The 288,358-nt window shown below is 42.3% G+C and overlaps 1 protein-coding gene and 1 non-coding gene across 7 annotated transcripts; one reads left to right on the forward strand and one right to left on the reverse strand.

Annotated features, from left to right (window-relative positions):
* Positions 1–42,861: 42,861 nt before the first annotated feature.
* Positions 42,862–42,964, reverse strand: LOC111751314 (U6 spliceosomal RNA). Its single transcript, XR_002786392.1, has one exon. It is a non-coding gene; the product is annotated as a U6 spliceosomal RNA (small nuclear RNA).
* A 37,647-nt stretch (positions 42,965–80,611) lies between these two features.
* On the forward strand, positions 80,612–224,618 carry FAT1 (FAT atypical cadherin 1). Of its 6 annotated transcripts, none has more exons than XR_010318671.1 (29): positions 80,612–80,893; positions 98,221–101,503; positions 144,185–144,499; positions 171,515–171,576; positions 173,415–173,744; positions 174,107–174,317; positions 176,471–176,610; positions 180,762–181,037; positions 181,137–181,347; positions 188,112–192,179; positions 192,701–192,897; positions 196,100–196,253; positions 197,086–197,319; positions 198,113–198,502; positions 200,171–200,385; positions 200,641–200,778; positions 204,157–204,300; positions 205,401–205,598; positions 206,046–206,847; positions 207,169–207,300; positions 209,599–209,756; positions 210,758–211,220; positions 212,915–213,068; positions 213,236–213,346; positions 215,273–215,904; positions 216,827–216,964; positions 221,440–221,614; positions 221,743–221,778; positions 223,268–223,304. XR_010318671.1 is itself a non-coding variant. In XM_064272910.1 (29 exons), exons 3-29 carry the CDS (start codon positions 98,239–98,241, stop codon positions 223,885–223,887), a joined length of 13,794 nt encoding a protein of 4,597 aa, XP_064128980.1. In that variant the 5' UTR covers positions 80,613–80,893; positions 82,200–82,247; positions 98,221–98,238; the 3' UTR covers positions 223,888–224,618. The 6 variants fall into 6 exon arrangements, 5 of the variants coding, with proteins under 5 accessions (XP_064128983.1, XP_064128980.1, XP_064128978.1 ...); XM_064272910.1 differs by lacking the exon at positions 221,440–221,614 and adding an exon at positions 82,200–82,247 and having other exon boundaries at positions 80,613–80,893; positions 223,268–224,618; XM_064272913.1 differs by lacking the exon at positions 221,743–221,778 and having other exon boundaries at positions 223,268–223,371.
* Positions 224,619–288,358: the final 63,740 nt, after the last annotated feature.

Consider the following 288,358-nt stretch of genomic DNA (forward strand, 5'->3'; position numbering starts at 1 on the left):
GGGTGACTCTGCTGGTATCTGAATACCGGTGGCATAGCTTCCAGCATCGCAGCAACACTCAAGCCCCCACAGTACGACAAACTGACAGACACATGGAGGATGTCTCTCTCTCTCTCTCTCTCTCTATATATATACATATAGCAAATATCTCTGTTGTATTTTTTCAGTTAACCTCTTATCGTATAACGTAAGAGGCATTAAGTTTACATTGTAGTTTTTAAATATCCTTTCAGTTTTACATACAGAATTTAAGCTACAGACGTCAAGAAGAAGAAGGAGCATCACCCAAGGATTTTGTACCCTTTTCTAGGAAAAACGCTAGTGCATTTTCAGTTGTACACAGTAGTTTTATCAGCTTAAGCAGAAGTATGACTTCACTGCCTTTATTTGGAAATGTGCATGGGAGCCACGTTGAGAGAGGTGAACTGTATGGTTAATTTTATGTGCCAACTTGGCTTTGCTATGGTGTCCAATTATTCCATCAAACACTAGTCTAAATGTTGCTGCAAAGATATTTTGTAGATGTGATTAAAATTTATAGTCATTGATTTTAAATAAAGGAGACTTCTCTTAGTAACGTGAGTGGGCCTCATCCAATCAGTTGAAGGTTTTAAGAGAAAACACTGAAGTTTCCTGAAAAAGCAGAAATTCTGCCTCAAGGCTATGACAGAAATCCCGCCTGAGCTTCTAGCCTGCTAACCTGCTCTACAAATTTTGGACTCGCCAGCCCCCACAATCACGTGAGATAATTCCTTAAAATAAATCTCTCTCTCTTATTGCTTGTGTTTCTCTGGAGAACCATGACTAATACAATATATAATGTTTTATGTGCTTCTCTATAGATTTACAAGCATTTGGCAAATTACAGATTCATATTGATAGAAAATAGTGAAGGATTTTATATAATAAAAGTTTGCAGAGAGTTTGCATTGGTAAATGAATTCAATATGAACATATTTAATTCAATTGTTCAAAGATATTATTTAGTGCCTTCCATGGAAACCCTGGTGGTGTAGGGGTTAAGGTCAGCAGCTCGAATCCACCGGGTACTCCTTGGAAACTCTATGGGGCAGTTCTACTCTGTTCCATAGGGTCACTATGAGTCAGAATCGACTTGATGGCAACGGGTTTGGTTTTTTTTTGTGTGTGTGTGTGTGTGTGTATAAGGTACAATGGGATATATACAAAATAATCTTTTCATATTTTTAGTACCTATAAGAGAATTGAGATTTGATAAGCTTCTTCTGCCTATTACAGTTACAAATTACATTTTTATGTTTGTGAACAACATTCTTTACCCAGACTTTATAAGTTCACTCTACTTTGTTCATATCAGAAAGAGCCCTGTTCCATAACCAGCATTTGGCAAAGCTGCACATTCTTGTCTGCTTCATTGTGAATTCCACAATTCCACAATTTACACAAAAGTACACAATTACAGCTAGGTGGAGAAAAGATCTAACATCACCCTAATGGAATGTTTGGGATGAAAACGTCCCCATTTATCCTTCTGCAGGTGGTTAGATTTACCAAGTGATACTCTTCTGATGAATACTGTAAAGAAAAATCTATCACATACATCACAAACCGCAACTCAAAACTAAAACTTGGGATGCAATCTTCCAGCTCTGTTTTATTCCTAGTCAGATGATTATTAAAAAATTGGAAAAAGGTGTTTAAAAAAAACTCTCTTAAATTTGTGATTTGAGTCACACCCAGCAACATCATTTGTAAATCACAGTTTGAGGCGAGATAAGAAATACAAGCGAAAACAGATCTGATGGCCTTCTTTCCTTTAAGTTTGACCTGAGTGATGAAGACATTCAGGGTAAATGTCAACGTACTAGAGCCATGATGCATTGCTGGGTGTCCCCCTCCCTCCCACAAAAAAAAAAAGAAAACACAAATTCACGGTCATCGAGCTGATTCCAACTCAGCAGCCCTACAGGACAGAGTAGAACTGCCACATACAGTTTCCAAGGCTGTAAATCTTCTTGGAAGCAGGCTGCCACATCTTCTGTGGAGAGGCTGGTGGGTTCAAATCACCAACCATTTCATTAGCAGCTGCGCACTTAACCCCTGTGCCACCAGGGCTCCTTACTGAGTGTAACAAGGGTAAGTTTTGTATAAAAGATACCAGTGAAGCTGAAAGTTAACAAGTGGTGACTTACCGTGTATTGGATGTGAAAAATCACCTGTGGTATCCTTGAAATTATTTCTAGTCTTTGTTGCCAAGTCCGTTCCCTTTCAGCGAAATCTGGAAGTAAATATTACAACTCAGTTACAGGTTATATCTACACTTGTGCTTTTCAGACTTTGAAATTCATAAGTCAATAAAATTTCAAATGTGACTTTGGTGTCTAATGTAATGTTGCGAACTTTGAAACTTTTTGTCAGTTAAAAATATTTTTTAAAAGAAAAAGAATCATCAAGCAAACACCGTATTTCATTTTTTTAAAATTGTATTTAATAACCTCCCTAAGATACTTGGAGCCTAACAGTGCTGTAGCTTCCTTAAAGGATGCCTACGAAAGACTTTTAAAATAGCCCTCCTAAGATATATCCTGGAAACCATGGTGGCATGCTGGTTAAGTGCTACGGCTGCTAACCAAAAGGTCGGCAGTTCAAATCTACCAGGCACTCCTTGGCAACTTTATGGGGCAGTTTTACTCTGTCCTATAGGGTCGCTATGAGTCGGGATCAGCTTGATGGCAATGGGTTTGGGCTTTTAAGATATGTCCTAGAAGAAGCTGCTGGGTCTAAGTAATACTCGATTCCAGAAGACCAGCAGTCTTGTTCTCAGGTGCACCCAGCCCTCTTCAGTTACCATTCATTCAGCGCCTATTGAACCACATGCCAGCAAGCACCAGGTCCTGGGCAGTGTCAACAGCAAGATGAGCCATGACTCGCAAGTGACTTAAAGCCAGATGTGCGCACCAAATTAACACCGAGACTCAGAATGATTTTTAAAGCATATTTATGAATATTCCTCAATAATACTGCACAGTAGTCCAGAAAATTACCCTTAGGATTTAAGTCCGAAACCTACCTTAATACTATTTATTGCTGCAATGCCTCTAAGCCATCATATTAGGTAATAATAGCACCAATAACAATCGTCACCCTATATAGAAATCAAAATGCCAAATGAAAAAAAAAAAAGTTGATAGTGTGCTGTTGTTATTGTTAATTGCTGTTGAGTCGGCCCCGACTCACAGCAACCCTGTGTATAACAGAACAAAACATTGCCCAGTCCTGTGCCATCTTCATGATCACTGATATGTTTGAGTCCATTGTTTCGGCAATTGCATCAATCCAGCTCATTAAAAGTTTCCCTTGTTTTTGCTGACCCTCTACTTTACCAGCCATGGTGTCCTTTTCTAGCAATTGGTCTTTCCTAATGGCAAGTCCAAAGTAAGCAAGCTAAAGTTGCCATTCTTATTTCTAAGTTGACAGTATACTATGATTAAAAAACCTTTGGAATATATAGACAAGACTTCTGCAAAGTATTTTTCTAAATTTTTAAAGCTTCCCTGTCCCATGAATCAGTTTGTTAGCAATGACACAGGGTTAAGGGAGTATACAGTCTGTATTGGGGCCTTTCAAGATGTTAAAATAAGGACAGAGAACACCCCTGAATGATCCCAAAGAATAATATGGCCAAAGCAACACTAAAAGCTTATAGGTCTTATACCCCTAGTTATACATTGTCTATGAAAGAACAAATCTTATATACTATTGTTACTAAGTTGTGAATGTATAACTCAATAAGTAATTCCTGAATTTTGGAGAACCACCACAGTTTAAATGTTAAGTATGTGTTAGAGACCTGCCTTCACATCAAAGCACTTCTGAGTTAATGATAGCAGCTATTACATCCCATATATAATGTGAATATCTCAAGAACACTTTGGCAGAAATAGTACCATTTAACTTCGCACACTTTGTCCTTCACACATCCTCTGTTAAGAAATAAATTATTGTCCTAAAGATACTAAATTAACAGATAGAAGCTAAGCACTTCAGTGGGAAATGCCACCTTTGGAGTTATATCCTTTATAAATTGTTATTGGAAGTTCTGAAAAGTCATTTTTAACCTTGTACAGCAATCTAAAGCAAAATAAACAAGAGTGTGTGGGGACTGGAAGGAACTGTAAGCCAAAGAATAGAAAAAGGTGGGCTTTAGAAGGTGAGAACCACAAATCCTACATACATTGGTCTAATTTCCATAATAAATCAGTTTTGGGTTTTTTTATACTCCATATACTTTCCTACCATTATTAAAACAATAAGTAACATCCAAAAATAGAAGTAAAACTTGTGCCTTAAAAAATTCTAATTTTTTAGGAGGAAATAAAATCTTGTTATTTTGGGAAGCAGGTAACTATCTGGCCCACACAGATATATAGTGTTTGATGCTTATTGTTTGTACTTCATTTAGTCCTCAAAGGTCAATTTAGTTGTTTTATGAGAGACACTAATACCACATTGGTCCTTCCCTTTTTTTGCCAGCAGAGAGGTTGAAATCAGAGCGTGGGTAGAAGATTGAATTTAGTCAGAAAATCTGAACTCACATCTTTGAATCTCAGTTGCTTCACCCCAAAAATGAGGACAACAGTCCCCACCTTGTGGGGTTGGTCTGAGGATTAAATGAGATAATGTGTATGAGAGCCTATCATTTATCATCCAGAATGATCAATAGGTGTTGCAGCGGTAAAGAGAGTTGTAATATTAAAGTATCTGAATCAGAATGCAGGAAAAGTCCTGGCTTCAATATTCACAGCATCAGACATGATGATTGGATTCATTGTTCTCACAAACAGGATGGTGTTGCCAACGGGATTAGAACAGTCTATGTGAAAGGATGTCCCACAACCCAGCCTCATCGCGAATGTCCTTACTAACAGCATAGGGATAATTGAAGCCTGTTGGCTGAAGCCTCTTCTCCCTCTGAGAGTGACTGGCTGTCTCTGCCATCATGTACTTCTTTAAATTCCATTTTCATAGGCTTCTCTTCTGATTGAGATCCCCACTACTCTTTCCTTAGATACAGTAACACTCTCAACGAAGTTAGAGTCTCGCAGACTCCCTCTGTGATAGAAGATTATTAAGGAACTTATCATACAGTTTAAAATTTCTTAGAGGGCAACCTTATTTCTTGCCATTTCATCTTGAAGGGGAAATCACTTCCAAGAACAGTCAAATGAGAATATGTGCACAATACTGTCATTTTCATTGTTGTTAGTTGCTGTCTATTCCGATTCATGGCGACCCCACGTATGCAGAGTAGAACTGCTCCACAGGGTTCTCAAGGCTATGACCTTGTGGAAGCAGATAGCCAGGCCTGTCTTCCACTGTGCCTCTGGGTGGGTTTGAACTGCCAACTTTTTGGCTAGTAGTTGAGCACTTAACATTTTGCACCACCCAGGGACCTGGTATCATTTTTACTCTTCATGTATTTAATTTTAGTGTAGTATGAATCCCAGTTTGAGCCTAAATATGTTAAACCCAGGTTGTGACATATCTGGGCGTATCTGGAAGACAGTCTTGTCAACCCAGCAGGGCTCTATTTAAGTGAAAGGTGGAAGGTTCCTTGAAATATATTCATCTTAAGGGAAGAAAGGACAGCGGAGTGAGTTTTAGAGGTGATTCTGAATGCAAGATAGTTTCTGTCACTCAGATATTCTTCGGGACAAGTCCATGGAACCATGCCTAAGTCCTAAGAAAAGGAGCTGCAATGAAACAGTGAGTAAAACCCCAAAGAGCTGTTTATTACAATCCCATTAAGAAAAAAGCACTACTAGACAGCGTTGCTTTATTGTTTCTGCAAGAGTGTAGCTCAAGTTGAAGTGTCAGAGTTAAGAACACAGAGGACCAAGAGAGACAGAGCTGGACCAAGAACTGCCAAGAAGCTCAGGAGAGGCCTTTTATGCAGAGACCCTCAGCCTCCCCTCCCAGAGTCCCCTCAGCTACAGCCCCTCAGTTAGAACTCCTCAGGCTGATTCTTCTCAGGCAGAGCCCTGTCAACAATATTCCTCAGCAGAATTAATCACAACAAAAGAGGAAAAGTCATCCAGAAAAAATGAAAATGCCTCATGGTGGGTTCTCCATAGGCCATCCCCAAGGGACTCTCAAATCTTTGGGCACAGGCAGAGTTTGAGCTGGATGGGATTTTCACAGAGCAGGGTAGGGAGCCAGTGAGACACTGTTTCTGTCATGATAGAACGTTGTTTATACCTCCAGAAAACCCTGGTAGCGTAGTGGTTAAGTGCTATGGCTGCTAACCAGAGGCTGGCAGTTTGAATCCACCAGGCTCTCCTTGGAAACTCTATCGGACAGTTCTACTCTGTCCTATAGGGTCGCTATGAGTCAGAATTGACTCGACAGTAGTGGGTTTGGTTTTTTGGTTTTTACACCTCCAGGAAGCTATGAAAGCAGTGAATATGGATTAAATTAACATTATTTCAGACAGTTTCCATCATTAGCCTCAGCTTTTTAAAAACTATTCCCTGGTCCTTCATAATAAACCATAGTCTGGACATAGAAAAGGAATCTTATTTGTTCTGTCAAGGAGGAATATTTTATAGTCCAACCAAGAAACCAGATTAAAGGATTAGAATACAGTCTTTCATTCTTTCAAACTACCTTTTTCATATACATTTTCTACAACAGGCAGTAGTTGCTAAGAACGAGGACACGGAAATAAAATTCACGCGTTCAAGCGCCAGCTGAAGCACTAGTAGCTGTTTGCAGATTCCGTGGAGCCGTTCCACTCTGCACAAATCAGGTCACTGTGAGTTGGAATTGACTTGACAGCAACTAACAACACCACGCAAATGCTTTAACTTCTGGTGTCTCACTGTCCTCATTTGTAAGATGAAAATAAGAATTGTAACAAGCTCATGCTGTTCCTGTGAGAATTAAAAAGTTAATACATTTAAAGTACTTAGAACAATGCCAAGTAGCCACTTAAGCTTAGCTCGGCCAAAGCTAGCCAATAAATGACTACAGGTATATATATTCATTCTGCAAATATTTACTGAGTACACACATATGATGAGGACTTTCTGATACAGGGCATATAGGAGAAAACAAACACACAAGGTTGCCTTTCTCAAGGAGCTTATATTCTAAGTTTTCTCTAAACCATAATCAACAGCTAATACCTTGCTTATCGAACGTAAAGACAACTTAAACACAGATGATTAAAGACCACAGCCTTCAGTATGGATTACACCTCAACAGAAAAAAAAAAAAAAAAATCCTCACAACTGGACCGATAAGCAGCATTATGATAAATGGAGAAAAGATTGACGTTGTCAAGGATTTCATTTTACTTGGATACACCATTAACGCCCATGGAAGCAGCAGTCGAGAAATCAAAGTATTGCATTAGGCAAATCCACTGCAAAAGATCTCTTTAAAGTGTTAAAAAGCCAAGACTTCACTTTGAGGACTAAAATGTACCTGACCCATGCCATGGTATTTTCAATTGCCTCAGCAGTGGATACGGAAAACTGAAAAAGAATTGACACACTTGAATGTTGGAGTTGGCGAAGAATCTTGAATGTCCCGTAGACTGCCAGAAGAACAAACAAATCTGTCTTGGAGAAAATACATCCAGGATATTCCTTAGAAGCAAGAACGGTGAGACTTCATCTTGCTTACTTTGAACGTGTTATCAGGAGGAACCATTCTCTGGAGAAGGACTAGGTAAAGTAGGAGGACCAGCAAAAAAGAGGAAGGAATGCCCTCAAAAAGATGGATTGACACAGTGGCTGCAACAACAGACTCAAACACAGCCACTCTTCTGAGGACTGCACGGCGTCGGGCAATGTTTCCCTCCGCCCTACGGAGAGCCGCTACGAGTTGGAGTCAACTCGATGGCACCTAACAGCAGCAACAGTACCCAGGGTGCCCTAATTAAACACTTCACACTATCAGACATCCTGGGTTCATTGTTTCTCACTAGTAAATGATCACATATTTTTCCCACATTTTGATTAATTTTTTTCCAGGTTTCAAATATTGGGTCAAAGTCTCCAACATTATACTTTAAGGAATGTATACCTGGTTCTTCAAAATAATTCAAATAACGTGTCTCAAATATAAATATATGTTAAATGTAACTCAAGACATGGTAAAATAAAGTTTAGTGAAAATACAGAAATAAGGTGAAATGATGATTCCTAAAACTCTGATAAGGAGCCCTAGTGACACAGTGGTTAAGTGCTCTGCTGCTAACCTGAGCATCAGCAGTTCGAATCCACCAACCACTCCATGGGAGAATGGGAGAAAGGCATGGCAATCCGCTTCTGTAAAGATTGCAGACTTGGAAGCCCTACGAGGCGGTTCTACTCTGTCCTGGAGGGTTGCTGTAGGCTTAGTATGAGTCAGAATTGACTCAATGGCAATGGGTTTTCTTGGTTAAAACTCTGATCCCGACCATGTTAGATAATAAATTTAGGCTTTGGAAAATATAAATAACCTGAGCCCTAAGCTAAGATAAAATAGTTTGGTTATTGTTAAGGATTGAATTGTACCCCCAGCTAAAAATATGTATTATAATTCATAACCTCTATGCCTGTGGTTATAATCCCCACTGAGATCGGGTTGTCTTATGTTAATGAGGCAGGATTAGGGTGGGATGTATCTTGAGTCACCATCGTACTGGAGGGTGTGACTCAAGGCACCACCCTCACCCCTGTCAGCACCCTCACCACCCTTACTCAAGTCTCACCCTTAAGGAGAGAGAAGCAAGCAGAGACAGGGACCTTACTACCACCAAGAAAGAGATCAGTGCAGAACACATCTCTGGACCCAGGTTGTGTGTGCAGAGAACCTCCTAGAACCAGGAGATACAGAGAGAGAGCCATAACAGCAGAGATTGAGCAAGACCGCAAGAAGCAGCCACAGAGACAGGCAGCAGAACCAGGAGACAAGCCCATGATGAAGGGTGAGTCCAGCCAAGGAGCGAGAGAGAGCTGAGTGCCATCTGGCAGAAGGCTTCCTGGGGGAGTGGGGTGCCTCTAGGCACTTCTCAATGGAGCGAAAAAGCTTTCTAACACTTGCAAAGCAGGGCAGAGGCTGAGCTCATGGGCTGAGGACTCGGCTAAGAAGAGGCTGGCCTGAATGACATGGACCTTCCTGCAGAGCTGATAGAGAGAGAAAGCCTTCCGCTCCAGCCACGTTGGGACTTTGGACTTCTAGCCTCCTAAACTGTGAGGAAAAAAAAAAAAACATTTCTGTTAAAGCCTTCTCACTTGTGGTATTTCTGTTGTAGCAGCAATGGATAACTAAGACACTATTCCTCTTTCTGTTTAAATTTATTTAGCTCTCGCTTTGTTTGTAATTGCTCTGCTTAGCAAGTATTTGAATTATTCAAAGCAGTACCAAATCCCTTTTGGAAGAAATTGAGCTCAGACGCCCTGGATAAATAGATTATATTGAAGTGGCGTCCAAGCCAATTAAACTTCTTCCCCAAAAGCATAGTCAGTGAGAAGTACTTTTGTATCATTTCTAGTTCCACCATGGTACTGGCTCAACTAAGCATGGTAGTAGAAAGGGTTTATAACTAATTTTACCACCACTATATATTTTTTTTATATATAAAGATAGTAATCTAGCCCCAGTGTGCAACTGCTTACTTGTTGTCATTGTTATGTGCTATCGAGTTGATTCCAACTCATAGCAACCCTATAGGACAGAGTAGAACTGCTCCATAGCATTTCCAAGGAGTGGTTGGTGAATTTGAACTGCCAACCTTTTAGTTAGCAGCTGAGTTCTTAAACATCGTACCAGGGCTCCAACTACATGGTAGAAAACATCTAAGAACAAAATTAATCTCTACATATGAATATAAATGTAAGCTGCTTAACTTGAATTCTAGAACTAACTGTCAAAAATAGTTGTTTCCTTAAACCAATCATTTTTCCCACTGAACTAGCAAAGGAAAAAGAAAAGTAGCATTCAGGGCTGGCTAGGTTGCAGGGGAACAAGGCTTCTCACTTGCTTCTGATAAGCGTGCAGTTAGTAGGGCCCTTCTAAAGGTAATCCAGGCTAGTGGTTTAGAGTCAGGAAAACCTGGGCCCCAGTTCTGGTTCTCTTGCTTATTGGCTATGTGACCTTGGCCAACTTTTATAAGTCCTTGAAGCCTCTTTTTTTTTTTATTTATTTTAATCACTTCAAAATGGGGATAATGATAAAACTGAATTTGTACTGCAGCAAAGATTATGTGAGATGCAGTGCCCGGCAAACCATCAGCATCCTTATGCTTGATTTTATCACGATTAGTGTTATGATTATTCCTTTTAACACTGCGATTTGACCATGAAAACAAAAGCCTTTAAATTAAACTTTAGCTTCTGACCCAGGAATCCCATTTTAAGGAATTCAGCCAAAGACAATAATTCAGGACACACACAGTGATTTAGCTAACCGGACGTTGCAAGAATTCCAGTCATAACTGTGAGCAATCACTGTTTGTGTTGAGTCCTGGAGCTAGAATACCTAAACTGACTGCCCAGTGGCTCCAGGTCTTACCTGCTGGTGATTAACTTTTCTGCAAGTCTTTTGGGTGAAGTGAAGAGTTTAAAATTTAGATTATTGTAGGAAAATGATACTATCTGGAATAGCAGTCATATAATTTAGGGAGGGAAAATTTTAAATCTTCAATTTAAAATTTTCACTGGTGCTTTAAGTTTTGTTTTTTTTTTTTTCTCATCTCAGCAAAGAAATGGTGTCAGCTGACAATAATTAATTAATAGCAAGGTTAGCCCTAGGACAGTGTTTACGTAGTATGAGTCCCTAACCCTCCCGTATGAAAACCCACTGGTTTGTTTATTAAACACGCGGATTCCTGCATCTGTCCCAGGCTTACTGAATCGGATCCCTGGACAAGGGCTTGGAAATCTTCTCAGAAGTACCAGGGCTTAAGCAGGCTGATGTGTTCATTCCACTCTCCTCGGAGATGAGGCACACCTGTCCACCTGGGAGACCAGTCACACGTCTTCTCGGGGAGTTGAAAGTTCAAGGTCACGGCCTGTCACGGCATTGTTTGAAAAGAGAAATGTAGAAATAAATTACTCTTGTAAGGGAAATGAAAGAACACAGTTTTCTATTTGCTTTTTTCTGGCTTGTGAGAATATATTCGATAATTTGAAATTTTGTCATTTGTGACTGCATCTGTTTCTGTACGTGTGTGTTTACAGGACTTTATCAGTGGGTTGGTCTTTATATGTAACATCCATATAAACATTCTATTCTCTGAGGGTTCTCTTATAAACTCTTATAAGAAAAAAAAAAAAAGACTGTCCTGCTAAGCTCTGGTAAAGGATTCATTTTTCTCTGCCCACTTTCTTCCTTGCTGTAGGCATTAAGCATGCTGTCGCGATGAACACAGGTGAAAAACTGGCTTTCAAAACTCGGTCCACTATAGGGCAACCATCCTCCAGGGCAGAAGCCATGCCCTATACATTCTAAGTTGTAAATCGTTCTGTGTTTAAGTTGTTTGAGATGGCAATAGAGTTCAATAATTCATTTTTAACCTTTATACAACTTTTTCATGCAATTCAACGTCAAAAAAAAGAGACCAGAATCTTGGTAACCTAGATTTTGTTCATGGACCTATTTCCAGGAGGTGTCCTGGTGGCGCAGTGGTTAAAGCTCAGCTGCTAACAGAAAGGTCAGCAGTTAGAACCTACCGGCCGCTCTGGGGAGAAAGATGTGGCAGGCTGTTCCCATAAAGACTTACACCCTTGGAAAGCCTTTGAGGCGGTTCGACTCTCTCCTATAGGGTCACTATGAGGAGGAACCGACTCGATGGCAGTGGATTTGTTTTTTTTGGAACAGGAGGCGGACCTTTGCTTCGGAGTCTTCTACACAAGCCATGGAAGTCAAACCTTTAAAGATGACAGTGACTCAAGGGAACTGCCAATGGATAAAACAGAAGGTTTTAGCTGTTCTGGCTAATCAAAATTTCTTAATTCACTAAAGTTTTATATGTGTGTGCATGTAATTAACATGTGTTAAATATATGTGTATATATTTTTCTATACGGTGGGACACACACAGGTATTATTATGCTATATAATTATTTAAAAGAGTTCGCACTAACGACAAAAATAGAAATTTGCTCTAATACAAATGAAAGTTTTAGGGTTTTTTTCTGTATTCTAATATCCAAAATCTGAGTCTAAAATGTAAAATCTGATACTACATACGTTTTACTATGTCTCCCAGCCTCACACCAACCAGTCCTGTCCATCCCATTCTCCTACTATCCCTGTTTGCACACATAAGCACTCAAATGCCCCCACCTGTAGACAGCAAAGTGTCCCGTTGTAATTTCTCAGCAGCTGGAATTTCCTCTCTCCCCTTTAAGCTGTCATATCCAGATGTTCCAAGGCTGAGCTCCCTGGTGCTTTATAAAAACGTTAGGTTCCCACCTGGGGTCTACCTGTCCACTACTCAGATCTTCCAGCCAGGAACAGTGAGAAATCCAGGCCAGGGGTCAAGGCAACACAGAGGGAAAAAGGACACAGAATGTTCTCTGGCTTCTGGCATCTGGGAATCTTGAGGCAGAAAGATATGATGAGCGGAAAGGAAAGGAGAGAAGCAAAGAGGAGGCTGGTCTGTAGGGACAACTTGAAAATACAGCCAAAGCTGGCCAGACATGTCCAGAGCACTCAGCACCAAACCCCCAGCAACTGTGTTCAGAGTTTATCCCCTGTAGGCAAGTGGGGATAGAGGGAGGGACGTTTACCACATGCTCTGATCCAGCCCCCTGAGCAGTCTTTGAAAGATTGCTTTCGAAGGCTCCAGAGTCCCAGTAATCTGAGGGTCTTGTTGACAAATTAAAATGGAATTGATTTTATTGTTCGATTAGAAATGTAAGATTTTTTAAAACCTAGGAAATAAATGCTGTTAAGCGCCGTCGAGTCAACTCTGACTCGTAGCGACACTATGCACAGTAGAAGGAAACACTCCCGGTCCTGTGCCTTCCTCACAATCGCTGATGTGTTTGAGCTCATTGTTGCAGCCACTGTGTCAATCCATCTTGTTGAGGGTCTTCCTCTTTTTTACTGAGCCTTTAAAAATAAGAGTAAATAACTGTAATTAAATCCTGTCTTTTTATAATGAGAGAAATTTCTGTAGTTTGACGTAAGACTTGCCGAAATAGGAGCAGGATGCTACTGGAGATAAAGAACCAGAATGGGCAAGCCAAAGGCATCTGACACAATCTTCACTCAACTAACTCACAGTTTTACCTAAGGCCTGCCTATCTCCTCACTGATGGAAACTGAGGACATGTAGAGGCACTTCGGTGTTTAATATTCTGCATGGCTGAGAACAAAGCGTCTTGGCCTGAATTCTGCCCGACTTTGCCTAGGTGTGGTAGATTCCTCTACCACGCTAGGTTGGTAAATAGAAAAAAAAAAATTTTTTTTTATACTGCCTGCTAATTCACAGGGTCTTCTGCAACAGTGCGTACATTTCTTCACATAGAACAAAACACTCCTGTGTTATCTGGAAACTCCATCTCGCATCTCTCTCTTCCCACCTTGTATCTATTCCTCTCTGACCCACTTCCATATTTCTGTAGTCCAAAAGTGAGGGTTCTGTCCTATTCTTCTCGCTCTACCCACTCTCATGGGACAATCTCATCCAGACCCATAGCTTCAATCGATACTGGGTTTTTTTATATCCAAAATACTTTAACGTAAGTCTTCCTCTTAGGAAGCCCTTGGAGCTCACTCTTGAGTTCCAGGCGCTAATACCCAAAAACTCTTCTTGAAAAACCAGCAAACGCTTCAAACTCTAATGCCTATGATGCATCTCATCATCATTCACCCTCCTTCAAAGACCCTTTCCATCTCAGTACATGGCAATGCCTTCCCTACTTCTACTGGGTCAGTAGCCTGGGAACCACTCTGAGCTTTTCATTCTCATTCACACAAGCTCCTCCTCCCTTCTGCCTAAATATCAAAACAATCTAGTCCTGTCGCTCTAAGGAATCCGTCTACAACTCTCCACCCCACTTCTTACAGCCCAGTCCAGCCTATATCATCTCTTTTCTCTGTTAAAGCTTCTACTGGTTTGTCCATGTTTCCTCTGACCTCTTCAGTCCCCACTGGAGAGATCCAGAATGATCTTTCTCAAAATGCAAAACTGGTCAAGTCAATTCTCCACTAAAGCATGTCACTATTTTCCTGTTGCTCATGGGTTCAAATATGAAAGTCGTGATATTGCATGAATGAAAGGTGGTATCTATTCTTCTAGCTGTTATTGAGAGTGATACTCTCTTCCTTCTGCCAGCTTCACTTTCGATTCATTTTTCTTCATACTCTCCAAACTCCAGCCCATCCCAGTGTTTACCTTTGCTCCAGGTTGTCCTTCTAGCTTCAACCCAGGCTTCATCCTAGCCCTTGCTTTGGCCTGGCCATTTTTGAGCATCAATAATGATATTACTTCTCAAGAGCGACCTTCCCCAGGCCTCAGGCTACATAGATCCCAGGACAGACATAGTGAGTGGCCTATGCTGAATTCATTCTCACCATCTTTCATTACAACAGAACCTTGATTGTGTTATTACAGCAACGTGACCTGCTGAAATACCTTCTGTTTAGGAGTGGTCACTTGACCCAGCTCTGCCCAATGACAGTTAATTGGAAGTCCCCAGGTGGGGTTTACAGAAGAGCTTTTTAAAGGGAAGGACTTGGCTGACATGGCTCTTCAGCCCTCTGTCTTTGGCATTCTCCTCTTGATACTCATGTGTAATACCCAGAGACGAAATAAAACAGACATTTTAGGACCATGAGGAAGAAACTCACATTACAATGGTGGAACAGGAAGGTAAAAGGAACTTTGGTCTTTGATGATATCTCTGGACTGATACATTGTTGTTGTTGTATGTCCCCAAGTCAGATTTTCAATTCATAGTGACCCCACGAGACAGAGTAGAACTACTCCACAGGGTTTTCTGGGAGCCGTGGTGGCTTAGTGGTTAAGAGCTCGGCTGCTAACCAAAAGGTCAACAGTTCCAATCCACCAGCCACTCCTTGGAAGCCCTATAGAGTCGCTATGAGTCAGAATTGACTCAACGGCAATAGATTTAGGTTAATCTTTACAGGGGCAGATTGACAGGCCTTTCTCCCATGGAGCTGCTGGGTGGGTTCAAACCACCAACCTTTTGATTTAGCAGCTGAGCACCTAACCATTGTGCCACCAGGGCTCCTGGACTCTGCTATAGTAAGCAAGGTGAAAAACCTCTTACATTTTTAAGCCACCAGATATAAGGTTTTCATGTGTGTGCAGCCAAACACATTTCTGTTATACTCTCACAGCACATGTATTTGTTCACTATGTTGTTTATTATAGTTGAAATTAAATATTAATGTGCAGCTTATTTGGTTAATTGTTTAACATCAGCCTCTCCAACCAGACAATAAGCTGTATGAAGTCAGGAACCTTAGGCTGTCTTGTTCATTAGTAGATGTTTAGCACTGCATAACAGTGCCAGAGACAAAAAAGAAACAATTGTGGAATGAATGAGTGAGTGAAAGGAAAAGGATGGTGTGGCGGTCCGTAGAAACAGTGACGATGAGCTCCCTCCAGTGTGGCGGTCCGTAGAAACAGTGGCTATGAGCTCCCTCCAGTGTGGCGGTCCGTAGAAACAGTGACGATGAGCTCCCTCCAGTGTGGCGGTCCGTAGAAACAGTGACGATGAGCTCCCTCCAGTGTGGCGGTCCGTAGATACAGTGACGATGAGCTCCCTCCAGTGTGGCGGTCCGTAGAAACAGTGACGATGAGCTCCCTCCAGTGTGGCGGTCCGTAGAAACAGTGACGATGAGCTCCCTCCAGTGTGGCGGTCCGTAGAAACAGTGGCTATGAGCTCCCTCCAGTGTGGCGGTCCGTAGATACAGTGACGATGAGCTCCCTCCAGTGTGGCGGTCCGTAGAAACAGTGACGATGAGCTCCCTCCAGTGTGGCGGTCCGTAGATACAGTGACGATGAGCTCCCTCCAGTGTGGCGGTCCGTAGAAACAGTGGCTATGAGCTCCCTCCAGTGTGGCGGTCCGTAGAAACAGTGACGATGAGCTCCCTCCAGTGTGGCGGTCCGTAGAAACAGTGACGATGAGCTCCCTCCAGTGTGGCGGTCCGTAGAAACAGTGACGATGAGCTCCCTCCAGTGTGGCGGTCGGTAGAAACAGTGACGATGAGCTTCCTCCAAGACTAAGGCTCTTCATTCCTTCTTGTTTTAAAGGCTCATTGGTTATATAAGTATAAATATCAGGATATGAGTATCTGACATTCTCTCACTGAGCTTTAAAACCCAAAACCATGGTTAAAATGTAGACGTTTATATGGGTAGACAAACAAGTCCGCTCATTAATAACCAGTTGCCATCAAGTCGATTCTGACTCATAGCGACCCTACGTATGTCAGAGTAGAACTGTGCTCCGTAAGACTTTTAACGGCTGACTTTTTGAAAGCAAATCGCCAGGTTTTTCTTCCAAGGCACCTCTGGAAGAATTTGAACCACCATTTTGGGTTAACAACCAAGTTTATTAACTGTTTGTACCACCCAGGGACTCCTGGGCCATTAAAAGCTCAAATTGGTTTATCAGCTAATTTATTTATAACTTGCTTATCAGTACCCTAGGAGAAAAGAATCAGGACAGCAGATGAACGTTCATGGGGAAAGGAACTAAGTTGGAGGTAACAGGAGGGGATGTCAAAACACCGTTTGGAATGTTACGCCGAAGTGATCCCCAAGCAATATTTGTAGTGGCCATAGAGACGCTTCCTCAGTTCACACGGGACAGCGCTCCAAGGATCATTGTGTATAGTTTTTTACCTCCTTTACATTTAAAATCTTTGTAATACTGGTATGGCCACCAGAGGAGCGATCTCTTTTTTACTAACCGAAATTCAGCTTTATGTTTTTATTACAAACTGGGACAGGACAGGAGTCCAGAGTTGTGTCTGGAAGTGTTGGTGGGAATGGAAATATTATTTTTGCTTTAATTCTCATCTATAGAAAAAACAATGAAGAGCCATATAGAAAGTTCACACAATTGTACTAGATTTCATATCTGTAGTAGTAAGTATATCATTCTTGATACAACCAGAATGCTCCTCAGAAGCAAGAATGGCAAGGCTGCTTTGCTTACATTGGACACATCGTCAGGGAAGACCAATTACTGGAAAAGGTCATGATGTTTGGGAAAGTGGAAGGTGAGAGAAAATGAGGGAAACCTTCCATGAGCTGGACTGACACAGTGGCTACAACGATGGGCTGAAACATACCAACAATTGTGAGGGCGGTGCAGGATCAGGCCATGTTTCATTCTGTTATACATAGGGTCTCCGTGAGACAGAGCCCACTCAGTGGCAACGAACAACAACCATAATAAGTGTAGGGGAAAAAAGTTAAAAATAATAAAATAGTGTTCTCTGAGGAATGTTACCTAGCATGTTATTTTAATTAAGAGAAGAAAAGAGCAGAATTAATTATGACAAAGTTAATCTTTAGCATCGAAGAAAAGAAATTGGATGCTTATTGAACTTCTTTGAAACACATGTCACTGAAAAAATACATAAGTAACAGGAGAGAGAATAAGGACAGAAAAGAAATGCATGTAGAGTTTTCTAGTCCTTTAATGCTAACGTCACATTAAAAGAATTCAAAATATGTAAGAGTAAAGAATATTTTTAACCAATGGCTAATAAGTACCAATAAAGTGAGCAATAAACCAGAAAGCTGACACATTATCACTTTAGCTGTTACACATGAGTCAAAAGTATATAAAATATACATTGTCTGGGATTATAGTTTTGTTCAAGGACTTCTGTTTGGCTTTAATAAATGAGGAATCTCTGCATTTAGGTAAAAAATAAAATGACATGCTTTCTCTTTTTTTTTTTTAATTTTCTCCTTTTAATGAAAGGAATTTCACTCATGTTCTTCATTTCCTGAATAGCTACACCAGTTATCTCCCCATATTAAACACTGTGGTCTGTGACTCAAGAAGACATGTAGAAACGGAAGCCTCTCTTAGCAAGTGGAGTGCTGTTAGCAAGCAAAGGGACAGGCTAAGACAAGACAAGCGATACGGCATTTCTCCTCTTTTTTAGAGGAAAATAAACAATGTGGATTGGTTGAGGAAAGAGATTGAAAATGTTTTGAAAGACAAATGGGAGGCCAAATAATGTGATAAACATCTGTCCTTTGTACGGACAGACGAACTTTACAGTTTCCATAGAGAAAAATGCAGCTCAAAATCCAGCCCCAGAAGCCATGGTAGGTGTCAAAGATTTCTGAGAAGCAAACTCTTGGAAAACTCTCTCCTGTGCTTTGCCCCTGAAAGTATGTGGAGGCAGGGAGTAAAGAGCCTTAGGGCCTGGCCAGCAGATGTGTGGCCACATTCTCATCACAAGAAAGACAAGAGAAGAAAGAGTCTTTCTAAATGTCTTTTGCAAAATGATATTTCTATCTGATGGGCCTAAATATGCATAGTTTGTACTGACTTCAAAGGAGGAACACTACAGCTCTGGGAAACACTGACTGAGTGAGTCCTTCGTGAGTTAGCAATTGACAAATTGCCTTCATCTGCATCCCAGTATTTTAGGCCCAGTGCAAGATTTATCTGGAGGGGAAAATATTCTGAAAAGACTAATTCAGGGAACCTCATAGTCTAAGAAATACATTTTTTTTTTCTTTTAGCAGAAACCCACGTTGAAAGATTGGTGATGAATATACCGCAAGCTTCTAATTCTAGCAAGAGAGTGCAGGCCCACCTGTTGTCACTCTGAGTCAGTCACCCTAGGTAGACCTTGTACGCGTACCCAGGCACAGAAGGAAGCATAACAGGTGGATGCTCTCTGCCTTCAAGAAACAGGCTGTCTTTCCCACTTTCTCAAACTCTTCCTCAGGCCTACAGCTGTCGCACAGGGAAGCAGGTGGAGGGGTCCTGGATTTAATCTTCATTTGTCTCCCCAGGATAAACTCTCTCCTTTGCAATCAGCGTGGTTAATGACTGAACACAGTAAGGCAGGGCTCTAGTCCCCAGGCAGAAGGGTGACCCAGGTAGCTCTACTTCATTTTCCCTCATCCCTTTTTCCAAACAGAGAGTCACAAGCAACTAAAAAGGCTATGTCCTATGGTTTAGGGCCTAAACCTTAAACAATGGTGAGGGTGGAGCAGAACCATCATAATTATTAGGCTCATCTATGTGGTATTTCCTGTTCTTTGAGCCCCCACTGGTCGTTCTCTGGTAACTACTGCCTCAGGACTTTCTGTCTACCGCACACACCGTGAAAAATGCTTTGTCTACACGTCTGTCTCTTCCCTCTCCTACGACCTGTGAAATTCCAAGTTCTCCACCACAGAGCTCATGCCTTACGGATGGTGCCTCCCTCCCCCCGCCACCAGCCCACTCCCCTTGTCCCCAAACCTACAAGTGCCTAGCACTTGTCTGGCACTCCTTAGGCAATGGAAAAGTCTTCTCTTGTGGAACAAATAAATGAATGCTATGCAAGTCTGAGTCAACACATTAAATAGGGAAGTTTCCAAATAGGAGATCAACTATGACCCTGTCACATTCTCCCCCTTCCCCCCGCCAAGTATTAGAATATTAACATCTAATTACAAAATAGAGAAACTTGTACTAAAAACATATGGACCATTTCCAGGGCATGTGCGTATGTACATAGGTACACATTTTTCTCTGCCAGTCTAAAACTACCTTGAGTTTAAACATTCCAGCAACTTCTTTCTGAAAGAAATGAAATACTATATTCCTGTTCAGGAAATAATCTTTCACTGGATATCTGACCAGATCGATATGCTGCAAATGTGAACCTAATGGAGCCCCAAACCAGGAGCAAACACTGAGTCTGAAATCCAGGACACAGTAAGTACAGTCAGGAAGCAGAACAAGGAGAGAAGAGAGATCCTTGAACAAGGCTAGAGAGGGAAGTGGGACCCAGGTGCGGTTTAAAGCCAAACCATGCTCCTCCAGGGAAGCAGTGCGTGAGGGCTTGGGTCTGTCACCTGGCTTGCAACATGGGAGAATTACTCTCAGCCTTGCTCAAGAAAACTGCCTCTCCTCACCTCACCCCTTCCAAAAATAATGTGAACTCCCACAGCTGGGGACTTAGGGCTAGGGAGGCACGATAGCAAGATGGTGTCACTCAGAAGAGGAGCCAGAACTGAACTTCAGAGAATGAGCCTAGGAAGGGACTGGAGGAGGGATGGACATGGCAAGCCCAGAGAGGAGAGGAAGAGGGTGCACGGTGCATCTATACATACTAGCAGTCTGTGGAAAGTGAGCGTATAAAAGGGTAATGCCCTTTAACTCCCTTCAGTAAAGATTGCAGAGTCTTTTGTTCGCAATTGTTGTCAGCTACCATCAAGTCAGCTCAGACTCATGGCGACCGCATGTACAACAGAATGAAACATTACCAGGTCCCGCACCATCTTCCCTGGTGGCGTAGTGGTTAAGAGCTACGGCTGCTAACCAAAGGGTCAGCAATTCGAATCCACCAGGCGCTTCTTGGAAACTCTATGGGGTAGTTCTACTCTGTCCTACAGGGTTGCTATGAGTCGGAATTGACTCGACGGCACTGGGTGGGTGGTGGTGGTGGTGCACCATTTTCACACTCATCGGTTGGTATGCTCCAGTCCATTGCTGTGACCACTGGGTATTTTGAGTGCCTTCCAGCCTAGGGGGCTCCTCTTCCAGCACTCTATCAGACAATGTTCTGTGGCTCCATAGGGTTCTTATTGGCTAATTTTCCAAAAGTAGATCTCCAGACCTTTCTTCCTAGTCTTAGTCTGGAAGCTCCCTGAAACCTTCCACCGTGAGCAGCATTCCTTGTTATTTAAAACACCAGCAGCATAGCTTCCAACATCATAGCGAGCCACCACAACACCACAAACTGACGGATGGTGATATGTTCACAGTATTCCTTCAAAAACCCTTTCATTTCAGTTTTAGCAACTGTGACGTCAACATTTTTACCTTGAAGATCTTTTGCAAGGTGCTTCCTTTGGAACTATGCAGGAGGGGGGAGCAACCATTCACCTGCTCTTGGCTTTGGTGCTGCTGATCTGAGGGGTAAACGAGAAAACCTCAGAGGGGAATAACAGAGAGGCCTCCCCAGCAGCTCTTCTCGGAGAAGATTCTGGAGAATTCTAAACCTAGTATAGAAAGCTAGAGGAAAGCCCCTGGGGTAGAGGCGGCCCTGTAGAAGGAACAGCGTAACCCAGGTCCCAGGAACACATAAAGAAATAGTTGCCATGTTGCCAATTCCGACTCAGGGCAACCCCACGTGTCTATACGGTTTCCAATGACAGATTTTTTTTTTTCAGAAGTACATCCCGTTTCTTCTGAGGCCCCTCTGGCAGACTTGAACCTTCAACCTTCTGGTTAGCAGCTGAGCACATTAACCATTTGTACTACCCAGCAACTCCAAGGAGCACAAGTTGTTGTTGTTAGGTGCTGTCCAGTCAGTTCTGACTCATAACGACCCCATGCACAACAGAATGAAACACCGCCTGGTCCAGGCGCCATCCTTATCATTGTTGTTATACTTGAGCCCATTGTAGCAGCCACTGTGTCAAAGCATCTTGTTTAGGGTCATCTTCTTTTTCACACATACAGTTTGTGTGATCGACAAGTCCTGATGGATCCAGGCAATAGAGTCTATGGACACTACCTTCAGCTGTCTTTGTGAGCATCAGAGAAGAAAGGTGGGGCAGGGGGAGAATCCTGTTCCCATTACCGTTTAACTACAAATCAACAGTCATGCACCTAGCCTGAGTTTCAAGTTCAAATACGGTTCATTTTGTTATAAATAAATAAATAAATAAAGTAGCCAAATAAAATTCCAAGTTTCTTGTAATAGCATATGTTTATTTGGACAAAATACATCTTTTTCTCATTTTTTGAGATGCGAATCCACAAATTACTCTGCTTGAAATAAACCTATTAGTAAAACAATTTTAGATAAAGTACTCCGTCTTTGATAAGATGGTTCTGGCATTTAATTTTGAATCCCTTCAGCAGAGATCAGAATGCCTTGTTTCTTCGAGCTTGTCTAATTCCTATTCATCCCCAGAGAATGCTAATGACCGTATTTTTACATGTCAATTTGCCTCCTGCTGAAGATTGTCTTCTAATCCCCTGTAAAAACTCTTTTATTCTAATCAGCCTCTGGAGGAATTTATTGTCTGAGCAGAGGTGTTCTTGTTTTGATTTATACAAATCATTGCACGATACCAACAAACGCCTGGCTGATGATTTCACTTGTACAAATTTGCCTGGAAATAATGAAAACCATTCTCCTAGTGTTCCAAAGGAATTGACTTGTTCCGTTGTGGCGTCCCCGCCTGCTTTTAATCTTTGTTCTTTTTTAAAGATAAGGAAAATAATTTCATTTTATGTATCAAATAGTTTAGGTACTTAGATACCTGACAGACAGGAAGCACCTGTACTCTAGTGCCATGTCTTGTCCTTTACTTTGTAGACTAATATGTAGTCATTTTGAATCTGAAGCAATCTAAATGACATGAGATCCCAAAATAAAAATAATAAAGCTTCCTTATAACTCTGATTTTTATAATCAGGTGTCTGGTATTATGTAGGAAGCCCATATGAATGTTTTACCTTTTTAAGTTATCATGGTATTAGTTTAATTCTAAGTATTTTTGTTGTCGTTGTTCTACAAATGCTTACTTAGTGAATTTATATTCAAGTTCTGTCTGGTAACCATTACAGGAGAGAAGAAAAATATATAGCACGCTCTTCCTGCTTCCAAGAGTATAAAACATGTTTGGGGAAATAAAACATCGATAATCAAATAAAAACAACAGATGGTCGGCTGCTACCCAAAAGGTCGGCGGTTTGAAACCACCAGCAGCTCCACAGGAGAAAGACTTGTCAGTCTGCTTCCGTAGAGACTGACAGCCTTGGACACCCCCTTGGGTCGCTATGACTTGGAATCGACTTGACGGCAGTGGGGAATGTTTGCAAAGTGTTTAATTCTTTACCAAACTCTATGGCATACATAATCGAATATGATCCCCTGAACAGCCCTGCGATAGAATCGATGCTATTATCTCTCTAAAAAAAAAAAAACCCAGTTAAATAATCTGATCACCTAGTGGTAGAGCCAACCAACTGGGGCCAGTGTTCGACTTCAAACACCATGCTATTTTTACTGCATGCAACAACTCAGAAAGCATTGGGGGTGAGAAAGGTGTGATTCAGATAGTCTGCTTCAGGGTTTAGACGTTTTCGTCTGATGAAAACGACGACATTAAAGCTAAGCCTGAAGATGGAGTAAGAACTCACCCAGTGGAAATAAGGAGGGTAATATACCAAGAAATAGAATTGCAGAAAGAAAGGCACAGGGATGGGAGGTGGCAGGACACACTGGGGAAAGATCAAGGGATCCGTTCTGACTGGATCACAAGCGACATTGTGTGCAAACTAAGAGTTAGAAGGTATCTAGAAGCTAGAATGCAAAGGGCCTTGGAAACCAGGCACAGAGGCTTCACTTTGTTTAGCAGGAAGTAAGACCCACTGGAGACTCTTTCACTGGGACTCTGATATGTTGGAGTTTGTACAACAGGAACATCACTATGACAGTGCCGTGTGAATGGAACTGAAGGCAGAGTGACTTAGAGATGAGAAGAATATCGCAGAAGTCCAGGAAAAATAAAAATGTGAACCTGCATTAGAGTGTTGGGGAGGCGAGGAGACACAGGAATGGATAGAATAATTATTTCCAAAGTAGAATCAAAACGGTGAAAGACTACAGACACAGCAAACAGTTAAATGTTGGGAATAAAAGGAGAGATTTGCTCAAATGTATTCTGATGTGTCACGCCTGGGTGTGGGAAAAGCAATGTTACCATCAGCAGAAATGTGGAAATCTAGAGCAAGAAAGAAGGAGGTGATTTTCATTTTGGCAACGCTGAGCTTGCGCTTCCATATAAACATATGAAATAGGCATTTGGAACATGAAACTAGAGCGCTGGAGAGGCCCAGGAGTAAGTACATAAACAGTTTGGGGTATGACGCCATAAGAAAATCCATGGTAATAGGATAGGCAAGGGAGAGAATACAGAGAGAAACGAGGTTAAAGGGTGGGACTTAAAGGGATAGCATAAACATGCTGAGCCCAGTGGGAATGAAATGAGGTGGAAATTTCTGAAGGAACGGGCAAAGAAGTAGAAGAACAAAAAAATAACAGCAACCAGGGCTATACAATCCTTTAGAAAACATAACAGTCACAAAGACATGATTGGATTTGTATTTGTAATTTAAATAGCAGTTTTTGTAAAAGGATGGAGTTGGAAGACAAATCATATAAAACTGAGGCAGAAAGAATTAAATACTCTTTCAAGACTACTCGGGAAATGTAAGGTAGGAACAAGGAAAGGAGAAAGAGAAGGTAATAGCTTGACAGGTGGTAGGACTAAAGGAAGATACTTTATAGTATATGGGAGACCTGAGTATATTTCAGGGCAAATAGAAAAAGATCCAAGAGGAGAATATGTTATCCAAGAGAAAATTCATGCCCATCCAGGGGACTCCAACTCATAGCGACCCTATAGAACAGAGTAGAACTGCCCCGTATGGCTTCCAAGGCTGTAATCCTTACGAAGCAGGCTGCCACATCTTTCTCCCATAGCTCAGATGGTAAGTTTGAACTGCCAACTTTTGGGTTAGCAGCTTCACCACTGCACCCCCTGGGCTCCTTATTGGGGAATGTTGTTGTTGTCATTGTTAGGTGCTGTCTCGTTGATTCTGACTCATAGCAACCCTACTCACAGCGACCGTACGTACAACAGAAAACACTGCCCAGTCCTGTGCCATCCTCACAGTCGTTGCTATATTTGAGCCCACTATTGCAGCCACTGTGTCAATCCATCTCGTCGAGGGTCTTCCTCTTTTTCTCTGACCCTCACTTTACCAAGCCTGATGTCCTTCTCCAGGGACTGATTTAAGAAAGTTAGGCAGGAGTAAACACACCACTTCCGTTCACATTCTTTTGATGCGCCCTATGGACACACTTTATGGCTAAGGGCCTGGAAAACGTAGGCCCTTGCTAGGAAACCACATTCCAGCTACAGTTCTATTTCTATGGAAGAAGATGAGAACAGATGTTGGGGACAAACTAAAAATCTTTGCCACAAGCATCTTCAAACAGAAGCTCTTCATTGTGCCTGGTGCTCTAGAAGGCACCCTTCTGTATTAGATTACAGAAATGGCTTTGCACTTGAGGGAATCTCTCTAGCTTGTAAAGACATAGCTGGAGAACAGAGTTAAATGACGAATTTAATTCCAACTGGCTGAACTGTAGATAACTTTCCCCCTTTTGGAAGGATAGATAAAAGCCCAGTAGATCATAGACGCTTATTAATTATTTACACAAGTAACACTTACTATCCCTCACTTAAGTGATCAGAATCTTCCCCGGGTGCAATTAATTAGAAAGGAGATCAAAGCTACGTACTCCTTTTGATGTCCTATTTATATAATTTATTTCTGTCAGAAGAAAATAATCATAATGTCATGTGCCATGTGAATACATGCAAGTTTCTTCCAACATTGTTTTGAATTTCCGAGCTTTTTCTCACAAAGGATACATCTTGTGATGTGACATCTTGTCTATTCTCACTGTTTCCTCTTATACATACAGACTTGGTGGTCTTTGTAACCATGTAAGTCTTCTGGCTTATTTTTACTTTGTTGACGTAGCTCTTCTAGGCTTTACATTGTTTGCTTACAGCTGGTAGACCTTGAGTCTTTTCTGAGGTTAAACAGCACAGTTGAGAATATGGTCACAATATTTGCTAATGGGCTTCAATTGTAATCCTATATCTTTGAGATAAAAATGAGGTTATATATTAAGAATCTTAGACATATTTTTTGGATATTTGGAAAACTAGTTATTCTAGTTTAAACAGAAACCATTTAATAACTGACCAAATGATCTGGAAATAACCAGTTGTGTATTGTCAACAAAACTTTGCTTTTTCAATAAGCCTGCATAAAATTGGGTTTTGGTCTGGCTCCGATTATATCATTTAAGTGTGTTATACTCTCTGGGCCCCTGGTGCTTCCTCGCTGGTCAGATGGGATTAGTGCCTGCTCAACCTGCTTTGTCAGGCAGTTAGAAAAAAAAAAAAAAAATCATGGTGCTTTAAAAGGCAAAATCATAGGCATCGTTATTTTCATTCTTCAAAATGAACTCAATTTACTGATAGAGCCCAAGAGTTAACCTAAGAGTTGTTTGTTTTGCTCTAAGGTAAAGATATCTCAAGATTTAATAGAAGATTTGAGAAAAGATAAATTTTCCCCAAAACTATCTCTAATTTTATTTTGGCCTTTTTTTTTTTTTTTTTTCCATTAAAAATCAGATGAAATTTCAAAATTTTCAATAAGTCATTAAAAGTTGGTTTTGAAACAGAATTCTACATTTAGAACAGTATAAGGTGGTGGTTGCCATCCAGTTGGCTCTGACTCATGGCAACCCCAAATACAACACAAAGACACGCTGCCCAGCCGTGCGCCAGCTTCACGATCATTAATTAGCACATTTCAGTCCATTGTTGGGGCCATTGTGTCAATCCCGTTCATTGAGGGTTTCCCTCACCTTCACTGGCACTCCACTTTACCACACATGACATCCTTCTCCAGCAATCAGTCCCTCCTGCTCACACATCCAAATTAAGTCAGTTGAAGTCTGTGACAACATTCTGTAATCCATAGGGTTTTCATCAGCTAATTTTCTGAAGTAGATGAGCAGAGCTTTCTTTCTAGTCTGTCGTAATCTGGAAGCTCCACTGAAACGTGTCCACCATGGGTGATACTACTGGTATTTGAAATACCAGTGACATGGCTTCCAGCATCACAGTGACACGCAAGCCACCACAGTACAACAGACTGACAGATGGGTGGTGGAATATAAGCTTAACATCAGTTAATTGTGTTAGCTATGTATAGGCTGGGCTGCTATAACAAAGAGAACCCAATGCAGTAGTTTAAATAATATAGAATTTTATTTCTCACATACATACAGTCTAGAGGTAGGCAGACAGTCCAGCTGGCAAGACCTCTGAGCTTATAAACTCCTTCAGGGACTCACATTTCTTTCTTCTTGTTGCTCTGCTGTCCCTTAGGGCAGCTGTTCTCAAACGTTTTACTCTCAGAATTATATTACGCTTTTAAAAAGACTCAGGACCCCAAAGAGCTTTGCTTGTGTGTGTCATATTTGTCAATATTTACTATATTCAAATGAAAACTGACAAATGTTTGGAGTATTTATTTAATTCTTTATTAAATAACATCATATTTGTTTCTTATGTCTGCCATACTGAATAGCCACAAACATAGTGGCTTAAAACAACACAAATTTATTCTCTTACTGTTCTGGAGGTGAGGAGTCTAAAAAAAAAAAAAAAAAAAAAAGATACTGGCAAGGCTGCCTTCCTTCCTGGGAGTCACTGGGTGGAACAAACGATTAAGCACTCAGTTACTAGCTGAAGGGTTGGTGGTTCAAACCCAGCCAGAGGCACCTCGGAGGACAGGCCTGCTGATGTGCTCCCGAAAGGTCACAGCCTTGAAAACCCTGTGGAATGGTTCCAGTCTGCCCATGTGGGGTCACCAAGAGTCACAGTCTACTTGAGAGGAACTAACAACCACAACAGCTTTCCTTCTGGATGCTTCATGAAGAAACCCATTTCCTCGCCTTTTCCAGCTTCTAGAGGCGCATGGCCTCTTCTGCCATCTTCAGAACACATCACTCCAACCTCTGGTTTCTTCGTCACATCTCCTTTTTCTGCTTCTGACACTCCTGCCTCTCCCTTATAAGGACCCTTGTAAGTACATTGCCCCACCGGAATATTCCAGAATAATCTTCCCATTCTATAATACTTAACTTAATCAAATCTGCAAAATTCCTTTTGCCATGCAAAACCCATTGCTATCAAGTCGATCCTGACTCATAATGATGCTATAGGACAGAGTAGAACTGCCCCATATGGTTTCCAAGGAGCGACTGGTAGATTCAAACTGCTGACCTTTTGGTTAGAAGCTGAGCTCTTAAACACTGTGCCACCAGGGCTCCCTTTTGCCATAAAAAAAAAAAAAAAAAAATTTTTTTTCATGCAAGGTGACATATTTATAGGTCTTGGGGATTAGGATGTGGACATCTTTGGGAAAGGAACATCACTCAGCCTACCACAAACATGAATAAAGCCATTAATATTAACATAAACAAGTGGACTTTTTTTGAAAAGTATGTTCCCAAAACACATTCATACCAAAAAAAAAAAATTTAGTGAGAAGTGACATTACTTTATATTTTGCAAATCTCTTTAATGACTGGACTAGTAAAAGACAGCTGAATTCTCATATCTCTTCCTGCATTCAGTCTGTTGTGACGTGTTATTTTGGTTGAAGTACAAGAAGAAAACCCACCCACCTGTAGTCATGTAGTTATAAAAAAGGAGAAGTATTTTATGAGTCCTGTCAGATAATTGTGGATATGCTTCAATTCTACATCAAAACTTGACAAGTAACAGTTTTTTTTTAAATATTTTCTTGTGATTTTGGTATAAATTTACATAGCAAATTAAGTTCTCATTTAACAATTTCTATACCGATAATTTGTGACATTGGTTACACCTTTCACAGTGTGTCAGCGTTCTCAGTATTTCCATTCTGGTTGTTCTGTTTCCACTACTCTAGCTTCCCTGTCCTCCCTTACCTTCTCATCCTTGGTTGAGGGTGAACGTTGACTCTTAGGTCTCAGTCAGATGATTGTTTAGAGGAGCGTGTACTCACTGGTGGACAAGTGGCAGTTTCTCAAAGATTGGTCACCAAGTCGAATCTGAAACAATACCAAAGAACTTATCATATTCTGGTATGTGAAAATCTATTGGTCGATCTTGCATTTTGAATGAATCTTTTAAACAGGAATGATTTTGTAACATCTTACCTTCATCATCTGGAAAATATTTGTTCACTGAGTTGTGCAGATCTTTCCAAAAAAAAACCGCATTCATTAATGTGTCCTCTGATATCAGAAAAGCCTTTAAACATTGGGAAATTATCAATACCATAGCAGCAGGTATGAAATTCCAATTCTAATCTCTTGAGTGCTTGACTTTTATCCTTGGCAACAAACACCGTCAGTTGTTTTCCTGAAGCGACTGGTTTACTTTGGTCATTCTCAACAAAATTTCTGCCAGATAACCCATTTGAATAACCACAGTTTTTCTGCTAGTTGTTTTTTCAAGTAAAAATGATGTTAAATTAAAAAAAAAAAAGATAACTAGTTCAGCTTTCAACTCAAACAGCCACCAAGAGCATCTCCTCGAGACAACCATAGTCCTTCAGCGTGCAGAAGTTCTTTTTGCATGCTCCTCATTTCTTTACACAAACTGTTACAAAGATGATATTACTGCTTCATCAAGGATATGTTGATATGAACTTAGCTTTTCTTTTTTCCTGTGAGTGTGTGGCAGTGACCTACACAATGACTAACCTGGGGCCGCTGACTTGATCCCTGATAAGGAGCCAGCAGTCAGAGTGTGGCAGTGACCTACACGATGACTAACCTGGGGCTGCTGACTTGACCCCTGATAAGGAGCCAGCTGTCAGTGTGTGGCAGTGACCTACATGATGGCTAACCTGGGGCCACTGACTTGATACCCGATAAGGAGCCAGCAGTTAGTGTATGGCAGTGACCTACACAATGACTAATCTGGGGCCGCTGACTTGACCCCTGATAAGGAGCCAGCTGTCAGTGTGTGGCAGTGACCTACATGATGGCTAACCTGGGGCCACTGACTTGATCCCCGATAAGGAGCCAGCAGTTAGTGTATGGCAGTGACCTACACGATGACTAACCTGGGGCCGCTGACTTGACCCCTGATAAGGAGCCGGCAGTTTTACCCACCACTGCTTTTGCATCATCAACGCAGGTATTAACACAGTGAAAAAGGCAAATAATACCTTAGTATTATTTCTGAAGTAGTTTTAGCACGTGGATCCCCTGAATGTTTCTCAATGATTTCCTAGGGGTTCCAGGGACCACACATTGAGAACTGCTGCCTTAGGACATTATTTTTGCCAGCCTGGTTGAATCCATGGGGCCCTGGTAGGCAGTGGTTAAGAGTTCCGCTGCTAAGCAAAAAGGCGGCAGTTCAAATCCACCAGGCCCTCCTTGGAAACCCTGTGGGGCAGTTCTACTCTGTCCTATACGATTGCTACCCATCGGAATCAACTCCATGGCAGTAGATTTGTTTTATCAATAATAAATCTGAGATCCACCTTCAGAAAGAGCAGACATGAAAGGCAGCTTCTACATATTCACTTTCATATTTTATCACATATATATCTTTAAAGGGAACATAGATTATCTATGTAATTCATTTTAGCAGTTGAGTTCTGCTTACAAACATTCATTAAAATAAGAATGCAAATATGAGATTGCAAATGGTTGTATTAATACAAATGAGGCATTCTAAAGCTAGGACTAGCTCTGAGTAGTGGTTCTGGAATGGAGAGAAAAAAATAGGGGTCACAGGTCACTTTTCTTTTTTGCAGATAAAATTAGACTGAAATAAAGATTTTAGATAATTATTTTTAAATGTCAGTATAAAAACCCATTGCTGTTGAGCCAATCCCAACTCATAGCCACCCTATAGGACATAGTAGAACTGCCCCATAGGGTTCCCAGGGAGTGGCTGTTGGATTTGAACTGCCGACCTTTTGGTTAGCAGCTGAGCTCCTAACCACTGCACCACCAGCGCTTCAACGTCACTGTATTTCTATGTTATTCCCTGCTCATTCAATATTCTCTGCTCTTATTTCTACATAGTCATGGAAGGAGTGCTGGTTCTTCACACAAGGGTGCGGGGAATTTCCTTTCTCAGCTTCCTCATTTGTAAAATGGTGATAAATGATATCATCTTATAAGGGGTTTGTGAGAGATTAAATAAGATAACCCGTGTGATACATTTACTATAGTGGTTTAACCTCAGCAAAAGAGTGGTGCAAATCCCTCAACAAATAAGTAGTTTTCCTGGGATGGAACCAAGGCTAAAACCACTGAAATGCTTCTATTTTTCTAGTTCTACCACTACCATTCAATAGTTAGGTTCTCAACTACCCATAAATAACTAGGTAAACACTGGGAGACTTTTCAAGGTCAACATTTCCTGTACTGCAGGGTAGGCCCTTTGTCTGGATCCAGTGCTTTTGCTCTATGTAGACAAGTTTTAATAGCCTTCTCCCCATCTAGGTAAATTAATCTCTTTTAGATCATGCCAATTAAGTAAACCTCCCAACAAGCTCTCCCCACAGGGCTGAGTAAGGTGGAAAGGGGTGGGAGATGAGATGGGACCCCGCCAAGTGTGCTCTGACATGATGTGACCTCTGAGAAAGTAAACGTTAGCGTTCCCCGACTATTTACTTACGAGGGACCTGTCTGCTTTTCAGCTTCTCTGCGCTGGAGAGGTGGCCCGGTGTGGCCTTACTTAACAGATCCTTATCAACCCCCCAGGAGGCTGCTGTACCCTTTGTTAATGTAAACAGAGGGTGTATCTACCACCTGTTCGATAATTTCCAAACACTTTGGATCTTTAGGGACAAAGATGAATTTCTTTTCAATTGCTTGGTTAATTTCAGGGTTGATCAACCAGGCACTTTGACGATGTAGGAGAAGCAGGGCTTTTCATGAACTTTGATACAGGGATTGGAGGCCGTTTCCCATGCGGACTTCTGGCAGGGTTGAAGACCTCAGAGGGTACAAACACAGGTCCGTCATCCCACTGAGTACAGGGGTCCCCAAAATGCAGGGAGGGCTCTGGAAACCCTGCCAAAGCACCCCTTAGCACATGAAAAGGAAGAGGAAACCTTAAGAAGTCAAAGGGCTGACCAGACCATAAGGCTGCAAAAAAGCAAACACGACTCGTCTGGTTTAGCCCTGACAGTCTCCAGGATGAATCAACGGGCCATGGAGTCCTGTCAAAAAAAAAAAGCACATAGTAATTCACAGTAGTCATTATTAACAGGATAAATGGCTGGTTCGGGTGTGTTGCAGAGGCTCTGGGTAGCGCAGAGGGTTAATGTGCTCGGCTGCTAACAGAAAAGTTTGGGGTGCAAGTCCACCTAGAGGTGCCTCAGAAGAAAGGCCCGGTGATCCGATTCTGAAAAAATCAGTCACTGAGAAGCCTGTAGAGGACAGTTCCACTCTGACACATGTGGGTTTGCCATGAGTCGAAATCAACTCAATGGTTTTGTTTACTTGTTTTTAGTGTGCTACATTGAAAAAAAAAAATCTGCCCAGCTACATAAAAACTTAAAAACGTATTCTGTGTTGAAGAGGAGAAAATCTTCACCTTACAAAAAGGTGGAGAACAGCTGTTGTTGTCAGGTGCCATCGAGTCGATTCTGACTCATAGTGACCCCATGCACAACAGAACCAAACACTGCTTGGTCCTGCGCCATCCTCACAATCATTGTTATACTTGAGCCCATTGCTGCAGCCACTGGATCACCTATCTCATAGAAGGTCTCGCTTTTCATCACTGACCCCCTGCTTCACCAAGTATGATGTCCTTCTCCAGGGAATGTACCATGGACTGCCAGAAGGACGAACAAATCTGTCTTAGAAGAGGTACAGCCAGAACACTCCTTAGAAGCAAGGATGGTGAGACTGTCTCAAGTACTTTGGACTTGTTCTCAGGAGGCATCAGTCGCTAGAGAAAGAGAACAGCTATCCCTCCTGAATTACATGTGATGGGATGGAGCAAATCATAACCTACGTAGCGACACCAACAAGCACATAGCTTCACTTTGTGGCCCCCACCTTGGAGACCATCAGCTTGCTTTTCTTGCATGATTTGAAGTATAAGGCAGAAGTGTGGCCAGACCAGCCACACACGTCTTCAGGGAGTTTGCACCAGCCACTGCTAAAGACCCTGCCGGCATCTACACGGGCTAGCAGCTGAGCACACTGCAGATTCCTGAAGTTCTGGGCAACAACTGAATGTTAAACGTTCACAGATTCATGCATTTAGACTTTTTCCCCCTTTAAAAAAATTGTTGAAACATGCCAACAATAACCAAAGGATAGTTTATAAAAGTCTAATTCACTTGTACAATAACAATTATTACTTCACAGCTCAGTAAATAAAAATAAACATAAAAGCAAAGTTTATGAAATTACAAAAGTAAAGTCAGAGCATGTTAGAAAAGCAAATAATTTAGAAGGGTTTACTACTTATACTTTTATGCAAAGTTTTAAGGGAGTGTCACATTTTACAATAATTACAAACCTCTAGGTTAATTTTTGTTTTCTGGTTATCACCTAGTCATTCGAAGAACGTATTTACCCAGTTTTTAAAAATCGAAACAAAATAAAGGAGTCCCTCCTTTGCTTCGGCAAAAATTTTTAAAACTTTTCTCTTTCTCTCGTTATTTACTTTAAAAAGAACACCCAGAGGCGGAGCCAAGATGGCGGAATAGACAGATGCTTCCGTGGAGCCCTCTTTACAACAAAGACCCGAAAAAACAAGTGACATGAGTATATTTGTGACAAGTGGGGAGCCCTGAGCATCAAAGGCAAGCTTAGACAATGAACCGAGGGGCAGGGGAAGGAAAAGACCGTTCAGAAGGGAGAGGAGTTACCGACCTGAATCGCGGGGAGCCCTCAGGCACCATTCCCGAAGCAGTGGCGGCAGCGGCAGGCTGGTCCTAGCGTTGGGCCGCAGTTTCCTCAGGGAGAGGCAGCAGCCACACAGCCCACTCACACCTCCGGAACCTGAGGAGAAGGGCGCTCTCGGCAAAAGCTAAGTACTTGCAGATATTTTACCGTGTGCCCCCCCACCCCCACCCCCAAGCCAGCTTCAGCAGCTGAATCCCTGGGCCTGAGATAGACCCTGGTGAGCACGTGGAGCCATCCTCCGGGCCTTGGCGAAGGAAAAAATTTCCAACAGGGGGGAAAAGATAATTTGCTAGCTCCATTAGCCAGGGGAGCTCAGGACAGAAGTGGCCCCTTTCCAGGCATAAACCGTCCATGAACCTTGAGCACCTTTCCCCTCTGCATGGACCTGTGTGGGCCCATTTCGGGAGAATAGCCCCTTGTTGGCAAACTCCAACCATTTCAGCTGTGTCATGGAAAGGTGGGCATTTGATGTTTCACATCACTTTGCCTATTAAAGAGGGTCCTCACTTATCCACAACAGGGATCTAAGGACTGGTGGATCCACTTGGGTTGCCCAGCCACCCAGGACAGGGGTCCAGGGATAACTGGTACCTCCCAGTCCTTACAACAAAAACTTTGGGTGCCCATGGTCCCTCTGAAGAGCCCACCCACCAGCACGCTCTGGGGAACAGAGACACATTTTCCTTAGAGACACTTGGGGGTCGGTTCTCAGCCCCCTGCCTTGTTCAGAGTGTGATCCCCTGCTGTAATCAGATACGGGTATACATGCCAATCACCCCTGCCCCTCTAAGACTGTAGGACAGAGCCTGTACCACACACTTGATATGAGCCACCTGGAAACCTGAGCTGAATTCATACAAGAAAACTGAATGGACTCCTAGACTGATATACCTGATAACAGCTCTAGCCAGCTGGAGGCAGGACACCAGAGCTCCAAAGGCAAAAATAATCAAGCTAACTCACTCAAGCAACCCATAGGGGTTTACCAAAACAAAACAAAGCAAGCGGCTACGATACAGTAAGCAAGCATGAACAAATACAATAACTTATAGATGGCTCAGAGACAACAGTCGATATCAAGTCACATAAAGAAACAGGCCATGATCACCTCGACATGCTCTCAAAACAAAGAATCCAGGGATCTTTTAGATGAAAGTGCATTCCTGGAATTACCAGATGCAGAATACAAAAGTTTAATATACAGAACCCTTCAAGACATCAGGAAGGAAACAAGGCAATATGCAGAACAAGCCAAGGAACACACAAATAAAGCAACTGAAGAAACCAGGAAGATTATTCAGGTACACAATGAAAAGTTTAATAAGCTGGAAAAATCCATAGACAGACAGCAATCAGAAATTCAGAAGATTAACAATAAAATTACAGAATTAGATAACTCAATAGAAAGACAGAGGAGCAGAACTGAGCAAGTAGAAGCTAGAATTTCTGAACTTGAAGATAACTCACTTGGCACTAATATATTTGAAAAAAAAAATCAGATAAAAGAATTTTAAAAAATGAAGAAACCTTAAGAATCATGTGGGACTCTATCAAGAGAAATAACCTACGAGTGATTAGAGTACCAGAACAGGGAGGGATAACAGAAAATACAGAGAAAAATTGTTGAAGATTTGTTGGTAGAAAACTTCCCTGATATTGAGAAACATGAGAAGATACCTATCCAAGATGCTCATCGAACTCCACATAAGGTAGATCTTAAAGTCACCAAGAAATATTATAATCAAGCTTGCCAAAACCAAAGATAAAGTGACAATTACAAGAGCAGCAAGGGATAAAACAAAAGTCACCTACAAGGGAGACCCAATAAGAATAAGCTCAGACTACTCAAGGGAAAAAATGCCGGCAAGAAGGCAATGGGATGACATATTTAAAAAATTGAAGGAAAAAAATTGCCTGCCAGGAATCATATGTCCATCAAAACTGTCTCTTAAATATGAAGGTGAAATTAAGACATTTCCAGATGAACGCAAGTTGAAGGAATTCGTAGAAACCAAACCAAAACTACAAGAAATACTAAAGGGAGTTCTTTGATTAGAAAATCAATAATATCAGGTATCGACCCAAGACTAGAACACTGGGCAGAGCAACCAGAAGTCAAACCAGACAGGGAAAGCCAAAAAAAAAAAAAAAAAAAAGCCCAACACAGGGTAATGGCGATGTTATTATATAAAAGAAGACAACGTTAAAATAATAAAGAGGGACTAAGAAATGTAATCATACACCTTCCATATGGAGAGGAAGACACGGCAACACAAAGAAATAAAAGTTAGTTTTAAATTAAGAAAAATAAGGGTAAATAATAAGGTAACCACAAAGGAGACAAACTATCCTACTCATCAAAATAAAATACAAGGGAAAAATACAGACTCAGCAGAAACAAAATCAACAACAACAAATATGAGGAAAGGACAATATACAAAGAAAATCTACTCAGCACATAAAATCAAGTGGGAAAAAGAAGCTGTCAACTCACAAAAAAAGACATCAAAATGATAGCACTAAATTCATACCTATCCATAATTACCCTGAAAGTAAATGGACTAAATGCACCAATATAGAGACAGAGAGTGGCAGAATGGATTCAAAAACAAAATCCATCTATATGCTGCCTACAAGAGACACGCCTTAGACTTAGAGACACAAACAAACTAAAACTCAAAGGATGGAAAAAAATATATCAAGCAAACAACAATCAAAAAAGAGCAGGAGTGGCAATATTAATTTCTGACAAAATAGACTTTAAATCCATCAGAAAGAATAAGGAAGGACACTATATAATGATTAAAGGGACAATACACCAAGAAGACATAACCATATTAAATCTTTATGCATCCAATGACAGGGCTGCAAGATACATAAAACAAACTCTATCAGCATTGAAAAGTGAGATAGACAGCTCCACAATAATAGTAGGAGACTTCAACACACCACTTTCGGTGAAGGACAGGACATCCAGAAAGAAGTTCAATAAAGACATGGAAGATCTAAATGCCACAATCAACCAACTTGACCTTGTAGACATATACAGAACACTCCACCCAACAGCAACCAAGTATACTTTCTTTTCTAGTGCACATGGAACATTCTCTAGAATAGACCACATATTAGGTCATAAACCAAGCCTTAGCAGAATCCAAAACATTGAAATATTACAAAGCATTTTCTCTGACCATAAGGCCATAAAAGTGGAAATCAATAACAGGAAAAGCAGGTGAAAGAAATCAAACACTTGGAAACTGAACAATACCCCACTCAAAAAAGACTGCATTATAGAAGACATTAAGGATAGAATAAAGAAATTCATAGAATCCAATGAGAACGAAAACACTTCCTATCAGAACCTTTGGGACACAGCAAAAGCGGTGCTCAGAGGCCAGTTTATACCAATAAATGCACACATCCAAAAAGAAGAATGGGCCAAATCAAAGAACTATCCCTACAACTTGAACAAATAGAAAGAGAGCAACAAAAGAAACCCACAGGGACCAGAAGAAAACAAATAATAATAATTAGAACTGAACTAAATGAAATAGAAAACAGAAAAACAATTGAAAGAATTAACAAGACCAAAAGCTGGTTTTTTAAAAAACTCAACAAAATTGATAAACCACTGGCCAAACTGACAAAAGAAAAACAGGAGAGGAAGCAAATAACCTGAATAAGAAATGAGATGGGCGATATTACAACAGACCCAACTGAAATTAAAAGAATCATATCAGATTACTATGAAAAACTAAACTCAAACAAATTTGAAAACCTAGAAGAAATGGATGAATTCCGAGAAACACACTACCTACCTAAACTAACACAAACATAGGTAGAACAACTAAATAGACCCATAACAAAAGAAGAGATTGAAAAGGTAATCAAAAAACTCCCAACAAATAAAAAGCCCTGGTCCGGACAGCTTCACTGCAGAGTTCTACCAAACTTTCAGAGAAGAGATAACACCACTACTACTAAAGGTATTTCACAGCATAGAAAAGGATGGAATACTCCCAAACTCATTCTATGAAGCCACCATATCCCTGATACCAAAACCAGGTAAAGACACCACAAGAAAAGAAAATTACAGACCTATATCCCTCATGAATGTAGATGCAAAATTCCTCAACAAAATTCTAGCCAATAGAATTCAACAATATATCAAAAAAATAATTCACCATGACCAAGTGGGATTCATACCAGGTATGCAGGCATGGTTCAACATTAGAAAAACAATTAATGTAATCCACCACATAAATAAAACAAAAGATAAGAATCACATGATTTTATCAATTGATGCAGAAAAGGCATTTGACAAAGTTCAACACTCCTTCATGATAAAAACTCTGAGCAAAACAGGAATAGAAGGAAAATTCCTCAACATAATAAAGGGCATTTATACAAAGCCAACAGCCAACATCACCCTAAATGGAGAGAGCCTGAAAACATTCCCATTGAGATTGGGAGCCAGACAAGGGTGCCCTTTATCACCACTCTTATTCAACATTGTGCTGGAAGTCCTAGCCAGAGCAATTAGGCTGGATAAACAAATAAAGCTCATCCAGATTGGCAAGGAAGAAATCAAAGTATCTATCTTTGCAGATGACATGGTCTTATACACAGAAAACCCTAAGGATTCCTCCAGAAGACTACTGAAACTAATAGAAGAGTTCAGCAGAGTGTCAGGATACAAGGTAAACCTACAAAAATCAGTTGGATTCCTCTACACCAACAAAAAGAACATCGAAGAGGAAATCACCAATCAATGCCATTTACAGTAGCCCCCAAGAAGATAAAATACTTAGGAATAAATCTTACCAGAGATGTAAAAGACTTATACAAAGAAAACTACAGTACACTTCTGCAAGAAACCAAGAGAGACATAAGTGGAAGCACATACCCTTCTCGTGGATAGGAAGACTTAACATTATAAAAATGTCTATTCTACCAAAAGCGATCTATACATTTAATGCAATTGTGATCCAAATCCCAAGGACATTCTTTAATGAGATGGAGAAACAAATCACCAATTTCATATGGAAGGGAAAGAGGCCCCAGATAAGTAAGGCATTACTGAAAAAGAAGAACAAAGTGAGAGACCTTACTTTACCTGAGTTTAGAACCTATTATACCGCCACTGTATTCAGAACAGCCTGGTACTGGTACAACAGATACATGGACCAATGGAACAGAATTGAGAATCCAGACATAAATCCATCCACATATGAGGAGTTGATATTTGACAAAGGCCCCAAAACAGTTAAATGGGGAAAAAATAGTCTTTTAAACAAGTCGTGCTGGCATACCTGGACATCCATCTGCAAAAAAATGAAACAAGATCTATACCTCACTCCCTGCACAAAAACTAACTCAAAATGGATCAAAGACCTAAATATAAAATCTAAAACAATAAGGATCATGGAAGAAAAAATAGGGACAACGTTAGGAACCCTAAATACATGGCATACACAGTATAGAAAACATTATAAAGAACGTAGAAGAAAAACTAGATAACTGGGAGCTCCTAAAAATCAAACACTTATGCTCATGAAAAAAAAAAAAAAAAGACTTCACTAAAAGAGTAAAAAGACTTCGCACAGACTGGGAAAAAGTTTTTAGCTATGACATTTCTGATCAGCACCCGATCTCTAAAACCTACATGATACTGCAAAAACTCAACTGCGAAAAGACAAATAACCCAATTAAAAAATGGGCAAAAGATATGAATAGACACTTCACTAAAGAAGACATTCAGGTAGCTAACAGATATATGAGGAAATGTTCACGATCATTAGCCATTAGAGAAATGCAGATCAAAACTACAATGAGATTTCATCTCACTCCGACAAGGCTGGCATTAATCCAAAAAACACAAAATAATAAATGTTGGAGAGGCTGTGGAGAGATTGTAACACTTCTACACTGCTGGTGGGAATGTCAAATGGTACAACAACTTTGGAAATCGATTTGGCGCTTCCTTAAAAAGTTGGAAATAGAACTACCATACAATCCAGCAATCCCACTCCTTGGAGTACATCCTAGAGAAATAAGAGCCTTTACACAAACAGATATATGCACACCCATGTTTATTGCAGCACTGTTTACAATAGCAAGGACATGGAGGCAACCAAGGTGCCCGTCAATGGATGAATGGATAACTAAATTATGGTATATTCACACAATGGAATACTACGCATCGATAAAGAACAATGAGGAATCTGTGAAACGTGGAGGAACCTGGAAGGCATTATGCTGAGTGAAATTAGTCAGTTGCAAAAGGACAAACGTTGTATAAGACCACTATTATAAGAACCTGAGAAATAGTTTAAACTGAGAAGAAAACCTTCTTTTGTGGTTACGAGAGGGCAGAGGGAGGGAGGGTGGAAGAGGGGTATTCACTAATTAGATAGTAGATAAGAACTACTTTAGGTGAAGGGAAAGACAGCACACAATACAGGGGAGGTCAGCACAATTGGACTAAACCAAAAGCAAAGAAGTTTCCTGAATAAACTGAATGCTTCGAAGGCCAGTGTAGCACGGGCGGGGGTCTGGGGACCATGGTTTCAGGGGACATCTAAGTCAATTGGCATAATAAAATCTATTAAGAAAACATTCTGCATCCCACTTTGAAGAGTGGCATCTGGGGTCTTAAACGCTAGCAAGCAGCCATCTAAGATGCATCAACTGCTCTCAGCCCACCTGGAGCAAAGGAGAATGAAGAACACCCAGGACACAAGGTGATTAAGAGCCCAAGAGACAGAAAGGGCCACATGAACCAGAGACTACATCGTCCTGAGACCAGAAGAACTAGATGGTGCCCGGCTATAACCGATGACTGCCCTGACAGAGAACACAACAGAGAACCCCTGAGGGAGCAGGAGAGCAGTGGGATGCAGACCCCAAATTCTCATAAGACCAGACTTAATGGTCTGACTGAGACTAGAAGGACCCCGGTGGTCATGGCCCCCAGACCTTCTGTTGGCCCAGGACAGGAACCATTCCCAAAGCCAACTCTTTAGACACGGATTGGACTGGACAATGGGTTGGAGAGGGATCCTGGTGAGGAGTGAGCTTCTTGGATCAGGTGGACACTTGACACTATGTTGGCATCTCCTGCCTGGAGGGGAGATGAGAGGGTGGAAGGGGTTAGAAGCTGGCGAAATGGACACGAAAAGAGAGATTGGAGGGAGAGAGCAGGCTGTCTCATTAGGGGGAGAGTAACTGGGAGTGTGTAGCAAGGTGTATATGGGTTTTTGTGTGAGAGACTGAGTTGATTTGTAAACTTTCACTTAAAGCACAATAAAAATTAAGAAAAAAAAAGAACACCCATTCAGATAGAGAGCTAAAGACTAAGATCCAGAAACAATCTTGAACCTAACAGACAAACACTAACTTGTAGCAATTAACTTTGTTTCTTGTTTGTTTGCTTGTTTTTTTCCTGAACAGTGATATTCTCTGAAAATGTGTGTCTCCAGTTTCTTTCCACTCTCTTTTTTATAGGTGTTCATTTATCTCATTAGGGATCAAAATGCTTCTTTTGTTCAGCTGTCAATAATTTGCTGTCAAATTATTGATACTCAGAAGCTTATTATTTGCAATTCATACAAACAGAGTGGGAAGAGTACCTCATTTTTACCATAACTGAAATAGAAATCACATAGTCCAAATGAAATTTTCATTAAGATTAGTGGTTAAATAGACATGTAATTATTTTGGATTTCAAAAATTTTCCTTTTTTTGAAATACATTAGACTGTGTTACTATGCTAAGAAAATTTGTGAAGCAGTTGAAATCACAGTCCTGCAGAGAGCCTTAGGAGTCCAGTGGTTTCATACTACCACTTGGACTCTCAGGCTATACCCACTCCTCACTTACTGACATGGTTAACTTCCAAAGACCAGGTCATTATGCGACAATCAGTGTTATGAGAAAATGGAGGATGATCACATCACATCACAAAATGGAGGATGACTACATCATTGCCTAGCTGCCAGATCACATTATTACATAACTGCCAAGTTACATCATTACATAACTGCCAAGTTACATTGTTACATAACTGCCAAACCACTGAGAATCATGGCCCAGCCCTGTTGACACATAACCTTAACCATCAGAGCCAGCCTTCCTCTCATCTCCCACCTCGGTGTTTGTTACTGCCAGTGGATAGTAGATATTTTACTAAATGTTGTAATGTGGATAACAAGATGGTAGATAACTGAGAAGTAGGTGTTTTCTAGGAAGGCTCAACTGAGTCCAGGTCTGTAGACCCTCCCACTCCTACACCCTCACTTGGAGTACAGTAAGTGACCAATTAATGTTGGCCATTATTGTTATAATCATAATTATTAGGATTAAAATACTAACACTGTCCCATTCCCTCAGGACCCCAAGCTAGGAACGTGGACAATCTGATAGTCAAAATCCAGGCTGATATGCGTTAACAGTCGATAGCAGGTGATAACGCGGCAGTGGGTGCTATCGAGATTGGCACTTGGTACCGCGCTCCTGTTGTTATTAAAGTAGACCCTGCTTTATTCTCTAATGCCCTAAAATTAAGCAGTGGCAGTTTCAAGTTCACCTGCACACAGAAGATTTTTGTCCTTGGCAAATGTCCTAAATGTCAAGGGATAATCAGAAAAGGGCAAGTTTAGTAATGCACAATGATCTTTAGGTTTCAGTGGACCTTTGATAGCCCTCTGTTCAGCAGAGTTGTACAAAGCACGACTCATTGCTCAGTCCATAAGAGACCAAACAGATTCCTCGTCCTTCAAGGTCTAGAACCGATAATTGCTACCTGTTTTATCTTCTCTACCTGACGATAAATATTACTCCAGGATAATATTTGCCTCTCAGGCCAAATACATCAAATGTTTTATTTACTGATGCAAAATGTTTTTTTCCAAGTTATTTTACCAGTTTTTCCCCTCAGAAAAGATTTGTGATAGCCATATCTTTTAAATCTGCAAACAATGTTATCAAAGTAATCTTAATCTTTGAAATCTCACAAAAAAATTATATTTTACAATCCACTCTGAATATCAAGGCTGCAAGAATAACACATTTCCTATATCTAAATATTTTACAGCTGTACCCAAAGAAAAACACGGAATGTTTTGAGAATTCCCGTGTCATCCTTGCACAGGGGTCACGCTAATCTTCTCTGTATCATTCCAATTTTATTATATTTGCTGCCGACGCAAGCACACATCAAACATTTTTAATCCCTTTCTTTGACATACACCGTATACCTCATGAATAATTAAGTAATGATTTGCACTTGGCCAGTTCTCCTCCCCCTTCTTTATTTTGCAGACTTCAAAGAGCTTTCGTGTCGGTAGGTAGAAGGTGAGACTGGTGGTAAAGATCAGCCTAAATTATCTTGTCGCGCACTACATGTTTTTGTTAAAGAGAATCTCACTCTTTGGCTATGATGAGAGAAAGCCAAATCTTCTGCTTCAAAGCTTTAAAGTCTTTAACAAATTCTTGCTTACTTCAACCCATAATTCGGCATTCCACCTGTGCCTGCTCATTCGTCTCAGACGAAGTCTGTATGCAGTTACTGAAACTAACACCCCCCCCGGCCGAGCCTGAATCCCCCTACGGAGCAAAGTGGTACAAGTGGACACCAGATTTGCCAGGGTCAAAGCACGTAGTTTATTCAGCAGTGTTGGCGTGTATAAGGAACAAGTCAGTTCAGTTTATGATAAAATCTGTAGTTCGTGCTCCTTACTTAGTATTTTGTTTAATGACTTGGTTTTTAAGAGCAAAAAAACTAACTAAAAACAATCATTAGAGTGAGTCCTAGGCACATCGAGTGCCTTCTTGTTAAATAAAAAAAAAATTAAGTGAAGTACTGAATAGAACGCAATTATGGTGGATACTAACACGCAAAGCACAGTTAGGAAACGTGTTTCAGGCACGCAGTTAGTATTAGCTACGGCACACGTGGCCTTCAATGGGTCACGTTCAGTATTTAATTATTTTATGAGACTTTTGGATCTGATTTAGCCTCCCTTGTTTAGTTACTTTAATCTGTTGTTCTTAGTAAAAGATGTGTTCAGAACCGATGAATAGGATTAAATTAGCTCTCCTACAAATCCATGTTGGCCTCAGGCCCCTGGGTCACACACAGGTAGGGCTGGCTCTCTATAGGAGTCGACGTTGGCACTTACCTGTCGGAAAGTTGTTCTTGAACGAAGGAAAATCCACAGCACAGAATCTGACATCTTCTTGGACAAGTTTAAGGTTGGCACAGGCTTCAGGGAGCATCCCTTCCTAACGTAACGGCAGAGTGTTAGGATCCTCCGTCCAGGACTTGATGCAGATTAAATGCATTCACTCACATGAAGCACTTAGAACAGTGCCTGGCATCTGGGAAGCATTCAACAAATGGTAGTTAATACTTGTTTAGTATTGTTGTCATTGCCTTGTCTTAGTTATCTACCACTGTCGTAACGGAAACACCACAGGTGGGTGGCTTTAACAAGTCCAGTAGGTTACAAGTCCAAATTCAGGGCATCAGCTCCAGGGGAAGGTTTTCTTTCTCTGTGGGCTCTGGAGGAAGTTTCTTTGTCCTCAATCTTCCCTTGGTGGAGAAGCTTCTCAGGCTCAGGGAGCCCCTTTCTAAAGGACACGCTCTGCTCCCTGGTGTTGCTTTCTTGGTGGTATGAGGTCCCCAGCTCTCTGCTTCCCTTTCCTTTTATCTCTTGGGAGATAACAGGTGGTGCAGACCACATCCCAGGGAAACTCCCTTTACCTTGGATCAGGGAGGTGACCTGGGTAAGGGTGGTGTTGGCATCCCACCCTAATTCTCTCAACATAAGATTACAATCACAAAATGGAGGACAACCACACAATACTGGGAATCATGGCCTAACCAAGTTGACACATATTTTGGGGGGACACAATTCAATCCATGACATACCTCAAACCACAAAATGACAACAAGGGAAGCAAATCTCTACTTACCTTTGGCGTTTGATGAGACTGAGAAGGCCTCATATGGTGTACGTACACCCAAGGGACATGAGCTTAAATATAGCACTTCATAATCTTACAGAAGGCTTCATGTAGAGATCTCAGAGACAGTCTTTTCTGATAATACACAATATATGATCTTAATAAGGGTCTCAGGTAAAACTTTAAAAATTGCATGTAGAGGTCATGGTGTCAAATTCCAACCAGTTACCGACCGTCCGGTGGATTCTGACTCACGACAATCCTGTATGTGTCAGAGTAGACTGTGCTCCAAGGGGTTTTCAGTGGCTCTGGGTCTTTCAAGCTGCCTCTGGGTCGACTTGAGCCCCCAACTTTTCAGTTAGCAGCCAAGCCTGGTAACCGTTTGCACTAAATTCGGAACAAATTTTTCTTTTCTACACAAGCAAGAAAGAAAGCACTTCCTGGCTGGTGTTGCTTTAGTTTTGGGTACGTGTGGGGCCTGAACTGGCAGAGAGAGGAAGCTGTAGAAGAGAAGATGGCGAGAAAGATAACAAGATGTATATTTCCAGAGGGAGGAATTCACGTAACTTGCCGTGGTGGCTTCTGGCATGATGATAGGAAGGAACGGGGCATGCCGCAGTTGGAGTACAGGGTGACCTTGCTCAGTTCAGCACTGTTCCTTCTGGATTTTCCAAGAAAGTCAATCCTGAATTCTAATATTCTATTATACTGTCCTTCCAAAATAATTCAGTTCGTCAAGCCGTATTCCAATGTTTACTAATTGTATGTTCTGTCATTTCATTAGGTAGAATATTCTCTTTTCCTTCCCGCCTCCTTCCCACAGCCCCAATGTGATATGCTTTCCCACACCAGTCTGCTGGTGTCTAGCATTCCACTGGAGCCCTGGTGGCACGGTGGTTAGGAGCTCAGCAGCTGACCAAAATATTGGCAGTTTGAATCCACCACCCGCTCCTTGGAAACCCTGTGGGGCAGTTCTACTGTGTCTTATAGGGTCACTGTGAGTCAGGATTGACTAGACAACAATGGGTGAATAAGGGGTACCATTTCATTAACCATGAGAAAACTTTCCATTTCACATCAAGCCTCATGCATAATACTTGAGCATCTCTGAATGTCAACTTTAAGATTCTAATTGAAGTGTGCACTGATGGCCTTAGAGTCTCTCCAGGAACCAGAGTTTAGTAGCAATGGAGACCACAGACACACTGGGCCTGAGGGGGCTGGAGATGGAGCAAAGCACTGCGGAGGGAGCATCGGCCTGGTAAAAAATAGCAGCAGAAACTAGGGGCCCAAAGACAAGGTTTATAGCCTTCATAATTGTTCAAACATTAGACCTGGTCGGGAGCTTTGGTATCAAATGATGTGTTATGGATTGAATTGCGTCCCCCCCGCAAAATGTGTGTCAACTTGGCTAGGCCATGATTCCCTGTATTGTGTGATTGTCTACCATTTTGCCATTTGATGTGATTTTCTTCTGTGTTGTAAATCCTACCTCCAAAATGTTATTGAGGTGGGATTAGAGGTAGTTATTTCAAAGAGGCAGGACTCAATCTACAAAGTTAGGTTGTATCCTGAGTCAATCTCTTTTGAGCTATAAAAGAGGGAAGCGAGAGACGGGGTCACCTCATTACTACCAAGAAAAGCCAGAAGGGTGCATGTCCCTTGGACCCAGGGTCTCTGAGCTGAGAAGCTCCCAGACCAGGGGAAGACTGATGACAAGGACATTCCTTCAGAGCCGAGAGAGAGAGAAAGCCTTCACTTGGAGCTGACACACTGAATTCAGACTTTCAGCCTCCTAGACTATGACAGAATAAATTTCTGTTTGTTAAAGCCATCCATTTGCGGTATTTCTGTTATAGCAGCCCTAGATAACTAAGGCACAGTGATATTGATTAACCCACCCACTGCCATTGAGTCAATTCTGACTCATAGCGACCCTATAGGACAGAGTAGAGCTGCCCCATAGGGTTTCCAAGGAGAGCCTGGTGGATTCGAACTGCCGACCTTTTGGTTAGCAGCCGTATCACTTAGTCACTACGCCACCAGGGTTTCCAGTGATATTGATCATAAACCAAAAACAAACCAAACCACTTACCATTGAGTCAATTCTGACTCACAGTGACCCTATAGGACAGAGTACGGCTTTACCATAGGATTTTCAAGGAGTGGCTGATGGATTTGAACTGCCGACCTTTTGATTAGCAGCCAAGCTCTATCAATTATAAGGCTTTATAATTTTTATGGGACTTAAACTAGAGTTTTATATAATACAGAGTTTTATTTGGTTGCTCCTTTAACTCTCCATGGGGAGAGGGCAGCTACGTCCAGAGAAGAGGTCCTACTGGTAATTAGTTCACAAGCATCAATAGGAAAGAGAATTCTGAGCTCCTTTCCTTAAGGGGGACTCCTGAGCAGTCCCACAGCCTCCTGGGCATGGGAGACTAATGGGAGGTGAGAAAGGGATTCCCTCTCTGTCTTACTCAAGCATCAACCTGGGCTCGGACAGGACAGGTAGGGCTTGCTGCCCCTTGTTCTTCTAGAATCAGTTAATAATAACAAAGAATTTACCCAAAGGTCTTTTTCCCCCCTCCCTGCACTAAATTCCTCCTTAACTAAAGCAAACTGCATTTAGCAACCTACAGACACCGGAACTGCTTGGTAGATAGTCCAGCATTGCATATGCCATAAGGTGGTTCTTCATCAATACTTCTTGGAATAAAGTTCCCCAAAAATCAATGCAATATTAAATTAATATTTTTGTACTGGCCCCAAGAATATTTCTAGTTTCTAATATCATTGAACTTGCCTCACAGATCTTTTTTTCCCCCATAAAAAATTGAATATCAGAGTATTGGGCAAAGAACTATATCTACAAGTAAGTGAAGTGAAAACCTTAGTTATCTGTCTATTTCTTCCTTTAAAAAAGAAAATAAAACTCAAAGCTACACATCTAAGACACCTGTGTAGTGAAGCACATCCTCCAGCCTGCAGAATAGGAGATGAAACTGAGCTGGGGAATGAGTGCCTTTCTGTTACCAACAAGAAGACTTGGGCTTGTAGTTACAACAATGACCAAAAAAAAAAAAAAAGCTGCTGAGGCTGCTCATGTACAACCAAACACCTCATGGAATTTGGTTCCTTGGTTTGGAGTTTTAGGGTCATGGTTTCAAGGGACATCCCAGTTAATTGGCCTAGTAATGTATTTAGTGCTTATGTTTTACCTCACAGTTCAATGCATAGTGCCTGGGGTCTTAAAAAGTTTGCAAGCAGCCATCCAAGGCACAATAATTGGTCTCTATTCACCTGGAGGAACAGAGAAAGAATAAGAGTCAGGAATAGGAGAAGGGTATGGGATGTGTGTCTAATTGCCTCCATAAACAACTACCTCCTTTGCCATGAGACCAGAACTGGATGGTGCCCAGCTACCACTACTGAACATTTTGATTAAAGATTCTATAAAAGAATCTATAAATTCTTCTAGATTTTAGGGAAAAGATGCAAAACAGAATTTCAAATTCTCATGGACCCAGGTTTTCTGGAGCCGTGAAGGGTGGATGAACCCCTGAAATTATTGCCCTGAGATAATCTTTAAACATTAAACAAAAAATATCCCCTGAAATTTTCTTAAAACAAAGCAATGTTGTTGGTGGGTGCTGCCGGTTTGGTTCCGACTCATAGCAACCCTATGTGCAACAGAATGAAACACACCCAGTCCTACACCATTCTCACAATCATAGCTGTGTTCAAGCCCATTGTTGCAGCCGGTGTGTCAGTCCATCTCATTGAGGGTCTTCCTCTCTTTTCGCTGATTCTCTACTTTACCAAGCATGATGTACTTCTCCAGGAACTAGCCCTCCTGATGACATGTCCAAAGTACACACAATGAAGTCTCACCATCCTCACTTCTAAGAAGGATTCTGGCTTTGCTTCTTCCAAGACAGATTTGTTCTTTCTTACAGCAGTCCATAGTATTTTCAAAATTCTTCACCAACATCATAATTCAAAGGCATCGATTCTCTGGTCTTCCTTATTCATTGTCCAACTTTTGCGTACATATGAGGCATTTGGAAATACCATGGCTTAGATGAGGTGCACCTTAGTCCTCAAAGTGACATCTTTGCTTTTCAACACTTTAAATAGGTCTTTTGTAGCCGATTTGCCCAATGCAATACGTTGTTTGATTTCTTGACTGCTGCTTCCGAACAATAGTTTAGCTTGACTAGTAAAGAATGTCTGCCTTGGGCATTATGCTCTTTTAAGATATATCTAAAAGAAAAAAAAAGAAAAACCTGTTGCCATCCAGTCGATTCCAACTCATAGTGACCCCATAGGACAGAGTAGAACTGCACCGTAGGGTTTCCAAGGAGCGGCTGGTGAATTCGAACTGCCGACTTTTTGGTTAGCAGCCAAGCTCTTAACCACTCCACCACCAGGGCTCCGAGATTTATCAACATGGGATCAAATTAACAACAGCAACTTGAAAGATTAGATAGGAACCTTAGGAGGCAGTGAGTTTCTATTAACGGAGGAACAACTCAGAAAAGGAGGGTGAGAATGGTTATACAACTTGAAAAACTTAATGTCACTGAATTGTGCATGTAGAAACTGTTGAATTGGTGCATGTTTTGCTGTGTATATTCTCAACAACAACAAAAATAAAATAAATTATGGAAAGAAGCCTTGGCGTCTCCGCGGCCTCAGCTCACCCTTCACGTGGCCACCATCCCCATACTTTGTGATCTTCACCAAGCTTAGTAAATCTGTACATGTATTGGAAGGAAATGTTTTGTTAAAGCTTATTGTAAATAAAAGGTGCTCTCTATTTGGTTGTCTTTTGTTGAAGGATTATAAATAGACCCTCATTGATTTGCAAATTTGATGCCAGGCTCTAAAAACAATGTAAAAATGTGATAATTTTTTTTTCACACTGTTGTATTTATTCCTGCTCCTAACTATGCCTCAGAATAGCATGAAGTGAGAGTAAGGATCTTCAGAATAAATCAACATTGGGATTGTCTTCCAAGGCGTGTTAGTGGGGTGAGTGAACAGTGGCTTCTTCACGCTCGTATCCCAGTGGCTCCAAGTCCAGGGCTAGGCTTGGAGTAGGGAAAAGGCACAGCACATAACCCGGCATCTTCTGGGCAAATTTAAGATTGTCACAGGCTTCAGTGTGCATTCCTTACTAAGTAATGGACAGAACATTAGTACCTTCCCTCTAGGGTTTTCGTCCAGGTTAAATATGTTCACGCGTATAAAGTACTTACTTGGAAAGCACCAAAGGACAACAAAAACCCAAGCCAAACCCATTGTGGTCGAGTGGATTCCAACTCATACTGGCCCTACAGGACAGAGGAGAACTGTCCCAAAGGGCTTCCAAGGATCAGAAGGTGGATTCAAGCAGCCGAATGCTTAACCACTGCGCCATCAGTGCTCCAACCAAAACCCAAACCCATTGCTGTCGAGTCGATGCCAACCCACAGCATACCTATAGGACAGAGTAGAACTGCTCCGTAGGGTCCCCAAGGGGAAGTGGATGGATTTGAACTGCTGGCCTTATGGTTAGAAGCCCAGCTCTTAACCACTGTGTTATCAGGGCTCCAGGGTTCTTCAGACACAGAATAATAAACCTCTTTTCATGCAGGGGGAGCTCAGAGCCTCTGCGAATGGATTAGAGAACTTAAACTTTAGCAATGCGGCTCCTTTGTTCTTTTCAAACACCACGCCCATCTGTTGGCCTCACGCACAGGCAGCTCCACTCGGGACCACGTATCAACATTCTTAATGTCAGGAAGTTGTGAAATTTTGCCCTTGTGACAAGAAGTGTTCAGGGCCGTAATTAACGGAGTAGAGAATTTCAACCCAAATATAACTTCCTTTAAAACTAGGCCCAGCTGCTGGCCTTATGTGCTCAATTGAGCTGGAGTCCCAAATGCTTCAGAAAAAAAATCATAAAACTTCATTATTATTAAAATAAGTTTTTTTTTTTCAGGGTGGGGGATGGTGGTGGGGAAGGGGGAGAGGAAATTGTTCACGATTTACAAAGGAAGTAGGAAGATTGCTGTTAAGTTGTAACTGTACTTCTGTCCTGCTTTTTGCCTCTTTGTTTCTCCCATATAAGTGGGTTATAAGTTTAGAGAGCACTGGTCTGAGGGTCGACAATCAGCAAACTTTTTGCTTTTGTTGTTGTCCCCTTCCCTCCTTTTTCCTCTTTCACCCCTTTCCTTCCCAGCTTTCCCCAAATTTGAAAAGCAACTTTATCTTCCTCATATAACGTACTTATGTGAGTAAACCTCACACCAACACTACTTGAGGCCAAAGTGGGAGGAGATTCAAAAGAAAGGGCCAGAGTACAGAATCCAGCCATGTTATGTGGGCGTCCTTTCAGTCTTATTTCCTGTATCTGTATATCTTTTTCTTTTTTTTCAGAATGCTGTCACACTGGAAGCATTTATTGAGCACCTATGCCATGAACTAAAGATATAAAGATGAATAAGACATCATTTCTGCCCTAGTAACAAACCGTGTGACAGTTAAATAGATTATTTCAATATAAGATGATAATACTACTATTCAGAGGGGCCCAGAATACCATAAATGAGAGAGCTGCTTAACCCAAAATGAGCAATTCAGAGAAGGTGTTGTAGAAGAGGTACCACCTGCACTGAAAGATAAGGACTTGGTTAGGTAACGAATGACCAAGAGGGTATTTCAGGTCAAAGGAACAAACTGAGCACATGGTGACAGCAAACTGACAGCTGTTCAGAATTTCTAGTGCATGAAATCTCAAGTGCAGGCTCCAAGACAGAGCAGAGGCCAGGTTAGGGAGGGCCTCACCTGTGCTAAAGAGCTTAGGTTTTATCCTTTAGACAACTGAAGCATTTTAAAACAGGGCTTCAAACCAGTTGGGTCAGGTTCAAGCCCCTGCTGAGAATTTGCATTTCTAACAAGTTCCCAGGTGATGCTAATGCTGCTGGTTAGGGACCAATTCTGAGACCCACTAGTAGAGAAGTTATACATAAGAATCACTGGGGGATCTTGTTAAAAGGTAGAGTCTGATTCCATATACCTGGGGTGGAAATTCAAATTCTCAGGCGGGTGGGGTCCAAATCAGAACGAACCAGTTTGAAGCCCTATTTTAAAATGGCATCGGAAACCCTGATGGCATTTCGGTTAAGAGCTATGGCTGCTAACCAAAGAGGTGAAGCTGGGAGCAGTGCAAAGTTGGATTTGAGAGGAAACACACCCGAGTCTGGGAGACCAGTCAAGAGGTCGGAATTAGTCCAGTGGAGCAGAAAGTAAAGAATAGGGAAGGAAATCCAAATTATCGGTAGTTAACTGGACTTAGTGATCAACGCTTGGCTGTAAGAGCTGCAGGAGAGTTACCTAAATCACCACCACGAGTGAGACGATGTTGTTGTTAACTGCAGTGGGGTGGGTCCCAGCTCATGGTCACCCCACACGCAGTGGAACCAAATGGTGCCAAGTCCTGTACCACCATCATGATTGGTTGCAGATTGGACCATGGTGAGCCACACGGTTATCGCTGGATGATTTTTGGAAGTAGATTGCCAGGCCTTTCTTCCTAGTCTGTCTCAGTCTGGAAGCTCCACTGTTACAGGTTCAGCATCATGGCAACATGCAGGCCTCCACTGGCAGACAAGTGGTGGCTGCACTTGAGGTACATTGGTCAGGGATCAAACTTGGGTCTCAAACTTGGGTCTCCTGCACAGAAGACAAGAATCCTGCCCCCTGAGTGAGGTGATACTATTATCCAATTAATTTAGACCACACAGGTCATGGTGCTTGTCATGGTGCAGTGAAGTGAGGCAGAAGCCAAGTTCAATTCCCTACATTTGGTATTTAAGATGCAATATACACGTGACCAAGGAGACTTGAGGGCTCAGTAGTTAAATGCTTGGCTGCTAACTGAAAGGTAGGTGGTTCAAACCTACCAGCCGCTCCATGGGAGAAAGATGTGGCAGTCTGCTTCGTAAAGATTACAGCCTTGGAAACCCCATGGGGACAGTTCTACCCTGCCCTGTAGGGTAGCTAAGAGGTGGAATCGACTCAACAGCAATAGGTTTGGGGTTTGGATAAACACAACCAGTAGAGATGCACCTTAAGGTAAGAAAGAGGTTGGGGGATAGGCACAAATATAGGATTTATCTGCACATAAATGAAAACCAAGATCACGGAAGAACTGAACCTTAAGAAAAGAGATGAAGGCAGTGAACACTAGCCCTCGTGCTTAGGTAGCACCCACAGTGCCAAAAAATATGGGCAACATGTTGAAGGGTCTTACTAAGCACCTGCTTAATGATAAATCACCATGTACCCACAATAGCGGAAACCCTGGTGGTGTAGTGGTTAAGTGCTATGGCTGCTAACCAAAGGGTCAGCAGTTCAAATCCGCCAGGCGCTCCTTGGAAACTCTATGAGGCAGTTCTACTCTGTCCTATAGAGTTGCTATGAGTCGGAATCAACTCAACTACACTGGGTTTGGTTTTTTTGGGTTTTACCCACAGTAGATTATTTTTGAATTATTATAGTGAATTATGATGGTATAGATGTAATGGCTGTTAAAATACTGAAATATTTCTGTATCAGATGGTATAAAGCAGTGGCTCTCAACTGGGGTGATTGTACCCCCTTCCCCAAGAAGAGACTGTATATGACAGAGAATAACTGCCCTTTGGGTTTCCAAGGCTGTAATCTTGATGGAGCAGACTCTCACACCTTTCTCCTAAGGAGCAGCTGGTGGGTCCGAACCACCAGCCTTTCAAATAGCAGCCGAATGCTTTAACCACTGTGTCACCGGGAGTCAGAATTAACAGGGCAGCGAAGGATTTGGTTTGGGTTTTGCCCCCAAGTAGACATTTGACAATATCTTAGTTGTCACGACTAAGGGGAAGGAGCGAGTGCTGATGGCATCTAGGGGGCAGAAGCCGGAGATGCGGCTAAACATCATATGATGCATAGGACAGTTCCCTGCAATGAAGGATCATTGGTCCCAAAACGTCAGTAGGGCTGAGATTGAGAGCCCTGGTGTAAAGCCAGCATCGTGAATCCTGGGAGCCCCTCCTTGATGCCCCAACTTATCAGGATCCAGCAACTAAAGGGTGAAGGTCTGCCCCAAAGGAGACCTGCAGGACTTTGTCCAGCTTTATGACCAGTGTCTGTTCTGATTGGCCAGTGCCCATGCCTTATCAATTGTTAAATATTTGGAGCATTTTATAAATATTTATAAAATATGGTCTCTCTCTTCAATGAGTTTACCTGAATCATCTCAGTGTTGATTTGGACTGAAATTACTTCCTTTCAGAGATAAAACTGTCCACTAATAATAATGTATCTCCCAGGAAAATTAAGATTTCACACACCGAGCTGTTTGTGAGGAGCTGGGAAAATACAAATCTGTGGTACTCAGTGATGGCACAGGACAAAGGTAATGGCATGATCTTTGCTAATGTAAAGGAAAACCTGGAAAAACCTAGACATTTGAAAGGAAATGACCTGGATTTAGATAGTTTATTCAAGAGTATATTAAGATTTAAAAATCTAAGCAACACTCAAGAAGAAATTTTTAATATACCAACCAAAAAAACCTGTTGACATTGAGTCAATTCCGAGGTGAAAATAGGAAAGAAATCATCTTTAAAGAGTTGTCAAGCCAATAATTTTTCATTCTTAAACTTTTAGATAAATTTTATTAAATGTGAGGTACTAATACTATTTGGATAAGGTATAACATTTTTTAAAGCTATAAACAAATGGTGTAGAAAATGAAATATCCCAAAGAAATTACATAGTAAAGGAACTGTTTTGAATACATTGTTTCTTTCAGAACATCTTCACAGATTGACATGGTTAGTTACTAAAGGCAAGCATAAAATATTAATCAGCCGCCTACAGTGTTGCTTTCTGTTTGATGCCACTGGGAAGTAAAGAACTGAATTATGCTTATTAAAATGCACTGTAAGTTAGAAAAACAGTTTTATAAAGTCTTATAATTTTCATGGTCATGCAACTTAAAAAAGGGTAACGTGACTTTAGTTTAACCGTCCTCAAAGCTCCCCTCTGTTTCTCTAGAACATTCAGATCTAAATAGATGGCATTACAGTGAAGGAAGTTTCCTCAAAGGATATCATTTGTAGCCAACAATTTTAGTATTGTTAACTATAGACTGCTCAGAAAATGTATAAATGAGTGTTTACTACACGTCTATTTCTTTAATTACTTTTAAAAGCAGCCATAATTTTTAGCAGTAATGCTATCTCAGGAATACGTAGTTTGTCCATACAGTTACCCAAAAATGTCATTCAAGAATTGATACAATGATCAAATGAGATAATGTAACCAAAGTGCTTCAAAAAGTATAAAGTGAAAAACAAGTATCATTACTCTCATTGTCACTGAGGAACTCAAATCTTTAGAAAGCACAGCCTGGTTTGGCATTAAAAAAAAGCGTCAAAAACCAGTTATTTAATGACCTTGTAATACTACTATCATGATTTATTACCACCTGAAATCCTGCTGAAATGCCCTTAAACTGGTCTATTTTTTATCTAAAGGACTGTATTTTCATGTTAGCTTTAATTCAGTGTTTACTTGCTGAGTACTGGCATTATATATAAGGTTCTGTGTTATATACCACAAGTAGTTTGGCATTTTGAACTTTCTCATGGGTGCCATGATTGATTGCAGGGCCAGAATGCATTGTATGTCGTCTAATAGGGCAATGGCCACGGAAATCAGATAGGTAATGGGTTCTGAAGGACCCCTGATGGCTCAGTGGTTAAAATATTTGACTGCTAACCAAAATGTCAGTGGTTCAAACCCGCCATCTGCCCCACAAGTGAAAGATCTGAAAGTCTGCTTCTGTAAAGATTACAGTCAGGTCGATTCCAACTCATAGCAACCCTACAGGACAGAGTAGAAGTGCCTCGTAGGGGTTCCAAGGAGTGGCTGCTGAATTCGAACTGCTGACCTTTTGGTTAGCAGCCAAAGCTTTTTACCACTGCACCACTACGCCACTGCTCAGCCTTGGAAACCATGTAGGGTAGATCTATTCTGTCCCATAGGATCACTGTGAGTCAAAATCGACTTGATGACAATGGGTTTAATGGGCTCTGACAGGGCACCGAGATGGGAACTGACACTAACATCATTCAGGTAGTTCTTGAATCACTGTAAGATTCAGATTCACTTGGAATGAAGGGGTCCGTAGCAGATGCTCACTAAATATTTGTGAAACAAATGAACTTGATGTCTGTATTTAGAGACCTTTCATCTATTTTATAAGACATCTCAGATAGGATATACAGGGCTAGTTCATTTCATTCCCTTGAGATTTTAGGATTTACACACACATACAACAAAATTCCAGTTGCAAAGGAATCTATTTTGTAGACATTCTCTTATATTTTATAAATGACAGCTTGTATTGAGATGCAAAGTTTTCATAATATTTAGAGAAACTAAACTTTTCTAATGTTTCAGAGTTTTGACAGATTTCAAATGTCTAAATCCTTTGAGTCTCAACTACTAAAAATAAATACTACAACACACATGAAAAGTCAATGGCCTGATAGTTTTATGAGAATGAAAATTGGGGCACAACTAAACTTTCATTGTTTAATATCAATCGAGAATCTACTTAATCAAATTGCTTATTCTTTCTAAAGCTGGGTTTCTTCATCTGTCAAGTGTGAATAATAAAACTACCTACATCATAAGGTCATTGTGAGCGGTAAACACAATAATGCATGCAAAGCAATGAGCATGTTTTCTTCATAGATACAAAGAATACTAGGGCTGAAAGGACCTCAGAGATCTATTCCTTTGTCTGTTCAGAAATGAGGAAATTCAGCCCTAGACAAGGTGACCTGAAGAAAGTCACATAGTGTGTCAGTAAAAGATCTCAAATTAAAATCTGGGTCTCAGGACACCCAGCTCAGTGCTACTCCACAGCATCGCATTATTACAGGGTGTCATCAAGTTGGCCGTGACTTATAGTGACCCCATGCACAACAGAAGGAAACGCTGCCCGGTCCTGCACCATCCTCACAATACTTGCTATGTTTGAGCCCATTGTTGCTGTCACTGTGTCAACCCATTTCTTTGAGGGTCTTCCATTTTTTTGCTGACCCTCTACTTTTTTTTTTTTTTCTCTACTTTACCAAGCATGATGTCCTTCCCCAGGGACTGACTCCTCCTGATAACATGTCCAAAGTATATGAGACAAAGTCTCACCATCCTTGCTTCTAAGGAGGATTCTGGCTGGACTTCTTCCAATACATTTGTTCATTCTTCTGGCAGTCCGTGGTATATTCAATATTCTTTGCCAACACCATAATTCAAATGCGTCAATTCTTCTTCGTTCTTCCTTATTCATTGTCCAGCATCACACTAGGGTACGAAATAAACTAACTTAAATGTAGTTGATGGTACTTGTCATAAAATACACCATGAAACTTTATCAGCAAAGTGAAGAGACAGCCTACAGAATGGGAAACAATATTTGGGAATCATATATATGTTAAAGCTTTAACATTTAGACTATATAAAGAACCCCTACAACTAAACAAACAAAAAATTAAAAGACTGAGTTGAACAAATACTTCACTAAAAAAAGATGTATAAATGGCCAACAAGCACATGAAAAGATGCTCAACATCATTAGTCATAAGGGAAATGCAAATCAAAACCACAATAAGATACAACTTCACTCCCATTAGCATGGATAGTAACAGAAAAACTGAAAACAATAAGTGTTGGCAAGGATGTGAACAAATTGAAACCCTCATCCATTGTTGGTGGGATTGCAAAATGGTACAGTCGCTGTGAAAAACAGTTTGGCAGTTCCTCAAAAAGTTAAACATGGCCTTACCATAAAACCAAAAAACCGAACCCATTGTTGTTGAGTCAATTCCAACTCATAGCAAGCCTATAGGACAGAGTAGAACTGCCCCATAGTTTCCAAGGAGTGCCTGGTGGATTCGAACTTCCTAGCTTTTGGTTAGCAGCCATAACACTTAATCACTACACCATCAGTGTTTCCGGCCTTACCGTCCCCACCAGCCACTGCTGTTGAGTGGATTCCGACTCATAGTGACCCTATAGGACAGAATAGAACTGCCCCGTATATAACCCAGCAATTCCACTTCTAAATACTCCCCCCCAAAAAATTGAAAGCGGGGACCCAAACAGATATTTGTACCCCAGTGTTCATTACCGCACTATTGGCCATACCCAAAAGGTAGAAACAACCTAAATGTCCATCAACAGATTAAGGGATAAACAAAAAGCAGAAGGTATTGTTTAAAGGGCACTGAGCTTCTGATAAGAACAATGGAAAAACTTGGAAACAGTGGCAATGGTTACTTAACATGGAGAACGTAATTAATTAACGTCACTGAATTGTACATGTAAAAAAGATGGAAATGGCCAACGTTTTTGTAGGTATATTTTACCACAATTAAAAAAAAAAAGCCATAAAGTTCCACCGTCAAGCTAACCACTCATATAAAAAATTATCTCATTTTGACTTTTCATGCAAGCTCTCGGCAGTGACTAATTTGGTTTATTTTCCTGGTTTGTTACTACAGACTCTTTTAAAAATGCTTTTTCACAGGCTTTCTCATGGAAACAGAAGCTAAATATTAATACTCATTAATCTTCTCCTACCTGAGAAGGAATTTTAGTAGAGCTACGAGCTGTAAAGTAAAGGAGCCTCTCCTGCATCCTGAGATCTACGCTGACCGAACTTCATCTTTGAGAGCGTGATCCCTCACTGCAAAGTGCTGACCAACTCTGGGACCACTGCCACTGGGAGCCCTGGTGGCTGGAATCCGGGGTCGAGGTGCAGGTGGGGTGGGGGCCACCAGCTTCACTACACTTGCCTCTCCTTCGTGTCAAGGTCCTCTCTACCCAAGTGACGTCCAAGCATGGGTGATTCTTGTTTAAAACAAGGTAGGGAGCTCCAAGTGTTTGTTTAAGAACTTGTCTGTGCATTTTAATTTTTCAAACTTTTATTATGGAAATGTTCATACATAAACAAGAGTGAACAGTATAATTAACACCATGCATCCCCAGCCAGCTTCAACAAACAAGCAACATTTGTCCATATTTTCTCATTATTCTTCCCCACATCTTCTTTATTGTATTTTTTATTGAGGTTCAATTTTCAATTGGTGTTCAATATAGATAATGCAATATTTGCCAATTCAACATTTTTTACCAATACAATTCAGTAAAATCAACTACACCAATCATGTTGTGCTACCATCACTAATATCCTTTGCCAAATTTTCCATCCACAGAAAGAGAAACTCAATGTTCCTTACATTTTAAAAAGCAAATTCCAGTCATCATATCATTTCACCCGTAAGTGCTTCAGTATGTTTATGTAACAGATAAACCAAACCAAACCCTCTGCCGTCCAGTGGATTTTAACTCACAGCTTCTCTATAGGACAGAGTAGAACTGCCCCATAGGGTATCTAATGAGTGGCTGATGGATTTGAACTGCCGACCTTTTGGTTAGCAGCCGTAGTTCTTAACCACTGTGCCACCAGGGCTCCGTGTAAGAGATATGGACTTTAAAATTGATAATAGTGTCATTATCATGTTGTTGCTGTTGTTAGGTGCGGTCGAGTTGGTTCCGACTCATAGCGACCCTATGCACAACAGAACGAAACACTGCCCAGTCCTGAGCCATCCTTACAATCATTGTTATGCTTGAGCTCATTGTTGCAGCCACTGTGTCAATCCACCTCGTTGAGGGTCTTCCTCTTTTCCGCTGACCCTGTACTCTGCCAAGCATGACGTCCTTCTCCAGGGACTGATCCCTCCTGAAAGCATGTCCGAAGTATGTAACACGCAGTCTCACCATCCTTGCCTTTAAGGAGCATTCTGGTTGTACTTCTTCTAAATCAGATAGTTCATTCTTTTGGCAGTCCATGGTATATTCAATATTCTTCGCCAACACCATAATTCAAAGGTGTCAACTCTTCTTCAATCTTCCTTATTCATTGTCCAGCTTTCACATGCATACGATGAGATTGAAAATACCGTGGCTTGGGTCAGGCGCACCTTAGTCTTCAAGGTGATATCTTTGCTCTTCAACACTTTGAAGAGGTCCTTTGCAGCAGATTATAATTATCATATCATTATCATACTGGACACAATTACTAACAAATCCTTTCTATTATTTAACACCAAGCTGATGTTCAATTTTCCCAAATTTTCATTGAAATATGTTTTAAAGTTAGTTTGCCTGAGCCAAAATCCAAAAAACATCTTAAAACTATTTGGTTGACTTGTCTTTTAAGCTTCTTTAAATATTTACTGCTCCCCTACACACCTCCTCCATTTTTTTCTTATGCCATTTGTTGACAAAACCTGGGTTTTTTGTCTTGCAGGATTTCTTTTATTCTGAATTTGGCTGATTGTATCTTTAAGGTATCAATTAATATGTTCTTCTAGCCCTCAAATTTCCTATAAACTGTAGACCAAGAAGCTTAATGAGATTGGGTTCAGTTTTCCAGGCACAGATGCTTCATACCAAAAAATAAAAACCAAACCCATTACCAACAAGTCCATTCTATCTCAAAGAGACCCTAATAGAACAGAGCAGAACAGCCCCGTAGGGATTCTAAGGCTGTAATCTTTATGGAAGCAGATTGCCACATCTTTCCCTTACTGACTGACTGGTGAGTTTGAACCACCAAACTTTTGGTTCAGCCAAGCCCTTATCCACTGCACCAGAGAAAGTATTTAATGTCTGACGGTCTGTTCCACCTTTATTTATGACAAGACTGGCCAGTGGGTTCGAGTATTGTGAATCTGATCTATTCCTTATAAAGTTCCCGCATCAACATTTCACCTAATGATTTTAAGAGGCTTTGATTATTGCGTTAGATACCAAGTACTGCTGTAACAGAAATACCTTAAGTGAATGGCTTTAACAAGCGGTTATTTGTTTTCTCACAGTTCAGGAGGCTAGAAGTCTGAATTCAGGGCGCTGGCTCTAGGGGAAGGCTTTCTCTCTCTGTTGGCTCTGGGGGAAGGTCCTCCTCTCTTCACTTTCTATTCCTCGGCTCCTAGGTGATCTTCATGTGAGGTGACATCTACCTTCCCCCATCTCTGCTTGCTTCTTTATGCCTAATCTGCTCTTTTCATATCTCGAGAAAGATACACCCTACAGTAATACTGTCTCATTAACATAACAAAGAAACCCCATTCGGAAATGGAACTATAACCACAGGTATAGGGATCAGGATTTAAAATACATTTTGGGGGGACATAATTCAATCCATAACAATTATTGCTACCTAGATCTGTTATTTTATAAAGTTTGTAAAATTACCATTCTCAGTTTCTATCATTCCTTCTGCATTTATTAGTGGATCTCTTCTAAAAGGAAGGTTCTCTATTGATCACCTACTTCCTTTCTCTGAAATAAAGCCAGAACAGAAAAGACAGGAGGAATTCTAATTTTTCCCCTTTATAAATTTTCATTTTCAATTAGTCTTTTAGAGCATCACTATTAACTCATGAATTGTTTCATATATTTGATGTGTTAAAATTCGTTGCAGTCATTATTTTCTTTCCTGCTGAAATTGTCCATCTTTGGCCAACAAGAGTTCTCCAGTTGGTCTCGTGTCCTTTTGACAAGTCACCAGTTTGGCCGCCTCCTTGCTTTCTGGCACAACAAGATGACCCAGGATCAAGTTTATGTTGCCTGCATCCACAGACTAGATCTGCACCACCTACCAGATCCAGTTATATGCCTCCTGGGATTTGCTCGGTCATGGTTTTTTGCTCAGTGCTGTTGAAGACCCTCCAAGAGGACTGGCTGGTACCAGCTAGAGCCACAGAGAGGCTTTGGTTAGAAAGGCTCAGTGAGTTTCATCGTCTTCTTCATGGTAGGGGCCAGTCATTGCAGCACACCCCTATTGGCTAGTTGGGCTCATTGCAGCAGCTGCTTCTCATCCTCTAGGCTACTCATGGCATGACCTCCAGCATCTCATTTCATGCCTCAGGCTGCATGCCTCTATCCTCCCACCTGGAGTTTCCAGGGCATCACTAAGGTGCATCTACTCACCTAGCTAGCCTCAAGATGTGGGCTGCAGACAGGCAGGCAGGAGGGGCTACCAGCTTGCATCTGCTCCCTAGCTTGCCCTGTACTGTGGCTCTGTAGCTCAGGGGCAGGTTAACCAGTAGGCACAGTTTTTAAAGCAATATTATATATACTCTTCCCTTCCTCTGACGGTATAGGGAGGAAATGGATTACATTTTGAAATAATCACACCCACCCATTAGTCTCTTTTCTTGTCTTTGCTTAAAAAAAAAAAAGAGGGATAGAGAATGCTGACACATTGTAAAAACTGTGACCAAAATCACAGAACCATTTGTATAGAAATTGTTAAATGGGAACCTAATTTGCTGTGTGAAATTTCACCTAGAACACAATAATTTTTTTTTTTTTAATGAAGGGTAATCTCTCAAAGCCTATCCAAGTTATTTCTACTGAAATCACATCAAATCAAATTTTTCAGCCAAGTGAATCAACATCCAAGAAAAAGGAAATAATGTTTATTGTCATAATAAATGCTTATTGTCATTATACAGCTTCATATCTGTATCCATGTTTAACATATAAAACCAATTCATATTTCTTGAACCCTATATTTCTATTACTTTCATTAAACAATTAAAAGATTGATGAGAAGCTCAAAATCCAAGTCTCACTCATCTGCCACACACCCAAAGTTGCTGGACCTCATGTTGTTTTGTTGTTAGGTGCCGTCGAGTCAAGTCGGTTATTATTCTATTCACATTTTGGACCCCTTGTGGCACACTGGTTAAGAGCTTGGCTTCTAACCAAAAGGTCAGCAGTTCAAATCCACCAATTGCTCCTTAGAAACCTTATGTGGCGGTTCTAGTCTCTCCTATAGGGTCACTATGACTCGGAATCCACTTGACGACAATGGGTTTTTGGTTTTATTTACATTTTAATAATTTTACTACCAAGAATAGTGTAGAATTGTACTTGGCATTTTCTAAAATTTACATAAATTGTATTATACTCTATGTAGCTTTCTACAGTGAGCTCATTTTTCCCCTTAACATACATGAATCAAGAGACAGTTGTTCAAACAGAACAAGGAGATATTATGTCATTTAAAATTGGAAAAGGTGTGTGGCAGTGTTGTATTCTTTTACCTTATTCATTCTATATGCTGAACAAATGATCTGAGGAGCTGGGCTGTATGAAGAAGAACGTGGCATCAGGATTGGAACACGACTCATTAACGACTTGAGATATGCAGATGGCACAACCTGGCTTGCTGAAAGTGAAGATGACTTGAAGCACTTCCTGATGAAGGTAAAAGATTACAGATTTCAATACGAATTCCACCTCAAAATAAATAAAACAAAAATCCTTACAACTGGGCCAATAAACAACATCATGGTAAACAGCAAAGAATTTGAAGTTGTCAAGGATTTCATTTTACTTAGATCCACAATCAATGCCCACAGAAGCAGCAGTCAAGAAATCAAACAACATATTGCGTTGGGAAAATCTGAAGCAAAAGACTTCTTTCTTTAAAGTGTTAAAAGTTTTAAAGTGTTAAAAAAAAAAAAAAAGATGTCACCTCGAAGAATAAGGTGCTCCTGATCCAAGCCATGGTATTTTCAACCACCTCGTAAGCATGCAAAAGCTAGACAATGAAAAAGGAAGACCGAAGAAGAATTGACGCATTTGAATTGTGGGGTTGGCAAGAGAATAGAGAATGTACCATGGACTGCCAGAAGAAGAAACAAATTTGTCTTGGAAGAAGTACAGTCAGAATGTTCCTTACAGAAGAAGATGGTGAGACTTCGTCTTGCTTAATTTTGGACATATTTTCAGGAGGGACTAGTCCCTGGAGAAGGACATCGTGCTTGGTGAAGTAGAGAATCAGCAATAAAGAAGGACACCCTCGACAAGATGGACTGACACAGTGGCTCAAATATAGCAACAATTGTGAGGATGGTGCAGGACGGAGCGGTTTCGTTCTGTTGGACGTAAGGTCGTTATGAGCAGGTGTTGACCGGTGGTACCTAACAGCAGCAGCAGCAATATATATTGATACATGTGGCTTTTGTTCATTCAAGTGCTAGGGTTTAGCACTTGTATGAAGATTCCGCAATTTACTTATTCATTCTTTTTAATGGATATTTAGGTCATTTCCAAATATCACTATTTAAGCAATGCTGCAACGAACTGATATGCGTGAGTCAGCTTTTGATGTGGTTAACAAACATCCCCCAAATCTCACAAGCGTGCAATACAAAACATTCATTTTTCCTTCCCTAAGTTAGTGAACTTAAAAAAACAATTTTTTTTTTTTTTTAAGTTAGTAGTTTCACTATTGCTCTGCTCTAGGACTAAGGCATGAGAGAATAAAGAAAGGAAAGAGAAAAAACAACAGGGGCTTTCCATACCCCCTCCGAGCATTAGCTAGAACTAGGGGGTTCTTCCTGACTTTTTCTGTGCCCCGGTGCTCACTTCCTCCAGAGCCGACAGAGAGAGACAGCCTTCCCCTAGAGACTGCCCTGGATTCAGAATGCTAGCCTCCCAAACTGTGAGAAAATAAATTTCTGTTTGTTAAGGCCACCTACTTGTGGTATTTCTGCTACAGCAGCACCAGATGGCTAAGACAGAATTTGGTACCGGAAGAGTGGGGAGCTGCGGTAACAGATACCTAAAATGTGGCAGCAGTCTGGAATTGGGTAATGGGTGGAGGCTGGGAGCGTTTTAAAGAGTTTTAAGGAGCTTTTAAGGAGGAAGATGTGGCAGTCTGCTTCTGTAAAGATTTACAGCCTTAGAAACCCTATGGGGCAGTCCTACTCTGTCCTACAGAGTCACTATGAGTTGGAATCAACTAGATAGCAGTTGGTTTGGGTTTTTTATTTGTTTGTTTATAAACTGTGGAACATGAAGAGAAATCAAAAGAGACACTGCGTTATTTACTGACATATTTATAAAGGGTCCTGACTGATGTGATAGTGGAGTGTATTGGTACTGATTTATAGGAAGATTCTACCTTGATTTATGTTTTTATTTTATTACTACTGACCTTTGTGTGATCTCATTTTGTGAGGAAGCTCTTTGGATAGGAGTACTTCAATGTTGGTGTCTAAATGAAAACTTCTACCGAATTCATCTTCTGGCTAATTTGCATCCAAATGGCCCTACCTAAAACACTGATCATAGGGATAAAGATAGTTTAAAGACCCAAATCTCTAGAAGAAAGCTTACTGGAGTTCAACTTGAAGAGTTGTATTATGCTGTTGTTAGGTGCCATTGAGTTAGTTCCGACCCTTAACGACCCTGTAGGACAGAGTAGAACTGCCCCACAGGGTTTCTAAGGAGTGGCTGGTGGATTTGAACTGCCAATGTTTTGGTTAGCAGCCAATCTCTTAACCACTATGCCACCACGGCTTCATTAGGCTATTTTACTAGAGCCTCAAATTCCCTATAAATAATTTTCTGATCTATGTCTTTTAAAGATATAAAACAGATTTTAGGTTATTGCTTGTTGTGGGTTGAATTGTGTACCCCTAAAATACGTGTTTTAAATCCTAACCTCTAACCCTGTGGTCATAATCCCACATGGGAATGAGCTGTCTTTGTTACATTAATGGGACGGGACTAGTGTAGGGTATATCTTAAGTCAATTTCTTGTGAGATATACAAGAAATTAAACAAGCAAGCAGAGCAGAGATAGGGCAAGAGAGATGCCAAGCCACATGTAGATCGCCAAGGAGCAGAAGAAACTCAGAAGACACAAGGACCTTCCTTCAGAGCCAACAGACAGAGAAAGTCTTCCCTTAGAGCCAGCACCCTGAATTCTGACTCCCAGCCTCCTAAACTGTGAGAAAATAAATTTCTGTTTGTTAAAGCCACGCACTTGCGGTATTTCTGTTATAGCAGGACTAACTAAAACGTTGTTCTAATAAATGGAATCTGAATACATTTTATAATAGTTAATACGTAACAGATATAGAAGGAAGGGAGACATTAGAAATCGACATGCTTGTCTTGGAAGAAGTACAGCCAGAATGCTCCTTAGAAGCGAGGATGAAGAGACTTTGTCTCACATACTTCAGACATTTTATCAGAAGGAATCAATCCCTGGAGAAGGACATCATGCTTGGTAAAGTGGAGGGTCAGTGAAAAAGAGGAAGACCCTCAATGAGATGGATTGACACAGTGGCTGCAACAATGGCGTCAAGCAATGCAATGATTGTGAGGATGGCACAGGACCGGGCAGTTTTTCGTTGTTGTACATAGGGTTGCTATGAGTCAGAACCACTTGATGGCACCTAACGACAACAACATATGCTTGCCAGGTTTTAGACTTGGCTTTTCCAATAACTCTAATGGGTAAATATCGTTACACATGTTTTTAGATAAGAAAACTAAGGTTCAGAGCTGTTAAGTAAATTGTCACAAGTCGTACAGCCTAATCAAGGTCTGTCTCATTTGCAAAGCCCGTGTTCTCCCCACTGTATCACTGTGAGCTTCACAAAACCATCTTTCCATAGTTTCTACAAGTAACTGCTGGGTAGATGCAATGGAAGAAAACATCTTTGCACACAGAAAGTACAATATAAACTCAACCAAGCGAAGGTTAGATCTGAGTCTAAAATAAAGTGAACTGGTAGGTAATTTCATAAAATCCATAAAAAAACATTCAGTATAGATCATTCAGGTTTTTAAAAAGTGAGTAGTATTTCACACTTGCTTTCTGCATTTTGCTATGTAATCTTGTCCAAAAAAGACTTAGTATGGCCTGACAAGATAATGATCACAGTGACACAATTAGTTATAAGAGGGCTGCTCACTGAATATAACAAGTACTCATGGCCATTCTCCCGGAGCCCTTGTTCCTTCTCAAGAAGCCCAGGATCGGAGTCACTGTGTTCTACCTACGCAGCCTGTGAGCACAGCACCTCTAAAGGTGATACTCAATGGTCTAAACACTGCGTGTTAACAATATGACTCTTCTTTAAAACACTCCCACAGTTAATCGTGAAAATGCTTAAGGTGTATAGAATAAAGGTTTAAAGTAAAATGCAGTACCAAACAGAGGTTGTCTACACAGTGATATTCAAAACCTAACTTTCCATCCATTTCAAGAGAACATTAAGTTCAGAAGAGTCTAGTACATCCTGAAAATTTTCAGAAATGGATTTACTCAAATTGGTAGACTAAATTCTACCAAAAGGTTAGACTTCCTAATAGAATCACTTAGTATATCTAAAAACTCACACTAAAATAAAAGAACTGTTCAGAAATAACTGTTCAACAGGAAATATCTGGACCTAATGGGAATCTGCACATAGATCTCTATGAGTTGGAACTGACTTGATGACACCTATCAACAACAACAAAAACAACTATGGAATCTAGAATACATACCCACAGCTAAATCTGTTCAAAATACAGATAAACCCATTGCCATTGGGTGGTTCTGACTCATGGCGACCCTATAGGACAGAGTAGAGCTGCTGCATTTGGTTTCGAAGGCTGTGATCTTTACAGAAGCAGTCTACCACACCTTTCTCCTGCACAGTGGCTGGTGGGTTCTAATCACTGACTTGTGGGTTAGCAGCCGAGCCCTTTATCCACTGCACCACCAGGGCTCCTCCAAAATACACATCTACAATCTAAAAGTATATTATGTAAATTTTTACTTAAGCATGACATTTCAGAACCAGAACATTTCTGAGAAAATAGGTATCGTCAGAAAAAATACATATAGCCTTTATTTTCGACTCTAAAATTTAGAGTCTTACTTCATCATTTGCTTCTTCACAATGAAAATAGACCAGAGAACAGAAGTAAACAGCAAGTTCAAAAAACAGAAAAAACAAACAGAACTGAGGCCCTGTCTTAGTTATCTAGCATCCTTAATAACAGAAATATCACAAATTGGTGGCTTTAACAAAGAGATATTTATTTTCTCACAGTTTGGGAGGCTAGAAGTCCAAGTTCAGGGTGCCGACTCTAGAGGAAGGCTTTTCTCCCTGTGTCGGTTCTGGAGGAAGGTCCTTGTCTTTTCTGAGCTTCTGCTCCTGGGTGATCTTCCTGTGGCTTGATGTCTCTCTTCCCTAGTCTCTGCTTCCTAGCTTGTTTTTAATTTCTTTTATATCTCAAAAGAGACTAACTCAAGACAACCTACACTAATCCTGCCTCATTAACATAATAAAGACAACCCATTCCCAAATGGGATTATAACCACAGGCATAGAGGTTAGGATTTACAACACATATTTTTGGGGGACACAACTCAATCTGTAAAAAAAAACAGATAGTTATTTTGGCTTCTGTAGCCAAAGTACTCAATTCATGTCCACAACCTTTATTTCACATTCCAGCAATGTGCTATCAAGCTGTCAGAGCCAAATGAAGCACGTGAAAACGCATTCCATGGCTGACTATCTCATCAAAACGTGCTTTACCTCAGAGAGCCATTAAAAGCCGAGATTAAAGAGGCTTTCCAAAGAGGAAAAAGTTTTAAGAAAATGATAAATGTGAGTAAATAGTAACTTTTATTAAAGTAAGGATCAAGCAATAAGGTTTTGATAGTTAATCTACACGGGTGCTTTGGTCATGCAAACCAAAAAAAAAAAAAACCTCAAACCCATTTCTGTTTCATCAACTGCCCCATAGGGTTTCCAAGGAGCAGCTGGTGGATTCGAACTACCAACCTTTTGGTTGGCAGCCGTAGATCTTAACCACTGAGCCACCAGGGCTCATATGCCCATGTAGCAGACCTTACATATTGAACTACAAGGTGGCCTGTTACTGCTGGGAGGACATCAGGTGGTAGGACAAGCCATCTTGGAGTGTCATCCAGTAAACAGTGTGTGGCATCCTGAGAAAACTGTAGCTTTCACAGGATCACCTAAAGCCATTATCCAGGATGGGTGGAACTTTAGGGAAGAGTTGCTTGCGCTCTCGTGACAGTCTCCCAAACACAATGATGGCATCCACCTACTTCCACTATTGGCTTGTCACTTCTCTACAAGGCACTAAAGGTAGTATGGGTTGTTGAGGTCCCCTGGAGCAATTCCTCAAATTGGTAAATTCTGCCAGAAGGAGGATAAGAAGTGTTCCCCTCCTTATTGTCAGCTTTAGGTATCTAACAATAACCAATCCACAAAATTCGCACAGTGAATTTTTATCTTCCCAATAAGCTATCACGGTTTTTCTTGAACTCCTGCTACTAGACCCTGGGCTACCTTTTCAATGTGTTGTAATTACAACTAATTACCAGAGCCCTGGTGATGCAGCGGTTAAGAGCTACAGCTGCTAATTAAACGGTCAGCAGTTCGAGTCTACAGCCGCTCCTTGGAAACTATGGGGCAGTTCTACTCTGTCTTATAGAGTTGCTATAAATCGGAACAGGTTTGGGTTTTGGTAGAGTAATTCCCACACGCTGGTTTTTTTTTTTTTTTTTTCCTTAATATCATATTTGGAGAGTATGGGCTGTAGAATGAGATGACGATTCCATTAACACATATCTCTTTAATATGATCCCTCGGTTCATTAATCTCCAATAAAGTAATCTACTTAGGACATTGTTGATATAGCCTTGAGTCACTTACCCTGATGGTATAATGATCCCCTGAGACTCATCCCACATTAAATTCATCTAGAGGAAATATTTGTTTCCCCTGCACGTTTAAGCTCCCCTTCTGACGTGTTCCACTTCTACAGGAATGAGAAAGTCCATAAATCCCAGTTAACCAGACTCAGATTGTGTTGTTTCCTAGCATGGTATCAGAAAGCAGGACAGGAACTCAGGATTTGTTTTGCTTGCCTCTGGCATGATCACCCAATCCTGCTCTGTGTTCTGGGGGATCAGCCTGTGTGGGTTGTTATCAATGGGCTTCTCTCTGGCATCCAGTGAGGTTTGACCAGTGGGGAGCCCACAAAGAAGACCATGGGGGTAGAGGAGAAGGCTAGTGAAATCAGTGTGTTTATTTCTCAGACCTCCCCACCCCCATCATAGATTGAATCATGTCACCCAAAAATATCTGTCAATTTAGCTAGGCCATGATTCCCAGTATTGTGTGATTGTCCACCATTTTGTCATCTGATGTGATTTTCCTATGTGTTATAAATCCTACCTCTATTATGTTGATGAGGCAGGATTAGCGACAGTTATGTTTATGAGGCAAGACCCAGTCTATAAGATTAGACTGTGTTTTAAGCCAATCTCTGTTGAGATATAAAAGAGAGAAGCCAGCAGAGACCCAGACCATGAAGGAGGCAGCACCGGGAGCAAAGTGCCTCTTTTGGACTTGAGGTTTCTCTGCAGAGAAAGCTCCTAGACTAAAGGAAGACTGATTACGAGGCTCTTCCTCCAGAGCTGACAGAGGAAGCCTTCCCCTAGAACTGGCACCCTGAATTTGGACTTCTAGCCTCCTAAACTGTGAGAGAATAAATTTCTTTGTGTTAAAGTCATCCACTTGTGGTATTTCTGTTATACCAGCACTTGTTAACTAAGACGCCACCATAAGGCTACCTTGGACTGGCTGTGTTCCTCAATGGCATGTCACTACCTTATCAAGGTAGGCAAACCTGGCTCTTTCTCTTTCTGGGTACTACTAACCCGTTTCCTTTCTCCTCCCTTCAGGCTGTGTTAAAATTTCATCTGCAACTAGCTTCAGGATGCTGTGCTATCCTTTGTGATCCCCCTTATACCAATGGTTATCATGCTTTAAGTCGTATCAGAATCACTGAAGGGCTCATTAAAGCAGATTTCTGGGTCCCACCCTGAGTTTTGGATTAAGTGGATGTGGGGTGGGGTTCTAGAATTTGCATTTTTAACAAGTTCCCAGATGGTGCTGATGCTGCCTGCCCGGCACCAGACTTGGAGAATCACTGCTCTATGCTGACACCTTTGCTTACAGGGAATATAGACAAACAGTGGATGGCAAAAGCTTCCAGGAAGCCATGCCCACAGTGGCCAACAGCTGGTTTGAGAAAGATAATTAATAGGTCTGCTTGTATCAGTCAGATCCCAACTGGAAACAGATGGCATGCTTCAAATAGGATAATTCTCTACAGCCAATCAGTGAATGTGCAAACCTCTCTGCGTCCTGGGGATTAGTACTAAAGACCAAAGCATACAGGTAAGAAATTGAACTTTGCCCATTCCCACCCACGCTCAGTCACACAGCTGACATGAGCTCCAGTGAGATGACATCCATTTGTAGCTAGAAAGCCCAAATACGTAGCCTAGCCATACTCTATGAAACGTTTTTCTCCCCTAAGAGCACCCAATAGCCTTCCTCTCTTCATCTCACTGATTCATATTTGCTCAAAGCATGGTTCTCAGGACTTAGTATCTGTGAAGCTTTTTGTGAAGGATCAGACTTTTTATCCAAGTAATACTGATCTCCCCCCCTCTGATCTTTAACCCATTTCTTCAGTACCTTCTCAAAGACCAAAGGGAATGTCATAAGAGTACCTAAAGGGAATGGAAAAAATGATGAAGTAAAAGAACTGAACAGAAGATTTCAAAGGGCAGCTCAAGAAGACAAAGTCAAGTATTATAATGAAATGTACAAAGACCTGGAGTTAGAAAACCAAAAGGGAAGAACATGCTTAGCATTTCTCAAGCTGAAAGACGTGAAGAAAAAAATTCAAGCTTTGAGTTGCAATATTGAAGAGTTCTATGGACAAAATATTGAACGATGCAAGAAAACATCAAAAGAAGATGGAAGGAATAAACAGAGTCACTGTACCAAAAAGAATTGGTCGATGCTCAACTATTTCAGGAGGTAGCATATGATCAAGAACCAACGGTATTGAAGAAAGAAGTCCAAGCTTCACTGAAGGCATTGGTGAAAAACAAGTCTCCAGGAATTCAAAGAATACCAACTGAGATGTTTCAACAAACAGATGAAATGCTAGAAGCACTCACTCATCTGTCCCAAGAAATTTGGAAGACAGCCACCTGGCCAACCAACTGGAAGAGATCCATATTAGTGCCCATTCAAAAAAAAAAAAAAAAAATGGTGATTCAACAGAATGCAGAAATTATTGAACAATATCATTAATATCACAAGCAAGTAAAATTTTGCTGAAGATCATTCAACATTCAAAAGCAGCTGCGGCATATATCAACAGGGAACCTTCAGAAATTCAAGCTGGATTCAGAAGAGGATGTGGAACCAGGAATGTCTTTGATGATGTCAGATGGATCCTGGCTGAAAGCAGAGAATACCAGAAAGATATTTACCTGTGTTTTATTGACTGTGCAAAGGCATTCAACTGTGTGGATCATAACAAATTATGGATAATATTTTGAAGAACGGGAATTTTAGAACACTTAATTGTGCTCATGTGAAACCTGTACATAGATCAAGAGGCAGCCATTCAAACAGTACGAGGGGATACTGTGTGATGGTTAAGACTGTGTGTCAGCATGGTTGGGCCATAATTCTCAGTGTTTTGGCAGTTGTATAATGTTGTGATTGCTTCCCTGTTGAAATTTGATATGTGGTCACCCCCATGATGCAATCTGCTGACTAGTACTGTCAGGGGCAAGGCCTGTGGTGGTTCACTGCCCCCTCAGCCTTCATTCTCTCCACCACCTACTTCTTCCCCGCTCATCTTGCCAAGGCTTTGGCTTGTTCTGGATCTAGCAGCTGCCTCTTGTAGTCTGACTTCTGGTTCTTGGGACTTGAGCTAGCAGCTTACCTGTTGATCTTGTGATTCACTGATCTTCACAGTTTAGGAGCAAGAGTCCTGCTCCCCGACCTGCCGATCTTGGGTTCACCAGCTTCTGTAGCTTCTTGAATTGGGAGAGGATTTTATCCTGATCCATGGACTTGGGACGTTCCAGCCTCTACAATTGCACAAGCTGTTTCCTTGATATAAATTTTTCTATATATATACTTATACTCTTTACTGATTTTGCTTCTCTTGAGAACCCAGCCTAAAACATATTGTGTGGTTTAAAGTCAGGAAAGGTGTCATCACGGTTGTATCCTTTCACCATACTTACTCAATCTGTATGCTGAGCAAATAATCTGAGAAACTGGATTATATGAAGAAGAACTTGGCATCAGGATTGGAGGAAGGCTCATTAACAACCTGCAATATACAGATGACACAACCTTGCTTGCTGAAAGTGAAGAGGACTTGAAGCACTTACTGATGAAGGTCAAAGACCACAGTCTTCAGTATGGATTACACTTCAGCATAAAGCACCTCACAACTGGACAATTATAAGTGGAGAAAATATTAAAGTTGTCAAGGATTTCATTTTATTTAGATCTACAATCAATGCCCATGGAAGCAACGGTCAAGAAATCAAATGACGTATTGCATTGGACAAATCTGCTGCAAAAGTGTTGAAAAGCAAAGATGTCACTCTGAGGACTAAGATGTGCCTGACCCAAGCCATGGTATTTTTAATAGTCTCATACGCATAGGAAAGCTGGGCAATAAATAAGGAAGACCAAAGAAGAAATGATGTTTTTGAATTGTGGTGTTGGCAAAGAATATTGAATATACCATAGACTGCCAGAAGAACAAATCCATCTTGGAAGAAGTACAGCCAGAGTGCTCCTTAGAAATGAGGACGATGAGGCTTTCTCTTTTGAACTTTAGGCATGTTATCAGGAGGAACCAGTCCCTGGGGAAGTTCAACATGCTTGCTAAAGCAGAGGGTCAGCAAAAAAGAGGAAGACCCTCAAAGAGATGGACTGACACAGTGGCTGCAACAATGGGATCAAGCATAACAACAATTGCGAGGATGGTGCAGGACCAGGCAGTGTTTTCTTCTGTCGTACACAGAGTCACTATGAATCAGAACCGACTTGACGGCACCTAACAAGAAACACTCAGGTTTGAACTGTCTCCAACACACCAGGTGGATGAATCAGCAGTGTCCTGAGTGGTTAAGGAATCTGTGGGCGCAGCCGGTTCACTGCCCGTCTCCGCGGTCCATCGCACGATCGTGGGCGCAGCCGGTTCACTACACATCTCTGCAGTCCACCGTACAAATCAATTTCGAGACAGTCAGTTGAACCCATGCTTCCACGTCTGATAAATTACACAAACACACACAAAAGGGGATCCTATAGGACAGAGTAGAACTGCCTCATAGGGTTTCCAAGGAGCAGCTGTTGGATTCGAACTGCCAACCTTTTGGTTAGCAGCCTGAGCTCTTAACCACTGCACCACCAGGGCTCCCTTACTTTCTTAAACCTGTTGCCATGGAGTGGATTCTGGCTCATAATTACTACCTTAAGAGGGAGGAAATTTTCCCCAGAAGCTTCCAGCAAACTTCCTTTAACAGCTCATTGGTCAGCATTAGTCCACCTGTCCTGGTGGTATAGTGGTTAAGTGTTTGGCTGCTAACCAAAAGGCCGGCAGTTCAAATCCACCAGCCACTTTTTGGAAACCCAGTTCCATTCTGTCCTATAGGGTTGCTATGAGTCGAAAACAACTTGACAGCAACGGGTTTGTTTTTTGGGGGGGGTCCCTTTTTTTTTTTTTTTTATAGAACCTCTACAATGGACTTAGATAGATCATCTGTTATATAAAGAATGTTGGGGGGAGGGTGGGAGGACAACCAAAGGTCTGTCACACACCTCATTTCCCAATGGGTTCCTTTTAATTTCTATGTCCACTACCCATCTGTCCGTTTGTCATACTGTGAAGGCTTGTGTGTTGCTGTGATGCTGGAAGCTATGCCACCAGCTTTCAAATGCCAGCAGGGTCACCCATGGTGGACACGTTTCAGCAGACCTTCCAGACTAAGACAGAGTAGGAAGACAGGCCTGGTAATCTACTTACAAAAACTAGCCAATGAAAACCTTATGGATCACAACAGAACAATGTCCTACTCACTTGCTTTAGACAGCTCATCAGAAAGGATCCATTGCTGAAGGAGAACACCATGTTTGGTGACACAGAGGGTCAGGAGGGCATGGGAGACGGTTGGTGAGATGGATTGGCACAGTAGCTGCAGTGATGGGCCCTAACATGCTGGCATTGTGAGGATGATGCTGGGCTGGGCAGAGTTTTGTTCCGCTGCACATAAGGTCACCATGAGCTGGAGTCCGCCCGACAGCAGCTGTCTACCTATCCGGTTTCTATCTACGATTAGCCTTCGCAACCAAAAAATTCTGCCAGGAAAATGGATGAGCCTGAATAGTAAAAAGGAAAGGAAAAAGAGGGAGCCCTGGTGCCGTAGTGGCTAAGAGCTCGGCTACTAAACGAAAGGTCAGGTTGGCAGTTTGAATCCACCAGCCACTCCCTGGAAACCCTGTGGGGGCTGCTCTACTCTGTCCTATAGAGTCGACCTGTTGGCAGTGGGTTTGGTTTGTTTGCTTGTTTTTTAATAGTAAAAAGTATAGATGGTGGGAATATTCCAAGGCTAAAACTACGTGTTGTCATAAGTGAGAGCATGAGTGAAACAGAAAGCAGAACTGGAGGGATAAAGAGACACTCATGGAACTAGACCAGGAAAGGGAAACACAAAGTGTAAATTGAAATGCTGGTCGTGAAATTCTGTGAGATAGTCCTTGCCAGAATTCATGGAGAAACACTCGTGTGTATTTTTCTGCTGTTCAGACTAAATGAGTTAAAAGCCAGAAGACAACTCTGAATTGAAAAGAAATGTGTTTAAGAGTATGCATATCTACACAGGAAAACACGTAATGCAAACAGATAATGGGTGTACTATTACACCGAGATTTCTAAACACACATAAGCAGTGATGCTCCTTGTTTGGGATTAAGGGACTCACTTTTAAACAGTATTACTCAGCGCAGCTGCTAAAAAGGAGTTTCTTCCTCCAGCCACCGTTTGACAGTTTCTCTGCTCTGCCCCTAGGCTGCTTCTTAGACCACATTGCTGACCTTTGATACAAAGCGGCCTTGGTTAATACCCGGTACAAGGAGGTGCAACCTGTAGAAGCTAGTGTGTTACAGCAGATGAGAGTGTTGCTCAGGAGACAGCTGGCCTTAGGTTTCTGTTCCACTGGGGACCCACTGGGAGATATCCAATCTACCTAATTCTCAATTCTTATCTGCAAAATGGGGGTGGGGTATTAATTGCTGATATCTTGTAGGTTTTTGTAAGAAGTTGGAATGGAGTCTGGAGTATAACTGGCACTAAACAAATGTTACTTATTACTGCTGGTTCTACAAAGAGTCACAGCTGAGACGCTAGTGAGTCGCGGGGTATGAAATTATGGGCAAGTTTGGGGAGAATAATGATATTGGAAGGAGTCCTGACAGCATAAACAGGACTTCTGTGCTGCTAACCAGAAGGTCGTGGTTTTAACTCACCAGTGGCTCCCAGGAAGAAAAGACCTGGCAATCTCCTCCCATAAAGATTACCACCAAAGACCCTATGGGGCAGTTCTACTCTGCCATATGGGGTCAGAATGAGTTGGAATCCACTTGAGTACTTATTATCACCATTTTTTACTGGTATCTCTCACAACCGGTGAGATAGGTTTTTGTTTTTTTTTTTTAAATCCATTCTATAGACCCACCTTTATAGAGAAAAGTGAGATTCCCTACATTTAGTGAATAATCAAATAAGTCAGACTTTATGTGGTAAAGACAAGGCTCAAAATAGTCTTCTGACCCCAAGTCTTTCTGGATGATTCGCTGCTTACCATTCAAAAAGGTAGAGGCGGAATCCTTTAATAAATGACTTGGAAATCATCACAAGAATTATATCTATCCCACCACAAACCATTTGGGGATGTTGACCTTATATTCATAAGGATAGAAAGTCTCCAACTCCTCTATTCCACTATGTATTTATCTGTAAAGTGAAGATGCACTTTGTCCCACTTTTTTTGATTATTACTTTTATTTGTTTTTTTCATGGTTAGCCATCCAGCAGGTGATTTGTAACGTCTCCAAATGTCTTCCAAACTGACTTGCTATAGCATCTGGAATTTCGCCATTAGAATAAAATTTTATTGTTAAGCTATAGCTTGAAGAAGCCCTTGTTATAACACACCAGGAATAGAGGAATATTAGCATATTCATACCCACAGTTACTGATTCTTATCAGATTGCCTAGTTGTCTCGTCTAATGGCCCCCTTGGGGAATAAAAGTGACCCCAGGATTGCTGTATTTGAATTCAAAGTGTAAACTAATTCCAAAGTGTGGGGAAGTGGGAGGGGCTGAACAGTGTCACCTCTAGGAAGTGCAGGCAGCAGGGGGCAGACGAGAAAGCAGTGAAAAGAACAGAGAGAGGGAGGGATGCAAGAAGTCAGCCGACTTGTAATTGTTTAGTCCTAAAACCATCTTAACAGAATACTTTCTTGTTTAAATCACTGCTGATTTCCCCTGGTTTTAGTGCTCAGCAAAGATGGAATGGAAAGCAACTAAAAGGCCACGTTAAGCCACGCCAATATTTAATCATTACACACACATCTCATTAAATTTTGAGTCAGGTGTAATTTCACCTAGTGCATTGTTGGTACTTGATACTTTCGAATGAGTGAATCCTTCTGTGATTCTGGCTTTGTTTTTCTTCATATTTTAGAAGTGATTCAATATAGGATGCATTGAGATTGTAAAAAGTGAGAACAAAACCAAACCCATTTCTGTAGAGTCAATTCTGATTCATTACAACCTTTTAAAAACAACAGGAAAGATTTAAACGGTCTACAGCAGCACTGGGAACCCTGGGGGCGTAGTGGTTAAGTGCCATGCCAGCTCACCAAAAGGTCAGCAGCTCGAATCCACCAGGCACTCCTTGGAAACTCTATGGGGTGGTTCTACTGTCCTCCTGTGAGTCGGAATCAACTTGATGCAATGGGTTTGGTTTTGGTTTGGCTGTAGCAGCATTGTTTGACGAAACTCTGAGATGATGAAAAAGTTCTTTATTCTGTGCTGACCGCACGATAGCCACTAGAAGCATGTGGACGTTGGGTACTTGAAAAGGTGCTCAAGTAGCTAGTGGCTACCTACCATATTGGACAGGTCCTGAGGTTTTGTTCTACCGCCTGTCTGTCAGTTCGTTGTGCTGTGATGGCTTCCTTGTTGCTGTGACACTGGAAGCCATTCCACCAGTATTTCAAATACAGCAGAGTCACCGTGGTGACTCAGAGTGAACATGGTGGACATGTTTTGGAGGTGCTTCCAGACTGGGAAGAAAGGCCTGGTAACGTCCTAAAGATTACCCATATGGGTCACAGGAGAACACTGTCTCGCTCGCTCTGGACACACCATCAGGAGGAATCAGTTGCTGGAGGAAGTCATGTTTGATGAAGGAGACGGCCAGAGATGGACTGGGGCAGCCCCCGCAGGGACGGACTGGAACATGTTGGAGATTGAGGATGATGTCCTACAGGGCAACCTGCTGTTCTGTTGTACATAAGGTCACCAGGAGTTGAACGAAATGTAATGCAGCTATCTCTTCGTGTACAAGTTTTGCTAAGATTTTTCTGCCTTTCTCACTTAAAAAAATAAAAATAAAAACTAGTTATTTTGATTAGTACTACCAACTGTTAGAAATCTGTTTCTTTCATTTGTGTTTTTCTTTTTTGTATAGAAATAATTTGATCTCTGTAGGACAACTACAGAGAAGTACAGCAAACCAAATGGACTAGCACAGCGGCATCTTGGGATGAATTTACGTGTATCCGTTACAGGAACTTGTAATACTAGTCACTTTCTAGTTTAACTAGTGACATCAAAGGATTGAGTCTGTATAACTGAAACAGTGAAGCTGGAGAAGTCTGCTCGGCAGACAGGCTGGCCTTTAAAGTCAGTTTTTCTCTTCATTCCCTCCTCCCTCCCCAGGAATCTGGCACCTTCCGGCTGCCCCTGGGTCTGCAGGGGCCTCAAAGGTCCTTTCCCACAGCCCTGCTTCTCTCAGCCTCCCGGTGCTCTTCCCCTCCCCCCCTTCCAAATCAAAGTGTGCCTTGAATCACGGGTGATAACCTTGCTGTAAAACAAAAAACAAACAAACCAAACCTGCTGCCTCTGAGTCGATTCTGACTCAGAGAGACCCTATAGGACAGAGTAGAACTGCCCCATAGTGTTTCCAAAGAGTGGCTGGTGGACTGGAACTGCCAACCTTTTTTGGTTAGCAGCCGAGCTCTTATCCACTATGCCACAGGGCTCCAACCTTGCTGCAAGCCTGCCTAATTTTATAGATGAAAATACAGGGACACTACAAAGAGTGGGAGGAAGGTAAGATAACTAACAATATTAATTAAGTACCTATTATTTTGGTTTTTATTATGGGCTTACTGAAGATTCCCTGAATGGGGCCAACAGTTAACTGGCTCAGCTTCTAAAAGAAAGGTTGGAGGTTCTTTCCAGTCCACCCACAGGGACCTCGGAAGAAAGGCCTCTCCATCTACTGCCTAAAAAAATCGACCACTGAAAACCCTGTGGAGCCCCACTCTACTTTGACGCACGTGTGATACCCTGAGTCAGAGTCCACTCGGGGGCGGCTGTTGCTGTGTGTGCTCGCTAGACACTGTATGTGATGCTCAGTAAAAACTGCGGACTGCACGAAAGAATGTTATCTCTCTGGCAAATAAACGGTGTTCAATAAGTATTTCTGGTATAGATGAAAATACGAATTTATTATTATTACTTAGCATATGAGGCATATACTCCCATATCACAGATGAGAAAACTGATACGACTTCCTGCAGACTAAGCGCACATTTTAATGATGGACACAAAGTGAGAATCCAATCGCTCACCCTTTTTTCTCTGAACTGTTAACTCCTTGCCTGTTCCCCTCACGGTTCTGCTCTTCACCTTTCAAAAGTGAACGACCAGCTCAACTGGCCAGCAGGCTTAAATCAGTGGATGCAAACGTATTAACAAACCTCCCCTCTCCCTCGCCTTCCAGGGAGCATCCAAATTTTAACACCAACCTTTTGGGGACAGCGTCAACTCATAGAAATGGCTCCCTGGGCATTTCACTCTGTTTAGGAGATATTTTGGTACTTTAGTGGTATTAAAAAATATTCCACAGCAGATGCTTCCCTGGAGTCTGGACGATGCATTCATTTACAAATTAAACTTTTAACAGTGTTTGCATCTGTCTTAGTCTACATTACCAGCGGACCACTGTTTCGTGTACTACTAGCCTAATCGCTATGGAAGGAAGACCCCCAGAAACGTTAGGCATTGGCTCCGCCCCCATCTCTCCCTCCGCCCCTCCGAACCTTCTATGCTTTGGATTACGGTCTAAAAACGTAGGCGCATTTGGAAAGGATTTCTAAGTTAAAATATGGCTCCGTGATTTTCAACACAAAGTCCACAAACAGCGCTCGAGCAAAAACAATACTTAAAATATATCACATCCAGAAGTTGGAGGGCTACCAAGTCCAAGCCGTCCAGTCTAGTCCACAGAGACTGCCCGCGCTTCCGCCCTAAACAAACCGGGCCGGAGACACGTCGCGACGAGTTTCAGCCGCAGAAGACGAAGCGCATCACCTGCGGTCCACGGCGCGGGAGACGCCGCGGGAGGGAGAGAAAGCAAGCCCGAGAGGTGCGCGGGGCGGTCCCCAGTCGCCAGGCGCGGAGTCCTGGGGAGGCCTGCGCTCGGCGCACACGGGAGCGCGCACAGGAGCCGCGGCGCCCGCACAGCCCGCGCCCCTGTGCGCCCGCAGCCCGACTGCCTGCGCCCTGGACCCGCCGGAGAGCCGGGTCCGCGCCGGGGTGGGGGCGGGGCGGGGGCGAGGCGGGGCGTGACGTCACCGCCCCTCCCCCAGCGCCTCCGCGGGGCGGGGTGGCCGAAGAGGCAGCGATCCGCTGCGGCTCCCGGCGCGACTCCCCAACTCGGCAGCTGGCTGCCCGGACGTGTCCGGGCAAACTTGGCTCCTCCTCGGCCCGTCTCCGGCCCTCGCGCACGGTGTTCGCCTGCCTTTGGCGCTGCAGCTTCGCCCTGGACGGAAGGCTCCGGAGATGCGGCCGCCCGGGTCCCGGCAGCGCGGGCGGATGGCACTCTGCTTGGGGACACGCTGAAAGATCGGAGGCAGGCAAAGTTGGGACCTGAGACTCGGCTCTCAGGGAGTATCTAACCGCGTGGGCCTTACGGAGCTGCCGGGGACGTCAAGGCGGAGCGTCGGAGACTCCACCGGGCTGGTGAGTTTTTTGTTTACTGCTTGCCTTTTTGTATTTAAGTTTCAAGGTAAATGAAATTACGTGGGGGGGTTGGCTCTAAGCGGGGCAGGGAAGCGTGTGCCTCGCACAGGCTCTCGGCTCAGGAAGCTGCACACCCTCTGGCTGTGCACCGCTCGGGAGTGAAAGATCTGTACGCGTAGCTTTTGGAAATCATGAAATACATGCAGAGCGCTGTTCGGAAGAACTTGAGGAGCTGAGAAGCTGTTTGTGCAATATTTCCAATGCAACTTACAGAAATGGTGCCCAGGGAGTGCGCATCGGCAGCCCGGTGATCCGCAGTGGCGCAGCGCCCTCTAGTCCGGACACTCGGCAAGGCGCGCTCCCTGCCCCGTGGCGCGCGGACGGCGAACTTGGACCTGCCTGGGGCTCCCGCGACGTGGGCGCTAGGCCCACCGCCACCATTCCCGCCACCACTTACCACCCTCCTGGGCCCACTCTTTAATCGATTTCCAAATCTGTAGCAGCTCGGGTGCATTGGAACGGAGCGGGTGCTGGAGGAAAGCGTTTTTCCTTCGAGAAGCCTCCCCCAACCCCTTAATTTCCACGAGTGTTAGGGGACAGGGTTAAAGAGGGTCGGCTACTTAAGGACAAACTTGGGACTTGAAGCACGTTGCTCTTTCATGTAACGGTGATTCCAGGGTAGCCAAAAAGACACCTCCATTTCGTTCCATTGGGTCTAAAGGATCGGTAAAAACCTCTGGCTCTTGGCGATGAAAGTGCAACTTCTTTCAGGCGATTAGGTTTCTCAGTGAACCTGGAAATTCGGGATTTCCCAGCAGATGTTTTAGCCCCAATAAGCGTGATTTTTGTGTTTATGAACGGTGATTTTCTTGAGGAATCTTTTGGTTCCATTGGAAAAAAAATTAAGTGTTTTATGTTACGAAGCATGTTTTTACTTTTCTTCCGTTTTTCCCTCACTTATTCCCCCCCTGCACCGGCCCCTCGCCGCAAATGGACTTGCGTCCTTGTGTGGTTGTGTTTTGCTAAGAGGTTTTGGCGAGGAGAGCAAATTGGTTGAATTGGGAGATCAGCTCGCCTCCTTTCGAGGTGTTACATGTATGAGATTGACGTGCAACGCCAGGATCACTTAGCGCAGTTATGGCCCTGGCCGTGGAAGCTGGGGTTGTGTGTTGGGCTTGTGAATGTGTGTATTCTACTTAGTGTGTAGAGAATACACCACACACACTTCGTGCTACAAACTAGCCCACTCGTTCTGCACGTATTTGTTCTTCCTCGTCATAATCTGATAGACACCTTTATTTTTCAGTCCCCATTAAAATGGCCTGAAGGATGACTGCGTTAACTCGGAACCAAGGTAATTCTCTCTTAACGTTAGACTCGTTCGCCCCTCTCTGCCTCGCGGTTTCCCCTACACTTTCCCGGTCCCAGGGAAGCCAGACCTCTTTGTCCTCGGATTTCCAGCCGCACAAACTTTCCGAGGTTTTGTCCGTCCCCTTCTGCGGACTGCGTCCCAGCGCCGCGGAGCGCTCGGGCTTGGAGTGTCCACGGCGCCGAGCCCGCTCCGGGAGCTCTGCCAGCGCCAGGGATGGGCGCACAGCTCGGGACGCCGGGCCGAGCTCTGCGCGCGGGGAGCTCCCGGAGCGGGACGTCTGCAGGGCCGGGGTTCCCCCTTTTCCCGAGGGAGCCTGCAGGTTCGCGTTAGGCGGGCTCACGGGGCCCTCGGAGCGGACTTGCCGGCCGGGGGGGCGCACGAGGCAGCGCAGCAGCCTTTGTCCCTCCGAGCCGGGTGGGGGTGGCCGCCAGCGCACCCGGCACTGGGGCCCGAACCCCGGCGTAACCGGGTCGGGGAGGTGCGGGGTCTTCCCAGCACTGCGCAGAGGTGGCGGGGGAAGCGCATTCACTCTCGGGGACCTGAGTGTAGACTGGAGGAGGAAGTGGATTCCGGTGTAACCGGATTCCTTTGAGACCTTTTGGAAGGTTTTATTCCACCCGGCAACTGCGGACCCCAAAGCGAGGCGTTCAGATGCAGACTTAGAGATTCCCCAGGGGTTCTAGAGCGTGTATCCAAGGTTGGCCGGGAAGCCTCTTCCTTGGGCCTTATGCGCTTTGCCCTTTATTCCTGCAGCGGAGCTAACGCGTCCCCTCTCCAAGCAGGGCGCATTCCCCAGGAATTCCTCGCGCCAGCGTCGGGGGTGGCCATACCTAACATGGGCACGGAGACGAGCCTGGAGCTGCTCCGCTCGGCGGCCGGGACCACCCGGCGCTCGCTCGGCTCCTCCCCGCCCGGGGCTGCTGGCTGGGGGGGGGGCTGCTGGCTGGGGGGGGCTGCTGGCTGAGGGGGGGGCTGCTGGCTGAGGGGGGGGCTGCTGGCTGGGGGGGCTGCTGGCTGCGGGGGGGGCTGCTGGCTGGGGGGGGCTGCTGGCTGGGGGGGCTGCTGGCTGGGGGGGGCTGCTGGCTGGGGGGGCTGCTGGCTGGGGGGCTGCTGGCTGGGGGGGCTGCTGGCGGGGGGGCCGCTGGCTGGCGGGGGGGCCGCTGGCTGGCGGGGGGGCCGCTGGCTGGCGGGGGGGCCGCTGGCTGGCGGGGGGGCTGCTGGCTGGGGGGGGCCCGGGCCCGGCGGGGAGCGCGTGCTGGCGGCGCCCGAACCCGGACTGCGGCCGCGGGAGGTGCGGGCTCGAGTTCGGCGCCCGGGAAACGAGCGCCGGCGCGGGGGCGTGGCCGCGGGCGGAGGGATACTTCTCGCGCCGGGAGCGTAAGGCGCCGGCCGGCGGGCGAGAGAGAGGCGGGGTGCGCCGCGGTGTGGCTCCGCGGGCGCGGGTGGCGAGGTCGGGGTGCAGACACCATGCGGACCTGTGGGGCGGGTGAGGACCCGGACAGAGCCGCCCGCCGCTCGGGGGCGCGCTGAGGCGGGCAGGTGGGCGCCCCGAGAGCGCCGTCGCCACTTGGGGCCAACTTGGCTGTAAGTTTGATGTGAACCAAGTTCTGCGGGCCGGAGGCGGGCGGGGGCGCAGCGCTGCGCCGTGGGTGGGGGGCCCCGGCGGCCTGCAGCTGGCTTCGTGGGTGCTTTCCCGGATTGTCCCGCTCGGGACCGTGTTCCTCCCGGTGCTCCCGAAAATCGGATGGAAGAAAGCCCCGCAGGAAGGAGTGGTGGCTCCGGCGCCTTCCCACTTGGAAAGTTCAGCGGAGCCCTGGGTCGGCGGCCCGGGAGGGGGCGGTGGGACGGAGCCGGTGGAGACGTGAACGGAATGGTGATGGCCGAGCCGAGCGCTGGTCGGGGTCCGGTGCTGGGGCCATCGCGGGACGTGAGAGCGCGGGCTCTGGGCGCCAGGGGGGCGAGAGCGCGCACTGTGGCCGGGGGCGCGCACGCTGGACTCTCAGCTTGCCCACTGCCCCCGGGAGCGCGCACACTGCACCCCAAGCTTGCCCACTGCCCCCGGGGGCGTGCACACTGCCTCCCGAGCTTGCAAACTGCTCCCCGCAAGCTGGCACACTGCACCCCGAGCTTGCCCACTGCCCCCGGGAGCTCGCACACTGCACCCCGAGCTTGCCCACTGCCCCCGGAAGCGCGCGCACCCCAGCTTGCGCACTGCCCCGGGAGCGGGCACACTGCACCCCGAGCTTGCACACTGCCCCTGGGGCGCGCGCACTGGCTCAGGAGCGAGCGCTGGTCCTCGGGAGCGCGCAAACTTAGAAACACTCTTCACTGTCTTCTTACTGGCAAAGCTCCTGCCTGCCAGTGACTTAACGCGTCTCGCTCCTAGGTTAATTCTTGCAATTTGTTAAATAGTCACGGTGTAGGGGAGACGAAAAGAGAGGTCAGTAGCTCCGAGTTGGGGGTCCTTGATTTGGAGTCACGGACATCTCTTGGGTGTTTTGCGGCCTGGAGAAATACTGTCCTGAAAGTTTAAATACGTAACTGATTGAATGTAGATTGTGAATGGGTGCGATTGGAAAGTTGCGAGGCTAAAGATTTGCAAAAATAGGCAGTTTTTTTTTAATGGGAGTCAGTTTGTCTTCTCTGGAAAAGAAACTTGTAAGGTCTTTTTAAAAGAAAGATCTTGATTCTTTAGCGCTGCTTTGTAGTGTTTTCTTCTGGGTTAACTTTCTGTTGTCTTTTTTTTTTTTTTTCGGTTCCCAGCGTTGTGGAAGGCAGGACTTTGAGAAAACAAGGACGCAGTTGTGAGCATTAGAAAAGTAAACTCATTATTTTCTGTGCAGTTAAAGTTTTTTTTTTTTTTTTGGTGCGTCTGAATTATGGTTTCATTAAGTGGCATTTGTTAAGCAACTCTGGTTCGTGGTAGTGTTTTTTGAGGATTCAAAGTGACTGTTAAAATCGGAAAAGGTTTAAAATACAAATGCCTAAGTTTTTGTTCCTTTTTACAAAGTTGGTTTGTAATGCTTCCCACTTAGAGATAGGTTTGGTAATGGTGGTGGTTTGGCATTCTAAGAGTTTTGGTTGTGCAGTACATTCAGGTGTTATAGGTTCTCATTGTTACGATGTGCTTCTCCTGTTGTGCAGATTAATTCTGACACCGGGCCTTGCCTTGGTGTTTTAGGAAACTGGCTCTGGCTATACCATTAGAATTATTGTCTGGTTTTTATTCTTACGTGTTTTGGCTTTAAGAGGTAAGAACACATAAAACGTAGCGTAGTTTTTTAAAACCGCGATTGTTGTAATTCTGCATTATGGCCCATAGGACATGTAACAAGTTCAGTGTAATGTTTGATTTGAGTAAGATTGCGTCTGTGTACCTATTTCTTGAAAAAAGAGCATTTTAAATGAGCCGAGTGGTCTGCCACTCTGAAAGGAAGCCAGGTTGTTGGAGAACATCATAAAATCATCCTGGCCACCTGTGTGTTTATTTGTCTTTTCTTTCGTGAGAGTACCTGGTCGGTCACTTAAATACATGTAGGCACAGATACCAAAAGGAGAGAGAACCTTTAAAAAAATTACCTGGAAGAGAGCACCGTTCTCCTTCCCGTCCTGCCCTGCCTTTCTGGCGTATGCCTTTAGAACTAGCTCTGTAGCTGCAGGTGGAGCAACCATTTCTTTGGATGTTAGAGGTGAAGAGATTGTAGAGAGATGGTCTGTTTTAACTCCCTTATCAAGTCCTCCACCACCTGTTCCCCACCTAGTTTGGCTGATTTTACATAGAGTCAATAAACTGAATCAAATTAGTTTATATCTATTTCATTAAGTGCTGTTTCTGGCCCAATTTGTGGCCTAAAGGACATGCCTTACTTGCGAGAGCCATGAGGCCAGGTGTGTTGTTGAATGGTGACGAGCAGGTATTTGGAGGAGGTAAGCGACCTTTGACTAAATTATATGGATGGTGAAGCAAACTGTCTTCTTGGCCTCACATAATTCCTCAACTTGCAGGTTTCAGTTTTTCTTAAGGCGTTGGAAAGGAGTTTTTGAAATGAGTGATATATTACAGCTTAAAAATATGATAGGAATCAGGAAGTTGCCATTTTTTCTTATCTCCTACCAGAAAGGGGGACATGTTCTTTCAAAAAAAGATACTACTCAGACAAGGAATCTGTATATGTCGAATTTTAAAGACTTTTTCAAGCCCCAGATTTAAATATATTGCCCAAGTTGTTGCTTAATTTCAAGGGTTCATTGTATATGTGGATGTAAATCTGTAATTTTCTGTAAACCATTGAGGAAGATTAGTTTTTATTTTTCATAGGATATTCAAGCATCAAAGAGAAAAAATAAAAAACCTATTCCGTTGAGTTGTTTCTGACTCATGGCAGCCCCATAGGACAGAGTAAGCAGAGTAGAGCTGCCCCGTAGAGTTATGTATATTCAAGCCTAGAACATCATGGTAAACACTGGAATACAGGTCCTCATCTGGCAACTTCTACAGCCAATTTGGAAGCATCTCAAGGTGGGTGGTAGCCTCTTTCTGGGCTGCTAGAAACTGGTAGAGTTATCTCCAGGGCGGTCATCTCCAGAATTGTTCCCAGCCTGGTTGTGTATCTGGATTTTCTGTTAATTTGAGAATGATGGATGTATTATTTTTCCATCTTATCTCATCCTGCTCCCCCCGTTCTGATGACTTCTGTTCTGCCTTCCATTCTCTCTTCACCAATCCAGCAACAGTGGTTTTCTTTGTGCCAAATATTGGGCAAGACGTTGGTGAACAAATCATGTTTCCTGCTGTCAAGGGGTTGTAGTCCAGTGGAGGAAAGAGGCAGGTTAACAATTACAGTCTAGTATGGTAAGGGATATCTGTCAGGGTCAAGGTAGCCCATGTGCGGTAGGTGGGTTTTAGGATAGAGGGAGTTTCCAGGAAAGAGTGAACCAGAAGGCAGAGGAAGTGACATGTGCAAACCAGTTTTAGAAACCACAGGCATGGTTTGATGGTGGTGTGAGGGATGGTGAGGAGAGAGATTGTGAATTTAAGTAGCCTTTTGATGTCACCGTTAGAAAAAGCGTTGGTTGGTTTATTGTCAGTGCTGCTGTAATCTTGTTTTTGCTTAGCTTATAACTTGTGTTTTTTCTTTGTGTAGATAGACGATACAAAATCTGTGACCGTGACTTAAATTAGCTTATAAAGACAGGGAGGATCATTTTTCTGGGGCAGGAGTTAAGGAGAGAGGGAAAGAAAAAATGTTGAAGAGAAAGACAGAAAAACTAGGCTGTATGTGTTGAGTGCAGAACAAGAAAGACTAAAATACCAGTTTTGCGTTATTGCTCAAAGAGAAGGGTATGTTGTTACGTTAGTTCAGACTCCAGCCGCAAAGTGCTGTTGCTGGCTCAGGACAGCATGGTTGCCTTATTGCAAGCCTGTGCGAATTCATACGTTTTTGGTCGGAAATAGGAAGTAATACTGGGAGATAAGATGGAGCAAGTAGGCTGAGGTCAGGTTATCAAAGGCCTTTAATGAAGAATTCTTTAGGCAAAGTATATGTGATTGGTAGGGTAAGGGAAAATACTGAATATTTTAAAATAGGGAAGAGTATTGCAAAAAAGTTTTAATGAGATTAATCAGATAACAGTGTATAGGTTGAATAGCAAGGGGAGCAGAAAGTGAGAAAACCAAGAGACCGTTGAAATGTTGTGTCAGAATAAATACATACAAGCTAAGTGGCCGTTAGGCAGGGAGGAACAAAAAACAGAAACCTTGCATTTTATAGAGCCTGTGGGTGTGTTTGTGTGTGTAAGAGAGCGGGACAATACGAATGTGTATGTGGGGAGGGTAGACAAAACAAAAACGACCCGTTGCTGTCAAGTCGATTCTGACTCATAGCGACCATATAGGACATAGTAGAACTGCCCTGCCCCGTAGGGTTTCCAAAGCTCCTGGTGGATTTGAACTGCCAACCTTTTGGTTAGGAGTCAAGCTCTTAACCACTGAGCCACAAGGGCTCCATGTGGAGAGGGTAGAATGCTGTAATGATTCTAGTACAACCTCCGTTTTTCAGATAAATCCAGCACAGAAGACTAAGTAACTTCCCTGAATCCATGCAGTTGACTACTGCGAAGTCAGAAGTAGATTCCATTTTTATGTCTCCCAGTGTCTTCTTTTTGTTTGACTTCTTAGGTTGCAGGTTTGGGTGGTTTGGATAGTGGTGAAACCCTTCACTGAAGTAGAAAAGTGCAGTGGAATGGCTGATATTTTGCACTGGGCCGTGGATGAAAAGGCTGTAACGTGGGTCAGATTTGGCAGAGATTCTTTCACGATTGAGGCGAAGAGTGGTTGAGATCTGTAGGGCTGACAATATGCACGTGTAGGAAAGAGATGAAGGCAGAAGTTTATAATGTCAAGGCCTGAGGTGGAAGAGTCCATGTAGAGTATGACTTGGTGGAAGGATCAGTGTGGAGTATAAAGGAGTACTGAGTCAGCGTACAGTGTAAAAGAGTATGGAATCACTGTAGAGTATAAAAGTATTGTGTCATTGTAGAGTGTAAAAGAATGTTGAATCAGTGTAGAGTGTAAAAGAATGTTGAGTCAGTGTAGAGTATAAAAGAGTACTGAATCAGTGAAGAGTGTAAAGAGTGCTTAATCAGTGTACCATATAAAAGAGCGCTGAATCAGTGTAGAGTATAAAAGAATACTGAATCAGTGTAGAGTATAAATGTAGTGAATCACTGTAGAGTGTAAAAAGAGTGCGGAATCAGCGTGGAGTATAAAAGAGTACTGAATCAGTGTAGAGTGTAAAGAGCGCTTAATCAGTGTACCATGTAAAAGAGCGCTGAATCAGTGTAGAGTGATGAATCAGTGTAGAGTATAAAGGAATACTGAATCAGTGTAGAGTGTAAAGAGCGCTGAATCAGTGTAGAGTATAAATGTACTGAATCACTGTAGTGTAAAGAGTACTGAATCAGTGTAGAGTATAAAAGTACTGAATCAGTGTAGAGTATAAAGGGTGCTGAATCAGTGTAGAGTATAAATGTACTGAATCACTGTAGAATGTAAAGAGTGCCAAATCAGTGTAAAGTATAAAAGAGTACTGAATCAGTGTAGAGTGTAAAAAAGTACTGAGTGTAGAGTGTGAGAGTACTGAATCAGTAGAGTATAAAGGAGTACTGAGTGTAGAGTGTAAAGGAGTACTGAGTCAGTGTAGAGTATAAAAGAGTACTGAATCATTGAAGAGTCTAAAAGAGTGTTGAGTCAGTGTAGAGTATAAAAGAGTACTGAATCAGTGTAGAGCGTAAAGGAGTACTGAATCAGTGTAGAATATAAAGGAGTACTGAGTCAGCGTAGAGTATAAAGGAGCACTGAGTGTAGAGAGTAGAGGAGTACTGAGTCAGTGTAGAGGATAAAGGAGTACTGAATCAGTGTGGAGGATAAGGGAGTACTGAATCAGTGTAGAGGATAAGGGAGTACTGACTCTGTAGAGGATAAAGGAGTACTGACTCAGTGTAGAGGATAAAGGAGTACTGACTCAGTGTAGAGGATAAAGGAGTACTGTCAGTGTTGAGTATAAAGGAGTACTGACTCAGTGTAGCGTATAGAGGAGTATCAGTCAGTGTAGAGTATAAAGCAGTGTTGAGAAGAACCAGGAAGTTTTAGCGTCTCTATTCTCTTACATGTTGATGATCTGCCTCCTCGTTTTGGGAGTCTGACAGTACGGAGCACCCACAAGTGTTGAGGAGGGAGATGAGTGTGCCAAACGTGCACTAAGTTAGGGAGGATGAGTACTGAGAAGAGGTCATTTGCTTTGACATTAGCTCGTGACGTCAGAAGAAGCTGTTTGGGTTGTCAGAGTGAGGTCCTGAAGGGCAGCGGAGGGTAGAAGTGACAACCTTAGAGGAGAAGGAGTTAGGATAAGTCACGGTTGTCCCTGGAAACTACCCCGTTCTTGAGACCTTTGCTGTAGAAGGAGAAAATGGAGTGTCAGTTTGAGGGAAGTGAAGATTCAAATGATGCTTATTTTTAAGTAGGGAAGAGCCTGTACTTATTTGTAGACTCAGCAAAAGGTGGCAGTAGGGAAGGGGTTGTTGAAGATGTTTGGGTGCTGGAGATAATGGAGAACCACCACAGAAGGGGCAGAATAGTGAGGCAGGAAGGGTGCTTCCGTTTGTAGCTAGGGTGGGCTCTGTCTCTGGAGGTGTGAGGAGAGAGTGTTTTAAGGAGAGGTGAGAAGAGGAGGCTCTTTTCCAGTGATGACTTCTGTTTTCTTAGTATGCATAGAACAGTCACATTCCTGATCCATTAATTAGTGAAATACTTGTGTGCGTGCGTACCTAAGTACACAGGGAACATAATTTGACCCGTAATAAAACCACGCTAATTTGGGAGTGGAAAAAGTGGCTGGTATGAATTGTTGCCTGCCCTGACAAAGCATCTTTTACGTTATTTTTGTCTACAGAGGAAAGTACATTCAGTGGGATGACTTTAAATCTCGAGGGTAAGCAGTTCATTGACTGAGCTTCACCACGAGCAGAGTTTGTTCTGTGGTCTGAATGCTGAGAAAGTGTTTGGAAGATGAGTAATACACAGTCGTCAAGTCTGTGTGTGGAGAGAGAGGAGAGACGGCACAGGCCTGCCTCGCCAGAAGTGTAGACACAACCCTTGTTTACCTGTGCACAGTGGCACAGAACACCTGGAAACGTTCACCTTCATCATAGCACACATTTCACAGGCCCATGTAGTAGATAAGTTACTGAGTTGATTTTATGTGGGGGTTATTTAACAGTTAGGAAGTCAGAATTAGCCCTGGTAGTGCAGTGGTTAAGAGCTCAGCTGCCAGCCTTAAGGTCGGCAGTTCAGATCCATCAGCTGCTCCTTTGAAACCCTGTAGGGCAGTTCTGCTCTGTCCTCCAGGGTCACTGTGAGTCGGAATAGACTCGGTGGCAATAGGTTTTGTTTGTTTGTTTGAGGGAGTGTTAATTTCTTAAGGAGCAGGGAACTTTTAACAACTTGCTTTGGATTGTTTAAACTGTAAATGTTGACTTTTTAAGTCTTCAAAGATTTTTTAATGTGCTAAGTTTTTTTTTTTTTTAAGAGACTTTAGGAAACCCTGGTGGTGTAGTGGTTAAGTGCCATGGCTGCCAACCAAAGGGTCAGCAGTTCTAATTCACCAGGCGCTCCTTGGAAACTGTGTGGGGCAGTTCTACTCTGTCCTATAGGGTCGTTATGCGTAGGAATCGACTCGACGGCACTGGGTTTGGTTTGGTTTGAAGAGGCTTGACAGCTCTGCACTGTTGATATCTAGTCTGAAGACAGCTCTCTCGTTAAGTTGGAACTAGTTGTTGGTCATTTGTGCACAAAGTTGAAACTTCGTCATTGCTAATCAGACGTATTGCAGCTCCTTTCAAAACTAACAACACGTAGAAGTTACTAGAAGTAATTATACATACTGAAGCCTAATGTTCAATTTCTAGATTCAGAGAGTCCTTTTTCATTTTGTTTTCTGTAAATTGTATCAAGATGACTTAAAAATTAGTGTGCACCCAGAAAATAAAATTTACCCATTAATTGTTCAGTGTCAGAATGAAAGCTCTTAAGAGCGCTGTCTGTGGCTGTTATAATTTATTTAGAAAAATGCCCTTTTTTCATTGCAAATATTGAAGCTGTGAATATAGCTGAGTAACAAACAGGTTTGCTCAGTAGGATTCAGTAAGTTTTTTGAGAGTACTATTAAATGATTTTGGAAATCGTTGAAATATTTAGTGTACAAAATTAAAATTGAAACGAGTCATTTGCATTTTATGTTCTAGCTTTTTGACAATTTGGCAGCGTTTCTTTGAAAATGTAGCTATCATCTTCCTTGGGGTTTAGAGATCTTTAAAAAAGTCTTTGAAATTTGTGACACAATCCAAACTGAGCATGAAGCTCTGTGTTTCTATATAAATTTTAGAGGTGTTATCACTGATGCGGAAACCCTCGTGGCGTAGTGGTTAAGTGCTATGGCTGCTAACCAAAGGGTTGGCAGTTCGAATCCGCCAGGCGCTTCTTCAAAATTCTACGGGGCAGTTCTACTCTGTCCTACAGAGTCGCCGTGAGTTGGAATCGACTCGACAGCACTGGGTTTGGTTTTTTTTGGGTATCACTGATGCTGCTACTGAATGGAAGTGCGGGGGAGAACAGTGAGGGAGAAGAAGAAGTTTTTAACATTAATATTTTTGTGTGTTTTTATCATATGTGGAATGGAAAGTAATCATTTTTCCCGTTTACATAGAGGGCTAGAGTGGCTAATGACATGTGATGTAGAATAGTAAATACACATTTACTAGAACTTAGGCGCTGGGCGGTTCTGTGTCCCACCTAAAGTCCTATCTCTGAAGCATATTAAACACTTCTTAATGTTAAGCTTTAGGTCTGAACATTGGAATTTATGCAGCTAAGTTGTTAGTACAGGGGGCCAAGTTCTGTTTTGTGAAGACCGTGTAGTCACAGTAATTGCTGGGTCCATTTTATATGAAGGTCTTCCTAATGAAGAAGTATGAGGGTATTAATATCCACTTTCTACTAGAAAAATATTTTTTTTCCTGTATTTGTGGATTTCCAGAAATCCATACTAAAGATATTTAAGCTTTGGACCTGAGGCCCTTTTCCCTAAAGGCTGAACTAAGTAAACACTCCTTTTTTTCCCGTGCTTTGGATAATGTATGGAGGAAATTCTAAGTTCATCTGAGTTCAAACAGTGTTATCACTTTCTAAATATCAGTGTAGCCCTTGGCTAACTTTGAGGTTTTTGCAGTATAATTTTCATAAGCGTGAACTCTAGGTAATAACACATTTTAGATGAAATTGTATTAGTTTTTTTTCCCCCCTTCTTTCTTTAGTTTTACTGTTTGTTTTGCATAAAGTAACAGCCTCAGTTTTAATTAGGATATTTTACAGTGAAACCTGAGTTCACAGTTCTTGGTTACATTACCGTAAGGTTTACAGTGTATCCTAAAAAGTTGACTTTTCTTTCTCATCCAAGAATTGCATTTAACAGTTTTTTATAGTAATAGTGGCATGTTATAGTTGATGTAAGGACACTTTCTGGTTGTCAACCAGGTTTGCAGAGTAAATTCAGAGTTTGGAAAGGTTTCGGTTATGAATGTGACCCAGAAAGTATCCCAGCTGTGATGTGTCTCATGAGGAGAACTATGGTGGGTGGGTTGTGAAAGGTGGCTGGGGTGTTGAGAATCCAGTCGTGGGAGATAATAGCGTGGCCATAGAAGCTGTGATCCCAGTGAGTGAATGAGAAGTGGGGACGTCGTCCTCATGACCTGGAGGTTGGGGTGTGTGCAGACGGAGTGTCCAGGTCCCTCAGTGCTGGTGAAAGCAGCATGTACTAGCTAGATTTAAGGGTCATTTGTAAGTTCTAGCGTTGGGGCTTAAAATGTTAAAAAAGATTTACTTATTTTATCGTTGCACCACTATTTCTTGGTTCTCCTGCCTCAGGGGCTCAGGCATCTCCTCTGCTATTCCTCCTTCTTTTCTGCCCTCTAAATCTTGGAGTGCATCTCGGGTCTGTCCTTGGCTTTCTTCTCTTCCTGTGCTCACTGTTGGTGATCTCATACAGTTTTGTGGTTTGAAATTCCATTGTCTGTATTGTGACATCTCTCAAATTTATATCTGTACGCTGGACCTCTCCCACATATTTAACTGCCCACTTGAAATCTCCACCTTATGGTATTCAAAGCCGAGGTCTTCATCAAGTTCCCCCAAGCCTGTTATTACTCCTTCAGTGTTCTCTTAGTGCTTGGTGGTTTCGTTCAAGTTGCCCAGGCTCCATCCTTGGAATCTTATTTGGTACTTTTCCTCTTCCCCTTCAGTTCATCAGCAAATCCCGAGATAGATCCAGGATTTGACAACCTCTCCCCTCCTCCACCATTACCGTCTTGGGTGAAGCCGTCATGGGCTCTCATCTCTGTCACTGCAGTAGCCTTCTGACTGGCCTTCCTCCTTGCTCCTACCTCCGCCACCCTACATTCTGCTCTTCACACAAATGCCAGGGTAGGTCTGATCCTGTCGTGTTGATCCTCCAAACATTCCAGTTGTTTCTCATTTCATTCATAGTGAATTCCTGAAGTCTGAACACAGCCCTCATCCATGAGTCCATAATGGTATAAATAAATGGTTGAATAAATCAGTGAGAGTGAACAGACAAATCTTCCATATAGAATAATTCTAAACAACGTTTATAGGTACTGCCTCTGCAAAGAGGGGGAGCATAACTCCCTACTACGTAAGTGTGACTTCCTTCCTAAGAGTGTAGCGTGGAATAAGGGGCGGGAGGGTAACTTGGCAGTGGGGAAGCCTGACACATGCTACCTCAGCCAGGTGAGGAAGGTCAGCATAACCAGTGACAGGTCAGGTTGACTATAGGTAATCCTGATGTGGGGATGAAGTGAGGAGGATGGCACTTCACCTCTGCGGTCTTCCTCCCCAAAACACAGAATCCCAGTCTAATTAGGAGAAAACTATCAAACAAATCCAAGTGAGTAACAGTCTACAAGATACAGGGCCACCAGCCTCAAAACTCTTAAAATCATTAAAAGCGTGCAAAGTTTGAGAAACTGTCAGGAGTCCAGAGGAGCCCAAGGAGACATGGTTTCTAAATGTGATGTGCCTTGGATGGGACATCAAAGAAGAAACCACGGAAATCTGAATTAATTATGGACTTTCATCAATGGAAACCCTGGTGGCGTAGTGGTTAAGTTCTATGGCTGCGAACCAAAGGGTTAGCGGTTCAGATCCGCCAGGTGCTCCTTGGAAACTCTATGGGACAGTTCTACTCTGTCCTATAGGGTCACTGTGAGTCAGAATCGACTCGACGGCACTGGGTTTTTGGGTTCATCAGTGGTGATGTATCGATACTGAGCCGTGCTAATGTAAGGTATTGACAGTGGGGGAAATTATCTGTTCAACTTTCCTGCATATCTAAAACTGTTCTAAAATTAAAAGTTTATGTGAAAAATCACCCCTCATGGTCTGTCCTTTAGCTGCTCCCTCCTCGTGCCTTGTGCCCTGGCCACAGTGGTGTCTTTGCCATTTCTCTAAGCCAGTGGCTTACTACTCAAGGAAACGCTGAGCCCCAAGAACATTTGATACTATCTGGGGACATTTTTGGTTGTCAGCACTGGGTGGGAGCTCAGTGCTGTAGGCATTCCGTGGGTAAGGGACAGGAATGATACTAAACCTGCTGCAGTACCTGAGGCAAGCTCGCTCCCCTCCCCCGACAAGGAATTGTCTGCTGAAAACGGCCATAGTGCAACACGGAGAAATCCTGGCCCGTTGGAACGTACTTCTCTCTTTCAGGTTTTTGACCATTCCTTGCCAGTCCCGCTTGCCCTGCTCTGTTTTTTAATTTAGCATTTAATCATCACCACCTAATACGCTCTGTTGACTTGTGTGTTTGCCAGCAAGAAATGTGTCCTCTGTGAAGACTTGTTGGTAGCTTTCTTCACTTCCGAATCCCCAGCATCTAGAACTGTACTGGACATGTACTAAGTGCTCGTTAAATAATTTGTTGAATTAATTCTGTAATAGAAAAAAGAGTACAGATGACACTCAAACCAAAAAAAAAAAAAAACCCATTGCTGTCGAGTCAATTCCGACTCATAGCGACCCTATAGGACAGAGTAGAACTGCCCCATAGGATTTCCGAGGAGCGGTTGGTGGGTTCGAATGGCTGACCTTTTGGTTGGCAGCCACGCTCTGCACCACTGAGCCGCCGGGGCTCCAAAGATGACATATACTTGGGGTGAAAGATTCTGCCACGCAGGTGACTCCTGTCTCTCTGTAAGTCTCAATGTTAACTTTTTCATCTGTCCAGAATTTTTCTGCCCGTATTAAGCGCATCCGTGTATTAGCCCATGTGCACACAGTATGTGCCTCCTTTTTACAAACATAGATGAGATCACCTTAGTTCTTCCACGTAACATATCTGGGTAATATATCTGGACGTCTTTATACGTCAGCATATAAAGTGTTACCTTTTTTTTAAAATGGCTACATGATACTTTATATGTAGAATTAAGCAAAAATATTTTAAGCACCTGCAGTAGCATCTTCGTATAGTAATTTATTGAAAAGTAAGTAATGGTAACGTCTTTTAAAACAATTGTATGATGGAGACAATGTTTAACATGTTAGTAACTGTTATTTACCATTTTCTTTATATATATGTTTTTATTCTTAGTTCGTAAATGCTTTGGAATTTCTTTATTATTTTTAACTTTGTATACCTAGTGTGGTACTGTCTCTTAGCAGGTTATAAATAAACATATAGGTTGAGTCGAATTGAACTTTTCATTTGGTTTGATAAAGTGATTGGATCATTGCGTAATATTAAAATCCCCTGAGCGTTAGAACTGTTGACCAAATTGAGGGATGTATAGAGATAGATTTCGGAGGAAATGATCTTGTTTTGTTTAAATGACCATTGTTCTCCAAAAAGCCAGAAATTATCTAATGACCTGTCTGCTGAGGAGAAGCCATGAGAGCCAAAGAACAGTTATGGGCCCAACTTGAATGTGATTCAGTATCAGTTAAGCTCCTAATTGCTTTAAGCATTTCAGGTCTTTTCCTTTTTTGTGTTAATGAAACGACTAACGGGGCCAAGTTGGCAGTAGCTGAGTTAAGATCCTATAAGTTAATGTTGCCGTGCTCATTTCATGCTGGCCATTACGCCAGCCCTTTGGTAGCAATCACACTTGTAGATATTGCTTTGAATGTTATTCTGCGAGGCTGCAATGCTGTCCTCTGCCGACGTTCTGGGGTGCGTAGTGGAGTGACCTCGATTTTCAAGATGACTTTGTTGGCATTTCTTGCTGTTGGTCTGCAGTTAATTGTTCTGACCCCCTGACCAGGCCTCAGCCCAGCAGGCCCTGTTGAGGGCAACCATTCCTTTAGTTGCCTCTTTTCCTGCACATTCTGACCTCCCTCAGTGCCCACCACCTCCCTGCGCTGATGTGGCCCTTTAGGCGCGTTAGCTTGCACAAGTTAGCTTTCTTGTGTGCATGTCTTGTCTTGTAGGAAGGCTTCTGGGTGACAGGTCATTCAGTGCTGAAGAAAGTAGACACTCTACGAACACTCCTTGCTGACAGAGTGGTGATAAAACGTTGATGTAGTCACTGAGATTTGTTTTACTGACATAGGAGATGCTCTGTTTGACATCAGGCTGCTGAATTCTGGTTTTCCTTTCATAAAGTCACTTTTTTGGGGGGGGCTCATGCTCGTGGTTCAAACCTGATGATACAAATATTTTAATACCTATAAATAGTAATGTAGTGCTGAACAAGACAATAAGCCCTTACATTATATAGGGAGTGAACTTAATCCTTCTTATAAAGAAATAATGTAATTTCAGGATAAATTTTGAAATGAAATTACAAGCTGTCATTATGGAGGGTCATGTAAAACCACTGTTGAAGTTTTTTTTCCCTGTAAATTAGTTGTGGAGACGTTGCATGCTCAGGGTACCATAGTAATATCAAGATGGTGAGTTTTTGAGCTTTTAAATCTTAGTTTATAAGTAAATGTAAGCAGTGCGTATTATTTTCCTTTTTTAACAATCCCGTGTATTTGCCTTGAAGGTTTAGTTGTAAGAATATAATTCGTTTGTTACATTGAAGTCTTCCATCTGATGTTCGTTGTGATTCCTTAACTCTGAGTAATTCTAAAATGAAAAATAAGTACTGTTGATATTAGACTTAGTCATTCTAGACGTAATAAAAGAATGTGGATACTTACATTGGAAAATAAGAAAAAAACCCCAAATCATTGCATTTATCTGTATTCCATATAGATGGAAAATCCATTTTGAAAGTGTTTAAGGTTTAAAAAAAGAAACTTTAGAAAAGAACTCATACTTTTCCTTTGCTTGTTTTGTTTCCCTGAAGTAATTATTCTTATTTCTCCTTTCCGTTGCAGGTTCCTGAGAGCTAAGCAATGGGGAGACACTTGGCCTTTCTTCTGCTTCTGCTCCTCCTTCTCCAGCATTTTGGAGACAGTGGTGGAAGCCAAAGACTTGAGCAGACTTCTCTCCATTTTACACACGTCCAGTACAACGTTACTGTGCGTGAAAACTCTGCAGCTAAGACCTACGTTGGGCATCCTGTGAAGATGGGTATTTACATCACAAATCCACTGTGGGAGTTAAGGTACAAAATCGTCTCAGGAGACAATGAAAACCTGTTCAAAGCTGAGGAGTATGTTCTTGGAGACTTTTGCTTTCTAAGAATAAGGACCAAAGGAGGAAATACCGCTATTCTTAATAGAGAAGTGAAAGACCATTACACCTTGATAGTCAAAGCAGTCGAAAAGAACAGTAATGCTGAAGCGCGAACCAGGGTCAGAGTGCAGGTGCTGGATACAAATGACCTGAGACCATTGTTTTCACCAACCTCCTACAGTGTGTCATTGCCTGAAAACACAGCCATAAGGACCAGTATTGCAAGGGTGAGTGCCACGGATGCGGACATAGGGACCAACGGAGAGTTTTACTACAGTTTTAAAGACCGAACAGACATGTTTGCTATCCACCCAACCAGTGGTGCAGTGGTTTTAACTGGTAGACTTGATTATGCAGAGACCAGGCTCTATGAGATGGAGATTCTGGCCGTGGACCGTGGAATGAAATTGTATGGTAGCAGTGGCATCAGTAGCATGGCCAGACTAACAGTTCACGTGGAACAGGCCAATGAGTGTACACCTGTGATAGCAGCAGCAACATTAGCGCCCTCAGAACTGGACCGAGACCCAACGTATGCAATTGTGACAGTGGACGACTGTGACCAGGGTGTCAGTGGGGAAATAGCTGCTTTGAGCATTGTGGCAGGCGATTCCCTTCAGCAGTTTAGGACGGTGAGGTCTTCTCCAGGGAGTAAAGAATATAAAATCAAAGCAGTTGGCACCCTTGACTGGGAGAGCCATTCTTTTGGCTATAATCTGACACTTCAGGCTAAAGATAAAGGAAGTCCTCCCCGGTTTTCTTCTCCAAAAATAATTCATGTGGCTTCTCCACGTTTTAAAACAGGGCCGGTCAAGTTTGAAAAGGATGTTTACCGAGCAGAAATAAGTGAATTTGCTCCTCCCAACACACCTGTGGTCATGGTAAAGGCCACACCTGGTTACTCCCACTTGAGGTATGTTTTTAAAAGTACACCTGGAAAAGCTAAATTCAGTTTAAATTCCAACACCGGCCTCATATCCATTTTAGAACCAATTAAAAGACAGCAGGCATCCCATTTTGAACTGGAAGTAACAACAAGTGACAGAAAAGCCTCCACCAAAGTCGTGGTTAAAGTCTTAGGCACAAATAGCAACGCCCCTGAATTTACGCAGACGGCGTACAAAGCATCTTTTGATGAGAATGTGCCAGTTGGAACTAGCGTCATGAGCGTGAGTGCTGTGGACCCCGACGAGGGTGAGAATGGATATGTGACGTACAGTATTGCAAACTTAAATCACGTGCCGTTTGTGGTTAACCATTTCACTGGTGCTGTGAGTACTTCAGAAGACTTGGACTATGAACTGATGCCTCGGGTTTATACTGTCAGGATTCGAGCTTCAGACTGGGGCTCGCCGTACCGCCGGGAAGTGGAAGTCCTAGCCACAATTACTCTCAATAACTTGAATGACAACACGCCATTGTTTGAAAAAATAAACTGTGAAGGCACGATTCCCAGGGACCTGGGCGTGGGAGAGCAGATAACTACAGTGTCTGCCATCGATTCTGATGAACTGCAGTTGGTGCGCTACTGGATTGAAGCTGGAAATGAACTGGATTTGTTCAGCTTGAACCCTACCTCTGGGGTGCTGTCGTTAAAGCAGTCACTAACGGATGGCTCAGGTGCAAAGGTGTCTTTTCACAGTCTGAGAATTACTGCTACAGACGGAGAGAATTTTGCCACGCCGTTATACATCAACATGACCGTGACTGCCAGTCGCAAGCCAGTCAACTTGCAGTGTGAAGAGACTGGCGTGGCCAAGATGCTGGCCGAGAAACTCCTGAAGGCAAATAAATTACACAGCCAAGGAGAGGTCGAGGATATTTTCTTTGATTCTCATTCTGTCAATACTCACACACCACAGTTCGGAAGTACTCTTCCAACCAGCGTTGAGATAAAGGAAAACCATCCTGTGGGTTCCAGTGTGATTTTCATGAATGCCACCGACCTTGACACAGGCTTCAACGGGAAACTGGTCTATGCTGTCTCTGGAGGAAATGAGGATAGTTGCTTCACTATTGACATGGAAACAGGAATGCTAAAAATTTTATCTCCACTTGACCGTGAATCAACAGACCAGTACACCCTGAATGTTACTGTATATGACCTTGGTATACCACAGAGGGCTGCTTGGCGTCTTCTCGGTGTCACAGTTCTGGATGTCAATGACAATCCCCCTGAGTTTCTGCAGGAGAGCTATTTTGTTGAAGTGAGCGAAGACAAGGAGCTAGGTAGTGAAATCATCCAGGTTGAAGCCACAGATAAAGACCTCGGGCCCAATGGACAAGTGACCTACTCCATTCTTACAGACACAGACAAGTTTTCGATCAATAGCACGACTGGGGTTGTTAAAATTGTCCGCCCCTTGGATCGTGAAGAGCGGCACCTGCATTATTTAAAGGTTGAAGCCAGGGATCAAGCTAGAGAAGAACCCCAGTTGTTTTCCACCGTGCTGTTGAAAGTGTCGTTGGAAGATGTTAACGACAACCCGCCCAAGTTTATTCCATCTCATTACCGAGTGAAAGTTCGAGAAGACCTTCCAGAAGGAAGCATAGCCATGTGGCTAGAGGCCTATGATCCTGACGTAGGTCAGTCTAGTCAAGTGCGATACAGTCTTCTGGACCACGGAGAAGGCCATTTTGATGTCGATAAACTCAGCGGAGCACTGAGAATCATACAGCAGTTAGACTTTGAGAAGAAGCAAGTGTATAATCTCACCGTAAGGGCCAGAGACAAAGGAAGACCGATTTCTCTGTCGTCTATGTGCTACGTTGAAGTTGAGGTAATTGATGTGAATGAGAACCTACACCCGCCGGTGTTCTCCAGCTTTGCGGAAAAGGCTGCAGTGAAAGAAGATGTACCCATTGGCTCGTCAGTCCTGACGGTGTCGGCTCATGACGAGGACCCAGGAAGAGATGGGGAGATCCGGTATTCCATTCGAGATGGTTCTGGTGTTGGCGTTTTCAGAATAGATGAAGAGACAGGTACGTAGGTTTTTGTTACTCTGGCTTGATCTCTCCTCCTGTGACTTTTCTAAAGTAAACACCTGCTCCTGTCTATTAGAATTCAGTATAGAAGCGCGTGCATGCGTTACGTGGTGTAGTTGGCCGTGGAGAAGAGCCTGAGTGGTTAAGCTGGCATGAAATGAGTAAAAGAACAGGGAAAAATTGCAATTGTTGCCACTGATACTGATCTCTGAAGTTTGTACTCTTGTAGGTTTATCAGAAACCTCATTGTGGTTTTGTTGTAACTTTGAGAAGCCCTTTCAGAGCTTTTCAAGCCAGCATGTTTGCAGATTCGTAATTAGAACCACCACTGCCACCACACTGGGTGTCACTTGGGCGGATGACCCAGTAATGCTTACCTTGCCTGCTGGGTCATCTGTCCCTATTGGGGATTATAAATTTGAAAAAAGGCTTTAACTCTATAGGATGGTGCTATGGGGTTGGGAGAGAGACAGATACCAGCCGTACCTAGAAGCAGAATGTTTGATGTGGCAATACGTGAAATTGTTCACTATGGGTGATCTGGTAAGCAGGGTAAGCACTGCGCTCACCTTACCTGTTGGATAATCTGCCTTGGTGTTGCCCCATAGAGACATGCACCCCTGCAGAGCTGAATTTGTAAATGTGATCTGCTTTATTTAGTCTCCCATCCGGGCTTCCTGTAGGGTGGTGGAATGCAGAACTCAGGAAACCTGGCTTAGGATCCTGGCCTTTTCTGTTGTTAATTAGATGAGCTTAGACAAATTCATATCTTAAAACCTTCTTCCTTCATCTACGAAATAGGGATACTCAAAGTTATCTCAAGATTTATGTGACGATAAAGTGGGATAATATGGGAAAGAACCTAGCATTTGTTAGATCTATTAATTTTTTTTTTTTTTTGGAAGTGGTAGCAAGCTTTGTTATGATACGCTTTTCTCTAGAATAAGGTCCTACAACCAGAACTTTTAAGACAGCCAGTTAATGCTGGAGTGTGTTTAATTTTCCATGTTGTACTTACCTCCACTTGAGCTGCTTTTCACAGGCATTGTAGTTACTTGAAAAGGAGCCTGGTTGTGCAGCGGTTAAGCGCTCACTGGAAGGTCGATGATTCAAAACCACCAGTTGCTCCATGGGAGAAAGGTGTAGCGAACCGCTTCTGTAGAGATGACGGCCTTCGAAACCCGACGGGGCAGTTCTGCTGTGTCCTGCAGGGTCGCTGTGAGTCGGAATTGGCTCAGCAGCGGCGGGTTTGGTAGTTATGTCAGTCTCCTCTGATGGAGTGTGAGGTCTTCAAGGACAAGCCCTTAGCTCATACTTTTTCTGTCCTCAGTACACAGCAGAAAGTGCCTGGCATGTAGAAGCGGCTCAGTAAATGTTAAAAGAACGAATGAGTACATTAATTAATATTTTGCCTTTGAACGTCCTGCCCTCTGAGAATAGTGGTGGAAAATAGATAGAAATTGGGTGATCACAGCACTCAGCAGCCACAGGTGTGCTCAGTTTGTTTATCAATTTCATTCATGTTCCTTTATAAATACGTCCGTTCTAAAAAAGATTTTTTTAATTACATTAAAATTGTATTTTAACTATGTGTCCTATATAAACCAAACCAAACCCACTGATGTTGAGTTGATTCCGACTCGTAGTGACCCTGTTGGGCACCGTAGAACTGCCCAGTAGGGTTTCCAAGGAGTAGCTGGTGGATTTGAACTGCTGACCTTTTGGTTAGCGGCCAAGCTCTTAACCATGGTGCCACCAAGGCTCCAACCCATATCCAGTGTAACACAAGTAAAATCAGCCGTTCAGTCAACACCCACCCTGGAGCCTACTCCAACGTCTAATACGTGCACCACCCACCCTGGAGCCTACTCCAACGTCTAATACGTGCACCACCCACCCTGGGGCCTACTCCAACGTCTAATACGTGCACCACCCACCCTGGGGCCTACTCCAACGTCTAATACGTGCACCACCCACCCTGGAGCCTACTCCAACGTCTAATACGTGCACCTGCTGACGCTGAAACCACCAGTTGCTGTGGGTCAGTTCTGACTCGTAGTGAACCCTATAACCGGATAGGCGCACCACACATGAAAAAATGAAATTTTGCCCTAAGTTAAGGTCTTAAGCCTCCATAAGTTATTTTGGATACTAAAGTATATTTAATGTGCGTTTATTTATTCTAGTGATTTTTTTCAATAATACGTGATTATTTCAGAGTCTTTTTTGTCATAATATGAATTGAGATTTTCAGTGTTAATACAGAAAAACACCCAAAAGCTCATAATTGAAGCTGAAACTATAATGTGTTTTGTGAATTTTCTAAGGACAATCAACCGTCCTTTTTTTTTTCCCTTTGTTCTTTTTCAAAGAGGGTTTTGAAAGCCTATAAAGAACTGTAGCAAGTAAGACAGAAAATAGAACCAAAATCTTAATTTACATTCCCTTGATGACTTAAATTATATGAGCCCTGTCTTTTGGATTTTTTCTTTCAAGTAAAAAGAGTATTTTTATTGTTGCTTTTTAAAGAATCATTTTGAAACTAGTATTTTTCTCCTGTAAATTTAAAGGATTGGGATATTCTTACTACCAAGGAAAAAAATCCACAGGAACAGCCAACCAAACAAGGCAGTGTCCTGAAATAGATGAGTAGTTTTTAGAGCTGAGCGGCAGTGCCAGGCTTTTTTGACGGTCATTTGGGGAGGCGGAAGCAGGGTAGGGTTATGAGTAGTGGGGAAGTCTCTGAGAGAACATTTTTCTTAATTTGATAAGTGTGTGAAACAGTTATGCCTTGTGACAGATATTGAAACTTAAAGGTGAGAGAGGTTGGAGATTTCTAGATCATTTATTTCTTGCTTTACAGAGGAAAAACCATTACTGTAAAGTAAGGTAGGGTAGGTGGTATTTCTTCAGCGACATCTATATATTTACATGCTTTTTGAACTTGAATAAAAGTGAGACAGTGTTTACACATTGGCTTGATAGGAATTACAAGATACATTTTTGGTGGTAGAATTATCAGCAACCAAGCCATTTTAGAGATTCCTGTCAGGATGGCGGATATTAAGTGTAAAGTTTCTCAAGTAAAAATTAATATGTTTGTGCAGGAGAAATGCTCAAATTAAGTATGCTCATTTTTCGTTTGGGGTTTGTCTAACTAATTTCTAGGGAAGGTTGGGAGGATGTGGAGTGGGGTCTGTCGGGTGAGGTGCCTGTAGGTTAGGAAAACCAGTGGACCTGCAGGAGAGACCACTCAGCTCAGCTCAGTCCTCCAGCTCACTCAGCCCCACGTGGAGTTGGTCTGGCTCAGGTCAGGAAAACCAGTGGACCTGCAGGAGAGACCACTCAGCTCAGTCCTTCAGCTCACTCAGCCCCGCGTGGAGTTGGTTTGGCTCAGGTCAGGAAAACCAGTGGACCTGCAGGAGAGACCACTCAGCTCAGTCCTCCAGCTCACTCAGCCCCGCGTGGAGTTGGTCTGGCTCAGGTCAGGAAAAGCAGTGGACCTGCAGGAGAGACCACTCAGCTCAGTCCTCCAGCTCACTCAGCCCCACGTGGAGTTGGTCTGGCTCAAGTCAGGAAAACCAGTGGACCTGCAGGAGAGACTACTCAGCTCAGTCCTCCAGCTCACTCAGCCCCACGTGGAGTTGGTCTGGTTCAGGTCAGGAAAACCGGTGGACCTGCAGGAGAGACCACTCAGCTCAGTCCTTCAGCTCACTCAGCCCCACGTGGAGTTGGTCTGGCTCAGGTCAGGAAAACCAGTGGACCTGCAGGAGAGACCACTCAGCTCAGTCCTTCAGCTCACTCAGCCCCACGTGGAGTTGGTCTGGCTCAGGTCAGGAAAACCAGTGGACCTGCAGGAGAGACCACTCAGCTCAGTCCTCCAGCTCACTCAGCCCCACGTGGAGTTGGTCTGGCTCAGGTCAGGAAAACCAGTGGACCTGCAGGAGAGACCACTCAGCTCAGTCCTCCAGCTCACTCAGCCCCACGTGGAGTTGGCCTGGTTCAGGTCAGGAAAACCAGTGGGCCTGCAGGAGAGACCACTCAGCTCAGTCCTCCAGCTCACTCAGCCCCACGTGGAGTTGGCCTGGTTCAGGTCAGGAAAACGAGTGGACCTGCAGGAGAGACCACTCAGCTCAGTCCTCCAGCTCACTCAGCCCCACGTGGAGTTGGTCTGGCTCAGGTCAGGAAAACCAGTGGACCTGCAGGAGAGACCACTCAGCTCAGTCCTTCAGCTCACTCAGCCCCACGTGGAGTTGGTCTGGCTCAGGTCAGGAAAACCAGTGGACCTGCAGGAGAGACCACTCAGCTCAGTCCTCCAGCTCACTCAGCCCCACGTGGAGTTGGCCTGGTTCAGGTCAGGAAAACCAGTGGGCCTGCAGGAGAGACCACTCAGCTCAGTCCTCCAGCTCACTCAGCCCCACGTGGAGTTGGCCTGGTTCAGGTCAGGAAAACGAGTGGACCTGCAGGAGAGACCACTCAGCTCAGTCCTCCAGCTCACTCAGCCCCACGTGGAGTTGGTCTGGCTCAGGTCAGGAAAACCAGTGGACCTGCAGGAGAGACCACTCAGGCTCAGTCGTCTAGCTCACTCAGTCCCACGTGGAGTTGGTCTGGTTCAGGTCAGGAAAACCAGTGGACCTGCAGGAGAGACCACTCAGGCTCAGTCGTCTAGCTCACTCAGCCCCACGTGGAGTTGGTCTGGTTCAGGTCAGGAAAACCAGTGGACCTGCAGGAGAGACCACTCAGGCTCAGTCCTCCAGCTCACTCAGCCCCACATGGAGTTGGTCTGGCTCAGGTCAGGCTTGGCACCTTTTCAGAACTTCAGTCTCTGCTCGTTGCCCATTTCTGTTCGGCTCTTACTCTCTCTTCCAGTAACGTGTTTAATATTGGACCACTTGATACGGGTCTGCCCAGGGCTGCTTGGTCCTGGACACCAAGAACCTACTCACTTAACCATTCATTGGCTTCTTGCTTTTCATTTACTGCTAAACTGCTGCTGTTGGTTGAGCAATATAACCGGTATTTTGCAGTGTTCCACCTGGCTCAGCGGTGTCATGATATATATCATTTATATATTTTCCTATAAAATAAAGGCTATATTCAGCAGTCTGAATTTAGTTCTTACTAACAATTTTTAAATCCTGCCTTTGCTGCACTTCACATCGGCTTAAATATGAAAAGTTCCCCGAAAAGTTCTTTTCTTTACGAGATGGAAATTCTGTGGACAACCTAAAACGTGTACAGTCCTGCTTGCTCTGGATTTTGCACATTTTTCACTAATTGGCCTTGTAGGGAGATGCTGAATTACTGCAGCGTGGGGGTGACGGTCCTTCAACGCATGGGGTAATCTCCCACAGTGCCACTGCTTTTCCTGGAGAGACCGCTGGGTATCAGTGAACTGTCCTGACCAAGCCCGGCCCACACGACTGCTCCTCCGTTTGAGGTTTGGAACGGTGAAGTGTTAAGTGAGAAACTATTTGGAAAGTCAGTCTTGATAGCAGATTTCCAGGCTCTAATTAAGATTATCCAGCCCCCTCCCTTGCCTCCCTAAAATATACAATGAGGATTATAAAGCAGATTTCATAAAAATGATCAGTGAAGTATCTCGGAAGCACGAGTCATGCTCACATGAAGTGTTTTGGTTTGCCTAACATCCCTCTCTGCTTTCACCCCGTTCTTACTTCAAACACGTTCTTGGCTGCTTTGTCATAAGTTTCACAGTTAGGTGGAAGAGAGTCGTGAGTGTCCCTCAGGTGGGCTTGTGGAATAAATTCAGCCTCATGTTCTTGGCTGCTGGGTACCCATCCCATTAATTATTTCTTGAGCACCAATAAAAAGAGAAGTTGTAGCATTTTTTTTATTTTTAAAACTAAGGTAATACGTGGAAAAATGCTTGGCCAAAATAATTTTTTTAATTGTTAGTGATAGAAGCGTGTGCGCTGGCAGTGTCTCCTGGAAGCCCCTTCCCCCATGCTGCATTTTATTGGGGTGCCTTAAGTCCAGCTCTGTCTTAGATTATGTCAGTTTTGGTTCACTTCTTGGCTGCTTGTGTAAGGCAACCCAGCAAGTGTTTCCCCTTTCTGAATACTTCTTTAGGGAGCCCATGTTCTTCACTAAGATCAGAGTAAGTTTCTAAACTTATTTTAGCGCTATATTACTCCTAGAATCTCAATCAAGGCTTTAGGATTGAAATTTATGTTTCAGTGAAAAGACTTGGAATAAATTAATACGAAAGTACAGCAGTTGCAATGAGATAAATCACTGCTCATGAAACACATGGGGGAAAATAAGGACCACGATTTTCTTAAATGGCTGCGCTCCCGTTCTTATGGCGGGCTGGTCTGCAGTTTGTAGTGCAGCTTTCCTGGGTCACCCACTTGGAGGCTGCCTCTCAGCCTTGCTTAGCAAAGCGGGCACAGGATGGGTGCTTTTGTGTAGTGAGAACTGAAGGGAATTCCTATCCAGGCTAACCCCATGATTGACGTCAGTGAGAGGGGAAATGTTTCTGGAATTTCTGTCTGGCAGACAGGATATCGGCAGAACTCTGAGTATTTTAATTATTATTTTAGTTACTATTCGCTTAAATTGAGAAGCCACTAACTTAGGAAACCCTGGTAGTGCAGTGGTTAAGTGCTACGGTTCCTAACCAAAAGGTCAGCAGTTCCAATCCACCAGGTGCTCCTTGGAAACTCTGTGGGGCAGTTCTCCTCTGTCCTAAAGGGTTGCTATGAGTCAGAATCCACTCGATGGCAATGAGTTTTTGGTTTTTAGTCCCTAACTTAAAGTAGGGTATTTAGGATACAACCTGGGACTGGTTCTCTCATGACTGGTTCTCTCCTGACAGGAGATGGAATGTGTAGGGTATTAATGGACCCAACTCACGTGACCACAAGGTCTGCAAGAGTGGCTAGGATTTGGGCAGCCCTTAGAAGTGTGGCTGACCTTCGTGGTGGAACCCGTTGAAGCTGGGTCTAGGGTTCCTGGCAGCAGGAATTTAAATAGATTACTGGTGGGAGGCCTGGTTAGGGAGTGAAGAAATTTGCTGGTGAAAGGGCTTTTGTATTCCTGCCTCCTCCCTTCCAGGCAGCAGCTGCTGTCCTGTGTGTTCTTTTTGTTCTCTTCTTACGAAAGTTTAAGAGAAAAGAAACTTACTTCCCAGCCACAGGGCGGTTGGAAACCTGGCTTTGGCAGAAATTACCTTATGATAACAGGCCCTTGCTCTGTCTGGGGGTAAAAATCTGCTCTTTTTTTGTGTGTGTGTCTTGTAAGATTTTGAGTCAAGGCAGGGGCATGGTAGTAATTTCTGCTGGGGGAAGGGTTCCCCCCCCCCTTGAAGCAGGAAGATTTTAAAGTGAAAATAGGATCTAGTTAAAAAGCCTAAGGAGAGTTCGTTTTATTTGTGTTAAATGTAAACAAGGGATGAGCTTTTCATTAGTCTTTTCTGTATTTGAGAAGTCGATGCTTTTAGTAAATCTCCTTGGTGCAGGGGGCCTGGGACCTAAAACTGTGAACCGTGATTCAAGGTGGTACCGAGTTGTGGAGCAGAAGGTGGTGGAACTGTACACGTTTACGTGATCCTAAATGAGGTGTAAGGGTCAGGAGCTGGGGAGGATTGGGGTGGAGTCAATTTTGGTTACTTGCTTATAATGATAATAAACCACGGACTCTTACTGAGTGTTCAACAATCGAGTGTTGCTGTAAGGACCGTATGTGTGTTTAACTCTTACAACTGCCCGATAGATGCTGTCCCCGTGTCAGATGAGGAAATAAGCACAGAGAGGCTAATAAGTAACTTGGCCAGGATCACTTGATGCTAAGTCTACTCTAGCATCTGCTACATTTTACTGCCTCTCACTCTTTCAGGAATGATCTAGAAATTCTCTAAAACCAAACCAAACCCGTTGCCGTTGACTCGATTCTGACTCATAGTGACCCCATAGAACAGAGTGGAACTGCCCCATAGGGTTTCCAAGAAGTGGGTGGTGGATTTGAACTGCCAGCCTTTTGGTTAGCAACCAGGCTCTTAACCACTGCGTCACCAGGGCTCCGAGAGGAGTTTACTAAGGGAATCCATTTAAAAACAACTAGTTTTAGTTGAGTGGGATTCTGGGATAAACAGAGTTGGGCTGGGCCGGAGAGCGGAATCTTTGAGGCTCCGTCTTGAGGGAGTCTTGAATCTTCCGTCATGATCTCATAGTGAGATATTGGTACCGGGCACACTTTTAGAGCAGGATTTGAGGATTACTAGTGGAGGCATTTAAACACTTTACGGTTGGTTTAGTGGAACATCAGTAGAGGAGGAATTGTGGTGTCATGAGGATGGTTAGCTTTACCGTCCTGGTTGAGATGGACACGTGAATCCCACAGCCTTACCTGTCTTTCCATTTTTGCAACGCTTTTTAAAATACTGCCCTTTTCAATAAGTAAAAGCCCTGTCTGTGCGAACTGTATATTATTGTCAGGTGTCATCGAGTCAGTTATGACTCATAGCGACCCTGCGTAAAACAGAACCAAACACTGCTGGGTCCTGCACCCACTGTACACGATGTTAATTGACTGGAGCTCTTTCCCATCCAAACAACGTTACAGGTGGTTGTTAGTGCCCCAGCCAACCTTCAAAACCAGTTGAACCCCCAGGGTACCTGAAGTTAACCTGATTTGTACTTTCCCTCTGAACTGAGTTGTGCTCATGGTTCTCTTGCATTGTCTCCTTGGTGCCTGGCTTTCAGCAGCCATCTTACATGGTGAGAAAGCTGTGGAGGGAATAGAGAGCCCCTTCTCATCCCTGTGGGTGGGGAATCGTTTTTATATTCTGAGAGTTTAAGAGTTGGCTGTTCGTAACCTGATGAGTGTCCTGTTTGTGTAGAGATTAACGTTCTTTTATCTGGTCTGTTCTTTCCCGGTTACCTGCCTTGTCCAGTTAACGAAAATTGAGTAGTCTCTAGATGTTTGTATTTTCTTAACCATTTAGTTCCTGTTGTTTTGATTTTGTGTGATATTTTAGTTCGTAAGCTTGGATTTGTCAAGTTTGTATTACCTTTTTGTGTTTTGTGTTCTAAGTTACTTTTTGGTTACCTTTATGGGACTTACTTAACAAAACAAAACAAACCAATCTAGGCTGGTTGTAGGTAGTTTAGTCTCACCATATGTGACATAATGTCACAGAGCACAGGCTTTACTGTACTTTGTTAATAGGAATAAATGGACTTGGAAAGATGGCTGTTCAAGGGCACATGCTTATATTTACTTAATTGGCAGTTAACCCAGTTTAATAGCAATGATGCTAAATCCGGAAATCTATTCCATACACCTTTCAAGGGCCTGTCTTATCAATTAGCTTGCCTTGCCAATTAAATTGTACTGTCTCTTCTCAGGGTGTCTTATATTGAACTATGCTTTGCTAGGCCTAAAATTGCTGACTGAGTTCACCTGTTGAATGGGATTCTTTACAATTGTCTGTTTTTACTTTGTGCCCTTAAAGACCACTAAATATAGTCTTACTTAGTTTTAGCATAATTCTTTTTTTGCGGGCGGGGGGTGAAAGTGACCTTGCTATTTTAAGTAGCTTCTTAAGATTACTTTCCAGTCTGTGGTCATTTAACCATATTCTTATATGGGTGAGCTTTTTCTTTGCCTTCATCATCCTCTTCAGTCTGTAATTATAGTTAACAGTCAGCAAACCCTCGCTATGTACCAGCCCTGTTTTAAGCATTTCATGTAGATTATCATTAGGTCTTCACAGTGACTCATGAGAAAAGTGAGATGGCATTATACGATATTCAGGCAACAGCTATATTAAATTATAAAGATATGATATATCTAATGGGGGTTGCAGTATACCCTGACCATGTGCCACTCAGTTTTGAAACATTCTGGCTTTTATATTGAGCAGCGTACTAGAAATAGATGTGGTTTGACGTGTGATATATTTGCGGGTGCTCTGGTAATACAGAGATGGGTCTTGAATGGAGATCTCTCATCTTTCCTGGAACCTTCCTTGAAACTGTATGGTGTCTCCCCGTTACACAACTCTCCTTAGCTTGCTGTAATGCCCTGGGAAACTGGCCTGCCCTCCTAATCTCACTTGCAGTCTTCTCCCTCATCAGCTCCCATTCAGCCCTCCACCCCTTTAGCCACATGGAGCCAGCCTGTCCTCCATGAAGCCTCTGCCCATCTGCGGCATTGGTTCCTATGTCCCTGCCTCTGGGTACACGTTGGCCACTTAGCTCCTATTATCTCTCATAACTCTGCCTAATAAGGCTTTCTTGACAAGCCTTCTCCCCCACGTAGAGCTAACTGTTCCATCCTCTAATTTAGTGTTTAATGTCACCGCAAGTATCTCTCTAGTGTAGCTGTTCATTTACTCGTCCCTCCGTGAGATGTTGTCAGCTCGTTGTGGACAGAGTGTGCATCTTTTACTGCTGGATTCATGGAACAGTCACTTAGTAACTACGTTCCATTGACCGTAGACATTGTTGCCTCTCTTGAGGCAGTAGCACTTTCTGTAAGTTCTTCTGTTATAATGTATAACCCAGGGTGTCGTTTATCTGTCTCTCTCATGTCTGTTTCAAGGACAGAGCCCAGCCTTACTCATCTTTCCACAGGCACAGTGCCTGACACCAGTGCATAGACCTTGTTTGTTAAATGAACAAACCGACCGTGAGATACCTGACCTGAAGCTTCTTTTGCCACCCCCGGCCCTCACCTGTTTCTAGAGCTCCAAAACAGGGGTTCTTCATCTTTTCTGGCATGACAGAAACTTTTGAGAACCTGCTGAAAGCTGTATATTCTCTCTTCAGAGACACAGCATTTTGATTACAATACCAGGGAATTTGTGAACTGCGGTACTTAGTCCAGGACCCTCAGTGTCCTTGGATCCCGGGTTTTAGTCCCTTCTTACAGAGGTTCCAGGGCTGCTGATTTTCCCAAATTCTCGGGAAGGAAGACGAGAGGATAAGGAAACGATGGTAGTGATCATGCCCGGGATGGTGGCAGCCGTGATAACGGCAGCGTTTGTGTTATGCTCTGTAGTCTGAAGCAGTTATGGCATTTAATCTACTATACTTACACTTATAAGCTGCTAGGTATGATTTCTGTTTTATATGTGAGGTAGGTAAACCCTTAGACTGGACAATAGAAATTACTTTTCTGTATGTGGTGCCTGAAATGATTCCAGAGAAACGGTCATTCAAGACCTAAAACAATGAAGGTAACTTTCTTGACAGACTAAATTTTTGTTTAATGGTGTTAAGAATCAGGGCATTTGGGAGTGTATAAACCAGCCTAGCTTTGTGAATAGCCCCCTCATTCACTAAAACAAAAAACAAACCTATTTTGAATAAATAATGCTCATTTGTAAAGGTTACTGTTCTTGTAAAAAGAGCGTTAAGGAATCTTAAAATGAAAGAGGAAATTGTTACCTGTGGTAAAAATGCTCTGATCTGTGTTTTACAGACATTGATATTTGTATTACTACTAAGCAATATGTTTCTGATCTTTATGGAGGTCTGCTTTTGAAAACAGTGATTTTTTAAATTATGAAGTAATATGTCCTGAGTTGAAGATATTTTGTTAGGTGGAAACAGCTTTTTGAAAAATGACTTTAAATTTGAATTAGGTTCAAAATATTTTAAAACAACTGTACCATAAATTCTTAGTTAAAAGGTGCTCCGGAATCTGTTTGTGGGTACTGATATTTGCTTTTAGATCAGTGTGTTGATTTGGTTACTCGCCTGGTTCCTCTGGAAGCTGCCCGATGTCAGGCTGTCTCAGATATCCGTATTCCTCGTTATCACAGTGTTTGGCACACAGTTGGTGTTCCGTGAATACTTGTTCAGTGATGTTCAGCTTTTGGTAGGCCCCATAAATGCTTGTCACATGGTGTTCTTTTTATTTGTTGTTGCTCTGCTGAATGCGTTCATACTTTTTAATGAAAAAAGACGAATTTGCTGTGTAAACCCCCCAGTTAATTTTGTGGTTGAGGCATCAGAATGGAACCAGATATTTTTAAAGCATCGTTAATATTGTTGGGTGCTGTTGGGTCGATTTTGACCCTTAGAGACCCCATATGACAAAGTAGAATGCCCCCAAAGGGCTTCCATGGCTGTAATCATTGTGGAAGCAAATCACCAGGTCATTTCTCATGTGGAGCTGCTGGGTGGGTTCCAAAGCCAGCTTTTCAGTTAGCAGCTGAGTGCTTAACCACTCACACCACCAGGGCTCTGTTTTAAAGCGTAGACCTCAAAACATTTTAAAAAAGTATTGTTTCGTAATAGAGTGATAGCCTCATGTAGAAGCATGAACATAATAAGATTTTTGGTTTAATTAGCTCTGAGTATTGTTAGCTTCAGAAGGCAGTCAAACTAGATGATAAAATTTTATAAGGCCAGTGTATTTTTTAATATGTGTTTCATATGTTTACCGAGAATTATTTTAACATATTTTTTAAAAATCTGCTTTTGTTATCTTACTTCCACCAGAGTGTAAGTTTTGTGCAAGCGGGGGCTTCGCTTTGTTCAGTCCCCTTTGGTTACTGCCTAGAACATTGCCTGATACGTAGTATGCAGCCAGCCGTTCTTGTTCAGTGTGTAAAACTTGAAATTGAAATAATTATAAAAGATTAAAAGGAGGGGATATGTTTCTAAGTAATTATTATTGAGAAAGATTATTTAAATTTGTTATCGGATGTATATAGAGGGAGGATTCTATTTGGGGGAGAGAAGTGTCACGTTTTTATAGGCCTGCTTGATCTTGCTAATTAATTTATCACAAATGATGTCATTCACTTATTGCTCTAATTTAGCCTGTGGGAGAGTTGGGGGAAGCTGAACTGGAGGTAGATGGGAGACTCTGGGGACGTGGAAATAGAAACTGAAATAGGAGGGAAGCATAGGAATTTTGCTTTGTTACCTGGGATCACTGCTTAAGTTACAGCTTGGATGGAAATGGATTAAAAATAACCTAAAGATGTGTTTTTATTCCACTTAGTATTATACTAAATTCAGCCTATTTTAGGGTTGTCATGGGACATATATGCAACAGAACAGTCAGGGACATGCTCACTGATGAGTTGAAACAACTTTCAGGGTTTGAAACAGAAACTCATAACTGCCGCGAGCCCATTGTCGTCCAGTCGATTCTGACTCACAGCGACGTGGTACCGACTCGCTGATTTCTGCCTGGAAATTCTGGCAGTGAATGTCTTTTTTTTTTTTTTTCTTCCAGTTGTGAAAATACACACAACAAAACATTCACTGATTTGACCATTTCTACACGTGTGATTGAGAGACTTTACGTTTTTCGAGACTGAGCGCCTTTTAATGTGTTCACGTATGCACGGAAAAGGAGAGCTGTGGCTGTCTTCCAGAGACTTTTTTTAGAGAAGTAATCATTAAGCCCTCCTTACCGTCCTTCCCCCCAAAGAGATGAGGAAAACAACCATGTGAAAGCAGCCATCATTAGAAAAAATAAGTGACTCTTGTAAAAAAATCAGTGTTTGCTCATTGTTTGTTACTCGGGGGAGCGTTCAGTGCCATTAAATGTAAAAACTGATGGTCTTGTTTCTAACCGAAATTTGGTTGACAGACTTCCTTAGAAACTTGACCTAGAGATGCTGACCTAAAATTTGATGTTTTAATAGTCAGTCTTGATTATAGAGAAGATGGTTGTCTTGAAGAGAATACAGCCTTAAAGTCTCCTTTGGGATTAGAAATGATTTACGTTGTAGGCACCTCATCAGTACAACCTGTATCAATTAAAACTCAGCAAAACAACTCCTGTCCTAGAGTAGACCGTGAAGCCATTTGTTAGAAGTGATCCACTGCTTAGTGTTTTATTTAGATACAAGGGTCCATATGAAAAAAGGTGAGCAGATCTTCACAGTTTATGTTAAAACGCAATTGTGTAAATTCTGCCACTGTTTACTCTCTTTTTTTTTTTAGTCTGTAAAGGATTTGGGTCAGCACCTTAGGAAACACTGCTTAATGGTACTGTTTACATACGTAATTCTACATAGTCTTGTAACCACAATAAAAAACCAGAGAAACAGGCAAAATTCATTTTGTTAATATATTTAACCCAGCATATGAAAAATAGTATCATTTCAGCATGTGATCAAGATAACAAAGTATTACTGAGATATTTACCTTCTTTTTTTCATTTTATTTTTTATATGTATTTGATACAGCAGGTCTGATTTTGGACTAGCTCCATCTGAAGTGCCCATCAGCTACAAGACAGGGTTAGGTGTTTAGGCTTCAGCTACCTCAAAGAGTAATTGTCAGCTGAAAGTGGAATACCCGGTTATGGAGTTTTTTGCGTGTGACTGGCCTACAGGAAATATCTGACCTAGAGGCGCTTCTCTGGCCCAGGCATTCACTTAGGGCTCGGTATAGCCTTCTGCAGAGAGCCAAGAGTGGATTCTTTGTTTTTGCCTGGGAAGGGGGTTGGTTGTGTTTACTTTCTCAGCTACCCTAAAGATGCTGCCATTCTAAACAGTAGTAAAATTGAGAACTGCTTTAGGACTGAGGAGTATAACTTATCCAAAGCCTCAACTTCTTGCCCTATTTTTTAAGAAAGTTTTTTTTTCTTTTTTAGAGAAATACGACTTTGATGAATTCTTCCACACTTATATAATGCATTTCAGCATTTTAGTAATTATTTCTTTATTTATAGGAAAAATACAGTTGATTAGTAACTCAGGAAGTGGTTACTAAAACTGGAAAAAATGGTGAGAATTATTGAGACTGTGGAAAAATACTCTCTTCATTTGTTTGGGCAAGGCAAGGTGAGGTCCCTGTGTTCTAAGTAATTCTCTGTGATTGGTTGGTGCGTCCTTGTAGAAAGAAAATGAAAAAACCAAACCTGCTGCCCTTGAGTTGATTTCAACTCATAGTGACCCTATAGGACAGAACTGAACCATAGAGTTTCCAAGGAGCACCTGGTGGATTCGAACTGCTGACCTTTTGGGTAGCAACCATAGCACTTAACCACTGCGCCACCAGGGTTTGTAGGAAGAGGTGGAGAGAGTTCAATAGTTTCACAGGCTGAGTTTATTGTTGTGTGAGTGTTGGGTACCCTGACCTGATGGCATCAGTGAGTGTGCTGACAGCCATTCTGCTCGTGTTGGGGAAGACAGCTTTGTCAAAGATGGTGATGGCTGAGATCTGGCGTGGCTTTTAAAACATGATGATGAAGCAAGTCTTGTGTTGTTAAACGGATGGGCTTCCTCCTACATTGGAACCCTGGTGGTGCAGTGACTAGAAGCTTGGCTGCTAGCCAGGAGGTTGGCAGTTCCAATGCACCAGCAACTCCTTGGAAATCCTATGGGGCAATTCTGCTCTGTCCTATAGGGTCGCTATAAGTCGGAATTGACTCGATGGCAACGGGTTCCTCTCACCTTGTGTCAATGGATGTCAGAAAACAACCAACAGTTAATTTCAGATCAGAACTTAGTTTTCAATTGAAGATTGTCCAGTGATAGTGTTTGTAAAATTCTGAGTGAAATCAAGTGTGGTTTTTCAGGATAACCATCTCTTATTAAACTCCTGTTGAAATTGCCTTTTTCTTTTTTTGGCATGTTTTGGGTTGGTAGCATAATTCTAATTTGATCTGATCTGTGAAACATACATCTTTGTGTGTGGAATTACGTGGTGTTTTAAGAGAGTAATTTCCTAAGAAATTTGTTTAGATCAGGTCCACCATTTCCAGGGGAAGTGAAACATTTAGTATTAACAAGTTCACAGGGGCTTCCAAAGTTGATAACCCCTGTGATTAACTCAGGACCCATGTTTTTCACGTTCATCTTTGGAATTAAGGGGCATTAAAATGAAAAGTGGTTGCTGTTCTGTAAACATGTTCTTTGTGTGGTTTCAGTGATCTGCTTATTCTTCTCAGAGATACAAAGTTCAGATTTTCAGGTTTAGGGAAAAAATCATGTAAAATTCGGCATGTTTGCGGTAGGCTGATTTTTTTCAGTCGTATTTATTCCTGTTGCCGTATTTTGAATGGCACTGAGTTTAAACAAACACAACCTGTTCAAACCTATTATGTCCTTTTATCTGTCATTGCAAAAGGAGCCCTGGTGGTGCAGTGGTTAAAGCACTCGACTGCTAACAGGAAGGTTGGTGGTTTGAACCCACGAGCCGTGCGTGGGAGAAGGATGTGGCGGTCTGCTCTTGTAAAGATTGACAGCCTTGGGGAACCTATAGGGCAGTTCTGCTTTGTCATATAGCGTCCCTGTGAGTCGGAAACGAATCTACAGCAGCGGGTTTGTTTTTTTTTTTAATCTGTCATTGCTATCCTTATGTCTCACAAACCTACCTGTTCCCACTTGGGCTGCTAAGTAGTTTCCTATCAGAAGTTGTGAATGAAGCTTAAGTAAACATGTTTGTTTTGTGCTGGCTGCTGGCGGGGAATCTGCTGAAGCAGCTGGCGATTTTTTTTTTTTCTTTAAACCCTGCTGGGTGAACCATCACTGTGACAGGTAAATAGTGTTCCTCAATGGAGCTTTCACTCCCACCCTCTTCATTTCTCCAGGACTGTTGAATGTAGGGATTGTCTGGCTTGGAACCCTAGTGATCAGGTCGCAGCCTGGAAGGCTGAACACAGAGCTGCCTGAGGGCCATCTCGCTGCAGGGGATTTGCTAAGGCCAGTGTGAAAGGGCTCCTTGGGGTCTCAGGGTTACCTTCTGAACAGGAATCAGTTCAGGCAGCAGAGTACCTATTAAGGGCCTGTTAACTTCTTCAGGCTTCTCTTTGAGTTGAAAAGCACTTGCTAGCAAAAGAATAATGAAAGGAAATTATTGCCAAAGCCACCAAAGGTGCACCCTGCCAAATCGCAGCAGGCGCATCTGTTGAGCTGCAAATTTATTTCCTGCTGGGGCATCGTGATTACATAATGTTGATTCTTTTCTTTGAAGAGTCGACTCTATAGTATTTGGACAAAATTAGCAGAGAACTCATTCTGTTTTAAAAATGACTTTTATTTTCAAATTAAAAAAGCAATCCATAGCCATTGTAGAAATTTGGGAAAATGTAAACTAGTGTAAAAAAAAAAACTAGTGTAAAGAAGAAAAAAATAACTTTAAAATTTCACTGCCTAGAGCACTGTTTGATGGCGCAGTGGTTAAGAGCTATGGCTGCTAACCAAAAGGCTGGCAGTTTGAATCCACCAGGCGCTCCTTGGAAACCCTATAGGGCAGTTCTCCTCTGTCCTATAGCTCGCTATGAGTTGGAGTCAACTGGACGGCAACAGGTTTGGTTTTTGGTTAGGGCCCTGTTGAAATTTTTTTCTAATCTTGTGTGTGCGTACACACACACCACATCACACCACACACACCACATCACACCACACACACACACACACACACACACACGTGCCCCTACAGCACCGGACACTGGATTAAAAAAACAAAACAAAAAGTGAACAGGTACTGCACATATTCTTTGTCGACTGCCTTTTACTACATCCGGAACCTTTTCTGATTCTTAGATGCACGTAGAGAACACGTTTTCGGTAGCGTGGTGTCCTGTCACGCAGATATGCTGTACCGTGTAGGATAATGACTGAACGTGTAAGTTGTGTCCCTGTCTGTGTGTGTCTTGCTTTAGCACACACCCGGGAAGTAAGATTATGGGGTGGAAAGATGTAAACATATAAGAAGCTTTTAATACAAATTGCCTCCGTTTTGACCAGAAATGAAGCTCCCATCAGCAGTCCGAGAGTGCTTGTTTCTCTGCATTCTTGCTGCCACTATTTGGATTTAAAAACGAGATCAAAATAGTTGCCAATTTTGTAGGTGAAAAAAGATTACCCCATTCAGATTGAAACAATGATTGGTTATATGTTTGCAAATTCTGATTTTTTTAAACCCGACCTTTCGGGGCCGTACTCTCTGACTAAGAGGCCTGATTGTGCAGTGGTTAAGTACACGGCTGCTAACCGAAAGGTTGGTGGTTTGAACCCACCAGCTACTCTACGGGAGAAAGATGTGACAGTCGGCTTCCATAAAGATTACAGCCTTGGAAACCCTATGGGGTGGTTCCGCTCTGTCCTGTAGGGTCACTGAGTTGGAATTTACTTGATGGCACACAACAACTCTCTGACCAACCAACCTACCTTTTTCCTGTCTCTGTCCTCAATAAAATTTTAAGGCTTATTTGTTTACATTAATTTATTTAAAAAATTAATGGCTCCTATGTGCCACATGGCAAACCCTGCTGGTGTAGTGGTTAAGAGCTACATCTGCTGACCAAAAGGTGGGCAGTTCAAATCCACCAGGCGCTCCTTGGAAACTCTATGGGGCAGTTCTACTCTGTCCTGTAGTGTCGCTGTGAGTCGGAATTGACTCAACAGCAATGGGTTTTATGTGCCACATGGAGCCGTGGTGGCATAGTGTTTGAGAGCTCAGGCCGCTAATCAAAAGATAGGTAGTTCGAATCCACCAGCCACTCCTTGGAAATCCTGTGGGGCCGTTCTACTCTGCCCTATAGGGTCGCTATGAATTGGAATTTACTCGATGGCAATGGGTTTTTGGTATGTGGCCACATACAGGTTCTGTGAAACAAGAAAACTCTTAACAGGGGGTTATCTTCCAGTTCACTGAGTTGTATACCGCTTACTCAGTAATGTCGTGTTTACTACAAATTTCAAGTTTTAGTTGCTACGAGGCTTTTCAAGTTCAGTGAAAACCAAGAATACAAGTTCTCATCTCTCTGTCTTCCCTGAGTGACCCTTGTAAATTAATTCACTATCTCGCGCGTCCGTAGCTAATTATCCTTAGCAGTTAGTGACTGAATTAAAACATTACCTTATTCATGGAAGAAATATGAGAACAGATTGTCAGAGATCTGTGATCAGGCAGTAAGCAATTCTTCGGCAGCTCTTCATTCATGTAAAGTACTTGAAACAGATAAAAGACACAGGCCTCTATTAACAGCATAATTCGGCAAAGAGCATTTTAAAGACAAACCAAAGAACAAAACGATGAAGAAAGAAAACTTTTAAGTTGGTGACTTAGCAATAGAGTCAAGAATGAAATACTAAAATTAGACTCGTATTTGAGGCAGAATGCTGCATTCAGACAAATTAGGCTAGATGTTATTAGGTGAGTACATTGATTTAAATTCGCTGAGCTAATTTCATCGAACCCTTGGAGAAAAGAGCACGCATCCAGAAATTGCCAAGTATTTTTTTCCTTCTTAGTTTCATATTACATTCTTATGTAATTCCCGTAACTCCATAAAAACTGCATTTTGGAGTCTACCAACAAAATGGTAAAAATAGGAGGGGGTATATGCAGGAAAAAAATCCCTGCGTGGTCTCCTCAGGATTTGGCTGGTGAAGAAAATTCACCAATAGTTAAGTTACATAAATAAACCGTCGGCTTCCGCGTGGTAGGAGCTTGATTCTAAAGGCGGCACTACTGAATGGACGCATCTTTAATCATGTGGAAGTAAGAAATCCCTTATTTTTCTAAACCAGACAGTGGTTGTCTGTTTAGTGCAACAGTTGGCTGACTACGGCTCTTCAGGGCTTTATTTCCAAATGCCTGCTTCCCTTAGATGTTTCAGTTCTAGCTCTTAGGGATTGTCATAAAATGAGTCTGAGGGTCAAGAGTTGGGATCTGAGTGAGGCTGGCTTTACTTTGTTTGTTTGTTTGTTTTTAGTAACATGCAAAAATCAGACTGCTTAACTAAGGGAAGTAGATGGCCTTATAACCATTTCCTACAATCTGACTGCTTTAGAGTTTGTTGAATGCTTAGAAATTGACCCTTATCTGGAAATGCATAAGCAAAACTTTGGCACGTTATGGTATAATCTCCAAAGAGAACAGAGTTAGGATCTGCCTTTTTTAATTTTTTAAAAATAGAATATTTCTTACCACAGTTGAATAAAAAAAGTTTCTTGTAGAGGTTAATAAAAAGGCCTTACTACCTTTTATAGTAACTGAAAATATGTTGGCTTTATGGAAATTGGAGCTAGGTTTTAATTACAGGATCCCATGTGTAGAAAGCTTTATATAGGTTGAAAATAACGTGACTGTTTAAATGCATTGAAAGTTAAAGAGCCTCTGAGTTGTGTTCCGAGGAAGATTAATTGGAATAAAAAAAAAAAAGGTTGAATGCATAATCCGTGCATAGGGGATAACTGGAGACGCTGAAGCAGTCCCAGACTGCTGCATGCTGGTTGTAGACTCTGCTGTGAGTTTAAGAAATCGTAATGAAGATTTTCCGTTTGAATTGGTCCTTTCTAGACCTTCATGTACTTTATGGTCTTACTGAAAAATAGGGGAATTTGGCTTTAACTTGCTCGCTCTTTGTAGTGGACGTTGAACTTTGTCTGAGTGCAGTTTTATACACTATCAGCTATTTGAAAATGTACTTAAAGACCCAGACAGAAATGCTTCATTGCAGTTTATTCATTCATGAGGCATAGGGCTCCTTCCCTCTCGCCCTGTGAGAAGAGCCTTGCCGTTCTGCAATGCTTCGTTTGATCTGCGGGTGTGCCCTTGGTGTGCCCTTCCTGTGATGAAAGAAAGGTGAGGTGAATCAGAGTGATGCCAGATAAGACAGGAATGTGCTCCTTGGTTACTTCTCTGACTATGGCCATATACTTTACCTTTCTTTCCCAAGGGATCAGGGAGGGCACTGGGTGACTTTCTTCCTTTTAGATACAGTGTTTCACGCACAGATGGGACTTGGGACTTGGCGGCTTAATTTCTGAATTCATGACTTGATTTTGGACATAAAAGGAGCTGCCAGAAGAGTAGAGAGATTGACATTTCCAGTGAGTCGAAACTGAACACCGAATAGTCAATGAAAACCACACCTCTTTTGTTTGATGTGTTACTCTATCCAGACTTTACCCTCTTTGTTTAAATTTGTCAAATTTTTGTTTAATTTTATTACCCCATTGTTCTGAAATGGTTGGTCTGAAAGTGTTTCACTGTGCCGCCATTAATGCGGGTGTGGGGTGAAGGGACGTGTGTCCTTTCTCCCTGTTACCCCCAGAGTTAATGATTCACACGTGGTCATTTGCTTCTCAAAGGAATGTTGATTGCTCTGGAGATTATTTAAGGTTTCCTGAAGAGGTTTGATAGCTGTTTCCCCCTGCAGCAGACGGGCCAAGTGTCGGTTCTACTTTGTGTGTGTTGGAATGTCAGGTGTGGAAGGAGGCACAGTCAACAGTAGCTAGTGAGTCTTGCGTGAGAGCCAACAGGAAATTCACACCAACACGTCCCCCTTCTCAACAGCTACTGCCTTGGGCTTTCTGATTTCTGAAGCGTAGTGTCAAGCCAGAGGCACAGAGACACTAACATGTACTACACAATGGAACCTAAATCCAAAATTGGACCTAGTTATAACTGGAGGGGAGAGTCGGCCTGGATTATGCGATTAAAAAAAACGTTAACGTAGTTTATTATTGTCAAACACACGTAATTCGTAATCACCTGCTTGGGTGGGTTTGGCTTGTATGTAATGAAGAATTGATTGTATATTTAATACATTCTCCTTAAGTACAATAAACTTGACAAATTCTGGCTTGTTTTCTTAGGTAAAAACAAACAAAAACCCACTGAGTCGATTCCAACTCGCAGTGACCCTATAGGACAGAGTAGAACTGCCAGGTAGGGTTTCCAAGGAGCGGCTGGTGGATTTGAACTGCTGACCTTTTGGTTAGCAGCCAAACTCTTAACCACTGTGCTGTCAAAGCCTGTGTCTGTAGTTCTTTTTAAACTGTTACTTTGTTTATTCAGTTGTTTGCATAAGTGAATTATGTCATGCCTGCGTGTGTCGGCTCAGTGAAATCAGTGAAGTAGTAATTATACTCTGCTGCAACTATTGAAAACAGTCAGAAAATGCAGTTTTTTATTAAATTTTATATGCAGTATTTTATAATCTTTAAATTTTCTGCGAAGAGTTTGGGGATCACTGTGGGAATTTAACAGCTTTTGGATTCCTAGAGGGATCTCTTGTCGCCCAAGGGTTAATGATGCTAGAAGGTGAGTTGAGAGGAGAGAGCACCAAACTAAGCCCTGGGCCTTGGGCCTGGGAGGATCTGTGGCCTTACGGAGAAGAACCAGTCTGCTGGGCTAGCCTGAGCCCCGGGAGGAGAGTGTGGGGAGAGGGTGGGAAGTGTAAATGCCCACAGGTGTCAGCAGTCTCAAATCTGCTGTGAGTCCGTGAAGGACTTTGGGGAAATCACCAGTGGTCTTCAAATGTAAAGCTTTGGGACAACTTTGCAGAGGAAAAATGTCAGAAAAGAAGGCCTGGATAAAGAGTTTATTCATGCATGCGTGCATTTAATTGGTAATTTACGTTTGTTGACTGCCTCCTACCCGCCAGGACTGTTTGAGGTTCTGAGGAATCGGCAGTGAACCAGCTGGACCATGCTGTGGTCCTTGGGGAGCTTTCTTCCTGGAGAGAGGAGACAGCTGGTAAACAAGTACCTGGGAAGCTACACAGATAATCCCAGACTAGAAGTGCGGTGGAGAAAATAAACAGGCAACATGATAGTGTGTTTGCAGGGTGGGGAAGGCTCTCTGTAGACTCAGTCCTCAGGGAAGGACTGAGGAGTAAATAGGAGCTGGGACTTGAATGACAGAATGGGGAACCAGCCACTTGAAGACAATATTTGATAAGAGGGAGTACAAACCCACTAAAAAAAAACTCACTGCCATCGAGTCGATTCCGACTCATAACTACTCTATAGGACAGAGTAGAACTGCCCGATAGAGTTTCCAAGGAGTAGCAGCCCCCAAATACAATCAAGCTTGTATGGCTGGAAGACTGAGGTGAGATAGGCCAGGTACGCACCCTCAGGTCATGTGGAGGCTTGTGGCCTATGGCTGAGGTGAATGATAAAGGGCATTCAGTGCCAGGGTAGGGAGCACTCAGCAAGCTTCCCCTTGACCTTTTATATGGGAGTAGCCCTGCCTTACCAGAGGGGAGAAGTAGTGTCTTGTCTACCTTCTTGGTTTTCTGACAAACTCCTTTTTTCCTATTGCTGACTGTACTCTTGTCCCGGAAGTCCCATTGCCAATTTTTATCCCGGTCCAGGGTTTACGTCTCGACCCTTGGTTGCTGGCCTTTGTGATACCTGGTAATTGCTGATGGCAAGGAGAAAAGAGGAGCCCTGGTGGCACAGTGGTTAAGAGCTTGGCTGCTAAACAAAAGGTCGGCAGTTCAAATCCACCAGCTGCTCCTTGGAAACCCTGTGGGGCAGTTCTCCTCTGTCCTGTAGGGTCACTATGAGTCGGAATAGACTTGAGGGCAGTGGATTTGTTGTTAGGAGAAAAGGACAACATTCCTTATCCATCTTCAACCTCCTTTCAGTTCTGACGATATGCCAACCAGTTTTCATCTTTTGTAACAGACTTCCTTTTGGATATAAACCCTTGAAGTAAGATTGCTTCTGTAACTACTCTTAAAAAATTAAAAACAAGTTGTTTTCTCAGAAGCATGTTTTTTTATTTGAAAGAAATCTTTATGCATATACTTCATAAAAAAAAGCATACGTTAGAAAAAACATTTACAATCTTCAGCATTTCAGAAGGTAAGTTAAGGCTGTTTTGAAAAGAGTCTGGGAAGGCGTGTGACTCATACTCCTGAACCTTGGAAGGAATTCCTGGAAGAGGTTTTCTTCTCAGCCCCTAAATGAGGAGGCCCTCTGATGTTCCTTATTATGTCTTACATTGAATGAATGAAAGTGTTAACAGTTATGTAATTATAAAATTTATGCTTTCAGGCCTTTTTTAGTATCATGGTATATTCTATGAATGACTTCTATAAACTTGGTTAGTTTTAAATTGTAAACCTGTAATAATGACTTCCGGACGTAAATGTCCAAACATGGACTTTGACTGAGTTTGATGACAGTAAGTGGACGGGGCAGTGTCTGGGGCAGAACGGTCTTGGCCCCGGAAGTTCCTCATTTGATTCTTCCTAGTTTTGATGATGATTTTCTCTTTGAAATGAGGCTTTACTGGGAGTGGAGGGGAGAATTTAGGATAGGCCTCAGTGACTGCTTTGGCAGTATTGATATGCTCTCTGCACGTTTCATGTGTTTCTAATTGAGGTTAAATTCAGTTGAAGTAACTTTTGTATGTAAGTCTGTTGGAAGTGTTGCCACGGAATTCTGCATTTCTTTTGCTTCGCTCTTACCTGCACGTTTCAGTCAGGGTACTAGTCACCTGGTCTTTAAGTAACTCAGTCTTCTGTTTTGAATGTTGCCTTCATAGGAATGTGATTTCCATCAGCCAGGTTTCTTGCTGCAGTAACGGTAGCGTCTTTATGAGGACAGAGGTATAGAGATTAAGGTATTGTAATTCTTTAAGAATCTTTCTATATTTTGACTTCAGTTTCTGAATCATCAAAATGGGCTTAGTAGTGGTTGCTACTGATAATTTAATTCTTATAACAACCCATCTATTGTCTTCATTTTATATAGAGGAAACTGAAGCGTAAAAAAAAACAAAACAGAAAACCAAAGTCTTTGCTGTCGAGTTGATTCCGACTCATAGCGACCCTATAAGACACGGTAGAACTGCCCCCCCCATAGGGTTTCCAAGGAGTGCCTGGTGGATTTGAACTGTGGACCTTTTGGGTAGCAGCCATAGTTCCTAACCACTACACCACCAGCGTTTCCATCTGAAGCACAAGACGTAATAAATTGCTGAAGGTCACACGGTTATTAAAATGCAGAATCAAGGCACTTTGCAAGAATGCCTGAAGACTGTAGTACTTTAAGTAACAGACTCAGAGACTGTAACCTACATGAAATTGTTTCCCTCTCCAATTTTGAAATAATCGAATAGTACACTTGGGTAGTGATCGGGAGCTGTGACTAAAGGCATCGGTAGAGTCCAGGTTAAAGCTGCTAATACCAGGGTGAGACAGGGCAGGAGTACTTTTCTGCGATGTTGTCTCAGACTTTTGTGGCACGTATCCAACTCTGAGATTACATCACTGACCTTGCCTTTCTTGATATCGTTCATTTCCCTCACAAATCAGAAATGCTGTATTTCATTCCTGCTGGAATTTTGGTTAAGGCATCCTTCGATTTCTCTACAAGGTATCACTCTTGAACATAGGTCAGGATTCTGGAGACTTGGGTTCCAGTTACGGCTTTGATCCAAGTTCTGCCAACTTAATGCTGAGTCATTCACTCTCTAGAGCTTGGCTTCTTCCTTTGTAAAATTGGGTTGGACTAGATGATTTTTATGGCTCTCTTTTAATTCTTGTTTTTTCCTGCTTCGTTGACTTGATCATCTGAGAGGTAACTAAATGTCATGCTTTCAAATTTCTCTGAACTTGGAACTTTATAAAACGGTGTTTCCGTAGGCGGGCAGATGTCTGCGTGTGCCTTTATGGAGGTGTCTGGGACTGTGGGTCCAGAGGGAAGGGTGGTGGGCGAGGAGATGAGGGCTGCAGCAATGGACAGTACGTAGCGTGTTTCATGGTGGTGTCTTTGGGAATCACAGAGGTGACAGCAGTCATGTTTAGATTTCATGGTTATAAAGGAACCCAGGTGGCACAGTGGTTAAAGCCTTTGGCTGCTAACTGTAAGATCAGCTGTTCAAACCACCAGCCACTTCAAGGGAGAAAGAAAATCTATACCCTTGTAAACTCTATGGGGCTGTTGTACTCTGTCTTGTAGGAAGCAATTTGAAGGCAGAGGGTTTAGAGGATGTTGGTCCTGTTAAAGGTGTCTTAGCCCTTCCTCCATCTAATACTGATCTCTTTGCACGTCTCCTCTTCTGAATAGGTTAGATTAGCCTGTTAAATCGTGTTGTTTTTTTTTTCCAAGACAATAATTAACGCTATGGATATGCTAGCATTATTTTAAAATATGTTTTGTAAAGTTAACATCTTTAAAGTTTCTTCAATATTTGGTTAGATTGAGACTGAATTTACAAATGTAATTAGTTTTTTTTCCCTCTCTTTTGTAATTATGCACTTAGATCGTTGCAAAATATTGATGTATATCTTTTATTAACGCTAGCAGTTAAATGAGCTAGTTTACTGGGTCTGGGGTTTATGGCTGATTGGGACTTTACCAGGTTATAAACTCATTATTTAAATGATGTCTGTTTTTTTTGAAGTTCAGATTTTAACAAATAACCTGTTATTAGCAAACCAAGCAAAATAGTAAAATAACTGGGGGAAAAAAAAACATGATTTCCTCACTGTCTTTCACAAATGAGTGAATGAAGAGGCAGGTCCCTCTCAGAGTTTGACATTCAATCATTTTAAAAAAATATAATTTTTAAAACTGCCGTCGGACTTGATACAACTCTTTACATGCACTCCCTTTAAATCTGCGTACCTGGTACCCTGTCGTGAGATAGAGATATTTGCGCGTCTTTAGAAATGCCAGCAATGCTTGTAAGTACTTTGCTGTTCAGTTTTGCATTTTGAATTTGTGTTGAGTTTTTGAAAAAGTATTCTGGAAACTGCAGATCATTTTCAAAACTGAATGTGAAATAACTTCTATTTAATGGAATTGCCGTCTCCTTAACTATTAAGGAAAATGTTTTTAGTGTTTCGTACTTTGAAGCAGTTTTACCTTTTAATCAAAGAGCTCTCATTTTTACTATTTTGTTTTTATCTTTTCTCTGATATGTACACTTCAGAAGCTTTAATATTCTCATGTGTTGTAATTAACTCAGGAGCCTTGGTTAGCGCTTGACTGCTAACCGGAAAGTCCGCTGTTAGATCCCCCCAGCCACTCACTCTGTAGGAAGAAGACTTGGCAGTCTGCTTCCATCAAGAGAATAGCCTGGGAAACCCTATAGGGCAGTTCTCCTCTGTCCGTTGGGGTTGCTGTGAGCCAGAATCAACTTGATGGCAATAGATTTGGTTTTGTGATTAACTCTTGTGTACTTTTGAATATATTCTTATAGTTAATTTGATTATAAACCTTTCTAATAACTGTGGTTGTATGATGTTTACTTTCATAGTTTATATCTTGTGTTATCAGTTCATTTTTTATTAGCGGTTAGGAGTGTAACAGCATAAAATATTTCATTTTTTAATGAAATGTTTAATAAACATTACTTTATTGAAGAACGGTGGCATAGTGGTTAAAGAACTCGGGTGCTAACCAAAAGGTTGGCGGTTCAAATCCACCAGCTGCTGCTTGGGAACCCTATGGGGCAATTCTGCTTTGTCCTGTAGGGTCCCTGTATGTCTACTCGATGGCAGTGGGTTTTATTGAAGTATGACTTTGATCTCAATAGGGGGAATTAACAAAAGGTTAGTATAAGGGCCACTGCAGTAATCTTATTTATTACGTATTTTTAATTTTCCCCAGATTCAGTTCTTGGTTTTAATTTTTTCATGTAGACATGTGACAGTTATTTGAGACCCACCAATCTGTCTTATACATTCTTTTATTGTCTCAGGTAAGAATTCTCTCTCTAGAGGCTCTAAGCTGATGAGTTTGCAAGACTATTTCCCCATGCTGCCTTAACTCAATGTTTCAAAGTAAATTGTATTTTGGGATATTTGTTTTACATTTGCTGAAAATAGTACAGGTTCTGTAGCTAATAAACAATGTGCCGCAGTTAGCACTGAGGCATCTCGGATGTGGTTGTTAAGTTAGGGTAGTAGTTGAGCCCTGGTGGTGCAGTGGTTAAGAACTCAGCTGCTAACCAACCACACGTTCGGGCGTTTGAATCCACCAGCTACTCTGTCCTGTGCGGTCGCTATGAGTCGGAATTGATTCAACAGCAGCCGGTTTGGTTTTTGGTTTTATACGTATTTATAAATCGATCTTTGCCTTAATGGAAATTTTCGGTAAGGTTTAAATAATCAAAGCTTGCTTTGCATCTGTATTATTGTTTTAGTTGTTTAATTTATATTGAAATGTTTGTTAGCATAAAACAGGACATAACTGTCTCATGTCAAGGAAATCAGTTCATCACTGAGTTAATTTGAACTAGCTAAAGCTTGTATGGTCTGATAGGTATCAGGTTTGATAGCAAATTTCATATTAAAGGTAGCTGAGTATTGCCTTTAAATTATATGTCTTTAACTTGTAAAATAATTAGTTTTTAAAATTTTTAAATTGATTGTGGTTACAATAGAATTTGATAAACTCTTTTGTTTTCCATGTGATCAGATGTTGGAGGCCCAGGTAAAGGAAAACGGCCACCTTGGAATAGCTAGGAAAAGAGAGGGGAATTTTATACAGTTCCATTCCCTGAGGCGCCAAGAAGTAAATGAGCTTTTTATTTGCTTCACCTGGTGTTCAGTTCAAGTAGAATACACCTTTTTTCAGAGCCGATTGTATCTGCATCTTAGTTTTTATTTTGAGAGAGATAGCTGTTCTTTTCTGCGTTTAGAATCCGTTTCATAGGGGCCTGAACAAATCTTGGAGGAAGGAAAGCCTCCTAACATGCGGTCTCCCAGCCACACGCGTTCTAGGACTCAGGGGACAACTGTCTCCTTTGGAAAAAGCTCTATTTATACAGCGACGATTGTAATACAGGAGGCGTCTTACTCCATTCCTTCTTTAGCAAGGGAGTGCTTTGAGGAGTTTGGCATGAGGCTTAGTTGTTTCAACTGACATTTTCCTCATTGAATAGTGCCTTGTCTTCATGCTGGAACATACTTTGTGATAGAGATGGTTCAGCAGTTGTTACTCAGCTTATGGAAACCTGCAAGTCACTCTTAGCTTTGAAAGGTTACTTTTACATTTCTGAGATTCTTGTTGATACACTTTATGTTTAATCCTCCATACATGTGGATTTTAAAAATACTTTCAATGGAAAGAATTTTTACTTTTTTCCTAGAAAAATTAGAAAATATTAACACAAAGAAGAAAATAAAAATCACTTTAATCTCTGTGTCCTGCTGTATTTTAGTGTATGTCCTTTTCTTCCTACTTTTTCTCAAAAGTAGAGTTAGGTCTTAATTTGTATTTAAAAAATGAAATTATTTGCATGTTGCCTCATGAAATCCAGTCAGGGATTCATGACTCAGGAGAGGAGGATCCATTTGGCTTTTATGTAACAGGTATTTATAAAATAAGTGGGAATAATTACAGTAACTGCTTGTTAAATGCTGTGCTGTCCTTCTCACCTGTTTAGAAAACCAGGTACCTTTTCTTTCCTTTCTCTCCTTGCTGCACCAGGGAATAGCTTATACGCAAATAACAGCATGCCTTCTACCTGTGTTTACCACCCAGGGAGGTGTTTTTGTAAGAATGCTGTGCTGATTTTTTTTTACAGCAACTTGTAAAAAAATTGGCGTAGTGGTGTTTATGAAAATACTTAACAAGGCGGGGGAAGGCGCAGTTGTCAGAATTAGATGGTGCACGTTATTTGCAGAAAAATCCAATATGCTCTTATTTAAGTATCTTTCTCCTAAGACCTCATTATATTCCTCTTTAACATCTTGTGTTGTGCTTGGCACGTGGTAGGAACTTACTATGTGTTTGTTGAATGAATTAATGAAGGTATAAATAAAAAATGTCAGATTCTGTAGGTTGTTCCTAACAAGATCCAGGCCACTACAAACAAACTAAATCCTTGTTGAGGAAGAGGGGAGGGTATCATGGGATGTAGTTTAAAAACAAGTATGTTACTTTGCTTTTCAGAACCATAAAAAAGTCATTGAGATTTCCTTTCAAGGAGAGGGCTATTCCTCAAAACATAAGTTTTGGTCTGACGCAAGACTTTACTACTGGCTTAAGATTTAGGTCTCTGAATCTACCACTCAGTATTTTAAAGTCAGTGACAGTAACTGTATTCACAACTAATTTACGATATTTTCACAGTGATATTCAGTGTTATTATAATATAATATAATACCATCTACCTAGCATGCGTTATTTGATATAAATTTAGTCTGTGCATTTTTGCATAAAAATACAGAATGGTGTTAGATTATTATATATATATTTTTACATCCTTTTTTTCTTTTTTACTCTGAATGGACCTAATCACATGGGATTCTTGAACTTTGCACACAGATCTATCTGGTTGGCCCATTTTAGTTGGGTTTATACTTTCAGTCTTGTCATTCCTCTCAGCTTGGGCAAGTGCTGGTAACTTTTGATGTGTCGATTCGCCCGCTGATACTGGTGGATTTATGAAGACCATCTACGTGGACTTACAGGAAGGGAGCGAGGCCTCGAGAGTTAAACGTGGCTGGTAAATCACAGCTCTGCTGGCCACAGGGACAGGAGAAGCAGAGAGCAGCCTGGTGGTTGTGAGTGTGGACTCTGGAGCTGGCTGCCAGATTTTGGATTCTGGCTTCTGTGCTACTAGTTGGGTGACTTTGGGCAGCTACTGAACTTCTGAGGCTTAAATGAGTTGTTAATGCGAAATGCTTAGATGAGTACCTGGTAGGGTAATTGATTGACTAATTACTATTGTTGTGATGCTTATTAAGTAAGTTTAGATGAGTGATCTTTCAGCTCTAAGCTTCTGCTTTCGCGTATGGAAGATGGGAAAGACCACCAGGCTTACTTACGTAACTGAGGATTTGCGTGTTTGGCGTAAATGAAGTGTTTTCTGAGAGTAAACCAAACCAAAGCCATTGTCATGGGAACGCATGCAGTAAATATAAGGTGGGAAAAGTAATCAGCGTTGAAATCATATTGCTTTAAAATAGAACACAGACTGCTGGAAGCACCACTATTGGTACGTAAATGTATATTTTCAATTTTAATTCCTCCTGAGGCCGTCTTGTGTGTGTAGTTTTATCCAATTAATAGGTGCTCAGATAATGCTTCTGATACTTAAAGATGGTCCTGGTTTAGAGGGTTTATCCCTGAAAGTCTTCATTTATGGCATCAGTGATTCTGACCTGGAAATCAGAACTCGGGGTTGTTTGTCCACAAAGCATGAAAACATGGCTTAGCAGAGCCTGCCCGGGGAATGACTTACAAAGCCAAGGAAATCCCTGGGCTTGAAACTTGATGCTTAAAATCTGATTATAGACTTAATTAATAAAAGGTTTCTTAAGTTTGCAAGTCAAAAAGCTTCCTCAGCTAAATTTAAAGTTATTGAAACGAATTTAATGGATTGAAAGAGTCGATGTATACTTTAATTAAAATGACTTAAGTAGGCAAACAGTACAGATGGCGTGGTGGGGTGTCTGACCATCTGACCTCCACTGACTTCACGAGGGGGAATGAGAATGAAGGTCAGCAGCCCAAGGTGATTCCTGTGAGGCAGAGGTCAGACATGCCTCCACTCGCCAACCTTGTTACCATTTTTGACACCAGCCGTCCCTCCCATGGCCCTCTCTCCGTCTCTGTTTGGTTCGATAATTTGTTGCACTGGCCACACAGAACTCGCAGACCATACTCACAGTTACGGGGTTTATTAGGGAAGTCACAGATGGCAATTCAGGATCAGGAAGGACTCAGCATAGAGTTCTTTGATTAGGACAGCCTCTTCCTGGCTGTGCCTCACAGGCAGGCCTGTCTCTGGCCCTTGGTCCCTTGGCTGGCCCCCACCCGCCCGTCTCCTGCCAGTCCTCTGGTTCTGCTGCCTCTGCCACCGTTTCTCTGCCGCAGTTTCTCACCATCTTGTGCTCTCCGTTGTCACATCTCTCTCTCACTGTCTCCCGGGTCTAGGAGGGTCTCAGTGCAGGGATCTTGGTTCAGAGGATACGCTCCACTCCCACCTTTTTTTCCTGGTGGTAGTCAGGTTCCCCTCTGCTGTGGGATTGGCTCTCTTTTAAGCCTAGAGGGATGGGAAAACTGAACAATCCCCTCCTTGGGGTTCCAGACACCTTATTTGGGTGGTCCCACGTCCACAAGGGTGCCATGCACCTTATTTGCATTATTAGCAAGCTGTCCAATCCCCTTGGTGGACCACAGGCACCTTATTTGCATAGTCCTGCTGAAACATTCTGTAGGAGTCACAAGAGCATGCTGAGAAAGGCCATTTGAAAACAGTTCATCACGTTGCACAAGCCAAATAGTGAAAATACAGTTTGACAGTTGCTACGTGAAAACCTTTCCCTTTAGTCATTAACCTGTTACGACCTAACCAGGTGATATAATGATAGAATTTCCCAGACCTAAAACTATATAAGTAGTTTTCTGTGTAAATAGTTTAAAATTGCCAAGGCTGTCGCAATATCCATTTATGTACTGAAATGAAACAGATAAATACTTGAAAATATTTAATAAAGATTAAAGGGAAAAAAAATACAAGAAGGTTCTACTCATAGAATCTTTGAAGGACTACAAGCACTTATGTTTCATTTGTTATTTACATTTTGAATATGGCTTAAAATCCGTTATATAGAAATTTGCAGACTTCTACCATTACCTTGTTTATTCTAGACCTTTTTTCTCTGAGCGTATAATTGTGTGTATGTGTGGTTTATTTTGCTGAAACAAAACTAAACAGAACTAAGATCATACTTTATATGGATTTATATTTTTCATTCAGTTGGTATACGTCTGAGTCACCTAGTGCTGGTGTAACAGAACTATCACAAGTGGGTTGCTTTAACAAAGAGAAATTTCTTCTCTCACAGTCCAGGAGGTTAGAAGTTCCAATTCAGGGTGCCGGTTCCAAGGGAAGACTTTCTCTCTGATTGTCTTTGGGGGAAGGTCCTTGTCACCAATCATCCCCTGGTCTAGGAGCTTCTCGGCGCAGAACCCCAGGTCCAGAGAATGCGCTGTTCTCCTGGCTCTTGTTTCTTGGTATGAGGTCCCCATGTTTCTCTGCTGGCTTCTGTCTCTTATATCTCAGAAGAGATGAACTTCAAACACAACCTAACCTTGTAGACCGAGTCCTGCCTCATTAACATAACTGCCTCTAATCCTGCCTCATTAACATCATAGAGGCAGGATTTATAGCACAGGAAAGTCACATCAGGTGACAGAAGGGTGGACAATCACACAATACTGGAAATACTGGCCAAATGGGCACACATTTTGGGGGAACACGATTCAATCCATAGCTGCCTATCACTGACATTTTCCCATGTAATTCACACATACGTCTCCTTTTTTTTAAGGTTGTGTAATACGTATCATAATATGATAAACCTGTCTTTCCTGATATAATAGAACGTGCTTAATTAATGTCTTAATGGCACAGAAAAACAGGTTTTTGTTTGTTTCCAGCATAAGATACATCACCTAGATCACCAAGTGTTGGGAAAACAGCTGAAAACCTATTTTGTGCATGTGATCACTATGTTTTACATTCCATTGAAGCCAGAACTTATTCTCTGGTAGAATTGCAGGTTGTGGCCCCCCACCCCCCACCCCAGTGCTTCTCTCCAGTTACAGGACAGCTAGAGACTTGGAGGCCTTGTAGTTGTCTGGGCCCCGACTCTTTGGGATTGAATCCCAGTTTCACCACTAATAAGCTGTATGACCTTGGGCCAGTGTTTACGTTGTCTTAGTTTCCCCATCTGTGACGTTGTTGTTGTTAGGTTCTGACTCATAGTGACCCTGTGTACAATAGAATGAAACACTGCCTGGTCCTGTGCCGTCCTCACAGTCATTGTTATGCTTGAGCCCTTAGTCGCGGCCACTGTGTCAGCCTATCTCATTGAGGGTCTTCCTCTCTTACGCTTACCCTCTGCTTTACCAAGCGTGATGTCCTTCCCCAGGGATGGATCCCTCCTCATGACGTGTCCGAAGTCCATGAGACGAAGTCTCGCCCACCATCCTTGCTTCTGAGGAACCTTCTGGCTGTACTTTTCCCAAGACAGATTTGTGAAATAGGGGTAATCGTATTACCTACTTTTTAGGGTTGCTCTGAGGATTAGTGGGTTGATATATGGGAAGTGCTTAAGATAATATCAGGCGGATCATGAGCGCTGTCGGTATACGTTAATAATGACGTCATCACTGTCACCATCGCCGTCATCGTTTCACTGAGTTTGCTTTGTTCCCCATCGCAAATGGCTGCTCATAAAAGAACACTCATGGCAAGTCCCTGGTGTTGAAAGATTGGGTCACGTAATCAGTACAGTGACTTTAGATAAATGGGAGAGAGAGAAATCGTACAGCCTGATTTATTGTTTTTAGCTGTAAGAGGGCCAGAGAGAGACCTGTTGTGTGCAGCACACCACCTGGCGTGTGAGGCATACTGAGTTGACTTAATTTTTTTGACTTACTTTTTATTTTCAAAAGTGTGGAATGTAAACTTTTTGTGTGTGGTCTTCAGCAACTAACAATGTAGTTTTATGTATACATATGAGTAGAACATTCTTAATTTACTCAAATTTATTTTTAGTCTTTTTCTGCAAAATAAACCATTAAATAAAATAAGACTGTACATTTCCCTTGTTTTATCACCAACACCAGTGAACCCAGTGACAGTACTATTTTGTATACTTCAGATAAAAAGGGACGTACTGTACAAAATGCTTTCAGTAGTCAAAAAGTATTTTGTACAAAAATACTTTTTGACTACCGAAAGCATTTTTTTTTCTGTTATTCCCTGATTAAGTGAACTGAACAGCCATTTTAGGACTTCAAATGCTTTTAACTTATACTCTTCTTTCTTACTTTTCCCCTATTTTAAATGTTCAACAACAACACAGCTTTACCAACTAATGGCAGAAGCAGGCAGAACCAAAAAAACGAAACCCGTTGCCGTCGAGTCAATTCCAACTCACAAGGAACATTTAAATCTCTGCTTCCAACATGCGAGGTTTCTTGTGTACCCGTTTCAGCCTCTCACAGCATCCTCAAGAAGTTGACATACTAACAGCATTATCAGTCTAAATCTAGTTTTTAATGGAAATGAGATAAAAATAAGTTCAAAAAGACAGTTTTTATCACTTAAGGATAGAAACAAATTACGTTTTATGAGCTCTAATGGACATCCTTTAAAAAAATTAAAATGTATATATATTTACAGAAAAATGGAGCCGATAGCACGGAGTGCCTGCACAGGCCCTGCCCCACCTCACCCTCGGCTGTCTCTGTCCTTAGTACCTTAACGTTAGTACGACACACGTTTGTTACAGTTAATGAACCAATATTGATACATTATCATCAGCTAATGTCCACAGGGCCTTCAGGTTTCTTTCGTTTTCCCCTGATGTCATTTTTCTGTCCCAGGAACCCATCCAGGATCCCACATGACATTTACACGTCTCTTTATGCTTCTCTTGGAAACCCTGGAGGTGTAGTGGTTAAGTGCTACGGCTGCTAACCAAAGGTTGGCAGTTCGAATCCACCAGGCTCTCTTTGGAAACTCTGTGGGGCAGTTCTACCCTCTTCTATAGGGTCGCTGTGAGTTGGAATGGACTTGATGGCACTGGGTTTGGTTTTTTGGTTTTCAGGCTCCTCTTAGGGGTAACGGTTTCTCAGACTTGCCTTGGTGTTTTGATCAACATCTTGTTTATTAAGTGCCTACATTTTTTTTTTTTTTTTTTTACTCTTTACCAGGCCCTGAACAAAAATAGTTAACAAAAGCCTGCTCTTAAAGAACTTACATCTAGTGAGAGGCTTGTAGTTTACTTTTTAAATTTAATTTGAAAGAAGAAAGAGTGTCTTGGCAGCAGACTCATGGTAGGACAGTTGTGAGAATTCTGAGTTTTTTCCAACATTAGCAGCAAAACTTGAGTCACCATTCACCGATTAATTGCAGAGCCACGGACACTGTGTGTCTCCAGAGTGTAGACGTCTCTGTTCTCTCACGTGAACGTGGCTTTTCTACCTGGGAAAACACTTAACTTGCAAAAGAGTTGCTCTGTGTACCAGGAGGGGAATGTGGAATGAGAGAAAAGAGGAGGTAGACTCGTTGCCTGCAGGGAAGATACTATACATTATATTTCGTGTTAAATTTCATGTTTCATTTTTTCTTGTGATTGACAAAAGCAGTTTTTCATACAATTGCTGCCTTAAGCTTGGTTCCAGAAAACTTAAAAAAGAGGTGCATATAGTACATGGTATAGCAGAAGGTGGGGGGTGGGCTGTACGGCTTTCAGATTTATGCCAGGTCATTGCTGATCGTAGTTTGGAGTTGAAGTGGCTAAAGAACCCCTTAGAACGAGGTTTTGTTGAAAGCTTTGGCATCAGAGCTTAACCGGGGGCCAAAAACAAAAACACAAACGCATTGCTCTTGAGTCGATTCCAACTCGTAGCGACCCTATAGGACAGAGTAGAACTGCCCCATAGGGTCTCCACGATTAAATCTTTATGGAAGCAGCTGCCACATCTTTTCTCCTGTGGAGCGGCTGGTGGGTTTGAACCACCGACTTTTTGGTTAGCAGCCAAGCACTTTAACCACTGCCCCACCAGGGCTCCTTCTGGAAAGGGGCCAAGACCTGTTAGATAAAATAGGAAAATTCCTGGAAGAAAGGTATTCTATAGCCATGGAAATTTAAGTCAGTTAGCTTATTTTTGGCAGATATTATGGGTACAAATAGCTTTATTTTTGCGTTAAAGGTTACCATATTGAATGCATCTTGCTCCCCTTGTGTGAGTTGGTCTTTCTTTCTCAGAGGACGGTATTCTAGGTAACCGCACCGTCAGCGGTCGGGGGGTGGGCAGTAGGAAGCAGTTATTCTTGGAAACCTGTATTTACTTGTTGACCATTATGTTGAGCAGCTAATACTGTACCTTTGATTGACCTAGGCTGTGGGACAGCAGCATCAATTCCTGTTTAATTAAATATGGGCATTAATGAATCCTTCTAGAAAGGAATTTTGCTGTGAGCTGTATTTCCAACTGCAGCTCTTTTAAAAATCACATTGTATAGTTTTTTCCCTTCGGTCTAGGCCTTCCGCTGTACACACATTTAAAATAGTTTCCACAGTGACATCTGGTGGTGGTTTTGCCATCCTGGAGAGTATGTTTGGAATGATAAATATTTTTATTTAATAGCTCCAGGTTTCCGGTTTCTTTCAAACGTCTCAGCTTGTTAACAACTTTTTTTTCCTGAAAATATCCTCAAAGTTGAAAGCCGGGCATGATCCCTTCTGTAGTGTATCATCAAAGCGAAGGAGTGATTGCTGATAACACTGCTGGGTGGTGTGTGCAACAAACTTGTCTAAACTTGTCTCAAAATACTTGTCACAGAATCATGTGGTAGGATTGCTGCCTTGTCTTACTGCTCTAGGCCGTAACCTCATGCCCCGAGAGGCGTCCGGATGCTGCGCTCTCTGGGCTGGAGGGAACGCCAGGGGAGGTGTGGCCTGCCACTTCCCTTCCCCTTGGCAGTCAGGGCTCACGTTACCATCTAAACCAAAACCCATTGCCATTGAGTCGATTCCAACTCTCAGCAACCCGATAGAACAGAGAACTCCCCCATAGGGCTTCCAGGGAGCACCTGGTGGATTCGAACTGCTGACCTTTTGGTTGGCAGCCATAGCACGTAACCACTAGTCACACACTGTCATCGATATATCGGGAAGTAGAAGAGGAAGTCAAAAAGAGGAGCAGAAATGGCCGAGAGAGAAGGGAGCTGAGAGAGAGGAAGCTATTTGAAGACAGGAGGGAGACCATAAAGGAAGAGTTTGTATATGGATGTAGATTTGCGCCGGGAAAAATGCAGTATTGAGTATGTGTTACAGAGACATTGAAAAACTGTAGTTTTTGTTGGTTCCTTTGAGTTTATTTTCAGGGAAGTGAGTTTATAACCCAGGATACAGAAAAGTAACGATTGGAAGTTGGTTGGTAGAGGATTATGGATTGATAGAAATGGAGGTTGGCTGGAGTTTGGTAATGGACGTAGTAGAGTGATTTACGTCCGACGATGGCTAGGACTCAAGTCTTGAGGTTTTCTCCCCTTTGCTAAAGGTACTAATTAGAAGTTTCCATAACGGAATTTTAGAACTTTGTCTCTCTTTGTTGAGTGAAGGTAACTGTTAACAGTTACACAAGAAATCCGTCAGTCAAGGCTGTTTGTGACTTTAGAAGGGACTGGCCAAAGAAGCAGGGCAGAATGTAGGAAGCAGAGTAACCAGGGAATAATTGCGGCTCTGGTCAGACTGTTAGCCAGTTGGTATGTTGGTCCTGTCGGGAGCTAGGGCTCCTGTGGAGAACGTTTTGGATTCGATGAGCCTCTGGTTAAGGAGGTCTTTACTCCGGATTCTAACGTCTTCCTGGCTGACTTGCTAACATCAGGTGAATCACTTCATCATTCTTTAAAAATGAGGGAGTTGCACTGGCTGGTATCGAAAGAATTCCCAGTCTGCAGTTCTTGATTCTGAGGTTGCTGAGGCTTCTCCTGGCCTGTCTTTGCAGATCACCCAGACCGTTTTCTGGCCTTCCCCAGACCTTAGGTGTCTGCTCTTCTAGATTGAGGATGGGAAGCGTGGGGGTGCCTGACCTTGTGATGCAGCACTCCATGCCTGTTTCAGAAGGGTCCATCATGTGTCTTGTGACTCAGCAGATGGATGGAAAAACAGGAAACACACAGCCCTGCACAAATAATGCTTATACGCAGGTTGTCTGCATTTAGACAAGTATGTCAGCGCTATGCCTTCAACTTCAGTGATCGAGCAGAGGCTTCAAGTCCTCTCTTCTTCTTTATGTTCCCTGAAGTGTGGGGAGGACCCTTAATTCCAGTGATTGAAAACTCTTCATAGCTTCCGTCATGGTACTAGCCCCCGTGTTCCCCAGCATCCTGGATGCCATGAACATTGATGACAGCACAGCACAGTGATGAAAATCCCGGGTTCTGGGGTCAGACTGAGTCAAATCCAGGTTCTGGGGCTCATCGTGCAACTGTGGCCAGCTTCCTTAATCTCCCCAGGGCTTGGGCAAGTTGCTTAATTCCCCTAACCGTCTGTTTCTCGTCTGTAAAGCTGGGTTGAAATCATAGAATTTCTGTGCACCTTTAGTGATTTAATGGACGTAAAGAACCTAGCAGTGTGTGTATTACGGAGTAAACCCTTGTTAAGTGTTATTATCATGAATTTGAGCATTTTCGTTGTACGTAGGAGAAATTATTTGGTGTGCTCTCACTTTCCTTTGGCGATTGAAATTTCACTTTATTTTGTAGTTATCTAGAAGCAGTATTAGATAATCTGTGTTTTCTTTTATAAAGATGTAATGGTTAAAAGACACCAGAACATAAATATCGCAGTAGTTACTGTACAGTATTACATAAGCACATGGTTTATGAATCCATACAAACGTCTGGGGACCTTACTCATCAACACTTAATGTTTCAGTTGCTGAGTCATACAGTCTTTAGGTTTCTCTCATATTTAAGTAGGAGCCGTGTTTTAGGAGCATCCAGGGATCATCTGTGGCTCTGAAATGTCTCCTTCTAACTCCTTGGAAACCCTGTGGGCAGTTCTACTCTGTCCTGTAGGATTGCTGACTCGATGGCAGTGGGTTTGGGTTTGGGTCCCTGTGGCCAGGCCAGTGGCTGGGTTGGTTAGAATAGAGGGGCTAGTTCCAGGCAGAATGCTTCTCATAGCTGTACACTACAGTCTAGATGCCTACAGACCAGATTCTGTAACTCGATGGGAAAAAAAAAAAGGTTTTTTTGGTCTATGATTGTAAACCTCATAATATATTTTCATTTTATATTTATTTTCTCCCTTCCACTCTGAGTCTGTTCTTGTTAGCTGCTGTCAGGTCACCCCCTGTGGACTCACGGTGACCCCGTGCATAATCCCCGTGCATAATGGGATCAAGCTGTTGTGATCCACATGGTTTTTATTGACTGACTTTCCGAAGTAGACGCTAGGCCTTTCTTCGTAGTCTGTCTTAGTCTGGAAGCCCCATTGAAACCTGTGCAGCATCGTAGCAACACAGAAGCCTCCACGGGTGGACGGGTGCTGATGGAATTTGAGGTGCGTTGGCCGGGAATTAAACCTGATTCTCCCTAACGGAAGGCCAGAATTCTACCACTGAGCTACCACTCCCCTCACTCTGAGACTGAACAAAAAAACAAACCAAACCCGTTGCCGTTGAGTCGATCCGGACTCTAGCGACCCTGTAGGATAGAGTAGGGCTGCCCCACAGAGTTTCTAAGCAGTAGTTGGCGAATTCCAACTGCCGACCTTTTGGTTAGCGGCCGAGCTCTTAACTGCTGTGCCACCAGGGCTCCTTACTCTGAAACTAGACGGAACTATTATAATCAAAGGAGCGCTTAATCCTCTCGTTCTGATACTGATGTGAAAAATCATAAAAAGGATGATGAAATAGGGGGTTTGACTGGTCTTTTCAGAGTTATCCCATCGAGTTCTGTTTATTCCTTTGTCAGTCTAATGCAGGATTGACGGAGAACTTCGCTGGCACGAAAGTCACAGACTTGTAGTGTCTGACTAACTCTGATGTTCACTAGGACTGAGAAAGTTCCTCATCTCTCATAACCTGAGTTTGTCTTCAGTGAAGTGGGAATAATAGCACCACATATAGGCAGGCTGGATATAAAGATTAAATAAGACAGTGCGTGTAAGACACTTATCGCGGTTCCTGGCATGTATAGCAAACAGCAGATTGTCCCTGTAATTATCGTTGTTATTAAATGCCTCTAAATCGCGTTCAGAGTGACATAGTTTTAAAATGTGGATAGCTGCATGAATTATTTGAGGATTAGAACTCAGAAGAAGTATGCCTTCTTGTACTCCTGAAGTTTTCTGTTAATCCTTCACCTGTCGAGTGAGTAGGTTACGTTGTGATCAGTTGGCAGAGCACAAGAGGGGGACGTGAACATTCATCATGTCAACATGAAGTCCTCATAGACAGAAATCGTACAGCCTGTCGTTCCTGACTTCCTCTGTATGACTTGATGAGGGTGGCGAGAGAGAAACTGGAAATGATTATTTCCCTTGGTTACTACGGGCACTGTTTTTTTAGACTGAGGACACCTAATTTTACTAAAGCATTTCACTTATTTGGCAAACAGATGAGTATGCATTGACTGTGTTTGGACCAGAGAAAAAGGGAAACAAGTTTTAGTTTTTCTGGCAGTTACCTGCCGTGCAGAGATACTAAAAAAAACAAACCAGACCTGTTGCCGTCGAGTCGATTCTGACTCGTAGTGAACCTATAGGACGGAGTAGAACTGCTCCATAGGGTTTCCAAGGAGCAGCTGGTGGATTTGAACTGCCGACCTTTTGGTTAGGAGCCATAGCTGTCAACCATCTCACCACCGGGGCCCTGTAGAGGACTAGTCAGCTCCTTTTATTTAGGGATTCTGAGGCTTGAGTCCACATTTCTGGAAGTCACCCTGTAGATGCATTCTGAGGGTTCAGTAAGAATTGATGAAGCAGTGGTAAATACGTACAGTGCTTCTGAGAAACAGTAAACATTCATCTTATGATTTATTTTACACTTTATTGTCTAGTGAAGTTAGCTGTATACAAATCGTAAACCCTTTTGGCCGTGTTAGGTATGATTAACTAGATACAATTAACTAACACTCAACCAATGAGTTTTCCTCATTTTAACAACTTCAAATAAGTAAGTATTTTAACTTAAATAATGATTTTATAGAAGAAATATGGATTTATTTTTGGTTGAAATAATTACTGTTTCATTGCTAAGCGTAGCTGAAATCGATGTTTGCCGTTTTTCCCATGATATTTTGCATCGATTGGGAAACTTTAGTGTTTCTGGAGTTGTAGGGTTTCCAGAGCTCAACCTGGGCCATGGGGTTGAACCCTGTAAATAGCTTTAGTTCAGAATGATTAAACCATGATAATAAAAAATGCAGAAGTATCTTTTGGGAGCCAAAGGGCAAAATCACTTCTTTGAATAAAAAGGTAGACTGCTAAAGAGAAATATTCCCACTGTCATTCATCCTGAGAGGAGGTTTATACTGGATTAAGTGAGGTTTTGACTCATTTCAGTGGTGGGACCAAAACATTACACTCTAACCTCTTCTTTACAATCTTGTAACTCCATGTCTTACTAGTTTACTTAAAATATATATCCTAGTGTACATCCCAGATGAGGACTTCTCTGAATCAACCTCACTGAGGCTAGTTGTGCCTTCCCTTCATTTATTTAATGAATCATTATTGGGCTTTGTGTAACGTGCTAGGTAGGCCGGTATTCAAATAGGGTGTGGCTTTGGCCGACATGGAGCTTGTAGCATAGACGGAGAATTTATGTTATTAGCATCCTGGCTATCCTGTGTGTGCTTAAGGTGGCTGAAGAGACTGAAGGGTTTCAGCACCCATGAGCCCTGAGTAGCCTCTTATTCTGGACTTACAAAGGTTACGCTGTGTTTTCTTAACCACTGTACGAAGGGGGATGATACCAAACCAGGGTGTCCAGAGAAGTGCTGCCCCTAGCCCCTTTCCCTAACTAGGGCAGCAGTCAGACAAACGCAGTCTGGGAAGCAGACGCACCAGGCTGTGGGGACTTGGGACAATGATGTGTTGGGCCATCGGATGACCTCTTGGTACCCATCTCGTTGGATTGTGGTAAGACACGTGGGGTGATATTTGTGGCTTGTCCAACATCCTGCCTAGTACTCATGATACTAAAGATAAATACCTTTATAGCTTACGTTATGTGGCAAGTGCTATTCTAATCATTATATCTGTATTAGTTCATTTAATCAACCTGTCAGGAACATGTTATTATCTCCATTTTATGGGGAGGGCAGCTGAGCACAGAGAAGTTAGATAGCTTGTATCATGCAGCTATAAGCGACTCGTAGCCCTCACTAAATCAGAATTTTGTTACCAAGTTGACACTTTCTCACAGTGACTGTTGTCCTTAATGTTGACGTGTCACTTCATGGCTTTCTTCTTCTTTCTCTCCAGGCGTCATAGAAACTTCAGATCGACTGGACCGTGAGCTGACCTCTCACTACTGGCTGACAGTCTACGCGGCCGATCAGGGTGTCGTGCCCCTCTCCTCGTTCATAGAGATCTACATAGAGGTGGAGGATGTCAACGACAATGCCCCACAGACATCGGAGCCTGTGTATTACCCAGAAATACTGGAAAATTCCCCCAAGGATGTGTCCGTGGTCCAGATTGAGGCCTTCGATCCAGATTCTAGCTCTGACGACAAGCTGACATACAAAATTACAAGTGGGAATCCACAAGGATTCTTCTCAGTACACCCCAAAACAGGTTTGTGAAAATACCGTTGTACAAAGTGCTGAAACTCTCCTTATGTGGGGACAACGAAGAGTTAGCGTTTATCTGTTACGTACTCGACTTTTGATAGATTTTTTTCCCCTTTTAAATTATTCAGAACAAGCCTTTATTACCGGATGAAAAGTTAGTCTAAATGTTTTATTTTTCTTTCCCTTTGAATTTGTTTTTAGAAAGCTTTTTAATGGGTTTGCTTATTAATGGAGTTCCATTTTCAGGTTAAAAAGCAAGTATCGTTTCAGTAATAGCGCCTCAATTAGCGATAAATCTTAAACTTATTGCACGTTTTACTGCTGCTAAGCATTTAAATTTTCTTAATGCTACTTTTTATGAAATATAAAATTATTTCACATTTATGGTAGTTTGTGTTCTTAAATGTACCTGTGGAGCACTGATAGATCTCTGCAGGCAGAAGGGGGACTAAATGGTCTTCAAATCGGGAGTAGTTCCTTCCTGAGCCGGCACCTCAAACCTGTTCCTTCTAACTTTTCTCTCGGTATTGTTGACCCCCTGCTTCCAAACGGGAAGCTTCGCAACTCTAAACCCTCCTCCAGAGTCCTGAGAGAATTCCATTCTTCATCCTGTCGTATTCGATAATTGTTGTTAGGTGCACTTGAGTCCCTTCGACTCGCAGCAGACAGAGTGGACCACTGCCCGATCCTGAGCCTACGACTCGCAGCAGACAGAGTGGACCACTGCCCGACCCTGAGCCTACGACTCGCAGCGGAGAGAGTGGACCACTGCCCGACCCTGAGCCTACGACTCGCAGCGGACAGAGTGGACCACTGCCCGATCCTGAGCCTACGACTCGCAGCGGACAGAGTGGACCACTGCCCGATCCTGAGCCTACGACTCGCAGCGGACAGAGTGGACCACTGCCCGACCCTGAGCCTACGTACGACTCGCAGCGGACAGAGTGGACCACTGCCCGACCCTGAGCCTACGACTCGCAGCGGACAGAGTGGACCACTGCCCGACCCTGAGCCTACGACTCGCAGCGGACAGAGTGGACCGCTGCCCGACCCTGAGCCTACGACTCGCAGCGGACAGAGTGGACCGCTGCCCGACCCTGAGCCTACGACTCGCAGCGGACAGAGTGGACCGCTGCCCGACCCTGAGCCTACGACTCGCAGCGGACAGAGTGGACCGCTGCCCGACCCTGAGCCTACGACTCGCAGCGGACAGAGTGGACCGCTGCCCGACCCTGAGCCTACGACTCGCAGCGGAGAGAGTGGACCGCTGCCCGACCCTGAGCCTACGACTCGCAGCGGAGAGAGTGGACCGCTGCCCGACCCTGAGCCTACGACTCGCAGCGGACAGAGTGGACCGCTGCCCGATCCTGAGCCTACGACTCGCAGCGGACAGAGTGGACCACTGCCCGATCCTGAGCCTACGACTCGCAGCGGACAGAGTGGACCACTGCCCGACCCTGAGCCTACGTACGACTCGCAGCGGACAGAGTGGACCACTGCCCGACCCTGAGCCTACGACTCGCAGCGGACAGAGTGGACCACTGCCCGACCCTGAGCCTACGACTCGCAGCGGACAGAGTGGACCACTGCCCGACCCTGAGCCTACGACTCGCAGCGGAGAGAGTGGACCACTGCCCGACCCTGAGCCTACGACTCGCAGCGGAGAGAGTGGACCACTGCCCGACCCTGAGCCTACGACTCGCAGCGGACAGAGTGGACCACTGCCCGACCCTGAGCCTACGACTCGCAGCGGAGAGAGTGGACCACTGCCCGACCCTGAGCCTACGACTCGCAGCGGACAGAGTGGACCACTGCCCGATCCTGAGCCATCCTCACAATCTTTGCTGTGTCTGAGCCCATCGTTGCAGCCACTGTGTTAATCCAGCTTGTTGAGGGTCTTCCTCTTTTCAGCTGACCCTGTGCTTTACCAAGCATGATGTCCTTCTCCAGGGACTGGTCCTTCCTGATAACATGTCCAAACTACGTGAGATGAAGTCTCGCCGTCCTTGTTTCTAAGGAGCGTTCTGGTCGTACTTTTTCCGAGACTTGGGATCCACATTTGATAGTGCTTTCTCTTATTTTTTTCTAAGTTATTAGCCCTCTTTTGTGTCATTTCACAAAACGAATGTTAAACGTAGCTATCTATCATTTGTGTGATGGGCAGTGATGGTTCAGTAGTTGACGGCTCGCCTTTCATGTGGGAGACCTGGGTTCGATTCCTGGCCAGTGCACTTCATGTGCAGCCACCACCCGTCTGTCAAAGGAGGCGGCTCATTGTGATGCTGCACAGGCTTCAGGGGAGCTTCTGAAATAAGACAGAGTAGGAGGAAAGGCCTGGCAGTCTACTTCTGTGAACCAGGCAGACCAGGAGGGAAGGCCTGGCAATCTACTTCAGTGAACCAGACAGACCAGGAGGAAAGGCCTGGCAATCTACTTCAGTGACCCAGACAGACCAGGAGGAAAGGCCTAGCAATCTACTTCTGTGAACCAGACAGACCAGGAGGAAAGGCCTGGCAATCTACTTCAGTGAACCAGACAGATCAGGAGGAAAGGCCTGGCAATCTACTTCAGTGAACCAGACAGACCAGGAGGAAAGGCCTGGCAGTCTACTTCAGTGAACCAGACAGATCAGGAGGAAAGGCCTGGCAATCTACTTCAGTGAACCAGACAGACCAGGAGGAAAGGCCTGGCAATCTAGTTCTGTGAACCAGACAGATCAGGAGGAAAGGCCTGGCAATCTACTTCTGTGAACCAGACAGACCAGGAGGAAAGGCCTGGCAATCTAGTTCTGTGAACCAGACAGACCAGGAGGAAAGGCTTGGCAATCTACTTCAGTGAACCAGCCAGAGAGAGAACCCTGTGGGTCACCACAGTGCCATCTGCAGTCGGCCTTGGGGATGGCGCAGGACCAGGTGTTGCTTTGTTCCATCGTGCATGGAGTCAGCATGAGTTGGGGGCCAGGTCGGGCTGACTCGATAGCAGCTAACAACGTCATATGTGTAGGGAAAACTTACCTGTTGTTTTCGCAATGAAAACGTCATGTGTGGAGTATCGTGGACTTTGATTTCTTCATCAGAATTAAAATAAGAACCACCATATGACATTGAGAGACAGCTTATTTGTGGAAAACAAAACTCCTTATTAAATATATTATTGCCCTTGAACCGAGCTGTTCTGCAGTCATTCAGTACTTGTTGATAAAGGTAGAATCTAACAGAATTCTGAAGAGGTGGATTTATTAGGTAATTTACACACCTCCATCCTGTTTCTCGAGCCCTCGTGATGCAGTGGTGAAGAGCTCGGCTGCTAACCCAAAGGTCGGCAGTTTGAACCCCCCAGCTGCTCCCTGGAAACCCTAGGGGGCAGGTCTACTCTGTAGAACTGCAGGGTCACCATGAGTCAGAATCGGCTCGATGGCAGCAGGTTTGGTTTGGGTTTTATCCTGTGTTTACGTAGTATGCTTTTCCTCATTCTAGTTGCTGGTTTAGCTACGGGGTTCTCTTTGATATGGAAAGGAAATACTATACGAAAATCAAAACTGAAGAATCATCCTTGGCTACTTTACCTGTCTGTGTTAGTGCCTTTTTTAGTACCATTCTTATTTCATGATTTTCTTTGTTGGACTTAAAAGGAAGCAATTCTCAAGGTGAAAAGAAGTTGGAATTTAAGGGTTGTAACTGTGCCTGTAGAAAGACACCTGAGAGAGGTGGTGGATGCGTGTTGTATTTTGTCTCATGAAAAGATAAAGTCTTAACTTTTAAACGCTTTTGTCAACGTTTTTTAGTACTCCTATGTGCCGTCTTTCTTGACAGTTAAAGTAAACCAAAGCTCAAGATTTATTTTGAATGTGTAGTTACTTTTTGCTTTGGGACAATTATACCATAGCCCATTGGGTGGATTCTGGCATGCTTCTCTGGTGGAGAAATGAAGGAGATTAAGAAACGAAGGATTCTTAGAAAACCAGTAATTGATCATTAAGAATAATTGAGCCTTATGGAAACACTGGTGGTGTCGTAGGTAAGAGCTACAGCTGCTAACCAAAAGCAAAGTATTCACCTAGAATCTGCAGGAGGTCACAGACACTGAGGGAGACAGAAATCTAGGAGTAAAAACCTTCAGATGGTAGTTCAAGAACGAACCTACCTCCATTTTAAATTTGTTTTATGAATTAGGCTTGAAAATGTTTTTATATTTCTTAATCTTCTGCCTCTCTTTTAGATCAGATGAAGTCATTTATGAAGAAACAGGTGAGCAAGCAATAAAAGCCCTTTTGAATATCTGAGCAAACTGTTCACTCTGGGCATAATTCATACTTGAAGAGAAGAGAGGGAAAGAAGAAAGAGACTTAAAGAAAATGTGTAGATGAGAACTATTTTGGGGGGCCTTGAAACCCTGGTTATCCCCGGGGCCTCTGAAGGGATGATACCCCTCTGATACTATGTCTTACTGTAACCCAAACCCAGTGCCGTCGAGTCGATTCCGACTCATAGCGACCCTATAGGACGGAGTAGAACCGCCCCATAGCATTTCCAAGGGGCGCCTGGTGGATTCTAACTGCCTACCCTTTGGTTCGCAGCCGTAGCACTTAACCACTGCGCCACCAGGGTTTCCCGTCTTACTGTAGAAACCTTATTTATATGTCACTGCCAGTCCTGTCAAGTCTGCCTTCTCACAGCTCTTAAGAGATGTCTGCAGAGACTTCTCAATTCTTCCTTTCCTTCAGTGAGAAGAAATGCCACCGGGAGTCCACACACTAGCTCCCAACCCCCTGGGTGGAAAGCCCAGGCACCCTGCTGGCAGGACAGCAGGAGGAAGTTCATCAGGATTTACAGAGGAATTGTTAATTTTTTTCTTCATGATTTACAGGCAGATGGTAATGGAGGATGGCTGTAGTTAATACACAGGAATATTTGTTGAGAATGTATGTTACAAACGATGGTTAGTAAAGAAATCTGATCATTCCACAGATCACCTAAGTCTCTAAAGATCAAGAGATCTTGATGTTGGCATAGACATGGCTAAAGAATGTAGTAAATATAGGTTCACCGGATCTTTCTCTGGGTGACTCTCTGCCCCTAATTCAGCATAAAATTTGGGTCTGGTCCTCAGGTTACAAAGTGTGTGGTCTTCTTAAAACCTTTAAACAAACTTACTTTTAATAGGTAGGTTGTGAAAGCTGATGAGAGTGAGCCTGGTGGAAGAAAACTTTGGTGATGTACTGACCCAGAACCCCACCTGGAAGACCGTAAATCATATTAAACAAACAAGCAAACAAACCCTTTGCTGTCGAGTTGATTCCAGCACACAGCAACCCTATAGGATAGAGTGGGACCGCCCCATGGAGTTTCCAAGGAGCGGCTGGTGGATTTGAACTGCTGACCTTTTGGTTAGCAGCTGAGCCCTTAACCACTGCACCACCAGGGCTCCATGGTACTTAATTGATGATTGGGTGAGAAGATCACTGGCTGGAAGTTGGGGGTCTGGGTCATGGTGAGGCTTTACCTCTGGGGTCTCGGAGAAAACTGGCCTTTAGGTCCCTGGGTTTCATGATTAGTGATTTTTTACGTGCCTGTTGGGGAATGTGTGTGCAGGATGCAGAGGGCTCAGGTGCCACAGGCCTAACTAAGGCCGTGCTGTGTCTGTACCTCTCACACCTGCATGTGTTTCAGGTGCTCTGTTAGGGGCACAGGAGGCAGTGGAGATGTTAGTAGATTGGTATATTTATGCGTCTCCCTCGGGTACCTTACAGGTGCTCTGTTAGGGGCACAGGAGGCAGTGGAGATGTTAGTAGGTTGATACATTTACGCGTCTCCCTCGGGTACCTTACAGGTGCTCTGTTAACGGCACAGGAGGCAGTGGAGATGTTAGTAGGTTGATACATTTACGCGTCTCCCTCGGGTACCTTACAGGTGCTCTGTTAACGGCACAGGAGGCAGTGGAGATGTTAGTAGATTGGTACATTTACGCGTCTCCCTCGGGTACCTTACAGGTGCTTTGTTAACGGCACAGGAGGCAGTGGAGATGTTAGTAGATTGGTACATTTACGCGTCTCCCTCGGGTACCTTACAGGTGCTCTGTTAACGGCACAGGAGGCAGTGGAGATGTTAGTAGATTGGTACATTTACGCGTCTCCCTCGGGTACGTTACAGGTGCTCTGTTAACGGCGCAGGAGGCAGTGGAGATGTTAGTAGATTGGTACATTTACGCATCTCCCTCGGGTACCTTACAGGTGCTCTGTTAACGGCGCAGGAGGCAGTGGAGATGTTAGTAGATTGGTACATTTACGCGTCTCCCTCGGGTACCTTACAGGTGCTCTGTTAACGGCGCAGGAGGCAGTGGAGATGTTAGTAGATTGGTACATTTACGTGTCTCCCTCGGGTACCTTACAGGTGCTCTGTTAACGGCACAGGAGGCAGTGGAGATGTTAGTAGATTGGTACATTTACGCATCTCCCTCAGGTACCTTACAGGTCCTCTGTTAACGGCACAGGAGGCAGTGGATATGTTAGTAGATTGGTACATTTACGTGTCTCCCTCGGGTACCTTACAGGTGCTTTGTTAACGGCACAGGAGGCAGTGGAGATGTTAGTAGATTGGTACATTTACGTGTCTCCCTCGAGTACCTTACAGGTGCTCTGTTAACGGCACAGGAGGCAGTGGAGATGTTAGTAGATTGGTACATTTACGCGTCTCCCTCGGGTACCTTACAGGTGCTCTGTTAACGGCACAGGAGGCAGTGGAGATGTTAGTAGATTGGTACATTTACGCGTCTCCCTCGGGTACCTTACAGGTGCTCTGTTAACGGCACAGGAGGCAGTGGAGATGTTAGTAGATTGGTACATTTACGCGTCTCCCTCGGGTACGTTACAGGTGCTCTGTTAACGGCGCAGGAGGCAGTGGAGATGTTAGTAGATTGGTACATTTACGCATCTCCCTCGGGTACCTTACAGGTGCTCTGTTAACGGCGCAGGAGGCAGTGGAGATGTTAGTAGATTGGTACATTTACGCGTCTCCCTCGGGTACCTTACAGGTGCTCTGTTAACGGCGCAGGAGGCAGTGGAGATGTTAGTAGATTGGTACATTTACGTGTCTCCCTCGGGTACCTTACAGGTGCTCTGTTAACGGCACAGGAGGCAGTGGAGATGTTAGTAGATTGGTACATTTACGCGTCTCCCTCGGGTACCTTACAGGTCCTCTGTTAACGGCACAGGAGGCAGTGGATATGTTAGTAGATTGGTACATTGACGTGTCTCCCTCGGGTACCTTACAGGTGCTTTGTTAACGGCACAGGAGGCAGTGGAGATGTTAGTAGATTGGTACATTTACGTGTCTCCCTCGAGTACCTTACAGGTGCTCTGTTAACGGCACAGGAGGCAGTGGAGATGTTAGTAGATTGGTACATTTACGCGTCTCCCTCGGGTACCTTACAGGTGCTCTGTTAACGGCACAGGAGGCAGTGGAGATGTTAGTAGATTGGTACATTTACGCGTCTCCCTCGGGTACCTTACAGGTGCTCTGTTAACGGCGCAGGAGGCAGTGGAGATGTTAGTAGATTGGTACATTTACGTGTCTCCCTCGGGTACCTTACAGGTCCTCTGTTAACAGCGCAGGAGACAGTGGAGATGTTAGTAGATTGGTACATTTACGTGTCTCCCTCGGGTACCTTACAGGTGCTCTGTTAACGGCACAGGAGGCAGTGGAGATGTCAGTAGATTGGTACATTTACGCGTCTCCCTCGGGTACCTTACAGGTCCTCTGTTAACGGCACAGGAGGCAGTGGAGATGTTAGTAGATTGGTACATTTATGCATCTCCCTTGGGTACCTTACAGGTGCTCTGTTAACGGCGCAGGAGGCAGTGGAGATGTTAGTAGATTGGTACATTTACGTGTCTCCCTCGGGCACCTTACAGGTCCTCTGTTAACGGCACAGGAGGCAGTGGAGATGTTAGTAGATTGGTACATTTACGCGTCTCCCTCGGGTACCTTACAGGTGCTCTGTTAACGGCACAGGAGGCAGTGGAGATGTTAGTAGATTGGTACATTTACGCGTCTCCCTCGGGTACCTTACAGGTGCTCTGTTAACAGCACAGGAGGCAGTGGAGATGTTAGTAGATTGGTACATTTATACGTCTCCCTCGGGTACCTTACAGGTGCTCTGTTAACGGCACAGGAGGCAGTGGAGATGTTAGTAGATTGGTACATTTATGCATCTCCCTTGGATACATTTATTGAGTGAAGTGCTCTTTGTTGCTTAGTGGTAAAATGAATTTGGGACTCTAGAAATTATTAAAATGTCCAGTGCACTAGAGAAAGCCAAAATTCATTATCATTCAGTTTGTTCATGTGTCACATATTTACTGAGTCCTCGCTATATAGTGCATTAAAAGGTGAAAGTTCATAGCTACATAAGTGAAGTACCGAGGAGAAACAGGCAGATCCTGGGAGTGTGCCACAGGCTGTAGTCAGCACATCCGGAGGAAATGGGCACCACACTGCTGTGGTGGGTGTGATTAGGACGAGGGCAATGGAGAAGTGATGGGGTTGGTTTTGAAGGTAGTAAAAGTGGATGGCGGAATGCTGTACAGGGTGTTGGGAGACAGCTTGAAGCCGTGGTAACTGAGAGGCCAAGGGCAAGGTTAGTGGGCGTATGGGGGCACAGGTGCCCTTGATGGGAAACGTGAATACCACACGAAGAGTCAAAAGGTAACGTGTGTTTTATTTTTATAAATAATGGCCTTTGAAAAACATTTTTTTGGAGAAGCCTACATGCAACCCCTTGGAACGTTTTATGGGCACTTAACAGACACAGAGCCATTTGGGAAAGGGGGAAAACAAGCCCACAATACCTCTTTCTTGTTTTTTCATAGTACAGCAGAATCTCTTAGAAAACAAAACAAACCAAAATAAGCCACTTCCTAGGACTGGCTCAGTAATCTTCTGAATTTAGGGTTCTAAATTGCAAGCATGAGTGAATTTTTTTTGAGTGGTTTCTGTCTTCCCGTCAGGAAGTTCGTGGTTGATGATGTTTCTGCATCTCCAACAGTTCTGTTTGTAAGTGGAATGGTCAGTTTTCTTCATGGTGTACAGACAGAAGAGACTTGGTCTGTTTTACTTTGCTGAAATACACACTCTTGTTGACACCATACATTTTTATAATGCTTTTTGTTTATCAGTGTCAGCTTGGGCAGATTTGCTTCTTTTAACATAGTTGTACAGCTGACCACCGTGGGAGAGACAGGCACAGGGAATGTTAGATTGTCCGAGGCTTGGCAGCCACGGTGTCTGCAATCAGAAGCGCCGTGGCTCCGTTTGTGGTGTGTCAAGGACAGAGAAGAAGGGGAGTCCGGAACAGATGGACCAGTGTGAGCTTCACGGGTGTCACTGTCCATGGGCAAGCCCAGGAAGTGATGCTGCCTTGCCAGGTGCCCTTGTAGTGAGCTTTACAGTTTGAACTTCTGAGGAGTAATACGCAGCGTGTAATTGGCAGAGAATTTTAAACATTGCTTTTAGGCGTGTGCATGCTTTAAAAAACCGGATTCTTATTCTCTTACGTGTATGTTTGGTATTTTCCACATTACGACACAAAGCAAGTATTGCTCTTTTTTAACAACAACAAAAAAAGCTTTTATTGAGGTGTAATTGCAATCTATAAAATTGTTGTTGTTAGGTGCCGTCGAGTAGGTGCCAACTGATGGCAAGACCCTGTGGACAACAGACTGAAACACTGTGTTGGTCCTTCGCCATCCTCACAATCATCGTTCAACGTTTTGCCCATAGAATCTTTCAGAATTGCAACTCGAGGCTTGAATTTTTTCTTCAGTTCTTTCAGCTTGAGAAATGCTAAGCATGTTCTTCCCTTTTGGTTTTCTAGCTCCAGGTCTTGCACATTTCATCCTAATAATCTGTCTTCTCTAGCTGCCCTTTGAAATCTTCTGTTCAGTTCTTTTACGTCATCGTTTCTTCCTTTTGCTTTAGCTACTCGACATTCAAGAGCAAGTTTCAACATCTCTTCTGACATCTGCTTTGGTCTTTTCTTTCTTTTTATGACTGTTTGCTTTCATGTATGATGTCCTTGATGTCATTCTACAACATGGTTGGTCTTTGGTCATAAGGGTTCAGTGCATCAAATCGATCCTTGAGAACGTCCCTGAATTCAGGTGAGATATACTCAAGGTCATACTTCAGCTCTAGTGGACTTTTTAAAATTTACTTCAACTTTAGCTTGAACCTGGATATGAGTAATTGATGGTCTGTTCTGCAGTCGGCCCCTGGTCTTGTTCTGACTGATGATATTGAACTTCTCCATCCCGTCTTTCCACAGATGTAGTGGGTTTGTGTACTCTGTCCAGCGAGGTCTATGTGTATAGTCGCTGTTTATATTGGTGAAAGAAGGTATTTGCAATGAAGAAGTCTTGTAAAATTCTGTCATTTGATCTCCGGTGTCATTTCTATCACCGAGGTCCATCTTCTTTGTTTCCAACTTTCACATTCTAATCACCAGCAATTATCAGTGCATTTTGATGGCATGTTTTATCTATTTCAGATTGCAGAAGTTGGTTAAAACCTTCAGTTTCTTCATCTCTGGCATCGTGGTTGGTGTGCAGATTTGAATAATCGTCATATTAACGGGTCTTTTTTGTAGGCATATGGATATTATCCTACCACTGACAGTGTTGCCTTCCAGCATAGATCCTGAAATGTTCTTTTTGACAATGAACGCGATGGCATTCCTCTTCAATTTGTCATTCCCGGCATAGTAGACCATATGATTGTCTGATTCACCATGGCCATTTCAGCTCACTAATGCCTTGGATCAATCTTTACGTGTTCCATTTCATTTTTGATGACTTCCAGTTTTCGTAGAGTCTTAGTACGTACATTGCATGTTCCAATTAGTTGATGGATGTTCGTAGCTGTTTCTTCTCATCTGAAGTCATGCCACATCAGCAAACGGAGGGCCTGAAAGCTTGACTCCGTCCATGTCATTAACGCTGGCTCTACTTTCAGGAGGCAGCTGTTCCCGGTTGTATTCTGCGTGCCTTCCAACCTGAAGGGCTCATTTTCTGGCACTGTATCAGGCAGTGTTCTGCTGCTATTTGTAAGGCTTTCAATGGCCAATTTTCTTTTTAGAAGTAGACTGCCAGGGTCTCCTTCCTAGCCTTAGTGGAAGTTCCACTGAGACTTTTCCCCGTGGATGGTCCTCCAGGTATTTGAAATACTGATGTCATAGCTTCCAGCATCGCAGCCAACACACAAGCCACCACAGCACGACAGCCTGACAGATAGGTGTACAGTAAATCGCGCATACCTAAAGTGTACAGGTTTGGGAAGTTTTGAGATGTCTGTACACTTGCAAAAGCATCACCATGATCAAGTAGTGAGCACATCCTTCACCCCCAGAAGTTTTCTCTTTGTTGTCCTCCCCTGTGTAATGAATGCCTCATCTTTTACCTCTTCATCGTTTGATGTAAATCTTCCTATTTGGGAACAAATACCCTGAGAGGATTTCATTTTACAGCTAAAAAAAAAAATCAGAAATGTATGGAAAATAAAAGAGCGCCCTTTTCAATGTGTGTGTATGTCTCCGTATGGGACTTCTCTGTCTGAATGTCTGTCTTGAAAGAGCTTAGGCTCTTTGACAGCTGTTGCATCTGTCTCCATCCAGTTGAAATTTCAAGTGGTTTAAAACTATTTTAAGGCCATTTCAGCATGATGTTGTCTTAGGTTTTCTTTCATTAGTTCCGCAGGGTTCAAATTTCATGTATCTTGGAGGGCAACTACCTTTTCTCCGAATCTCTTCTCATTGAATCTGGGAGCACATTACGCTGTTAGAATCTGGTACCTCCTGCTTGTTCCTTTTTTGGGGTGATGTCATCAGGCTACCTCATTCCTGCTAACACTGAGCACACAGTTTGGAGGAGGCAGCCAGAGAGAAATCACCAAACCCTGGTTTTCTCTCTTGGTTCCTTCATTTCTCTCTCGGTCTCTGATCTTTCTTCTACCACTCTTCCATCCCTCTACCGTCTCTTCACCTCACTTCTGGTTAAGGGCGAGACACAGCTTTTGTTAGGAGTCAGAGGGACAGCACCAAGCATGTCTTATGCATACATTGCACTTTATGTATCATAAGCAACTTTCACAGAGTAATTCTTTACAAGAAACCTGTGAAATCGGTAGAGACTCAGATACCAAGTGCCGACTGTGTTCCAAGCATTTGCATTTTCCCTGTTGAACAAATGTTTATGTGTCTTCAGAGAGGTGAAGGCTGCCCGGAGGCCTGAGCCAGACATGGACGAATTTTACGTCTGTTGCGTTTTTTTTTGCGTCTGGGTATACAGCGATGCCATTCTCCTTCTCTGGGTGTGTGGTACAAATGTGGGTTTTGGAGCCAGGTGTTCTGTATCTTATCTCTTCTTTGTATAAAGTAATTTATCATATATTAGTTACTTTTTAGGTTAATCTAATTTCTGCGGTGTCTTCACACCTACAAGCACGAAACTTCTTAACAATAGCTGTTTAAACTTAGTTTTTTAACCTTTTACTGCAGGGGTCATTAAACTTTTCCTGTAAAGGGCCATTTTGAAAATATTTCAGGTTTTGGGCACCAAACTGTCTCTGTCACAATTACTCAGTTCTGCCGTTGTAGCCTGAAAACAGCCATGGACAATATGGAAATGAATGAGCATGGATGGGTTTCAATTACAGTTTATGAATGGACATTGAGACTTGAATTTCATGTGTCACAAAACATTATTCTTCTATTGATTCTCTTCTCCAACCATTTAAACATATAAAAACCAAAACAGGACACTGTACTTTGCAGACCCTGATGTATTCATATATTGACTAGTTGGACTAGTTAAATCATTAATTTCTTTTTGAGGAAATAGACTATTTGATATTCTTGAGGTAGAAATTAAAAAAAAAATTTCCAGTGCTCTAAGCAAGAAAGCTTAGGAAAGGTGACCTGTGTTTTGTTTCTCCGGGTTCTTATTCTTTAAAGCGTAGGAGCTAGAAAATTAGATATCGAGGTTAAAGTCACAGATAATATTTAGCGAGTTGGTGATAGACTACTAGTCAGATCTTTTGGACTTTGAGAAGTAGAACTATTTTCTCATTAAACCCACTGCCATCTAGTAGATGCCAACTCATAGTGTGACCCTACAGGACAAAGTAGATCTGCCTCATACCGTTTCCAAGGAGCAGCTGGTGGATTTGAACTGCTGACCTTTTGGTTAGCAGCTGAGCTCTTAACCAGTATACCACCAGAGCTCCATTTTCTCGTTAGAAGATAAAATATTCCTGAGTTTTGAGACTTTCACACTTTTTTTTTTTTTTTTTTTTGGTGCTGGCTCTTGTTGTTAGGTGCCACCAACTCAGTTCCGACTCATAGCGACCCTGTATACAACAGAGTGTAGATCCTGTTAAAAATATTTCATAGTCCAAATTCCAGCTCACACAGTTGGCTGTATGTATACTTAACAAGTCTTTATCACTTCCTCAGTTTGTTCTCTCCTTCATTCTAAGGGCTTATTCTGGGGTGGGATGGTCATGCTCAGATTACTAAATTACAACTCTTAGGCTTTGTAGAGGTCAACTTCATACCATGGCCTGGTTTTTGATTGCTTGTTTACATGTAGAATGGAGTATTTAATACGGGATTATTTATGTTCAGTTTATAAGAAGTGTCACTTGACTGCAGAGAGATATGGTGGTATTAGATTTAGATGTACATATTTATTTAATTTATATGCAGTAATTCCTAAGGCATTGTCAAGGCATAAAATGCTATGATCCCTGATTTGTATATTGAGTATCCATCTGTGTTGTAGTCCAGTATCACTTTACAACTCATTTTTTTGAATCAAAGTGAACCGCAGTTTATTGTGGCTGGATTGAGACTGAATGAAGCGCGATAGGAAATAGCTGCAGCTGCAAACAACTTCCAAGGATTTTCCGGTAACATTGGATAGCTGCAGAGGAAGGAAATGAAGGGCCAGTCACTTCACAATGGCAGGAATTCATTAAAAAAAAAAAAAAAAGTTTACCTATTTGTAGTTTTTTTTACCAAGATACACAGATATTCTAAAGAGGAAGCTGTAGGCTTTTGTTATGTTTCTCATGGTCCTTTTTTATGTTCTAGTGAAGCCTGTTTTCCCTGAAGTCTGAAAGGACATTGACTTTTATTCATTGTCTTTTTCTGCATGTGTTGTGATGAAGGTAATACAGTTTTCCTCCTACAGTCTGTTAGCCTTGAATCCTTGGATAAATTCTGACAAGGGTATTTATTAATTTATGTGTTGCTAAATATCATTTGTTAAAATTCAATTTGGGACTTTGCACTTGTGTACCGAAGCAAGATTAGCCTATCATTTCTTTGTGTTGACATTGCCTGGTTTTTTATCAACATGATTTAACCTTATAAAATTGGTTGGGGACTTCTCTTTCTATCCCAGCCGTATCTGACGTTTATAGAGAGTGCTGAAGGTGATTCTCCCTGTAAATTGTGTTTGGTTTTTGATCGTACGTTCTTTTTAACACCATCGATTTTTATCAAGAAACAGTAAGATTGAGTAAAAATGAGAAGAGTGTTCAGGAGATTTCAGGGTTCAGTTCCTGCTCAGACACCGCCCCCGTGACTTCAGTCATTTAATTCGTTTTATTCAGGTTTCCTGTGGAACTACGAAAGCTTGAACTGAGTGAGTTCCAAGGTCCTTTTCTAGCTTTGACAGCTTATGAATAGAATTCCATTTTTGGCTTCAGGCCTAATCCTGCCGGCACCAGGACTGCAGGGGCAAACAATAGCTGCTCAGATAGCTGCAGCTGCCAGCGGCCCTCTAGACAGGCTGTAGTTAGGGAGCCCGTGGACACCACCTAAATAAAGACGGTGCAGTGCTGCCGAGTCTCTGAGCTCATGGTCTGGAGCTCCGAGGGTTGAGTGATAACTATAGGAAAAGTTGAACATTTGCCTGTGACCTGTCAGGCAGTCTGTATTTTAAGAATGGGGCCAGGGTAGCGACACCGTGCCTGCCTGCCTGTCTTTACAAGTCCGCTGTGCTTTTTCAGTCGTTGTTGGTGCAGGTCTTGCCTGTGTGGTGTCTTAGTTATGTCCTGCTGCTGTAACAGAAATACCACAAATGGGTGGCTTTAACAAACATGAATTTATTCTCTCACAGTCTAGTAGGCTAGAAGTCCGGATTCAGGGCACCAACTCCAGGGGAAGGCTTTCTCTCTGTGTCAGCTCTGGGGGAAGACCCTTGTCATCAATCTCCCCTGGTCAAGGAGCTTCTCAGCCCAGGGACCCTGGGTCCAAAGGACACAATATTCTCCTGGCTCTTGTTTCCTCCTGGTATGGGGTCCCCAGGTTTCTCTGCTCACTTCTCTCTTTTGTATCTCAAAAGAGATTGACTTAAGATACAACCTAATCTTGTAGAGTAAATCCTGCCTCATTAACATCATGTTCTTAGGTGCCTTGGAGTTGGTTTCCACTCATAAGGACCTTTTGGAAACAGCACATGGTCCTGCGCCATCCTCACAATTACTGTTATGCTTGAGCCCATTGTTGCAGCCACTGTCAGTCCACCTCATTGAGAGTCTTCCTCTTTTCTGCTGACCCTGTACTTCCCAAGCATGATGTCCTTCTCTAGGGACTGATCCTTCCTGATAAAATGTCCAAAGTATGTGAGACTTAATCTCACCATCCTTGCTTCTAAGGAGCATTCTCGCTGTACTTCTTCCGAGACAGATTTTTTCATTCTTTTAGCAGTCCCTGTTATATTCAGTATTCTTCACCAATACCACAATTCAAAGGCATCAGTTCTTCTTCAGCCTTTCTTATTCATCGTCCAGCTTTCACATGCGTATGAGGCAGTTGAAAGCACCATGGCCTGGGTCAGGCACATCTTAGTCTTCAAGGTGACAGCTTTGCTCTTCAACACTTTAAAGAGGTCTTTTGCAGCAGGTTTGCCCAATGCAGTGTGTCTTTTGATTTCTCGATATTGCTTCACAGGTGTTGATTATGGATCCAGGTAAATGAAATCCTTGACAGATTTAATCTTTTCTCTGTTTATCATGATGTTGCTTATTGGTCCAGTTGTGAGGATTTTTTTTTTTATGTTGAGGTGTAATCCATGTTGAAGGCTGTAGCCTTTGATTTTCATTCAGTAAGTGCTTCAAGTCCTCTTTAGTTTCAGCAGGCAAGGTTGTATCATCTGGGTAACACAGGCTGTTAATGAGTCTTCCTCCAATCCTGATGCCCAGCTCTTCTTCATATAGCCCAGTTTCTCGTATTACTTGCTCAGCTTACAGATTGAGTAAGTATGGTGAAAGGATACAACCCTGACGCACACCTTTCCTGACTTTAAACCAATCAGTATCCCCTTGTTCTGTCCGAACAACTGCCTCTTGATCTATGTAAAGGTTCCTCATGAGCACAATTAAGTGTTCTGGAATTCCCATTCTTCGCAGGGTTATCCATAGTTTGTTATGAACCACACAGTTGAATGCCTTTGCGTAGTCAATAAAACACAGGTAAACATCCTTCTGGTATTCTCTGCTTTCAGCCAGGATCCATCTGACATCAGCAATGATACCCCTGGTTCCACGTCCTCTTCTGAGACCTGCCTGAATTTCTGGCAGTTCCCTGTCGATAAACTGCTGCAGCCGTTTTTGAATGATCTTCAGCAGAATTTTGCTTGTGTGTGATATTAATGATATTGTTCTATAATTTCCGCATTCGGTTGGATCACCTTTCTTGGGAATAGGCATAAATATGGATCTCTTCCAGTCGGTTGACCCAGATAGCTGTTCTCCAAATTTCTTGGCATAGACGAGTGAGCACCTCCAGTGCTGCATCTGTTTGTTGAAACATCTCAATTCATATTTCATCAGGTCCTGGAGACTTGTTTTTCGTAGTGCCTTCAGCGCAGCCTGGACTTCTTCCTTCGGTACCATTGGTTCCTGATCGTGTGCCACCTCTTGAAATGGTTGACTGTCGGCCAGTTCTTTTTAGTACAGTGACTCCGTGTATTTCTTCCATCTTCTTTTGATGCTTCCTGTGTCATTTAATATTTTCCCTGTAGAATCCGTCAGTATTTCAAGTCGAGGCTCGAATTTCTTCTTCAGTTCTTTCAGCTTGTGAAATGCCGAGTGTGTTCTTCTCTTTTGTTTTTCTAACTCTAGGTCTTCGCACATTTCATTATAATACTTCACTTTGTCTTCTCTAGCCGCCCTTTGAAATCTTCCGTTCAGCTCTTTTATGTCATCATTTCTTCCCTTGTGTGTGTCAGTTTATCATACTGTGGGGGTTTGTGTGTTGCTGTGATGCTGGAAGCTATGCCACCGGTATTCAGATACCAGCAGGGTCACCCATGGAGGACAGGTTTCAGCTGAGCTTCCAGACTAAGACAGACTAGGAAGAAGGACCCGGCAGTCTGCTTCTGAATAGAATTAGCCAGTGAAAACCTTATGAATGGCAGCGGAACATTAACGTCATTGAGGCAGGATTTACAACACTCTCAGGAAAATCACATCAGAGGACAAAATGGTGGACAGTCACACAATACGGGGAATCATGGCCTAGCCAAGTTGACACATATTTTGGGGGGACACAGTTCAATCCATGACACTGTTTGTTAAGGATCCACTCCTGGCTCGGTCCTTGAGGACCAGGACGACCCGTCATTCAATGACCATGTCCATCATAGAACCCAGCATAATACTGACTTGCTACTTAATAACTGATTTCCCAATTGATTGATGAAGTTTTTAAAAATGGACCAGACTTCCCATGGTTTTCCATTTCTGCCGTTGGAAGAGGAGTCTTAAACATTTCAACAAGAAGATCCTGCCGCCGGTTTAGTTTCTCTCCCTCTGTCCCCTGCCTTTTTTTTTTTTTTTTTTTTACAATTCCCAGAACTTAACTGTGATCTCTGCACAACTGCAGTAAACAGACTTATTCTAAGAACATTTGAACTTTATTAAAGCTGGTTAGGTACAGTGTCCCATGGCAGTAACAAGTCCAGAGAAATTACCCCGCCTACACTGAAGATGCCTCAGACTTGAATTGAATACCTTACTACCAAATATTTTTAAAATGCCTGGTTTAAAGTTCTTACGCTTCCCTAAGAATATACTAAATTCTTTCAGAAAAATCAGAGGGGAAATGGTCGAAAACAGTATAGTTTAAAATCTATGCCCACAGTCAGAGAGGCTCATCCATGTGGTGCTGAGATAATCAAACATTGAGAAAATGTAAGCGTCCTGAGAACACCTGAGACAGGAGCCAGGCTTGACAGAGAGTGTTCCAGTCACAGAGTAATGCCAGAAAGTTGTAAGTCCTCACTGAATAATTTTGTGTGTGAGCGTAGTGGTTAAGATCTCATCTGCTAACCCCAAAGGTTGGCAGCTGGCATCCGCCAGCCACTCCTTAGAAACTCTGTGGGGCTGTTCTGCTTTGTCCTAAAGGATCACTATGAGTTAGAATCGACTCAATCACAATGGGTTTGGGTTTTGTTTTTTTTTTTTTTGGTTTTTAATTATTCTGCCAGCGGAGGAGTTAAGTGTGATCCCTACATGTGTAATTACTTATGTGTCAGTGTGATATAGTTGTTAAGAGCCTGGGCTCTGGAATCAGACAGATTTGGAGTCAAATCCCAGCTTTGCCTTTTACTAACCTTCTAACTTTGCCTCACTAAGCCTCAGATGTCTTTAAATCGGAGATAATATATTAGTCACTACGTTATAGGTGATTATCCTGTGAGAAAGATGTGTGTAAACGTTCAGTCCAGGGCTGGCTTCTGGGAAGCCCACAGTCAGTGTTGCTCAAGGGCGAACTATGAGAGACTAGTTAATACTCACCTTGTCCTTTGGGGGTAAGTCCTTGTTTTCTTAAATAAATTGTATGCTTTTTGAGGACAAAGGCCTTGTTGTTCACTTCTATATGGGTCTCTTAGAGTGACGGAGCCCTGGTGGCACGACGGTTAAGAGCTCGCTAACCAAAAGGTTGGCGGTTTGAGTGCACCACCCGCTCCTTGGAAACCCTGTGGGGGCAGTTCTGCTCTGTCCTATAGGGTCTCTATGAGTCAGAATCAACTCAACAGCAATAAGATTTTTTTTTAGGCAGACATACTTGGGGAACACATTCTGAAAACTAAGTTGGTTAACTTAATGCAAACTGAATAAGTGGGTGACTTTGATTTGATAAACATTATGACAACATCAGTACTGCTTATGGCGATACAGTTATTAATTTAATACACTTATTAATTTAATACATTTATTAATTTTTAGTTCTCATCAAAAGGAAAAAAAGTATAAGTTTATAGACTAATGATTTCTCAAAAGTCATTGTTTATAAACCTAGAGACTCTTGATTTTGGGGGTGTTCAGATGGAGCTGTAAGCTAACAAGAAGGCAGCTTTCCTCTTTCCCACCTGAGGCAGGTGAGAGAAGGCCACGGTCAGGGACAACGTCAGGGACAACGTCAGTGAGGAAGGGGGCACTCCAGAGCAGGGCCAGCACAACCAGAACCTTGGAGATTTTCTTTTCTTCACCATTTGGGTGATATTTACAGAATTTGGATTTTGATAGCAAAGATGTTTGCTATTGAATTATTGCTTCAGATTTTAACCCCAGAAAAAGACTTCAGTTGTTGGAGATGTTAAAGTTACACATTTTACCGTGTGTAATTCGAAATGACCCTCTCAAAACACCCTACATGAGCAGAGATGGTTTGTGGCTATTTAAATTAGTTCATTAAAAATTTAGTTCCTCAGTTACACCAGGCACATTTCACGTTCTCGGCACCCACAGGTAGCTGGGAGTACCTTATAAAAAAAAAGTTTTTGTTTTTTTTTTTTTTTCCAAATTTTAGCAAATTCCCTTCATCACAGGTGGTTTTATTGGAGAGTGCTTTTCTAGAATATATGACACTGTGGCTTGTGCACTGTTGTTTAAATTAGCAAAAGAATAAAGAGCCAAAGTAGTTGTGATCTTCCCCCAGCCAAACAACAAGAACCACCCATTGCCCTGGAGTCAGTCCCAAATCCTGGGAAATGTCACTTAGCTAAGTGGACCTTTTCCTTGATCTCTCCCCATTTCCTGACATATTCACCAAGTAGAATGATGGGAGAGTGCTTGAAAGTAAATTATTGCTGAGCCAGGTGAACACATGGCCAAAAGGCTTTTTCTCTAGAGCTAAGACCTTTTCTTTGACAATTTTGGTTCTTAGGCAACTCCTACTACAGACCACATGCCCTTGCTCTCCATTGAAGTTGGGCCTTATTCCTGTTCACTCCTTGTATTCTCCTCCAGCTGTCGCCCATTCACACCCCCGGTGCTGACCTCGGAAACCATCCTTAGAGAACTGAAGTCTTTAGTCCCTCCCGGGCTTCTCTTTCACTCTTATACTCTGATGGGTCTGGGCTTATTGAATTACCAGCTTCGCTACCTTGCCAAGTGATCTTGAGCAAGTTCCTAAGTCTCTCTAGGCCTGTAAAAATGAAGGTATTACCTGCTCTGTGTGTGTAGAAAGATACCGTGAGATTGAGAGAGATCGGGAAGGGAATTAAATGAGAGAGTAATACAAAGCTCACAGCACAGTACCTTGGCATTTAGTCGGCCCAGGAACCATTCGAGATGAGTCGTTTGATGTATTAGTTAGTTAGCTTTCAGTGTGTAACAACGCAACATGCACTGAGTTCTCTCCTGCATTGGTGGTCACTTGGCTGGTTCACTTGGGGCTGGCTTGGTCGGTATGGCCTCGTTCACATGTTGGCTGTCTCCTGGGGCAGCGGGGATGACTAGACTATGTATGTTGTAACCCAACACCCTACCAGGTCTAGGGCTTGTTTGTGAGGTAGTTCTAAGGGTGCTGGATCAAAGCTGCAAGGCTTCCTGAGGCCAGCGTTCAGGACTGGCCCAGCATCAGTTCCACACGCATTCTGTTGGTTAAAGAAAGACACACGGCCAGCCCAGATTCAAGGGAAGGGAAAGAGATGGAGCTTGTTCTCTCCTTCAATCATGTATCACCCAACTTTAAACTTCATAGCTGTGTTGAAACGGCTCTTTGGAAGGCCTTGGTTACCTTCTAATTGGCAAATCTGGTGACCCTTATCAGTCTTTGTCCTCTGACTTTTTTGCACCGATTGACACTCACTTTTCCCCCATGATTGCCAACTTCGTACACCCCCAAATATGTTGGAGGTCCCTCCTCTGTCTTTACCCTGCCCCAAGCCGACACTGACTCCTTGAATGGCTTTTCTGCTTTCTCTTGCCTAATTCATTTACCAAATGCTATTACCTACTCTTACTTCTACCTCTTCTTCCTATTTCCATTTCACCTCTATGTAGCAGGGCTTCATTACGCCTGGAAACCCTGGTGACGTAGTGGTTAAGTGCTACGGCTGCTAACCCAAGGGTCGGCAGTACGAGTCTGCGAGGCGCTCCTTGGAAACTCTGTGGTGCAGCTCTGCTCTGTCCTATAGGGTCGCTATGAGTCGGAATCGACTCGATGGCACTGGGTTTTTTTTTTTTTGGTTCATTATCCCTTACCTGGAGGGAATGTTGTTGTTGTTGTTAGGTGCCGTCGAGTCAGTTCCGACTCATAGTGACCTTATGCACAACAGAATGAAACACTGCCTGGTCCTGAGCCATCCTCACAATCGTTGTTATGCTTGAGCTCATTGTTGCAGCCACTGTGTCAATCCACCTCGTTGAGGGTTTTCCTCTTTTCCGCTGACCCTGTACTCTGGCAAGTGTGATGTCCTTCTCCAGGGACTGACCCCTTCAGACAAAATGTCCAAAGTATGTAAGACGCAGTCTCACCATCCTTGCTTCTAAGGAGCATTCTGGTTGTACTTCTAAGACAGATTTGTTCGTTCTTTTGGCGGCCCGTGGTATATTCAATATTCTTCACCAACACCACATGTCAAAGGCGTCAATTCTTCTTCAGTCTTACTTATTCCTCATCCAGCTTTCACATGCATATGATGTGATTGAAAATACCATGGCATGGGTCAGGCGCACCTTAGTCTTCAGGGTGACATCTTTGCTCTTCAACACTTTGAAGAGGTCCTTTGCAGCAGATTTGCCCAATGCAACACATCTTTTGATTTCTTGACTGCTGCTTCCATGGCTGTTGATTGTGGATCCAAGTAAAATGAAATCTTTGACAACTTCAGTCTTTTCTCTGTTTATCACGATGTTGCTCATTGGTCCAGTTGTGAGGATTTTTGTTTTATGTTGAGGGGATAGCCTAGACGTTGGCTTCACCTGTTGTCTGTGCTTGTTGCTGCCAGACTGATCCTGCTAAATTCACACCTGGTCTTGTTACTTCCATTTATTGTTACCGAACTACCAGAACTAAGCTCACCCTTCTTTGGATTGTGGAGCCCTCAGTGAGAACCCTAGCCGTCTCATCCCTCTTGTCTTATCTGCACCTGCACTCTACCTCACCTGTGTGGCTCATGTTTCTCACATGTGCTCTTTGCCTTCCTTCCACCCTTCGTTCTTGTTATTTGGAAGCATGACTGTTCTAGTTATCTTTACGTTCTGAGTGGACAGCACAGAGTAGTTGAATGAACACACAGCTGCACCTACATGGATCCCCCCACATTACTATCCTTACCTGTCGTTGTGTTATTAGTTGCTGTCGCGTTGGTTCTGAGTCATGGTGACCCCACCGTGTATACAGGTAGAATTGCTCCATAGGGCTTTCAAGGCTGTGACCTGGTCCTTTAATGTTTATCTTTATGTGCTACCTGCTTCGTGAAATCAGTTTGATCTCTTGGGCTTTGAGAAGCTTAGAGATGGTTTTTCGTACTGATTTATAAAAAATATCAGAGTAAAATGTTACATTGACACATTGTAGGTAATCTAGCATTCTGTATAGTCTTAAAGGAATGTTTTCTAAACGTGTAAACTGACATTCAAAGGTTATGAATGGTTATTCAGTGATACTCGTCTAATTTGGTTCCGTAGTTGTACCTGTGTTTATAGGCTAAGTTCATTAAGTGGTAATTGATGAGAAGATTCTCTCTCTGCCATCTCAGCCCAATTACCTTTACAGTAGTGTTGGCGTACAGAATATCTTTTGGGCTAAGGAAGGAAAATTTTTAAGTTTTTGTCTTTTTCCTTTCTGTTTTAAATTAAATGATGTTTGCATGAAAGGAAGATAAAATACAGGGTTACAAAAGGAGGCACCTGCGTATGCATTTTTCTGCTTTTGCCCACTCTTTTATTTTCTTGCTTTTTTTGGACGCTGTTAAATGAATAATGATTTACCATTGCTGTTTTTCTGAAGCTTTATGGAAACCCCAGTTTAGAGTTTACATAGAGGTCAAATACCGTAGTGCAGTGAAGCACGCATAGTGGTATGTTGGGGCGAAACTCTCATCAGAGCCCCGGGAGAGCTAAGTTCTGCTGATCCTGGTTTTGATAGTAACTTACTGGTGACCTTAGAAAATTTTAACTTCTCTGTGGTTCAGGCAACTATGTAAGCTTGATAATCTTAAAGGTGTCTCTGCATTTCTGAAATACTGTATTGTTTCTATTAAGTATGTATCCTGGGATTTAGCAAAAACATTGCAGGTGAAACATTTACAGTGAAAGAACGGATACATTCATTGGAATATTTACTACCTATATTTACCAAGGGCGCTTGGTAAGGTAGTGGGTCAGCGAAAAAGGAAAGACCCTCAATGAGATGGATTGACACAGTGGCTGCAACAATGGGCTCAAGCATGACAACAATCGTGAGAATGGCGCAGGACTGGTCAGTGTTTCTTTCTGTTGTACGTGGTGTCGCCATGAGTCTGAACCGACATGACGGCATCTAACAGCAGGGCTAATAATGTGTACTTGTTGTTTAGAGAAGGTTGGACTGATTTTTGAAATAGGTATTTGCCAAGGTGGAAGGGGGAAGGATTAGCAGGAATGATAACGTACACAGAGGTGAGAATGAGGGTGTAATGCAGAATAAATTCTACAGCTCACTTGGAGGAGTGTAGGCTATTTGGGTAGCATTTCTGGAGTGTTAAGCCCTCAGTGTTGTTGATTGATGTAAGGTAGGGTTTACCTGTAAGGAACATCTATAGCTATCCTAGTCTTCTCCTGCTTCATTGGGAAATCTTGTTTTCACCTTGTATGAAAATTCCGTAGGAAACACTAATTTTACCCCTTCTCTCAGAGGGGGTACACTGTGTTGCCACCTCCATAGGGTGCAGATGCAAGCCTGTCCCTGCTGATGGCGCTGGGGAGAATCACTTTGACGCCTTTGATAGGATTCCTTTTAGTAGGAGTGTTGTAATTCTATTGTCAGTCTGAAAGATTTTTCGTGTTTTCCATAGAAAAGTAACCAGACTTGGAAGGTTTTGTCCAGATCCTTGATTTATGATTTGTCTTCATGAGTCATTCAGCTCTGTTCAGTAGGGCTCCTCTGCGAATCTGCCTCGTTCAGCCATGCAGCCATTAGCCACATCCGGCTTAATTTTAATTAGTTAATTAATTTTTTTTAATATTCTGAGATTAATGGCTACTGTATTGGTCAGCGTAGGTCTGGATTTTTGCTTCTCTTGCAAGAACAACAACAGGATACGTCTCGGGATCAGGACCATCTTGGAAGTAATAGGAATAACTCAGTTCTTCCATCAGGACAGCTTCTTGCCCTCTGCCACCAGGCCCTGCTGGGGGCCTTCTCGAGCGAGTGTTAACAACTCCTGGCTTTGTGGTTCGACACACCCCACCACAGTGTCCTGCTGGTCTCCTGGACCCTGGTTTCGTGCCACAATCATTGCTCTTGCAGTGCTGCTCTGCCATCTTGCTGTCTTCTGTTGCAGCTCCTCCCTCTCCCTGTCCTTCTCCGTGTCTCCCTTTAAGCCTACTGGGATGGCAAAACTGACCAATCCCCTTTATGGTTCCATATACCTTATTTGCATGGTCCCACCTTCACAGGGGTGCCATGCACCTTATTTACGTTATTAGCAAGCTGTCCAATCCTTTAGTGGGCCAGAGCACCTCATTTGCGTAGCCCCCCTCCCAGTCATCTGGTGGGCGTTACAAAGACTGGTTAAAAGGGCCATATTAAGTAATTCACTGCACCTCCGTCTCTGTCCTCATGAGTTTTGTCGTATGGAAAGGAGGACTTTTAATGAGTGACTGAAGTAACGTGGAATGCTGTCATTATAAAAATGGAAAAGGCTGGAGAGCCCAACAGCGGAATTCCAGGCAAAGCCTGTCAGGGAGGCCCCAGGAAATGGTGTTTAAGCTGAGATGGGAAGGAGTAATTAGTGATAGCCAGAGTGAAATGGATGAGCAAGGAGCATTACCACTTTTACTGCAGTTGAATGGAATTAAAAGTTCCGTTTGAGGTCACAACAGGTATTTAACTTGAAATATACAGGATACACAGCTGTTTCCAAGCCCAGGAAGTGGTCAGGTTGCTTTCTGGCTTCATGGTGAATTGGTAGGTAAATCCTTGGGTAACAGTCTAGCGATGCTGGAAGTGAGCTAAAATGGGGAACTTTATTTGCCTAACAGGTAGTGTGTGCAGTACTTTGGCAAACGGTTGAGTGCTGTACAGAAGCAGAATACTGTCTTATCTCAAACACGGTAACCTGTTGTTCCATCGGGGTCAACTTTTTGCTGGGTCCATTAGGACAGTTTGGTGGGGCTGAGCGAGGGATTTCCTGTCATTCTTGGACTATTTAAGACTACAGTGAGGACAGGGGAAAATTTTTTAGTAGGGGAAAAAAGGGATTAACTTAAAAACTGAGGGGAATCAAGTACAGGCCACATTGTTACATTTTTACACCTTTAAGCAGTGTTAGGCACTTTTCTGGAGCCCCTTGCAGTCAGTAAGCACAGTTGGGGGAAAACCCCAGTATCTAGCTGTTTTGTAGCCTTTTGTTCTTGCTTAAAAAAAAAAAAAAAGAGCACTGTTTCTTAATTGTGGGGATGATGATGTTGATTTAGGTTCTTGGGAACTGCTTAAGAAAAAGCACTTTGAATTAAGCACAGACCTTTCATATACCAATTTAGAGAAACACTTTGAATAGCCTTCATTTGGTAGTTGTGTGAAATTAGTTAGGATTATAGGAGAAAATAAATTAGTCTGTTCCTGCCTATGAATTATTTGACGCATTTCCCTGTGGAAAAACCACAGGGTGCTGGGCAGGAGTTGTCTTGTCACACAGGGCTCTCCACCCCCAGGTTTAACCTGCAAACCCACTTACCATTCATCTGTCCAGTATCAGCACAGGTTGTAGAGGCTGTTGTAGTGGTCGGGATGATTTTGTTTGATTTTCTGTGAATTATAGGAAAATATGTAATCAACTTGAATGGTCTTCTAGGTTCTCATATTTATTGACAATTTAGTCCATCGTTATTTAAGTTCTAGACAGAAATGGAAACTATAGATATTCCATTTTGATAGAAAAATAAAAAGAGAATGTGGGATTTCATTGAGAATCATTTATTTTCTTTTACTGAAAATTAGACGACTGTTGTTTGAGCGACAGTGCCTGTAAAGTTACTCTTTATAAAAATTCTGCATTTTTAGGGGTAGATGATCCAGAGGTATAAGTCACAGTCAGTGTTGTTTTCTAATGGTTCCATTTAATATGAACCTTTTTCTCTGTCAATTATTAGTAATTTCTGGGGCACTTAAAGGAGATAGGGATGAAGGTGGAACCCTGGATAACCTCAGGTCAGTTTTTAAAACACCTTCCCGGTAAAATATTTATTAGCACCGTTAGCAAATAGAAAATGTAACCGATTCGAGTTTTTTCTTGGTACTTCTGTCATTTATGTTTAAGAATCACGGAAGTGAGAAAGTATTAAATGGGTTGTTGTTTGTAAATAAACGTATCTGGAACTTACAATCCTTTTTTAATCTTTTTTGTTATTTTTTTTTTTGAGAAGCTAGAGATTTACTCAGACTTTTCCAGGAGCGTGCCTTCAGTTACAGTGTTCTATAATCGACCTTATTTTGTGAGAATTAATGAATTGTTAAAATTTCACAGGTCTCATCACAACCACGTCCAGGAAACTAGACCGAGAACAGCAAGACGAACACATTTTAGAAGTGAGTGTTGTTTAATTTTGAAATTATAAATATTACGGGAAAGAACAGTTTTGTTCACACTAACCAGTATTGACAGCTGTTAATATTTCTTTATCTTGGCTTCTGATTACTAATATAAAGAAAACATTATGAATATAGCTCAGATTGCCTCCCCCCTTTCCATCCCAGAATACACAACCACTGCCATGAGTTCCAATCTAATTTTTATGCTTTATCCATGCATACACTTTACATGTGTAAAGTATAAAAAGACATATTTTTTCCTCTGCGTATTCTGCATCTCTCCCATTTATTTCACTTACGTGGTGGTATTTTTCTCTACGTAGCCTGCATCTTTCTTTTTCTTTATTAGTATTATGTTTTTTAAATATTTGTGTCGATATTAATAGATCTAGCTCAGCCCCTGTAATCTAGTTAGTTTGTTTCTAGGTGTGTTTTTGGGGGGAGGTGGGGGCTGCTAAATACTCAACTTGCAGCATTGTTTATATTTTTTAAACTATGAATTATGTAAAGTTTGTGCTTTTTAAAATTTTCAACCGTAAAATTAGGCTGAAGTCTGATAGGTGCTGTTCCTGAAAGAGCATTTTTTAAAAGTCTTCTCATTTTCAGGGTTAATTTAAAATGCGTTCTAATCCTTAAAAAAGCTCAGCCTCTTATTTATGGGTTGCCTCGTTTCTGAAGGGGAAAAGGTAGGAGCGATCTGGAGGTGGAAGGGAGGGTGTAATGTGGATGTCAGCCCCGATGAGGCTATTGGGTACCATTGCCTGCAAACCAGGAGAAGGCCAAGAGATGAGGTAGCCTTGGAAGGGAGAATACCATTTATTGAGCTGGTCTTAAATGTATAAACGTTTTTGTCCACCCTACTAAGCCTTGAACACTTCTGCCTAAGAAAACAGCCAAACAAAAATAAAATGATGACTAGTAGTATTAAAAGGTGTACCATATAACCAAACCAAACAAAACCCATTGCTGTCAAGTTGATTCTGACTCATAGTGACCCTATAGGATAGAGTAGAACTACCCCATAGAGTTTCCAAGAAGTGTCTGGTGGATTCAAACTGCCGACCCTTTGGTTAGCAGCCCTAGCTCTTAATCAGTGTGCCACCAGGGTTTCCATACTGTGTATCATATACTTCACAATGATTAGTTAGTATATTTCATTGATGATGCTTAAAAATGAGTTTTTGCACGCCAGTACAGAGATTTTATTTTTCAGTATGTTGGTGTGTGTTACTTTTAAGAGGACTCTAAATATTTAAAGCAAATCCTTCATGTATCTCTTCCATGGCTTTTGGCTTTAAAAATATTAAAAGTTACTGAGAGCTTGACGTTTTGGTGAAGTTCACTTTATAGTGACAGTAGTGTGAGGGAGACACGGCTTAGTGAGGAAGGAGTGAGGGCTAACAGCAGCCTTCCCTGTCTTCACCCCTGCCCAGCTCTGCGAGTGCCCAGCTCTGCGAATGCCCGGCTCTGCAAGAACAGAAGAGGGTGCCTTACCTCACAGAGCTGTTTCAGAATGAGAGGAGATAGGACGTGTCACAAAACTCCAAAAGCAAACCCATTGCTGTCAAGTCAATTCCAACTCTTTAGCAATCCTATAGGACAGAATAGAACTGCCCCATAAGGTTTCCAAGGAGCAGCTGGTGGATTTGAACCACCAACCTTTTGGTTAGCAGCTGAGCTCTTAGCCACTGCACCACCAGAGCTCCAGTATATGCCACAGTGCTTTGTAAACTATACAGGTTTATACAAACACTGACTACCATCAGGAAAAAGGTATTCACTTTTTATATAGTATATTTAAAAAACGTGTATTTATCTATTACCTTTTAAAACAGGTGACCGTGACAGACAATGGTAGTCCCCCCAAGTCAACAATTGCAAGAGTGATTGTGAAAATCCTTGATGAAAATGACAACAAACCTCAGTTCCTGCAAAAATTCTACAAAATCAGACTCCCAGAGCGGGAAAAACCAGAACGAGAAAGAAATGCCAAGCGAGAGCCTCTGTATCGTGTTATAGCTACGGACAAAGACGAAGGTCCCAATGCCGAAATCTCCTACAGCATCGAAGAGGGAAACGAGCAGGGCAGATTCTTCATTGAACCAAAAACTGGAGTGGTTTCGTCCAAGAAGTTTTCTGGAGCTGGAGAATATGATATTCTTTCAGTGAGCTAAGATCTTATTCTTTGAATTCCTTATATGCTTTGACTTCATGAACCTATAACTCTGTCTCTGTTCGGTAAATATCTTCATTGTTTGTAACCAAACAGTTAAGTGCTTGATAATGCTTGAGAAGGGTCGTTTTGTTTTTTCCTTTTCAACAGTTGCTTATTGTTTATATTGAGTGTGGCCATGACGGTATTGCTCTTTTTATCAAGGGCTGAACACATGGTATATTCAGACACAAATGTTAAATGTTTGCAACTGTCTCAGTTTAAGACCGAATCAACCCATGCTTCAGTTATGGAATTTGCTTATGGTCGTAACTTTAAAACACAGTTTTTATCCCCTCCACTCCTATTTTATAGATTAAGGCAGTTGATAATGGTCGCCCTCAAAAGTCCTCGACCACTCGACTCCATATTGAATGGATCTCCAAGCCCAAACCATCCCTGGAGCCCATTTCGTTTGAAGAAGCCTTTTTTACCTTTACTGTGATGGAAAGCGACCCAGTTGCTCACATGATTGGAGTGATATCTGTTGAGCCTCTGGGCACACCTCTTTGGTTCGACATCATTGGTAAGCCTTCCTCAAAGCTTTCATTATCCTTGCATGGGGTAAGCCACAGAGAACCTGTTTGTGATTTTTTGATGCCTGCATATATCTCAGACTTTAAAACTGGGAATAAGACCTCTAGGTGGAGAATTTGCTTTAAACTGCAGTTTTTAATTGCAGAAGATTTCACAATATACAACATATATTACATTTGTTTAAATTAGGTATTCCATATCATGTCATTAATATAAAAATAAGGTTTTCTTTTTAAAATGCAACAGTTACAGAAAATCCTGAACATTTTGATCTAAAAGCACAGCTTCTGAAGTTTTACTTCCTGGTATATAACGTACGGCATGTTATTATTTTTAGTGAGTATGATTGAAGGGTTTAAAATAGTTACACCAGTGTGACTGTCACATGTCAGCACTTTATAGAAAATAAGCTTGCAGTTTTGATTTGTATAACTTAAAAATTACAGTACCAGCTATTACATTTTGCTTTTATTTACCTTAGTCTCAGTAGGAAACAGGGTCCATTAGATTAAATCACTTTGTCATAAAACTTAAACATGCCTGAGCCAACTCGTTTTTATTTTGTTTTTTTGTTATTTAGCTTATCCATACAGTAAAAAATTCACATGAGACATTTTAGATACTTTTTACATTCGATATAAGGGTATTTAAGATCAAAAGTATGTGTTGGGATTCAGCTCTAGCTGGCACTTTCACGTCCCCTCTTCCACCGTTTATCCATCCTACCCCCACCCGCCATTTTGGCATTTTGAGGTGGGTGGGACGTAAGCTACAGCAGCCAGGGGTCCGTGTGGTTCAGGCTTTACCTCTTGCTTGCTAGATAGTTGGACTATTTCCTCAGTTTTGATCATTGTATGAAATTGTCAGATACCCAGTCATCATGAAACCATTCCAGTTTAAAGAAAAGAATGCTATTCCTTGGATAGTTAGCTATGATCAGAATAGTTGGTTTCCTTCTGGTAACTTATATCACATTTCCAGGTTAACGGGCTGCCGTGGTGTCTGTTAACAGCCTTGCTGTGCTGGGATCTGGGTTGATTGATTGCTCTTCCTTGTTCTGTGTTTGCCTTCCATGCTTGCTTGCTTCTTTTTGGCTGTGCCAGGAGATACACTTGCTAAAGAAGTCTTTTACATCTTTCAGATGGCTTGTGACCCGAACTGTACAGCAGAAGGTATCTGCTGAGATCACATAATTGGCTTCAGATTATGCGATCTAAAAAGCACTGAGTTTCAGAACTTTTCAATTTCCAGTGACGATCTTTCATTGTTTTTTTTCCCACTTCTCGTCGTGTGCTCATGGTCTCCCACGTTGACTTTTAGTGTTAGATGTGACTTAGGACTGTGTGGTGCCTGCTTGTGGTTAGATTTCGTAGTAGACCTTCACCGTGTAATTAAGCTTTTGTTTTCATTGCATTTCATTTCATGGTTATAAGTATCTCAAGGTCAGTGGATTTGAAATGCAAATCACCCCAGACTGTATACTTTGATGCGAATGATAAATGTCTAGAATATAATTAGAGATGCGTTTGGATAATGCTGGTAGGATAGAAACTTCTGCTTCTTTAATCTTGGGGTTTTTGACAACATGGGGAACAAATTTCCTTTTAAATTGTGTGTAAGAGCCCGGACTAATTGAAGCTAACTGCCACAATTTTTTTTTTTTTTTCAGAATTAACATTTATTTTTATTAGTTATTTTGTCCACACATTATGCTCAAAGTGTGACAGATATTTTTTTGAGTAATTAGAACTTTGAAGTGGCTAACATTGGTTATGAACTGATGTTTTGCTGTAGCTTCTGAGCTAGAAATTAAAAAGATATTCGGAACGCTTAGAAAGCATATCGAAAGTAATTCATTGACTATATTAGTCGTGTTTTTCTGTGTTCAGAGTTGCTTTCTCCCCCTGCTCTCATTTAATAGCCTCCTTGATAATTGTGGCTCAGCTTTGCCTTCTAGCATATTAAGCATTATCTAATTGGCTACTCTTCTTGTCTTTTGAAACTCTGTTTCGTTGGAATCATCTTGATGAATGTACTGAAGGTTTCCTTTCACTTCCAATAAGCATTAGAAAGCGAAGAAACAGGTGAGATTCTATGTCCGTGACCTGTTTTTGCTCTTTCACTTGTCCCCATTTAAACCAGGTGGCAACTATGACAGCCATTTTGATGTGGACAAAGGCACCGGAACTATCATTGTTGCCAAACCTCTTGATGCAGAACAAAGATCAAACTACAACCTTACGGTGGAGGCTACCGATGGGACCACAACCATACTCACTCAGGTAAGGGAACTCCTGAGGAGACTTCAGAGGAGGAACGAGGTCCCGTCCTGATGTGGGTATCCCGGTTGCACGAGGTCCCGTCCTGATGTGGGTATCCCGGTTGCACGAGGTCCCGTCCTGATGTGGGTATCCCGGTTGCACGAGGTCCCGTCCTGATGTGGGTATCCCGGGTGCAGTGTACTGTGGAGGGATCCATCCATGAACAGTCTAAGGTGAAAAATCAGGCTCTGGAGTGAGCTCACACACATGTGCGCCAAGTGTTTTCATTTTAGGGAAAGAAAATTTACCACAAATCTCGATTTCGGTTTTGCATGGTAATTAAGCAGTTTTAAAATTTCTAACAGAAGATGCAACAACAAAAACACCCACATTGTTGTTATACCATCAAAATTTTCTAATTTTACACTCATTTTTGAACGTATTAATTGTCAAGTATACCTCTTTTACGGATGGATCACCCAAGTTATTTTAATTAAAGCTGGTTAAAGCAATTCATCTTTTAAAGTACTTTTTTGGATTTTTTTTCCTTTGACTACATTAACTAGGGGTGTGTGAAATAGCTGATAAAGTGGTTCTGATAATTCTTTTAACACCTTTTTATCTGAGATTTAGAGATAGCCAAATCAGAATGTTAAAACCCTGTAATTTGACTGTTAGCTCTCTTCTTTCTTATTAATTCTCTTTGATTACAGTGTGGGCTGTTTGAGCTCTGCCAAAGGAGCATCCCTGAGTGAGTAACCATTGTGGGGTTTCAGGAGGGGGCAGAGAGTCATCCATTCATTCGTTTGACAAATATATTTGTTTGGAAACCCTGGTGGCATAGTGGTTAAGAGCTTTGGCTGCTAACCAAAAGGCCAGCAGCTTGAATCTACCAGGCACTCCTTGGAAACCCTGTGGGGAAGTTCTGCTCTGTCCCGTAGGGTTTGTTACGTCCCAGATATTGTCCTGGAAACTTGAGTAGCAGGAAAGAAAACAGGTAGAAATCCTGCCCTCTTGGTTCTCACATTAGAATGTAGAAGGTAAAGACTTATGTATAGTCTACTGTGTTTAACTAAAATTACCTGCATTTACTTTTATATTTGACAGTAATTTTCACAGCATATTTGTATTTTATTACTTTTTGTTTTTCTCCTTCTGTGATTTTCTGCCGTAATTGTAAATAAAATAAAACAACAAAAAACTCAACATTTTTCTTTAATTCCCACTTAAGACTTTTACTAATTTTGGTAGGATTTTACATTAAAATCATCCTGTTATAAAATGATATACTGCAGTGGACTAGTGTGTTGACTTTCAGAAATTCGTTTCCTCAGCGGATGAGGAAAGGTTTCTGCATCCCACTACCCCCAATATCAGATATGTTACAAATACTATGGTATTAGAATTTGTTGAAAAGTAGAATTCTGAGCTGTTCCGGTTTCCGTCCCAAAGATTGCAGTTACAGAAATGTTCGGTTTCACCAAGGGTCTTGCTAATAAAATAGTGTTATAACATGAAAACAATTCAAATATTCTGAGATTTTGCACTTTCACATTCGGTTTACTGCTGGTGAATTAATGCTTGTCTTTAGAGAGATATAGAATAGAGAGAATTTGGAAGGAAATTTCCCTTTCAGGGAGGGCTTTCAGGGGTGGGTGGGTAGCTTTCCAAAGGTCTTTCTTTGGGAACAACAGAATCTGCTGCTGTTTACCTCGAGAGAGAGGAGAGTGCTAAGTGTGTGTGAAGTGGGAAAGGAAAAATCAGAGGCAGAAGTAATAAGGACACCACCACGCTTGGGTGGAGTTGAAGTAAGCGGTTGGCAAGACTGCCTGCCTGGAAGCTCATCTCAGGCTGGCAGAGGGCCAGGGCAGTCCAAGTTTAGCCCCATTGGTGTGTTAGGAGGGGCCACAGAGTCAGATAACTGGGTACAGTCGTGTCTGGGCCGTCTGGACGGTGAGACGTGGGTCCTGAGATGCCAGACAGCATGGCTGGTCTCCCCCGATGGCTGCCAAAGAACCGGGCAGCCGAAAGATTACGCAGGAACCACGGTTGGAGTTGCTTCCAACCCATACAGATAGGTACTAAAGTAAAAAAAAAAAATCTTATACAGAACCCTGTAGAACATGGCCTCCAGATACCTTTTAACTCAGCACTGAAGTCACTCCTGAGGCTCAGCCAAAGATTAGACAGTCCCATAAAACAAACAGGAACACACATAGTTCAACCGTGTATATGGGAGTAATTGGGCACACAAGCCCAGGGCCAAGGGCGAGAAGGCAGGAGGGGACAGGAAAGCTGGACAAATGGAAATGGGGAGCCCAAGGTTGAGAAGGGGAGAGTGTTGACACATCCCAGAGTTGGCAACCAGTGTCACAAAATTATATGCGTATTAAGTGTTTAATGAGAAACTAATTTGTTCTGTAAACTTTCACGTAAAGCACAATTAAAAAAAAAAAAAAAAGCCAGTATAGCATATTCCCTGTTACTTGGCCATTAGGGTCCTCGAGTTTGCCTGAACACCTGCAAGTACTTCCACGCCACACCTTTATTTAAACTGCTCCCTGAGAAGTAACCAGGCAGCACTTTGGGGGGTTTCTGTAACTGTTGATAACAAGATTACAAACGTTTGGGTCACACAGAGACCTTCAGTCTTTTATCCTGACATTTGAGTGTTGCCATCTGCATGGAGATACATACCCCAAAAGAAAATGATGGAATTAAATATTGGAAAATAAAATGCTTCTGAATTCCAGTTATCTAACTTCAGATCAGACTGTTATAAGTCTTAAATGAGACCGGTCATCTGCTAAATTGTTCAGTTGCTTCGAAAAAATAAAAACTGCAGCGTCTTTGTGATGTCAGTTAATAAGCAAGCGGAGGCTGGTTGTGACAGTCTTCTGTCCCTTTGTCCAAAAGCGCATGGCTTTTAGTGTGTGTAACATCGGTATAGATGCCGTGCCTTGGGGCCCTCCTGAGATCGTCCTGTGAAAGTTCCAGGACACCATTAAAATGTCAGTTTTGTTGGTAACTGTTCTTGTCCTAGAGACAAGCAGGATCAGTTGCTTTCTCTGTCTTTAAAAGTAAGTCCGTGAAGTTAGAGCATGAAAATGAGAAGGAGCCATCAAGAACTGTAATGAATTTAGTAGGGTGATTCTGAGAGGAAGGTTTAAAGGTCTTGGGGCATATACGTGCCCGTGGGCCCCCTTGAATGATCGTCTGACCAGAAGGCTGGCAGGAGAAACTCACTCAGCAGGAGAAAAGGCCCTCTGTGCCAAGCGTTCTCATTGCTAAAGGTGATAAATATACCTGCAGCATTTATCACTGATCACATAAATGAGTAATTAGCAATGCACTTCTTTCCCGGTAATTGTGCTTTTAGTTAGTGCAGTTAAACGCTTAGTATGAAATACGGTGCCGATTGCCTGAAATTCCTACAAAATCCGGGAAATGCATTCTACTTCCCTTTCCTCAGGGACATGTAATATCTTAAATTTCAGTGCCTCATCTATACTTCTGTAACTTACTTTGAGTCATTTCAGAGGGTCTTGAAAAAGCTCAAGTGAATTGCTGAAGGAAGAAGGTAACCCGAATCTCAGGAGTGGTTCCCCAGCTCAGGTTGACCAGTTGTCGAGGTGTGGAACTAAGGGAGCCATCGGTAATTAGGTTTAGGTTTCTAGACGGGCTGAGAACAAGGAGATAAGAATCTAGGTGAGAACAAAAGAGCAAATACAGAGAGGAGCAGAGATCAGAACTGGGTTGATAAGGCACTGAACAGCAGGCAGATTTGGGTTTGTGGGTAAAGCCCAGGGACCAATAGAGCGGGTTTTGCTGCATCAAGGTCAGTAACAGCAGGTGCCAGTATTTGGGGCAGCTTAGGGTATTGAGAGCACCGTGAGGGTGGGGTTGAGTCACTAATTTAAGTCTTGTTACCTAGTGCTGCTGTACCTGTAGGTAGATCTTCATTATCTTACTCCTATTAAGATAATGTAGCAATGAGAAATTTTAAAGTATATTTTTGATTCTAGATCTTAGTTGCTTTTACTTCTTAGCTGTATTTCATTTTGTTAAAAAGAAAGAATGAGTTTTCGAAAACGTGGTTTTTCTCCTGATTCTTTAAATATTAAAACACCATAATTAGGAACACTATTACTTGACACATTTTATCATTACAGGTATTCATCAAAGTAATAGACACAAATGATCACCGCCCTCAGTTTTCTCCATCAAAATACGAGGTGGTTATTCCTGAAGACACAGCGCCAGACACAGAAATTTTGCAAGTCAGTGCCATAGACAAGGATGAGAAAAACAAACTCATCTACACTCTGCAGGGTAGCATCGATCCCTTGAGTCTCAAGAAATTTCGTCTCGACCCTGCAACTGGCTGTCTCTATACTTCTGAAAAGCTCGATCACGAAGCCGTTCACCAGCATATCCTCACAGTGATGGTGGGTCATTATGCTTCATCGCCTGCCTTTGAGATTGATTTTTAAGCAGTTACAAGAAAAACCCCAGCAGAATTGGTGATGATGCATTAATTCTTTCAGGTACGGGATCAAGATGTTCCCGTAAAGCGCAACTTTGCAAGGATCGTGGTTAACGTCAGTGATACGAATGACCACGCGCCGTGGTTCACCAGTTCCTCCTACAAAGGACGGGTGTATGAGTCGGCAGCCATCGGCTCAGTTGTGCTGCAGGTTACAGCTCTGGACAAGGACAAAGGGGAAAATGCTGAAGTGCTATACTCCATTGAGTCAGGTATCGTGGGCACTCAGTCGGTTTTTAATTGTGCACATAGGTGTTGAGGCATTTCTGTGTATCATTTCACAAATCGCTAAAATCGATCTTCATCTTCCATTTTAAATGTTAGGAGAAAATAGATTTTTCTCCCCAGGTTTTAACCCATTGGAAATTAGAGAGAGTCCTAAGTTTTTTTTTCTAAATTCTTGGGGATTCACGGTATTAGCGTAATTCGAGGCTCTAAGCAGTCCTGCAGTAAAGTAAACTTTAATATTTCCAAAATTATTTTGACCACATAATCATTGTATCTGTTAACTGAAAACAGGAGACACTGGCCTAGTCCTTGATTTTACTTTGAGGCAGCGTGTTTTGTCTTGGGCAGAGCAGGAAATTCCACGACAAAGTGCAGAATCACGGATCTAAGCCTTTTTTTTATTAAAGAGGGTGCCGTGCTCCTACTGTTCTCTTCCAGGTGTTCCTTTACCACCACTTTGACTCCCATACACCTTTAACAGTTAAGTTTCGTTCACGGAATTTGATGGTGGCAGCAGTCGCCAAAGGGCTGGGAACAGGACAGAAGAAACATTGAAAAGGCTGAGAAGCCTGTTGGAGTTGGGCAAGAGGCAGCTAGGGTAGCAAAGACCCATTAGACTGCAGGCCGAACAGGTTCTTCTGGGTGCAGTGGGGCAAGGGATCCGGAGTCTTGTTGGTGCTAGTGAGAAGGAAGGTCACCACTAAGCTGTGGTGGCAAAGCAGAGTGGTTTTGTTCTTTGTTCTGTTTTACGTGGTCACTCGTTCATGAATTGATTGATTCTGTCGACTAAGCTCGTTTATACACCACTGCAGTGAAAAGAGCGTTCATGCTTGTGTTTGACAGGTAGGGTTACCGTTGGTTCACAGAGGTATGATTCCTGCATAAGAATTCTGCCCCTGATTGAAACGGGCATCTGGTTTAGAGGATGTTATTTACACGGTCAGAATTCACCTGCCTTGGGCTTTCCCTGCTCATGCAGAGCACTGTGAGTGTGAGTGAACACTGGAAGGCAGCTTTCCATTTTTCTGTGTCATCCTCAGTGCCATTTTTAGCATGAGGAGTACAGCCTTTCGCAGTCTCCTGATTTTGTAATGATTTTAAACTATTGAGATATCCTACTTAACCTAACTTTTTAAGAAGTCCATACATACCTCTACATATTTAGAAATTGCATGTTTCCTAGGCATTAAAATGGGAAGAGGCATAGCTTCACTTTAGATCACGTAATCAAAGTCTGAGTAAAAGGGGGTAATTACAAAAACAGTGCTTGCCAATCTTTTTATGTAGTTAAACAATTTTTATTAACACATTTGAAGTTTCATGTGTTTCCCTGAAAATGAACACACTGAGTCCACTACTGACAGATGAGATCTTACACATTGCCTGGGATCACAGCGTTAAAATGAATTGCAGCGTTGTTGGTGCCTTGAATTAGGGCCCCCCGCCCCGCCCCGCCCCAAATGGTTGGGAAATTCAGCAGTTAGAAAAACAGTGCATTCCATTTGTGCGTGCTGAAGCACTTTAATAAAATAATTTACTCATAGACAAACTGAGTTTGTGTAGGAGTAAATGTTAAACTTTCCCTTAGCTTTCACATAATTTTCAACAACTGGGTGGCTAAATATGATCGTTGAAGCCTGAGTAAAGGCGTGTACATTCTTGAAATTCTTGTCATGACTGATGGGATTAGCAATTTGGTATTTCGAGAATGGAATTGTGTCTTCATCTCAAAGAATAGCTGATAGCAAGAGCCTATTTCCATATAGAATTCGGAATTTTGAGAAGGTATTTTTTCTGTATATTTGGAAGTATAACAGTGAAGCTAAACAATGACTTTATAGTGAATTGCGTGTGTGGTGCGGGTGCGTCTGTGGGAACACTGCAGACTGTAAAACGATTGTACTGCCTTTCACGTAAAGGCTGGCTCCTAATCACCTGCTTCTAACCTTTGTTAGATTACATTTAATAAAGTTCAAAAGACTGGTTACAAATTCAGGCCGTAACACTGCATGTTTAATTAGCGGCAATTTATGAGCAAAAGGTTTGGTCTGATTAGGAGTCTTCAGGGAAAAAGGAATTAATTAAAGGATATTTTCAGCAACAATTGAGTTACGTGCTAGAGACACCCAGTATACTGTACAGGTATACTCTGGCTGTATGGTGTTTTCTTTTTATTTTTTAAAGTAGATTCTGAGAGCGCTATTTCAAATCTGTTGCAATGCCTGGAAATAGAAGACACTCGGCAAATATATTTTTTTGGTTATAATTGGTTTGCTTTCCCCAAACTTAGTTTAAGTATAATTGCAATTGAAATTTTACAGCAGTAGCCGTGCTCGTTGGCCAGTCAGCAGGCACTCACTGAGCGCCAGAGTCTCCACCTCGGGAAGACACAGGCCCGTCGACACAGCTCCCTCAGCTGCTTACGAAGTGTGTGTGTGATGTGGCCATAGCTCATGAACAGAAGTTGGCCTCCTGTCCAGATACTTGCCTTGGTCATATATAGGGAACACTTTACAGCTGTTTAGAAGTTACTAATATCTTCACCCAAGTGAAGGAGTAAGCCTACAGCCAGGTAGAAATCTCCACCACTGCCTTATTACGTCACTCACCAATACCATATGTGTATTTCAGTGTTGGGTGAGTACGCCTGTTTATCATCAGATCAGGCAGGGATGTTCATACCGCCCAGCAGCCCACAGTGGTTTTCCGTGGGTTCATGGTGTTGCTTTCTTATCTGCACCTTTGATGATTTCTGCTGTAGTGTATACAGGTGGGATCTGATCATGGCATCCATGTATCAATCTGCCAGTTGGATTCCTGTTTAATGTTCTTGTTATCAGTGATAAGCTCGGAGCTGTCTTTATTCCAGTCAAGATATGCCAGATAATAAAGAATGTGTCTGAATTTCACATGGTTGATAAAATTTTTCAGTTAGAGATTCCCAATTAGAAAGTACATTCCTTTTGTTAATACTTTCAAACGGAGGATTTTATTTACTTGTAACAATGGTTGTTACAAGTGATAGAAGTACACAAACAGAAAAACAAAATGAAATAGAAGTATTATACCCTAACAAATATATTAATTTTTTCAGGCTGTTGATCAACTGTTTGGTCTTTAACTCTTTGTTCCTCCATACCTGAGTATATTCCGGTGTGTAAGTCATTTCATTTGATCCCGGTGTACCAGTAAAATTTTTTTTTTGGTGCTGGGATATAATAGTGAACAAAGCAGACCATGCTTAAATGAAGCTTATTCTAGTGGGAGAACAGGTGTTGTCGTTAGGTGCTGTTGAGCCAGTTCCGACTCACAGTGACCCTGTGTACAAGAGAACACAACACTGCCTGGTCCTGCACCATCCTCACAGTTGTTGTTATGTTTGAGCCCACTGTTGCAGCCACTGTGTCAGTCCATCTCCTTGAGGGTCTTCCTCTTTTTTGCTGACCCTCTACTTTAGTAAGCGTGATGTCCTTCTCCAGGGACTGGTCCCCCCTGACAACGTTTCCAAAGTCCACAAGTAGTCTTGGCATCCTCATGTCTAAGGAATGAGGCTGCACTTCTTCCAAGATAGATTTGTTCGTTCTGCCAATCCATTCGATATTGAGTATTTTTCACCAACACCACAGTTCAAATGCATTGATCCTTCCATCTTTTTTATTCATTGTCCAGCTTTTGCATGCATATGAGGCGATTGAAAATACCAAGGTTTGGGTCAGGTGACCCTTGGTCCTCAAAGTGACATCTTTACTTTTTAATACCTTAAAAGAGGTTTTTTGCAGCACATTTTCCAGTACAATAATGTCATTTGATTTCTTGACTGCTGCGTCCATGGCTATTGATTGTGGATCCAAGTAAAATGAAATCATTGGCAACTTGGTATTTTCTCCATTTATCACCGTGTTGCTTATTGGTCCAGTTGTGAGGATTTTTGTTCTATGTTGAGGTGTAATCCATACTGAAGGCTGTGGTCTTTGATCTTCATTAGTAAGTGCTTCAAGTCGTCTTCACTTTGAGCAAGCAAGGTTGTGTCATCTGCATAATGCAGGTTGTTAATGTGTCTTCCTCCAATCCTAATGCCCCGTTCTTCTTCATGTAGTCCATCTTCTCAGATTATTTGCTCAGCATACAGATTGAATAGGTATGGTGAAAGGTTACAGCCCTAAAACACACCTTTCTTGACTTTAAACTACACATTATCCCCTTGTTCTGTTCGAAGGACTGCCACTTGGTTTATGTTCCGCATGAGCACAATTAAGTGTTCTGGAATTCAGTTCTTCGCAGTGTTATCTGTAATTTCTTATGATCCACACAGATAATAGCAAGTTAAAAATGCACATGGGATGAAATGCCAGGTTGTGATACATGCTGCAAAGCAAAAGCAGGGGAAGGGGCTAGGAACAGCCACGCTCATAGGGAAGGGAGCTCAGGGAAGGCCTCATTTAAGCAGGGGACATTTGAGTAAAACTGGAATAAATGCTGGAATGAATGAATGAGTGAAGAAATGGTGAGAATGGCTGGGGAAGGACTCTTCCAGTAGGGAAAACAGCAGATGCAGAGACCCCGAGGTCAGAACCTGATTGAAGAAAGTTCAGGGTGTGGGGATGAAGGTGGTTTCCAAAGGTTACTTCAGTCTTCCATGTGAGGCTGGGCAATCAGTCACAATTTTGGGAGGTGGGAGTGAACCATAGGTAGGACAGGAAAGGACCTTGGAGTTCTGACAACTGACCAGAATGCCGTGAGTGAACCCAGGACTGCTGACTCTAAATACAGACAGGCCGGAAATTAGTGTCTGCGAGGCCTGGCAGAGGCAACAGGACCCCACGCTCGGCCAGACTGAGCTCAGAGCTCGGGGCCTGGGCAAGCCCGGACCTCTGCCCTTTGCAGGTGGAGGCAGAGCCTTGGGGCCTGGACGCAGAGCCAGGCAGACTTAATGAAAACCAGACTGGGTCTGGGCTAAGAAAACAGTCGTGGATTTTTGGAAAATGTATTACAGGAAGGAAATGAGGACTGTAGAGGAAGTGTTTACTGTTAATGGTGTGGAGAAAAAAGTGCTGGGTTAATCTCCCAATTTGCAAATTATACGCAGTAACCGTGGTCTTTGAAATGCCATACTGACGGAAAACCTACAGGAAAACAGAATTTGAGACGGCAGTTAAGTGGCAAGTTAACTTTGCACAATAATTTCATTGGGGGAAAAGGGTTCAGCTCTTTGCTTACGGTAAGGGATTCTGGACTCTTGTTTATGATCCAGAAGAGGGGTGAAGGGCTCCCAGTGGTATGTCAGAACTGAGGACCTCTACATGCTGCCGCGGTCTATCCAAAGAGGCTATAGAAAGCTGTTTTTTTAGAAAAAGATTTCCATCGTTGGTAACAAAGATGCAGTATTCACGGAGTTGCAGTTGTAGCTAAATACATATAATATCGCTGGGAAAGGTCCAAAGAAAGCAAGGACAAAATTATCTAGAGCAGAGTCCCTCCACCCAGTACTATTGACATTTTCTACCAGATAGTTGTTAGTTTGGGGCGCTGTCCTGCACGTTGTAGGAAGCGTAGCAGCATCTCTAGCCTCTTCGCAACAGCACTTCCCCACCCCCACCTCAAGAACCACTATCCTAGAAGATAAACTGACCTGAAAAAGATTTAAGAAAGGAATATTGTTCAAGTCTTCAAAACTTGTAAAGTGGGATTGGTTACCCCTGTCTTGAAGTTTGATGTAAATTCTCTTGGGGGAATTCAAGTCTTTGTTACAGGTTGAACTGTGTCCCCAAAAAATGTATTGTAAATCCTAACCCAGGTACCTGTAGTGGGGCCCTGGTGGTGGCATAGTTGTTAAGAGCTTGGCTGCTAATCAAATACTGATAGTTTGAATCCACTACCCGCTCCTTCGAAGCACTATAGGGCAGTTCTACTCTGTCCTGTAGCGTCTCTGTGAGGTTTGGGTTTTTTGGTTTTCATACCTGTGGTTATAATCTTATTTGGGAATGGGTGTCCTTTGTTGTATTAAGAGGGCATGCCAGTTTAGGGTGTCTTTTAAGCCAATCACCTTTATGATATTAAAAAAAAAAAAAGCGGATTAGGTGTAGTGAAGCAAACGGAGATTGGGGAAGATAGATGCCAATTCATATGAAGATCACCCAGGGGCAGAAGCTCAGAAGAGACAGGACCTTCCTCCAGAGCCAACAGAGAGAGAAAGCCTTCACTTAACGCCAGCACCCTGAATTCGGACTTGTAGTCTCCTAACTGTAGTTGAGAAAATAAATTTGTTAAAGCCACGCACCTGTGGGATTTTTGTTATAGCAGCATTAAATAACTAAGACCGTCTTCTTTTTCATAATGAGTAAGAATCTTGGAAATGTGCAAGTGATAAATGCTAACAATGATAAATATTTTCTAGAAGAGTTTTTGATGGACTCTTAGAAAATAAATTATTAATGTAACAGGTCCTTCTGCAACACGTTCCCAATTCCTCTAATAACGAAAAAGTTTCATTTTAGTTTTAGGCACGGAGTGTTATTTCTTTTGGTTCTTGCTCTTCATAGTTTACAGGTAAAACTGATAAGTGTACCTTATTTTAGGCAGATAAAAATGATACAAGTTGAAGATTCCTTTCAAATGTTGATATCCCTGGAATTCTGTTTAGTTTCAGAACATAATTTTAATAGGCACTTTTTCATATCTTTGTTTCTGCTTCACCAGCTACTTGTATTTTTCTCTGATACCCATTTTTTTTTTTTTTTCCTTCTCTCAGGAAATATTGGAAATTCTTTTACAATTGATCCCATCTTGGGCTCTATAAAAACTGCCAAAGAATTAGATCAAAGTCAGCACTCGGAATATGACCTAATGGTAAAAGCTACTGATAAAGGAAATCCACCCATGAGTGAAATAACGTCTGTGCACATCGCTGTCACCATTGCTGACAACGCCGCTCCTAAGTTTACATCAAGAGAATACTCTGTTGAAATCAGTGAAACTCTCCGCACTGGGAGTTTTGTGGTCGTGGTTATGGCCCACAGTCAGTCATCAGTGGTATATGAAATAAAAGATGGAAATATCGGTGATGCTTTTGATATTAATCCACATTCTGGAAGTATCACCACCCAGAAAGTCCTGGATTTTGAGACTTTGCCCACGTATACGTTGGTGATACAAGGAACCAACATGGCGGGCTTGTCCACAAATACGACTGTTGTGGTGCACCTGCAGGATGAAAATGACAACTTGCCAGTTTTTACGCAGGCACACTATACAGGACTCGTTAGCGAGTCAGCCTCAATTAACAGCGTGGTCCTGACAGACAGCAATGTCCCATTAGTGATTCGAGCAGCTGATGCTGACAGAGAATCAAATGCTTTGCTTGTTTATCACATCGTTGAACCCTCTGTACACAAATATTTTGCCATTGATTCTAGCACTGGTGCTCTTCACACGGTACTGAGTTTGGATTATGAAGAAACAAGTGTTTTTCACTTTACCGTGCAAGTACATGACATGGGAACGCCACGTTTATTTGCCGAACATGCAGCCAATGTGACTGTCCGTGTAATTGACATAAATGACTGCCCCCCTGTGTTTCCCAAATCGTTATATGAAGCATCGCTTCTGTTGCCAACATACAAGGGAGTGAAAGTCATCACCGTCAACGCTACAGATGCTGATTCCGGTGCATTCTCCCAGTTAATGTACTCCATCACCGAGGGCAACATCGGGGAGAAGTTCTCTATAGACTACAAGACTGGCTCTATAACGGTACAGAATACAGCTCAGCTCAGAAGCCGCTATGAGTTAACCGTTAGAGCATCCGATGGCAGATTTGCAAGCTTTGCCTCTGTGAAAATTAATGTGAAAGAAAGCAGAGAAAGTCAGCTGAAGTTCACCCAAGATTTGTACTCTGCAGCAGTGAAAGAGAATTCCACCGAAGTCAAAACATTAGCTGTCATTACTGCGATCGGGAATCCCATCAATGAGCCTCTGTTTTATCACATCCTCAACCCAGATCGAAGATTTAAGATCAGCCGCACTTCAGGGGTACTCTCGACCACCGGCGTACCGTTTGATCGTGAACAGCAGGAGGCCTTTGATGTGGTGGTGGAAGTCACAGGAGAGCACAAGCCTTCAGCAGTTGCCCATGTTGTCGTGAAGGTCACCATAGAAGACCAAAATGATAATGCACCAGTGTTTGTCAACCTTCCTTACTATGCTGTGGTTAAAGTGGACGCTGAGGTGGGGCACGTCATTCGCCATGTTACCGCGGTGGACAGAGACAGTGGCAGGAATGGAGACGTGCGTTACTACCTTAAGGAACATCACGAACATTTTCAAATCGGGCCCTCTGGTGAAATCTCACTGAAAAAGCAGTTTGAACCTGACACCCTAAATAAGGAGTATCTTGTCACGGTGGTTGCAAAAGATGGCGGAAGCCCAGCGTTTTCTGCTGAAGTTATAGTTCCCATCACTGTTATGAATAAAGCCATGCCTGTGTTTGAAAAGCCTTTCTACAGTGCAGAGATTCCTGAGAATATCCAGTTGCACAGCCCAGTTGTCCACGTGCAAGCTAACAGCCCGGAAGGGCAGAAAGTGTTCTACAGTATCACAGATGGAGATCCTTTTAGCCAGTTTACAGTCAACTTCAATACGGGAGTTATAAACGTCATAGCTCCTTTGGATTTCGAGTCCCACCCAGCGTATAAATTGTGCATACGAGCAACTGACTCCTTGACGGGAGCCCACGCTGAAGTGTTTGTTGACATTGTAGTGGGAGACATCAACGACAACCCCCCTGTGTTCGTCCAGCAGGCTTACGCTGCAACCCTGTCTGAGGCCTCTGTCATTGGAACATCTGTCGTTCAAGTCAGGGCAACAGATTCTGATTCGGAACCCAATCGAGGAATTTCCTACCAGATGTTTGGGAACCATAGCAAGAGTCACGATCATTTTCACATCGATAGCAGCACTGGCCTCGTCTCACTCATCAGGACTCTGGATTATGAACAGTTCCGGCAGTACCAGGTTTCTGTAAGGGCCATTGATGGCGGCATGCCCCCCCTGAGCAGCGATGTCATTGTCACCGTGGATGTCACTGACCTCAATGATAACCCGCCCCTGTTTGACCAGCAGGTCTATGAAGCCAGAGTTAGTGAGCACGCCATTCATGGGCATTTTGTGACTTGTGTAAAAGCCTACGATGCAGACAGTTCAGACCTAGACAAGTTGGAATATTCCATTCTGTCTGGCAATGATCATAAGAACTTTGTCATTGACAGTCAAACGGGGATCGTCACGCTCTCAAACCTGCGCCGGCACACCCTGAAGCCGTTTCACCAGCTTAACATTTCTGTTTCTGACGGAGTTTTCAGAAGTTCAGCTCAGGTTCAGGTAACTGTAATCGGAGGCAATTTGCACGGTCCTGTTTTTCTTCAGAATGAGTATGAAGTGGAACTGGCGGAGAACGCTCCCTTACATACCTTGGTGACGGAGGTGAAAGCAACGGATGAAGATTCTGGTATTTATGGTCACATCACCTACCATATTGTAAATGACTTTGCTAAAGACAGATTTTACACAAATGAGAGAGGACAGCTGTTTACTTTGGAAAAACTTGATCGAGAAACCCCAGCCGAGAAAGTAATCCCAGTTCGTTTAATGGCTAAGGATGCTGGGGGAAAAGTTGCTTTCTGCACTATTAATGTCATCCTCACAGATGACAATGATAACGCACCCCAATTCCGAGCAACCAGATATGAAGTGAACATCAGATCTGACGCTCCCAAGGGGACATCAGTCATAAAAGTTCTCGCGAGTGACGCCGATGAGGGGTCCAATGCTGATGTCACCTACACCATCGAAGCAGATTCTGAAAGCGTTAAAGAGAACTTGGAAATCAACAAACTCTCTGGCTTAATTACCACAAAGGAAAGCTTAATTGGCTTAGAAAACGAGTTTTTCACCTTCTTCGTTAGAGCCATGGATAACGGGTCTCCGACAAAAGAATCTGTCGTTTCCGTCTACGTTAAAATACTCCCACCAGAAACGCAGCTTCCAAAATTTTCAGAGCCGTTTTATACCTATACAGTTTCAGAAGACATGCCTATCGGGACAGAAATAGACGTTATCCGAGCAGAGCATAGCGGGACTGTCCTTTATAGCCTCATCAAAGGGAACACTCCAGAAAGTAACCGGGATGAGGTCTTTGTGATTGACAGACAGAGTGGGAGGCTGAAACTGGAGAAGGCTCTGGACCATGAGACAACTAAGTGGTACCAGTTTTCCGTACTAGCTCGGTGCACTCATGACAACTCTGAGGTGGTGGCTTCTACAGATGTTAGCATTCAGGTAAAAGATGCAAATGATAACAGTCCCGTCTTGGAGTCTAATCCATACGAGGCATTTATTGTTGAAAACCTACCAGGGGGAAGTAGGGTCATCCAGATCAGGGCATCCGACACAGACTCGGGAACCAATGGACAAGTTATGTACAGTCTAGATCAGACACAAAGTGTAGAAGTCATTGAATCTTTCACCATTAACGTGGAAACAGGCTGGATCACAACCCTAAAGGAACTTGACCATGAAAAGAGAGACAAATACCAGATTAAAGTGGTTGCATCAGACCATGGAGAAAAGGTCCAGCTGTCCTCCATGGCCATCGTGGAGGTCACCGTCACTGATGTCAACGACAGCCCACCACGGTTCACGGCAGAGATCTATAAAGGGACCGTAAGTGAAGACGACCCCCCAGGTGGTATAATTGCCATCTTAAGTACCACAGATGCTGACTCTGAAGAGATTAACAGACAAGTTACATATTACATAACAGGTAAATATCTCAAACCAAATTATTGAAAATTAAATTGCATTAGAAGTATAAGTTCTAAGAAATGCATTTGGTGGAACTTGGGAGTAAAGGGATGATTTTAGTTAAATATACCTAAAATAAGTAGAAATAACATCTGTTAGGATACATTTTAAGATCTTTACTTGAGCAATGGTTAGTACTATTTCCTTAGACTCTTTTTGATTTTTCTGACTCATCTACTGTTGAATTTTATAGTTTGCATACAACAAATACATGATAATCAAAAAGAAAAAAAAAAAAACTAGTTTCCTTGTGGGCTAAATGATTGTTTAGTAGCATTTATATTTTGTGTTTAAAAACACATTTTAATGCTGCTTTTATTTAGTAAATGGGAATGCTAATATGTGCCAAAGTTAAATGTAATTATTTCCTTTAAAATCCTCAATTTTTTAGGCCAAAGCATTATGTGTCTTTTGTACAGTTTACTTCTCCTGGTGTTACTTCTATCCTTATTTCAACATCTTTCTCCAATGACTTCATAGGAGGGGATCCTTTGGGACAGTTTGCTGTTGAAAACATACAGAATGAATGGAAAGTCTACGTGAAAAAACCGCTGGACAGGGAAACAAAAGATAATTATCTTCTGACTGTCACGGCAACCGATGGGACCTTCTCATCAAAAGCCATCGTCGAAGTGAAAGTTCTGGATGGAAATGACAACGCTCCAGTTTGCGAAAAGGCAGGCTACTCTTGTCTTAAATTTATATATTGTGAACTGAAATTTGTTTCTTTGCGGCTTTGCGTGAGACTGTCACGCAGTGTTTTGGGGTAATTCAGATGTGTTCTGTGTGATAATCTCTCACTGTTTAAGCAGAAGTGAGAGTTGGCAGAGCTTCAGAATGATTTTCAGAGTGCCGTGTAGCTCAAAACCCTCATTCTGTGGACTGCGAATTACGGACAGGATTACAGCTATGTCTAAGGCAGAAATCCTCTGTAAACTTTTCGTGAAGGGATTCCATTCATTTGAAGTAAAGTTATTTTGAGGAAAAACCTGGCCAGCAGTTCAGAGTACAGAAGTCTGTTTTGTTTTAACAGACCATTTGGGGGGCATTTAACTCTCAAACACACTAATGGAACCAAGAGGTTAGTGATACGGCTCCTGAACCTTTGGCACTCACCATTTAATGAAAGGACAAAATATATACCAGAGAAGAGCTGTTCCCATTCAAGGTCACATGAGGGGACTCAAGCAAGAGCTAGAGGGTGGGGAATGCTGTGAAGAGACAGGGCTTAGGCCCAGCTTCTGGGAGGTAGTGATTAGACATCAAGGGTAGATGTGGAAAGACAGGTGGGCGTGTGGGGTGAACGCGTGTGTGGGAATAGTAAGTGGCTTAGTTGGCCAGAAGTAGAGAATTTGTGTTGAATCATGGGAAAGAAACCTGGAATTCCAACACTAAACTCTGTTAGAGAGGGTTTTAAAGGTCATTCCAGGAAATTAGTACTATATCCTAAAGAAAGTAGAGACTCTGAATCCTTTTATGGTTGAAAGAGATGACAATCCAGGAGTTGCCTAAAGAAGATAAGCTTGGTAGCACCATGTCCATTTTCTAGATAAGGAAGAATGAAGACAGGGAAGTGATAGGGTAGGCAGGGGTGGCAGACAGAATGAAAGGATAGAAGAGACTACCTAGGAAAAGCTGGTAGCATATGGTCCCTGCCTGCATGGGACAGCACTGTGAGTGTTGAGTTGTTTTCCATCAAGGTTTCCTATGGGAGTAATTGAGAGTATGGTCAAGGCAACGACAAAGGTGAGCCTGGAGGAGAATGGGTTTTAGAGAGAGTGTGTTGAGTTGCCATTCAGATTTGTTAATTTTAAGGTAACAGGGCGAGCGTTCAGGTAAGTGTGTGCTTTAGACATTTAGAGATGGCAAGATTGAGGTGTGAGATATCAGAGAAGGTTGTACACTTGGCAGTTTCTATGGATAACTGATCATTGAATTCATTGAGAGGATAATAATAAAGGGAAAAAAGATAACAGGTGTTTCCATGGAGAAAAGGATGGAGGACGCAGAGACAGCAAGAAGAGAACAATGTCAGTACAGTGTCATTTAGGTTGAAGGAAGAATTTTTAGGAGATAGGGTAGCAAGCAAAGGTGGACAGGGATAAACTAACAGGGCAGAGGCGTGAACACAGGCCATTTGGATCCCGTGGCTGACGGGCAGATGGCAGTCTCAGCATCGTAATGTGGGTGGGTGGATGCCTGACGGCAGGAGATTCAGGAGTGTGTATTAGGAAATGGACTTGGCCAGTGAGGAAAGTGACCGTAAAAGGAGCAGGGAGAGCGTGGTGGCAAAGGGAGGGCTGTATAGACAGGGGAATGAATCTCAAGAAGGGACTGAGGAGCTGGAGAAGGTTCCAGACTCGGTCAGCATGAGACGTATGAAATACGGACTGTGGAAAGTAACAGGGCTGTTGTCCAGGACACAGATACTTAAAATTCTCTCGTGAACGTGAAGAATGCAGTCCTGTCACTGAATTGTACGTGAAGAAGTTGTTGAGATGGCGTATTTTTGTTATGTATATTTCCACTGCGATTAAAAAAATAAATGAGTTGTGAGGGGAAGTGGGACTTCTGAGGAATGAGGATTTAATTGCAATCCCTGTTTGTACTTTTTGGTGACCGTGTTTTGAAGATCACACACACACGTATATGTGAGACACGTTATGTCTCATATATATACATGTATGTGGGATACAACGTAAATAACACCAAGCACAAACATATCCTAAGTTTTTAAGAAGTCTATATTTCTACGGGAAACCCTGGTGGCGTAGTGGTTAAGTGCTACGGCTGCTAACCAAAGGTCAGCAGTTCAAACCTGCCAGGTGCTCCTTGGAAACCCTGTGGGGCAGTTCCACTCTGTCCTGTAGGGTCACTATGAGTCAGAATTGACTCGACGGCAGTGGGTTTGGTTTATATTTCTACGTTTTTAGAAATTGTCTTTTCTAGGCATTAAAATCGGAAGAGGCATAACTTCGCTTTAGGTCATATCATCAAAATCTGGGTAAAAGGGGAATAATTAGAAAAAACCATGCTTTGCCAATCTCTTTTACATGGTGAAACTGCTGTTATTTATTTTTAGCATTTTCATATTATTTGGAAGCTATACTTTATCACCTCTGGGAGTAATAAAGACACTAAATATTTAAATTCATGAGTATTGCAAAATATTTGGTTTCACGTGCTGTAGACTGTAGCTCACCTATAATTCAGCCCAGTTTGAGCAAATAAATTCAACAAAATCATACCTGTTTCTCTTACGTTTTAGTTTATGGCATGGATTCCTATGTAGTTGGAACTGGAAACAGCTATTGTGTTGAGAGTTGAATCCCTGGTGAGGAGAAGAGGGGTAGAGAGGAAGAGAGGAGCCAGCCTGAGCATCACCTGCCACCCTTGTGGCTTTGGGGAATCCCAGTTTTCTCCTGTAACATTGGGACCGCTGCTGTCCCAACTGCAGTTATTGGGCTCTGTGTTAGGAATGAGTGCAGGCACCAGATTCCTGTGTCTGGAAATGAGATACGAAATCACAGGAGTTAATTCTCTCCAGTATTTACATAAATGCAAAACGCCACGTACATTTTCTCATGAGAATTTAAACTAAACTAAATATGAAACCAACTCTATGACATCAGTATTCCGTGAGTTAAATGTCCTTCAGACCTTTCAGAGATAACAGAGTTGTTAACTGTTAACATGGCTTCTCCTTGTTTCAAACATGTTTTGTAAGAAAAATAGTCTTGAAGGCTCCCGGGATTTTAACCTCTGTCATTCATAGATTTTCTGTTGCCACAGTTAAAGGATTTCTTTTCCATCATTCCCTGGGCAGTCATGCTGACTTTTAATGTTGTATGCTAATGATGCTGTTTGAAATCTCTGTAGACTGTGTATTCAGACACCATTCCAGAAGACGCCCTTCCCGGGAAGCTGGTTATGCAGGTCTCTGCCACAGATGCTGATATTCGTTCCAATGCTGAGATCACATACACATTGTTTGGCCAGGGTGCAGAAAAATTCACACTAAATCCAGACACAGGTAATGAAGACGTTTGGGGCAAATTGATTGTGTGTTCTAACAAAACTCATACACGTGCCTAGTTTAGATCACAGAAAATGTGAAACTATGTTTTATCCTACTCAGGTTTACTCCGCTGCTACAAAATTGACATTTTTTAGAAATCTAAACAGTGATCTAATTGGTAAAATTTGGGATGCGGTAAAAAAAAATTCAGAGCACCGCTATCACCTACTGGAACCAAGAATTCAAAATTTAAAAGTTGTTTACATCAACTTAAAAAAAAAACTCAGAAGTTAAAGCATATCTCAGACTTCCAGTTTTCTTCATTTTTATTTATGTAGCTTGTTTTCTTGAATTTGTGACCATAAATTTATAATTTAGCATGTTTGTGATTCAAATGAGTCATGGTGTTTTATTAGTTTTTAAATTACTAGAATTGTTTCCCTAATTTGTATTTTGTTAAAATTAGAGTCAACTAATAAGTTTTCTATTAAGGTATTTTGTTTTGTTTTCCCCTGAAGAACTAATTGTGAGCATATAAATTCAGTTTTTGAGATCATTTAAACTGTTTCTTGGTTTGCTAAATTAGGTAGTTACTTTGCTTTTGTGAAATGATATAAAGTACAAACGCCCTGGCCTCAGGTCTTCATGACTTAATAAAGAGCTTGCACCTGGCAGGGATCACTGTGCCCAGGCAGCTGTTGACTGTCACTGATAAAATTGTTCTCCGGAGGAAGACTTACTCAGATTTTTACTTATCAGAGAAAGGGAAACACCTAAGATGCTGTCTTTCAGTTCATGTCCTAAATTTGGAGCGAGCCCCTGTATTTTTGTTTGTTGTCGGTTTTAGGTGAACTGAAAACATTGGCGCCACTGGATCGTGAGGGGCAAGGGGTTTATAATCTTCTGGTCAAGGCTGCGGATGGAGGCGGAAGGTTCTGCCAGGCTCATGTCGTGCTGACGTTAGAAGACGTGAACGATAACGCCCCTGAGTTCTCTGCGGACCCGTACACCATCACCGTGTTTGAGAACACAGAGCCTGGGACGCTGCTGACCAGGGTGCAGGCCACAGACGCCGATGCAGGTACCACCCAGAGGGTGCTTTGCCTTCAGATCGTGAACTGCGACCTCAGGAGCTGTTGTAAAACATCCAAAAACCCGGGGTGTCTGACTTCATGCGTGTGAACAGCTCCCATTGTGGTGAATTCCTTAGCACCGAAGTGGAACGAAATCTCTGGAACAATTAACTGATTTCTAATCGGTTTTTCAAGTCTCAGAATTGTACCCAGTGAATTTAGTGTTTTAGGCTATCTGTGGTGTCAGTTAAATTCTGGTTAGTGACTTATGTTAACTGATCTTTGTATCCCACTGAATTTATCAGTCAAGTGTTATTTTGTGAATAAACCAGTGAGTGAGGATAGGTTTTAATATCACAGGAAGATAACAGAAGCAAATACTATATTGTTACAGTTTCAAAATAAAGACTGTAGAATGTATATTCACAATATTTCGACAGCAGAGAATAAAAATAATTTCTTCAGTCATACTGTAGAATGAGAAGAATGTCAAAAATGTTACTTTTTAAATAATTATTTGTCACTGAAGCAAAATAATTAGATTTCATTTTTAAAAGGTGTGGCAGACAGCATTGTCTGAAAAGCCAGGTAGTTATATTTGGTTTAGCTCTGCGAGTTCTTAATCCAGGAAGTCTTACTTTTTAAAGTGCATAGTCATGATAGGAATTTTTGATGATACATGTTGCCAATTTCCCTTTTTTTAATATGTGACATGTTAAAAAAATTTTTTAAGTTTCAATCTCTTTAAATAAAACATTTTAAAATTCTGAAGCATTCTGACATAACTCTCTGTCTGGGCAGGCTTGAACCGGAAGATTTCCTACTCGTTGACTAACTCTGCTGAGGGACAGTTCTCCATTAATGAGCTATCTGGGATCATTCAGCTGGAGAAGCCTTTGGACAGGGAACTGCAGGCCGTATACACTCTTACTTTGAAAGCTGTAGATCAGGGTTTGCCGAGGAGGCTGACGGCTACTGGCACCGTTGTCGTCTCCGTTTTGGATATAAATGACAACCCACCTGTGTTTGAATACCGAGAATATGGTGCCACGGTGTCTGAGGACGTGGCCGTCGGGACAGAGATTCTTCAAGTGTATGCGGCAAGTCGGGATATCGAAGCAAATGCAGAAATCACCTACTCACTGATAAGTGGAAATGAACATGGGAAATTCAGCATAGATTCAAAAACAGGTAACGTGCCATGTAAATGAGAGGAAACCCATATCCCGGTAAGAAGGATAAATTTGCCTCATGCTTTACCTTATTATACCAGAGCCCTGGTGGCATAGTGGTTAAGAGCTTGGCTGCTAACCAGCTGCCGCTCTTTGGAAACCCAATGGGGCAGTTCTACTTCGTCCTACATATAGGGTCGCTATGAGTCAGAATCGACTCAGTGGTTTGGTTACTTTATACTAAGTGACAGACTACCATATTTTTATGCAAATAACACGTGTTATATACTTTTTTTTGCCAACCATGCCCTCCCCCCACAAGTATTTTCATAAATGGGCTATACTTATTTCTTTTACATGTTGGTATTAAAAAAAATCAGCTTAGTGTGCTTACAAAAATACCTCAGGAGGGGAGGGCAAGGTTGGCCCTAAGAAATGTATAACGTGCGTTATTCATGTAAAATATGGTACACATTGTCAGTAGATATTCTAAAGAGAGAAAAGTAAAGTTTTCTTGCTTTTTGTTGTTTGAAGTGAAATTGAAAATAGGTTTAGAAGACTTCAAACTATAGTTCTGCATAGTAAGATACATTTCTGGCATATGTGTTTTAAACTACAAGTAAGTTAACTATAAATAGAAAATTAAAGTATCACACTCTAGTATTAGCAAAGATGTGAAATGTGCTGTGTTAGCAGGATAGAGAGTGGAAGATATTGGAAGACAGTCATCCTGTAAGCCTTTCCCCACTCCCACCCCTTAAACTCATGTGCAATTGCTTCCCAAGTGAAGCCGTAGTTTCGGTGTCTTTAATCTTAGTTTCTGTAACAGGTATCTGGTAATTTGTTAAACTATAAGCTAGTTGTACATAACAGATGAAGTACTTTGAATCACACTGAATGAATGACAGCCAGGGTCAAAAGTCATAGGAGCCGTTGGCTCCTGTTGCGTGAATACTGTGTGGCCTTGTTAGTTAACCTGTCGTCTTGAAATAGCTGTATGTCTTAGAACATCATAAAAAATTGTGGCATTCAAACTGTATTTAACTGTATGTGACTTCAACCTGTCTTTAAAAGCGTGTGATGATGCTATTTGGAAACACATTTTAATAACATACCATGAAGTTGTTAATTTTAGGGGTCTTTTATTCCCGTTCTGTTTTTAGATAAGTTGCACCACAGTGAAGAGAAAAGCAAAAAATGTTAAGAGACTAGGTAAATCAGAAAGGAATTTTCTTAAAATGATGGGGTATAAGCAGAGGGTTATTTTAGAGATTAAGAAAAGAACACACATTCCTACCCTTACATTAAAAAAAAAAAATGTATGAGAAGAAAAGGAAACCAAAAGCCACAGAGTAGATTTTTTTATCCTTTTATTTTGTTCATTAGAGTGTAGACTGTGGTAAACTATGGTTTAGAAGAAATAAGAAATATAGTTTTTATAGCTGGAGATGGAGGTGGAATTGATTGGGAAAGCAATTTAAATATCACAGAGAATATCAGGAAAGTAAGAGGAATAAGTAAGGATCTAGGTAGGGATGGGCAAATATGTAGTTTTTAATTATTGAATTAAAGAATTAGAAAACATATAAAAATGGCAAACTTTTGTAGTGGAAATTAAATTTGTGTAAACTTGTCCGTTTTAGTCGTAGTAGGAAAAGTGCTGGACGTAATTTGATTTTCTCTACAGGGGCCATATTCGTCATTGAGAGTCTGGACTATGAAAACTCTCACGAGTACTACCTGACTGTAGAAGCTACTGATGGAGGCGCACCGCCGTTGAGTGATGTCGCAACTGTGAACATTAATGTCACCGACGTCAACGACAACACCCCCGTGTTCAGCCAGGACACCTACACAGCAGTGGTCAGTGAGGACGCTGTGCTTGAACAGCCTGTCATCACGGTGTGTACTTTCCCCACTGGCGTTTTTCTTCTGAATCTTTGCAAGAGTTTTGAGTACGATCAATCTTGCTTTTCTAGAGCTCTTACTAGGAAATAATTTGAAGATACGAACATACCTCGTTATCCCAGTTAGTTACTGACTCTTATAAACCATTGCTTTATAAACGGGTGGCTGTTAATATCAGAAATTTGTTTAATAGGCTTCTGGTTATCCCTTCCTTAGCTGTTTCCTAAACAGGAGTGTGATGTCTTCTAGGTTATGGCCGATGATGCTGATGGACCTTCAAACAGCCACATCCACTATTCAATTATTGACGGCAATCAAGGAAGTCCATTTACAATTGACCCTGTCAAGGGGGAAGTAAAAGTGACCAAACTTCTAGACCGGGAAACAGTAAGTGGGAAAGTTTGGTTTAGGTTGGTTACAAAGTGTGGCATCAGTAAACAGGAGTGCCTTGTATACCTGATCTGCTGGGCATGACGGGCAGTACCCAAGGATAGAGCCAGCCTTGTTCTCCAGGAGCTTGAAGTGAGAGAAATACTTGAACAGCAGTTATAGTGTGAAGATCTCAAGAATTTAAGAAGCGTGTTCATACTAACATGAAGGTCGGATAATAGAAGTTTTATATTCATTGAGGGAAGGAGTTACTGTTGGCTCCAGTGTTCTGAGACTCTTCATGCAGGTAGAAGCTGGGTTTAGATAATAGCGGGGATTTGGAAGGCCATAAAGGTTGAGAGAAGAGAATTCCTCCTGGGGAACTGCATGGACAAAGACATGGAGGCAGGAGACAATGGGGTATATTTAGGGAACTTTAACTACCCAGTTGTATTGGAGTAGAGTTATCGTACAAGGATAAAGGGGGAGATAAGATGGAAAGGTATTAGGAACAGATTATAGGCCACATTAAAAACCAGGGTTAGAGGTTCAGGCTTGATGCTGCAGTCGCTAGAGAGTTACTGAATATTTGTGAGCCGAGATGTAACATTACAAAAGGGTTGTTTGTGGAAAATTAGTACTACCAAAACCAAAAACTCATTGCTCTTGATTCAATTCTGACTCATAGCGACCGTATGGAACAGAGTAGAACTGCCCCATAGGGTTTCCAAGTTGCTCCTGGTGGATTTGAACTGCGACCTTTTGGTTAGAAGAGCCGTAGCTCTTACCCACTGCACCACCAGGGCTCTGAATGTTCTTTAGAGAGAAACTAGGTAAGAAGGCCAGTGACAATCAGTGTGAGGCAACAAGAGCCTGAACTGGGAAAGCAGCAGCAAGAATTAAGAAAAGAATTAGAATCCATATGACTTAGATATGGTCCTGTGTAGAAACCAGTGGAGTCAGAGATGACTCGGTTTTTTTCAGTCTTGCTATGACTGAGTAGTACCATTAAAGAGAAGGAGGGGGAAGTCATGAGGGCTGGGAGAGGTTGAAGAATGTGGCTTTTGATATGCTGACTTTTAGGGGAAAATTGCATATTCAGGTACAATTGTTCAGCCAGTATTTGGAGATTTTATTTTGAAGCTTAGAGACTTCAGAGCTGGAAGTGTAGGTACGGTACATGGTGCTGGAGATGAGCGTAGACGTGATCTAAGGGATTGAGGTAGTTGTGAGAAAATGCGGAGAAGCAGGTCAGGCTGAACGTCTGTCCATCCACCTTCCCACCCACCCTTCCATCCACCCTTCCACTTATCTTCCTATCCTCCCATCCACCTATGCACCCACCCATCCATCCTCCCATCCATCATGACCCATCCACCCATCCTCCCATCTGCCCACCCACCCATTCACCCATCCATCCTCCCATCCTTCAGTCCACCCATGCACCCACCTACCCATCCATCCTCCCGTCCATCATGACCCATCCTTCCATCTGCCCACCTACCCATTCACCATCCATCCTCCCATCCCTCATCCATCTATCCATCAATACCCACCCACCCATATACCCACCCCCATCCATTCACCCATCCATCCAGCCCTCTTCCCATCCTTCTGTCTGCCCGTGCTCCCACCCGCATCCGTTCATCCTCCCATGCCCCCATCCATCACGTAACTAGCCTCATCCACCCATCTTCCCATCCCCCATCCATCATTCACCCACTGCCCATCCTCTCATCCACCCGTCCATCACACGCCCACCCTCATCCGCTCATCCTCCCATCTCCCATCCATCACTCACCCACTGCCCATCCTCCCATCCCCCCATACATCACACGCCCACCCTCATCCACTCATCCTCCCATCCCCCATCCATCACTCACCCACTGCCCATCCTCCCATCCCCCCGTCCATCACACGCCCACCCTCATCCGCTCATCCTCCCATCCCCCCATCCATCACTCACCTACTGCCCATCCACCCATTCCCCTGTCCATCATACACCTACCCTCATCGGCTTGTCCTCCCATCCCCCATCCATCACTCACCCACTGCCCATCCACCCATCTTCCCAATCCCCCATCCATCACACGCCCACCCTCATCCACTCTTCCTCCCATCCCCCATCCATCACTCACCCACTGCCCATCCACCCATCCTCATCCCCCGTCCATCACGCACCCACCTCCATCCGCTCATCCTCCCATCCATTCCTTTACATTTAGAACATCCGTCCATCAGTTCCCTCACACGTAGGGACAGGAAGGGACATAGAGCACGAACAGGAACTTCCCAGAGATGAGAGAAGCATAGGAAGAGAGAGGCCACTGGCTGACACTCCAGAGACGCCAGGAGGAAGGGAGACTTTCAGGGAAAGCCTTGGTTTTGGGAATTAGAATAACGTTACCGGTCATAAAGAACGCGGTTTCAGAAGGAAGGACGGCTGAGTTAGTGATTAGAGGCATTTGAGGTGGTAGTGGTGTGGCACTGCATTGAACTCAGCCCTTTAATTCCTTTTCTGAACAGTTATATTTGAGCAAGGACTTCCCAGGAGTAGAGGCCATGTGGCCGTTACACCAAGGATCCCTGTGTTGCTGTGTGAAGCAAAGTTGAGAATTTTTGACTCGAGGACAGGAGTCCTTCATGTGCTGATGTCCATTGTAGGAGAGCAGAGAGAGAGCCTGTGGTGTTTCAAGCTAATTGGCCTTCAGAACTCTTTTTTTGTTGGAGCATCTCACAGGATTGATGTCCTGGGAACACGCTCTGGGATGTGGCCAGCTTTCTGGCCTCTTCCACCAACTCATTATGGAAGAGAGAACTTCACAGGGCGCTGCCTGGAAAAGAAGCTCCCCCTCTGGACTCAGTCCCTTTCATAGGAAGCTATGAAGAGATCATCTTGAGAGATTAACAGCTGAGTTTTAATCCAAGTGTAAAACTGATGTGGTAGAGTGATCTCTGGAGTCTCCTGAGGTGTTGAAAATAAGCACTTAGGGTTAGAAGCAGCTTAATGTCTCCTGGCTGAGAGGAAGACATGGGCCTTCCCTGTTGTTACCAAAGCAGCAGCACCTGAGATATGTTAATGTTTTAGGCAATCATTTGTTTCATTTTTCTCTTCATTCCTGTTTATGGAAGTGTATGTTTTTAATGACAGAACACTTTAATAAAATGAGTAAGTTTTTGAGAGGGATTAGAGAATTCTAATAGCTCTTTTTATTGAGAAAATGCATTGAATTTTGTAGATAAGTTACCTGCAGTGCACTTGTTTGTAGGCTAGAGAATTGCCTGCATACAGGATACAGCAAATGACGACAGTCCGTTGGACCTGCCCTTCCGGATTGTCAAGAGTACACGTCTGATTTCAGCTCCGTGTGTTCTCTTTGTCTTTTGCCCACAAAGATTTCAGGATACACGCTCACTATTCAGGCTTCAGATAACGGCATTCCGCCCAGGGTCAACACCACCACCGTGAACATCGATGTGTTTGATGTCAATGACAATCCTCCAGTGTTCTCCAAGGGAAACTACAGCGTAATCATGCAGGTAATCTCGGAGTGCTGAAGGCTTCCTTGAACACATTCCTTTTGAAGTGAGCTCTTTTTCTAGCTGCGGTTTTTTGTTTAAAATATCTTTCTTTTCCAAAGACTACTTTTTAGAAAAAAAATGGAGAAAAGAAAGTTAGAGGGGTCTCCATTGATACTGGAGCCCTGGTGGCACAGTGGTTGAGAGTTCATCTGGCAACCAAGAGGTTGGCTGTTCAAATCCACTGTCTACCAGTCGCTCCTTAGAAACCCTAAGGGGGCAGCTCTACTCTGTCCTGTAGGGTCACTGTGAGCCGGAATCGACTCTATGGCAACAGGTTTGTTTGTTCGTTTTTTCCATTGATACTAAAAGATGAGCATTTTCAAGGTGCAATGGTGCTTTCTTTTCTCTTCTAACTGTGCTTTGGTTTTTAAAATAGTGCTCGTTATTACTCTAGGGTTGCAAAGTCCTTGCTTCTTAATTGTCTTCTGCCCCTGTTGCTGCTTCTCATTTCCTCCTCCTTCCTGTGTGCCTTCTTCCCCTAGTCTTCCTCCAGTCTCCCTCATTCCCACTCCTTCTCCCACTCCTCTTCATCTCCTCCTACCTGTGTGCCTTCCTCCCCTAGTCCTCCTCCGCCTTCCCTCATTCCCACCCCTCCTCCCATTTCTCCTCATCTCCTCCTCCTTGTATGCCTTCCTCCCCTAGTCCTCCTCCAGTCTCCCTCGTTCCCACCCCTTCTCCCACTCCTCTTCATCTCCTCCTACCTGTGTGCCTTCTTCCCCTAGTTCTCCTCCAGTCTCTCTCATTCCCACTCCTTCTCCCACTCCTCTTCATCTCCTCCTACCTGTGTACCTTCCTCCCCTAGTCCTCCTCCACTCTTCCCTCGTCCCACTCTTCCTCCCCTTATGTTCCCTTTCCTGCCTTTCTCCTCCCACCCCTCCCACCACCACCTCGTTCCCCACCCTCCCACCTCTCCTGTCTCTTCCTCTCAGATGGAATATCATGATAAGCTTTGATTTCAGTTGTTTTCATATCATAGAAAACTAGTGGGTGTTTCTTAGCATTGGATTCCTTTTTGCTGAAAGCTGTGTACATGGGTGTGTTGCATCTGTTCTGTGCAGGAAAACAAGCCTGTGGGCTTCAGTGTCCTACAGCTGGTGGTGACAGACAGGGATGCTTCTCAAAACGGTCCACCCTTCTTCTTTACTGTCGTGAGCGGGAATGACCACCGAGCATTTGAAGTTAACCAGCAAGGAGTCCTCCTGACGGCAGCTGCCATCAAGAGAAAAGTGAAAGATCATTACTTGCTGCATGTTAAGGTATCGAGACTTTTCTTTATGATTTATTGTGAGGTTCTAGGTAGAGAAGAGCTGTGTTTAAGGTCTTCATTTTCTCTTCCATCCCCTGCCTTTGCTCAGTGGTCGTGTTCTTGCAGTTAAGCAGCATGCATTTAGTGAGAAAATAAAAATTTATGCAACGGTCATCTTTTTCCTTTTTGCCATCCCTTCGTCTTTATTCCATTACACTTTGTGGGGGCTCACTTACTCATTTGGTTGCTTTATCGTAGACATTGAGGGAGCCAGACTTCAGTACAAATTGGTAAAAGGGCTATAAAAAAAAAGTTTTTCTGTTTCTTAATATGCTTCTTATGTGGAAAAATAGGTATCTAACAACTGAGGACTTTTTACGACTTAAGTGACATAAGTATGTCTTTTATTAGGAAGTTGTGAGCAGTGACGTAGGTAATTGTTTTTCTTTTCTCGCAGGTGGCAGATAACGGGAAACCCCAGCTGTCATCGTTGACGTATATCGACATTAGGGTCATTGAAGAGAGCATCTATCCACCTGCTATTTTGCCCTTAGAGATTTTTATCACTGCCTTTGAAGAGGAGTACTCAGGTGGTGTCATTGGGAAGATCCACGCCACAGACCAAGACGTGTATGATACTTTAACCTACAGCCTTGACCCCCAGATGGACAGCCTGTTCTCTGTCTCCAGCACAGGTGGCAAGCTGATAGCACACGGAAAACTAGACCCAGGGCAGTACCTTCTCAACGTCAGCGTCACAGACGGAAAGTTTACGACCGTGGCCGACATCATGGTGCATATCAGGCAGGTAACGCAGGAGATGTTGAACCACACCATCGCGATCCGCTTTGCCAGTCTGACTCCAGAAGAGTTTGTGGGCGACTACTGGCGCAACTTCCAGCGAGCTCTCCGGAACGTCCTGGGGGTGAGGAGGAACGACGTACAGATCGTTAGCTTGCAGCCCTCTGAGCACCATCCACATCTAGACGTCTTACTTTTTGTAGAGAAGTCAGGTGGTGCCCAGGTTTCTACGAAAGTTCTTCTGCACAAGATTAATTCCTCTGTGACTGATATCGAGGAAATCATCGGTGTGAGGATACTGGATGTATTCCAGAAACTCTGTGCAGGACTGGATTGCCCGTGGAAATTCTGTGATGAAAAGGTGTCTGTCGATGAAAACGTCATGTCAACACATAGCACAGCCAGACTGAGCTTTGTGACCCCCCGCCACCGGAGAACAGCTGTGTGTCTGTGCAAAGGTAACACACACACACACACACACACAAATCCAAACCCGTTGCCATCGAGTCGATTCCGACTCATAGTGACCCTAAAGGACAGGGTAGAACTGCCCTAGAGGGTTTCCAGGGAGTGCCTGGTGGATTTGAACTAGTGACCTTTTGATTAGCAGCCGTAGCTCTTAACCACAACGCCACCAGGGTTTCCAAAGGTAACACGGCATGTGAAAATAGTGTTGTAGGTTCATTTCACATACAGCCTTGGAAGGCTACAAATTAAAGATCATTTTCTTGAAATGCCAATTAATTATCTCTCTCTCCCTCTCTTTCCTTTAAACCAAGACGGAAAATGCCCAGCTGTGCACCAAGGATGTGAAGACAGTCCGTGCCCAGAGGGATCTGAGTGTGTCCCTGATCCCAGAGAGGAGAGATACACCTGTGTGTGTCCTGGTGGCAGGTTTGCCGAGTGCCCAGGTGAGAGCTCAAGTAGTGAGCGTACTTCTATTTTAAGAAACTACCTTCAGTATTTCTCCCCTCACCCCTCTTTGTTCTGTGTGTGTGTGTGTTAGGCACAGTATGTAGCAAAACATTTGCTATTTCAGTGTTCTTCAGGTGAACAGTTCAGTAACACTAATTATATTCATCATATTTAACAAACCATTATCTGTTTCCAGATTTTTCCATTGCCCTTAACATAAGCTTGGTGTCCCTTAAGCAGTGAGCCAGCCCCCTTTTCCCCTCCCCTCACCCGTTCCTGGTAACCGCTTTTGGTAATAAGATAGGATCTCTATAACAAAGAAAACCTGTTGCCGTGGAGTGGATTTCAACTCATAGCGACCCTGTAGGACTGAGTAGAACTGCCCCATAGGGTTTCCAAAGAACGGCTGATGGATTCGAACTGCTGACCTTTCAGTTTGCAGCCATGGCTCTTAACCACTGCGCCACCAGGGCTCCTTGATCTCTACACACTTGGCTATTCTAGGTATTTCATAAAATTGAGATGGTACAGTTTTTGTCCTTTTGTGACTGACATATTTCACTCAGCATAATATTTTCAAGTTTCATCCAAGTTGAAGCATACATCAGGACTTCATTTCTCTTGATGGCTGAGTACCAATATTCCATTGTATGTGTGGACCACATTTTGTTTATCCATTCGTCTGTTGATGGACATTTGGGCTGTTTTCACCTTTTGGCTGCAGTGAACATTGGTGTACAGGTCTCTGCGTTTTTCAGTGTTTCTTACAATTTTCTTCTTTATTGAAGTTTTAAAATATTATGATGTGTGTTCATTATAAAAAATCAAGCACAAAGATGAATAAAGAATAATGGTAGTAGCTTTTCCATTCTCTATATAAGGAGCCCTGGGGGCACAGTGGTTAAGTGCTCAGCTGCAAACCAGAAAGTTGGCCGTTTGAACCCGCCAGCCCATCCACGGGAGAAGGATGTGGCAGTCTGCTTCGGTACAGACTGACAGCCGTGGAAACCCTGTGGGGAAGTTCCACCCTGTCCTCTAGGGTTGCTGTGAGTCAGGATTCGACTCAATGGCAGTGGGTTTTTTGGTTTGTAATAGCATGCCCCTGAGTTATTAGTTTGGTGGTGTTCTTCTGTATCTTCTGTTGGTGCTCATTTAGACACGTAGTCCTGTATTTAGAGGTTTATTTTCCATTTTCTCTTTCCTCTTCTCCTTTTTTAAACTAAAATGTGAGATGTGACCCATACCTCCCCTAGGCCTCTACCTGGTGCTCTTCCTCACCCACCGTCCCCCCTCCCACTTAATAGGAAGTCAGGGGATCTTCCAGGTAAGGAAACAGAATTCTTTGTGATAGCTGCCCTGTGTTACCTGGTAGGCTGTGCCAACATTGAGTCAGTGTTTTCCTTCTGGGTAGAGATTTAAGTTGTTGTTTCTTTCTTTCTAAAAAGTTCTGGTCTTGTCTGTATGATAAATTCTAAAATTAGCATTTACTATGTCAAAAATTAACTACATTTAAAATTTTTTTTCCATTCACTTACACAGGTGTTTGTTTCCCCCACTCTCTTGCCAGTATTGAAAGTTCTTTAAAAAAATCCCCCATCAAATGGCATGAAATAATATCTAATTATTATTTTAATATGCATTTCTCTGGCTCCTTGCAAAAGTTATCTTTTCATTTGTTCCATTACCTGTTAGCATGTTCTCTTCTGTGACCGGCCTGTTGATATTCTTTGTTCATCTGAGAAATCTGTCTTTTTCTTGTTACCTCTGTATGGAGCTGTTTGTGTGTTATGGGTATTAACATTGACGCGTTACACGTTCCACTTCTGTACACTACTCATCTTTTGATTTGTTTAACAGAATCTTTTGTCATTGTGAAATCTAATTTTTATTTCATCAGTTCGGCATGATTTTACGTAACAGTTTCTGTCTTTGGAGATGATTGTATTTTTTTCAGGAATGGGTTTTCTATCTTGCGGGAGAAGGTTTCCCAAATATTATCCTGTGCAAATATTTTTCTGAATTGTCTTCAGATGATTTTATATTGGACAGTTTTATATTTGAACCTTTCATTATCTTAGAATTCATTTCTCCATGATTCATTAGTCTGATTTATTTTCTTCCAGACGGAGAGCCAGTTATGTTATACTCTTAAGGAAATAGACACTTTTTCTATGGAATTGAATTTTACAGTATTTTAATCTTCCATAAAAACTTGGATCAGTCTCCGGAGGGGAATCAGACTTTTGAAAATACGCCTTGATTCTGGTTTATTTTTTCCTGCTGGTGATTTACAGGGGGTTCCTCTGTGACGTTTACTGGAAACAGCTTTGTGAAATACCGTCTAATGGAAAATGAGAACAAACTAGAGATGAAGCTGTCGATGCGGCTGAGAACGTACTCCACTCAGGCGGTTGTGATGTACGCTCGAGGAACGGACTACAGCATCCTGGAGGTGTGTATTCATGGCCTTTGTGCCTCAGGTTGTGGAGAACTTTAAAAAGATAGATTTCACTTTATGTTCAGATTGTCTTTTAAAAAAATAATGAAGTAAGCAAAGCAGTCCAATTCCATATTTAAATAGCGTTTTGATACCTACACAAGCTTTGGAGCCCTGGTGGCACAGTGGTTAAGAGTCCGGCTGCTAACACAAGGTCGGCAGTTCAAATCCATCAGCCACTTCTTGGAAATCCTATGGGACAGTTCTACTCTTGCCTATGGGGCGGCTCTGAGCTGGAGTTGACTTGACGGCAACGGGTTTGGTTTTTTATACAAGTTTTAGGTATTGTCACATGGAAAGTTCTTTTTGCCGAGCAGGAGCTCAGATTCCCTTGTCGTTGTTACAGACGTTTGTAGGTTCGCGTGGTAGTTAACTTTCAAGCTCTTGGTGATATTACACCTCACTAACGCTGTAGACAGCTCCTAGGGTGCCGTAAGTGGTAATTACTTCGCCTACCTTTTTTTTTTTTTTCAAACATGATTCACTTTTGACTTTCGAGATTACTTGAAGCTCTTTTTTGGGGGCAGTTAACAGCCAATTATTAGTCATTCCTGTGGTGCTTTTTGGATGTGCAGTTTGCACTTGAACTTGCTATCCTTAAAAGACCCACTTTTATTATTTTTAGAATGGACAGACGAGCATGTGTTGTGTGATACTTGAATGGAAGGCCTGGTCCAGTCTCCCTGTATTCACCAGGCATCCCGCTCCTGTAGATTGCTTTGTGACATTGGTGGCCAACCCCGTGACATGTCAACACTCGCCCCATTGCCAGCTTTCCTGTCCCCTCCTGCCTTATTGTCCTTGCCCCTGGGCTGGTTTGTCCATTTAGCTTCGCTTTGTTTTATGAGCCTGTCTAATGTTTGGCCGAAGGGTCCTCCCGTAGATTTCTGAGCAGGGGCCGTGGTTGAAGATTCAGCCCTGTGACTGTAATGAGAAAGCTGACTGTTCTTCCGTAGATTCACAATGGAAGACTGCAGTACAAATTTGACTGTGGAAGTGGCCCAGGAATTGTCTCCGTTCAAAGCATTCAGGTCAATGACGGGCAGTGGCACGCAGTGTCGCTTGAAGTGAACGGAAACTACGCTAGGCTGGTTCTAGACCAGGTCCACACCGCATCAGGCACGGCCCCGGGGACTCTGAAGACCCTCAACCTGGATAGCCATGTGTTTTTTGGTGGCCACATCCGTCAGCAAGGCACAAGGCATGGAAGAAGCCCTCAAGTTGGTAATGGTTTCAGGGGTTGTATGGACTCCATTTACCTGAATGGGCAAGAGCTCCCTTTAAATAACAAGCCAAGAAGCTATGCGCACGTTGAAGAATCGGTGGACGTGTCTCCTGGGTGCCTATTAACAGCTGCAGAAGAGTGCTCAAGCAGTCCCTGCCAGAATGGAGGCATTTGCAGCCCATCACCTACTGGAGGTAGGCTTCATAACTGCCCAAATATTTTTTGTTTTTTCTCTTCTTACTAAAAAGAGATTGTTAGATACTGCTTACGATGTTAGAATCGAGTCGTCTGTATTACGGGGGCAAAGGAGGGCTTAGAATTGTCAACTAGGCTGGGCAGAACAGCTTCTCTGCCTGCTGAATGTCTGTGGTCACCCTCAGGCATGTGAGCGGAGTGTATTTCTGTACGTGTCTCCCTCTGTCTGTAACCACAGGCAAACCACAGCTAACCAAACTCCTTCGAACCCCAGAGGCACTGTTTTTATGTGCCGTCGAGTTGATTCTGACTCAGCGTGACCCTGTATGACACAGTAGAACTGCCCCATAGGGTTTCCTTGGCTGTGGTCTTTGCAAGGGCAGGTCTCTTTTCCTGTGGAGCAGCTGAGCACTTAACCATGGTGCCACCAGGACTGTTCCAGAGGCACTAGCCTAAAGGAATTTAGAATTGGTACCACTCTGTTCTTGGCTGCTATCTGATGGCTCAGGACAGACGGACTGCTGGAGTCCTGCTGGCAGTATGTGGTGTACGATTTTCTAGAAGGCTTTGAGCCCCTCATGAAGTGTTCCCCTACCTGTCTCCAAGCCCTCGTGCAGTGGGGTGCACCCTGTGGCTTCTTCTGTGTCCAAGACCCCTGTTGGGCCACTTGTCAGTGATAGAATAGTTATGAAAGTGACAGTTGACTTGCCTTGATATATAGCAAAAATGAACATACCGCCTTATTAGTGGCATTTCAAAAGTATTTGGTACATAGGGTTGCTGTGAGTCAGAACCGACTCGATGGCAGTGGGTATGGTATGGTGCTGTTTTCTTTGGACAGCGCCTGTGCATTCTGTATTAACTAAGCCTGGGCTAGGTTATCCACGGGTAAGACTGAAAACCTCAGTGGCAGAACACAACCAGAGCTCATTGTGCTCATGTTACATAGGACCTCGAAGCAGGTCAGCAAAGAGACTGTCTTCATTGTGTCACTGGGGACGAGGTTGAGATGTGCTGTGATGCTCACCGCAACAGGAGGAATGGAACATGGCAAAGGATGCGCTGGCGCTTAAAATCTCTGGTCCCAGGAGACACATTTCTTTGTCTAACGCTCGTCGTGATCACCCTGGAAGGGGCAGGGAAGTGCAGGCCTGCCATGTTCCCCGAAGGGAGACCGTAGGGAATCCCTGGGTAATATCTGTAATGAGTGCCACACTGCCTGTCAAGGCCGTAACAGAGGAAGTCCTGGCGTGCTCTGTGCTTGTTCGGCCAAACTGGAAACAGTAACGTAGAGTCTTCAGGGTGCTTTCTTCCTCATTATCTCATTTAATCCTTAAATCACCTCATGAGCTGCAAATACACTGAGGCTCAGTAAGTAGTAACTGTTGTCAGTCTACATAGTCACTCCAATAAAGGACTGGTTTTTTGGCCTGCTCTGTACGCATCATCCAGTAATCTTACATAAATTACGGTTAACTAAAGCCAATTAAGATTTCATTCTACAGTTCTCTGTGTTTTAATTATTTCAGCAGTGAAAGGCTTGTTGATACAACTTTTTGCCCAGAGGAAATGGCAGTTTTACTGGCTTTTATACGGAGAACTAAATCTTTGCTTAAACTTAAAAGTAAAAGCCAATATGGTGAGACTGCTATTTGAGTTGTCAAATGATAAGACTTCCTTTTTGCTGATTTAGGTTATTACTGCAAGTGCAGTGCCGTGTACACAGGGACGTTCTGTGAGGTGAGCGTCAACCCCTGCTCCTCCAACCCTTGCCTCTACGGTGGCACGTGCCTGGTAGACAGCGGAGACTTTGTTTGCCAATGCAGAGGGTTGTACACTGGCCAGAGGTATGTCTGGTTTTCTTAACTTTCATAAGTAGTTGTATTTTAAAAGCTTCCAAATGTCTAATTGTGTATGTAAAAAGTCTCCGTTCATTTGTTAATGGTTTCCGTTTTGCTGTATTTACTTGTAGGGGGAGTGTTAGGTTTATGCACATTTTTTCCTTATTCTTCAGGTGCCAGCTCAGCCCATATTGCAAAGATGAGCCCTGTAAAAACGGTGGAACGTGCTTTGACAGTTTGGACGGTGCCGTTTGTCAGTGTGACTCAGGGTTTAGAGGAGAAAGGTAAATGGGTTCTTCAGGGTTTATGTTTGTCCCTTTCACGGTGTCATACTGATTGGTAGAAGCAGAGACTCTTCGTTAGTTTGGACTTCATTGCTTCTGAATTTGATAATCCACTTACCGGCTCCTTGTATAATGTATCTTTTCACTCTAAAATTGAAGAAAAGTATTGAGACGGTGAGTATAATAGTATATGTTTGAAAACACCTGTTTCTATACTTCAGAAATACCAATAAATAAAGCATGTATGTGTTCTCACAGGCAGTAAACATTTGTGGAATGGGTGAGGTTGTCACCTCTCGTTAAAGCAGGTGCCTGTGGAGCTGCACCTGTCTGTCATCGAGGTGATGACGCTGACATTTACTTGGCATCTGCAGACCTCTTTCCACTCTCTCGTGGTCTTTTGTAATTCTTGCCATCATTCCGAGAGGTCGTCGTCGTTTTCCAGGTGAAGAAAATAAGGCATGGAGGTGCCCATTGAAAACCTTGAGAGGGGCAGATGACAGAGTTTAGTTCCAGACCTTATTTTGTCTTAGGCTTCTCATCAATTCAGTTTAAAAAAAAAATTCCCAGGGCATGCTGTTTGCTAACGCCTGGTGCTGTACCTTGAGATAAGCCTTTACTGTCACACCCATCCCTTACCTCTCCATGTGGTTTGGTTCTAAAGACCAGGTGGTTACAGGAAATACTCGAGATTTCCTGCCCCAGCTTCCCCAGTAATCGAAATTTTTATGCCAGGTGTGCACAGGGACTGGTAAGTAGACACATTTCATCAAAGGCAGGTAGGTCTGCACAGGTGGAAACATGCCCCTATTTGGAAAGGCAGAGGGGACGTGCATGTGGACGGTTCTGCTCAGGATGAGAAGCTGTGGAAGGCTCTTAAACAAGGAGCCACATGTTAAAATGGAAAACCTTGCAGTTCCCTCTCTTTTCACGTGAGTTTTATGGAACCTCTCATATTCCCAAATTTGAACTTTATATTTAGAAATTTAATTGTCTGCTAGGACAGTTTGCAGCATGCTATTATCAGTATGCATGTTCCACATTTTGGAGTGGTGACTTGGTTATCAGACTAGAAACAAAATGATGCTTTAGCCCGACAGTTTGATTTAGTAGTCTCGGGAATCCTAGAAGAATGGCGGGTAAACATTGGCGGGATAGAACGCTGGTCTCCCAAATACGCGTTCAGAACTTGTGATCAGTTTACACCGCAAAAGGTTTTTGTGTTGTGGTTGTTGTTGACAGTAGGTATTTTGGCTGTTAGATTTTGGTTTTGGTTGTATCTTTTTAGGAGGGATTATTCTTTAGTCTCTAAGGATCACAGGCCTGGTGTGCGCTGATTTCCACTGCAGTGGTAAATGAGTAATCTCTTTTATAAGGGTCAGCACAGGGCTGGTTCCTGTGAGGAGGAGCTTAAAGACGTGCCAAATATCTAACCTTTCCAAGCTGCTGTTCCGCTCCGTCATCTCTAACATCAGCTGCTCCTTCTCCCTCCTGTCTTTGGGTTCCCTAATTCACTAGTGTCTCACAGAACTCACAAACTGTGTAAAGAAAATGGCTCACGCGGTTGTGGAGGCTGGCAAGTCTCAAATTCGTGGGTCAGGCGTAGGCGTCTCCCCGGCCCTCAGTCTCGGCCCAAAGTCACTCAGCTTTCTTGCTCCGTGGGCTGGGAAGCCCACTGTGACGTCTCCTGTGGGTTTCTCCTGCCAGTCTCTCCTTCCTTGCTCGTGGAGGGCTGTTCTCTCCGCTCTGGAATTGGCTCTCTTTTAAGGCAAATCTGACCAGCCCCCTTGGTGGGCACATTATCTTACTTGGACAGCCCCGCCCAGTCACCTGGGTGGGAGCTACCAGGCCATGGCGAGAAAGGCCATTCTGAGACATGAGTCACAGCACAGGTGCTCTGCTCACTCTGGGCTCTCTTCCCGGCAGGTGTCAGAGCGACATCGACGAGTGCGCCGGCAGCCCGTGCCGTAACGGGGCGCGGTGTGAGAACACGCAGGGCTCCTACCACTGTAACTGCAGCCAGGGGTACAGGGGGCGGCACTGCGAGGAAGCCGTGCCCGGTCAGTACGTGTCCACTCCCTGGAACATCGGACTGGCCGAAGGAATAGGAGTCGTCGTCTTCGTAACGGTGATATTTTTACTGGTGGTGGTGTTTGTTCTCTGCCGCAAAATGATTAGCCGAAAGAAGAAACACCAGCCTGGACCTGAAGACAAGCACCTGGGGCCCGCCGCTGCTTTCTCGCAAAGACCCTATTTTGATTCAAAGCTAAATAAGAACATTTACTCAGACATCCCACCCCAGGTGCCTGTCCGGCCTATCTCCTATACTCCAAGCATCCCCAGTGACTCTAGGAACAACCTGGACCGGAACTCCTTTGAAGGGTCAGCCATTCCAGAGCACCCGGAGTTCAGCACTTTTAACCCCGAGTCGGTGCACGGACACAGAAAAGCCGTGGCCGTCTGCAGTGTCGCCCCCAACCTGCCTCCCCCGCCTCCTTCAAACTCTCCTTCTGACAGCGACTCCATACAGAAGCCTAACTGGGACTTCGACTACGACAGTAAGAACGGCTTTCTTCATCTAACTTAAATGTCTCAGAGATAAACAGTGAAATTACAAGTTCTCTGCGAGCTGTGTTGGTTCAAGTCGAAATAGAGAGTCTCTGTGAGAGATGGAGCCCCTGGCTGGTGAAAACAGTTGATGTGCTTGGCTGCTAACCAGCAGTTTGGCCTTTCAGGTCCACCTGGTGGCACCTCGGAAGAAAGGCCTGGCAGCCTACTTCTGAAAAGTCAGCTGTTGAAAACCCTGTGGAGCTCGGTTCTACTCTGACACACGGGGTCACCATGAGTCAGAGTCAGCTTGACGCAGGGGGTTCTGGGTGTTAGAAATATGCTCAAAATCTGAAGGCGTTTGCTAGATTTGAAAAGCTCTTTAAGTGTCTCGAGCCCTAGACTGAGCATTTTGGGTTGGCTGTGATGTTATTTTAATTAAGGAGTCGAATTTAGTTATGTTCCAGTTAATATTTTACAGTCATCATTTCGTTTTTGTCATGGATACGGGCTCTGAGCTGGACTAATTTGGGCTTCTTATGACAAGTTATTAAAAACTTTGGGGGATATTTGCATGCTAGGGTTTTTTTTTTTTTTAATATGGCCAGAGGGAGAGGTAATATTTATATTCTGGCCTGAAGTATATCTAATGCTTTAGAAAAGCTATATATGCCATTTTAAAACAAAATTTTAATGTCAAAATATCATCTGATGGTGTCCATAAGGGTCATTTACAGTCGGTGAATATTCCAAGAGTATTTTCAGGTTTTTGGGTTTTTTTTTAGTCTTAAAGATGTTTTCCTTTAATCATTTATTATACACGTTTCAGACAGTTGTCGTCAGTGCTTGCTCTGTGTCAGGGTTCAGCAGTGAACAAAACAGGGTCCCCACTCTCCTGGGGTTCACTGCCGGTCTGCTCTCCCTCCCTTTTAGCTAAAGTGGTGGACCTGGATCCCTGTCTGTCCAAGAAACCTCTGGAGGAAAAGCCTTCTCTTCCATACAGTGCCCGGGAAAGCCTGTCTGAAGTGCAGTCTCTGAGCTCCTTCCAGTCGGAATCATGCGATGATAATGGTGAGTGAAGAGAATTCCTGGAATGCCCTGCTTGGCCTGCTTGCCCTTGAGAATGCCGCGGTCATTAGGTTACAGTGACACAGTGCGCCAGGCGCTCTGACCAGGCTCAGAAAGTGCTGACACGTCACTTGGACCGCTTTTAAACGATACCTTGTACATGCCGGCGTGAGCGTCAGTTGGGGAATACATTTAAACCGCTGTTCATGAATAGATCTTTGAACTGTAGCAATTTGTCAGTAGTAGGGAAGAAAACATAGTTAATTGAAAGTAATTTCTGTCCGATTGACTGATTTCATGTTGACTCTTCTGTCACAACAGCAAACATTACAGAAGTTTTGTGGGTCTTCCAAGCCCTCACACTTTCTTGAGCACGCACACCTCCTGCACACACGCACACCTGCACCTGCACCCCGAGAGCGGGCTGGAGGTCTGAGATGTTTGTTGTCAACAGCACCTTTGGTATTACAAGGTCTTATTTGTTTTCTCCCTCGCTCCCTGCGGCCTCAGCTCCCACTTGGATCCGAGCATACTGACTGGGAGCACAGTTTAAGAGATTGCTAGTAAGTTTGATCATATTTCTAATACAGACAGTTTGACGGTAGGGTCTTTGATGCCAAAGATATCTGATTTCCGTAGGACAAATCGCATTGATAACCAGCTTTGCCGTATCAGCACAGACGAGTAGAGAAAATTGGTCAGTGTTCAGTAACACCGTAAAGTGAGATTTAAGTGGAAAACTTTGAATCTTGGAATTAATAAGCTTAGTTTTCTGTTTTTGGACACTAAAATGTAATGTGTTCAAACCTTTCAAATATTGTTTATTGGTTTAAACCTTTCAAATAATATGATTGTTTCTAACCCAGAGGAATATGGTCCATAGCAGAGTCCTTTTCTGAGCTGAAAATCGCCATGAGTACATTGGTGTGTTTCTCCTTTCCAGCATGTTAGGTGTGTTTATTGTTTACTAACGTGTGGAGGAACATAGCTTTGCTTATGACGCCAACATCAAGAAAACAACATGAAAATAATCGTTTACCAGTTCATGTAGTGACTTAGAACGTGGCCTCAGATGGTCTTCATAAATACGTTTTAGAGTCTTGTCTGTGTTACCTTTGGTTTTTAGTTCTCTCCGTTGAGACATCATTCTCAGTGTCCTCAAACACTTCTAACAAGTTATGGATCACATTATGAAAAGTAATTGCCAGATAAGACAATGTGAGGAAAAAATTTTAAAAAAAAGTATATCAAGGAGTAGTTTGTATTTTAATAGTTAGAATTTTAATCATTATCATAAAATTAAAGCCTGTATTATGAATCAATACTCAGTTCTCTAAGGCCGCTGTGACAAGTTACTACAGACTTAGTGTCTTAAAACAACATAAATTTGTTATCTTAAAGTTCTGTGGGTTAGGATTCCAAAATGGGTCACTGGCTAAACCAAGGTGTCAGTAGGCGGCATTGTTTTCTCGAGCTCCTAGTTGGGAACCTGTTTCCTTGCTTTTTCCAGCTTCTACAGGCTGCCCACATTCCTTGGCTTGTGTTTCTTCTCTGACCCTCCTTCCACCATCACATCTCCCTCTGACTGTTTTCCCTTTTAAGGGCCCACCTGGATAATTTAGGGTCGTTTCCCATCTTAAGATTCTTACACTCGCTCACATTAGCAGTCTCCCCTTTGCCGTGTAAGATGACACTCACCGGGGATGAGGACCTGGGCATCTTTAGGGCCATGCTTCCACACACCACATACAAACATGTTTGTTTTGACACGTAGGTGCTTTAAAACCACCTGGTACACACGCAGAAAGGGGACTTACACGGGACACAGCCCGGCGGAGGGCCTGCACTTCTCCGCTGGTTTACCAGCTCACCAGCTGTTAGTCCGTCTACAAAAAGGCAGGAACTTTGGCATGGGGGGGCAAGTAGAACGGGTAAAACCATTTTTGTGTTTATATTGTGTATTTTGCCTTATTATATAGCCTTTAAATTTTATTTTCTCTGGGGATGATGTACAAGTCTATTAAATGAACTCATAAAAGCGGCTTACCAAGAATTTTACCCCTTGAATGTGAGCGAAGTCTTTTGCCCATGAGATGTTGACATAGGAATTGCTTTCTCGTGACTCAAACCATAATCGTAATTCTGAAAAAATTTAGAAATTTTTTTCTAAATTCCAATAAAATGTGGTTACTTTCTTCCTTTGATTAATGATAACAAATACATAGCTTGGTTAGAAAAATCTGAGCAGTATAAGAATGCAGGGATCGTGCATAATTGTGTTACGTAGTTGTGCTAAAGGATTCGCTTCACATTTTTAAACCATAAGGTAGTAAATGTATAATATGAAGAAATCCTTTTTAATGCACTATGTTCTAACTAATGAAGATTTTCCTAATTTGCTGCTTTTGTACCTTTCTATAAGCTTCCGTAGTTACGGTAATACGTCTTGTCAATGCTGTCGTTGACACGGTGAATGAAGAAGGTATAGTCACAAGTGCTCGTGCGTTGTGCTTGTTTATAGTGAGTACGTCACTGCAGCAGTGTGTTTGTGCCTGTTGTAATGTTAATACCTTGTGGTTCTGAGGCGTTTGCGTCCGTTTATTTTGTACAGTTGTGTCTATTTGCAATAGATACCTTGCAAAAATATTTCTGTACATGTTATTTCTTGTTGCTTTTTGCATTTCATAGGGAATTTGCACAGATATTAGAAGTAATCCTCAGGATCTTGAGAACTGCCTTTACATGGTGCAGTACTAAGAAGTTTAGAAGCAATTGTAATTACCAAAAATTAATATAAAGTAACTCTTTCCATATGGATAGGAGTAAGACTAAATAACACAAAGCTTTCATAATTAGCTATAACCGACTCTTCACTTTCGGGTTTTCCTTGGGTATGATCAAGAGAAATGGTTGAATACAGAAGAAGGTACGTGTTGATGCTCAGTTGAGTGAAAATCATTTAGTAAGTTTTGTCTGTTCCAAATCAGAAGGGCAGTGACCACCTCCCTCAAATCATTTTAAATTAAATCAATCCTTTATTAGCACACTGAAACTAGATCGGTCACGTGTGAAACGGCACAGGCTAGCAGTTTTCAGGCTGTAGCGTAAATCAGGTCCCGTGGAGCGCTGTGAGCAGCCTGGCTTGGGGCCTGAGAATTTGCATTTCTAACAAGTTCTCGGTAGATTCTGAGGTTACTGGTCCAGGCGTGACACTTTGAGAAAGGTTTCAGTGTTCCTAGTGACTAATGAGCCTTATGCTTATTTCCCTAAGGAGTCAAAAAAAGGAAGTAGCACCCTGTTTTTACTTGGTGATTCAGAAAGTAATCTGTATCCTGTTTAGTGAATTTTAGTTTTAACGTGATCACATTCCAACACTTTAAATATTGATGGGGTTTAAGGAGGCAGAAATTAAACAGTTACTTCATTACCATAATCTTTATGGAAACGTACTTTTTGGCATATCTAAGAAGTATAGATTCAACTTAAAGTTGAAAGCTACTTGAAATTTTAAGGATTATTGAATGCCTGTTTAGTAACAAAGGTTGTTAGCCCTCTTTTTTTTAAAGCACTTACAAAGTTTTTTTTTGGTAGGCTAAAAAAATTATCTAGCTACATGTTGACTGAACACTTCACTGGCTTATTTGTTTTTCAGAGCAACCACAGTCTTTATCAGTTTTTGGTTTAAATTCCTACACGAAAACCCACAGTCAAATCTTATTCGTTCTAAATTATGTATATGGGTTTCCAAGTTCATTTTTTACACTGTACATAGAAGGCATTAACTTCCTTAAAAAAATCACAAAAGTGACTATACTTCTATGATAAGAAGAATTACTAATGGTAGCTAACAGGTCTAACTTGTGTTAGTGTTTGGTCTGCGTTGTCTTACTTACTTCCCGTAAAATGTCTAAGGGGATTTTCTTCCCCGTTTCAGAGATAAGAACCCAGTGCTTACTCAGGTAGCAGCTCACCCAGGGACACGGGGCCCTGACTGGCAGAGTTGGGCTTTACGTCCGCTTTCTCTGACGTCCCTGCTAAGAGGTCTGTGTATAAAGCGAGGGCCCTGATGACGAAGAGTAATTACAGATTTGGGGGAAAAATCAGTGGTTGTAGCCAGTGTTCTCTCCAGAGAAAGGTTAAAAATGTAAACATAGGAGCTCATATTCAAAATGGACAAGGTTTAGACTTTGAGCTTTCCGGGGTTATCTGTAAGTCTCTAAAGGTTCATTCATGAGTTCCTCTGAATTTAATATGCATTTAAAGGGTATATAATGTGTTTTAAAGTCTGAGTGTATTACGCGGCTTCAGATGTATTTTGATTGTCATCTAAGTAATGTGATGCTGCGGGATTTATGATGTTTCTCAGTAAAGTGAATGTGTAATTCAAGTTTGTTCTCAGTTTACATTTTATTAGAGCCTAACAAAATTTTTATTTAATTTCTATTTTAATTATTCCTAACAAAATTCTATATTTTCAGGCTTAGATTGCCAGAAACAAGGAAAAGAAAGTAAAATAGTATTTGAGTTTCCTGGCAGAGCCTCTAATCCATCATCACGGTCATCTTTTTCTTCCACCCCCACGCCCCATTTTATTTGTGCTGCATAAATTTCTCAGCCATTTGGAAGTTTCGTAGATAATGGCTTAAAGGCATGGTATGTGGCCGACTGGGCCTTTGTAAATAGTTTACATGGTTTTATGCAATTATCTTTTTTGCCTTTTTTAGCCGTTTGTCTGTTTTAATTATAAATGTTTTCTTTTCTTTCTACCCTGCCACCCAAAGAGTCTTTGGCTGCTCCTGACCTCAGCAAATCACGAGGTGACTCATGCATGCCAGTTGTCCACTGATGTTCACTAAAAACCTGGTGAAGGGTTGACCTTCATGCTGACTCGCTTCACTCGTTGGCTCCGTGTATGCGGCAGTAACCAAGGCCGTGACAGCCTGTGCCCTGCTTTCTAAACACGTAATGCCTAACCTTTCCCTCTGCAGAGGACCTGAAAAGTCCCACGTTAAAAAAAAAAAAATTCTATCCCCAAACTGGGAGTTTTTTTTAATAGACTTTTATATAGTTGAAAACGATCCTTAGTGTTTTAAAAAATGACAGAGTCTGACTGTTTTTGTCCGTCAGAAACTGTTTTCATATTTTTCAGTGCTTGTTTAGTTTAATTTGGAGGCATGCTTTGCTGTTGTTGCTAGGTGCCTTCAAGTTGGTTCCCGCTCATGGTGACCCCACACACAACAGAACAAAACACTGCCTGGTCATGCGCCATCTTCACAATCCTTGTTACGCTTGAGCCCACTGTTGCAGCCACTGTGTCGATCCATTTCTTTGAGGGTCTCCCTCTTTTTTGCTGACGCTCTACCTTACCAAGCATGATGTCCTTCTCCAGGGACTGGTCCCTCCTGATAACATGTCCAAAGTATGTGAGAAAAAGTCTCACTTTCCTCGCTTCTGAGGAACATTCTGGTTGTACTTCTTCCAAGACAGATTTGTTCGTTCTTCTGGCAGTCCATGGTATATTCAATATTCTTCGCCAACACCGTAATTCAAAGGCATCAGTTCTGCTTTGGTCTTCCTTATTCATTGTCCAGTTTTAGCACATGAGGCAATTGAAAATACCATGGCTTCGGTCAGACCAACCAACCTTAGTCCTCAAAGTGACATGTTTACTTTTTAACACTTTAAAAAATTGATTGTGTTTTCCTTGATTTGGAGGCATGCTTTGATACCTACCTGTATTAAGATAATTCATTAATTTACTTAGGGCTAGTGAAAAATAGTATAATGTTTAATAATAAACTTACTACATTATCATAAAGGATACTTATTTTCTAAATTTTAGCATATTCAAGATCATTTAAAATTTTTTGAAGTTGCATTGATTAGACTTTTTTAAGTGCAAATTGAGTAACATTGGATATTTTACTAAATAGTGACTTCTTTCTGAAAGAGTAAAATTTCTTTACTAATGTCCTAAGACTCAACCAATCCTTTATTTGTAGAAAAGTGGATGTAAATTAGATGGGAATGCATTGCCTCAGTTAAAATTGTTATTTCCATGAATGTTAGGTGCATACACAAAACGGCAAGTCTGTGTTTTAGACATTGAGTCTAGTTCACTGAGGTCCTCCAGACAGGGCACCTACGGGCAGGGGGATGTCTTCAAAGTGCAGACAGGAGGTTTCCAAAGCCATTAACCTGGGAGGCGTGAATGCTGATGCATGTTTCATTTTCTGACGCTCTGAGCTCTTCGCATTGGTGCCTGGGAGAACACTCACTGAAACCTGTTGTCTTCTTTTCACCAAGGGTATCACTGGGACACGTCAGACTGGATGCCGAGTGTTCCCCTGCCAGACATACAGGAGTTTCCCAATTACGAGGTCATTGATGAACAAACACCCCTGTACTCGGCAGACCCAAATGCCATCGATACAGATTATTACCCCGGAGGTTACGACATTGAAAGCGATTTCCCGCCACCACCAGACGACTTCCCTGCGCCTGATGAGCTGCCGCCCTTACCCCCAGAATTCAGCGATCAGTTTGAATCCATACACTCCCCTAGAGACACGCCTGCGGCAGGTTCTTCAGCAAGGAACTGGCAGAGGTTCAGCTTGAATCAGTATCTGCCCAGTTTCTATCCCGTCGATGTGTCTGAACCTCAAAAAACAGGCCCTGGGGAGAGCAGTACTTGTAGAGAACCCTTTGCCCCTTACGCTCCAGGGTATCAAAGGAACTTCGACGCCCCCGCTGTAGAAAACCTGGCCATGTCCGTGTACGTCCCCACAGCTTCCTGCTCTGATGTGTCCGCCTGCTGCGAAGTGGAGTCCGAGGTCATGATGAGTGACTATGAGAGCGGAGACGATGGCCGCTTTGAAGAGGTGGCGATTCCGCCGCTGGATCCGCAGCAGCATACGGAAGTTTGACGCTCACACTCCCCCCCAAGTGCCTGGACCTGATGAGCCGAGAGACGAGACCAATAACCTTCTGCGTCGTTGTGTGCACAGTGCTGAAGCGCTTTCCTCGGTGAGCCCCAGAGGGCATGCCCGCGCTGGATCACGCACCTCTTGACACGTTAGCCATTTCCAGTGTCCTAACATACTGTAATTGGATGAGATTTACCTTGGCTGTGCCATGTCTGAGCATCTTTTTTGTATTTACATTTGTCTGTTAAAATGAAGTGAAAATTAGTCCTACCGTCTTGTTAGCCTGACTCATGTATTTATGTAGATTTGATTATTTTAATTTTTCCTTTTTGTAAATTTCATGTACAGATTTGATTTTCCATAGTTAAAACTCAGTTTCCAAGATACTGTATGCATTTGTTTTTGGCTGAATTTTGGCGGTGGTAGTGACATTACGTAGCACCCTGATTTTTTTTAGTATAACCAGGGTTTCATTCTATGTTGTTTTCCTCTGACGTATGACATTTCATTAATGCATTTCAATGTAGTCTTTCATTTCTGGTTGTACATAGAACGGGCAAGATCTGGTACATGGACATGTCTGGAATGGGTTACTGTATTTCAGAATTATGCACATTTTTCATTATTGGAAAGTGTAAACCTTCTGCATACCTGCTTAGACCCCAGACACCACGACACAGTTTTTATAGTGTCTGTATATTTGTGATGCTATGGTCTTGTAAAGGTTTTTACTGAAAACTACCATTAGCCAGTCTTTCTTACTGACAATAAATTATTAATAAAATACGTTAGCTTTCCTGCCTCTTTTTCTTTGTATTTATACTCCTGTACAGGATTTAGTTCCTGAATTTATGTGAAGGAAGGATGAACGGGAAGATGGATACACACAGGTGCACTTAGTGGCTGACATTGTACAGCCTTTCCATTGGCAGCACTTACAGATGGACCACTAGGTGGCAGCATACGGCTACCTGATACTGTTGAGAATCTAGGTATAAAGGTGAACAGCTTAGCTGTCTCTTACATGGTACATGCTTTCTGACTAAAACTTCAAGAAAGTTTTCTTTATGCATTTTTTTATTTTATTAGTACTTACTGGCCATAATTCAGATGCTTCTGTGTTCTCACCTTTGTCAATATTTGTCAATAATTTATATAAGAAATGTCTTTATGAAGCATTTTACGTTTCTTTTGTCAAAGAACATATTTCTGTGTGATTTAATGTGAAATCAGTAAAAAAAAAATATATCTGTACAGTCAAAATCCATCCATCCAACAAATTATTTATTCAGTACCTACTGTGTGCCAGTCACTGTGAAATGGACTACAGAGAATCTAGCTTTGTTAGACCTTTGGAAAGACACTTTTTCCCTTTGAGTAAATGCCTTTATTTTTATCCGATGATACCTATGGAGCCCTGGTGGTGCAGTGTCATAAGAGCTTGGCTGCTAAAAGGCCAGCAGTTCGGATCCACCAGCCGCTCCTTAGAATCCCCATGGGGCCGTTCTACTCTGTGCTGTAGGGTTACCAACTGATATGTATACACAGTTTAAAACACAAATAGAGCTTAAGTAAGTATAACAAAAATCAGTGACCCACTGCATGCTAGCTGTAAATAACAATTCTTGAAGCTATTTCTTTCCTTTATCCTTTCATACTTTAAATGATATATTGTCATTTCTTGTCAGGAACTTTATAGGTTACCTGCTGACTGATGTTGGAGGAAGATCGTATCACTGACCAGTAACTTGTATTACACTTGTTATCTCCCGTTTTTTACAGCAGAAGTCTTGGTTTAGTCTATGTGGCGTTTTCATTATCTTGATTATGCAATTATTCACTGCTGAGCTAAGTAGTATGATGCCTGTTTTCATTTACTTTGCAACTTTTACTAAATGATTGCTTTATTTTGGCTTTACTTTTTTTAAATCTGTGACTGTCTCATTTGTTCATTCAAAAAATATTTCTTGGTCACCTGCTATGTATTACATGAACAGACACAAAAGTCCCCTGCCTTTCTGGCACTTACACTGGAGGGATAAAGGGTGGAAGGAGACAACCAACAAATAAAACACGTAATCGTGTCTAGAGTGATGAATACTGAGGAGAAAGGGGTGATCTGGGAAGGAAGGGGTGTGTGGGGAGAAAGGAAGGGGTGTTAGGAGAAGGCCCAAGAAATCCACAGTGACAACGTGGTATTTGAGTGAAAAACAGGTTGATGAAGAAGGGCCTGTGGCTCTCTGGGGAATGAGCACTCCGAGCCCAGAGAGTAGTAAGTGTGACTGGGAAGTCAAAGCAAAGGAGAGAGAAGAGGCAAGCGTGGCCCCCCGTGGATTTGTGACATGTCTCTTAGCACATGATCAAAACCATTGGAAAATCTGCCCTAGTTACCTAGTGCTGCCATAACAAAATACCACAACGTGGGGGGCTCTAAAGAACAGAAATTGGTTTTCGAAGTTTTGGAAGCAAGAGGTACAAATTGGGGCATTGGCTCTAGGGCAGGGTCCTTGTCTGTTTCAGCTTCTAGTTGTTAGGTGCCATTGAGTTGGTTCCGATGTCATAGCAACCCTATATACAACAGAAGGAAACACTGCCAAGTCCTACGCCATCCTCACAATCATTGCTATGTTTGAGGCCATTGTTGCAGCTACTGTGTCAACCCGTTCTGTTGAAGGTTTTCCTTTTTTTCACTGACCCTCTACCAAGCATGATGTCCTCCAGGAACTGGCCACCCTGATAAAATGTCCGGAGTGTGTGAGATGAAGTCTCGCCTTGCTCACTTCTACAGAGCATTTTGTTCATTCTTCTGGAAGTCTGTGGTATATTCAATATTCTTTGCCAACTCTGTAATTCAAAGGCATCGATAATTCCGTCTTCCTCATTCATTGTCCAGCTTTCCCATGCACAGGAGGCAACTGAAAACACCATGGCTTGGGTCAGGCCCACCTTAGTCCTCAAAGTGACATCTTTGCTTTTTAACACTTTAAAGAGGTCTTTTGCAGCCATTTGCCCAATGCAACATGTCATTTGGTTTCTTGACTGCTGCTTCTGTGGGTGTTGATCGTGGATCCGATGAATCTAGTAGCTGCTCACAGTCCTTGGAGCTCCTGGACTTGTGGATACATCTACCTCCATCTTCATATGGTGTCTCCTGTGTGTGTGTGTCTGTCTTGTTCTTTATATATGACACCCATCACAAGTGATTAGCTTTAGGACTCACCCTACTTTAGTGTGATCTTATTAACACAAGAAAAGAAAGCCCCTATTTCCAAATGGGGTCGTATTTATAGGTACCGGGGTTAACCCGTTCCCATCAAGTCAATTCAGACTCATAGCGACCCTATAGGACAGAGTAGGACTGCTGCATACTTTCCAAGGAGTGCCTACTGGATTCAAACTGCTGACCTTTATGGTTAGTAGCCGTACCTCTTAATCACTATGGTACCAGGGTTTCCGGTACCGGGCTTAGGACTTCCGTATTTCTTTTTGGGAAACAGTTCAATCCATAACACTGCCATTTAGTTTTTTTCCCTCTTGGAACCCTTTGGAAACCCTGGTGGCGTAGTGGTTAAGTGCTACGGCTGCTAACCAAAGGGTTGGCAGTTCAAATCCACCAGGCGCTCCTTGGAAACTCTGTGGGGCAGTTCTACTCTTTCCTATAGGGTCGCTATGAGTTGGAATCAACTCGACAGCACTGGGTTGGGTTGGGTGGATTCCTTCTCCGTAGTTGTCCAATCTGCAATGGCACTCTCTAGAACTTCTACACAGCTGTTGCTCTGTGATCAGGGCTTCCATGACTCCTTGAGTTAACTGTGTTCTGACAGAGCACATCTTCCAGTTATTTTCTGAGAAAGTGTGCGTGGGAGGTCATTTTTTGTGACTTTGTGTTTCAGAAAATGCCTTTAATCTACCCTCATACTTGACTGATAGCTGCTCAGGTAGAGATTTCTGGTTTGGAAGTAAATTTCATTCAGAATTTTGAAGTCATTGAACCACTGTCTTCTAGCTTCCAACGTTACCATTAAAAAGTCCAATGTTATTCCTATTTCCAGTTTATTATTTGTGACCTAGTATTGCTCTTGCAGATCTTTTGGGCCATTCTTTTTCTCTTCAATGTTGTGAGATTTCCCAGTGACTTTTTTCGCCCTTTTTTTGGTGTAGGTCCTTTTTGTTGTACTGGATACTCAGCAGCCTTCACTGTGGAAACCCACACTTTGGGAAATATGCTTGTGTTGCCTCTTTGAAAAGTTCTTCCTCTTCTCAGTTCTGTTTCTGAGACTCTTACCTACAGGCCACTCAGCTTGCCAAGGTGACCCTCTAGTTTTCTGACTGAATTCCTGTATTCCATCTCTGTCTTCTTGTTCCGCTTTCTAGAAGATTTATTCCACTTTGATCTTTCAATCCTTCTGTTAAAACTTTTATTTCTGCTGTTATATTTTTGGAGTCCCTGGTGGTGCAAACAGTTAATGTGCTTGTCTGCTAACCGGAAGGTTGGAGGTTCAAGTTCACCTGGAGAGTCACCTTGGAAGGAAGGCCTGGTGTTCTACTGCAATGTCATTGAAAACCCTACGGAGCACAGTCCTACTCTGACACACATGGAGTCACCTCGGGTCGGAGTCTACGGCAACTGGTTTTTTTTTTTTTTTAAATCATATTTTTAATTTTTAAGAGTTTGGTCTTGTTCTGATGGTTCCCTTTATATAATCGACAGGCATTTGTGCTGTTACTTAGTAAGAGATTACATAGAATCCTATTTATTTCTCTAATTGTAGTACTTTGAAAGTTATCTCCTTCCTATTTCACCTAGTTGTTCTCGGAGCTCTTTTTAAATATTCGTTCTGGTTGGTCTTGGTCTTGTTTTCACATTGGACGCATTCCTCTTGCTTGATTTCATATTAAATGAGGCGCTCGAGCTGATTGAGGGCTGTGGATACTGCTTGTGAACTTGGGGGCTTCCCTGCAACACGGTGGGGTGGTCAGCTTGCTTTGTCGCTGTCTGTAGGTCTGTCCTTTGAAGAGTCTCAGTTTCTCCAGAGAAGGACCGTCCATTTCCTGTGTAGTCAGTATTGTTGCTCTGATTCTGAAATTGGCCGGATAAGTGGACTTGGGGTTTTACATTCACTTGACCCCTCTGCTCTCAGGGGAATATTCTGCTCTCTTCTGTCTGCTGGTGTCACCGAGCTGGCTCAGGATAGAGCTGAGGACCTGGAACTAACAGTTTTGTGTACGAATGGGACCAGCAAACAAACACCCTGTTTCCACCCTATTCCATCGTTCAGAGGAAAAAACGCTAAACAATTGGCTTTTTTGCTCCTTCCTGTTCCCAGCTCAGGGGTCTGATATCCTTGTCGGCTAAGGTTTAATCTATCATCCTCCAGCTGCTACCCGTTCAGACCTTCTACTTGCATTGAAGGTGGAACCGCTTTTTAACTTTTCACCCTTTTCCTGTTTTGATTTTCAAGAAACGGGATAGAAATCTAATACTATGCCATCTTCAAACAAAGTCTGTAATACGTCTTAACCAGTGATTCCCGTGTTGGGAACAATATTGGTGTATCAGTTTTCTATTGCTGTGTAACAAATTACCACAAACTTCGTGGCTTAAAAGAACACCCATGTCACAGCTCAAACTCTGTAGGTCAGAAGCCTACATGGCTAGGCTCTCTGCTCAGTCTCACCAGGCTGAAATCAAGTGGTCAGCTGGGCTGCCCTCTCCGCTGAGGCTCAGGGGTCTGCTTCCAAGCACGAACGGTTGTTGGCAGAAGTCAATTCCTGTGGTTACGGAACTAAGGTCCCAGCACCATGGTAGCGTACATCTTCAAAGCCAACAGGAGGGCATCCTTCATGCTTTGAATCTGTCTGACCTGAGGAAGGGCCCAGTCCTTCTTTTACGAGTTCATGTGATTAGGTCAGGCCCACCCAGGACAATCCCCCTTTTGATTAACTAAAAGTCAGCTGGTTAGTTACCTGAACATGGGAGTTCCCATCACACGCACTAGAACCACCCACACTCAAGAGGGAAGGGACCGTACCATGTACCCTGGAGGGTGGGGATCTTGGCGCCATCTTACAATTCTGCCTAAACAATTGGCACTATTTGTGTGTTTCACAATGCTTTGATGTTCTAAAATATACCGAATATTGAACTGAAGACTATTTGCATTTTATTTCATTTTTTTAGAGACACACAATCGTTTGAGCTAACTGGATATGGCTTAAAAAAGTATGTGAAGTCTCAAATTAGGTCTTAAAATAATTACTCTGCCATAAAACCAGCCATGTTGATTAGCGGTGAACACATGTATTGCAGAAGAACCCAAGGAACGACATAGGATTAGTGCATTTACATCAAATTTTTCCCCCAATGACCTGAAAGAAAATTTTGCACATATCCCAAGAGAGGCAGGAAAAGTTGGGGCGCGTCAGTGGTCCCCCACCCAGATTTCATATTGAATGTTTGCTTGATCCCACCACTTAAAATCCTTTTATTAAATTCAGGTGCTTCTGAAAACTTGTGTCGCTTTTTCGGTGTTTTTGGACACTGCTAGGGTCGCTATGAGTCGGAATCGACTCAACAGCAAGGGGTAAATGTCATTTTCACCTGGATTTTATATTTTATGTCGTAGTAGTATATTTGAAGAACATTTGCTATTTCTTACAGTCTTTATCTGCAAGCCTTAGAATTTACCACTTTAAAAGGAAAAAGATTTGCAAATTAAGTGTCCATTAGGAAAAAAAAAATTGCCAGTAAAAAACATTTCATCTTTTAGTAGGCCCCAAGCACTTCTGCCTGTCTTAGAATATGGATAAAACTTTCTACTTTTAGGTCAATGGAAAAAAAAAAAAATCGATGCATATACACTAATCTATGTGGTTTCTTGGGTTCTTCTGTAATAAATGTGTTTGCTGCTAATTAATATGCTTTGTTTTATGTCAGAGTAATAACTGATTTTAAGGCTGACTTCCCTGAGACATTTTTTAGCCATATCCAGTTAGCGTTGTATTCCTGGCTTAATTTATTTTTTTCTTAAGCCTACCTCTAAAGTTTGGATGTTTTTGTCTGATGGTGTCTAAAAATGACATGGAGGAGTGTCTGACCTCCTCTAGCTTCACAAGGAGGAAGGAGAATCAAGATCAACACCCCCAGGCTGATTTCTATGAGGCAGGGCTCAGACTTGCCTCCTCTCTGCCATCTTTACCAATTCTGACACCAATTGTCCCTCCCAGGACACTCTCTACTTCTCTGCTGGATCCAGTTGCTTCTCATCACAGGGATCCCCGGTCCAAGGGACACGCTGGCTCTTCTTCTTTGGTGATGGTGGTATCTTCTCTCTCCTGCCTCTAGGATGGCTCCCCTCAAGCCCAGCAGGACGACAAAAACTGACCAATCCCTTTGATGAACCATAATTACCGCATCTGCACGGATCCGCCCAATCACTTGGGTGGGAGTTACAAGACCAGGCTAGAAAGGCCACCAAAGAGTGATCTATGGCACTGCAGATGGGAAGAGTAAGTTTACTTTGGCTGGTTGCGCTGTGACATATGTTTTTCTCAGGGAACATGTGGAGCTGTCCTACTCTGCCCGAAAGCTAGAGGTGCGCTTTTCTGGTGCTGAAGGAGAAGGAGCACCTTTTGTGGAGCCGCGTTAGTGTTTTCCAACTGCTTTTAATGCATGGGAGGAGGATACTTGACACCATCCAAGTTTTCATAAACCTTCCCAGAGTAACTTAGCCTCAGCTTGGGAAATGCGGGATTAATCCTAAAAAGGTGGGACTTGAAGAAGGGCGCCTAGGATACTCATTGTTCTGGTGATATGAATTTAAAAGGTTCTGCTTACTGCTTTGTATGGAAACACTGGGTTAGGCTGTGGGAAATTGGTATTTTGAATTGCCACGATGACCTGCCGTCAGCTTTTGCCTCCTTTAACACTGTTGACCGTTGGTGATTAAAAAACAGACTAGTAGGGAGCCAAGATGGCGGAATAGACAGATGCTCCCGGCGAGCCCTGTTTACAACAAAGACCGAAAAAACAAGTGAAACAAGTATATTTGTGACAAGCTGGGAGCCCTGAGCATCAAAGGCAAGCTTAGACAACGAACTGAGGGGTAGGGGGAGGAAGAGACTGTGCAGAAGTGGAGAGGTGTTACCAGACCTGAATCGCGGGGAGCCCTCAGGCACCATTCCTGGAGCAGCGGCGGCAGCGGTGGTGGCGGGCTGGTCCTAGCGTTCGGCCACAGTTTCCTCAGGGAGAAGCAGCAGCCACACGGCCCACTCACACCTCCGGGACCTGAGGAGAAGGCAGTTTCCTCGGGGAGAAGCAGCAGCCATGCAGCCCACTCACACCTCTGGGACCTGAGGAGAAGGCAGTTTCCTCAGGGAGAAGCACCGAGACACACAGCCCACTCACACCTCCGGGACCTGAGGAGAACGCAGTTTCCTCAGGGAGAAGCACCCAGCCACTCGGCCCACTCACACCTCCGGGACTTGAGGAGAAGGCAGTTTCCTCAGAGAGAAGCACCCAGCCACACGGCCCACTCACACCTCCGGGACCTGAGGAGAAGGCAGTTTCCTCGGGGAGAAGCAGCAGCCACACAGCCCACTCGCACCTCCGGGACCTGAGGAGAACGCAGTTTCCTCAGGGAGAAGCAGCAGCCACACAGCCCACTCACACCTCCGGGACCTGAGGAGAACGCAGTTTCCTCGGGGAGAAGCAACAGCCACACAGCCCACTCACACCTCCGGGACCTGAGGAGAACGCAGTTTCCTCGGGGAGAAGCAGCAGCCACACAGCCCACTCACACCTCCGGGACCTGAGAAGAAGGGCGCTCTCGGCAAAAGCTAAGGACTCGTGTATATTTTACCGCGCCCCCCCACCCCAGAGCCGGCTTCAGTGGCTGAATCCCCGGGCCTGAGATAGACCTTGGTGAGCACCTGGAGTCGTCCTCCCGGCCTTGGGGAAGGAAAAAATTTCCAACAGGGGGGAAAAGATAATTTGCGACCTCCATTAACCGGGGGAGGCCAGGACAGAAGCGGCTCCTGTCCAGGCAGAAACCACCCACAAACCTTGAGCAGCTTTCCCTTCTGCATGGACCTGTGTGGGCCCATTTCGGGAGAATAGCCCCTTGTTGGCAAACTCCAACCATTTCAGCAGTGCGGTGGAGAGGTAGGTGTTTGACGTTTGACATCGCTTTGCCTATTAAACAGGGTCCTCACCTACCCACCTCAGGGACCTAAGGACTGGTGGCTCCACTTGGGTTGCCCAGCCACCCAGGACAGGTGTCCAGGGATAACTGGTACCTCCCAGTCCTTACAACAAAAACTTTGGGTGCCCATAGTCCCTCTGCAGAGCACACTCTAGGGAACAGAGATGTCTTTTCCTTAGAGACACTTGGGGGTCGGTTCTCAGCCTCCTACCTTGTTCAGAGTATGACCCCCTGCTGCAATCAGATATGGGTATATATGCCAATCACCCCTGCCCCTCTAAGACTGTAGGACAGAGCCTGTACCACACACTTGATATCAGCTATCTGGAAACCTGAGCTGAATTCATACAAGAAAACTGAATGGACTCCTAGACTGATATACCTGATAACAGCTCTAGCCAGCTGGGGACAGGACATCAGAGCTCCAAAGGCAAAAATAATCAGGCTAGCTCACTCAAGCAACCCATAGGGGTATACCAAAACAAAACAAAGCAAGCAGCTACAACACAGTAAGCAAGCATAACCTAATACAATAACTAATAGATGGCTTGGAGACAACAGTCAATATCAAGCCACATAAAGAAACAGACCGTGATCACCTCAAAAGGCTCTCAAAACAATCCAGGGATCTTCTAGATGAAAGTGCATTCCTGGAGTTACCAGATACAGAATATAAAAGTTTAATATACAGAACCTTTCAAGACATCAGGAAGGAAATGAGGCAATATGCAGAACGAGCCAAGGAACACACAGATAAAGCAACTGAAGAAATCAGAAAGATTATTCAGGAACATAATGAAAAGTTTAATAAGCTGGAAAAATCCATAGACAGACAGCAATCAAAAATTCAGAAGATTAACAATAAAATTACAGAATTAGATAACTCAATAGAAAGTCAGAGGAGCAGAATTGAGCAAGTAGAAGCTAGAATTTCTGAACTCGAAGATAAATCACTTGGCACTAATATATTTGAAGAAAAATCAGATAAAAGAATGAAGAAATCTTAAGAATCATGTGGGACTCAATCAAGAGAAATAACCTACAAGTGATTGGAGTACCACAACAGGGAGGGATAACAGAAAATACAGAGAAAATTGTTGAGAATTGTTGGCAGAAAACTTCCCTGATATTGTGAAAGATGAGAAGATATCTATCCAAGATGCTCAGCAAACTCCACGTAAGGTAGATCTTAAAAGAAAGTCACCAAGACTTATTATAATCAAACTTGCCAAAACCAAAGATAAAGAAACAATTATAAGAGCAGCGAGGGATAAAAGTCACCTACGAGAGAGCCAACAAGAATAAGCTCACACTACTAGGCAGAAACCATGCAGGCAAGAAGGCAATGGGATGACGTATTTAAAAAAATTGAAGGAAAAAAATTGCCTGCCAAGAATCATATATCCATCAAAACTGTCTCTTAAATATGAAGGTGAAATTAAGACATTTCCAGATAAACACAAGTTTAGGGAATTCGTAAAAACCAAACCAAAACTACAAGAAATACTAAAGGGAGTTTTTTGGTTAGAAAATCAATAATATCAGGTATCAGCCCAAGACTAGAACACTGGGCAGAGCAACCAGAAGGCAAACCAGACAGGGAAATCCAAAAAAAAAAAAAAAAAAAAGCCCAACACAGGGTAATGGCGATGTTATTATATAAAAGAAGACAACATTAAAATAATAAAGAGGGACTAAAAAATGTAATCATACACCTTCCATATGCAGAGGAAGATACGGTGATACAAAGAAATAAAAGTTAGTTATAAATTTAGAAAAATAGGGGTAAATAATAAGGTAACCACAAAGGAGACAAAATATCCTACTCATCAAAATAAAATACAGGGGAAAAATACAGACTCAGCAAAAACAAAATCAACAACAACAAATATGAGGAAGGGACAATATACAAAGAGAATCTACTCAGCACATAAAATCAAGTGGGAAAAAGAAGCTATCAACACAGGAAAAAAGACATCAAAATGATAGCACTGAATTCATACCTATCCATAATTACCCTGAATGTAAATGGACTAAATTTACCAATATAGAGACAGAGAGTGGCAGAATGGACTAAAAAACAAGATCCATCTATATGCTGCCTATAAGAGACACACCTTAGACTTAGAGACACAAACAAACTAAAACTCAAAGGATGGAAAAAAATATATCAAGCAAACAACAATCAAAAAAGAGCAGGAGTGGCAATATTAATTTCTGACAAAATAGACTTTAAAGTTAAATCCATCAGAAAGAATAAGGAAGGACAGTATATAATGATTAAAGGGACAATACACCAAGAAGATATAACCGTATTAAATCTTTATGCATCCAATGACAGGGCTGCAAGCTACATAAAACAAGCTCTATCAGCATTGAAAAGTGAGATAGACAGCACCACAATAATAGTAAGAGACTTCAACACACCACTCTCAGTGAAGGACAGGACATTCAGAAAGAAGCTCGATAAAGACACGGAAGATCTAAATGCCACGGTCAACCAACTTGACCTCATAGACATATACAGAACACTCCACCCAACAGCAACCAAGTATACTTTCTTTTCTAGTGCACATGGAACATTCTCTAGAATAGACCACATATTAGGTCATAAAGCAAGCCTTAGCAAAATCCAAAACATTGAAATATTACAAAGCATCTTCTCTGACCATAAGGCCATAAAAGTAGAAATCAACAACAGAAAAAGCAGGGAAAAGAAATCAAACACTTGGAAACTGAACAATACCCTGCTCAAAAAAGACTGGATTATAGAAGACATTAAGGATGGACTAAAGAAATTCAGAGAATCCAATGAGAATCAAAACACTTCCTATCAGAAGCTTTGGGACACAGCAAAAGTGGTGCTCAGAGGCCAATTTTTATCAATAAATGCACACATCCAAAAAGAAGAAAGGGCCAAAATCAAAGAATTATCCCTACAACTTGAACAAATAGAGAGTAACAAAAGAAACCCACAGGCACCAGAAGAAAACAAATAATAAAAATTAGAGCTGAACTAAATTAAATAGAAAACAGGAAAACAATTGAAAGAATTAACAAGATCAAAAGCTGGTTTTTTAAAAAACTCAACAAAATTGATAAACCATTGGCCTGATACCAAAACCAGGTGAAGACACCACAAGAAAAGAAAATTATAGACCTATATCCCTCGTGAATGTACATGCAAAAATCCTCAACAAAATTCTACCAATAGAATTCAACAACATATCAAAAAAATAAACTCTTATACGCTGCTGGTGGGAATGTAAAATGGTACAACTACTTTGGAAATCTATCTGGCGTTATCTTAAACAGTTAGAAATAGAACTACCATACAACCCAGAAATCCCACTCCTCGGAATATACCCTAGAGAAATAAGAGCCTTCACACAAACAGATATATGCACACCCATGTTTATTGCAGCTCTGTTTACAATAGCAAAAAGACGGACGCAACCGAGGTGTCCATCAACGGATGAATGGGTAAATAAATTGTGGTATATTCACACAATGGAATACTATGCATCGATAAAGAACAGTGACGAATCTGTGAAACATTTCATAACATGGAGGAACCTGGAAGGCATTATGCTGAGTGAAATTAGTCAGAGGCAAAAGGACAAATATTGTATAAGACCACTATTATAAGATCTTGAGAAATAGTATAAACTGAGAAGAACACATACTTTTGTGGTTACGAGGGGGGGAGGGAGGGAGGGAGAGGGTTTTTTACTGATTAGTTAGTAGATAAGAACTGCTTTAGGTGAAGGGAAGGACAACACTCAATACATGGAAGGTCAGCTCAACTGGACTAGACCAAAAGCAAAGAAGTTTCCGGGATAAACTGAATGCTTCAAAGGTCAGCGGAGCAAGGGCGGGGGTTTGGGGACCATGGTTTAAGGAGACTTCTAAGTCAATTGACAAAATAATTCTATTATGAAAACATTCTGCATCCCACTTTGAAATGTGGTATCTGGGGTCTTAAATGCTAACAAGAGGCCATCTAAGATGCATCAATTGGTCTCAACCCACCTGGAGCAAAGGAGAATGAAGATCACCAAGGTCACACGACAACTAAGAGCCCAAGAGACAGAAAGGGCCACATGAACCAGCGACTACATCATCCCGAGACCAGAAGAACTAGTTGGTGCCCGGCCACAATTGATAACTGCCCTGACAGGGAGCACAACAGAGAACCCCTGAGGGAGCAGGAGATCAGTGGGATGCAGACCCCAAATTCTCATAAAAAGACCATACTTAATGGTCTGACTGAGACAAGAGGAATCCCAGGGGTCATGGTCCCCAAACCTTCTGTTGGCACAGGACAGGAACCATCCCCGAAGACAATTCATCAGTCATGAAAGGGACTGGACAGTGGGTAGGTGAGAGATGCTGATGAAGAGTGAGCTAATTATATTAGGTGGTCACTTGAGACTGTGTTGGCATCTCCTGTCTGGAGGGGGGATGGGAGGATAGAGAGAGTGGGAAGCTGGCAAAATTGTCACGAAAGGAGAGACTGGAACGGCTGACTCATTAGGGCGAGAGCAAGTGGGAGTATGGAGTAAGGTGTATATAAACTTATATGTGACAGTCTGATTTGATTGGTAAATGTTCACTTGAAGCTCAATAAAAGTTAATAAAAAAAATAATAATAATTCACCATGACGAAGTGGGATTCATATCAGGTATGCAGGGATGGTTCAACATTAGAAAAACAATTAATGTAATCCACCACATAAATAAAACAAAAGATAAGAATCACATGATTTTATCAATTGATGCAGAAAAGGCATTTGACAAAGTTCAACACTCCTTCATGATAAAAACTCTCAGCAAAACAGGAATAGAAGGAAAATTCCTCAACATAATAAAGGGCATTTATACAAAGCCAACAGCCAACATCACCCTAAATGGAGAGAGCCTGAAAACATTCCCATTGAGATTGGCAACCAGACAAGGATGCCCTTTATCACCACTCTTATTCAACATTGTGCTGGAAGTCCTAGCCAGAGCAATTAGTCTGGATAAAGAAATAAAGGGCTTCCGGACTGGCAAGGAAGAAGTCAAGTATCTCTATTTGCAGGTGACATGATCTTATACACAGAAAACCCTAAGGAATCCTCCAGAAAACTACTGAAGCTAATAGAAGAGTTCAGCAGAGTATCAGGATACAAGATAAAAAAAAAAAAAAAAACATACAAAGATAAACATACAACAATCAGTTGGATTCCTCTACACCAACAAAAAGAACATCGAAGAGGAAATCACCAAATCGATGCCATTTACAGTAGCCCCCAAGAAGATAAAATACTTAGGAATAAATCTTACCAGAGATGTAAAAGACTTATACAAAGAAAACTACAGTACAGTTCTACAAGAAACCAAAAGAGACTTACATAAGTGGTAGCACATACCCTGCTCATAGATAGGAAGACTTAAAATTATAAAAATGTCTATTCTACCAAAAGCGATCTATACTCCAAATCCCAAGGACATTCTTTAATGAGATGGAGAAACAAATCACCAATTTCATATGAAAGAGGCCCCAGATAAATAAGGCATTACTGAAAAAGAAGAACAAAGTGGGAGACCTTACTTTTTTTTAGTGTTTTTTTTTTTTTTTTTATTATACCACCACAGTAGTCAAAACAGCCTGGTACTGGTAGAACAACAGACACATAGACCAATGGAACAGAATTGAGAATCCAGACATAAATCCATCCACATATGAGCAGTTGATATTTGACAAAGTCCCCAAAACAGTTAAATGTGGAAAAGACAGTCTTTTAAACAAATGGTGCTGGCATAACTGGATATCCATCTGCAAAAAGATGAAACAAGACCCATACCTCACTCCATGCACAAAAACTAACTCAAAATGGATCAAAGACCTAAATATGAAATCTAAAATGATAAAGATCATGGAAGAAAAAATAGGGACAAAGTTAGGAGCCCTAATACATGGCATAAACAGTATAGAAAACATTATAAAGAACATAGAAGAAAAACTAGATAACTGGGAGCTCCTAAAAATCAAACACTTATGCTCATCCAAAGACTTCACCAAAAGAGTCAAAAGACTACCTACAGACTGGGAAAAAGTTTTTAGCTATGACATTTCTGATCAGCACCTGATCTCTAAAATCTACATGATACTGCAAAAACTCAACTGCAAAAAGACAAATAACCCAATTAAAAAATGGGCAAAAGATATGAATAGACACTTCACTGAAGAAGACATTCAGGTAGCTAACAGATACATGAGGAAATGTTCACGATCATTAGCCATTAGAGAAATGCAGATCAAAACTACAATGAGATTTCATCGCACTCCAACAAGGCTGGCATTAATCCAAAAAGCACAAACAATAAATGTTGGAGAGGCTGTGGAGAGATTGGAACACTTCTACACTGCTGTTGGGAATGTCAAATGCTACAACCACTTTGGAAATCGATTTGGCGCTTCCTTAAAAAGTTAGAAATAGGAGGCGGGGCCAAGATGGCAGACTAGGGAGACGCTACCTCGGATCCCTCTTGCAACAAAGACTCGGAAAAACAAGTGAATCGATCAAGTACATAACAATCTACGAACCCTGAACAACAAACACAGATTTAGAGATGGAAAATGAACAAATATGGGGAAGCAGCGATTGTTTTCGGAGCCTGGAGCCAGCGTCCCAGTCAGGTAACCTTTGGCGCCCGATTTAGGGCACAGCCCAGGGGAACTGATGGCGCAAACAAGGGGCCCAGCTCTACCCTCCTGAAATCACCCCGGGAGTGGGCCCAGCCGGTTCGTCCGGGTGGTGTGACGACGCAGCCGGTGGGAGAAGTCCCCAGGAGGCAGTGACTGGTCTTGGAGCTGGGAGAGCAGCGTCCCAGCCGGGGAACCGTCCCGCCGGGATTTTGACTGGGCGCTGGCACGGCACAAGCACGGAGAGCTGCTCCACTCCCCTGAACTAACCCCGGGAGGGGGCCCAGCCGGTCCGCGGAGGCGGTGCGGCGATGGCTGGCGGGACGAGAAGTCGCCGGGAGGCAGCGACTGATTTTGGAGCCGGGAGTAAAGCGTCCCAGCAGGGGAACCTTCACGCTAGGATTTAGACTGGCAGCGGGTGGCTTCAGAGGGCCAGACCCCCGGGGGCGATCTCCACACAGCCAGCACACATAGGCGACACGCCCCACGGGAATCTCAGATATAATAGTCATTCCAAGCAAGACAAGCAACTCTGGCTATATTCTGAGGTGCTACTCTCCTATCTCTCTGATCCCTCCCCCACCCTTCCCAGGCGGCTTCATTAACATTGAAATTGCCTGAGCCAGAGGGAGAACGGCTCCGGCTCCACGGCGGCTTTGCTTCCCCCCCCCTTTTTTTTTTCTTTTGGTCTTTGCCTAACCCACTCTTTCGGCCTGAGAGAAGGAACAAAAAAAAAAAAAAAAGAAAAAAACCCAGGGACCAAAAAGCCACCCCTAATTGGACTAAAAACACAGAACCAGCTACAGCCAAGCATATATAATCCAAATCTCAGACTTTCATCCTTACAGGGAACAAGGTGGCGGTTATAACCCAAAGGCAATTCTGATAGGGATCTGACTGCATTTTTTTAGCGGATTTTCTAGAAAAACTAGTTTCCCAGTGATGGCTCGGAGACAGCAGTCCATATCAAACCAGATAAAGAAGCAGACCACGACAGCTTCTACAAGCCCCCAAACAAAAGAATCAAAATCTTTCCCAAATGAAGATACAATCCTGGAATTATCAGATACAGAATATAAAAAACTAATTTACAGAATGCTTCAAGACATCAGAAACGAAATAAGGCAAACTGCAGAAAAAGCCAAGGAACACACTGATAAAACTGTTGAAGAACTCAAAAAGATTATTCAAGAACATAGTGGAAAAATTAATAAGTTGCCAGAATCCATAGAGAGACAGCATGTAGAAATTCAAAAGATTAACAATAAAATTACAGAATTAGACAACGCAATAGGAAGTCAGAAGAGCAGACTCGAGCAATTAGAATGCAGACTGGGACATCTGGAGGACCAGGGAATTAACACCAACATAGCTGAAAAAAAATCAGATAAAAGAATTAAAAAAAATGAAGAAATCCTAAGAATCATGTGGGACTCTATCAAGAAGGATAACTTGCGTATGATTGGAGTCCCAGAACAGGGAGGGAGGACAGAAAACACAGAGAAAATAGTTGAAGAACTCCTGACAGAAAACTTCCCTGACATCATGAAAGACGAAAGGATATCTATCAGACTACTCAGCAGAAACCATGCAGGCAAGAAGGGAATGGGACGACATATACAGAGCACTGAAGGAGAAAAACTGCCAGCCAAGTATCATATATCCAGCAAAACTCTCTCTGAAATATGAAGGCGAAATTAAGATATTTACAGATAAACACAAGTTTAGAGAATTTGCAAAAACCAAACCAAAGCTACAAGAAATACTAAAGGATATTGTTTGGTCAGAAAACCAATAATATCAGATACCAGCACAACACAAGGTCACAAAACAGAACATCCTGACATCAACTCAAATAGGGAAATCACAAAAACAAATTAAGATTAATTAAAAAAAAAATATTCATAACAGGGAATCACGGAAGTCAATATGTAAAAGATCACAATAATCAAAAAGAGGGACTAAACACAGGAGGCATAGAACTGCCATATGGAGAGTGATACAGGGCAATAGAGAACAATACAAGTTAGGTTTTTACTTAGAAAAATAGGGGTAAATAATAAGGTAACCACAAAAAGGTATAACAACTCCATAACTCAAGATAAAAGCCAAGAAAAACGTAACGACTCAACTAACATAAAGTCAAACACTACGAAAATGAGGATCTCACAATTTACTAAGAAAAACGTCTCAGCACAAAAAAGTAAGTGGAAAAATGAAATTGTAAACAACACACATAAAAAGGCATCAAAATGACAACACTAAACACTTATTTATCTATAATTACGCTGAATGTAAATGGACTAAATGCACCAATAAAGAGACAGAGAGTCTCAGACTGGATAAAGAAACACGATCCGTCTATATGCTGCCTGCAAGAGACACACCTTAGACTTAGAGACACAAACAAACTGAAACTCAAAGGATGGAAAAAAATATATCAAGCAAACAATAAGCAAAACAGAAGAGGAGCAGCAATATTAATTTCTGACAAAATAGACTTTAAAGTTAAATCCACCACAAAGGATAAAGAAGGACACTACATAATGATAAAAGGGACAATTGATCAGGAAGACATAACCATATTAAATATTTATGCACCCAATGACAGGGCTGCAAGATACATAAATCAAATTTTAACAGAATTGAAAAGTGAGATAGACACCTCCACAATTATAGTAGGAGACTTCAACACACCACTTTCGGAGAAGGACAGGACATCCACTAAGAAGCTCAATAGAGACACAGAAGACCTAATTACAACAATCAACCAACTTGACCTCATTGACTTATACAGAACTCTCCACCCAACTGCTGCAAAGTATACTTTTTTTTCTAGCGCACATGGAACATTCTCTAGAATAGACCACATATTAGGTCATAAAACAAACCTTTGCAGAGTCCAAAACATCGAAATATTACAAAGCATCTTCTCAGACCACAAGGCCATAAAACTAGAAATCAATAACAGAAAAACTAGGGAAAAGAAATCAAATACTTGGAAACTGAACAATACCCTCCTGAAAAAAGACTGGGTTATAGAAGACATCAAGGAGGGAATAAAGAAATCCATGGAATGCAACGAGAATGAAAATACTTCCTATCAAAACCTCTGGGACACAGCAAAAGCAGTGCTCAGAGGCCAATTTATATCGATAAATGCACACATACAAAAAGAAGAAAGAGCCAAAATCAGAGAACTGTCCCTACAACTTGAACAAATAGAAAGTGAGCAACAAAAGAATCCATCAGGCACCAGAAGAAAACAAATAATAAAAATTAGAGCTGAACTAAATGAATTAGAGAACAGAAAAACAATTGAAAGAATTAACAAAGCCAAAAGCTGGTTCTTTGAAAAAATTAACAAAATTGATAAACCATTGGCTAGACTGACTAAAGAAATACAGGAAAGGAAACAAATAACCCGAATAAGAAACGAAAAGGACCACATCACAACAGAACCAACTGAAATTAAAAGAATCATATCAGATTATTATGAAAAATTGTACTCTAACAAATTTGCAAACCTAGAAGAAATGCATGAATTCCTGCAAAAACACTACCTACCTAAACTAACACATTCAGAAGTAGAACAACTAAATAGACCCATAACAAAAAAAGAGATTGAAACAGTAATCAAAAAACTCCCAACAAAAAAAAGCCCTGGCCTGGACGGCTTCACTGCAGAGTTCTACCAAACTTTCAGAGAAGAGTTAACCCCACTACTACTGAAGGTATTTCAAAGCATAGAAAATGACGGAATACTACCCAACTCATTCTATGAAGCCACCATCTCCCTGGTACCAAAACCAGGTAAAGACATTACAAAAAAAGAAAATTACAGACCTATATCCCTCATGAACATAGATGCAAAAAATCCTCAACAAAGTTCTAGCCAATAGAATACAACAACATATCAAAAAAGTAATTCACCACGATCAAGTGGGATTTATACCAGGTATGCAAGGCTGGTTTAATATCAGAAAAACCATCAATGTAATCCATCACATAAATAAAACAAAAGACAAAAACCACATGATCTTATCAATTCATGCAGAAAAGGCATTTGACAAAGTCCAACACCCATTTATGATAAAAACTCTCACCAAAATAGGAATTGAAGGAAAATTCCTCAACATAATAAAGGGCATCTATGCAAAGCCAACAGCCAATATCACTCTAAATGGAGAGAACCTGAAAGCATTTCCCTTGAGAACGGGAACCAGACAAGGATGCCCTTTATCACCGCTCTTTTTCAACATTGTGCTAGAAGTCCTAGCCAGGGCAATTAGGCTAGACAAAGAAATAAAAGGCATCCGGATTGGCAAGGAGGAAGTAAAATTATCTCTATTTGCAGATGACATGATTATATACACAGAAAACCCTAAGGAATCCTCCAGAAAACTACTGAAACTAATAGAAGAGTTTGGCAGAGTCTCAGGTTATAAAATAAACATACAAAAATCACTTGGATTCCTCTACATCAACAAAAAGAACACCGAAGAGGAAATCACCAAATCAATACCATTCACAGTAGCCCTCAAGAAGATAAAATACTTAGGAATAAATCTTACCAAGGATGTAACAGACCTATACAAAGAAAACTACAAAGCTCTACTACAAGAAATTAAAAAGGACATGCTTAAGTGGAAAAACATACCTTGCTCATGGATAGGAAGACTTAACATAGTAAAAATGTCTATTCTACCAAAAGCCATCTATACATATAATGCACTTCCGATCCAAATTCCAATGTCATATTTTAAGGGGATAGAGAAACAAATCACCAATTTCATATGGAAGGGAAAGAAGCCTCGGATAAGCAAAGCATTACTGAAAAAGAAGAAGAAAGTGGGAGGCCTCACTGTACCTGATTTCAGAAGCTATTATACAGCCACAGTAGTCAAAACAGCCTGGTACTGGTACAACAACAGGCACATAGACCAATGGAACAGAATTGAAAACCCAGACATAGATCCATCCACATATGAGCAGCTGATATTTGACAAAGGCCCAGTGTCAGTTAATTGGGGAAAAGATAGTCTTTTTAACAAATGGTGCTGGCATAACTGGATATCCATTTGCAAAAAAATGAAACAGGACCCATACCTCACACCATGCACAAAAACTAACTCCAAGTGGATCAAAGACCTAAACATAAAGACTAAAACGATAAAGATCATGGAAGAAAAAATAGGGACAACCCTAGGAGCCCTAATACAAGGCATAAACAGAATACAAAACATTACCAAAAATGACGAAGAGAAACCCGATAACTGGGAGCTCCTAAAAATCAAACACCTATGCTCATCTAAAGACTTCACCAAAAGAATAAAAAGACCACCTACAGACTGGGAAAGAATTTTCAGCTATGACATCTCCAACCAGCGCCCGATCTCTAAAATCTACATGATTCTGTCAAAACTCAACCACAAAAAGACAAACAACCCAATCAAGAAGTGGGCAAAGGATATGAACACACACTTCACTAAAGAAGATATTCAGGCATCTAACAGATACATGAGAAACTGCTCGCGATCATTAGCCATTAGAGAAATGCAAATTAAAACTATAATGAGATTCCATCTCACTCCAACAAGGCTGGCATTAATCCAAAAAACACAAAACAATAAATGTTGGAGAGGCTGCGGAGAGATTGGAACTCTTATACACTGCTGGTGGGAATGTAAAATGGTACAACCACTTTGGAAATCTATCTGGCGTTATCTTAAACAGTTAGAAATAGAACTACCATACAACCCAGAAATTCCACTCCTTGGAATATAGCCTAGAGAAACAAGAGCCTTCACACAAACAGATATATGCACACCCATGTTTATTGCAGCTCTGTTTACAATAGCAAAAAGCTGGAAGCAACCACGGTGTCCATCAACGGATGAATGGGTAAATAAATTGTGGTATATTCACACAATGGAATACTATGCATCGATAAAGAACAGTGACGAATCTGTGAAACATTTCATAACATGGAGGAACCTGGAAGGCATTATGCTGAGCGAAATTAGTCAGAGGCAAAAGGACAAATATTGTATAAGACCACTATTATAAGATCTTGAGAAATAGTATAAAATGAGAAGAACACATACTTTTGTGGTTACGAGGCAGGGAGGGAGGGAGAGGGTTTTTTATTGATTAATTAGTAGATAAGAACTACTTTAGGTGAAGGGAAGGACAACACTCAATACATGGAAGGTCAGCTCAACTGGACTGGACGGGACCAAAAGCAAAGAAGTTTCTGGGATAAACTGAATGCTTCAAAGGTCAGCGGAGCAAGGGCGCAGGTTTGGGGACCATGGTTTAAGGGGACTTCTAAGTCAATTGGCAAAATTCTATTATGAAAACATTCTGCATCCCACTTTGAAATGTGGCGTCTGGGGTCTTAAATGCTAACAAGTGGCCATCTAAGATGCATCAATTGATCTCAACCCACCTGGAGCAAAGGAGAATGAAGATCACCAAGGTCACACGACAACTAAGAGCCCAAGAGACAGAAAGGGCCACATGAACCAGCGACTACATCATCCTGAAACCAGAAGAACTAGATGGTGCCCGGCTACAACCGATGACTGCCCTGACAGGGAACACAACAGAGAACCCCTGTGGGGGCAGGAGAGCAGTGGGATGCAGATCCTAAATTCTCGTAAAAAGACCATACTTAATGGTCTGACTGAGACTAGAGGAATCCCGGGGGTCAAGGTCCCCAAACCTTCTGTTGGCACAGGACGGGAACCATCCCCGAAGACAATTAATCAGTCATGAAAGGGACTGGACAGTGGGTGGGAGAGAGATGCTGATGAAGAGTGAGCTAATAATATCAGGTGGACACTTGAGACTGTGTTGGCATCTCCTGTCTGGACGGGGCATGGGAGGATAGACAGAGAGGGAAGCTGGCAAAATTGTCACGAAAGGAGAGACTGGAAGGGCTGACTCATTAGGGGGAGAGCAAGTGGAAGTATGGAGTAAGATGTATGTAAACTTATATGTGACAGACTGACTTGAATTGTAAACGTTCACTTGAAGCTCAATAAAAGTTAAAAAAAATAAATAAGCATAAGCATTATCAGAAATTTAAAGAGACCTCGTTGCCCTTAATGATCAATAAACTCTACCTTGCTAGGTGCCATTGGGGCGAGTCCAACTCATAGTGACCCCAGGTGACAGAGTGGAACTGCCCCATAGGGTTTCCTAGGCTGTAATCTTTACAGAAGCAGATCGCCAGGTCTTTTCTCCCACAGAGCTGCTGGGTGGGTTTGAACCACTAACCCTTCGGTTAGCAGCCGAGTGCTTAACCATTGCACCACCAGGGCTCCTTACACTTAAGGGAAAAATCACCAGCTTCCCTTCACACTGCTGCCTTTTAGAACTTCTGCTCCCAGAGGATGATGCAGACAGAACTAGCTCAGATAGCGGGCCATCAAAAACCTAGATAGGTTCAAGACAGTGTCTCCCTTGTGTCTTACACAGTGATGCTCCTGGTTGTAGGTGGGTTACTTCTGTTCCAGTCATCACCACATGGGAACAGTTTGTGTCCTTGTTTTGTTATTCACCTGCGTAAGAGGAAAGTCTTTTAAAATGTTTTATGTATTTTAATGTAAGAAAAAGGACATCCGTACTCTATTCCCAAACATATACCCAACAGGAATATAGAGTATTAACCAAAGGGTGACTTCAGACACACTTTCTGGAAGTTTCTGGAGTACAATCTATCCAACAGTGGTTAAGCGTTTGGCTGCTAACCGAAAGCTGCTCTTTGGAAACCCTATGGGGTAGTTCAACCCTGTCCTATAGGATTGCTATGAGTTAGAATCGACTCAACAGCAATGGGTTTGGTTTTGGTTTTTTTTTTTTTTGCTATAAACTATCACATTTTTATTTTTTGGATTAAAAAAGTAAAATAATTTGAAAAAATAAACAACTGTAATCCTATCACCCAGATCATTATCATTACCATTTTGTGTGTATAATCTGATTTTATTTTACATGCTACCTAAGGGTGGTTTACAAAATTCTTATCTGGTATCCAATTGTGTGCCCTGTTTGTTTGTGCCCTGTTTGTTTCCCATGTTACAGTCTAAGCAATTCTGCTTAGATAATACTGTTTTCAAGAGGTCCATAATATTTCATAGTATGGACTTATCATAATTTAGTTATTTACCTATTTTGGCTCATTTAAGATGTTTTCAATTTTCCACAGCAATTCCAGCATTAACTCTTTGTATGCTCATTAAAAAAAACTTTTTTTGCTGTGTTTTTGATGAAAGTTTACATAGCAAGTTAGGTTCCCCTTTGACAGTTTCCACACAAATTGATCAATGACATTAGTTACATTTTTCACATTGTGTCAATATTCTCATACATTGTGTTCTGGTTGTCCCTGCCCCCTTATCTTCTCATCTTTGCTTTGGATTAAATGTTTGACCTTGACAACTTCAAACTTTTCTGCATTTATCATGATGTTTCTTATTGATCCAGTTATGAGAATTTTTGTTTTCTTTAAGATGAAATGTAATCCATACTGAAGGCTGTGGTCTTTGATCTTCATTAGTAAGTGCTTCAAGTCCTCTTCACTTTCAGCAAGCAAGGCTGTGTCATCTGCACATCACAGGTTGTTAATGAGCCTTCCTCCAGTCCTGATGCCCCGTTCTTCTTCATATAGTCCAGCTTCTCGGATTATTTGCTCAGTGTGCAACTTGAGGCTTGAATTTTCTCTTCAGTTCTTTCAGCTCGAGAAATGCTGAGCATATTCTTTCCTTTTGGTTTTCTAACCCTAGGTCTTTGCACATCTTATTATAATGCTTTACTTTGTCTTCTCAAGCCACCCTTTGAAATCTTCTCTTCAGCTCTTTCACTTCACTTTAAGGACTAAGACGCACCTGACCCAAGCCACGGTGTTTTCAATCACCTTGTAAGCATGTGAAAACTGGACAATGAATAAAGAAGACCAAAGAAGAATTTATGCCTTTGAGTTACGGTTTTGGTGAGGAATATTGAATATACCATGGACTGCCAGAAGAACAAACAAATCTGACTTGGAAGAAGTACAGCCAGAGTGCTCCTTGGAAGTGAGGATGGTGAGCCTTTGTCTCATATACTTTAGATGTGTTATCAGGAGGGACCAGTCCCTGGAGAAGGACATCATGCTTGGTACAGTAGAGGGTCAGTGAAAAAGAGGAAGACCCTCAATGAGATGGATTGACATGGTGACTGCAACAATGGGCTCAAACATAGCAACAACGATAGTGAGGATGGTGCAGGACCGGGCAGTGTTTCGTTCTGTTGTACACAGGGTTGCTATGAGTCAGAACCAACTCAACAGCACCTAATAGCATCTTCAAAGCAGGTACTATTTCCCCAAACAGAGTCACAGTGACAAGTAAAGGACTTAGAACTCCAGCACATCTTTTGGGGACACAATTCAATCCTTAGCAACAATAATATTTTATGGCACAGTGGCCTAAAGGGATTGCATTGCTCTGAAGCAGGAACCCAGCTGTTGTTGTGCTGCCCTGGGCTCACGCCAGCTGTCCTGAAGACTAAGGTCAGCATCTCCATGGAAGGAGGCTCTGAGTAGAGAACTCTGGAGGGTTCTGCTCTGCTTTCTCATCCTGTGGATTTATTTTTATGAAAAACAAAGTCTAGATAAGGAAACTCTGGTGGCGTAGTGGTTAAGTGCTACAGCTGCTAACCAAATGGTCAGCAGTTCGAGTCCACCAGGCGCTCCTTGGAAACTCTATGGGACAGTTCTACCCTGTCCTGTAGGGTCGCTATGAGTCGGAATCGACTCGACGGCACTGGGTTTAGATAAGAACTGGCTCGTCTTTGTAAAACTAACTCAATGACTCATATAAATATAGGCTTTAGGCAGGGACGGATTACCTGATAACAAGATACACATGGGTTTAATCATGTTTACTTACTAAGCTGTTAGTGCACAATTTCACATGAGTTTCATGAAACCCGTGTGAAATTGTGTACTACAGGTTAGTAAGTAAACACAATTTAGCCTGTGCATACCTTTGATGAGGTGAAAATAAGATGAAATTGTATAGTACAAATTAGTAATAAGTAAGCACAATTAACCCCTATCTACCTTGCTTTTTTTTTTTTTTACCTTGCTTATTGTGAATTTATGCCTATGGTGCTTACTGATTAAGCCACCCCTGGGTTTAGTCTGTAGTCATGCCAGCAGTACCATTCATTTTAATCAAAGCTTGAATTTTCAGACCTTCTGGAAAACTATGCCAACTCTCACATCCTCATGCATCTTCTTTTAGTCGATGGCTCCCCTTTAGCAGCAATCCCCACTTTGACCCAGGCACTAACTTTCTGAAGGTCAACGAGGGCTGCTCTTTCTCTTTGTGTATTGGCATTTGGTGTTCTTCCTGATTGCTTTCATCAAAGGCATTAGGTTCAATTTCAATTAGTGCAGTGGCTGAGAGAGAGTCGTTTGTCAGATTTTAATTTCCTCACTAGCAGTTTGCTGCCTTTACTCTGAGCAGAATGAGCCACTTGAAAAGAATGACAAGTATTTTTTTTCCAAGAAAATCTCTGCTCATGTCAACACTTAGGCAATTAACATGCGTGTCATTGTGCTGTTACAGAGTACGGCCACATAAAAGGCTAGATTTTCAAATGATGCCAGACATTCAGGAGGAAGAAAATAATTGACACACAGAAAGGAAGCTGTCAGCAGAGCAAACAGATCTCCTCAAGAGCTAATGGTGTAGGGTCTGTGTAGAGAAGATGGTTTCAAATGCCAGCCATTATTATCTTAAGGGGTAAAATGAAGTTCTCAGAATCTCTAATCACGAGTACTTCGATTCATTTTAACGTTCATGGATACTACCTAATAGTTTTAGGATTAGGGAAGAATATAGGAAAAGGAAGGTCACCTACCCAGTGTATGTCAGCCCCCTTTTGCCTGTCAGTGGTTTAGAAGCACAGGTCTATGTCTTTGCTAAATTTCAAATGTTAGCCCAACTGCAAATTGGGGTTAGAACATAGATTTTAAAATGATACTCTGGTTTAGAGATCTGTGTGTGTGTGTGTTTTTTTTAATTTTCTCCTTAAATGAGTGTTTTCTTTCAAGTGTAAATACATTTTAAAATAGGTGTTTTAAACAATGTTAGTGCCATCAAATCGATTCCCACTCCTAGTGACAGCATGTGACAGAGTGCAACTGCTCTGTGAAGGTTTCTAGGCTGTGATCTTTAAAGGAGCAGGTCACCAGGCCTTTCTCCATCAGAGCCCCGGGTAGGTTAGAATCGCCACCCTTTAGGCCGGCAGGTGAACGATCTAACCATTGCGCCACCAGGGCTCCTGATGCTTTAAATAAGGATGGACAACATAAAATTTTATTCATAAACCATATTAAACACACGAATGAACTCTTTTAATTAAATAAACTGAATGAGCAAAGTGCCAAAAGCTTCTTCCCTAATATCATACTGTCTTCATAGAAGTTCTTGTTATCAGGAAGTTTAAGTCCTTCAATTTCATTCTTACTTTTCAAAATTATTTTAGCCACCATAAGTCCTTTGATCCTCTATATAAATTTCAAAATTGACTTGTTAATTTCCCCAAAAACTGCTGTTAGGATTTTTATTGGAATGATACCAACTCTACAGAGCCATGTGGGGAGGATGGCAATCTTAACACTATTGGGTCTGCCAATCAATAAACATAAGGTGCATCTCTATTTATTTAAGTGCTATTTGATTTCCCTTTTTTTTTTTTTTTAACTGGTTTGCTACAACATTGGGTATTTTTCAGTGTACAGGTCTTGCACATTTTTATTAAATTCAATGCGAAGTTGCTTTTTTTATGCTATTGTGAATGGAGATGTTCTTTTAATTTTACATTCTAATTGTTTCTAATTGAGAAATACAACTGATTTTTATAAATTGACTTTATATCTTACAACTTTGTTGCTGTTTGAGAAGCACAATTGATTTTTGTATGTTGACCTCGTATCCTGCAGGCTTGCTGATTTTATTTATTTGTTCTAGTAGTCTTTTTTCGGGGAAGGTCCTTGAGGATATATTTTTGTGATCATGTCATTTTTAATTCAGGACAGTTATACTTTTTCCTTTTGTATCTGTATGACTATTTTTCCTTTTTTTCTTGACTTATTTAACTGGCTAAGTAAGTACTATGTTAAATAAAACATACTGTGTACATCCTTGCTTTGTTCGTCATACTGGGTAAAAATAATTGAGCCTTTCACTAGTGAGTGTGATACTTGCTATAGGTTTTTCATACATACGTTTAGTCAGGTTGAGGAAATTCCTTTCTGTTTCTAGTTTGCTGAGAGCTTTATCATGGAAGTATTGGATTTTGTCAAATGCTTCCTATGCATTTATTGGAAAATACATGGATTTTCTCTTTTATTAATATAATGTATTACATTGATTGATTTTCAAATATAAAACCAAACTTGCATCCCCAGGATAAATCCGACTTGGTTATGATGAATTTTCCTTTTTTATATATTTTTGGATTTGATGCATTAATGTTTCTTAAGGATTTTTGCCATCTACGTTCATGAGGGATATTGGTTGGTAGTTCTCTTTTGTTGTAAATGCCTTCATCAGCCTTTGCAGTAAGTGTAATGCTGGCCTCATTAAATGAGTCGGGAAGTAGGTCAGCCTCCTCTATTTTCTGAAAAAGTTGTGTAGGATTGATTTTATTTTTTCCTTAAATTTTGGTAGAATTCACCAGTGATGCCAACTCAGCCAGCATTTTCTTTGTGGGAAGTTTTAAATTACAAATTTAATTCCTTTAATTGATAAAGGACTGTTTAAGTTTTTTATTTTTTCTCGGGTCAGTTTTGGTAACTATGTCTTTCAAGGAATTTATTTTATTTGTTAAATTTATTGGCCTAAAGTTGCTTGTAATTTTCCCTGTGTCTGAAATGTCAGTCATGAGGTCCTCTGTTTCACTTCTGATGTTGGTAATTTATACCTTTTCTTTTTTTTTTCTTGATCATTTTCCTAGAGTTTTATTGCTTTTTCTCAGAGAATCATTATTTGTGTTCATTGATTTTTTCCACGTTTGTTTGATACTTTATTGGTTTCTATTTTATTTTTATTATTTCATTCTTGTGTGTTTACTTTGAGTTTAATTAACTCTCCTTTTTATAGTTTTTTTTCCACCCCCCCGCCCAAGGTAGAAGATTTGTGACCTTTTCTAATACAGGCATTTAAAGATATACAAAGATTTAGCTACATCCAACAAATTTTGATATATGGCGTTTTCATTATAATTCAGTTGAAATTATTTTCTAATTTTCCTTGTGATTTCTTCCCTGACCCAATGATAATTCATATGTGTGTTATTTAATTTCCAAAAAAAAAAAATTGTTTCTCAGGTTATCATATTGTTATTGATCTCTACAATTCAATTCTCTTGTGGTCAGAGAACTTATTCTACAGGATCTGAATCACAGTTATTTTAAAGTCTTGATCTGATAGTTCCAAAATCTGTCATATCTGAGTCTGGCTCTGTGCTTGGTTTGCCTCTTCAGACTGTGTTTTGCTTTGTTTTTTTCCTTTTAGAATGCCGTGTCGTTTTTTTTGTAAGCTGAGCCTGATGTGCTAAGTAAAAGGACCTGAGATAAAGAGGCCTTTGGCGTGAGATTTTATGTGTATCTAACTAGGGGGGCTAGGCTGTGTTTACTATATGCTGTAGGTGTCAGAGATTAGAATTCCTCTGGTGGCCCTGACTTTTTCTCCTCTGTTGTATCTAGAAACTCCATCTTAAGTAGAGTGTGATCCTTGCAGTTCTTTTCAGCTATAGCCCCTGTTATTATGCAGGATCCTTGTCAATGTGGTTGTAAGATGTGAGGGAGGGAAAGCATTCTATAATCCTATAATTGGGTCTCAGTCTTTTAATGGGCCTGTGTTTCCGGGTTGTGACCTTCTTAACAGCTTCTCAGTTTGTTTTTTCCCCTTTAGGTGAGAGAGGAAGATTACAGGGTGCTGGTGTTGGGTTATTCCCCTTCCCCAAATTGGTTCCTCTTGCCATCTAGTAGGTTCCAACTCGACAGAGTAAAACTGCCCCATAGGGTTTCCAAGGAGCGGCTGGTGAATTTGAACTGCCGACTTTTTGGTTAGCAGCTGAACTCTTAACCACTCTGGTAAAACCCAGGTTGATTAGGCTCTGGTAGAATGGGCTCCCTCTAGCACTCGCCTTTTAAGGCTTAGACATTATTTTGCAATAGATGTTCTTTATAACGTTAAAGCATTCCTTCCTTCTTAGTTCACAGAGATGCTGAGAAAAATTGGGAATGGAGAGTCAGTTTCTAAAAAGGTTCTTTCAGCTGATGCTGATACGGTAATGTAGTTTATCTCCTTTGGTCTACCGATATGATTTATATTAGTATATTTTAACACTTTACAATCCGTGGGTTCCTGGAATTAACCTTATTTTCTCGTGAAGAATTATTGTTTTAGAAGGCCTATTTATCCGCTCCTCTTGATGTATCTATGAACCCCCAAACTCCTGCCTCCAGTCTCATGCTCTCGTCCTCTGTAGAGTTTCCCTGCCTCACCTCTGCTTCCCATATGTACATGTACAGTGTGTACTGGGACTTTGAGGGCAAGAGCTATGTTTTAAGCATGGTGCCAAGTACATAAAATATTTCTTGAATAAGTACATCACTGAATAAAAGGTCATTTATTTCAATCTGGGGCTTTAACATTAAGGTGTGCACGGATGTAGAAAATATGTAAAAGGGAAAATGGACACTGTGCTGACGAGTAACATGGGATATATGTGGATTTGGGTACATTGCACTGATAGGTGGGGCCTTGCCAGCCATCGGTAGCTTTGCTGGGAAAAAAAAAAAAAAAGGAAAAAAGTCCCAGGCTGCTGTTGTCTTATCTCATCAGGCCCTCTGAATGGCTCCCGTTCCCCGGTGGATGGCAGTTACACAGAGGCTGCAGAGTCTGTGGCTACCGCAAGAGGTTAAGTGAACGTATTTTTTAAAACGGTAGGATGAGAATGTGCCAAACATGGATTTGAGTGTCTGGAGGGAGAACTTTGGGGGTCTGGTGGCTGAAAGCGCTCAGGACCTCTTTTGCACCTGCAAGAAACCGGTTAGAGAAGAATTCACTGAGTTGTTGGCTATAAAAGCTATTGAAGCTATTCCACCTGTGACGTTGGAAAGTGAAACGAACAGTTTGCAGGTGCTCTGAATCAGCACTGCCAGCGGAGTCTGTCATTTTTAGCCAACAGAAGCACCCATTCTTGTTCTGACAGGTGAAGTAAGCAAACGGGTACATAGAAGGTGAGGGCATGAGTTTGGTATTTTAAAAACAGCAGTTTAGAAATCTAAAAATAAAAGTAACGTTTTGGGAAAGAGGATCAAAGTTACTGCCTTTGCAGTGTGTAGGGTGGAGGTGGGGAACTAAGGAAAAAAGATCTTCATTCATTTGTGTGTTTCAGGAAGGGTGCAATACCTGCCTCTTTGAAAAAGCAAAACCGTTGCCATTGAGTGAATTCCGACTCATGGTGCCCCCTTGGGTGTGAGAGCAGAACTGTGCTCTGCAGGGTTTTCAAAGGCTGATATTTTGGAAATAGATCACCAGGCTTTTCTTCCTAGGCATCTCTGGGTGCACTGAACTGCTAACCTTTTGGTGTGTCAACCCATTAGCCATTTGCATCACCCAGGGACTCCCAAAGCCTCCTTGATTTTTCCACATCTTGCTAACCTTGAGGTGGATGAATTGGATGCCATTATATTCCCATTTTACAGACAGGGAAATCGAGGTGCATAGTGGCTACCTAAATTGACTCAGCCCGAGTTAGCATTCAAGCCCACGCAGCCTAGCCCGGATTGGTGAAATGTCCTAGAGACTGAAGACGTTGAAGCACCAGCCCCCTACAGAGAAAGGCTTCTCAGCTTCGCATTCAGGGGCCCCTACCTAGTAGCTAGGAGCCCTAGTGGCGCAGTGCTTAAAGTGCTTGGCTGCTAACCCAAAGGTCGACAGTTCCAACCCACCAGCCAGCGGTTCAAACCCACCAGCCGCTCAGTGGGATAAAGGTGCGCAGCCTAAATTTCAGTAAAGATTTACGGCCTTGGAAATCCTGTGGGGCAGTTCTACTCTGTCCTACTCTGAGTTGGACTCCACTCATGGACAATTTTTTTTTTTAATGTTGGGAACACACATATCAGATACTATAGAGACATGTGGAAGGAGGTAGAAAAAGAATAGATTCAGAACCTGGACCCCAGAGCTTCTTTCCTGGCTGGATCTGTGGTCTCAGGTAAGACACCATCCTCCGGTCTGTTTTTTTTACGTTTTTTTTTTAAAGTGACTGGATTGGACGAGAACTATGAGTTTCTTCTCAGATGATCTTTATGATTATTAAACTCACTACAGGAGCCCTGGAGCCCTGGTGGTGCAGTGGTTAAGAACTTGGCTGCTAACTAAAAGGTGGGTTGGCAGCTAGAATCCACCATCTGCTCCTGGAAACCCTGTGGGGCAGTTCTGTTCTGTCCTATAGGGTCCCCGTGAGTCAGAATCCACTCCCTGGCAAGGGGTGTGGGTTATTTTTGTTTTGTGCCTAGTGGATAGGAGCCCTGGTGGCGCAGTGGTTAAGAGTTTGGCTGCTAACCAAAAGGTTAGCAGTTCAAATCCACCAGGCGCTCCTTGGAAACTCTATGGGGCAGCTCTACTCTGTCCTGTAGGGTCGCGTCGGAATGGACTTGACAGCACCGGGTTTTGTGGTTTTTTAAGTGGAGAGGTGGCTCCGCGGGCTCCCCGCACCGGGGCGCTGTGGGCACGTGGTGCGGAGTCCGGGCGCAAACCGCAGGCAGAGGCGCCCAGGTGTCAGCAGGCTGTGGGCGCACGTGCCAAGTGGGCGCAGGGACCGAGCGGACCGGGACCATGCGAGCCAACGGCAGCGCGCTGCCCAACGCCTCCCAGCCCGCGGCGGGCGTGGAGGGGGCGCGGCCGCGGCCCACCTGGCTGGTCTCCACGCTGGCGGGCATCCTCATCTTCACCATCGTGGTGGACGTCCTGGGCAACCTGCTGGTCATCCTGTCCGTGTATCGCAACAAGAAGCTGAGGAACGCAGGTAGGGGCTCCGGGGCGCGCAGGCTGGGCGGGCAGCCCCCAGGTTTGCCCGGTCAGCGTCCACCCCTCCTGGGCACCTTCTGGAAACACAGCGCCTTGCCCTCTCCATGGACCGTCACTAAGAAAGTTCACTTCTTGTTCTTTGTTACAACTGGGGACTCTGGCCAATGCAGAGCGAAGAGTGCGTTTCCTTTAGCTTGCCCACCTAAAGTGTCTTCACAAAACAGCGAGGAATCCTTGGTCCCTAAGGGGTGGAAGACGGCGTTGGCTTCACTTTAGCGGGGAGACCCCACTGTGTAGTTTCCAGTTTCTGAGATTTATTAGATTGAGAGGCAGCGTGTACAGCCTGCACAAAGTTCCTCCATAAACACTTTCAAATCAGATCAAGGAATTTGTCAGTCTCTTGGTTTTACATATAACTTATTTTCCAAACTTTATTAAAACAGGAGAAGATGTATAAACTGGCAATACTGTCAGGTGTAGTTTTGTTGTCAGGCGTAGTTTTCAATTAACATACACTTTAAAAGAGCTGTAGGCTCCTAAACGTGACTCTGAGGTGGCTATTAGTCCTCCAAGTTAAACAAGTTTACATTTTAAAAATAGAAATTGTGGTAAAAAGTGTATTTACACGTTACATACTACTAAAACTAATTTTGTGCTTGAGTTGAACTCCGATCAGTGGAGTGAAGCTGGTTTATCTTGGTTAGGAGCCTGCAGGTGACCTTTCCACAGAATGGTGTTCAGACCCCTAAACGATGATGGGGTGCACGGTTCTCTAAAAAGTCCAGTCCAGTTACATGTAGGCAGAATCTTTGGGGAAGAAAAAGGAACCTTGTATTCCCATGTTTGCCAAAAGCAATATTTTTGTTCCAGCCAGGTAGTTGATAGCACTCTAATTTTGTTAAGTTGTTGCTAGGTGCCATGGAGTGGATTCCAACTCAGTGACACTACAGGCCAGAGTAGAACTGCCCCACAGGGTTTCCAAGGAGCAGCTGGTGGATTCAAACTGCCCACTGACACTTTGGTTAGCTACGGAGGTCATAACCACTGTGCCACCAGGGCTTCTCATGGAAGAGGGCTTCTTTTTTCCTTCTTGCTTTCTTTCCATAGTGCTTGGGAAGTACAGGCAGTCCCTGGGTTACAAACTCAGGGACAACACTGTAATGTTCTGTGAATTTGCTCTCACTTTGGAACGACTGAACCAACCCCTACTCACAACAAAGTCTTCCTCATGGTCCCCTTCACTTGCCGCACCTGCAGCTTTTAAGTCATGGATGAGGCTTGAAGCCTTTCCTTGCACTACAGGACGGCTAAATAAGAACCTGTGCACCTGTCCTGACTTACCTACAAATTCAGCTTAAAGGCACAGTTGGGATTGGATCTCATTCGGAACCCCAGGGCACTGCTGTACATATCTTAAGAATTAGTTAGTTAGCGCCTCACTTCACAGACGACTGGCTGAAGCGAGAGGAGTTCTGCCTTTTCAGAGGCTCTTTTTTCCTTCCAAGCACTACAAGCAGCTTCTGTGGGACAGGCCTGGTTCTGAGCACTTCACCTGTGCTACCTGAGCGGCTCCTCAGGCTGGCCCTGAAATGAGTGCTGTTATTAGCCCTGTGTTACAGAGACAGCTGAGGGCGCAGACTACGTACGCGGTGGGCAGTGTTCACTCCACAGGGCTCACCTCTAGACCTCACTCGCTTTATAAACAACTGTAGCCCCTGTGGAATTTAAATCCTGCAGAGCCGTTCATTTAAAAAACATTCACATGCCTGGAAATATTGCGCTTCTTATATTTTATCAAGGTAACTTATGGAAAGCACTCTTTTCACCCTAATTTGTATTTTGTCCATTTGCTCAACAACTTTTTTTTTCTTAAAAAACTCCTTGTTTATTACACACCAGGCAGCAATTTAATGTTAAACATTAAACTTTTAAGGATAACCATTTCATTTGCTTGAAGAAGGTATCACATAGGTTAACTGTGAGTTCAAGGACAGCTACAATTTAATTTCATAATAACTAAAACAACTTATCTTAAAATGGATTTATTATGTAATACATATAAATCATCTGATACGCTGTCTAGAACTTAGCGAGGGCTCATTTATTGCAATGGAGAGTTAAGTGGACTATTGAGTTTTTTTTTTTTTTTTCTTAATAGATTTTATTATTCCAATTGACTTAGATGTCCCTTGAAACCATGGTCTCCAGACCCCTGCCCCTGCTACGCTAGCCTTCGAAGCAATCAGTTTATTCAGGAAACTTCTTTGCTTTTGGTTGAGTCCAGTTGTGCTGAACTCACCTGTTATTGTGTGTTGTCTTTCCTGTCACCTAAAGTAGTGCTTATCTACCATCTAATTAGTGAATGCCCCTCTCCCACGCTCCCTCCCTCCCCCTCTTGTAACTATCAAAGACTATTTTCTTCTCTGTTTAAACTATTTCTCAAGTTCTTATAATAGTGGTCTTATACAATATTTGTCCTTTTGCAACTGACTAATTTCACTCGGTGTAATGCCTTCCAGATTCCTCCATGTTATGAAATGTTTCACAGATTCGTCACTGTTCTTTATCGATGCGTAGTATTCCATTGTGTGAATATACCACAATTTATTTACCCATTCATCCATTGATGGACACCTTGGTTGCTTCCATCTTTTTGCTATTGTAAACAGTCTGCAACGAACATGGGTGTGCATATGTCTGTTTGTGTAAAGGCTCTTATTTCTCTAGGATATATTCCAAGGAGTGGGATTGCTGGACCGTATGATAGTTCTGTTTCTAGCTTTTTAAGGAAGCACCAAATCGATTTCCAAAGTGGTTGTATGATTTTATATTCCTACCAGCAGTGTGTTAAGTGTTCCAATCTCTCCACAGCCTCTCCAACATTTATTATTTTGTGTTTTTTGGATTAATGCCAACCTTGTTGGAGTGAGATGAAATCTCATCGTAGTTTTGATTTGCATTTCTCTAATGGCTAATGATCGTGAGCATTTCCTCATGTATCTGTTAGCCACCTGAATGTCTTCTTTAGGGAAGTGTCTATTCATATCTTTTGCCCATTTTTTAATTGGGTGCTCAACAACTTTTTGATAGGGCAGTCTCTAAAATGCAACATTCCTGTAGCTGACTCTAAGGAACCCTGGTTGAGAGCTTGGCTGCTAACCCAAAGGTCAGCAGTTGGAATCCACCAGCCACTCCTTGGAAACCCTACTGGACAGTTCTACTCTGTCCTATAGGGTAGCTGTGAGTTGGAATCAATGCCATGGCAATGGGTTTGTTTGGTAGCTGACTTGGAGACCCCCAGTGAGCTTTAGTTGGCGAAGCTTTTGAACATTCATGTTTTTATAATCGGGGCCTTTTGTCCAGCTGTACCACTGCTGCAGTACAAACCTTTTGAGGCTTTCTGAACAAATGGTAATTCGAAACAGTGATAGGGATGGCCTATTTAAATATGACTTTGGGTGGTTATTAGAAGTTCTCGTTCACTCCTTCCACTTCATTTTTGTGTTTTGTTGGCATTAAGGATGAAAAGATGGAAAAAGAATGGAAGAAATAAGAACACTAAGACATCTAAGCTTTGGACTGATACTTTCTTTTGAAAATATCATATAATTTCATGGCTACTTATCCCCTCTCCACCTCCACTTCTCAAAGGGAATGTGTTGACATTTGACTTACCAGGGAAGAAATTCAAATGTTTAACAACTGATATGGCAGGACACAGGCCAATCAGAACAGACATAGGCCCCAAACCACCAATAAGGTCTGAGGTGTTGCCAGAATGTCTGCCCTGCTCCTGTCCAAAGTCAGCTACGAGAATTGACTGTGCCGTGTTCATATCTTCTGAGTAAACTTCACAGCAAAATAGGAGATTCCTGCCCTGAAATGACAGGATTGTACCCTTGCCATCTGCCTTCCGATTGAGAAATCAGTTTGCTGGAGCCTCAGCTTCTACATTTGTGAAGTGGGGGTTCCACCTAATGTTTTAGCCTCAGATAGTTGTTGCAATGACTGAGTGAAATGGTGCACGTGAAAGTGCTTTGAAAAGGATAAAACTGGGAATCTCACTCTTTTTTTCTTGGTACCCCTAACAAGGGTGTATTGAGTTTGTGAAAAATCATTAAGCTGTAGACTTCATGATTTGTGCACTCTTCTCTGCGTGTCACAGTTACATAGAAACTTTACCAAAAAAAAAAAAAAAAAAATACACACACACATATATATACACATACATATATAAATACATAAAGCAAGAATACAATAATACTTTATTCAGAATTCAATTTTTGGCAGTCTATTCTGCATGGAAATATAGCCAATAAATGGAAATCAGCAAAAATGATAGGCTCTAACCCACAGCTAATTTGTTCTAATATAACTCTGAGTTTTACAAACTGTGATGCTAGTTTCTAGGTTGAGATTATAAGCTACAAATTAGGAGGAAGATTCACAAACATAAAGAAAATGCACATGCTGAGAACCAGCACAAGTTGGGATAGACCCACGGCAGTGCAGTGAATTACTTACTATGGCTTGTCTAGCATAGGAGCTTGGTGGCACAGTGGTTAAGAGCTCAGCTGCTAACCAAAAGGTTGGCAGTTCAAATCCACCAGCCATTCCTTGGAAACCTTATGGAACAGTTCTACTCTGTCCTATGGGGTCACTATGAGTCAGAATCGACTCCACGGCAATGGATTTTTTTTAGCATAGTCTTTGTGACTTCCACCAAATGATTAGGTGGGACTATACCAAAAGGGAAGAATACACTTGGCATTTCTCAAGCTAAAAGAACCAAAATAAAAATTCAAGCCTCGAGTTGCAATAGTGAAGGGTTCTATAAGGAAAATATTAAACGACTCAGGAAGCATTAAAAGCAGATAGAGGGAATAAACTGTCACTATATCAAAAAATATATCAAAAAAGAATTAGGCGACTTTCAACCATTTCAGGAGGTAACACATGATTAGGAACTGGGGGTACTGAAGGAAGAAGTCCAAGCTGCACTGAAGGCATTGGGGAAAAACAAGGCTCCAGGAATTGACGGAATACCAACTGAGATGTTTCAACAAATGGATGCAGCGCTGGAAGTGCTCGCTCACCTATGCCAAGACATTTGGAAGATAGCTACCTGGCCAACTGACTGGAAAAAAATCCATATTTATGCCTATTCCCGAGAAAGGTGATCCAACTGAATGCAGAAATTATTGAACAGTGTCATTAGTATCAACATGCAAGTAAAATTTTGCTGAAGATCATTCAAAAGAGGCTGCATAGTATATCAGAAACTGCCAGAAATTCAAGCTGGATTCAGAAGGAGACATGGAACTAGGGATGTCATTGCTGATGTCAGATGGATCCTGGCTGAAAGCAGAGAATACCAGAAAGATGTTTACCTGTGTTTTATCGACTATGCAAATGCATTTGACTGTGTGGATCATATTGCAAAGAAGGAGGATTACGGAACACTTAATTGTGCTCATGAGGAACCTTTACATAGACCAAGAGGTAGTCATTTGAACAGAACAAGGGGATACTGTGTGGTTTAAAGTCAGGAAATGTGTGTGTCAAGATTGTATCCTTTCACCATACCTGTTCAGTCTGTATGCTGAACAAATAACCTGAGATGCTGGACTATATGAAGAAGAACGTGACATCAGGATTGGAGGAAGACTCATTAACCATGACACAGCCTTGCTTGCTGTAAAAGAAGAGGACTTTAAATACTTACTGATGAAGATCAAAGACCACAGCCTTCAGTGTGGATTGCACCTCAACATAAAACAAAAATCCTCACAACTGGATCCATAAACAACACCATGATAAATGGAGAAAATACTGAAGTTGTCAAGGATTTCACTTTTCTTGGATCCACAGTCAACACCCATGGAAGCAGCAGTCAAAGATGCATTGCATTGGGCAAATCTGCTGCAGAAGACCTCTCTAAAGTGTAGAAAAGGGGAGATGTTACCTTGAAGACTAAGGTGTGCCTGATCCAAGCCATGGTGTTTTCAGTGGCCTCATATGCAGGTGAAAACTGGACAATGGCTAAGGAAGACCAAAGAAGAATTGACACCTTTGAATTGTGTTGGCAAAGAATATTGAACATACCATGTACTGCCAAAAGAATGAACAAATCTCTCTTGGAAGAAGTCCAACCGAAAGACTCCTTAGAAGCACTGATAGCAAGACTACGTCTCACATACTTTTATCAGGAGGGATCAGTCCCTGTAAAAGATATTGTGCTAGTAGAGGACCAGCAAAAAAGAGGAAGACCTTCAACAAGATGGATTGACACAGTGGCTGCAGCAATGGGCTCAAGTGTAACAACAATTTTAAGGATGGCACAGGACCGGGCAGGGTTTTGTTCTGTTGTACATAGGGTTGCTATGCGTTGGAGCCGACTCAACAGCATCTAACAACAGCAATGGTTTGTGAGTTCTGTGTGGCCATTGCAATGATTTATTAAACCCAGCAGAGAAGTAGAAAGTGCCATGAGAAGGACAACTAGTGTAGGAATTGGTAAAAACGTTGGAGAGAGGAGGTATTCCTTGACCTTTACCTCATAGAAATCAGCCTTGCCTGTTGATCTTGATTCTCCTTCCCCCTCGTGAAGTTAGAGGAGGTCAGGCGCCCCTACCACACCATTTTTCACCCATAAAAGGCAGGTCTGGAAATCTGAATAAGCACATTTTGCCGACAAGTTGTGAAATAAATAGCCCTGCTCACCAATTCCTGCTCCTGAGGACATCACAGAGCCATAATGTGCTTGTTAGTGATGACCCTGAGCCATCAGGGAAAGGTCCAACCATGTGCAGTACTCTTGGCTTAAGGAGGTGCGGCAAAACATTTTAGAAAGAAACACATGTAAAATAACTTAGTATTTAAAAAAAAAAATTGTTTAGCATTGTAAAAAAATAAAATAAAATAGTTCCCCAAAATGACTCTGAGAGTTCTGAATGGTCAACACTGTGCCACGCCGCTCTTGTACTGTTTCTTTCAGGTCTGTGTTAAATATTATCTGTATCCATTACTCTCAGGGAGGCTGTACAGAGTATGGCAAGAACATGGACTTTGCTCCCTGGAGTTCTGGGTTTAAATTGTGTACCAGTGCTGTTTATAAGTGCTTATTAGTCCTAGACATACCTACTTTAAGAAAAAAATATTATTTTTAAGTTGAAGCATAAATTATACACAACAAAATGAAGAGTGTACATCTTATCATTTTTTTTTAACATGTGTATACACCCATTTAGCCATCACTTTCCAGAAATGATTTGAAACAAGGGTGTCGATAGATGGTGGTATTATGACTCACAATTTGAATTAGAATTTATGCCAAGCCTGCATACTACAAACCACCAGCCTGGCCACTTTCTCCATTACCTTCCATAGACAAATTGGGTCTGTGTTGAGCTTGACTCTGCCTGCATCCATTGCTCAGGCAATGAAGGCTCAGGCCCACTGCCTTCTCCTTTGCCCTCGCCCTGCACTCACCATTGATTCATCAGGGCTGCAGCCTGGGTCCCACTGAATGGGTTCAAAAAGGATATCTTGATTGAGCCCTTGGTGCCATTCTGATCACAATTCCCCAGGCTTCTTTATTCTCTTCCCCTTCTCTTCCTGTTACTTCTACTTACTGTCTTTGCCTTCTCTCTCTCCTTTTTTCCCCCTATTACCTATATCTTACTCCTTGGCCTTCAACACTCTTTTATCACCATGATTAGATTCTCTCTCAGTCTAGGTCACACTCAAGCCTTTGCTTCCTAACTGTCGGTCGTGAACCAGCAAAAAAGAGAGCCTTGAATTTATAAACATGTTATACTCTAGAAAGTTATTTATAAATTTCTTAAGAGAATATTTTTATGTTTTGGCATTACGCTGATTCACAAAATCATTCAAACCCACAATTCGACTGAAATTTTAGACTTGCTGTGTCACCTGGGTGCAAGGTGGCTTTTCTGAGTTCTGAGACGTGAGCCCCTTGGAATTATGCGAGTCAGGCAGAGTGGTATAGATGGGGTCAGGTGGAACCTTCCTTACAGCCTCAGAAATGTCGGGTGGGTGGGCGGGTTGTTTAGAGGAAAGCGATATGATGGCAGAGGGTGAATTTGGGGTCACGGGATGGGATGGAAGCAAATATGAGTTACAAAAGTTAAATTTTTCTCATTTACCATTTTCACCATTTTTATTCATTAATTTTGTCAGATAATTTATTGGGGTGTGTGGGAGTGGGCAGGAGCTGACCCTAACCCCCGTGCACATGTCAGGACATGCAACACAGCCAGTAGCTCCTCCAGGCAATGCAGTTCACAAAATGAGCGCTCCTGTGTTCGGGATGAAGGAACCTGGTGCCACAGTGGTTAAAGCACTAGGCTGCTAACAGAAAGATTGGCATTCAAACCCACCAGCTGCTCCAAGGGAAAAGGATGTGGCAGTCTGATTCCATAAGATTTATCACCTCGAAAAACTCTATGGGGCAGTTCTTGATGGCAATGTGGTTTTTTTTTTAGTAGGGAAAAGTACGTGGGGTCGCTGTAAGTTGGAATCAACTCCACAGCGGTGGGTTTTTTATGTGTTTTTTTTTTAGTAGGGAAAAGTACGTAGCGTCATTGTAAGTTGGAATCAACTTCACAGCGGTGGGTTTTTTATTTATTGATTGATTGATTTTTAATGTTGAGGACATGCATATCAGATACTATAGGGAAGTGTGGAAGGAGGTAGAAAGAGAATAGATTCAGAACCTGGACCCCAGGGCTTGTTTCCTGACCGGATCCGTGGTCTGTTTTTCACATCAGTAAAATGACGGGGTTGGGCAGGAACTATGAGATCCTTTCTAGTTTATGATTATTAAACTCATGGTAGAAACTCTGGTGCAAAATGGTTAAGCACTTGGCTGCTAACCAAAGATTGGCAGCTGGAACCCAGCAGCCATTGCATAGGAATAAGGTGTGGCAATCGGCTTCTGTAAAGATTATGACCTTGGAAACCCTATGGGACAGCTCTACTCTGTCCCACAGGGTCACCATGAGTCAGAATTGACTCAATAGCACATAATGACAACAACAAACTCACTCTGAAGTTGGAAATTATAATGCTTTGAAATTAAAAAGCAATGACGAGAATTGTGAATACAGTGGTATGTACATCTGTAATGATAACAGGCATCATAGACCTAGGAAAGTGTGCTGTGCTTGTCCCAAACTCTCTGGTTCACTTGTTACATAGATCCCACTCTGCTAGAGAAAAACATCCCTTAATAACATCTGGTTTCCCTGCTTTATTTCCCAAGGAGCCTTTACAATTTAAAAAAAAAACCCCACGTACTTTTCCCTACTAAAAAAAAAAAACCATTGCCGTCAAGTCAATTCCAACTCATAGTGACCCTACAAGGCAGAATAAACTGCCCCATAGGGCTTCCAAGGAGCAGCTGGTGGATTTGAACTGCCAACCTTCTGGTTAGCAACTGAAACTCTTAGCCACTGCGTCACCAGGGCTCCTGTCCCTACTAGCAAGAGAATAAAGTAGCAGACCCTGATGAATACTTCACGCCTCCATTGGTGGGACCTTTGGTGGAGAAACACAAATCAGCACTTGTGGACGCATGCAGGCTCTTGTGAGTTTGGGATGCTCATGATGAGCTGACTAAGCGGGCATGGGAGTGAGCAGTCCTCCTGGCTGAGCTAACACTGGTGCCTCTGGTTGGGCCAGGGTGAGAGAAGGTTCTCCTAGACCTGTACTGACCCCATCCAGACGTACCCATTCAGGAGGAACAGCCTAAAGATCTGCTGGCCTGGCCATTCAGTCAGCAATGATACACACCTACGGAACAGTGGAGCTCACACGACTGGGCGTGCTCTCTCACCTGCGTGTTCACAGGAGGACGAGGATGAGCACTTGAGCACGTTAGAGCATTTCCAAAAGAAAGAATCAGGCTGTGGCCCCTGCGGCACCACTATGGATGTCTGTACTGGGATTATAAACGAGGCTGGGCGAGGGGTTTACTGGCGATTTCAAACCAGCTCTCTGCGGGACCTTAAAGATAAAAACATACAACAAAACAAACAAAAAATCCATACAGGAACCAATTGTCCAAATTCCCAAATGAAAATAGAAACAACGCATTTTGGACAATATTCTTGAGTCATTCCCTCCTTCCGGGCATCATTTTTCTTCTTTATAAAGATTCATTTTGTATCTTGTATTCTGTTCTGGTCGTAGAGAACGCTTTCCTGTGATGCGCTTCCTGTCCGTGGTCATCAGACAGAAGGTGAATAGAGTTGTAGGAGAAGTCTGGCTCTGGCGTGTGGGTAGCAGGAACAGATTGCACAACGCTCCCCAGTACTCTCAGCTGGTGCCTGACAACATATTGCAAATCTCAACCTATTTGGTAAAACTTGAGCCTCCTTCATAGTGTTCTGGTCTGCAGCTGTGCAGAATTGCTGGCCATCTTTTGGTGAATGTTTCCGCTTAAATTACAAATATTTTACAATACCCACATCAAATCAATCCCAATTATTTTGAGTTTCTTTTTTTAATCCTACAATTTTATTTTAAAAAAATTGTTCCTGAGAATTTGTTTTTCAAAGAAGTTTTTTCAAGCTTGAGAACATTAAAGTAGGTAACTGTGGAATATTGCACTTTGTGTTATGCTTTTCACAGACAGCTGATTTGGTCTGATTCTGTCTTTTTAAAAGTAGAACAATAATTTCTTTTCTTGTTTGGAAAGTCTAGTGCTTTATAAACCAAAAAAAAACTAAACAACCCACTGCTGTCGAGTTGTTTCTGACTCATAGCGACCCCATAGGACAGAGTAGAACTGTCCCAGAGAGCTTCCAAGGAGTGCCTGGTGGATTTGAACTGCTGACCTCTTGGTTAGCAGCTGTAGCACCTAACCACTACGCCACCAGGGCTTCCTGTTTTATACTTACGTGCTTTATGCTTACGTGCAGATAGCAGTTTGTAGTTTTCAAAGTACTTTGCCGCATCTTGTTTTGTCTTCGTAACAACCGTTTGGACAAGTAAGAAAACTGAGACCCAGGCTGACAGACGAATGACGAGGATTTCTTATCCCAGAACGCAGCACAGTGTGGTGCAGCGGAAGGACCACAGGATTTAAGTCAGCGGATCTGGGTTGAGTCTTCTATCTGCAATGCTTTTATTTGTAGTATGTTTTGGCTCAAGTTATTTAACCCTATCTAAGAAAAAAAAATTTTTTTTTTATTTTAAGCCTCAGTTCCTTCACCTGTCCAATGGGGCTAATACTACTTATGCCATGGGGATGCTGGGGGGACAGACATACTCTGTCTATCATTGTACCTACCTACCTATCTATCATCTATCTATTATTTTGAAACTATAAAATACTATACAAATAATGATATTACCCTATTATTATTAGTTTTTCTTAGTTGCTTTCATTTTTTTTAAATATTCATTTCTTTTGAAGTGTATTTTTAAAAAAAACAAGTAGACAATATGGACTGGTAGAAAGTGAAATCAGCCAGAAATTGAAGATTTAGGATCTAATTCTCTTTGGTGACATTATACAGATCACACCAATTCTGTGGTGTGTCAGTTTGCTCTTTTGTAATAACCATTACCTCCTCACAGCAAGGAGGGTGGAGATGCAGAGACAGATTATTTCAATCTCCAAGTCGTTCCTTAATTTTAAAGGAATCAGTTCTGGAAGCTACAATAACTTTCTGGGGCAAGAGTTATGACCTAATATGTGTTGCACAGATTTGGAGAATAGTTTCAAGCTAAGAAAATCCATGCTTAATATGATCTCCAATCTGATAGATTTCTCATTAGGCAGTGTTGATGTTTTCCTCCTGTAGCTCTTCACAATATCTGAAATTATTGTTTTAAAGCAATTTTTTTTTTATTTTTAAAGACTTTTTATTGATTTTTTTTTTTTTTTTGCCTTGCATGCTTAGCAATTGATTAAAGTTTAAGGCTTTTTTTTTTCATGGTCTGTGTAACATTGTTAGGGAGCTCTAATTTTTTCTAAATTTGCTAAAGTAATTCTCAGAATCCCCTGGAAACCTTAGGATAGTGGCTTCCGACTATCAAATACATGGTTTGATTTGGGTCTGATCTTTGACTTCTCCAACACTTCATAAGAAAGTATTCCTGGTAGCAATTTTCAGAATTAAATTAATCATCGATAAGGTGGAGCTTATTTTTGCTAGTTTTCAGAATCATCATCCTCTTGGCAATTTTGAAAGTTAACCAAGGATAAAATAGCCATGGATTAAACCTCCTGCTTTTAGTTTTTATGGAAATTGGAAATTTGAGAGTTAGTTTTTAAAAATAACGTGCTTTGAAAGCCCTCAGTCTTGGGAGCCATTTTAAGTCTCATAGAGCCTCTGGCGCTTTTTCTGCTAATTTTTTATTAGCAACTTCTTAAAATAACAAGAGTCCCTGGGTGGCACAGATGGCTAAGTGCTCAACTACTAGCTGAAAGGTTGGCAGTTCGAACCCGCCCAGAGGCTCCCCAGAAGACAGACCTGGCAATCTGCTTCCAAAAGGTCACAGCTTTGAAAACCCTGTGGAGCAGTTCTACTCTACAACACCTGGGGTTGCCATGAGTCAGAATCGATTCGATGGCAGAGGGTTTGGTTGTTAAAATAATAATAGAATGTTTGAGGTGAGTGTAGTATCTTTACAAGGTGCCTTAATTTCCCTCCACCTTTTTCTAAGCATTTTTAACCTGCCTAGCTACAAGAAGTGCCCTGTCTTCTAAAAAAATAAACACACACGTTCTCTTAGGGTTTTCTAGGGTACCACAGAGGCAGCTAGTGGATTGTTTTTAAAGGTGCTTTTGAGGAGGCTCAGAACACAGCATAGTATCATCGACATATCTTCCCCTTCCTAAAGACTGTTTCTTAGGGCCTGAGCATTTTCTCACCTCTTCTGTGGGTTGGCTAATCTAGCTGACCTGAAACCTGAGGGCTCTACGTGATGTTTCCAGAGATTTAGCAGAATTTAATAATGTTGCAAATGAGAATTAAACTTCTGAATTTCCTGACCGAGGTGCTGTAAGATTTATTCTCCTATGGAGCTGTAGACTTTCGGCAACCAAAGTGAAAGAATTAGTCTCAAAAGAATGGACAGGAAAAAAAAATCTATTTGGATCCGAATGTGCGGGTCATTGGGAGTGAACTTGCAATGTTGAACTTATGGCTTAAAAGGATGATCACCTGTTTTGATATTGAGTAGTTTTGGTGATTATTGAATTGAGCATTCACTTAAACGCATATTTATTGCATACCCTACAGGACAGGGTAGAACTGCCCCATATAGGGTTTCCAAGGAGCACCTGGTGGATTCAAACTGCTGACCTTTTGGTTAGCAGTTGTAGCTCTTAACCACTGAGCCTCCAGGGTTTCCATAGCATGAGACAGAATAGAAGTGCTCTGTAAATTCTTCTTGGCTTCTTCAAGTACAGGGCACTGAGCTTAGCTCGTGTGAGACACGGCTCCTACTTTCAAGGAGATTACTTCCATTGAAGCACTTTTCAAATTTTTGTTATTGTTTTTTTATTTTCAAATGAAATTAAGACATGTAGTACAAAGGTATAAGATGGGCAACTTACTTGTATAGCAGAAAAACTTTTCAAGAGAAATTTGTAAGATGGTCAGTAGGTGGTAGCTGGGGCTCAGGGGAGTCAGGAGGGTGATTAAAAGCTTTTATCTCTGGATGAGAGAACAATAGGTAGTAACTAGGGAAACGTGAACGGTCTTCCACATGGGAAATACCATCAGACTGAGGCAAGATGGGCCCTGATGGCGCAGTGGTTTAGTGGTTAACAGTTTGGTTTAACCAAAATGTGGGCGGTTTGAACCCACCAGCCACTCCTTGGAAACCCCATAGAGTAGTTCTACTGTGTCCTATAGGATCACTATGAGTTGGAATTGACATGACAGCAATGGTTTTTTTTTTTTTTTTTTTTTTTGAGGCAAGGTTAATGAGAGAACTTCAAAGAAATTAGTGAATGTTGGTAGCGAAGCATAGCTTTTTGAGAAGATTAACTCATATCTTTTGAAGAAAGAAATACAGCCTGAAAAAACATCTTTTGGAGAAGGATGGTTTGAGAGCCAGCCTGCTACTTAGATTAAAAAAACAAACAACTTTTTCACATAGCTATTAAAGAGCAGATGGTAAAAATTTGTAGTCAATAATGAGTACTTCCTCTTTTATGTTTTCCTTGCCATGTTTAGGGATAAAACTTCTCTTGTGATCTTGAAAGGGATAGTGTGTTTTCTACCTTTTATGCGTTCAATTCTTTTTTATTCATTTAAATGTCCATTGGATGCTTCCTGTGTGTCAGACGTAGGATAAGGGCCTGGACTACAGTTCTGTGGCAAGAAAGACCCCATGCCAGTTGATAGACCCCATGCCAGTTCATTCATTTTTAAGATTTGGTTCAAGTTTTAACTTTTGCTTTTAATAATTTTGTTTGCCAAAACTTTGTAAAAGTTTTTCTTTAATTTTTGCCTTTTTATTATTTACCTATTCATTTAGTTTACCATTAGCTGTTTCTTCTACTTGAGTTTGGACTACTTCTAGTTATTCTCATTTTGTGTGTATGTAGGTATTATATTGTTTGACCAAAGAAGTTGTTTTTAAAAATTGCTTTAAATATACCATTTTATATATGAAGCATTTCTTTTCTATGGAAAATTAATTCTATTTTAGAGACACATTTGTGATATATTCCCTCTGAAGAACGTGGCCTCTGAAACAGAAGGCCTAGAGTAAAAGCTCTGCCGTCTGATAGGTGTGAAGCTGGGCAAGTTACTTAATTTATTTAGTTTCCTCATTTTCTAATTTGGAACAATAATAATATTGTAAAGATTAAGTGAATTAATATACTTAAAGCTCATTGTATTTTTTTTCTCATTTAACAGCTTTTATACAAATTGTTCCGTGACATTGGTTAGTTTTCACAGTGTGTCAGCATTCTCATGCTTTCCACTCAGTTTATTCTGTTTCCGTTCATGTAGCTTCCTCTTGCCTTCTCACCTTTGCTTTTGGGTAAATGTTGACCATTTGGTCCCATATAGTTGCTTGTTTAAGGGGCACAGTACTCACGGGTGATACCATTTATTTTATAAGCCAATCTCTTGTTTGGCTGAAAGGTGACCTCCAGGGTGGCTTAAGTGCTAAGTTCAAGGGGTATCTTAGGGCTATAGTCTCAGGGGTTCCTCATTGTGTTTTAATTATAACATGTTGTGAAGCTTAATAAGGCCTTTGTTATTTAGTGCTCCTGACGTAGAGAGATGATGGGTGAATATACTTTTATTTTCTAAGGCAGAGTACAACAATATTTAATACTCCTAGGTCCTTAAATTACCTCTAAGTGCAACAAAAATTGGGCCAAATTTTAAATTATTTTTATTACCTTTATGATAATATTATTCTACACTTTTGTAGTGTTAATCTTTTTTTTTCCCTCTCACTAATTTAATTTTAACATAAATGGGCAATACTATAACCATACTATTATAATAATGTTTAATAATGATGGTAGCTCTCTTTTGAAATTTAGCAGTTTAGACTCCGTCTCTAATTAAATAGAGATATTATTAAGTGCCATTAATTTGTCTAATTTTTTTTTTTATTATTAAGTTCCATTAATTTGTCTATTTAAGATGAGGTTTTCACTGAGTCCTTCAAGGTTTGGAAAAATATCTAAGAAAATGAAGACTGCTATCCCAAATAGAGTTACCATAGTTTTTTTGATTGCCTGTTCATGTGGCTGAAGTGTCGTGTTTTGTTTTTCAAGCTTCATCCTAAAATCTCCAAGATAAATAATAATACAGAAATAAGTAAATGGTTTTTAGCTTAAAGCTGAAAGATTGAGTCAGTCTGGGCAGAGCCTGGATCTTTGCATATTACGTATATCTCCCTCAGCTGCCCTTCTGGGTAGAAAGCAACCAAACCAAAAACCAAACCCATCGCCATCAAGTCGATTCCAACTCATAGCTACCCTATAGAGCAGAGCAGAACTCCCCCCGCACCCCCATAGAGTGTCCAAGGAACGCCTGGTGGCAGTTCTACTCTGTCCTGTAGGGTCACTATGAGTTGGAATCCACTCGATGGCAATGGGTTTGGGTTTTTTTTGGTTTGGTTTTTTTAGATGGTATTTCCTTGCATTCCTCTTCAACCTAAATGACATACACGGCAGTGTTCAGCCTTTTCTTAAAGATCTTCCCTTTAACTCTAGTTTGTGCTGAAAATGCAAAGCACTTTTTATGAGTGATTTGCCCCAATCACCACCCACCTGCAGCCCTGCCTCCTGCGGGGGTGCTGGTCGCACTTTGCCACGTGGCTGGGTCCCTTGGTGACACCTTCGTCTGGATACCGTGCTCATGTTCAGTCACCTTGGGGCCCCTTGCTCTGTCCACTCAATCCAGCCTAAGCTAATTTTCCTGCAAGGGGGACAGAGATGAAAACGGAACTTCTCTTTAGCCTGATTCGAGGAAGGTTATTTACCCTTTTAGCAAAAATCAACACATTGTGGCTTAATTGCTTTCTTTGTAGTCAAACCTCCAATTGTTAATACATCTTTATCACTTTTCTCCTCACACGTCTGTCAATTTGTGGTGCTGTGAGGGTTTGTGTGTTGGTATTCAAATACCAGCAGGGTGACTGTCATGGATTGAATTATGTCCCCCCAAAGATGTGTGTATCAATTTGGCTGGGCCATGATTCCTGGTATTGTGTGATTTTCCTCTACGTTGTAAATCCTGCCTCTATGGTGTTAATGAGGGAGGATGGGCAGCGGTTGTGTTAGCGAAGCAGGACTCAATATACAAGATCGGATTATGTCGTGAGGAAATTTCTTCAGATATAAAGAGAAAAGCAAGCAGAGAGACAGAGGGACCTCATACCACCAAGAAAGCAGTGCCGGGAACAGAGTGCGTGCTTCGAACACAGGTTCCCTGTGCAGAGACGCTCCTAGTCCTGGGAAAGCTGGATGAGTAGGCCAACAGAGAGGGAAGCCTTTCCCTGGAGCTGACGCCCTAAATTTGGACTCTTAGCTTACTTTACTGTGAAGAAATAAATTTCTCTTTGTTAAACTCTTATGGTATCTCTGTTATAGCAGCACTAGGTGACCAAGACAGTCACCCATGGAGGACAGGTTTCGGCTGAGCTTCCAGACTAAGACAGACTAGGAAGAAGGACCTGGTGATCTATTTCTGAAACAAGCTAGCCAGTGAAAACTTTATGAGTATCAGCGGAACACTGTTTGATGTAGTGCTGGAAGATGAGCCCCTCTGGTTGGAATCTGATGTCATCGATTTGATCCCGACCGATAGCAACCCGAGATGACAGAGTAGAACTGCCCTTTAGGGTTTCTAAGGAGCAACTGGTGGATTCTGAAACGGACCAATGAGTCCATGCCCAGCGTGCAAGAAGCCAAACTTTCAGATGCTGGTTTTAAGAGGAAGAGTTTGTTTCGCAGGCCAGTGGGAACTCAGAAGTATCGACGTCAGATTGAGTTCCCTGATCTGCACGAGCAAAGTGCAATGTACACTTATACATATTCATTTAGGACTGGCCGGAAACGGTAGGCAGGATCAGAGCTTTTACCTATTCATAGTTTCTGCTGATTATTTATTACAAGGAGGGGCTAAGACTTGGCACAGAAGTGGCCAACGGACCAAACACTTTTGAAATGGGCTAGACTATTGTCGATGATACATTTCTGGTGATTTTGGTTCCTTGTTATAAGTCTTTTGGTTCTTTGACATAAGTTCTCTTGCATTATTGAGCATGCGTGGCAGCCTAGGGTCATTTGTAGGTCATCGTGGTCTGCTCTCTGCATGTCAGGCTACTCTTCCAGGCCTGTCCTAGGGTCTGAAAAACAGCCTAGAGAACGTGAGTGACGTGGTGAGGAGGTGACCGGGAGTGGCCTGATTATCTGGTGGAGTACTAATTAATTAGGTCTTCAGCCTCCAGAGTCCCCTAACAATTTGAACTGCTGACCTTTTGGCTACAGCCGTAGCTCTTAACCACTGTGCCACCAGGGCTCCCCTCACAGGTTGGAAGGCACTCAAAACATTCAAAATACAATGAGATGGACTGACACAGTGGCTGCCACAATGGGCTCAAACATAACAACGATTGTGAGGATGGCGCAGGGCCCGGCAGTGTTTCTTCTGTTGTATGTGGGGTTTACATGAGTTGGAATCAACTCGATGGTACCTGACAACAACAACATCGGTTTTCTGGCTTCCCGTATATTCTTTATTTCATTTGAATTGGGTGTGTATGTGTGTGTGTGTGCTAAATTAATATGTCACTGTACCCCTCATTGGGTCACTATGGATTGTCATCGACTCGACAGCAACGGGTTATTGGGTACCCTTTTGATCTCTTCCATCTATTTTTTAAATTGGTAGAAAATCAAAGAACTCCCTGTTTCTTGCTTTTCCTTGAATGCTGTGCACATTCTGCTTTGTTCTCCCCGCATGAACGCGGAGGGCTTGCCTTGCCATTACTACCTTATGTCTAGGTCCCCCCTGCATTTTACCTGGTTGACAGAAACCCCAGTTCTAGGGCAGGGACTGGAGCTGTTACTGGAATAAGGTTCTTGCCTCTCACTGGTCAAGAATGAGCAGGAAAGGCACGTAGAGTTTTCCCCATGAGCAAAGCTTTATTGAAGAGGCTCGCAAGCAGAGACGAGGAGGGCCTAGAGCAACACATACCCCCATCTCACAGAACAAAAGACCCGCCCTTATTTTTAAAAGTTCTTGAGTGGGAAGAGATTCATGTTTATTCATAGGCCTAGGCGGGGATGTGTTAACTACAGTATGCATGCAGCAGCTTTCCAAGATGGCGCCTGTTTCGGAGGCCTCTGGGATTCATAGCAGGACTTATTATGGGATGTCGTGCCTGCATAGTCGCCCAGCTGCTGCTGCAGCCCCTCACTTCCCCTGGTGGAAGGTCACGGATCGGTCATAGGTGGATGTTCTGCACATGTCCCTGGGGCTGGTTTTCTCCAGCTGCTTCTGAAAGACAGCTTTAAAGAAGTTTGCGGGCTGTTTTCTGATATGCTGCCCCACTGTTCTGGGGAATGGCTTTGTCTCGGCGCCCTGGCCCATTTCTTGTTACTTTGTTTGCAGATTTGGGGACCCCTCTATTCCCTGTCTTAATAAGTCCCTAGGTTCCACACCCAACCCCCATTACCTCCTCGATAGTATAGCCTACCTCTCTCTTACTTGCTTCTCCTCTAACCACATCAGTCTGCTATTTCCTCAAACAGGCACCCTCCAATCTCAGGGCCTTTACTCTCTGCCTTAGAGCTTTGCTGTTTCCACTGTGGGGAGTGGCAGCAGACCCTGGGCCCCCACGGATGGACCACCTGCTGGTCAGGATGCTTCCCCCACAGTGAGGGAGGACATCGATCCACAAGGCTGAGGGTTTTAAGACGTGTCTGCACCTGGATAAAGCTGGATTCCCCGTGACTTGTTCTCGACATGGTGTCACATTCAGAGAAGCAGCAGTCTGACTTCAGAAGCCTCAAGGAATAATAATGTAGATCCATACTGAGAGGAGCCCTGGTGGCACAGTGGTTAACAGCTTGGCTGCTAACCAAAAGATCGGCAGTTCGAATCTACCACCTGCTCCTTGGAAACACTTTTGGGCAGTTCTACTCTGTCCAATAGGGTTACTTGGAGTCGAAATCGACTCGATGGCAGCAGGTTATACTGAGCAGCATGGAGTTTCTCAGGTCTTCCTAACGTCCTTCCTAAACAGCCCTTCCTTTCCCCAAAACTTTCCACTCAAGAAAGCTGCCGGGAATTCTCTTTGTCTTTTAATCTCCCCTTTATCTAGGCTGATTTTTCTGAAAAGGTTAACACTGATGTTTAACCCCAAATGCAAGCTGCGTCTGTAAATGCTTTCTGAAGGTTCGGGATAGAGTTGAAAGTGACAGAGAAGTGAGGAAAACCTGTATGGAAGTAGAGGCAGAGGGAGTGGGGTTGGCCCGCTTTGGACTCCTGCCTGGGTTCGGCTCAGCCACCAGGAACTGGCAGGGACTATGATTCTTCAAGGAGGAAAAGGCTGTGAGAAAATTCACTGCACCTCAGTTTCTCTCTCCTGCTGTTTCCTTTCTCTCCTCTATGCTTTTTTCTGTGCTGCTTGTCACGTGCTTACCTCCTCCTAGCGTGGAGTCCCCTCGGAAACATCCATGCTGGCTGGAAGCTTTTGTCAGTCAGTCTGTGAGAGCCTTCCTTGTATCCCTGCTGTTAGTAAAGGTGCTGTGGGGAGAAATAAGAGCGATAATAAGAGTTATTATAATTCCACCAAACAGATGGCAGTGCTTTGCTGTCGACGAGTTGTGGAAGAATTGTGTACACACGGGTATTTCTATCTGGTCTTAGAGACTCTGTGCAGCTTGATGGAGTGGAGCAGTTACACTTCAGCCGGGGAAGGGAGACCCAGTCACAGTTCTGTGCGGTATTTACCATGTCTCTAAACATCTCTTTACCCATCTACCTTTCTTGGCCATTTCTTATGAAAGAACACGGTTGGCTGGCGTTGGGGGATGGCAGAGAAGACAATCAGTCGAAGTCTAGTTGACTGTGACTCATGGCGACCCCCCAAGTGTCCAAGTAGAACTGTGATCTGTAGGGTTTTCAGTGGCCGATTTTTCGGAAGTAGAGCAGCAGGCCTTTTTTCCCAGGCACGTCTGGGTGGACTCGAACCTCCAACCGTTTTGTTGGCAGTGAGTGTTAACTGTGTGTGTCATCCAGGGACTCCAGCAGAAGATAGCAGCGGGAAGTGCTTTAACCTAACCTTGAGGGGTCACCGGAGCTGCTCAGCTTTGTGGTGTGTGTGCTGTCTTTAAAATTCTTTGAAAAAAATTTAACCCATACAGCTGAGGATTTGCCTAGAGCAGTGTTTACCACATGTCCCTGATCATAAAAATCACTTGATGTGCTTGGCAAATACGGTTTCCTGGCTGCATCCCAGATCTCCTGAATCAGAAGCCGGAGAAGGAAAGCCATGTGAGAAAAGTAGTTGGGAAACGTTGGCCTAGAGGGTTGTCAAACAACTGAATATTTCATCTATGCTTTTCTAGATTGCGATTTAAAAAAAAAAAAATCTTAATTCTCTTACCTATTGTTTTTTTTTTTATAGTGATAAGTACCCAAAGTTGACAACCAAATATGAAAACTTGGCCTATTCCCATTAAAAATTGAATATGAAGAAACTTCTGGGAGAAATATACATGCAAAATGTCTTCCTACTAAATCATTAGCATCACTTTTCTGCCCTCAATTCTGCAGAAAATGAATACAGCATTTCTTTCTTGTATAACACCCATAGTCCCTCACGTCAGCTGCAAAGTTGGTTATTAGCGGGAGCACCTACAGCTTAAAAACCCACAATCTGCTTTCAAAACAGTATTCAACTAATAGAAAACCTTCTCCTGATGCGACTATTATAAGGTTTAAATTAGAATTTGGCAAACAAAAGTAATATGGCCATGTTGTCAGAGACCTATATTTTTCCTTTCTTGAACAAGTTATGAAATGCTTGCTCAATTTCGTCTATAATCTCAGAATAAAATTGAACTTGAGCCATATGACTCCATTTTATATTTTATATCTAATTGTCTGGTGTCAAAGGCAGCTCTTTGTGCACACGATTTTCACTTCTTGGAAGTATAGATGGGTTGCTTTAGAGTTATTTACAGTTTCTTAGCTAGTGAGGGGTGCATACCCTAGACGCAGGGGTGGGAATGACAAATGTGTTTTGCCTGGAGTGTCAAGTCTCCTCTGTGGGTGGCTGCCTCGAGTGCTCTGTTGAGAAAGATTCTGAGGATACATCCAACCTCAGCAGGGAGGACAGCCGTGATCAATTAGTGATGTCTGCCATGGGTGTGGGTAGGTGTGGGGGAGCATGTACTTGTAGCTTCTCTGGGAAGAGTTCAGGGCTTGTTCTACTCCCTGTGTCATTCTTAAGAAGGACAATAGCTGAAGGCCAAGAGCTAGAGGATGGATCTTTTAGTTAGCTGACCTGGTTGGGTGTTTTTCTTTTCTCTTGACATCATGTGGCTGATGTAATGAGGGATGCAGGGGGTAAGTGTCCTTGGCCTTGAAAGACAAAAACAGACTAGGTTAGGACCCTGTAAAAAAGCTCTCAGGCAAGCCTGGCTTCCAAAACCCAAACCAAACCCATTGCTGTTGGGTAGATTCCAGCTCATAGCCAACATGTAGAACTGCCCCCATAGGGTTTCCAAGGCTGTAAGTCTTTACGCAAGCAGACTGCCACAACTTTCTTCCAGGGAGAGGCTGGCGTATTCTAATTGCCGACCTTTCTGTTAGCAGCCAAACACTTACCCACTAAAAGGGCAAAACTAACCTTGGATGTTCCCTTCTTGGTCCAGTTCTGCTTGCTCTTAGAGCTAGATGTGGCCGTGATGTGGCTATTAGCGGCACCACTGGAAACGGTTGGGCTCCAGGAACTCAGACGTGCTATAGGCTTGCCGTGCCACCCATCGGTGCTCCCCAAGCCTTCTTAACCAAGGGAACTATGTTTGAAGAAAATAACAAAGTGAGAATTTAAGTATAACTCATTAATATTTGAGCCAGCACCAGATAAAATTACCAGGTTTTTCCAATAAAAGACTTGATTACAACACCCCAGTGTGGCCTGGAGACTGAAGTAATACCTTCATGCCTGGGTCTGCCAGGAAAAGATGGCAAATGAGAATGAATGAGAAGCAGGTCTATCTTCTCATAGAGGAGATGGTATGAAAGATAGACTTATCAATAGTTCTGTCCCCAAGGAACCAAGTCAGATACTGCCATGGGATAAGAGAGGAAGTGGGAGAGCCATATATGTGTATACAAAACAGAGAGGAGGTAGAATGCTTGTCTCTTTTTGTTTGTGTGTTTTTTTTTTTTTTAATTGTGCTTAAGGTAAAAGTTTACACAGCAAATTTGTTTCTCATTCAACAATTCATACACAAATTGTTTTGTGGCATTGGTTGCAATCCCCATGATATGTCAACACTCTCCCCCACCCTGGGTTTTCCATTTCCATTCCGTCCCATTTTTCTGTTCCTTCCCATCTTTGCTTTTGGGCAGGTGTTGCCCATTTGATCTCATATACATGATTGAACAAAGAAGCACAATCCACACGTGTTATTGTTTTATAGACCTGTCTAATCTTTGGCTGAAGGTTGGACTTCTTCTGGAGTGGCTTCAGTTCTGAGTTAAAAGGGTGTCCGGAGGCCATAGTCTCTCTGGTTTCTCCAGCCTCTGTCAGAATTCATGAATGCTTGTCTCTTAAACCCCATAGTCAAGAAACTTTCAGGATAGGTGCTTTTTGGTCTTGGTTAACTAAAAATCTTCCCTTGGCTCAATTTTCTCAGGTGGACATCTGTGAATATATGCTTCTCACATCCAGTAATTAAAAAAATTGATTACTTCACAACTCTCCTCCCCTCTTTCTACTTCATACCTTGTGTGTTTCTCCACACTTTAAGCAGTACCCTAATGCTCGTGATCAGATGACCACCATAGTTTAATAAACCAGCCCATTTTTAGGACTCAAACAAAATATCAAAATCCCATCAGCTGAAAAGTAGTTATAATTCAATTAAGCAGAACATAAAGAGTCTGCTCTTATCAAAGAATGTTGGGCTCTTGGTTTAAAGGTGTTCTCTAGGCTTGGCCCTAGCTACTAATAAATTATTACGTTAATTACTCTTGAAGTAATAAAGGCAACTTTGCTTTGTTCTTCACAGCATCTAGGTAGGATTGTGTTCATATCAGCATTCAACCATCATTTGAGTTTTAAGAAAATTGTTGGTCATTTAAAAATTTTTGAAAAACTTAAGATACATTAAAAAATACATGCATTAAATAGGTTTCTTATTCCACATGGATATATAAACATATTAAACATATTTAATTTGATGTTGATTTACGGTCCATTTAGACATTTGACATCATTTTTTTTAACCTATTCAAATGAAAAACGTGCTATAATAATTATTATACAAATATTGTGTTCTTGAAAGACTCAAGGAGAAATCTTGTCTCTATTCCTTTGGCTTTTCTTAACATTTGCATTGAGTTTGTACACTTTATCAATTTATTAAATCAATGTTAATTTTAGGGAATTTTGACATCATCATAGCCAGATAAAAACTCATCTGAAAACTGATGGGGTGTGTGTGAAATTTTCTTGTTTTGAGGGAAAAACAATAGATACATTCCTTTTTTTTTTAAATCAAATCTTGGTTTTATCTATTTTATTATGCATCTTTCTTTGAAGGTGTGTAGAGTTTTTCAGACACTGCTTTAGGAGCATTTTAACAAACACTTCTTAGTTTTCACATGTAGTCACACCTCTATTGGAACCCCCTCCGTCATGGGGATAAAAGCAGATTGGCCCTCTGACTATGAATCAATGTTATGCTACAACTGGCCTGAATGCTAACAGCAGCAGCAGGGAGGGACTTCACAGGATGGAGGGGCTGGATATCCACTTTTATTTGGTGATCAGATCTATGTTTTATTTTAGAGCCAGGTATTTTACTGTTCTTACTGTTATTTTGCCACAAAATATGCTAAGACAATTACCTTCAGCATGTTTAATGAGGTGAGTTGGATATATTTGATATTTTTAAATTTTCTATGAGAAACATTTTTAAATAGTCTTATGTAGCTTAGAAAGGAACCCTGGTGGCACAGTGGTTAAAGTGCTCAGCTGTTTGCTAACTGAAGGGTTGGTGGTTTGAACCCACCAGCTGCCTCAAAGGAGAAAGGTGTGGCAGCCTGATTCTATAACAATTTATAGCCTTGGAAACTGTATGAGGCAGTTCTACTCTGTCCTACAGGGCTGCTATGAGTGGAAATTGACTTGATGGCAGCGGGTTTGGTTTTGATTTTATATGGCTTAGGAAAACCTGTCTAAATGTAAAATAAAGTGCACTATTTAAGTAAGCGTCTGCCTTTTTATTGATTAAAGAAATTATAGGGGTGATCTGAAATTGTTTCTACATTTCTTTTCCCTTCCCTTTGTGCATTTAAGCAGAAGCACAAATATCAGTCTAATATATTGCAAAAGTAGGAAAGGTATGGCATGTATTGATAGGCAAATAGTTACATCTACTCCTAACAAATTCTCACGCACCATCTCGTTTGATTATTGTGTGTGTAGAATACACTGGAACAGAAAAGGCCAAGGCCACCTTTGGGACTACTACTTCAACTTTACTTGTAAGAAACTAATCTTGGCTTTCTGAAACATTCCACATGACTGTCTAACAGGCTAGGAAAGAAACATTCATTAAAAGGACCAGCTGTTAGAGACTGGAGAGACCCCAGAGGTCATGGTCCTGGGACCCTCTGTTAGCCCAAGACTGGAACCATTCCTGAAGCCAACTCTTCAGACAGGATTGGACTGGACTATAAGACAGAAAATGATACTGGTGAGGAGTGAGCTTCTTGGCTCAAGTAGACACATGAGACTACGTGGGCAGCTCCTGTCTGGAGGCGAGATGAGAAGGCAGAGGGGGACAGGAACTGGTTGAATAGACACGGGAATACGGGGTGAAGAGGAGGAGTGTGCTGTCTCATTAGGTGAAGAGCAGCTGGGAGTACATGCAAATTATGCATAAGTTTTGTATGAGAGACTGACTTGATTTGTAAACTTTCACTTAAAGCACAATTAAAAAAAAAAAAAAAAGCTTGTGAGCATCCATCTAAGATGCATGAATTAGTCCCAACCCACCTGGAGCAAAGGAGAACAAAGAACACCAAAGACACAAAGAAAATATTAGCCCAAGAGAAAAAAGGGCCACGTAAACCAGAGACTTCATCAGCCTGACACCAGAAGAACTAGACAATGCCGAGCTACCACAATGACCACCCTGACAGGGAACACAACAGAGTCCCTGATGGAGCAGGAGAAAAGTGTGGTGCAGGACTCAAATTCATGTAAAAAGACCGGGTCCGACTGAGACTGGAGGAGCCCCAGAAGACATGGCTCCTGGACTCTCTGTTAACCCAGAACTAAAACCATTCCCAAAGCCAACTCTTCAGATGAAGATTAGACTGAACTATAAAACATAACTCATGAAGAGTGGGCTTCTTAGTTCAAGTAGGTACAAGAGACTAAATGGGCTGCTCTTTTCCGGAGGGGAGATGAGAAGGCAGAAAGGGATAGGAGCTGGCTGAGTGGACACAGGAAATCTAGGGTAGAAAGGGGGAATGTGCTGTCACATTATAGGGATAGCAACTAGGCAACTAGGGTCACATAACAATATGTGTATAAATTTTTGTATGAGAAATTAACTTGAGCTGTAGACTTTCACCCCAAAGCACAATTTTATAAATATATATATATATATATATTCATTCCAGAAGGCTCACTAGTTGAATACTTTGAACATGAGGGAAAAAATGTTCCCTCTACCCTAGAAAATAATAAAATAATATGGGCTAAACACCTAATATTTTTAGGTGTATTATACATTATGTTATGCAATCATCTAAAAAAAAAAAAAAGCCATAGGGTCAAATGATGACAAGTTCTCTGAAAGGAGAGAGGGAGGGAGGTGGGGAGAGGTGCCAGTGTGGGGTGATGCTATTTTCAATACCATGATCAGGGAGCTGCACTGATAAGATGGTGTTGGAGCAGAAATCTGAAGATGGTACCTTGGCTGATAGAGCAGGGAAGAAGGCCAACAAGCTCTCCTCCACCATCTGAACCGTAATTGAAAATAAACTAAAGCAATTAAAAATATTTTTTGATTAAATAAAAAAAGAACATCTAGAATATATGTTACAATATCCAGAGTGACCACTATAAGAATAATTAAAGCATTTAGAGTTGACAAGCAAACAGAAGAAGGAAATGAAATAATAAAACTATTTGATTAATTCAAAAGAAGGCTAGAAGATGACGGGGAAGGACAAAAAATATAATGGATAATTAAGAAAAAAATATAAGATGTTGAATTTAAACCCAAATACACTAGTAATTACATCAAACATAAATAGGTTGAATATTGAAATTAAGAGCAAAGTTTATCATGATACCTAGCCAAAACCCATTAGTTAGTCTCAAATCTCATAACTCTGAATTTGCTATAATTTGGAGTCCCTCGTGGTGCAAATGATTAATATAGTCAGCGACTAACTGAAAGGCTTGAGGTTTGAGTCCACCCAGAGGCACCTTGGAAGAAAGGCTTAGTGATTTACTTCCAAAATATCAGCCACTGAAAACCCTATGGAGCACAGTTCTACTCTGCGCACATGGGGTCTCCATGAATCGGAATCAACTCAACAGCAACTGTCGTTTTCTTTAACTATGATTTGTACAAGATACGTGCCGTAAGTATGAGAGAGGGAATGCTGGAAGTAAAAGATCGAACAAAATATAGCACATAAATACCTTAAAAAGGGTTAAAGACAGATGGTATAGCAATAATAATATCAGTAAAAGTAGACTTTAAGGTAAAAAAGTATTTCTAGTGATTAAAGCGTCAACTAAGCAGGAAGATATAACAATCTTAAATTTGTATGAACCTAAACACGTTGCCTCAAACTATATAAAATAAAAATTAACTGGAGTAATTGGACAAACATTAAAACAGTGGAAGCCTTTTACACACTTTTCTCAGTAACTGATGGAACAAACAGACCAATCAATATCAATAAGCAAAGATGTGTAAACAAGGGCAACTAACTGATGCACATAAAACAACGCACCGACAAATGCAGGATGTCCATTCTTTTCAAGTACGCATGGAACGTTCACCAAAATCAACATTTACTGGTCCAGAAGGCAAGTCTCAACAAATGACAGGTGATTGAAATATTTTAGGCTCACTTAATTATCTTACTAATTTTTATTATTTGATCAGTTTCCGATAGAGACAGGTTTAAAATTCTGCTAGAATTGTGGTTTGCTAATTTATTCTTGGACTTTTCTTTCTATTTTTATTTTAATATCTCAAGACTATATTTTAGGGATATAAAATTTTATGATGAGTAGATCATCATTATGTTGCTTTATCATTGTGTACTTTTATCAGAGTTTGGGGCTTTGAAGCTAGATGGTCTGAGTTTGAATCTCATCTGTTTTCACTTGGACAGGTTACTTAATTTTTTATATCTCATTTTCCATATCTGTAAAATGAAGCCAAAAAGAGTAAGTCATGGGGTTGTTGTGAGAACCTAAAGAGGTAATACATGTGAAACTCTTAGAGCAGTGCCTGACATATAGCTGTTGTTGTTGCTAGGTCCTGTCAAGTTGATTCTGACTCATGGCAACCCGATGTGTGCAGGGTAGAACTGCTCCACAGGATTTTCAAGGCAGATCACCAGGCTTGTCTTCTGAAGTGCCTCTGGGTGAGTTCAAACAGCCAGTCTTTTGGCTAGCATTTGGGCATGTAACCATTTGTGCCACCCATTACTGCCTGGCATATGGGAAGTACTCTAAAAAATTAAGCATAATAATTATTATTATTTCTTCTTGGAGATCCTAGTTTGTTTTTTTTTTATCCCAGTTTTTCTGACTTAAATTTGCTATGATAAAAAAAATAAATAAATAAATAAATAAATAAAATTTGCTATGATAGCTTTTTTAAATTGCTTTTTCAGTTGAAATACATCTTCCCACTTTCTCCTTTTAAAATAGTTTCCTAGATATTTTATTTTAGGTGTTTCACTTGTGCTCTGTGTATAATCTGATTTTTTAAAATCCAATTTGAATGTCTCTGAATTTTGATGGGTGAATTTAATCCATTTACACTTATTTTGATTATTGATTTCCTTGAACTTATTTCCTTTTTTGGTATTATTTCTTACTTTACTGGTCTATTATTTATTTTCTTTCTTATATTCTCCTTGCTGTCCTAAGTTTTTTTAATTGATAAATTTTCCATTTTTTCTCTGTAGACTTTTTGTATTTAATTTTATTTATTACTTTAATGCATATACATAGCTTTCAAAAATAAAATATCCCTACCAGGCTTATAGGTAAAAAAAAAAAAAATTCTTCGTTCACCTTTCCTCACCTCAATTCCATTCCTAGAGTCAATCATTTTTGACTAGCTGTTTCATTCATTATTCACAACAGTAGTTCAAAATAACATACATTTCTAAATTTTTATTGTCCGATTTTGGAAATTATCAAGTGGACTTCCATTTTTAAATGTAAGACTTGGCTCTTTTATTCGTCCCCTCTTTCACTCTCCCAAAAGCGTGTTACACGCTATCATCCTGGGGCCATCTGTTATCACCAGCCTGGTAATTCTCTACTACTTCATCCTCTGCTGGGTTTCTTTTTTTCTTTACTCTAGGTCTTCCTCTTTCTGACTTACTATCTTATTTTAGTGGAGCATAGGCTTTACCAGAATTGTGAGAAAAAATTATTGTTGGCAAATATATTAGATATCTATTGCTGTGTAACTTAGATATTTTTTAAAAATTTACTCTCTCATATTCTGTGGGTCAGGGTGCCTCTGACTCAAGGTGTCTCATAAGCCTGAAGCCCAGCTGTCAGCCAGAGAGGCAATCTTATCTGAAGGCTAAACAGGTGTGAGAGAATCACCTTCCAGGCTCACTTATCTAGCTGTTAGCTGGCCCTGGATCCTTGCTATATAGGCCTCTCCAGAGAGTTGTCTCCTGAAATGGCAGCTGGATCCTCTCAAGGAAGGCAAACAAAGCTAGAGGGAGTGCTCATAGTGAAAGCCATGGTTTTTTATTTGCAGGAGGCTGCAGAGCCAACATCTTAAGGGTATCACTCCGGATGTGCCTGTCTCATATTTCTGGGTTCCAGGAATTTTTCAGCTGGGTCCTTGATCTTAGTATAACAGACCTGTTGTGGCTGAATGTTCAAACATTCTTGTCGCCCTGCAATTCTATCAAGTCTTCAGTCTACTTTTCATCTGTGTCTGTCCTTCCACTGAAGGACATAAGGGACTCCTTGTAAGATGTCAGGGAGCCCTGGTGGCACAGTGGTTAAGGGCTCAGCTGCTAACCAAGAGGCTGGCAGTTCAGATCCACCAGGCACTCCTTGGAAATCCTATGGGGCAGTTCTACCCTGTCCTATAGTGTTGCTATGAGTCGGAATAGACTCAACTTCAACAGGTTTGGCTTTGACTTGTAAGCTATCATAGAAGCTCTCTATTTCTTACACTTAGCCTTAATTTTCCATTATCTCTCTCCAGGGCAAAAATACAAGTTAGAAGTAACCAGCCAACTCTGCCATCCTTACAGGCAGTTTTTTTTTCCATCTCTTTCAAATACCTGAATCATTGTACTTACTTGCAAGAATGTTCCTCGCCCAGTTTCTTTCCTGGTCAGTCAGGATTGATAACTTTAGCAGTTGGGCTGTAACCTACATACAACTCAGGATGGCTTTGTCCCTGCCTACCAGGGGTGAGTTGGTGCCCAAAACCCACTTATACCAGTTTTTTCCAACCTCACTCAGTTCCATTGAGAATCAGAAGCCAAGATGGAATTAGAAGTGCCAGATTTTTTGAGGGAAACACCTGTGAAGGATAAAGGGGGAGAAAGGAGAGAGTGAAGCAAAGAGAATTAGTGGAAAGAACCTTGGACTGCAAAATAGTTCTGAGCAAGTTTCAGCCAGGCTTAAGAGGAGTCCAAGAGCCAAATTTGGAACTGGAATGATCCGACCTCTTGGAGAAATGGGCCTGCCTTAGTATCCGCTCCATGCTAATTCATTGGATGGAAAGCATGGCATGAGGATACACTGGTAAACCCAGAAGGGCAGCAGCTGGTGCCTGAAATTTCATCAGCTTTGCTTCCCACAGAAGGAGCTACAAGCAGCACCTTTGCAGGGCCCCTATACTCTTCCTGGAAACCCTGGTGGCAGTGTGGTTAAGAGCTATAGTTGCTAACCAGCAGGTTGCCAGTTCAAATCCACCCAGTTCTCCTTGGAAACTCTATGGGACAGTTCTACTCTGTCCTATATGGTCACAGCTAGTTACAATCAACTCAACAGCAATGGGTTTTTTTTTTTTTTTACACTCTTCCTAACATTTCAGAATTTTCAGTGTTTCCTTTTATGAATATATTCATATTAAATATAATTCATGTGTGCACATTAGATAAATGACATGATGCTGCTTATTAAGTAGTCTTAAAAACTTTATTAAAGAGGGGAGGGAGTATAGACCTAAGATATATGCCAGGAAATTTGGAATCCATTATATTCCCAATTACTCAAGGGAAAAATGGAGAACACATTTAATAAGAATCAAACATCTCATGTTCTCTTTTTTATGTTTTACTAATTTCTAAAAATTCATAGAAATTTCTTGGGAGCATCAAAGTTTTTGCTTGATATCAAGAAAGCAAAATGAGAAAGTCAACCTATTTTTCAAAGCAAATCAGAATACGCTTGTTAATGAACACGCTACCTAGAGGCTTTCTGGTTTCTGGAGAAATACATAGATTGAGACGGGC

This window comes from Loxodonta africana, chromosome 19 (genome assembly GCF_030014295.1).
Source record: "Loxodonta africana isolate mLoxAfr1 chromosome 19, mLoxAfr1.hap2, whole genome shotgun sequence".
NCBI lineage: Eukaryota > Metazoa > Chordata > Mammalia > Proboscidea > Elephantidae > Loxodonta > Loxodonta africana.

What these genes read in the sequence shown, in the direction of transcription:
- FAT1 (XM_064272910.1), top strand. Translation starts at nt 98,239, where the DNA reads ATGGGGAGACACTTGGCCTTTCTTCTGCTTCTGCTCCTCCTTCTCCAG. An exon ending in CACACTAAATCCAGACACAG is followed by an intron (nt 196,254 to 197,085) that starts GTAATGAAGACG and finishes TGTCGGTTTTAG; the next exon opens with GTGAACTGAAAACATTGGCG. An exon ending in GGAATCATGCGATGATAATG is followed by an intron (nt 216,965 to 221,742) that starts GTGAGTGAAGAG and finishes TGCCACCCAAAG; the next exon opens with AGTCTTTGGCTGCTCCTGAC.